Below are 243,986 nucleotides of genomic sequence, written 5' to 3' on the forward strand. Positions count from 1 at the left end.
CTTGAAAGTGTAACATTATACCACTCTCGTGGTAAAATATGATATTGAATTGTAAATTCGTATTCCTTTAAAGAAAATAGATAATTCACGATTTACAAATTCTATTCTAGTACATTCTGACACTGCAAAGAATGACTGACACCTCGGGTGTCTATCAGTTTATTGAAATTTTTTATGATATTTAATTTATTCTAAGGATTGCTTTTAGTCAGTCGTCACAACCAGTAATTCAGTTATAGATTTAAAGCAGTTATTGAGAACTCATTTTATGTTTCCAATGGGCATGTCACTTGCGTTCATTAATTTGATCTGACAATGTTTTCTATAAAATTAAATGATCATTAACAGTAACGACATTAACAACTGGCTCAATGCATGAAGTGATTTGACGCGTGCCACGGCTTTATTGTGCCTTGTGACACGTTAAAGATGAAAACTAATTTTAGAAAAGACAAGTTTAGTTCAAATATAGTTAGGACTAACCATCTGAGGGTCGCCAATTGAAAACAACATTCATCAATGATAAATACTTTTCTTCACATTCAAGACAGTTTTCGCTCAAATAAAATTTTTGAAACACCTAACAATTCTTGTTCCTAAAATATTGGCTTAAACACCCGAGTTAAGTATATTTGATAAATATTTGTAAATAAAATGGACGCTTCGCTAGAGTTCATAGTGTTTCACACAAATGTTAACAATTAAACTTTTAAACTTTAAATTATTATATAACACTTTTAAACCAATTTGATATATAATTTTGGAAACCTGTTAAATAAATCTTAAAATTAATATAAAAGAGTACGTATAACAATATTTGTATTTATGAACTTGAATATGTTATGAAAGGTTAAGATTTCTCTTAAGAAGGATTATAGATTGTGTAAAATTAGTACTCCTCCTGTATAATACAAATATATACTAAAGTATCGATATTTTGAAGTTGCGGCAGCTGTTGTTGGTGAAGTTAAAATGACCTTAAAGTTTGTCAGAAATTCAAATATTTCACACTTGTCGTCATGTTTATATAAGACTCTTAATATGGTAGAATTGTTGTATAAGTTTAATATGACGTAAATATCGACAGTTACAAAAGACCTTGTTTTGACGACAAGAGTTCACAGTTAAATAGCTCGTTTTGTTAATTTTGTAGGGGTATGGACAAAATGGGTAAGTTTGGAAAATTTCCCATATTATTTTTATGGCGATTTTCCAGTTTTTCGCCAAAAGTTGTGATTAATTTTATGCAAATGAATACCATCCTTAGCAACTTTATGGTTTTTAAAATAAACTATTGGAAGGATCTCCTTGAAATTTTAACCACATATTAAGGGCCTCGAATTTAGTTCAGTGGAAAAATTTCAAAACAATGAACTTCATACGAAAAAAGTTACATCCAATCAAAAAACCTTCCTTATACATTTAAGCCGTCATCAGGCCTTATCTAAGGGAGCTAACGCTCCATTAGAAATATGCGCGATTTAACAAGTTTAAGCTAGTATTTTGTAATTCTTTAAGTTTTCGTTTATTAAAATGTACCAATAATGTGAATTATTTGTATGGACCAGTGTTTGCTGCCAGCTCAATGTCATAGCAAAGCAATTGATCTAACGATATCTGCACCATCCTAAATATATATTAAATAAACTCATCCGCCTGAAAATGAATCTCTCATTCAAGCTACCGTCCCCGCATTCCCTATTCTCCCCCGCGCGCCAACCCAACAAACCGGTCTATAAAGAAAATATTTCGAATTTACGCTTTCCAATAAATCGGCTGTCAATCAAATTAACCCTAAACTTGACTTTAGGTGTAAGGTAATATATTTCTGGAATAACGTTGATCATTTTTACAAACTCCGAAAGCGCACCTTTTGCTTGGCATCTTAAATACCCAAAATAATCCTTTAAATTACTTATATTAAAAACGAACATAGATGCCGAAAAAGCGGAGAGGAAAAACCTAACCGTAGCTAGACCTATATTCATAAAAATTCAACAGAGCAGACGACATAATAAAGGTCACATGATCTATGCTTTGAAAAGTTTCGGGACTCTCCCGCTAGGGGCAACGATACGCGCTGAAGTTTAAAGATATGGGTTTTAGCAGAAGGAAATAAGAGAGAAGGGAGACATTAGAGCCTGCTTTGGTAACGAGAGTCCGACCAACCTCAAGAAAACCTCGAAAACTTTGCGCAAGTACACAGCTTTTAACCAATTTACTGCAAAAATAGTTCTTTAAGTTCTCCGCGGTATCAGGCGGCCTATTTGTCTGCTAGATTTTCATTCTCCAAAGGCTTAGGGCTGTCGATGTTTCGTTCTTGTATAATTATAACCTCAAGTATGTATTTTATTGAAACTAATTTTTATTTTTTAATATTAATTCAGAATAATTAGTTTCCATCTATTTATTACCTTCAAATTATCTGATTTTGGTATGTTCTCAATTCCCGTGTATCTAAATTAATTGCACAGCTTGATTTTGTTTATCAACATGAAATTCGGCCATTTTTATCTCCTTCAATGTAAAGTTGTAAACAAAACTACTTTTTATTCGTCAACCGAGACGTCACCTTTTTATGTGACGTCACAGCTACGACAGAAGTTAGATAGCCAATCAGTGAAGGGTAGTTGATTTGAGGTTGGTAAGACTGTTGTTACGAGTGTAAAGCATTATGGAGATACAAAGTGTGTCCCTTCTCTCTTATTCCCTTCTGGTTTTAGCTTATCATTCTAGTCCATCTGTGTTTAATGGTCTTAGGTGAAATCCTTATTGTCGACGGGCGACAGAAATTTTAAAGGGAGTAGGACAGCTTCCATTTAAATTAAGGCAATCCCGTAATTCTCTCTCACTTTAAATATATCGAGCAAACGTAAAAAACAATTCAACATGCCCAACCTAACTAGTACAGTTAAATGCAATGCTTAAACTTTCTAATATAATTCCATTCCTTTTAAAATACACGAACGAAAAATATCTCCTCGCCACAATCCTCTCCCTTCAATGACGAACGAAATATTTTACACTGCCAATGGCGGTACACTGGCACGCCGACGACGACAACAACAACGGGTCAAACCAGAAGTATATAATACTTCTCTTCGAGAGAAGTGTACCACAAAGCGGGGTGAGTGTAACGTCACTCTTCCCAACATTGGAACACTTAGAGCAAGGTTACTAAACCGAATCACACACGCGATAAATAGTTCCCTCATCATTACTCTATTAGCGTTTAAATATTTGGCAAGGCGCGCTTGTGCATTTTGTCCCACGTCAAGACGAGGTTTGTGGGATGATTGCTGGGGATTTAGTGCCAAACAACTATAGAATTCACCTTACGGTGCGATGTCCATTTGTAGTTTGATGAGCGGGACAGCAAACTAAAAGGGGGAGCCTGGGAAGAATGACGTTACATAACTAAAGCATTAAGAGGATACAGAGTGTCATCCTTCCTCTATTATCCCCTTCTGGTCAAACTAATAGATACATCGTAGATGTACATAATACAATGTGGATAAAAAAGGACTATTTGATGAAATTGAAGCTTTCATCATTACGCCCCGCGAGGCTGATCAATATAGCAAAACGATCGCAAGCACAGCATTGTTCATCCTAAGTAAAGTTTTGGTTAATTATTGCATATATTGGAAAAAAACGTTGATAACACCATATCAACGCAAACAAAATAACCTTAATGCAGAGTTAGTTCAATTTAATATAATTAATCTAGAAGTAATTAAATGGGTGGCACTCCGGAATTCGCAGGTGGAAATATTCATTTTCCGTTGCGCGAGAGATAGCGTGCAATGAAAAGATACACGAAAAATTTATAGCCAGAAAATTGCATGGTTAGCCTAAATAAAGAACGGAAGAAAAAAGGAACGCTATAGGAACATTGTCAATAGTGTTGGTCGCCATTGAGTTTTCTAAACGCGACACAAAATAAATAATTGATTTATAATACGACACAATGCGTTTAAGACGTGGGTTAATTTAGGCGTTTAAGCCACGTGGTTGAAGAAAATCTCAGTAATGGCAATGGTTACTGAAACGGACATCAGCATAAAATACAAGTAGAAAGGAGCGATGACGCTTCTGAGGTCTAAGTCGGCCGAGCTTTTCAACGGTCTCTTCCACGTGATGTATTCAATGGGGTGATGGAAAACAAAATCCAGATAGTTGTAAACTTGCGTTTCGAACATTGGCCCCACTCTGCAATAAAACATTTGTCAACTCCGTTCACTCTCTGATAAAGATCATACTGACATAATTTGGCCGTACTCATGTATTCGCGGACTGCTTCTTATCCAAGATGTATTGTAAATGACGTTTAAGTAGTCGAAGCCAAATTCTTGTTGAGAAAAGTAAAGTCCTTCCGCGAAAAACTCTTTAGTCTCAGAATCAGCGGTCAAGACCTCTCCCAAGAGCCAAGTGAGGTGGATGTCTGTTATGATCAGAGCTCTTTCCCCAGAAATTATCGGCAGATATCCATCCAACATAAGAAAATCCATTAAACTTTTGAAAATAGTCTCCTGATCGAGTGCGTCGAGCCATTCCTGAAGAGCTGAATCCTTGGCAGCCTAGATGGGAAGCGCTCATATAAGCAGTTCTCGAATGAGCGGATCCATAATAGTGGTCCTCATAACCGAGGTTCCCCAAATAGCGGTTTTTCGAAAAAGCAGTTTACTCATTACGGCAGTTCCCTAAACAGCGGTTCTCGTTAATGCGGCGTACCGTTACAGCAGTTCCCAAAAGAGCAATTTAACAGATATGTGAAAAACGATTGTCGTTTATGATGATGTAGGTTTGGATGGTCTAAATTTGTTGAAGTTAGGTTATGTTATGTTATTTTAACCCCAGTAGTTTTAGGGTTAGTTTAGGTATTATTATTCCAACCATAATAGTATTAGTTCAAGCTAGCGTATGATGACCTTGTTTTACTTATTAGATTAAGCAAAAGGTAGGGTTACGAATTGTTTAAAGCTCAAGCTAAAAACTGCTATTCTCAAAACAGCAGTTTTTATGGAATTGCGGTTGCTGTTTCGAGGCGTACACCCGCGTAGATACGCACCGAAGACATCAGATGAATCGAGAAATTATTGCGAAAAAGGTTATTTACCAAAACTTGAAGATATTCGAAAGTTCCGCTGCGTTCGATCATTACAGGTGGAATTCCCGATTTGATCAAGTCCGAGAGGGTGTCGATGCAATTGTAACTTTCCGTCGTGAACTCGGTACACAAGAAACAACCCAAGAAAAACAGGATGAAAGTCACTCCGATAAGCCACGACAAAGTTAACAGACGAGAAGTAATGTGGGGCAAAATGCTGGAAACCGCTATGTAGTTTTTCGAAATGCAAAAACCTGTCTTAGAGCACACCAGTCCCGTCTCTCAAGAAAGATCCTCCAAGGAGGATGTATAAGAGGGGACACTCGGAGTCAGACAAAATGCACAAAGTAGTCCCCTGTTACTAAAACGGTATTGTGCCGGTCCCCAGTTACCATGGCTACCGCTACCCTCTCGCGGCAAAAGAGAGCGTGCGATCTCGTGCCTGCGTAGCCTCCTTGCTCTAACCTCATGAGTTTGATTATAGTTTTGAATATCTCTCGTTTCCAAAAACTACCACGTGACGCGCACCGTTACCAACGGCTTGCGCGTCGGAGTTGCTCTCCATTGCATGCGGTATCTTCCAGGGTTTTTCAGCTCCCCTTTCCAGAACGAGTTTACCACCTATACATCCTCCTTGGATCCTCTTATAAAGCAGGCTCGCGCGATGATCAATATTCATTTCAGTTTTTCGCCCCATACCCAATGCAAAGTAGCGAATATTAGAAACAATTTTCTTACGTTCAGCACACAGGAGTGACGCGTTTTCCCAGACGTATTGCAGGGCCTCTCGGGCCACTTTTTCGACAAACTTCCTGTTGGACAACGATTTGTATTTGTTCATTACTATCGAATGAACGACGAGCAAAAACGACAGAAGGATGACGGTTAATGCCGTTAAAATCGCCACCTATAATGAAACCAAGAACCAATCCACCATTGAAACTGTAACTGAGCAAAAATTACCTTAGTGTCCACATTTAGGAAGGATGACGAAGTTATCAAGACTCTCTTCGGGGCGGCGGATACGATAATCATCTTCGAACTTCCAAAGGGCAAAGACGGACTGAAATATTCCTGTCGGCCATCAAAAAATGACAACGGCATGGGAAACATTACACAGTGAACATTCTAAACCCCGGAAAAATTGATGTAGAAATTATTTGTACTTCGCTACTGCCAAATTAGCAGAAACGTTACTTACGTTAGCCAATTCAGGTTCTGAATAAATTCTAATAAGCTCATAAAAATCAAATTTATTGCCTTCGAATATTGCCCTAGAAGTAATTCATAAAATAAAGTTTCAAAATGGTGCAAAAGTGGTCATAAGTTAGTCATTCGCATCTGATACATAATTAATCAGAAAGGGTGACAAACACATTTGACCAGTGAGCACGTATGAGAAGGATACTCGGAGGTACCAAATTCTCCGTCAGCCCCTCTTTCAAACCGCACATGCGCAATCGCCGCAACAGAGAGGGAAACAAACCAGATAAGTTTGTATTCTTAAGCTAGGTTCCCACTTGACCGAAAATGACGACCGAAAACCTGAGCGCTGCGGCAAAAAATTGAGTTTTATACGCAGCCCTACGACGGCAACATTTTAGTTCGGTTCACACATACGGCCGAATTCCGTCAGAAAAGGGCGGTCGACCGGTAGTCGCGTGGCACGAGCTGGAATTGGGACTCGGAGCCAGAAGTTAAGCCTTGTCATTTGATTTTCCCTTGATGGCATCTTAATTAGAGAGCTTACTTCTACCAAATTAAGGTCAGAGATTCAAGTCAAAGGTTTATTACATACAAACACGGCAATAGCGACTCGCGATCAAATCCGATTAGAGAATTCAGACTCATAAGTTCATAACATGCAAATGTGGCAATGGCGACTGGCGAGTTAAAAAAAAACCTCAAAGCGGCGATAAAAAACTCCCCTATTATGACGAATTTTGATTAGTTATGAAAATAATTTTACGTCGTCCTCTGCGTCCAAAAAAGAACACCAAAGCTGTTTCGGTCGCGTCCTGCAGAAGATTTTTTTGCCGCAGAGGTACTTACGCAGTGTTTCTGTCGGGTTTTCGGTCAAGTGGGAACTAAGCTTTAACGGAACATGTGACGTCTGGCTCCTCGGCTGTGCGCCGAGGTAGGTGTGCGTTAGAGAGATATCCGGATGTGCCGTTATAGTTACCTTCCCCTTTTCATCTTTGACTCTCCTTATTCGTGCTCACTCATTTGACCGAGCCAATGAGGATTACATTCGTCTGCAAACGAATTTTCCAAACACTAATTTCTTTCATTTAATAATTTATATGGAGTGTTGGTACGCCTCAGCTTACTAATATCATTCTTGTGCATTTGCGCAAAACTAGTGCATTAAGACAGTTCATTCTCTGTTGGCCTACAATTTAACCTAATTTCAAGTTCAACGAAGATTACTTTATGTTGAAGGATCTTTTTAAATAATCCGCTGTGCTTTCGTACCGCGACACTTGATTCGCCAACTCCCAGGTTTCCTGGCAACAAATTAAAGTATATTACAGTCTTGATTTAATAAATCAATTTGTGCTGCCTCCAAATAGGCCTATTGGTAAACTCACCGTAATTGTCGTATAATTTATAGGAGTCTCGTTGGCATACCTATAATAATTGAGGCATTGTTCAAATAAAAAAAAGTGCATAGATATAAAAACAACAAGTTGGAAAAACCAAAATATTACCTCTCCGAGTCAAGAGGTCTACTACTACAAACTTATTTACCTAGATATTGAATTATTTGAAGTAAAAATTTACGAATTATTGAAGCAGTATTCCAAGCATAGCTAATATACAGTAAAGCAGACGACGTTTCACATCCAATAAGGATAAATGTTGGACACATGGAAGTCAGTTAATGGCAAAAAGAACAGGAAATGAAGTGTGTAAATTTTGGAGAGATATAACCTTTATGTGTTTGTAAATGCCCAATTGTCTACGCTTCAGCTGTTTACCTTATACAGGGTGTTTTTGAAAGGTCCATCACAAATTAAGGAGCGTGTTTATTGGACCAAAGTGAGTGGGTCTACAACATTTAGTTTCGGAGATACGGCCCCCCAAACATTTGCCCCGAAAACGAGAAAATATCCCAAAATGTGGAGTAAGGGTTATGCCATTACCCAACTTGTTTCGAAGTCATAGACAATTTCAATAGCCTTGAATTTGAGAAACACTACTGTAACTTTAGATAGCTGAAGGGTATAAATGGGTAGAAGTACGCGTACGGCGGTAATGTAAAGCTAATACCAAGTGTCATAGTGTTTTAAGATTTCTCAGCACCCAGTAAAATGGTTGCGATTGAAGGTTGAGTTTGTTCATTACGTTAGTGTTTGATGTGTCGTATAACAAAGAATGTCTTTACAAATGCCGAATATGCGGATATGCACCTAATGTATGGACTAGCCGAGGGGATTGCTGCGGCAGCTGTACGTTTTTATCAGGAAAGATTTCCGCAAAGACGCTTACCAAACCGACTGACGTTCGAGGCTGTGGACAGACGTTTACGACAAGACGGACGAATCGAACCGGCTGGACCTCAACCTAGAGGGCAAGAAGTCCCAGAGACCGTAGAAGACGAAGTCCTTACTATTTTCGAGAACGAACCAGAAGCAAGTACCCGCCAGGTGGGTAAGCGATTAGGCGTTGGTCACGTGCTCGTGTGGAAAATCCTCAAAAGTCACCAGTTTCATCCTTACCATTTTCAAAAAGTTCAAGGTTTGAATTCCTCGGACTACCCACGACGCACGGCGTTTTGCCAGTGGTATCTGCCTCAGATAAACGCCATTGATTTCCCGCGTAGTCTGTTAGTCACAGACGAAGCTAACTTTTCGCGAGATGGTATTATTAACCTGCATAATAAGCATCAATGGTCCCAGAGAAATCCTCACGCAACGTTCGTTAAATCTCACCAAGTACAATTTAGTTTAAACGTGTGGTGCGGTATTGTCAGAAGTTTATGACTTCTTATCCTGGGAAGTATTGGACTCTAACCATATCCGGAACCATCTCTGTTAGCCAATTTCTCAGTAGGTCCGATCACCACGCCACCTACGGCGCTTCTCTCATTTCTTGCTGGCAGGCTGATTTGCGCGCCAGCAGCGGGCAAGTAACGAAACTTTAAGGTGTGTCCTGTGGTTTGAGGTAACGAATCAGAAACGGTGACAAGAACTGCTCTTTTAATAGAGTCTGCTAGAAATTCCGTTCAAACTAGTGTGGGGTCCTAGTCCCACGGATTGTAATGGATTTTCAGAGTTCTAGACAGACGGGTTTTCAACGATTGGCGCTGAAGAAGTTTTGAACACGCCCGACAGTTTGAGAGCCACAGCCTCTCGGCGTGGGATTTTTTTCAGTAGACTAGATAGTTTTCCTAGTGGGGAGGAAACTTTCGACCCTCTTTTACGATTGACATAGGCAATTTTGACTAGCAGAGATGGATACTATATAAAGCCTTAGTGTCCAATACTTCCCAGGATAAGAAGTCATTAACTTCTGGTATTGTAGGTGACAATTTAATTGGACCTTATTTTCTAGAGCCCACGTTAAACGGTGAGGCGTACCTACAATTCTTACAAGACGTTTTACCGGAATTACTTGACGACGTTCTCTTAGGTTTGTTGCGCAGAATGTGGTTGAGGTGGACCCGTGGAATGGCCTGCTTGATCACCCGACCTTAACCCGTGCGATTTCTTCCTTTGGGGCCACTTGAAGGACATAGTTTATCAGAGTGAAGTACCTGATGTGGACGAGCTTCGTCGACGAATCGTTAATGCCTGTCAAACTATTCGCGATACTCCAGTCATTTTGCAACGTGTTAGGGAATCGTTTGTAAGGCGTGTTCAAGTTTGCCTTAACGCGGGTGGTGAACACTTTGAACAATTCTTGTAGCAGTTGTTTGTTTCCCGATTAAGAACTAATAAAAACTACATTTACATTGGGATCGTATCATGGCGTTTTCTCTGTGACACAACAAACACTAACGTAATGAACAAACTCAACCTTCAATCGCAACCATTTTACAGCGTGCTGAGAAATCTTAAAACACTATGACACTTGGTATTAGCTTTACATTACCGCCGTACGCGTACTTCTACCCATTTATACCCTTCTGCTATCTAAAGTTACAGTAGTGTTTCTCAACTTCAAGGCTATTGAAATTGTCTATGAATTCGAAACAAGTTGGGTAATGGCAATAACCCTTACTCCACATTTTGGGATATTTTCTCGTTTTCGGGGCAAATGTTTGGGGGGGCCATATCTCCGAAACTAAATGTTGTTGACCCCATGTTCTTTGATACGTTTCACTCAGTTTGGTCCAATAAACACGCTCCTTAATTTGTGATGGACCTTTCAAAAACACCCTGTATACTCATAGCTACATTCACAACTGATTTGCAGTGTAAACACTATCGTCTCGTCATACCTCAACAATATTTTTAGTTTACCAAACATGAGTGTTAACACAAGAAGGAAGACACAAGTAGCGAGATTTTATGCGTCTACTCTTACGCCGGTGTTAGTGGACAAGTAAGCCCCACCCCTTTCATTGGTATTAGTAAGGCAATGGAGTAATAGCCATTATAAGTGGAATACAATTTTCCAAATTTCCGGTTCGGAAATTGAGAACACATTTGCTCCGATTTTCCAACTGCGAACGCGGTCCCCAGTGGTGTAACAACAGACAGACACGTAGAAATTAGAACCTCTCCGTGACATACGTCACTCGAAGAGGTAAAAAGTACACTTCATTAACAATTCTCTGCCATGTAAACTGAGAAGCAAACTACACTCCGCTGAACCGCCTGCAGGAACTAACCAACAAGGGAAGAGCTTCTTGACGACATAGGTTTAGAAAAAACTGAAAATTTTTAACGCTTTATCTATGGGACGCTAACCCTAGAAAGGATATTTTTTCGTTTAACATTAGAAACGGGTATCAAGTCATATCTACAAGGGCGTACAGGCCCTGTAGAATGAAAAGTTTATAAACGTTAATTTTTGGTACTACGGCTAGCATCCGCTACTTTATGAGCCTATGCGCGGCTTATTCCCTGTGCCACGGTCGGTTAGGTAAGCATACTCAGCGGGGGTCGACACTATTCTGGCATTAAGGAGGACTTCTCATATTACACCGCACGAGCAAGTCTCAACTTTTTATTTTAAGTCTATATGCTTTTGAAATAAATAATAACATTTAAGGTTAGTTGAGGGTTTGATTTTTTTTTCATTTTTATTCGAAAGAGCGTTGAGTTAGTATTTCAAATCGGAAATTATGCATAAATTACAATATTGAAGAATATAAAAACAATTAGTTTTTATTAAGGGAGCAAGCTCTTTGGGTTTCTTTGTGAAGAAGACGACAAAGGGCTATGAATTTCAATGGAACGTGACGGATTCATCCAGTAGGACTTAAAACCCATTTCTCAAATAGGCCTAACGCGTTGGGTACTATTAGAAATCGTAATTGGTCGTATCTTCTTTATTAGTAAAGGAAAAGTTCAGATAACATAACATAATACCATAAAGAACGGTCTTTTTCTAAATATAAAAGGAAAATATAAAAAAATATTAATTAATGACCTCTTATTACAAAATAATGAGCATTTAACTAGTCTCATAAACAACTACTACTGCGCCGCCATTGATTGAGTGGCGTCTTCTTTTAGCCTGAACCATGACCTTACCCTTGCCTCTCTCAGACTGTGAGAATTTAACCAATCCCTTTAGGGGTAAGTGGTTCGATTTAGGAGAAGCCACTAAACCTATGGCGGATGGCGCGGTAGCCCTCGTTTTTAAGACTAATTAAATGCTCATTATTTTGTAACAAAATATCATTTTTATACATGTATGTACATATTTGTACTTTTATATTTAGAATAGGCCGTTCTTTTAGGGTATAATGTTATGTTAGCAGACCTTTTCCTCTAATCAAGATTGATACCTGGTTCCAATTTGAAACATTCTTTCTTTTTAATGAAAATAGTAACCTCTCTCCGACATTTCATTAAAAAAATATATTTTTACCTGTATTTTAAAAATCTTTCGTTGCCAAGAAATTCAAACTCGTTTCCTTCCATTCTTTAATTTTCAGCTGACCACTCACTGATAATTAATACAATTAAAAATTCCATTATCTTCTGTCAAAAAAATGAGCTATAGATAGAAATTCCATATCGTTCGTTGCCATTTTGGGCCCTTGAAAATCCCACCATTTAGAATCTGACTCGTTCAAAGCCTTAAATAGTTGGTTTTAGAATTATGGAATATTGTATCGAAACGAGAATAGTTAAGGCCCGTTTTCAATCAACCTTTTCCAAGCTTTTCGCTGTGGCTTTTTGGGGAACTTTTGACGGGCTTTCGAAGATAAAAAATCTTCAAAAAAATTAAAACGGAAAAGCTGAAACTCGTATCGTTTTCAAACAAGCTTCAAATGAATAAAAAATTACAAGTGGGCGTGTTTTCATGTGTGTAGACGTAATTTTATTTTCAAAAAAAGTCCTAAACCCTTAGCAAAACTGAACGCGCCAAAACTGTTTGAGCGGCAAAAGCTTAAAGAAAATGAGAAGCAAATATCAAACTCATTTAGATATCTGCTTCTCGAAGGTTTAAAGCCTGAAAAGACGAAAATCTGAATTTGAAGCTTGTTTAAAAACACCAAGATTTTTTGCTTCGGCTTTCCGCTGCTACTTTTGAAGCAAAAGCTTAATTTTTGTTTAAAAAAATCTTGATTGAAAACGCGCCTTTACATGGCGTAGCTGCTTGAAATTTACTCTTTGCATCCCAACATACATTATGTCATGGTTTTTCTTGATTTTAAATTGACTTTCCGATGTTGTATTAAATGAGCTGGTTTAAATTAGCGTTTAGAATGAAATTTTAAGTCACTGTGATACGTCGAAACTTAAGTTAAAGGATTTATTCTTCGTGTATTTCAAATTTATAAAAAGAAACAAAAATCGCAACCGTTTGGTAATGCACTATCGCGTTAACTGCACGGATTGGACTGCTGATGTTGAATATTTGGAGGAATTCAAGCTTTTATCATTACCTTTCACAGTTTGCGTAACGCCCGAGAGTCTGATCAATATCACAAAACTAGCATGCCGCACATTGATTTTACGTAGCAATGTTTTGGTTAATCAACTTTATAACTGCGTATATTGGAAAGAAAAGTCGCCCAACGTGAAAAGGATAGGGGCAGGAATGAATGGAGGGGAGTTGGAATGGCTAAGGTCAAATAATAATAGGCGTGAAATGATATTGGAAGCATTTGGCGTGGCTTATTTTATGTCATAGGCTGACGAAATACGATTACTTCCCGCGTAAATATTATCATTGGCTGCCAAAAATGTGAAAATTCTTCCGCTAACTCCACCCTCTATCCGCTCGGTCCCTAGTTTGAAACGACAAGACATTTACCGCCTTCAGGAGATTGCTAAGCCGACGATGGGGGAGGAGCTACACTTTTCAAAAAAAAGTAAATAAGGTCTCTCCTTATGTTTCCACCATCAAGGGAACACCGGGAGCCCCTTTAGCCATTCCAACCCCCCTCCATACATTCCTGATAGGGGTTAAAACTCGAATCGACCTGTTTTCCACGAAACTTTGTATCCCTTAAAAGCGTTTTCATTTACGTAGGCCCATATAACACCATAACCAAGAACGAATTCAGGATACCATAAGAAGGTTGAAACAAGGCAATGCTGGGGCCATGAAGTCATACTTTTCATAATATGAGGGAGGGGCTTATATTTTTGGGAATATGGCGAATGGACTCTCCTAGGTCCAGGAGTGTTGGTGTCCGTGTCAAGAACAAAACTGTTAAAATAGTTAATGATGAACTGATATATTTAAAAAGAATGGACCATAATGAAGTTATAAATAATCTAGATTTTTCTATTAGAGAGCCACATATATCTGGGGCAAAGTCAGTACAACGGATTTGTCAAACTTTGGCTGAATGTGATACTAGCCACTTTAATAGATTTATAACCCACCGATGGCGCTAAAAACGGATTTTAAAGCGTTACCTAGAACGAAGGCGGTAACAGTTTTCGAAAGAAGTATGACTTCACGGTACCAGGGGACAATGTTACCATTCCACGTTCTTATATGGTATCCTGAATTCGTTCTAGCCATAACACATATCTACGAAACAAAATAAGTTTAACGCAGAGTTGGATCAATTTAATGTAATTAATCTAGAAGTAGTGGCGTGGATTTCGCAGTTGAAAATTTTTATTGTCCGATGCACGAGAGATAGCGTGCAATGAAAATATATAGCCAGAAAATTTACGGTTAGCCTAAATAAAGAACGGTAGATAACGGGGCCGCTATAATAACATTGCTAATAATGTTGGCGGCCACTGAGTTTTCTAAACGCGACACAAAATAAGTGATTGATTTATAATACTACACAATATTTTTAAGAACGTGGATTAATTTCGGCGATTATGCCACTTGGTTGAAGAAAATATAATGGCAATGGTATTTTGGGAGAGTAGAAAGCGTAAAAGATAAATTAAAAAAATGGAAAGACTGAAGTACAGATATTGAAATTGCTCACTTAAGAGACATGATTATAAAACACCAAAAATTGACTTTCAGTTTCTTACTCAATTATTAATTTGTCATAATTAAAACAGCACAATCGTAATTCGTAAACGGTGGCACCTAGGAAAAAATCAGTCATAGAAATATAGAATATTTTCAACTCAAAATTGATGTCCCATAGAAACATTAAGGATGATGTGGAGGATGAGTAATTTGAGGGAAATCGTCACGCTATCTGGTGGACGCTAGAAATTATTAAGGTATGTTCCGAAAAATGGCGGGCGGTCTACCATCATCTTCTGTGTATACCACATAGACGCCAATCTGCTTCGGCTCCATTTTCATCGTTAGGGTTAAGATGTGCGCTGTGATCGGCTAGGGTTACGAGAAAGGTTTAGTCTCCCAATGGCAAGGCTTCCACCAGAGTTTCACACAATTGCGCTTTTTCTTATCATTTCCTGTGAATCAAATCAATCGCCTAATGCTCGGTTTTCACTGGGCGTTTTACTTGCGTTTTTCGCAAAATTTCCCGTAAATGTAAAAATTTATTTAGCGAAATACGCGTTTTGCCGTCGAAGGCTCCATTTCTATTTTTGGGTTTTCTTCCTTTGCGTTTTTTACGCACTAACCAACCAATCATAGGCTTTTTTGGTTTGACGTCATTGAACACATGGGTAGAGATTTTGATTTGTGTCGCCATTTTATGCTCTACACTCGATAAGTGTACGTGGTAAGCCTTGATTGTGAATTAGTAACTATTCAAATTAGAGCCAAGTGGCTTTGTGATATTTAAATGTCGAAAATCAATAAGAAATTACTAATAGGAAAAATTGGGAAGTATCCTTATCTTTGGGATAAAAGACAACAGAATGACTTCAATCGCCGGCATTTACTCATACTTTGCGGGTTTATTTTCTCGTTTTTCATCCAGTGAAAACTGTGACGCGAAAACAACAAGTTGGGAAAACCAAAATATTACCTCTCCGAGTCAAGAGGTCTACTACTACAAACTTATTTACCTAGATATGGAATTATTTCTCTTTTTTGAAGTAAAATTTATGAAATATTGAGGCAGTATTCCAAGCATAGCGAATATACAGCAAAGCAGACGACATTTTACATCCAATAAGAATAAATCTCGGGCACATGGAAATCAGTCAATGGGGAAAAGAACAGGAAATGAAGTCTACGCTTCAGCTGTTTACCGTTTATTCTGATAGCTACATTCACAACCGGTTTGCAGTGTAAACACTATCGTCTCGTCTCACCTCAACAATATTCTTAGTTTGCCAACATGAATGTCAATGTTAAATAACACCAAAGCTAAATTGTAGCTAGACGCACTAATAGTCAATGCGCACCATAAAGAGAATAAAAAGTCTGTAGCTATTACCCGTTTATCATTAGCCCTTTTACTATTCTAATTGCCACCATGATCTTTTCTTCTATTATAAAATCTCAACCTGATTATTTAAGAGTGTACTTAACTTTCGGTTCACTCTGAACCGTTAATGTCTCTCCATTATAGACACGAAAATCAAAGCCCAAAGTTTACTTCACCTCAGGCCTCAATTATTTACTCTTTGTTTCACTAAGCCTATTGCGGACAATACTTGATATACCCGCTGGAGTCTAGGTTTTAGTTTTCTTCATGAAATCACTAAATCAAGGATTATTCTATATACAGATGTAGTAAAGCTTAAGTAATATATAAACAGCCATTTCAAATAACAATATTAAAAAAAATCTTTGGAATATCAAAATGAAACAGAGCTTTAAAGCTACAAAAGTACTAAACGCATCATAATTACGAAAAATACTTCCACATATTCACTTTATATTATGGAAAAAGGGAATATTAAGGTTCTGTATGATTTCTTAACACATCAACACAAGGCTAACTGCTAACGCGACGCACTAGTGTAACAATGGACGGACACACACAGACAAAAACATAAACTTCTACTTTACTCTTTCCGTATTAATTCTGAGTTGAGAAACAGGATTATCTCGAATACTAAGACAAGGAAGGATTATAAAATATGAAACATGGAGTGGAAGCTGTATCCTTATTACTCAGTTTTTTATTAACTAACGTTATCATTACTTGTCCGATATTAGCTTTGCAAAAGAGTTTCCGTGGTTTGTAATACAATGGAGTAACGTCTTTTTTACTCGCTCTATATTGACTATGAAATGTGTATGGTGTTTCGACTTCATACGCAATCTTCATTACTCGTCCTATATAAAATTTGACTAGAAATTTTTGATTGATAGAGGTTTTTCTTAAACAATTTCTTAAATTTATTTGATATTAATTATTATCTTCGTCAGATATTTGCTTTAGTTATACTTACATCGTTTTAAGAAACTTTATTCGTAATATCGTTTGAACTTAAACTATTATTTTGGTTTCCCCGCTAGCGTACTGCCTTTGCCAAAGTTTTGGAAATCTAGGGTATATATAGCAATCGTCTCCCAGTAAATAATAAGAAAGTACGCAATTGCGAAAACCTTCGGTGGTGATTCCACCTTAGGGAGGCTAGACGTTTCTCGTAACCCTAGCTGATCGCCGCGTGTATCTTAACCCCAACGATGATGATGGAGATAAATAATAAGAAAATGCGCATTTGCGAAAACCTTTGGTGGTGATCCCACCTTAGGGAGGCTAGACGTTTCTCGTAACCCTAGCTGATCGCCGCGTAAATCTTAACCATAACAGCGATAATAGAGTAGAAGCTAGTGTTGCAGATTGGTGTCTATGTGGTATTGATGAAAGACCAGTTGATGGTGATGTTAGAAGCCAATGTTGCAGATTGGTGTCTATGTGGTATAGACGGAAGACTAGTGCATGGTGGTGTTAGAGGCCATCAAGTAGGGACAGTTTTCCGAATTTCTGTGAACTGCGAACGCAGTCCGGAAACTAACAATACGTTTGCTCCGATTTCCCAACTGCGAACGCGGTGACAGACACACACACACACCCACACACACACACACACACAGACACACACGTTGAGTGTAATACCTCTCCGTGACATACGTCACTCGGAGAGGTAAAAACCACTGCCACGTTATTTTAGATATTTTTGCGCAACGAAAAACGCTCAGTGAAAACCCAGTGTTATATACCCTAAATTTACAAACAATGGGAAAACGGTGCACGCTTGAATTCAAACGTCAACAGTAGCTATGTTTAAAATCATATTAAGAATGAAGCTTAGTTCGCACTTGACCAAAAACACGACGGAAACACTGCGTAAGTACCTCTGCGGTAACAGAACGTGACCGAAACAGCTTTCGGTCGGACAGAATTGGTGTTCTATTTTTGACGCAGAGGCCGACGTAAAATTATTTTTATAACCAATCAGAATTCGTTTCGGGATGAAGCTTCTGCTGACCTCATAATAGGAGAGTTTTTTATCGCCGCTTTGAGGTTTTTTTTTTCAACTCGCCAGTCGCCTTTGCCACATTTGCATGCTTTGAACTTTTGTGTCTGAATTTTCTAATCGGATTTGATCGCGAGTCGCTATTGCCGTGTTTGTATGTAATAAACCATTGATTTGAATCTCTCTGACCTTCATTTGGTCCAACTCGTGCCACGTGACTACCGGTCGACCGCCCTTTTTGGTCTGAATTCTGTAGTATGTGTTAACCGAACTAAAATCTTGCCGTCGAAGGCCTGCGAAAAACTCATTTTTCTGACGCAGCGCTAAAGTTTTCGGTCGTCATTTTCGGTCAAGTGGAAACCTAGCTTAACGTTTCTCAAAACGACTTAAATAGAATTAAGGTAAAATACTGACAACTAAAATAATTAATATCAGTTATATTTATTTAATTATTTAAGATAAACTTTTTTTACCTCTCCGTGTGACGTAGTCCAGGAGAGGTTCTGTAACGGCCGTGTCTGTGTGTGTGTCTGTGTGTATGTGTGTGTGTCTGTGTGTCTGTCCGTTGTTACACCCACGTGACCGCGTTCGCAGTTTGCGTATCGGAGCAAACGTGTTCCCAATTTCCGGACCGCATTGACAGGTCACAGAAATTTAGAAAATTGTATTTCTCTCCGTTGGCTACTCTATATTTGAGTTCTCACACCACCATGTTTGGTCTTCGTCCATCCCACATGGACACCAGTCTGTACATATTGGCTTCTAATCACCACCATCTTCTGGTCTTCGTCCATTCCACTTGGACACCAGTCTGTACATACTGGCTTCTAATCACCACCATCTTCTGGTCTTTGTCCATCCCAGATAGACACCAATCTGTATCATTAGCTTCCAACACCACCATCCACTGGTCTTCCGTCTATTCCACATAGACACCAATCTGTATCATTGGCTTCTACTCCATTATCATCGTTTGGTTTTAGGATATACGCCGCGATCTGCTAGGGTTACGAGAAACGTCTAGCCTCCCTAAGGTGGGATCGCCACCAAAGGTTTTCGCAATTGCGCTTTTTCCTTAATATTATAATGGAAACGAATCGTATATATATACCCCAAAATTTGAAGAAAGTGGGCAAGAGGGGTACCCTTCACTTTAAACGTCAATATTAGCAAAGTTGAGATGATAATAGGTATAACTTTATTTTAAACGATTGAACTATTATTAAGGTTAATTATTGAAGATTAAAATAATTAAAAATAATTATATTTATTTAAATATTAAAGATAAACCTCTCGTGCAAAGAGAGAGATTATCATCGCCTCCTATATCTGCCAAGGCCCGTGCATGCGATATATTTCATTCATTGCCTCCTATCTATCAAGGCCCGTGCATTGCGATATATTTTTCAAAACAACAACCAAAATGGGAAGCTCCTCTCAGAAACATAATAATTTCTTTTCTCTGTATATGAAATGAAAATATGGATAATATTGCGCTCCTTCTTTAATGGTATCAATCCTTGCCTGTCTATTAATATTTTACGTAGTAGTAATACGTTTTAAGCGAAGTCTAGAGAGGATAAACATAAGCGAGATTGTTTCGGAAAAAAATACTGCTTCCACTAATGGGTTTACACTCCTTGTTACTCTTGTTGTCTGTGTGTGTCCGTCCATTGTTACACTAGTGCGTCGCGTTAGCAGTTAGCCTTGTGTTGATGTGTTAAGAAATCATACAGAACCTTAATATTCCCTTTTTCCATAATATAAAGTGAATATGTGGAAGTATTTTTCGTAATCATAATGCATTTAGTACTTTTGTAGCTTTAAAGCTCTGTTTCATTTTGATATTCCAAAGATTTTTTTTAATATTGTTATTTGAAATGGCTGTTTATATATTGCTTAAGCTATACTACATCTGTATATAGAATAATCCTTGGTTTTGTGATTTCATGAAGAAAACTAAGACCTAGACTCCGGCGCGTATAACAAGCATTATCCGCAATAGGCTTAGTGAAACAAAGAGTAAATAATTGAGGCCTGAGGTGAAGTAAACTCTTGGCTCTGATTTTCGTGTCTGAAATGAACAAACATCAACGGTTCAGAGTGAGCCGAAAGTTAAATACACTCTTAAATAATAATTATAAGGTTAGTAAAAGGGCTAATGGTAAATGGGTAGTAACTACAGACTTATTATTCTCTTTATGGTGCGCATTGACTATTAGTGCGTCTAGCTACAATTTAGCTTTGGTGTTATTTAACGTTAACATTCATGTTGGCAAACTAAGAATATTGTTGAGATGAGACGAGACGATAGTGTTTACACTGCAAACCAGTTGTGAATGTAGCTTTCAGAATATAGGGTAAACAGCTGAAGCGTAGACTTCATTTCCTGTTCTTTTCCCCATTGACTGATTTCCATGTGTCCAAGATTTATCCTTATTGGATGTAAAATGTCGTCTGCTTTACTGTACATTCGCTATGTTTGGAATACTGCTTCAATATTTCGTAAATTTTTACTTCAAAAAAGTGAAATAATTCCATATCTAGGTAAATACGTTTGTAGTAGTAGACCTCTTGACACGGAGAGGTAATATTTTGGTTTTCCCCACTTGTTTTTGTATTGTGGAGGTTTCTATGTAAGTAGGGCACATACGTCCGCGACAAGGATGCGATTAGTCAGGGTTCAGTATGTGTGTAAAAAGGGAAGGAAATGAGGTGTACTTGAGAGGTGACGGAAGGGGTGTGGGGGTCAAGTCACCTCCGGCGGACACGGGGTAGTCGGCACCTATAGGGTAGGATCGCCGGCATGTGTCATATTCCCTCAAACTTTGCCGCCCAGAAGCTTTGCTTACAGGAGTGCGCCGCCACACTCCCGGCCCAAGATAAACTTCTTTCTTCGGGACGACAAAAGTGAAAGTTTATATAGAACGAGTAATGAAGATTGCATCTGAATTGAAACAATATACGCATATCAAAGTTGATATGAAGCGAGTACGATGGAAAGACCTCTTACAAAACCAAGAAAATTTGTTTTTGTCGAATATTAAATGAAAACATTTTTAATATATCTCGGCATTACGATTCTGTTAGTAGTTTTGTAGCTATAAAGCTCTGTCTCATCTCAATATTCCAGGAACATCTTTTGATATTAATTTTTAAAATTTGGTGTTTACTTTTTAATTTAACTTTACTACATTTATATAGAGTGTAAACGTAAAATTAAACTTTCCTAGATAAAATGGATGTTAATAGTTAATATGTAAGTAAGTGTTGTTCGGATTCGATCCGTGATTTGAGACACCTTAGGGCTAAACCAAAATTGTCCTTGATTCGTGCCCTCTTTGAGGAGGTCTTAACGGTTCAGGGTGAGTCGAAAGTTAAATACACATTTAAATTATATATATTAGGTCCTTAAATGGAATTGTTAAGGATATACAGTAAAGGATTAGTCGTTTTAACCCACACAAATGCACTAGGCAATACCTCCCCAAATTTGTGGCTTTCATTTCCGGTTTTCTCATTGACTGAATGACCTATGTTTAAGAAGTTGTATTTCAAATTGTGAGATTTGAGTTGAAAATTTTCTATGACATTTTGCCCTAAGGGACACGAGTTTACAAGTTGTAATTGTAGTGTTTCAGGGGTGAACCCTTTATTAAAGGCATACAGACACAAAAAAATCGAAGGTGGTTTGTAAAGAAATGCCTTGGGGATCTATAAAATCGATACAATAGTATTTTTTAATAAACTGATCCGATAATTAAGCAAATTCTGAAGTTAAAACTGAACATTCAACGGCTGCGGATTTTGAATTTTGTGTGAAGGCGTGATTTAAACCTGACGTAGTCAGACATAGCAATACAGCTTATTATTATTGGCCCTTACTCTGGCGTTTACTTATTGGCTGTTTTTCATCACGTGGTATATGTTATGCTGGACGAAACGCTAACTAGTAGTTCACAAGTTTCTATCCGTTTTATCTTTTTATGAAAATATTAAATTATTATGGGAACGTCAGACTCCTCGGAGGATATTTTTAATTCGCATTTATCTAGCGATAGTCATCGCGAAGCGTCTCGCGAGTCGAGCTTTTATGAGTCTGAAAACTCGGGAGATAGCGACGGTAATAATGTAAGCCTTGGCGCGTCAGAGAGTGTGGTTCATGGGGTATAGAGTGCTGTCAGTTGTGACGTCAGATCCAAGGTTAAACGTCACGAGTCTGCCTTTAGCAATGGGCGGCCATGACAGTTACCGTTTTTTCTTTATGGGAAAACAGCATGGGTGACGTCACACCAGCGCTTCTGACAGCACTCTATTACCGTATGAATTTGAACCATTTTTTTTGCTCCAGTTTAGTTGTCGAGCTAGGGCTTAATGAGTTAGCCCTACAGCTCCAAATTTTTTGGGAAAGCTAGAGGTTGAGGTTCTTTTTGAGTGCCAATTTAAATTGCACCAGAGATGTGAGGGAGACCACTTCAGGGGGTAGGGAGTTCCAAATGGGGATAGTTCTTCTAAGGAAGGAGTGTTTCAGGGGGTCTTTACGAGAAGGCGGAAGGAAAAGTTGGCGTGGGTGTCCACGGGTGTTGTGAGTGATGAGGGTAGGTAAAATATTTTTGCCCGGGAGTTTTAAGGACCCGGATGAGACTTACAAGGTCTATGTACGTCCGCCTAGTTGACAGGGGAGACCAACCAAGCGCTGTTTGTCTAGATTGACGAGGTAAGTGACAAAGGGATTTGGAAAGTTTGGACGCACGATCGAGTAAATTAATATCTGGCTACCAAATTCAAGTAGGGGTCGCACATAGCAATTGAATAAGCGCGTAAGAAGTTGGTGGGGTAGTCTGGGAAAGTTAGCTTTAATGGTCGCGAGAAGGCCTTTAGCACGGCTGCAGGTTCGCTTTATATGAGAATGTGGTTTGATGTTGTATGTCACCTGAATCCCTAGATCGCGACATTCATGGACTCTATTGATATTAGTGCCACCAAGGTAATAAGGAGAGGGTAAATCGATACCTGGTTTGGTATGGTGGATAGTGAGTAACAATGACTTCTGACTATTTAAAAAAGAGGCCATTCCGCGAGGTCCAAGTTTCAAGCTTGCTAAGGTCAGATTGAAGACTACGAATATCGTCGTATGTTTTAATTACTCGAAAGATTTTAAGGTCATCCGCGAAAAGGCACAACTGTGAAAATAATTGAGATGGTAGATCATTAATGTACAAAAAGAACAATATGGGTCCTAGAACGCTACCTTGGGGGACGCCACTAGCTACTGGGAGGGAATTGCTAAGAGAGTCACCAACGCGCACAGATTGGATTCGATCTAGTAAGTACGAGTTAATCCACCTGTATATATTATTGTTAAGACCAAAAGCTCTGAGCTTGGCCAACAACCGTTGATGGGGAACCGAATCGAACGCTTTTGCGATATCGAGATATATAACATCGACTTGATGACCCTCATCATAGGCCAATATCCAGGTGGAAAAAGCCGTAAGCAGGTTTGACTCCACAGATCGATTATTGAGGAAGCCATGTTGGTACTCGCTTAGGTAGGGTGTGACAAACTGAAGGAGAGGTAAACGAATGCACTTTTCGAGGACTCTGCAGACTGTTGAGGTTAAACTAATGGGCCTATAGTTGTGGGCGTCACTTTTGCTACCCTTGCCTTTGTAAATGGGGGTTACGTGCGCAACGCGCCATCGGATGGTAGAGTGTCTTCAGTAAGGTATGTTGTAAAAAGGGTTAAAAGAGGGATAGCTAGCGAGGATGAGCAATGGTTCAGAATACGGTTTGGTATCCCATCGGGACAAGAGGCACTTTTTTTGTCAAGGTTACGGAGGATGAGTTTTAGATCGGCTATAATGTAGGGAGAAAATCAGGCATTTGGTCTGGAAGGCTATAAGGTAAGTCAGTTAGGTCCGGAGGGTTCGAGTTAAAGTTTTTAGAGAGGGTTTCATTGAGGCAGTTTGCCATTTCTTCATCAGAGTCTGTGGGTGTACCGTTGTTCAACCGGATATTGAGGCTCGAAGGCAGGCAACGTAATTGATGACGGATGAAGCGGTAGAAAGCCCGTGGGTTTGTCTTGATTGTTGACAATTTGCGCGCTTGGATCCTGGAAACAGCCTTACGGAGAAGAGATTTGACTAGACCCACTTGGGATTTATACAATGGTTGAAGGCGGGCATGGGTGAGGCTGTCTTTAGAAGAGATAGCTCGACGGAGTTTCTTCCACAGACGTTCTTTTTTCCGTATGGCGCGTTTAGTAGAAAGCGGTATCCAAGGTCGGGAAGTGCGAGAGGCCAGGTGATCGTAGAGTGGTACCGCTTCTGAGATGCACGTGAAGAGCGTAGTTTTGAAGAAAGTCCTCGCCTGTTCAATCGGAAGCCGAGATAAGGGAGACCAGTCGGAGGTGGAGAGTAGGGTGCTGAGTTTGACGTAGTCACCTATTGTTTACCAACTAATGATTACACGGCGCATATTGTTATGTGATCACTAACACCAACTGGGGCTAGTGCGGTGATGGTGGGATTGACTTTGGCTTTTGTCAGGACTAGATCGAGTGTGTTATGGGATAAAGTGTTGCACTGGCTGAATCTTGTCGGAAACGTGACGTGTTGGGTCAATGCTGCTGAGTGTAGAAGATTGAGGAATTCATTGTGGAGAGGGGACGGACCCGGGTTTGGCGTTGCGGTATGCCAACATCGGATGAAGATGAAAATGGCGACTCAGGAGAACCCCCCCACCCAAAATCCAAGATTAGGGAACACTGATTGGTAGCCTTTATATCCTATGATTTAGTCGTTTTTAATTAGTACTGAATTAGTTAAACATTTATGCATATAAAGGTGTACTACCTGTGGATTTTGCACTGTAATGGGCACCGCTGAAGAAAGCGTTTGTTGCCCAGAGCAAGAAGCGTTAAAGGATTTTTTAATTAACGGACCATGTGTAGCCCAGCAAGAGGAGTTTCACGAAACTTGTTTAAGGCGTAACCAACTCATATTAGCGTATCTTGAGTTTGTTAACCCTAACGGCGGTAATAGATATTTAGACCCTCCCCAAGGCTTCATACACAAGTACGATTAAGACGAAGTTGTCTTTTGTATCAAAATGTTTCTTACAATTTTTAGGAATTTTATTTTTTTTGTGTTAATGGTTTGATCCCAGTTTAGGGTTGCCACGAAATTTTCAGACTCAAATTCCCTGACTCCGTGATTTTGGGGTTTCTTCAAACATAACCTCGCTAAAACGCACACCCAGCTGTATAGTTGAATCAAATTACCTGACTTCGTTAAAATTCTTAAATTTCCTTGACTTTTCCCTGACCTTTTCGATCCATTTTGAAATTCTTTGACTTTCCCAGGTTTTCCCTGACCCGTGGCAACCCTGCAGTTCCGAAAAATTCCGATCCTAAAAGCGAGGGTCCGGAAATTATTCGGGAATTGTTTTTAATAGCAATTAAGAAGGTAGTTAGTGAATTTGGTGCCGGTGTTTTGGATTTGGAGTACATCTGTAAGGGTGAAAAGTGTTCGCTATTCTTTCTTAAGCCAATCATGTCTACTATCCTCATGATTTTGTAAACGAATTTGATGAAGTTAACCAAGGCTTAGTGAATGGCCAGGAGTTTTGTGAGCTTAGTGTTTGGTTAAAACCTGTTCGTGCTGTAATATCTATGAAGACTTTTACTCAATACTCACTTTTAATTTTCTTGGGTCTTCCCCGTTTTTAGCCATATCGTAGTATACGATAGGCTCTTAGTTTGACCCGAGCCGTCGTAGTAGTAGTAGTAGTGGCCGGGGTTGTCGCTTCGTTAACGTCAGATTTTAGCTTAAAAGGAACTTTATATTACCACAACCCACCCATAGGGGTTACTTGGCTCGGTTAGAGATTTAATTTTAATTAAAATTTTTTCAGGTCAGACCCGGGAATCGAACCCGGGTCACCGGCGTAGTAGACAAACATTCTACCACTCAATCATAGAGACTTGATAGAAACCCCGAGTTTTTTATCATTTATTTTTATCTCTAAAATGTCGGGGTGAAGTGGGGTGGGGTACCTCTTAATCTGTGGGTTCGGATACTTTTGAATTTTTATCTGTGGGGTCGGATACTTATGAATTTGTATGCTTGGGGTTATTATATTCATTTTCTTTTTATGTATGTGCTAATTAAATTGATAACGATTTTCCCCGACTGTTTAGAGTAGGGAATCGAGGGGCTATTCACTCTGATTTTATGCACGGTAAATCATTTAAGCATTGAAAAAGATAGCGCTATTCACTCATTAGGGTAAGGTATAGAGGGGTTATCCACTCATTGGGGTAGGGTATAGAGGGGCTATTCACTCGTACGATATGGCTACTATTACGAGCCCTTGGGCCGTCTTGTTTTTTTCAGTTGCAAGCCCTATGTCTTGTGTAACTTCCAATTTTAAACTATGTTCTTTCAAAAATTACAATCCGAGCCCATTCCAACTTGGCAGACGAAGGGGCAGACGACGTTTATTTGACCCGGATATACATACAACGCCATAATGAAAATAAGACCCGCCTCTTTTTTCATATCCCTCCGTCATGGGTAAAGGGGGTAGTGGACTTGGACGCGCACCCGAATAACCCTGTTACCCATTCCGTCTTAAAAAAAATAAATCCATCACTGGTCTCACAGAATATTCACCAGCTTTATACTTAGGGAAGAAAATGTTCCATCTCCGTTGCCCATTTTTTGTGATGGCTTGTAGTTTTTGCGTATTTTCGTTATAGTGCAGAGCTGCCAAATATAGACGAGCTTCCATTCCGTGAAAAGAGTAGTGAGTATGCTTTGGAGCAAACTGCACAATAACCGCGTGAAAGCTTCAACAGAAGAAGTCTGGCACACCCAAGCTAGCTGTCCAATGTCTTTGACGAAACTGTCAACAATTTGCTTTAGGTTGGCGTAGGCAATGTCGCTAATTTTGAACCATTTTCTTGGTCTATCTTTGGCCTTTCCAAGGGGACCATGGGCGCATTTTGGAAATGGCTCTCCATGACCCGAGTGTTTGTTTGTTGTGAGCCGTAATATGAACATCCATTTAGCCTGCATTACCTTCCCGTCACCATCACTAGAACTAGCGATCCAGTACAAGTGGTTTCGTATGCTTTTACTCCATTTCAGGAGGAGCTTCATGCTCTTTTTGTTTCCACAGGCTTTAGAAATTTTTGACTTCACAGCTGAAATCCTTTTTTTATTTACATATACACCATATATTATTGATCAACCAAAAAAAACTTTTACCAGATGCCAGACATCAAAAAGATGGATAATTTTTGGGTAGTTTTTCCTTAAGAAACATCGGATTTGCTTGTGCCTGTCTGTTACTAAGTAACCAATTTTCAATCCTTGGTCGCAGAGAAACTGAAGCCCTTTTTTGCGGCAGGAAGAAGAACGTTACTTGAAGTAGAACAAGATGAATGACTTTTAATTTGGCTTTCCAAAAAGCAGTAGCTCCCGTATTTTGCGCAGTAACCAGGACTGTCGCACCTTCCATCACCTCTTAATTCTAGGTTTTTTCCACGCAGAGAGTCTAACAGAGTTTTATGTTCATTCAGCCACACCTGTGAATATATGCATTAGTAATCGCGAAGTGGATATACTTTGAGCGGACCAATTCTTAAACTACACTCTTAATTGCGTGAAAGAGATACGCTTTTTGTAATCTGTAGAATGTTTTCAAATTAAACATGGTGATACCAGCAAATTCAAACATTCTAAGTGCTTTTGCTGGATTGTGGCCGGAAAATAATATTGCAGCTGCTGTTATGACATTGCCAGCTGGCAACCGCCCTATTAGGGGCATGGATACGCCACGAGTGTCGGTGATTTCTTTCGCAATGAGTCTCAATAGTGATCATAGATCCTCTGATTATTGACTTCGCAGTACATTTTGATAAACACTGGCAGCACACTAAAAACAACTGAAGAAGAGCCGTTTCAAACACAATAAACTTTCGCTCTGGAGCTGGATCTATTCCACCTAAAACCCAAGCCCTAGCAGGGAAAAAATATTTAGCTGGTTAGTTCATAGATCTTTCTAACTTATTAAAATTACTCTTCCACATCTTCTTCTGCTATGGATGAGGGCTGGAAACTAGAATCTAAAGGATCAAAATTCGCTCCCGCATCCATTTCCTCCTCATTGAAAACGTTAGTCTGCGTAGATTTGTCACTCATATTTGCGGGTCTCAAATATACCTGACATCCTATGAACAGAAAACATTTAAATTTATTCATTTATTTTAAATTTTACTTAAAAATCTACTTTTGTCACTTTGAGATTTTACAGTTTGTGTCCCGAAGGTTTTTGCAAAAGGGGAAACTGTTAACTGAGTCCCTTTACTTTTTGATTTTGTAAAAGTAACAGACTGAGGTCCAGCTGATGAGGAATCCTAAAATTTTGTTTTACTTATTTATTCTTGAGATTAATTGTCCAGTATATTTCTCACCAAGGATCTAGACTTTTTTCTTGGTGGTAATTCAGCCTCCAAGTTATCAGTTTCCAGATTATCATGTTCAAGAACATCTTCAGTTGTAACTGTAGTGTCTAATGAACTTAATGAAGCCGACGTTGATGGAAAAATATCAAGTCAAGCGAACTAGTACCCGCTTTTACTAACTTAGTAGCGATAAGCGTAGGGATCGCATTTTGAGTTAAACGTTTTGAACCATATTGAAGACTAGGGTCAACCAGGATTCCAGGTTTGTGTTCGTAAGAATCACTGGTAAAATGTTCTGAACATACTCGACCATTCGTCTTAATAGTACTTTCACTGATTCCAATGCTTTTAAACCAAAGTCTACGGCGTTCTTCATTATTTGGAAAATTATGGAATAATAATCCGGGATACTTTGACTTATAATTGTTTCCACAATTAGGAACAACACACTTATATACTTTAGTCATGTTGTTTTCAAACTTAGCTTAGTTGAAATTAAATAATTCAAAAGAAGCTCACGGAAGTGACGGAACCCTAAGCCTAGGCTTTTACGTCTGTGACTAGTCAAATAAATTTTCGGAATTGTAGATGGCGCCTGCTAGTGCGCTAGTTTTGATGACGTACTCAAGGTATGCCGGATATTTTTATAGAGGGAAATTCGAAAAGGGGTGGAGCCAAAAGCGAGTTAATCGTAGTTTCTAAACAATTATTTTAAGGTTAATACATCTTTTTATGTAAAAAAAACCAAACTATTACCTCTCAAAGTCAAGAGGAGGACTACTAATACAAACTTATTAACCTAAATATAGAATTATTTCTCTTTTTTTTAAAGTAAAAATTTACGAATTATTAAAGCAGTATTCCAAGCATAGCGAATATACAGCAAAGCAGACGAAATTTTACATCCAATAAAGCTATGGCTTGGACACATGGAAAATAGTCAATGGGAAAAAAACATGAAATGAAGTGCATAACTTTGGGAGAGATATAACCTTCATCTGTTTGAAAAGGCCCAATTGTCTACGCCTCAACAGTTAACCCTATATTCTCATAAATACGTTCACAACTGGTTTGCAGTATAAACACTATTGTCTCGTTTCACCTCAACGATATTCATAGTTTGAAAACGTGAGTGCTACCGTTAAATATCACCAAAGCTGACTTGTGGTTAGACCTAAGACTATTAACAGCCCCAGGGACTCGCAACGCAATAAGATCCTTGTATTGAAATTTCCGCCTCTAGGAGTTACTGCTGTTTTCGCGACAAGGGTGCCACCAAGCGGCAACGGATAGAAACTTATAGGGTGTACAGAACTTCCGGTTCCGGATATCGCTTAAGTTCTTCTAAATTCGGAGACCAAAGCCGCACCGGTTTAATGTACAATTATGATAAAATAGCAAAATAATATATCGCTAAATTGCAATGCTAAATATTGCCATACTTAGATTAAATAAAGTCTTTTAAATTAAAACACTGAAATAGTTTAAACAGATAATCTTTTAAATTAAAACACTTAAACAATTTAAACAGTTAATCTTTTAAATTAAAACACTTAAATAATTTAAACAGTTAATCTTTTAAATTAAAACACTTAAATAATTTAAACAGTTAATCTTTTAAATTAAAACACTTAAATAATTTAAACATTAAAATAAAATAAACAAACGTCATAATTAAAATAAAATAAACAAACGTCATAATTAAATTTAAATAACAAACATAAGAACAAAACCTAAACAGTTAAAATAAATAGATAATTCTATATCATAAAAGGATATTCCAATATTCCATTTTAACCTTGAGGAATGTCGGATGCTGGCGTTCGACACGATTCAAGGTTAAATGGACCTCCCAAAAACTAATAAATAGGGGTGAGCCCCAGAAAGAGAGTGTGGTAGAAAAACTGTCGAAGGACGAAGAAGGACGCTTCGGACTCTTATCCGATGGGTTTCGCGTTCCGTAAAATGTCGTCGGACAGAAGCGCAAATTTAGAAACGTAGAAAATATCAAAGTCGTATCAAATAAAATTAAAAGAAATTAAAATAATATTAAAAGTAAAAATCAAGATGGTGCGTGTATGCGCGAAGGAAAATATGGTGCGCGAAACTGCGACGAAAGAAGAAGAAACCCCTCTCGAACATAAGTACTAACCACATTTCACCATTTCAATATTTCAATATTATTTTTGTATTTTCAATTTAATTTTGTTTCAGTAAATTCTCGAGAGAATTAAATAAATGTTTTTGTTTTAAATGCAGAATTGCTAATTAAAAATCCTAATACCTAAAAAATACCAATAATAATTCCCCTAGACATAAAACCTTAAATACAATAGAGAACCAAGGGATCGAACCCAAAGAATATTCTTTTTGCATGGGAAGTAATATATAAAACCAGGGATAGATTTATTTTTTAAGACGGAATGGACAACGTTTGGCCTTTACTTCTGTCCGACTCATAGCCGAGTATGGAGCCCTTCCTTCAACACGTAACCAAAAAGTTAAATTATCTTATTGGCTCACTAAAACTACGTATTGGTGACGTTGATGACAAGGAGGGCCAAAAATACTTAATTCCTGTTTACCTCTGTCGCTATGACTACGACCTCTCTTGCGTTGTACATACAGATAAGCATCTTCACAGGGGTTCAAAATGGAGCCGTCTAAAAGCGAGGGTCCGGAAATTATTCGGAATTTTTTGTAATAGCAATTAAGAAGGTTGTTAGTGAATTTGGTGCCGGTGTTTTGGATTTCGAGTACATCTGTAAGGGTGAAAAGTGTTCGCTAATTCTTTCTAAAGCCAATCATGTCTACTATCCTCATGATTTTGTAAGCGAATTTGATGAAGTTAACCAAGGCTTAGTGAATGGCCAGGAGTTTTGTGAGCTTAGTGTTTGGTTAAAACAGTTGACGGGAATTGTCAAATTTGTTGTGGTTTTACGAAAACGGAAAAAGGATCTATAGCGCCTTCCAAGTTTGGAACATACCTTAAAAGTACATATGAAGTACATTTCTGCTAAATGTGCGGGAATTTTCAAAAATTACAATCAGAGCCCATTCCAACTTCGCAGACGAAGGGGCAGACGACGTTTATTTGACCCGGATATACATACAACGCCATAATGAAAATAAGACCCGCCTTTTCGTTCATACCCCTCCGTCAAGGGTAATATGGGGGTCGTGGACTTCGACGCGCACCCGAATAAACCTGTTACCCATTCCGTCTTAAAAAATAAATCTATCCCTGTTAAAACCAAATATAAAATATAACATACCGATTTCATTGCAAAAGTGGGGGTCCGTCCGGGATTTCTTTAGCGCCCTGTTTGTTTAAAAATAATTTTGACGTATAATTAAACTGTGAATTAGCAACTTCAAGAAGTTTTGTTTTACTAAAAAAACCACAATGTATTGTTGTTAACACAATCTTACCAAAAGATTCAATAAAAATAAATAGCCCCTAAAACAATTACGTTAATTTAAATATTTCCTCTATGAAACTGGATATTTCCCCACATAAAAATCGACACGCACGGGGCTCCGTAGCAACCTATCGATTTTCTCAGACTTTGTTGATAGAAGGTTAATGATCTACATTAATGAAGGTATCATAATCCCGCGAGATCCCCACAATTGGATTATAATTTAAGATTAATAGACGTCTTTCTAGGTTCTCATTTCACTGAGATTTTACGGTAGGGGTGAGATGTTGAGCAAAACAGTTTTCTTGATGTAAGCCAATCTAGCGTAAGCCGAAGTCTAAGAGACGTTACTAGGGTTATAAACCGTCATCTAGTACCGAGACACATAACATTTCTTATAACGGAGGTAGAAAAATAAGCCATCAAAATGAGGTTCCAGGAAGAGTACAATTTCCCCGGAACTATCGGAGTAATAGATTGCACCCACGTTACAATCGTGCCACCTCTGAACAATGATCCCGACTTTCCGGAGAGCACTTACGTAAACCGGAAGTTCTATCATTCCTTAAATGTTCAACTAGTCAGTGACTATGATTTGAACATTATTGCGGCTAATGCCAAGTTCGCGGGGTCAATGCACGACTCATTTATTTACCGAAGTACAAATGTTTCAAGACATTTGGAACGATCATACTTAAATGGGTCATTAAATTGTTCTTGGGAATTATTAAATTATATTGCTTATCTCTAATAAGACTTTAATGTCCTGACCCTTCACAAAATTACAAGTAATAAAAGGGAGCTAGTATGTGCCAACCAATATCTTCATTTCAAGCGGATTTTATTGACAAAGTTATTTAAACCTGTTTAAACCAATTGAATTTTATATGGAGAAGTGTGACTGTTTTTATTCCTATTTTGAGTTGGGTTAGTTTAAAGCCACTAAGCCCGAATTTTAATAATGGTTTTTTTAATTTATTTATTTTCCTTTTTTATTTTTGTAGGAGATAGTGGCTATCCATTAACTCCATGGTTATTGGTCCCCATAATAGGGCCTGAAAAGGATACCCCAGAATTCCGGTTTATGTCAGCTTTTTTAAGGCTAGATGTTACCATTAAAAGGTGTAAAGGATGTCTAAATCAACGCTTTCGGTGTTTGCTAAAGGCTAGGGCTCTCCATTACAATCCGGAATCGTTATGGCATGTGTTGTTTTACATAACATGTGTATGGCGAATGGCCTTGGGGAAGACATTGACCTAGAAGACGACGATACCCCATATGTTCCGTCTCGTAACGGGAACTGGAACCCGGAAGGGCAATGGCTAAGAGACAGAGTGGTTCGTAGTTTTTGTTGATGTACCCTCTAAAAAACAGTCCTTTTAAAGGCTACTCGTCAATAAAATACTATCAAAATAATTTTTTTTAATAAAATTGAGTCGTCACGCATGATGAATTTACTGTCGGATCCCTTGTGTCTAAAAAAATTTAACTCTTTATTTTGGCGCTATATTGTTGGCTAGTCACACTTGGAAGTTCCGATTTAATCTCATCATGAGTTAATAATATGTTAGCTCCCTATAAGTTACTCAGGCAATTCATTTTTATACTCCAGCGTTTTCTCCCGCGCCGCCGGCTTCCCAATTATATGCGACGCTCTGCGGCCGCCACGTGAACGAAAATCTTATTTACTCTTCTTTCCGGTTTTTCCCCGGAAGCGCGTGTAGTGGGAGCTAGCCAATGATATCGGAGCTATTTAAGCAGCCAAATATTTCGCTCAGTAGCCTCGGTTAAGAAAATAGTTAAGAGATCAGTGGATTGGATTTAGCTCAGTTGTATAATTTTCTGGTTTCAAGTAACAATTACAACTCTTATCTTTAGCATTCTTTATCGATATTGGCAAATTGCATTGAGTTCCTGCATTTTTTGGTCTCAGTACTGACACAAACGCCATGATTTAATGTTAAATTGTTAAAACAAACATTCACGACTAAAAAACTCCCTTGGTGAAAAAGCAGCCGACGACTCGAGCCATACGGGCGGGATTTTTTTTCGACAAGAGAGAGAGCAACATTCGGATTTTTTCCCGCGCGGGCGAAATGAGAAGAAATCGCTGGATACATTACGCCTATGGAGCCTGGGTATCTTATAGGGAGCTAACATATTATTAACTCATGATCTCATATATATAGGCTAATGTCGTGAACATGTGCGGAGTATATTGCCTTCTCGTGGCAAGTGTCGTAAACTTGCTTTGCAAGGCCGAAATATACACGTTTTTTTTAAATATTCCTTTAAAAAATGCTTACAATTTTAGTTAATTTAAAAATTATTGATTTCTACGTTTCAATTCTCGGGCGTTAAGATTTTTTTTGTTTCAAGGTTTTCAAATTTCTCAAATTAAGACTGAAAGGTTTAAATTTAAATAATTAAATCAATAATTACTGTTTTTAAATTTAAAACAAGTTGGGAAAACCAAAATATTACCTCTCCGAGTCAAGACGACTACTTACAAACTTATTTACCCAGATATGGAAATGTTTCTTAAGTTAAAATCTATGAAATATTAAAGCAGTATACAAAGCACAGCAAATATACTGTAAATCAGACGACATTTTACATCCAATAATGATATACTTGTACACATTAAAATCATCCGATGGGGGAAAAACGGGAAATGAAGAGATAAAACTTTGGAGGGATATTACCTTTACTTGTTTGTAAAGGCCCAATTTTCTACTCCTCAACTGTATGCCCTCTATGTTCACAGCCATATTCACAACAGGGTTGCATTGTAAACACTATCCTTTCGTTTCATCTCAACGATTTTCGTAGTTTGTCAACATGACTGTTAACGTTAAATAACACCAAAGCTTATTTGTGGCTACACACACTGAAAGCAAATGCGTACCATAAAAAGCATGAAAACACGAAGCTATTATCCGATTACGATCAGACCTTTCACTGGTCTGGGCTGCGTTCAGCAGAGCTCACCAAAAAAGACAGCGGATTTTGGAAATGTTTACCGGTGAGGTCTGTCGTCATAGCTTTTCTCCGGTCATCGGCGTTTTATAAATGACGCTAGCGCAATAAAGCGTGCAAGGTACCAAGGCTTAACAAAAATTGTATGATAACATATTTATAGAGATAGATAACAACTTTTATAATTAAAATTAGAAACTAACATATCTTTTAAAATTCTCGCGTGATCAACTGGTTTCACGCCAATTAAATAGCTATAGTCCCATAGTGCTATTTGTATTAATTCCTCCATGGTTTTTTCGCCAAGCTGAGAACTATGCGTTTTACGTCACGTTATCCAAAGAGCCGACTATTTTCTTTGAAGACCGCGCTAGCTCAGCGCTTAGCACCGTGACGTCAAAATTCAAAAACAAAATCCCGTTATGTAGGACACTGCTAACAGCACTGGGCTCTGCTGAACGCGGCCCAGATTTCCACCATGATTATATAATCTAAGCCTAATTATTTAAAAGTGTATTTAACTTTCGGCTCACTCTGAACCGTTAATGTCTCTGCATTACAGAAACGAAAACCAAACCCAAGCGTTTACTATTTGGTTCACTAGGCCTATTGACAAATAAAATTTCATTTGACCAACATAGTAGCGTTGTGCTTGTATTCACTTTAGAAAGGATTATGCTATAAACACATGTAGTATAGCTTAAGTATTATATAAACATCCATTTTAAATAATAATATTAAAAAAAATCTTTGGAATATCAAAATGAAATAGAGCTCTAAAGCTACAAAAGTACTAAATACATCATAATTACGAAAAATATTTCCACATATTCACTTTATATTAAGGATAAAGGGAATATTATGGTTCTGTAGGATTCATTTACACATCAAAACAAAACGAACTTCTAACGCAGCGCACTACTGTAACAACGGACGGACACACACAGACAACAAGTTGGGAAAGCCAAAATATTACCTCTCCGAGTGGAGATGACTATCACTACCCCTTAAACAACCTAAATATATGCATCTATCGCTTTTTTTTTAATTCTTTGCAAGTGCAGGAATTCAATTTTAAAATAGTCAATTGTTCAAGCCTTTTCAATATCTCTCACTTGCTGTGGAAACTCTACCACCCCCCCTTATATTATAAAACTTATCGACTTCATACATGTATATTATCATCATTACTTGTCTTAAATTACCTTCGACGGCCGAACGAGGTTCATCTTACATAATATAGGGACGATGTCATATATTTTAACGTTCACTTTATTTACTTTTCATTTAATTCAAGACCATAACATTCTGAAAGTACATTAGGCTAAGAAGACAGTATTTATAATATTACATTAGTCTCAGAAGACAGTATTTATAACACTTCAACAATACTTCAATATATACAAAGAAATAAATAACATAATACATTAAACTGTACAGTAAAAGTTAAATATAACCTAATTAAAACCATAAAACCCACAATACATATGGGAACAAAAGGTTCTTGAAAAACCATTAACAGAACAGTATTTATAATACTTCAACGTTTCTATCTATATACAACATTGAATAGTTATTTAACATTATATATTGGAACCTTCAGTATAATTTAACATTAAGAAAATTCGAACCATAAAAACCCACAGCGCATATGGGAAAAAAGGTTCTGGGAAAACCCATTTGGGAAAAAACCATAATCACAGTTGAATTATTAATATTAAAACACTTATTTTTAAATTATTGATTTTCCACTCTGACGTCTGAGCTATCCACGAATAAATTGATTAATAGCATTAACAAACGATGCAATGGATGTCAAATATTCATGTCATAATACAAGCTAATTCGAACCATAAAAACCCACAGCGCATGTGGGAAAAAAGGCTCTGGGAAAACCCATTTGGGAAAAAACCAAATCACAATTGAATTATTAATATTGAAACACTTATTTTTAAATTATTGATTTTCCACTCTGACGTCTGAGCTATCCACGAATAAATTGATTAATAGCATTAACAAACTATGCAATGGATGTCAAATATTCATGTCATAATACAAGCTAATTCGAACCATAAAAACCCACAGCGCATATGGGAAAAAAGGTTCTGGGAAAACCCATTTGGGAAAAAACCAAAATCACAATTGAATTATTAATATTGAAACACTTATTTTTAAATTATTGATTTTCCACTCTGACGTCTGAGCTATCCACGAATAAATTGATTAATAGCTTTAACAAACGATGCAATGGATGTCAAATATTCATGTCATAATACAAGCTAATTTGAGCCATAAAAACCCACAGCGCATGTGGGAAAAAAGGCTCTGGGAAAACCCATTTGGGAAAAAACCATAATCACAGTTGAATTATTAATATTAAAACACTTATTTTTATATTGTGAGTTGATTTTTCACTCTGACGTCTAAGCTATCCACGAATAAATTTATTAATAGCATTATCGAACGATGCAATGGATGTCAAATATTCATGTCATAATACAAGCTAATTCGAGCCATAAAAACCCACAGCGCATGTGGGAAAAAAGGCTCTGGGAAAACCCATTTGGTAAAAAACCACAATCAAATTAGGACTATTAATATTAAAAACTTCTTCAGACTGTTTAAGGATGAATGTTTGGTGGATAGCGTCCGAAAGAAAGCAATAACCTAGTAGATGAGGCGTAGTTCATAAAGTTTCGTTTTTTCGAAACTATTACATAAGTGTATTGGCGCTGTACGTTTCTGATAACAAAGACCAAGACGACTCCAGTTCCACAAAATAGGAAAACTCTGCCTCTTGGCGTTAAGTTTTTCTCCTTTCTGTATTTCCACTGCTAGACCGCTATGCAGCCCGCCCTTGTATTGCTCTACTTGCTGCTCCCATAACATTGAACGTGCTAGAACTATAGTTCTAGTCGATAAATTGCGGCGCAGTCCAACTTCCGCTTTGAGCGTTGGCCAGCTTTTGAGGACGCTGCAGTGTTACCAACGGCAGATAACGCCGCCAGGAACATTTTCAAAATCACCTCGGCCGCGTTTTGCCGAAAAAAGGGGATTTTCGACTTGGACTGTTGAATTGTCGCCGATTATTCAGTCATTTCCGCTTCGCCATACCTAAAACATTTTTAAAGTACGCTATACAAAATTGCTCCATTCTTCACGAAACCTATGAAACTTGGTGCAACACTTACACTTTGTTCAGTGGTTCGCCTTTACATGAACCCACAGTTGCCGCTCCAGATCTCAGTCATCTGACGCAACCATTTTAACGTTTTCAGAGTTGTATTTCACCTTTATTAAGCCTAAGGATAAGCCTTGAGATATATTTGCCGACGTATTTTCTGAAGAACCACAATAAATCACCTCAACGATTATCCCCATTAACTAATTATCACTATTACATACCTTGTTTACAATTTCGTTGACCTTGTCCTCCATGGTTACCCATGAACTAAACCAATGCTGTAGGGCATTCATGAACTACGCATATCCTCTAGGGTATTCATTAACTACACAAATCCTCTAGGCTACTCATGAACTACGCCAATCCTCCAGGTTACTCATAAAATATACCATATTCTTAAATGGATTAATACCAAACTTATATGACCGTCAATTACAATAATGATACTTACCATTTTTTTTTCAAATCTTGAAGTCAGATGTGGGTTCTTTAGTCAAGGATCCCAAGCCTTGTGTGGGTCTCTTAGTCAAGGATCCCAAGCCTTAAGTGGGTCTCTTAGTACAGGATCCCAAGCCTTATTTTAGGTTTCTTAGTACAGGATCCCAAGCCTAATTTTAGGTTTCTTAGTACAGGATCCCAAGCCTAATTTTAGGTTTCTTAGTACAGGATCCCAAGCCATATGTGGGTTTCTTAGCCAAGGATCCCAAGCCTATTTCTCGTAGTTTAGACCCTTAAAGCAACATGCGGCTCCATTGGCGCCCCTACCATGATGCCTAACCTTGTATATACATAATAATTTTACCTTGCCGTAGGTAGGTAACAATGAGACTTAATGCATTAGGGAGGATCTGAAAATTATCCTAACAAGCTAAATCCAATGTACAATAGAAAGGTCGTCAATAAGGGGCGCACTGGAGCTCCACCTTGCTTTAAATAAATTTTTCCATTTCAAACTATGTTCTTTTAAAAATGCAAATACCCTTGTGGTAAGAATAATAAGACTCTCTATAACATGCATCGTATCGGTCTCGAAAAAGTTGGTTACCAAATGCCAAATCTAATTGACAATGATAGTCAGTCGAATACTTTTGTTCTAGACCCGGCAAAAGAGATATTCCATGTGAATCAAAGAACATTCTCAGTGCCGTTTGGCTCTTTAAAAAGTTAATATTGAAATCTCCAACCACAACTGTTGGAATAGACGAATCATATTTCATGTCAAACAAAGGGTTAAAGTCCTCAAACACAGTTCTCAAACTTCCTAAGGGAGATTTGTACAACAACACCACAGATATAAGTTCTCCTTCTATGTAAACATCTAACCAGCAACGTTCCACGTGAGAATTTCTAACAGGAATGTCGCTTCGTAAAACTCTAGTATCTATCTCTTTAACTTCGTTTTCAGGCGTGTCTCTTAAATATATGGACGAACCAAAAGCAACTCTGCGTGCCGTACTTGGCAAGTAAATACCACCTACTTCCTTAAAAGATGGAACTCTAAAATCGTCCGTCTCTTTTTTCCACGTTTCAACAAAACATAACATTTGACTTTTCATAATTACATTGTCTGCTAAAACATCTTCTAAATGAGCATTTAAAGACTGCACGTTATGTACATAAATGTAAAGGGGATCATGCAAGAAAGGTAGTTCGATGCTTTTTGTGTCTCGCAACCTCTTAAGTTCCAATTCTACTAGGTTGTTTTTGGGTGAATTAGGAACTTTAAATTTTCCATCAATATATAAACCGGAAGCGGTTTTCGCTCTACTACAAGCCACATATAAATGCGCTCTTTCAATTTTTTTTGTAGCCTTACAATGAACCACTACCGAGGAGTAAGTATCACCCTGACTTTTATGTATCGTAATGGCCTCAGAAACAACCAAAGGCAATTGTTTCCTAGAAACTGAGGCATTATTTTGTCTCCATTTTCTATTAAACGACTTGATGACCTTTTCAACAGGCGTCCACGAAGCGTTAATATCACTATTCAAATATAAACCATGACATTTTTGCCTCAACATTTTCCCAACTTTGGGATCGTCAAACTCCATCCATACCCTGAACGGGATTTTATCCCCGACCCTATTTGTGCCGTACTCTATCTTTCTTAACCAACCTGTCGCGCCATTAGTTAGTCCGTCAGAGGTGTCAACATTGTTGGTCATCATATATCTCGCGCCACACGCAAGAGTCAATTGTTTGGGCAGACCATACGTATCAGACGTTGCTAACTTTTCAACTTGGGAAAGTATGTTATTTTTAACTTCACTACTAAGATCACCATTGACAACATCTACTGAAACCGAAACAGCCTTTTCCGTATTCATGTTTAAAAGCTTATTTTGATTGAATTGGTTTACTTCCGCGTTAGTGGCGAAAAGATGTATCGCTTCTTTTGGGGGTACACGCTGAGGCGTTACCTCCAGACTACTAAAGAAATCAATATCATTTTGAGTCATACTTCCCACAGCCATTCTATTTAAAGCTTCAGCAAATATTTTATCATCCCTCTGTCTCATAATTTCCTCAAGTTCGGCAAATTCAAATTGCTCCCATATTGGGTTACCAATTAACGACGCGTAAGGATTATCTTTCTCACTTTGACCTTGAAATGCGAAATAATCGCAAACTGGTCTCAATTGGTTAAAGTCTCCAACTAGAACGACAGACACACCACCAAAATAATCAGGACAACCCATAATCTCTTGTAACCTAGCGTTTACCCGATTAAACACTTTCGCTCCAACCATTGAAATTTCGTCAATTATTACTAGTTTTACTTGACCATAGAGTAACCTGCATTTATGAAGTGTTTTACTTTCCAATCTCGATATATTTCCACCAAATTGGCTAACGGGTAAACTAAAAGTACTGTGCAAAGTTGCCCCACCTATGTTAAACGCAGCCTTGCCAGTAGGTGCGCAACGGATTACTTTCGCTTCCGATGGATTACTCCCAGGTTGTTTGTTGTAAAACCTTGACACAGATTCAAATATAGCACTAATCAAAAGACTTTTCCCCACACCAGCGCCCCCTGTAACAAAGAGGCGCAACGGAGTTTCTTTGCTTTTTACATGATACAAAACATGGTAATATATCTCTCTTTGTTTTGAATTCAATTTTCTAAGAAGGGCGTTGTACTCAGAGTCATTAATTAAGGTAATTGACGGAGCAACAGTATTTTCGGCATTGCCATCAATAATTTCTCTATTAATATTTCCTACAGGTTCTTGAACCGTATTAATTAAAAAATCGGAATCATCCATAGCTAAAGATTTATCAACTTCATTTCTATGTTCTAATTCAGGCTGGATATTAGTAACATCCACTTGAATTTCTCCATTTTCAAAATCTGCTACAGCCTGTTCCACGGCTGCTTCGTCAATTTCACTGTGAAATTCTTTCCTAAGTTCATTAATAGTTTCGCGACAAAGCTCATATTCTGATTTCATATCCTTTGTCAAAATATCATTACTTTCATCGCGCCAAGGCTTAAATAACATTAATTGTTCACGATAAAAGTTATCGGGATCTTTTTCTAAATTGAATCTTCTGTACCTAATAATTTTAGCACGGCCACGTTTCCTAATAAACCCTGATTCATCTTTAAGTTTCAGCCATTTACCACAAGCTTCAACTTCATTGCTCTCTCCCTCATCAACATGATCGTGGGCGGCTTTAGTCACTCTACGGGCTTTGGAATATTCGTACCAGGCACCAAATTGAGCTAACGTTATTGCCTCTAGTTCCTCTGGCCTTTGAACATAATGTTCTAGCATCCCAGAGGCAAAAACGTCATTACTGTCTGCTGGTAGTTCTTCAAGTTCAGATTGACTCTTAAGAATGTGTACACGATTTTCAGGGGCATTGGTGTTTATAAAAACACAGGCGCGACTGCACCTGGACACAGGAATTTGTAAACCACAGTAAGCCGCTTCCTGAGCGCTTACCTCGTGGGCATTCAAGAACTGATTAGCAATTAGTTTCAACTTCTGTTTTACTGTACATTTATCATTTTTTGCCTGTTTAGAAGCTTCGCGCAGAAGCAAAGACATCCCTCTTTGAGACTTTCCTATATATGATACAATATACATAACCAGTGCGTAAGCATCAAGAACGAATTGAATGTCCATATTCGCCTGCCAAAGACGCAAAGCGCACGGATTGTAAGGATTAACTCTAGTATCTTTGGGGTGTCTTTTCAACAAAACTGTTTTCCTTTTGAGGTCATAAGTAACGGCAGAAATATACTCGTCTTCAGTTATACGCAACTTAGCTAGCAACTCCTCAAAACTATCTACCCAAAACTCTTTTTCTTTCGATTGCAACATCTCATACAATTTCTTTGACCTTTCCTTACATCTGAGTTCTTCCTGTACGCTACCAGGCTCTCTTAAACCAGGGTCGTAAATTATGGTTCTGGGCATAGGTGGAAACGGGATTCCAAAACGACAAACGGAATTATTATCGACCTTCTTTCTACAAGTCGTTGTGTGTTTGTGAATTTGTAATCGTGTTAACAAATCTAAATGTTCGTCATTGTGCTCAGCAGCACAAGAAATAACATTATCAATAAATTCCTCTACTTCCTTAACATTTGAGAGATCAGATTTAAGTTTTGGAGCATCTTTTATCCAAATCAAACCATGTTGGTGGGGCGAACCTCTTTGCTGTATTTCTACTCTAAAATAATAGTCTTCTATAACGCCAAGAGGACCTAATTTCTGTAGAGCCTTAAGCAAAGCCCGAAAACGGTGGTCAAAATATCTAGCGCAAGTAACAGGATCATCCTGAATCAGTTTTGCCCTTTCAGAAAAACTTAAATTGCTAATATCATCGTTAGGTAAACTCTCCTGCCCAGAGGTTAGTCTCAAAATATTCAGTAGCTCAGGCCATTTACTTTCGGCAGCCGAAAACGTTATGAAAAAGGTAGCCGTACCAAGCTGTCTAATCATACCCATCAATTCCTTTTGTCTGTGTTGCCAATAAGAAGGCGAGCTCTGTAGTCTTTCTAAAACCCAAAAACCATCATCCTGCTTAATTAAAGCATCAAGAGAACCTGCAGAAGCTAAAAGTCCAGCAGTATAATTCGACCCATCTGTTCTTTTAGTTTTCCTCATGCAAACCTGTATAGATTGACTAACTTTCAAGGTTTCTAATTTGACAAAAGAGTAAAACAATTTCGAAGGATTTTTAGCACAGCGCCTATCAATATTACGAAGCTCCCATTTAAAAATATCACCAAAACTTCCCTTAACCTTAAGGTTCATTTTTTGACCTACGTAAATGCTCGGGAATGACAATTCTTCGGCATCCTCGTCAAAGAGTAAAGACATTGGGGTTTGACCTTCACCGGGAGCAAACTTAACATGCATGGTATTATTTGGCAAAAAATTACTTAAAGAAACTAATAATGTATCTTGATTCCCAACTGTTAACGAACTACTTTCGTTAGGTTCATTCCACATATCATCGCTATCATTCTCTGCGTTTATTGGCGCTACTGGATTATCTCCTGAAACATCAACTTGATTTACCTGACGGTCATTTTCGTCAACAATAAATTCAAGTTCTTCAGGAATGGGGTCTAATATGTCATTCTTAACGGTAATTCCATGTTTAACATACAAAGGCGTTTTTACCAGAACGTTAAGGGCCTCTAAAATGACTTTGGGTCTCACAGTTTCGTACAAATAGGGTGTGTTATACCAGAAGTAAATGAACCGAAGTTACCGGAGAGGGCAAAATTTGTATAATGCGTTTTCCATAACGTGGGGGTAGTAAAAATCAAGGTAGCTGTACCTCTACCTGAATCGTCTCGAAATTTAACGCTGGCACCAAAGACCATAGTTACAGCTTAGTTACAAATCCGCGCAATATCGTTAGTATGAATAAATAGTCGTTGTTTTGAGAAATAGGCGTCTGCTTCTATCTTAGGAGCCTAGGCCCTAGGCTTACGTTCGATAATGGATGCAAACATTAGGGATGATCTTTTGAAATGGGCCGGGAGTGTGGCGCACTCCTGTAAGCCAAGCGTCTGGGCGGCAAAGTTTGAGGGAATACGACCCATGTCGGCGATCCTACCCTATAGGTGCCGACTGCCCCGTGTCCGCCGGAGGTGACTTGACCCCCACACCCCGTCCGTCACCTCCCAAGTAAACCTCATTTCCTTCCCCTGCTTACACACATACTGAACCCTGAATAATCGCATCCTTGCCGCGGACGTAAGAGCCCACTTCGCATTGAAACCTCAAAAAAAAAAAAAAAAAAATCTTTTGAAATACCTTTCAAATATTAATCGACCATTTGTGACTTCAAGTCGGGAAAGATTTATTGAAATTCTAAAGTCAGACATTGGACAAAAGTATGTTAAAAGTCTTCTTATCCTACTCGAAAAGTTTTTCAAAGAGTGTGAACCTCTCCCCAAAAGAATCTTCCGAGGGAAAAACTCGCCATTTTTAAAAACTTTAACTAATTCCCGGAAAATCCGGTTACTCGAACATTGGCCGCTTGGTGGCGTTTTCAAAATTGTTGTGACTCGAAAGAGTAGAGGAGCGAGACTATCGTCGGGGTTGAAATATGGGGGTTTGTGAGGAACTTGTGCTTAATGAATAAACAATAGGACTCCGGTAACTTCGGTTCATTTACTTCTGGTTATACTGCATTCTTCTCATAAACTCAATTTGAATAGTATCCGTGTCTCGAGGTAACCTGGGTAAAACCGAGGCGGTGGACTCTACATTTATAGGGACGTTAACCACATTTCCTTTAATACCACGTTGTTGGTCACACCCTAACCTTCGTATTTGCATGAATGGTATTCGTGGTGATATCATTCTTTCTTCTAAATTACTTATGTTACTTAATTGCGCAGGTATTTCAGGAAACACAAATCCATTTTCCCTTGAAAATTTTGGAATTTGCTTTCTCTTAACGCTTTTATTACAAGTACTACACAAAAATATTTCATCATTCAACTCTCTTTGTTCAATACCAGGGACTGACAAAAAATCTATGGACTTTACAATGGTGCCAGATGACTTAAAAAAAAGATTTGAACATCCTTCACACGGCCACGTTGGGCCGTCTTTAATGCTATCAAAATAGGTCTGCTCTATAACCGAGGGGTTTGCTCGCCTATCTGCGGCTGAAGATCTATTTCTAGAACGTTCAGACGTTCTAAAACCTATATCTTCACGCCTGGCAGCCTTAGCCGTCTGGTTTCTATCACGTTCAGTGTCTCTATACTCGGGATCTTGGCGTTTAGCCGCCTTAGCCATCTGGTTTCTATCACGTTCAGTGTCTCTATACTCGGGATCTTGGCGTTTAGCCGCCTTAGCCGTCTGGTTTCTATCACGTTCAGTGTCTCTATACTCGGGATCTTGGCGTTTAGCCGCCTTAGCCGTCTGGTTTCTATCACGTTCAGTGTCTCTATACTCGGGATCTTGGCGTCTAGCCGCCTTAGCCGTCTGGTTTCTATCACGTTCAGTGTCTCTATACTCGGGATCTTGGCGTCTAGCCGCCATACCTGCTTGGTTTCTATCACGTTCAGTGTCTCTATACTCGGGATCTTGGCGTTTAGCCGCCTTAGCCGCCTGATTTCTATCACGTTCAGTGTTTCTATACTCGGGATCTTGGCGTCTAGCCGCCATACCTGCTTGGTTTCTATCACGTTCAGTGTCTCTATACTCGGGATCTTGGCGTTTAGCCGCCTTAGCCGCCTGATTTCTATCACGTTCAGTGTCTCTATACTCGGGATCTTGGCGTCTAGCCGCCATACCTGCTTGGTTTCTATCACGTTCAGTGTCTCTATACTCGGGATCTTGGCGTTTAGCCGCCTTAGCCGCCTGATTTCTATCACGTTCAGTGTCTCTATACTCGGGATCTTGGCGTTTAGCCGCCTTAGCCGCTTGGTCTCTATCACGTTCTTTATCTCTAAATTCGGGATCTTGGCGTTTAGCCGCCTTAGCCGCTTGTTTCTATCACGTTCACTTTCCCTATACTTTGGATCTTGGCGTTCAGTAGCCTTACTTAACTGATTTCTTACACGTTCGCTTGATCTATACCATTCATCAGCCCTTTTTACTTTCTTGGTAAATATTCCACCCTGATTTTCAATTTCACAATTTGACTCATTCTCTCGCTTTTTCCCCTTACCTAGCGACTCCCTCTTACTGCATTCTTCATTTTGTCTCAAGATTCTTAATCTTTCTAACGGATAGACATTACCATGGGACGTACAAGGTACTTGTTCATCGCTTTCGATGATTTCACTAATATTAGCATTAACATTTTGTACATTATTGGGTTCCTTCAGAAGTAAATGAACCGAAGTTACCGGAGAGGGCAAAATTTGTATAATGCGTTTTCCATAACGTGGGGGTAGTAAAAATCAAGGTAGCTGTACCTCTACCTGAATCGTCTCGAAATTTAACGCTGGCACCAAAGACCATAGTTACAGCTTAGTTACAAATCCGCGCAATATCGTTAGTATGAATAAATAGTCGTTGTTTTGAGAAATAGGCGTCTGCTTCTATCTTAGGAGCCTAGGCCCTAGGCTTACGTTCGATAATGGATGCAAACATTAGGGATGATCTTTTGAAATGGGCCGGGAGTGTGGCGCACTCCTGTAAGCCAAGCGTCTGGGCGGCAAAGTTTGAGGGAATACGACCCATGTCGGCGATCCTACCCTATAGGTGCCGACTGCCCCGTGTCCGCCGGAGGTGACTTGACCCCCACACCCCGTCCGTCACCTCCCAAGTAAACCTCATTTCCTTCCCCTGCTTACACACATACTGAACCCTGAATAATCGCATCCTTGCCGCGGACGTAAGAGCCCACTTCGCATTGAAACCTCAAAAAAAAAAAAAAAAAAATCTTTTGAAATACCTTTCAAATATTAATCGACCATTTGTGACTTCAAGTCGGGAAAGATTTATTGAAATTCTAAAGTCAGACATTGGACAAAAGTATGTTAAAAGTCTTCTTATCCTACTCGAAAAGTTTTTCAAAGAGTGTGAACCTCTCCCCAAAAGAATCTTCCGAGGGAAAAACTCGCCATTTTTAAAAACTTTAACTAATTCCCGGAAAATCCGGTTACTCGAACATTGGCCGCTTGGTGGCGTTTTCAAAATTGTTGTGACTCGAAAGAGTAGAGGAGCGAGACTATCGTCGGGGTTGAAATATGGGGGTTTGTGAGGAACTTGTGCTTAATGAATAAACAATAGGACTCCGGTAACTTCGGTTCATTTACTTCTGGTTCCTTATTAATAGATATGCCTACGCCTACAGTACTTTCAATAGAACATTTATTTAATGCATTATCTTTCGTACGATCATGGCCAACTGGCCTCGTGGTGGGACCAACATTTTGTGTGCTAGAACCTGCTCCCGAAAGAGACTTTTTTTCCGCGGCTAAAACTCTTCTCCTTTCATTTTCGCGTTTCCTAAATTCGGGATCTGACCTTTTTGCCCTCATTCTTTCCCTTGCCTTTCGTTTTCTGATTTCCTCTTTACTTACATTATTATCTTCCTCCATTTTATTATTCAGTTAAATACTCACAAAAATCCGCAAAAGCAATCCCCTTGCAAGACTCTGTAATTATTCGGTTAACAAGTTGGGAAAACCAAAATATTACCTCTCCGAGTCAAGACGACTACTTACAAACTTATATACCCAGATATGGAAATGTTTCTTAAGTTAAAATTTATGAAATATTAAAGCAGTATACAAAGCATAGCAAATTTACTGTAAATCAGACGACATTTTACATCCAATATACTTGTACACATTAAAATCATCCGATGGGGGAAAAACGGGTCATCGGCGTTTTATAAATGACGCTAGCGCAATAAAGCGTGCAAGGTACCAAGGCTTAACAAAAATTGTAGGATAACATATTTATAGAGATAGATAACAACTTTTATAATTAAAATTAGAAACTAACATATCTCTTAAAATTCTCGCGTGATCAACTGGTTTCACGCCAATTAAATAGCTATAGTCCCATAGAGCTATTTGTATTAATTCCTCCATGGTTTTTTCGCCAAGCTGAGAACTACGCGTTTTACGTCACGTTATCAAAAAAGCAGACTATTTTCTTTGAAGACCGCGCTAGCTCAGCGCTAAGCACCGTGACGTCAAAATTCAAAAACAAAATCCCTGGGCCGCGTTCAGCAACGCGAGGCTCTGCTGAACGCGACCCAGATTTCCACCATGATTATAAATCTAAGCCTAATTATTAAAAGTGTATTTAACTTTCGGCTCACTCTGAACCGTTAATGTCTCTGCATACAGAAACGAAAACCAAACCCAAACTTTTATTACTTTTTGGTTCACTAGGCCTATTGACAAATAAGAGTTCATTTGACCAATATAGCAGCGTTGTGCTTGTATTCACTATGATTTTAGAAAGGATTATGCTATAAACAGATGTAGTATAGCTTAAGTAATATATAAACATCCATTTTAAATAATAATATTAAAAAAAATCTTTGGAATATCAAAATGAAATAGAGCTTTAAAGCTACAAAAGTACTAAATGCATCATAATTACGAAAAATATTTCCACATATTCAGTTTATATTAAGGATAAAGGGAATATTATGGTTGTGTTGGATTTCTTTACACATCAAAACAAAACGAACTTCTAACGCAGCGCACTACTGTAACAACGGACGGACACATACAGACAAAAACATAGACTGCTTTTAACTCTTTCCGTATTAATTTTGAATTGAGAAACAAGATTATCTTAAATATTAAAATAAATATAATTAATATTTAATATTTTCTTCGTTAGTTATTCGCCTTATTGAACGTTACATCGTTTTAAAAAAGAACAATTAAACATTCTTGAGAGACTTGACTAATATTGGCGTTTGAAATGAAGCATACGCCGGTTGCTTCGCCTTACTAAAATAGGTAGTATATAAGGGTTTCGAATCGCAGCCATGGATAAGAACAGCGCAATTGCGTGAACCTTTGGTGGAAGCCCCACCTTAGGGAGGCCGGACGTTTCTCGTAACCCTGGCCGATCGCCGCGTATGTCTTAATCTTAACGATGATGATGGAGTAGAAGCCAGGTGTGCAGACTGGTGTCCATGTGGGATGGACAAAAACAATGACCAGAAGATGGTGGTGTGTAGAAACCAGTGTGTACAGACTGGTGTCCATGTGGGATGGACAAAAACAAAGACCAGAAGATGGTGGTGTTAGAAGCCAGGTGTACAGACTGGTGTCCATGTGGGATGGACAAAGAGCAGAAGACGGTGGTGATTAGAAGCCAGTGTGGACAGACTGGTGTCCATGTGGGATGGACAAAGACCACAAGAGGGTGGGGATTGGAAGCCAGTGTGTACAGACTGGGGTCCATGTGGGATGGACAAAGAGCAGCAGATGATTGTGATTAGAAGCCAGTGTGTACAGACTGGTGTCCATGTGGGATGGACAAAGACCAGAGGCTGGTGATGTTAGACAGGCAATGGAGTAATAGCCTGTAAGTGTAATACAATTTTCGAAATTTCCGGAAATTGAGAACACGTTTGCTCCGATTTGCAAACTGCGAACGCGGTCACGTGGGTGTAACAACAGACAGACACACACACACACACACCCACACACACACACACACACACACACACACACACACAGACACGTCGAAATTAGAACCTCTCCGTGACATACGTCACTCGGAGAGGTAAAAACTCACAAAGCTCCGCAAAAGCAATCCCCTTGCAAGACTCTGTAACGTTTGAAATATTATTTTCCGAAGAAAGTTATTACAGAAGATTGAATTTTGAACTACTACCTTCGAAATTCAAATAAAGAATGATAAAAGTGCGTAAAAAAGGTCTTTCACAAATAGGGAGCGTATAAACTAAACAGCATTTGTTTATATTTAAAAAATATTCTAAGATTGTCAAATACTTTTTACCTCTCCGAGTGACGTATGTCACGGAGAGGTTCTAATTTCGACGTGTGTGTGTGTCTGTCTGTGTGTTTGTCTGTTGTTACACCCACGTGACCGCGTTCGCAGTTTCCAAATTGGAGCAAACGTGTTCGCCATTTCCGAACTGCTTTCACAGTCACGGAAATGGCTCCTTTACTTGAGTTCTCACACCACCATCTTCTCGTCTTTGTCCATCCCACACGGACACCAGTCTGTACTTACTGGCTTCTAATCACCACCATCTTTTGGTCTTCGTCCATCCCACATGGACACCAGTCTGTATTCATTGGCTTCTAATCACCACCATCTTCGGGTCTTCGTCCATTCCACTTGGACACCAGTCTGTACATACTGGCTTCTAATCTCCACTATCTTTTGGTCTTCGTCCATCCCACATGGACACCAGTCTGTACATACTGGCTTCTAATCACCACCATCTTCTGGTCTTCGTCCATCCCACTTGGACACCAGTCTGTACATACTGGCTTCTAAACACCACCATCTACTGGTCTTCCGTCTATTCCACATAGACACCAATCTGTCTTATTGGCTTCTAACTCCATAGTCATCGTTTGGTTTAAGACATTCGCGGCGATCAGCTAGGGTTACGAGAAACGTCTAGCCTCCCTAGGGTGGGTTGTCCACCAAAGGTTTTCGCAATTGCGGTTGTTCTTGCTTTTAGCTGTAGTTCGACACCCTTATATACTACCTATTTGAGTAAGGTAATGCAACCGGCGTATGCTTCATTTCAAACGCCAAAATTAGTCAAGTCTCTCAAGAATGTCTAATTGTTCTTTATCAACGCGATGTAACGCTCTATAAGGCGAACAACTAACGAAGAAAATATTTAATATTAATTATATTTATTTTAATATTTAAGATAATCTAGTTTCTCAACTCAAAATTAAAACGGAAAGAGTTAAAAAGCAGCCTATGTTTTAGTCTGTGTGTGTCCGTCCGTTAGTGCACCGCGTTAGCAGTTCGCTTTGTTTTGTGGAAAGAAATCCTACAAAACCTTAATATTTGGTTTTCTCATAATATATTATTAATATATGGAAATATTTTTCGTAATTTCGATGCCTTTAGTGGTTTTGTAGCTATAAAGCTCTGTTTCATTCTGATATCCCAAGAATATTTTTTATTATTATTATTTGAAATCGATGTTTATATATTACTTAAGCTATACTACATCTGTTTATAGCATAATTCTTTCTAAAGTGATTTCAAGAAGAACGCAACTATATTGGGCAAATGAACTTTTATTTGTCATTAGGCCTAGTGAACCAAAAAGTAAACGCTTGGGTTTGGTTTTCGTTTCTGTAATGCAGAGACATTAACGGTTCAGAGTGAGCCGAAAGTTAAATACACTTTTAAATAATTAGGCTTAGACTTTATAATCATGGTGGAAATCTGGGCCGCGTTCAGCAGAGCTCAGCGCTGTCAGGCGCTGTTAGCAGTGTCATCCAGAACGGGATTTTGTTATTGAATTTTGACGTCACGGTGCTCAGTGAGCCAGCGCGGTCTTCAAGGAAAATAGTCGGGTTTTTGGATAACGTGACGTAAAACGCGTAGTTCTCAGCTTGGCGAAAAAGCATGGAGGAATTAATACAAATAGCTCTTGCTGATTCTGATGGGACTATAGCTATTTAATTGGCGTGAAACAAGTTGATCACGCGAGAGCGGCGAGAAGTTTAAGAGACATGTTAGTTTCTATGTTTAATTATAAAAGTTGTTCTTATCTATCTCCATAAATATGTTATCATACAATTTTTGTTAAGCCTTTGTACCTTGCACGCTTTATTGCGCTAGCTTCATTTTTAAAAGACCGATGACCGGAGAAAAGCTATGACGACAGATCTCACCAGAAAACGTTTTCCAAAATCCGCTGTCTTTTTTGGTGAGCTCTGCTGAACGCAGCCCAGATCAGTGAAAGGTCTGATCGTAATCGGATTATAGCTTCGTGTGTTCATGCTTTTTATGGTGCGCATTTACCTTCAGTGTGTGTAGCCACAAATTAGCTTTGGTGTTATGTAACTTTAATCTTCATGTTGACAAACTAAGAAAATTGTTGAGGTGAAAGGAGAGGATAGTGTTTACATGGCAACCCTGTTGTGAATATGGCTTTGAACATAGAGGGTATACAGTTGAGGAGTAGCAAATTGGGCCTTTACAAATACGTAAAGGTAATATCCCTCCAAAGTTTTATCTCTTCATTTCCCGTTTTTCCCCCATCGGATGATTTTAATGTGTACAAGTATATCCTTATTGGATGTAAAATGTCGTCTGATTTACAGTATATTTGCTATGCTTTGTATACTGCTTTAATATTTCATAAATTTTAACTTCAGTATTTGTTCATAAAAAAAAGAAACATTTCCATAACTGGGTAAATAAGTTTGTAGGTAGTCCTTCTCTTGACTCGGAGAGGTAATATTTTGGTTTTCCCAACTTGTTCGCCGTTGAATTTGTTTAACACCAGCTTGTAAAAAAGGTCTCTTTCAAACTAGGGAATGATAAAAGTGCGTAAAAAAGGTCTTTCACAAATCGAGGGCGTATAAACTAAACAGCATTTGTTTATATTTAAAAAATATTCTTAGATTGTCAAATAATTTTTTCGCCGTTTAATTTTTTTAACACCAGCTTGTAAAAAAGGTCTCTTTCAAACTAGGGGTGGGGGGGGGGCGTATGAAAAAACAGTTAAACATTATTCATAGAATAATTTCCATATATGGGGGTAGGAAAACGGTAACAGTTGACAAAGACTAATTGTATTTACCTTAAGTGGACAAGCAACGTTTCACTATTTTGTGGTTTTGAAAATGCATAGCTTGGCAACACTGTCACTTGTCCCGCGAATCGGCGTATGGGTTTTCCATCTTGAAGGAGAGAGGAATGGAGTGGAAACCCCCATACCTATAGCGTTGCCTATGTACCCCCACCTACGGCACCGTAGTCCTCCCAGCATTCTCAGCGGTTAGGTAGGGTCGTACTGGACAAAATTGTAAAGGGCGCTCCCTCTATCTATTGCCGAAAATATTATCCATATTTTCATTTTAATAGAGCTATTTCAGTGGGAGAAAAATTTCGTCTGCTACGAAAATTGGGCCTGTCTTTGAGTGTAGGGCGGACATTTTGTGAGGGTTTTCTCTATGGGCAAATAGCATTGGTGACGTAGCCATTACCCCCATACCTATAGCGTTGCCTGTGTACCCCCACCTACGGCACCGTAGTCCTCCCAGCATCCTCAGCGGTTAGGTAGGGTCGTACTGGACAAAATTGTAAAGGGCGCTCCCTCTATCTATTGCCGAAAATATTATCCGTATTTTCATTTTAATAGAGCTATTTCAGTGGGGGGGGGGGGAATTTCGTCTGCTACGAAAATTGGGCCTGCCTTTGAGTGTAGGGCGGACATTTTGTGAGGGTTTTCTCTATGGGCAAATAGCATTGGTGACGTAGCCATTACCCCCTCTGAAATAGCTCTATACAGAGAAAAAGAAATTATTATGGTTTTGAGAGGAGCTTCTCATTTTGGTTGTTGTTTAAAATATAACGCAATGCACGGGCCTAGATACATATAGCAGGCAATGAATAAAATATATCGCAATGCACGGGCCTTGATAGATAGAGGAGGCAATGTAGGAAACATAACGCAATGCACGGGCCTCGATAGATATAGGAGGCAATGATTTAACGACTTCGGTACTTGGGTTTATCTTTAATATTTAAATAAATATAATTATTTTTAATTATTTTAATCGCCAGTAAATAACTTTAAAAATAGTTAAATCGTTTAAAATAAAGTTGTTCATAATATCTTTCGAAACTTTGCTAATATTAACGTTTAAAGTGAAGGGTACCCTTCTTGCCCGCTTTCTTCAAATTTTGGGGTATATATACGTTTCGATTCCATTATAATAATAGATAAAAACGCATTCGCGTGAACCTTTGGTGGAAGCCCTGCCATTGGGAGGCTAGACGTTTCTCGTAACCCTAGCTGATCGCCGCGTATATCTTAAAACCAAATAATAGATAAAAACGCATTCGCGTGAACCGATGGTGGAAGCCCTGCCATTGGGAGGCTAGACGTTTCTCGTAACCCTAGCCGCTCGCCGCGTATATCTTGAAACCAAACGATGACGGTGGAAAAGAAGCCAGAATGTACTGACCGGCGTCCATGTGGAATGGACAAAAGACCTGAAGATGGTGGTGCATAGAAGCTGGTGTCAATGTGGAATTGACGAAAAACAGAAGATGGTGGTGCATAGAAGCTGGTGTCAATGTGGAATTGACGAAGAACAGAAGATGGTAGTGTATAGAAGCTGGTGTCAATGTGGAATTGACGAAGAACAGAAGATGGTGGTGCATAGAAGCTGGAGTCAAAGTGAAATTGACGAAGAACAGAAGTTGGTGGTGCTTGGAAGCAAGCACGTACAGACTAGTGTCCATGTGGGATGGACAAAGACTAGCAGATTGTGGTCCTTAGAAGCCAGTTAGTAAAGACTGGTGTTGGTAGATGAATGACAAAATTTCCGTGAACCGGAAATCGGGTATTTGTTTGCTCCGATTTGTAAACTGCGAACGCGGTCACGTGGGGTCTGACAGACAGACAGACACACAGACAGAAAGACAGGCAGACAGACACGGCCGGTGTAATACCTCTCCGTGACATACGTCACTCGGAGAGGTAAAAACATAGACTGCTTTTTAACTCTTTCCGTATTAATTTTGAATTGAGAAACAAGATTATCTTAAATATTAAAATAAATATAATTAATATTTAATATTTTCTTCGTTAGTTATTCGCCTTATTGAACGTTACATCGTTTTAAAAAAGAGCAATTAAACATTCTTGAGAGACTTGACTAATATTGGCGTTTGAAATGAAGCATACGCCGGTTGCTTCGCCTTAATCAAATAGGTAGTATATAATGGTGTCGAACTACAGTTAAAAGCAAGAACAACCGCAATTGCGAAAACCTATCGTGGACAACCCACCCTAGGGAGGCTAGACGTTTCTCGTAACCCTAGCTGATCGCCGCGAATGTCTTAAACCCAACGATGACGATGGAGTAGAAGCCAGGTGTGCAGACTGGTGTCCATGAGTGATGGACAAAAACAAAGACCAGAAGATGGTGGTGTAAAAGCCAGGTGTGCAGACTGGTGTCCATGTGGGATGGACAAAAACAAAGACCAGAAGATGGTGGTGTAGAAGCCAGGTGTGCAGACTGGTGTCCATGTGGGATGGACAATGACCTGAACATGGTGGTGTTAGAAGCCAGTAAGTACAGACTGGTGTCCATGTGGGATGGACAAAAACAAAGACCAGAAGATGGTGGTGGTTAGAAGCCAGTATGTACAGACTGGTGTCCATGTGGGATGGACGAAGGCCTTAAGATGGTGGTGATTAGAAGCCAGTAAGTACAGACTGGTGTCCGTGTGGGATGGACAAAGACCAGAAGATGGTGGTGTGAGAACTCAAGTAGAGTAGCCATTTCCGTGACTGTGAAAGCAGTTCGGAAATGGCGAACACGTTTGCTACGATTTGGAAACTGCGAACGCGGTCACGTGGGTGTAACAACAGACACACACACAGACACACAGACAGACACACAGACAGACACACAGACACACACGATCGTTACAGAACCTCTCCGTGACATACGTCACTCGGAGAGGTAAAAAGGTTTTGTAAAAATATATTTTTTTACTATTTACGTGTATTAAAGAGTTTACTTTAATGGAAGTAATAATATAATAAGATGGATAGTCACAAAGCTTTCGGCCCTTCTCATTTAATTCTATAAATTTAGGTCAAAGTGTTAACCTTAAGATTAAATCCTTTAAGTATCGCGGTTCGGTTAACTAACTTAAAAGAGTGATTTAAAATTTTATTGGATACGCAAATTTAAACCAGTTCCTTAATAAATATTGAATGCAGTTTACCAATTAGAACATCGGAAAGTGAATTTAGAGTCAAGCAAAACAATGACATTATCACCTTAATATACGAGTGCGGGGACCATCTCAACTAGAATCCAAGAAACTTCATCGGACAGGATCATTTTACTCATACTTAAGCCCTATAAATAAGGTGGTCTGGTGCAGAAAAAATTGCAATTAATTTTTTTAATACGAAGAACTCTTTGCTTCAAGTTTATATGTAGTTTTATTCAAATCTAGTTAATGTTAAATATACTGAAATATACTTTCAATCCAAATATAACTACATACGCAAGAATAATTCAAGTTTAAATTTTGAAAAACATTACATAACATATATTTAGGATTGTGCAGATTCTACTTGTGTTTCGTAATATAAAAGGTTTTTGTTTATGAATATGGCAACGATGTACTAATAATGAGTATTATTTGTACGGACAATGGTTTGATACCAGCACCATGTTATATCAAAGGAGTTTATTTAATATACATTTAGGATGAGACTTAAAGAATTATAAAACACTAGTTTATAGTAAGTTAAATTGCGCATTGTATTGTGACCCGCTACTCTGAAAAGCATCAATCGAACTGTTTAGACTGTGTTAAAAGTCTGTACAAATCTCGTAGACATCTGGCGGTTTTGTATCGTGCATTAAATGAAAAGTAACCGGCTACGGGATGAGTTTTAATCTGATCAATAGCAGAGAAAATGATCTACTAATTTCAAAGTCATTCGTAGGTGGTTGCTTTGGTCGCAGTCTTTCAACGTTGCAACAGATGATCATTAGTTTCGAGTTCTATTTTAACTTTAATGTAAGCGCTAATCAAATTCCTAGAGTTTTGTGATAATGGCATAGTTTCATATCGATTTCAGAAGTTAAATTGCGCAAATGTATTGTGAACCTCTACTGCACGGTGGCGTATTAATTTGCACAGCATCAATGGCACTGTGTTAAAACTCTGCACAAATCTCATAGTCATTTTTCGGTAGTTGCATGAGTCACCTTGTTTGAATTTTGAAAGTATGATGTGCACGCGTCGAAATCCAACGTTGGTTCCGTTTTAATTTGAATAGCTTCAAAAGTTTCGTTTGAGCTTTGTAAATATGACCTTCTCGCGTCATCATTCGATTTGGGTTCTGTTTTGACTTTAATGTAAGCATTAATCAAAGCGCTAGAGTTTTTTAAAGCTTTCATTGTCTCATCACCATTCCCGATCTGTGCATAAACTGCGTCGTAGTTCGACGGTGGTTCCGTTTTAATTTCAATAGCATCAATAGTTTCGTTGGAACATTGCAAATATGACGTTATCGCGTCGTCATTCGATTCGGGTTCCTTTTTTAATCTAATGAAGGCACTAATCAAATCACAGGAGTGTTGTGGAAATTGCGTTTCATCTTTAATGAACAACTGCGCACAATCTGCATCGTAATCCGAAGGTGGTTTCGGTTTAATTTGAAAAGCAATAATCGCATCATTTGAACTATGTAAGAATGGTGACATCGCATCATCACTCGATGCTGGAACTTTTTCCGATACGTTTTCATAACCTATTCCACATTCATATTCACCAGAGCTTTGTAGAAATGCTATACTAGTCTCGTTCTTCACCGTTGTTTCCTGTGTAATGGTAACAGAGCCAATTCCGCCACTTCCTTCGTGAATATCAGGGGCAATAGAATTATCTCGATGTTCATCATGACTTAAGTTAACAACATTTTCAACACTCTCCGTGATTAAGGCACCACAAGCAGAATCATGATTTGGAAATGCAGTCGTAGGAGACTTTTCAATGGGATTTCTCTGGCATACCAAACAGTATATACCATGATTAGATTTGAACGATCCACATTTTAAGCATTGTCTCGAAGATGTTTTTATCGGGTTTTTACTAGCGCACTTTTCCCATTTCTTCTTCTTGCTAGTGGAAATTAACGGCGTGACATCTTTACACTTGCCATCTTTCCGAGGGCAACCTCTCCGAACGATCCCTTGGCATTCGCTAGCTTTTGGTCTGGCTTCCTTGCTAGGACAACCTTTTGTCCTGACCTCTTTGCATTCACTAGCTTTTGGTAATACTTCTTTGCGAGGGCGAACTCTCGGTCTGACCTCTTTCAATTTGCTAGCTTTTGATATGGTCTCTTTGCGAATTCCAGTCTTCAGTGGAAGCCCTTTGCATTCGTTTGGTTTTGAAACTGTTTCTTTGTTGATGTCATTATCAAATTGGGCATTTCTTATCACGAAAGGGTCAGGCGTAGATTGTTTAGAAGCTTGTTTTATTGCTGTGTCCTCTTTCACAGTGGTCTGTTGAGGAGAAACATTTTCCGATGTAATACCGAGATCAGATGAGACACTTTGTAAAACAAGTCCGAGAGTATCGACCTCAGTAAAACGTTGACGTTTAAAATTGGACACCTCCCATCGTTGAGCTATTTCTTGCTCGCAACAATAACACGGAGCTCTTCTCTTGATTTCTCGTGTTAATCGGGAAGGCCGCGTATCTGACAAACATTTTTCAGTGATAGCTTTTGGACGACCTTTCGGCCTGACCCCTTCGCATTCGCTCGCTTTTCTTATTATTTCTTTGCGAGGGCGACCGCGACCTTTTGGCTGGCCGTCTTTGCGAGGGCGACCGCGACCTTTTGGCTGGCCGTCTTTGCGAGGGCGACCGCGACCTCTCGGCCCGCCCTCATTGTCTTCTTTATCTTTTGGTTCTGTTTCATCTTGATTGTAATTTTTCTGGGGAATATCTACGCATTCGCTTGCCTTTGGTATGGATATTTTGCTAGTGTAATGTTCCTTTTTTTTGATATTGCTATTTTCAAGTTCAACATTTCCGATCACGAAAGGTGCTGGTGTAGTCTGTTTGGCTGGTTGTATTATTGATGTGTCCTCTTCCGCAGAGTTCTGTTTAATAGTTACATTTTCCCTTGTATTACAAAGATGAGTTGAGACCCTTTCTATTACAATTCTGAGAGTACGGGCCACAGTGTTCTGTTTAGGAGCTACATTTTCCGATGTAATACCGATATCAGTTGAGACACTTTGTGTTACAAGTCCGAGAGTATCAGTCTCAGTAAAACGTTGACGTTTTAAATTGGACAACTCAAATGGTTGAGCAATTTCATGTTCACAACGACGCGGAGTTCTTCTCTTCATTTCTCGTGTTAATCGGGAAGGTCGCGTATCTGGCAAACATTTTTCGGTGTTAGAATTAGTTAATGTGCCTTTGCGAGGGCGACCCCTGCGGTTGACCCCTTTGCATTTGGTAGCTTGTGGTTGTGGTATTGTTTCTTTGAGAGAGAAATCTCTCGGCTTGCCGTCTTTGCGAGGGCGACCCCGACGACTCGGCTTTCTTTCTTTCCGAGGGCGACCGCGACCTCTCGGCTTAATTTGTGGTATTGTTTCCTCCTCCATGCCACTTTTCTGGGGAACACCTTCGCATTCGCTTGCTTTTGGTATGGATACTTCGCTAGTGTCATTTTCCATTGCGAAAAGTGCGGGAGAATCCTGTTTAGAAGTCGCATTTTCCGTTGTAACACAGAGATCAGATGAGATCCTTTTTAAAATAATTCTGAGAGTATCGCCGCCAGTGAAATGTTTCCCTACTAATGGCATTTCGCTCGTGTGCTTTTCGTGCACAGTTTTTTCTTCCGACGTTTTTAAATGAAACAATAGATGAAGAAAACGTTTATAAGACCTGGTCGTTTCAATTTCCACGCCACCCTTCCTCTAGCGTTTTCAACTTCGGGCTCTTGGGGTTCACTTCGAGCACTAATAAATGAAAAGAAAAATATTTTAATTAATTCCTCAAGATAAAGGATTAAATTTTCTATTTCAAAAGGTGATATCTACGATTCCACTCGAGCTTTTATCTTCGTGCTCTAATTACAAGAAAATTGAAGAAATCCTATATATTCCTGCCATAACTACTATAAAATGCACGCGTTATGCATCCAAATTGAGATTGGGCGTTAAACGTTAATTTTTGAAACATAGCAAATTCACGTAAGTTTTCTTAATGATTTTGGTGTTCGTTTATTAGTCTCAATCTCTACTTTTGAAGAGATATCAGAATATTGTAGCAAGTAATTCATTACGATGATTGCCAAAAGTAAATACTGTAATAATCAAATAACTTTGAATCCGCATTATCTCTCTCTTAAATAGACAAACAACGAGGACCAATCAAAACTAGCTATGACAGGAAAGAAGTGAAGACATTCCGCGTACGGTGTCATGACTACAGTGGAGATTCTACCCTCTAACCTAAGCGTGCATTTATTTGTCACGCATTTCTATATATAAAATGGTAAATAAAGCATTTACTGACTTGTAGACCAAAAACCGCAGCGATTTCAATATTCACGCATCTCGTGTTGATAATATGCTTTTAGTGACTGGCTTAGAAAGATTTCTAACAATATATTCCCAAGATATCCGAAAACAAAATTGGAATATCTGAACACGTGGTAAATTCATCTTTCTTCAACTTGGGTTTCAATAAAAGAGCTTCGCAATCGTTAATCGCAATGAGCTAGAAAACTCTTCAACAATTATGTCCCAATAATTTTTCCAATTTCCCCATTTTTACCAAGTGAAAGACGCTATAGATTAGCAAACATCACAAAAATGTACTACTAGAGTAGTAAAACCTAAAATTTTAACTACAGGGAAAATTACATATTATTTCATGTTACCAAAACAAACACTGTAAATTTTACGAAACTAGTGATATCAAGAACGGATTTAAACTAATAGGGTCACAGCATGGAATCTCGCGGTTGAGAAGAATCGTCTGCTAAAATTTATGTCACGTGTCTATTAGCATACAACACGCCCTGGTAACAGGCGATAGTTAAAGTACAAAAATTCCATAGGGCCGCTTTAGGGCGGTTCTTCTTTTGCATCATCACAGCCGACTCGATCACGCTTTTGGCTGCACGCGCTATAGGAGCCCGTCCAATCGGCCTCAAAACGCGTTTCACACATTTTAAGCCAAAAATAGGAGTCAGCTTTTAACATGGACGTCTATGGGAGGAACACCATTTTTTGGTCCTAATTTTATTAGTATTGGCTCAAATCTCTTGAAATTTTAACGAGATGTGTAAAATAAGGCTGGTTATCTTGGTGCAAAGTATGAAAAGTTTTTTTTGTAGGTTTCTTTTTTGTAAAAAAATTGAAACGAAAGTTAGCCGTAATTAAAAGTCTAGTCATCAAACAGTTTAAATGTGTTTTCTTCGGTTTCACTGGTTCGAATCTCTTGAACTTTAATGAGAGGCATGTTGAAGAGTTTTAAAGTATCGTGCAAAGTTTCAAAGTTATAAACGAATAGTTCTTTTCCTAAAAATTCCCTAAGTTTCTAACGCTATTCTTTTTAAAACTTTGAAAATTTGCACGATAATGTAAAACCCTTCAATATGCCTCTCACTAAAATTTCATGATATTCGAACTAGTGAAACCGAAGTAATCACTTGTTTATTAGGGAATTTCGTTTGATATGAGGTTTATACATTCGAGTGTCGTTAAGGATTAGACTTAAGTCAAATTTTTAACATTTGGTTAATATTTATCGTCATTCTGAAGATCTTTTATTACTGCTAATACCGTGACAATGTCCGCTGAAAAAATTTATCCGGATCATCTACATTCACAGTTCTTTACACAAGATGTTCCGCATGTACTGGTAATGAGTGTTAAAAATTCATCTGATGCAGGAGGGAGTGGTGATATGATCCGTGATCGCGAGCCCATTCCCATTGTTCGGTGATTAAATCATTTCTTAGCCATTGTTGGACTTGAAGATACACTCGAAAAGAATGTAGGTTTGCGGCGTCGGTTAAAGGAGAAAATTCAGCAAGATCAAACGAGGACTTGACAGTAAGTGTGGCAACGGTTCTATTATATTTGAAATATCTACATAGTTAAGAGTAACGTGTGAATAAACATCCTTAAAAGCGGCTAGAAATCTCTCTCCGATAGCAGCTATGGCTTTCTTAGATGCAATATGGTAATTAAAAACGCTCACTTTTTTCTAATATGTTGATTATCTTTCAATAGTTTAAACCCCCTCTTATCATAACCACACCTATTTACAGCATGTAAATGAAAGAAATGTTCTCTGAATCTTATTTCTCAAATGTCTCGATTTGCGATTGGTGTCGCTTTGGTTTCAGGTTTAACAATGAAGCCGTTCCAATTCGGATGTGATAGTTCTTGCAAAAGCACCAAGATATTCCGTGACTACAATGGCTAGGAAACAATTTAAACCCCGAAGAATGGGAAAGGGTTCGCGATCACCAATGTCGAAGACCCATTCACACCACTCTCTCCTGCACCAGACCAACTTTTAATACTCATAACCAGTAACTGCGGAACCTCTTGTGTAAAGAACTATGATTTCAAACCATCCGAATTTGGTTGCTCAGCAATGAGTGGACATTGTCGCTGTACTAGCTGCAATAATTGTAAAAATATCTTCAGGCTGACGATGATTATGAATAAAATGTTAGAGATTTGTATTAAATCTAATCTTTAACAACAAAAGAATGTACAAACCCCATATTAAATTATATTCCCTAACCACCAGAGAATTACTGCTTTGAATAACTTTTCTATCTTTCAGAATGTAGGGTAATCATTTTCGTGTAGGCATTTTAAAGCTGGCATCGATAGTTAAAACATGACAATAGCTATTTTTTATTGTTTATTATGTTCATGAAAATCATCTACTCAATGTAGAAATTTCGAAAAGATTTACATATTTGGAACTTTCCGCAGTCATTTTCCAAGATGGCGCCCAGCTATCAGTAGCACGTCTTCAATATTTTAGTGTGATGTTCAGACGGTCTTAAACAATATATTTACCATTTTTTTAAGAATACGCAGTATTTAAATGACATTACCGGCAGCCATTTTCCAACATGGCGGTCAAAATATCCGATGAATGGCTTCAATATTTTACTTTGAGGTTCACACAGCTCTCATAATAATATCTGTCAATTTTCATAATTTTCCAACATATACACGGCGGCCATTTTCCAATATGGCGACCCAACTGTCAAACACAGAGCTGTAAGATTTTATTATGATGGCATGTGGTTCCATTCATTATGTGCACCAATTTTTATAATATTTAAGAAGAGCGTGCAATACATTGTAGCTGGAATTCCCGGCGGTCATTTTCCAAGATGGCGGCGAAAGCTCGCGTTCTACAGCAGGGGACTTTTAGTATATTTTTGTTTGGTCAAAAACAACCCATATACCAATTTTCACCTTTATGTTCAAATGTTCTAGGTCAAACCCTAAAAGTCCTGGGCTAAAGCAATTTAATTATGGCTAATTTTCGTTTTAATTTTTTTACAAAGAAACTATAAAAGAGAAACTTTTGAGACTTTGCACAAAACTAGCAAAACTTATTTTGCATATCTCATTAAAATTTCAATAGGTTTGAAGCAGTATTTTCAAAATTAGTACCAATAAACTGTGTTCCTCCCATAGACGGCCAAGTTAAAAGTTGGCTCCTTTGATTTTTCGAGCGAAAAAGCCGAAAATTCCTGATATGCGCTTAAACGTAGGAAAAAGATTGTTCGAAGGGGCTTCTATAGCAGACCTAGAAATAGCACACGTCCACTGGTCCAAAACCAGTTTATTAATTGCTTGGACTAGTTTTTTAATTCAAAAAGTGGGGGTTACTGGTCCCCGGGACCAGTTTATTAATTGCAAATCTATAGGAGAACAAAGGCTGGGACCACTCCGGAGACCAGTTTATTATTTAGGACACTAGGGGGGTCACTGGTCCCAAGGACTAGTTTAAAAATTATCCTTATTTCTAAGTCTGTTCTATAGCGTGTGCAGCGGCTCGAGCCAAAGCGTGATAGAGTGGACTGTGGCATCATTGCTTACTGCTTAGGTCTTAGGCCTTGGCGTTTCACGCCAATATTATAGTAACTCAAGGTATTGTTAATGTTTTTCATCAATTATAAATACATTTACTTTAAAGTGCTTAAGGAACTCTTTCGGACTTCAATCTTGCGGATATTTCACATCCTATTTCCTTGTCACCTTTATTATCATTAAAACGTTTATTTCTCTCTCTGAACAGCTTAATTTTTTATACCTATAATTGCTGCAGATTGACATAGATGGCGCGGGATATCGCAGGGGAAAGTTTCAGTAGCGTAACATAGCGAGAAACAATCGTTGAGATTTTCACGTGTTGGTAGGTTTACACGAAAATTAACTCTTTAGTTTTTACTGGTTTTTCGGTTTGATATTTATTCTCTAGATTTATTTTGAAACGGATGAGCTGCAGGTTGCAGCAGATGATAATGGTAAGCCCTTTTTCTTTTTTAATTTAGAAATACAACCAAAAAATCCCTATTTTGATATAAGCCTTGCCCGTACTAGCAATATGTATTAGGTCCTAACTGAGCTAGGCAAATTGCTGATACGTTTTTTTTAATTTTAGTTCCTGTTTCTCTCTCTCTCTCTTGTTAAAATTATGGATTACATTGGATCAAGGAAGAACTGTTTATCACAAGGGGAACAAAAATTAAAACAAAACCATATTGTCAAATGCAATGTTATTGGAAAATCAAAAGCGTACAATACTGGTAACTGCATTCAAGCGTTGGTTCTTCAAACCTCTGTACTTGCTGATGAACCTCACAAGGTTAATCTGGATATTAGTGATTATCATGAGCTTGATATTAGCTGTTCATACCCAGCGGGAAATGGAGGCTAAACTTGACTTTAGCTCGCGCATTCAAAACACAGTTTTTTCAATAAATATCATTTATTCTAGGTTAGGATAATTAGTTAAAATTAAGGTGCGGAAATTAATTAAAATGTATATTTTCCATGTTTTTCTATATTTTACCTTTCATATTAAAGGTTACGTTTGGTTAGGTTAGGTTTGGTTTGGTTAGGTTAGGTTTGGTTTGGTTAGGTTAGGTTAGGTTAGGTTAGGTTTGGTTTGGTTAGGTTAGGTTAGGTTAGGTTAGGTTTGGTTGGGTTAGGTTAGGTTAGGTTTGGTTGGGTTAGGTTAGGTTAGGTTTGGATAGGTTAGGTCTGGTTAGGTTAAGTTATATTTTTAGATATTTTATGGTATTTGGTGGCTTTGAAGAAGGAACTGGTCGGGTTTTATGGTCGTGAAAATATTTATTAAAATAGTTTACGTGACTTAAATGTAGTTAATTATCATATAATGCAGTTATGCTGCATCGCAACACCTAAGTATCAAATTGTTCATTTTGATGAGTCTAAACAAAAGCTAATTTTAGAATCGCTCTTAGCTAGTACAAGTTATGACACGGCTCTTCAAAAGCATATTCAACCCAGCCAAAACCTTTTACGGATCAAGAAGAGACAGCGAGACTAGAGTCATGAAGGAAAGATTTTAACAGAATGTTCCATTTTTGTTAAAAATGTTTCTTCTCGCAAAAAGTCAACAATGACCCAGTTTTTCAATAGCCTAATGGATCGAGTAAATTTTTTTCATTTAAATTTACGCGATAAATTAACCGTATTAAACGATGGCGAGAAATCATTTTATGATAATGAAGTTTGTTTATCAATTGAGATTTGAGAAAGCTGTCGCCTTTGCCATAAAGACGGAGAGTTAAAATGATCCTTTGTGGAAAAAGGAAGGGAAAAAGCGTTTCACTGGCAGTATTTGTTATGAATATTACATTTCTTTTCCTAAAGACCCATCAGAAAAAACTCTGGAGTCAAAATTCAGCGGCAATAAAACAAGTAGTATGGCATCGTAAATGAGAAACATGCTATTGATGCTTTTGAAAAGAAACTTAATGTAAAATTTCAGAGAATTGGATTCGTTTTTAACCCATCCTATCCTTTAATTGGATGTTCCCCTGATGGAATTATTCCTGGTGATTTAATAGAGGTGAAATATCCAGTTATTGGTGAAAAGGAGAATTAGAAGCTGTCATAAAGGAAACTTCATACATCGTGAAGGGAAAAGGAATATTAACGCTAAAGCCGAAGTGCAAATACTATGGCCAAGTGCAACTCAATTAAGCTCTGTTAGAATTTGTTAATTGCTATTTTATCATTTATTCGAAGGTATAAAATGATTGTTGTATTATTAATGTTCCCCGCGATCAAAAATTTATTGATATTCTTTTAACCCGCCTTCAAATTACATATTTTAAGTATTTCATTCCATTATACCTAAAATGGAGGAAGAAACTGTGATATTACCTACTGTGAATAATTTCGGGTTCCTAAAATGAAATGGTATATTTTAAAATGAAAGGAAAAACATTTTATAATTTTTTTAATTACGTTGTTGTGATATTATCTGAAGTTCAGTACAAAATAAACGTCTGGTCATATCAACTGGTCAAAAATTCCAATTAATAATTATTTACAACTTATTTTTCAATTCAAAAATGCAAATTAATAATTATTTACAACTTATTTTTCAATTCAAAAATGCAAATTAATAATTATTTACAACTTATTTTTCAATTCAAAAATGCAAATTAATAATTATTTACAACTTATTTTTCAATTCAAAAATGCAAATTAATAATTATTTACAACTTATTTTTCAATTCTAAAATGCAAATTAATAATTATTTACAACTTATTTTTCAATTCAAAAATGCAAATTAATAATTATATACACCTTATTTTTCAATTCAAAAATGCAAATCTATATCTATATAAATCAAAGTCCTGACTGACTGACAGACTGACTGATAATCAACACCCAGCCCAAACCGCTTGCCCTAGAAGGCTGAAAATTTGCAGGAACGTTACTCATAAGTAGTAGGCGGCGCGTACTAAGAAAGATTTTTCCAATCCGCCGCCATCTTAAAAAATGGCGCCCAGAAATGTAAAAAATATTCTCTATGCAATAAAATACACGCGTTTCAACCGATTTCACAAATATTTAGTACACTGGTTTCCTTTAACCTTAAGACGGGCTGAATGGTCTTTCGGGTTCGATTTGTCGCCATCTTTTAAAATGGCGCCCAGAAATGTAAGAAAATATTCTCTATGCAATAAAGTCCGCGCGTTTCAACCGATTTCACAAATATTTAATACAATGGTTTCCTTTAACCTATAGACGGGCTGAATGGTCTTTCCGGTTCGATCATTTGTTGCCATCTTTTCAAATGGTGGCCTAAAATTTAAAAACTCTTTATGTAATAATGTCCGAGTGAAAAGAAATAAAATATATCCCGACGGGCTGACGGACTGTGCCGAGTGTCTTCGCTCCTAGGGTGCTACAAATTATTAGTCATCAGTAAAATCTACACATTCTTTATATCATTTTAGATGGAAGTTCTTATTACACGCGAGCGACGCCGCGGGTAACGGCTAGTTAATAATTATATACACCTTATTTTTCAATTCAAAAAAGCAAGTTAATAATTATTTACACCTTATTTTTCAATTCAAAAATGCAAATTAATAATTATTTACACCTTATTTTTAAATTCAAAAAAGCAAATTAATAATTATTTACACCTTATTTTTCAATTCAAAAATGCAAATTAATAATTATTTACACCTTATTTTTCAATTCAAAAATGCAAATTAATAATTATTTACACCTTATTTTTAAATTCAAAAAAGCAAATTAATAATTATTTACACCTTATTTTTCAATTCAAAAATGCAAATTAATAATTATTTACACCTTATTTTTCAATTCAAAAATGCAAATTAATAATTATTTACACCTTATTTTTCAATTCAAAAATGCAAATTAATAATTATTTACACCTTATTTTTCAATTCAAAAATGCAAATTAATAATTATTTACACCTTATTTTTCAATTCAAAAATGCAAATTAATAATTATTTACACCTTATTTTTCAATTCAAAAATGCAAATTAATAATTATTTACAACTTATTTTTCAATTCAAAAATGCAAATTAATAATTATTTACACCTTATTTTTCAATTCAAAAATGCAAATTGATAATTATTTACACCTTATTTTTCAATTCAAAAATGCAAATTAATAGTTATTTACACCTTATTTTTCAATTCAAAAATGCAAATTGATAATTATTTACACCTTATTTTTCAATTCAAAAATGCAAATTAATAGTTATTTACACCTTATTTTTCAATTCAAAAATGCAAATTAATAATTATTTACAACTTATTTTTAATCCAAAAATGGTAATTAATAATTAAGTCTAAAATTCCAACTAATTATTTACAATTTATTTTTTAAGTTGTAACCGATTTTCTGTAAAAGCTAGGTTACAGGTTGAAACAATGAGCTCAAGACCAATAATTAAGTTTGAACTCTTTATTCAGGTTCATTGGGGTTAGTACTTGTTACATAAAGAATAATGAAATAAATAATTGATTGTGTCTATTTACAATGAATTGATAGGATGGGAAGTGAGAGCGCCAGACTAGGGGTGTTCCTTTCGGAGGCAGCTAATAAAAGCAATACTAGGGTTGAAGTAGAGCCAATTGTGTTCCGTCTTAGGCCTACTGAAGTGATGGGACGAACTGAGAACGTTAACGCGTTGAAACTAGTCATAACGGACTTAATCACTGGATTGCCTCGTACAAGGTCAATCTACCCTACAACTACACAGATATTAGCTTAGAAGGTGAATGCGGGGCCTACGGGCCTACCGCACTAGCTTACTAACTCTCAGCTAACACCAACAACCAGTGGCGTCGCTAGGCCATTTTAGGGGGGGCTATAGCCCACCCAAATTCCAAACTTAGCCCCCCCCCCAAATAATCCGTAAACCCTACCCAAAAATTGCTGTTAGCAACCTAAAATTCTGTAGCAATATATAAAAATTTTTCAATTTGAAACAGTAAAATTTTGAAGAAAAAAACAGATGGAGACAAGTAAAATGTTTCATGTTCTTTCGAAGGGAGTCCCAATAGTGTGGACTAAAAGCTAACCAAAACTAAAAATAAACCTAAGACGAGTGAAAATCCTTCATAATCGGTTCCGTAGTCCTTATCAATAAAAGGTTGTACATCTTTAAAATACGAAAAATTTCATGTTGACACAAATTTACGGATAGTTTTAAAGGTCTACACATTTTCCAAAGAACCCATTATGCAATTTTTAGCCACATCGTAGTATACGATAGGCTCTTAGTTTGACCCGAGCCATAGTAGTACTGGCCGGGGTTTTCGCTTTCGTTATCGTCAGATTTTAGCTTAAATGGAACCAATAGTTCAATTAAAAAAATTTTCACACCGCACCCGGGAATTGAATCCGACTGGCTGGTGCAGCAGTAAGATACGCTACCATTGTGGGGTCGGACACTTCTGATTTTTTTTTAGGGTCTTTGAATTTTTTTCTTTTTATTTATGTGCAAATTAAATAGATAACGATGTGGCTACTATTACTATTGGGCCATCTTGTTTATATTAAGTTCTATAATAACTTTCAAATAGTTTGCCCAGATTTAGCCCCCCCCCCCCAAATTTCAAACCCTAGCGACGCTACTGCCAACAACTGTCCGTGATAACTGCCACTTATCAAGACACCATGATGACTAAATGAAACAGACTGCAGCAAGATGAGATTGTACACTTGACTTTACTACACAGCTGACCCGACTTTATATAGCGCCCCCTAGCAATAGGCCTGGCTCAATATAGGGGGCGCTCACCAAAGGTGCAATATGAGTCGCCACCTACCCTACTCATGTTCAACTAATCTATTATGAGGTTAAAAATAGGCTTAGGAGAGAGCATCGGGAGCCGGATGTAAACTTAGCTATGCGTGTTTACGAAGGCTCAGTAGCGTATCCGCTACATTCCCCCACACGTTAAAAAAGGGACACTCCTAGGCTGGCATCTTACAAACTAATGAATGACATAATCAGTAAAGGCAGTCGCGCCGCCAGCAGTAGGCACGGGTAGGCACGTGCCTACGTTGGAAAATTTTGGCCTACTTGGAGGGCCTCCAAATTTTTAAAAACGTGCCTATAGAGGCCTTCAAATAAAATTTTATTTCTTACTTTCACAGTTTATATTTCTATCTGTAAAAATCTAACACAACATAACACACCTGTTTGACATATTCGCTACACTATGCTTTTGTAACGTACAAGAGAGCATTTTCAAAACCCGTTTTCTTTATATTCTAAAGAACAAGATCCCCCGCTAAAGTGTTGACCTTTGAACTCCAGGTCACACCTCTCTTGCATTGAAAATAGAAAGGACACGAGTCGGAAATTCCCCTCCCTACCTAAAAACGATAGGCGGCATGCGTCGCGGAGAGGAATACAATTTTCCAACGCTAAACTAGTATCAAGAACACCCAAGATTATCCGAGAGTAACTTTTTTTGGGTGTACCTTGTATGAGCAGTTCCCTGTAGAGCAGTTCTCGAAATACCAACCGCAATTCCAAAAAACAGCGGCGTTGTCCAAAACTGCTGTTTTAAAAATAGCGGTGGTTGTGTTGAGTTTCGAGCATTTCTTAACAATAAAGTTATATTGGTTGGTTTCAAAAACTACCTTTTTCTGCGATAATTTAATCAGTAATGTGACCTACTAACCGATCGTGTTTTTGAATTTTTTTGAAGTACACTAAAATATTGTACTATTCTTCAGGCTGTATCAGTTTACATTTCTCATACCAGGATAGAAAAATAATTCGAGAAAGCTTATTTTATTTCGAAAGTAGATAATTGTAAACAGTAAACAGTAATTTTTTGGAAAATGCATATTATTATTAGGGAAGTAAGTCAATGAAGATAAACAACAATACTTTGGAAAAGGCGTAACATTGTTACATTATTTCCAAAATATTACTAACCTAAGTCTAACCAAACGAAACAAAACGTAAAAACCCAACCTGATTTAATACTGTTTAGTTGAAATAATCAACTTTAACCTAACCAAATTATCCATATCTAAACTAGTTCTATTTGAGTTCATTTAACCCAGCTGGGCCAGCCAAGCTTACACCATAATAAATAACTATCGTTTTTCGCATATCTCTTTTACTGCTCTTTAAAGAACTGCTGTAACGGTACGCTGCGTTTAAGAGAACCGCTGTTGTTGTAACGGATAAACTGCCATTTCGGGAAACCGCTATTTATTGAACTGCTGTTATGAGGACCACTATTATGAAATCCACTCATACGGGAATCGCTCATGTGAGAGCTTCCAGTTACGAGTATTTATTGCCAATGAAAGATGGCTTTCGGGATCTTGTGAAATGTTATATTGTTGTTTTGTGTATTCCTGCAGCCAATACAGTTTAAGAAAGAAGTTTCAGTTCCCTGAATAGAATTGGAACACGATTACGTACTACAATGGGGGAGGAAAGGTTATCAGACCTGGCCATACTTTTAATTAACCGAGATCAATCTAACTAAATAAGAGACTATCCTATCTTAGTGGTCCATGAATTCGGAAAAGCTTCGAAAAGAATTTCATTCTTTGACTAAATTTATAAGAAGGGTCGCTGGGACACGGTTGCCAAAAACTCCGTACTCTTAATAATCTCACAAAAAAAGGAAATACTGAAATCTAATCCTTAAATCTGGAGATATTCGTCAAAATCCTGAAACATATTCCAAAATTATGCATGATAAATTTTCAAAACAAAAGGAAGGGGGCCTCTAGATCATGCTGTGCCTACGCGAGAAATAATCCTGGCGGCGCTACTGAGTAAAGGTGGGTTGAACCACTTGACTTGGCACCTCAGCGTTCCACTCCAGACTAAATGAACTGGATTCTTGTTCCGGATGGTAGTAGTATCAGTGATCCAGTTTTTGCTGACTCAACTTTTTCATTTCATTTCTTCAGCCAATCAAAATGAATGACAGAAAAAGCAAAATTTCGCGGGTTATTTCGTAAGTTCCAAGGTAGGTGGTGCTTAAAAAGTTCCATTTGGCGGTAAAAGTTTAGTCGTGTGAAAAGGAAGTATTTACTTCACTTTTCCCTTCAAAGATTGGGCAAGTTGATACAACTTTTTGACCCATCAAGCTGAGGCAAGAAGTTGGATCGTCTGAAAGAGCCTTTAGTTCTAGTCCTCGCTCATTGCAAAGATTTTCTATTGCAAAACCTTTATCCGCCTTAATCCCATCAATGTAACTTAGACATTTATCTAATAGTTTACTAACCTCAGTAACTTGTTGTTCAGAACATTTACCGCAGTATGCGTTGCTTACGTATGTAACGACACCAGACGGTGCGATGACCACTAATATCTTCGTTGTGTTTCTACTTTTGTAGTGAGAATAGGTTTTAATTTTGCATTTAAGGCATGCCGGTTTTTTACCTCTCCGAGTGACGATGACGTCACGGAGAGGTATTACACTGGACGTGTCTGTCTGTCTGTCGGTCACACCCCACGTGACCGCGTTCGCAGTTTACAAATCGGAGCAAACAAATACCCGATTCCCGGAACGCGTTCGCGGTTCACGGAAATTTGGCCATTCATCTGCCAACACCAGTCTTTACTAACCGGCTTCTAAGGACCACAATCTGCTAGTCTTTTTCCACCCCACATGGACACTAGCCTGTACTTGCTGCCTCGTAAGCACCATCATCTTCTGTTCTTCGTCAATCCCACATTGACACCAGCTTCTATGCACCACCATCTTCTGTTCTTCGTCAATCCCACATTGACAACAGCTTCTATGCACCACCATCTTCTGTTCTTCGTCAATCCCACATTGACACCAGCTTCTATGCACCTCCATCTTCTGTTCTTCGTCAATCCCACATTGACACCAGCTTCTATGCACCACCATCTTCAGGTCGTTGTCCATTCCGGCTTCTTCTCCATCGTTATCGTTTGGTTTTAAAATATACGCGGCGATCGGCTAGGGTTACGAGAAACGTCTAGCCTCCCAATGGCAGGGCTTCCACCATCGGTTCACGCGAATGCGTTTTTATCTATTATTGTAATGGAAGCGAATCGTATATATACCCCAAAATTTGGAGAAAGCGGGCAAGAGGGGTACCCTTCACGTTAAACGTCAATATTAGCAAAGTTTCGAAAGATAATAGGAACAACTTTATTTAAAACGATTTAACTATTTTTAAAGTTATTTACTGGCGATTAAAATAATTAATATTATTTATATTTAATTAATTATTTAAGATAAACTTATTTCTATGTAATGACACAAGTGAGAGTTTATGTAGAACGAGTAATGAAGATTCCATACGAATCGAAACACTACACGCATATCACAGTTAATATAAAGCGAGTAGGATGATAAGATCTCTTACAAAACGATAACATTTCCTTTTTGCAGAATATTAAATGGAAATATTTTAAATATTTTTCGGCATTACGATTCTTTTAGTAGTTGTGTAGCTATAAAGGTCTGTTTTATCTCAATATTTCAAGAACATCTTTTGATATTAACATTTCAAATTTGGTGTTTACTTTTTAATTCGGCTTTACTACATTTATATATAGTGTAAACGCATTTTTATATTCGTTAGATAATATGGATGTCAATTCTTCATCTATCCACAAGTGTTGAAACGATTGGGTCTGTGAAATAAGATACCCTAGGTTTAAACTAGAAATGACCTTGTTTCGCCTCCTCTATAGGAGGTGTTAACGGTGAGCCGAAAGTTAAATTCACCCTTCAGTGATAAATTTTAGGTCCTCATTAGAATTATTGAGGATACAAAGGAAATTGTTAAACGCTTAAGACTTTGCTAAAGACCTTGGCAATATTTCGCCAATTTGAACTATGTATTTCCGGTTTTTCTCATTGGCTGGTGGACCTGTGTTTAGAAAGTAAATTCGTCTCGGCTCGGAGAGGTTCATTTTGGTTTCCCAACTTGTCTACTACTACCTCTGTACAGTCCAATACCGCTCTAGTATTTCGAAAGTCTTCGAATCATTTTGACATTCCTTGCATTATTTCATCCTTTGAAAGCTATTTCACGGCACATTCAAGAACAGAAAGTGTGTAAGAGTTAGTTTGAAATGATTCGAGGCTTGCGCTCTACTAATTCCAGCGCCGTCACCAGCCAAAATTTTTAGATTTTGGTACGGAAGGGCCAAAGAAAATGGACTTTATTTGGATGCGCCGCTAGAGCAAATTTTTAAGTGTATAAAGATTTTTGAAAAATGGAGCTTTTAGACCATTTTCTATAAAAATTGAGAATTAGGTGGTAAATTACCACGGTAATTACCATTTTCGTAATTTACCCGAGAAAATCGCAAATTAGAGCTACCCAGATAAATTACCATGGTAATTTACCGATTTAAAACCCTAGTTTTTCTATTAAATTACTGTGAAAGTGTGACTACAGAGTACCGAGGGGGAAACCACTTGTGAAATCAGGTGTACAAAATTTTTGAAATCACAATTGAAGTCCATAAATTGTTTTTGAAGTCTCTATAAATCGCAAAGTTTAGTTGAAATCTCGGAAATCTTAGGAAGTCCCTAGAGAATCCCTTGAAGTCATGCGAAGTCCTTGGAAATCGCTTGAAGTCAGTCGAAGTCTCTCGGAAGTCTCTTGAAGTCATACGAAATCCCTTTGAAATCTCTTGAAGTCTCTCTGAAGTCAAGAGAAGTCATACGAAGTCCCTTTGAAATCTCTTGAAGTCTCTTGGAAATCTCTTGAAGTCTCTCGGAAATCTCTTGAAGTCTCTCGGAAATCTCTTGAAGTCTCTCGGAAATCTCTTGAAGTCTCTCGGAAATCTCTTGAAGTCTCTCGGAAATCTCTTGAAGTCTCTCGGAAATCTCTTGAAGTCTCTCGGAAATCTCTTGAAGTCTCTCGGAAATCTCTTGAAGTCTCTCGGAAATCTCTTGAAGTCTCTCGGAAATCTCTTGAAGTCTCTCGGAAATCTCTTGAAGTCTCTCGGAAATCTCTTGAAGTCTCTCGGAAATCTCTTGAAGTCTCTCAGAAGTCATACGAAGTCCATTGGAAATCTCTTGAAGTCAAATGAAGTGGTAGAAAAATCCCTTGAAGTCTATTGAAATTCCGTCTTTCATAAGTGGAAATTTCCTTTTCTTCAAATTTTATCTTCAATAGTCTTGATCAGGGCCGGAAATAAGCACAGGACACTGGAATTTTAAAATGTGCCATAGTTTTGTTAAAAACTAAGGGGGTCACTGGAAAGTTTGACCAATAAAATTTTGGAAGTTTTGATAGCTTGACTATGGAGATGTGATACTATTTCTGCACACTACAGTGGACAATGTCCTATAAATTTTCCAGTCAATTTTCGGCCGTTTTCGGAGGTGCAATGCTACCAGACTCTTGTGCCAGACACTCTTCCCCAGAAATTTTTCGTTTTTGGACTTATTGTCGGCTGCTAATCATTCCGTTTTCAAGGAATATTCGTAAAAACGATATATTTTTGTTTGTGGCGAAGTTTAATTGGCTTAATTTAAACTACTATTTAACTAAATTGGGAACCTTCTAAATACAGCATACAAGCAGCCAATTTAAAAATTGTGTCTTCTAGTTCTCTGAACTATGAATTCGAGTATGAATCAGACGATAATCAGTTTCAAAAACCTGAGGGGTCGGACGTTTTGGAAAAAGTGTACGGGATTTCGAAATCCAATTTGATTTCTTCGGATTTCGTATGATTTCGTCGGATTTTGTTTGATTTCAAAATTCGATAAAATCCAACGGATTTTGCAATTTTTCCCGTGATTTCCTCGGATTTTTTCCATGATTTCGGCAGATTTTGGGATATTTCAATTGATTTCGTTGGATTTTGTGATTTCTTTTGAGTTTGGATTTCGTGAATTTTGTAATGGATTTCGCGATTTCGTTACTGATTTTGTGATTTCTTTGTTGATTTTGTGGTATCTTTACTGATTTTGTAATTTCTCTACTGATTTTGTGATTTCTCTACTGATTTTGTGATTTCTTTACTGTTTTGTTATTTCTTTATTGATTTCGGATTTTTTATGAGATTTTTTAAGTTGGATTTCGCGGGTAGCGTACGGGATTTCATGAATGACCGACCCCTTGCAAAAACTACTGCCCAAGCGCTCACTGGCGTGATTGAGTTAGCTATGCCACGACAAAAACTTCTTTCCGTAAATAGCGGCCGATCACGTGATCATATTTTCCCGCGTGAAACGTCGCAGAATTCTTGAGACATAAGCGACGATCAAATGGATCAGTATACTATCCGGGCTTGTATCTGCGCCATATAATCAAGAAGGAATTTACTATAAGAAGGCCTAAAAAGGCGTCCGGTGCGCGCGTGATAGTCGACAATCCCCCCTCATGGGTGGGGGGAGGCTGGAAAAGAAGGCGGGACTTAATATTTTATCTTACTCTATGTTTCCACCATCTATCTCTTTTACCTTCTCGTTAAGCCTTGGTTTGGTTTTTGGAACTCACGAAATCATAAGTATAGTACACTTGATTCGATTTAGAAACAATTATAGAACGAACGATTTTCACGTAGAGACAAGTATTCAAAATCCATTAAGTTAGGTTCAAAACCTTTAACTAACTTGTTAATGGCAATTAAAAACCATTCCCTAACCGTTTCAGCACCGCTGGCAGCCTCCATTTTCTGCTTACTTTGCTAGACGTTTTCTTTCTCTATTCGGAATACGTCAATCGCGTCTGTATGACCTATTCCCGCGGGATCCAATAGGAAAGCGCAGAGCAATGAGGGACATGAAAGGGGTGGGGCTTACTTGTCCACTAACACTGGCGTAAGAGTAGAAGCGTAAAATCTAGTGACTTAGGCATTCTTATAGTAAATTAATTCTTGATATAATTCTGCATAGATAATTGCTTTCGGTTGCTCTGCACCTTAGTACTTAATAGCGAAGTACATAGATATTTTTTAATTATTACAATTTAATGAAGTCTTGAGAAAAAAATAGAAATCGGCTTTAGTCTATAAATTCTATTGAAGTCACTTGAAGTCTTTAAATTATGTTGAAGTCACTAGAAGTCTTTAAATTATGTTGAAGTCACTAGAAGTCTTTACAAATTCTATTGAAGTCACTTGAAGTCTATAAAATGTAATGAAGTCACTTGAAGTCTCTAAATTATATTGAAGTCACTTGAAGTCTTCATAAATTGTATTGAAGTCACTTGAAGTCTTTATAAATTATATTGAAGTCCCTTGAAGTCTTTATAAATTTTATTGAAGTCATCTGAAATCAAATACAGTTAGTGAAGTCTTTGAAGTCGAATGAAGTCTTTGATAGTTCAATTGAAGTCATTTGAAATCTGAAATCAGGTGTACAAAATTTTCTTAGTGGTTTCCCCCTCGCAGAGTACATATTACTTGGTGAATTTCCGTGATTTCATTACAAATATAGTTACCATCATTTGTGCTGCAAATCGAGCTTCGGGCTGTGCGACCCTTGATTTTTTGGGTTCGAGCCAAGCTTCGAGCCTTGCTTTTTTTGGTTATCGAGGCCGAGCCTCGAGTTTCTTATCGAGCTTCGAGCCTTAAGCTTCATGTTGAAAATCTGGTTTCGAGCTTTTATCGAACCTTGAATTTCTATGGCAAGCTTTAACGACTTTCGATTTTAACTCTATAATTTGCAGTGCTATTCCTTAAAAATTTCAATACCATCCTTAGTAATGAAAAATACTTATTAATTCGTAAATATAACAGACAGACTTTCATTTGCTATAATTACACTTGAGTCCTACTACCACTTATCGAAAGTACTTCCGAGCACTGACAATTGCATTAAAAAAAACCAAGCGTATTCTTCTATACCCAAAAGTAAAGAAAGAGCAACGGACACTTTTGAGTCGGGGAAACGAACAGTCAGAGAAACGGTACCCACCCAGAATGATTTTTTTCTTTACCCAAAAGTGGTATTAAAACTTAAACCAACTTTAAAAACCTATAAAATGTGGGCTTAGAAAAAGGATACAAATCTTCGCAGTGAAAAAAAAAAGATTAATTCACTATTTCGCGCAAAGAAGCTTTTCAACATGCAGCAGATTGTGTTACCCTTACAAAAATCTTAAGAATGTACTTGGGAATTGGATGGAGGTTTTGGGGATAAACAGCTTGGGAAAAGTAATCTTAAGAAGTCTTTAGAAAATCATTTGTAGGTTTTGGGAAAATATTTCTATACATTTCTAATATATTGGTTGGCTTAACGTTTTATGGGGCTATTTTAATAGTACTATGCCAAGCGCCGTTATAGGCCGACACTATATCTCGCAGGTGGTAGATATACCTTCTAGTGTGGAGATGAGTAAACAGTTCAAACATACGAAACCTTTTTATTACGTTGTGAAACTCGCTCCAGCCTTCGGGGATTTCTTTAAGCGGGGAAATGTAGTCGTATACTAACTGCGATATATCAGAATTTTTTATCTCTCGACCATTTACGAAAACTCTCCATTCTTTCGACCACCTTAGCGTTTCGCCTAACGATTGTAACTGAGAAAAACTTTCTTCGTCAATCAATTTATCTGTAGGATGCGGCGTGATTTCTCAAGAAACGTTATTGTACCTTTGGATTAGCTGTGATACATAATCTATTTGGAGCGATCGTCCAACGAAGCGTTGTTTAAAACCATTTGCATCTCCCTATTCAATTCTTGCATAACATCTGTCTTTCGAATGTCAACGGTTTGAATATCTGGTTGAGACATCTTCCGTTGATCCAACGGTACCAACGTCATTTTATGCACTGTAAAAAACAATGGGTTACTTCTATTCCATTAATGGATATATCACTTTTGTCAGAAAACCAAACCCTATCCGGTTTGGTTTTGAACCCTTATGGTCATATGTAATGGATCGGTACAGCACCAATATCATTCCCATCATGGATGTTATTTAAACCATTATGGGCATATGTAATGGATCGGTACAGCACCAATATCATTCTCATTATGGATGTTATTTAAACCATCATTATTCCCATCATGGATGTTATTTAAACCATCATTATTCCAACCATGGATGTTTCTTAACCCGTTATTATTCCCACCATGGATGTTATTTAACCCGTTATTATTCCCATCATGGGTGTTCTTTTAACCGTTATTATGCCTATCATGGATGATATTTTAACCGTTATAATTCCCATCATGGATGTTTTTTATACCGTTATTATTCTTATAATCGATGATATTTTAACCATTATTATTCCCACCATGGATGTTATTTAACCCGTTATTATTCCCATCATGGATGTTTTTTAAACCGTTATTATTCCCATAATCGATGATATTTTAACCGTTATTATTCCCACCATGGATGATATTTATACCCTTTATGATGAAAGCTACATTGACTTCTCGATTGCCGTGTAAACACCATCCTCTCGTTTCACCCCAACTATATTCATAGTAGCTAGAAACCGATTACGACCGGACCTTTCAGTAATCTGATGGCCACCATAATGCTTTATTTTAGTTTAAAATCTAAACCCGATTATTTAAATGTATATTTGACTTTCGGCTCACTCTGAACCGTTAATGTCTCTTCATTACAGAGACGAATAACAAAACCCATATTTAAATTCACCTCGGGCCTCAATTGTCTACTCTTTGATTCTCTAGGCCTATTATGGATAATGGTTGAGTTCTCCGACGAAGTATAAGCCTTCGCGTTCTTTTTGTATTACCTAAAGCAAGGATTATTCTATATACAGATGTAGTATAGCTTAAGTAATATATAAACAGCCATTTCAAATAATAATATTTAAGAATATCCTTGGAATCTCAAAATGAAACAGAGCCTTAAAACTACCTAACTACTAAAAGAATCGAAATTACGAAAATATTTCCATTAAATCACTTTATATTACGAAAAAAGGAAATATTAAAGTTTTGTAAGATTTCTTTACACAAGCGAACTGCAAACGCAGAGCATTAGTATAGCAACGGACAGACACACACAGACAAACACATACACTGCTGTTTAACTCTTTCTGTATTAATTTTGAGTTGATAAACCAGATTATCTTAAATTCTAAAATAAATATAATTAATATTATATATTTTCTTCGTTAATTATTCACCCTGTTGAGCGTTACATCGTTTTAAAAAAAATAATTAGACATTCTTGAGAGACTTGACTAATATTGACGTTTGAAATGAAGGATACGCCTGCTGTTTCGCTCTACTCAAATCAGTAGTATAGAAATGATGCAAATCTCAGATATTGATAAGGGCAGCGCAACTGCGTGAACTTTTGGTGGAAGCCCCACCATTGGGAGGCTAGACGTTTCTCGTAACCCAAGCTGATCACTGCGTCTGTCTTAACCTTAACGATGATGATAGAGATAGAAGCCAGTAAGCACAGACTGGTGTCCATGTGATAAGGACAAAAGACCGGATGATGGCCGTGTATTGAAGCCAGTAAGTACAGACTGGTCTCCATGTGAGATGGACAAAAACAAGAAGTTGGTAGTGTTAGACAGTGTAAGAGGAATACAATTTTAGAAATTTCCGGGAACTGTATATGCGGTTCGGAAATTGAGCACACCTTTTCTCCGATTTGCAAACTGAGAACGCGGTCCCCTGGGGTGTAGCAACAGACACACACGTCGAAATTAGGACTCTCCGTGACATAATTCACTCGGATATTTAATAAAAAATAAATTGTTTCATTAAAAGTTGGGAAACCAAAATAAACGTCTCCGAGTTGAGACGAGGGCGTACTCTTTCAAACAAAAATTTACTTTCTAAACACAGGTCCAATAGTCAATGAGAAAAACCGGACATACATAGTTCGCATTTGGCGAGTTATTCCAAGGGCATTTGTAAAGGTTGAAGCGTATAATCATTTTCTATGTATCCTCAATTCTAATGCGAAGCTAATATCTATCACTTAAATGTGGATTTAACTTTCGGCTCACTCTGAACCGTAAAGACCTCCTTAAAGAGGGCACGAAACAAGGTCAATTTTCGTTTTTATCTAAGATATATTATTTCATAGAACCGATCGTTTCAACACTGGTAAAATGAAGTATTAATATACATATCATCTATTGAAGTTACAATTTATGTTTACACTATATATAAATGTAGTAAAGCTGAATTAAAAATTAAACACCAAATTTGAAATGTTAATATCAAAAGATGTTCTTAAATATTGACATGAAACAGAGTTTTATACCTACACAACTACTAAAAGAATCGTAATGCCGAAAAATATTTAAAATATTTCTTTTCAATATTCTGCAAAAAGAAAATGTTACCGTTTTGTAACAGACCTTTTCATCCTACTCGCTTTATTCTACAGGGCCGGTAGGCCCTTGTAGATATTAGACTTGATACCGTTTTGTAACGTTAAAGTAATATTCACCCGCTTTTGCTAATTTCCTATGGAGATTAACATGGGTTTTTCGTGATTTTTCCCCACCGATAACTTAACAACTACAGCGAAGATACTTTTCGGAATTATCATAAATTAACAATTAAGTATTCAGGGTGTGCTATCGGCCAGCTTGATCAAAACAATTAAGTCTAAGTATGTTAATTTTACTTAATTACACAAGTACGGCTTTGACCATCGTGATTGGACATAATAATTAGCTAGATCTCTTGGAAAACTCAGTGTCACTACGTATCTGTAGTGTGGTGGTTATCACGTCCGCTTCACACGCGGAAGGTCCCAGGTTCGAGCCCTGGTAGATACATGTATTGACCATCGTGATTGGACATAAGAATTAGCTAGGTCTCTTGGAAAACTCAGTGCTACCACGTATCTATGGTGCAGTGGTTATCACGTCCGCTTCACGCGCGGAAGGTCCCAGGTTCAAGCCCTGGTAGATACATGTTTTGACCATCGTGATTGGGCAAAAGAATTAGCTAGATCTCTTGGAAAACTCATTATTACCACGTATCTATAGTGTAGTGGTTATCACGTCCGCTTCACACGTGGAAAGTCCCAGGTTCGAGCCCAGGTAGATACATGTTTTAACCATCTTGATTGGACATAATAATTAGTTAGATCTCTTGGAAAACTTAGACTTACCACGTGTCTGTGGTGTAGTGGTTATAATATATATTTAACAATTATTTCACTTCACTTGGTTTAATAAGGTGACATAGGTAGCGTACTTTTTCCCTACATTTAAAACCATTAAACTAAGTAATATTAGAAGTTCAATAGATTGTCTAAAAAAGATGTTAAAAGCCACTGTAAATGGTGCATAAATGCATAATATTTCCTTAATACTTGCAAATAATATTAGTAAATGGCGTGAATTGATCATAGAAATGGGGTTAAAGTACACCCTAAATGATGTCTTTTATGGCACTGGAAAAAACAGCATATATGGTGTTTGAATGCACCATTATATTTTAGAGTGCAAATGTATGACGGTAAAGCAAACATAATTATTCAAAATTTAATTACATTAAGACTGAAGTGACAGATATTATATAAAAACGTCTTGGTTTGGACCAAGGCCGAAAAAACAAACGATATGTGTGAGGTTTATCAATTGACTGAAGTTCAGATATTGAAATTTTTTTCTAGTTCTTTTTATCCACTCAATCCTTAATCAATATTTAATTCAATCAACTGATTTTACTGTTAATCGATCTAGTCCCTCTAAATTAATTGAAAAAATTACATATCTACGCTTTTTCAAGAACAATTAATTTCATGATAAAATGTTTTCGAAAAGTAATTGTTCTTGAAAAAGCGTAGATATGTAATTTTTTCAATTAATTTAGAGGGACTAGATCGATTAACTGTAAAATCAGTTGATTGAATTAAATATTGATTAAGGATTGAGTGGATAAAAAGAACTAGAAAAAAATTTCAATATCTGAACTTCAGTCAATTGATAAACCTCACACATATCGTTTGTTTTTTCGGCCTTGGTCCAAACCAAGACGTTTTTATATAATATTAACATGATATTAACTTTGGTATGCGTGTAGTGTTTCGATTCAGATGCAATCTTCATTACTCGTTCTATATAAACTCTCTCTTGTGTCATTCCAAAGAAAGAGGTTTATCTTAAATAATTAAATAAATGTAACTGATATTAAATATTTTAATCGACAGTAATTTATGTTAATTTTAGTTAAGTCGGTTTATGAATCTTAATTCCTAAAATAATTTTAAACACAGATATCTTTAACGTTATACTTCTAGAGAACACCTATATCAGAACTTTTGTAAGTTTAGGGTATATAAAGCGATTGATTCACACTATGAGATAAGAAAATGCGCAATTGCGTGAACCTTTGGTGGAAGCCCTGCCATTGGGTGGCTAGACGTTTATCTTAACCCTAGCCCCTCGCCGCGTACATTTTAAGCCTAACGACGATGGTCTCATCGGGAAATATTTTTGTTCTAACCCTATAATTTTCGAGACAGTTTTGTTTAAAGTCTAGTAGCAAATACGAACGGGGCTGTTCAGTAAAAATTTAGAGTTACGAGGGTACATTTGTTGAGCTAGATAATTTATTTGCAATTTGTCTCTAACCTGTATGAACAGTATCAGATAATGGGTGTTTAAATTTATATCCCTAGCGTCGCTGGATTTATGATAAAGAAATTGAGTTAAATATAACACGCCCAAATTACGATGGTGACTAAACTTGGCAAAAATTGAACCTATCAAACCTGATTTGTTCTGACCCATTAAATCGTTTATTACTATTACTAGAAGGCAATTTCGAGAACCGTCAAAATCGTTCATATCCGGCAAACCTTCCTTAAAGAATAAAGACTGCCAGTCCTTTCAACCTATCGTAAAATGGCTAATATTCCGAATTATAGAATATGATTTCATCGATATTGGGTTCAAACATTTCCCGATGTTTTTTAAAGAAACGTTTTCCCGTTACCACTATCAATAAATAAATAAATAAATTTTTAATTACTATCAATAAATAAATAAATAAATTTTTAATTACTATCAATAAATAAATAAATAAATTTTTAATTACTATCAATAAATAAATAAATAAATACATTTTTAATTACTATCAATAAATAAATAAATACATTTTTAATCAATTAATTACTATCAATAAATAAATAAATACATTTTTAATCAATTAATTACTATCAATAAATAAATAAATACATTTTTAATCAATTAATTACTATCAATAAATAAATAAATAAATTAATTTAGACGTTGGTAGCCATAGGGGATTGTTTCGAAATTGTCTAGTATACGTATTTTGTCGATCGTAGGTCTATAAATTTTGTGAGTGTCTATAGAGACAAGCGTGTGATTTGGAAGGTGAGTAATGTGCCTAGTAAATTGACTAGTTTCTTGTTAGAGACATTAGGGCGAAACCCATTGACCTTGGTCGTATTAAACCTCTTCCCAGAGTCAGGGTCGGTTACCAAATAGCTGTAGTTTTTGCAACCGCCACTGGGCTCAATCAATCAATGTAGGCGTTCTTTCCGTAACCTTCCAACTCGTTGGTAATTTCTCCCAGAAAGTTACCAGTTTCTATTAGAGGCACCCCTTGTGGGGAAATGTAGATTCGGGAACCTGTATCGCAATAGACGCATTTATCCCCCACCATTTCTAGATATTCTAGTAAGCAAAGTCTAGACACAGGCGTTGTATAGCAAGCTATAGAGACATTGCTATGCTTCAAAACATTGTTGTTTTGAAAACAACGTCGGCCTCTGCCGTAGGAACCCATTTGACTAGTAGCGTATCTTGATTAATGGTCAAAACGCTTTCTACTTCAACGTCTGGATCACTTAAGAGTTCGTAAAGTCTGCGAGTTTCTTTGATAATCTCCGTTTTGGTTGGTTTGCCTCTTTCCCCGAATTTACCCCAAAGACTATTTAGGGCGAGTTTTGCTACGCAACCCTTCGTTTCTTTTAATCTTGGCTGGGTTTAATTACACACCCTCCTTAATTTTAAAGTTTTAAATATAATTTCCACGATCTTCGGGGGTAACGCAATTGGAGGGATAACCGCTAGCCGTCTGCTTATGAAGAAGGAACGAATCAACGTACTATTACGGCAGCCCGAAGTTCATCAATCAGCCAAGTGCCGACTAGTTTTCGCTCTTCGTCAGAATGAAGGCAGTCTCCTTGGAAACGTTTCAAGGCGCACTCCCGGCAAAGAGTGAAAACAAGTTTATTATTTAGTCTTGTGGGCAATACAGGTTGGAATAGGCTTTTAGGAGGAAGGACTTCGCATTTGAGGAAACCGTCAAATGCGAAAACGTCGGGAATGTTATTCAGTAAAATTTCCGGGTGTCCGACTGGCAACATAATGCATTTTTTTACTCTCGGAAACTTTATGGTATATTCTATGTACCGACGTCCTTCCACCAAAAAAGGCTTCACGAGGATTTAAGGGCTCGCGTACTTTTTCTTTAATATTTTCTCCTTCCAGAAAAGCGCCAATAGCCGGATTATCGGCTACATCTTTCGCCCATTCGCATTCCCACTTTGTTATTACTTTAAAGCCTTCTTGACTCGCTCCATTTTTAAAGTTTTGACGTACAAGGTGTTCAAGGTTTGACCAGGATCGCCTTGTAAAGATTCGTTGTGGTTGACTTTGTAGCATTTGGGACAACCATGGAAATAACAGCCGTTAAACTCTAAAACACCTTTTTCATACAGCCCGTCCACTTTCATTTTCAAAACTTTGGCCTCCGTGCCATTAAAAGCTGACTGTATGTTTACACCGTTCTCGTGAGCATACCAGGATAACCATTCTATAGCCACCAATGGATATCATTCGTCCTTTAGAGATTATGAGGGATATAGAATCTTTATCCATAAAATGTCTCCAATATACCCAGCTACTCAAACCGGCTATAAGGCGACTTGAAAAGGCTCTACCTGGGAAATATCCAAGAAAATTATTCTAAAAGCTAAATAATCTATCCTATGAAAAACATTAACATCTACAAAAATGGGCCAAGCCTCGCTTCGTGCCCTCTCCGCCGTAAAACGTTCTGAGATCCCATGTAGGGCCAAGTCTGCCTTTTGTTCTCATTCAATCGCCAATTGAGCAATTATGTTATAAATTAAGTCCTTTTCCTAATTAATAACCAATATTCTTTGACTCTATCATTGTTATACATCTTTGTTCGTATCAAAAATATCGTGACTTGGCAATCGCAGATAAGTAATATTAAATGGAAGTCGAGGGGATATTCACTAAATCGTTGCCGATTTTAAAATAATCTAAATCGTTTATGGTCGAGGGGATATGTACAAGTTTATAAGATGAGTCATGCACAACCCTGTGTACAAATTATATGGTGAGTTATGCATAATAATAATAATAATAATAATAATAATAATAATAATAGGCTTTTATTTGGAACAATCATTAAGAAATCTCTTATTTACAATGATGTCCAGGTAGTCATGAATTACATATTTACAATTAAATTAAGTTAAAATAGGATTAAAATTCTACTAGAGAAGTTAATGTTGATGGAGAAGATTGTTGGTTATATGATGTTCTATTGCTTTCTTAAAATCATTTATTAACCCTATTTACAAGTTTATAAGGCGAGTTATGCATAACCTTATGTACACCTGCGCTTGCCAAGTCACGATATTTTTGATACGAACAAAGATGTATAATAATGATAGAGTCAAAGAATATTGGTTATTAATTAGGAAAACGACTTAATTTATAACATAATTGTTCAATTGGCGATTGAATGAGAACAAAAGGCAGACTTGGCTCTACATGAGATCCCAGAACGTTTTACGGCGGAGAGGGCACGAAGCGAGGCTTGGCCCATTTTTGTACATTTTAATGTTTTTCATAGGATCTCACTTCTTTTTATAGACCCTCTCGTTTTACTTCGGTAGTTATATTAAAACAAGACCCTCTCGTGGTACTTCGTTTGCCAATATAATCGCTAACGTTTGTCCATATTTACGCTGAATTACCCCTTTCGACCCGCAGAGAATATGCAATAAAGATTGTACGCGATATCCTAATAAAAGAATGTAGCATCAGTTACGACACATTTCTTTTAAACTATTACTCCTATTAGCTTTAATATATATTTAACTTTCGGTTAACTTTGGACCATTACGTCCTTTCATCAAGAACACACACTATTTCTGTTGAAAAGACTGCAGCGCCATCTAGTTTTAAAATAAAGAACTAAAGAACAATTTTATAAAAATTTCGGGATGTTTTAATTTTTCTGTGCTTTATAAAATAAATGAAAACTAAATCCTGAATTTTAAGTCTCTATCTCCTCTAGAAGTACCTTAGAATTTTGATGATCGGTGAGTGAGTGAGTGACAAAATAAGGTAAATTTCACCTGCGATATTTCGAAAAGTATATAGGGTAGAAACTTGAAATTTTAAAACTATAGCTACGATTGACAGTCCTCACGGCAAGCAAAATTTCAGACTTTTACTTGTACCCATAACGAAGTTACAGTGGGCTTAAAAGTGCCACGAGTTGCTTCGAGAAAAGGGTGTCAGTGCTCGACTTGGCTGGGAGCACTGCCGTGCTCCCAGAATTTTATATCACTACTCCTTGACACAATAGAACTTTTCCTCCAGAAAATTAAAGCCTTTTTTCTCCTCAATTTGCTTATCGTTCCACGCCATAAACTCTTTGAGACTTTTATAGGTTAAATTTTGGGACTCGTAGGCCTCTGGAGGAGGTATTTGGTTTTCTAAGATATTATTTGTTTCTAATTGGTTATTAAGATCGAATACGTGATCATTGACCAGTGCACGTTAAATAAAAAATGGGGAAAATACCCCTTTGAACCATCTTGTAAACCAAAAGTGTCGGCGAATTTAGAGAGTGGTACGGGGATGAAATTAAAAGCGTCAAGGAAATTTAAATTAGAGACAATTAAATTCATAATTTTAGTGCCATTAATTATAAAGTTAGGTTTAAATTCTTCACCCAGAACCATAATCTCGCGTAATAGAAACTGATTATCGTATCCCGAAAATTCGAGACTGTACACTGAGCAATAGGTTTCACCGCAAGTGTGGGGTTGATTTTTGCGTTTAAATAAATTTATTTGCGTGAAACAATGCTTGCAGTGAAATGGCTGCTCGCAAATACTTTTTCCGTCTACGCTATTTTGTTTATGGTAAATCATTCTTCTCCTTTCAAAACCTTGAGACATTTATCGCACGCCCGGTCGGGCCCTGTACAAGTTTGATCTCGTAAACAATTGTAACAATAAAGGTTACAACTATGATCTCGCTTGTTTCTAAATCCTACCAGACAATTTTCACAATAATGGTCCATGCCAAATAGGGTTCTTAAAGACGTGACGATGTTGTAATGTCTGTTTTGGTTTATTAATACCAAACGAGGTCTATCGTCATCAGGGTTGATTTCCCCACAATCAACTCTGGCATATTATTTTTAAAAATATATATTAATATACTATATTGTGCTAATTTGGCTTTGAATTTTTGCACAGATTCTACTTTGCCGCAATCATCAGGATTCACTTTGGCTTTACGGAAAAGCTCTAAAGCGGCATCGCATTGTGAAGCCGTATCGCCTCGTACCGCTCGCGTGTAAGAAATCGACTTAAATTTGTTTTTAAGCATTATATTAGTCGGACGTTTCTTATGCTGTTCGTGAGCTATGGCTACGACTAGAGCGCGAACGAGACATAAATTGTCATTGTTCACGATCCGGATAATTCCACGGGAATCACAAGAAAAAAATGTCAAAGGATCGAACCACTTTTGGACTTCCATAGGAATCCTTACCACGTGAAATTTTAACACTATAGGACCTTCAAAAAATCTCTCAAATTCATCGTCGTATAAAACCGACTCGATTTCATCCTAGACAGATTGAGAGTCTCAGCTCTGCGAAATGAGAGTGATATCTCGCCTCTGTTTCCATTTGCTTCGAGTGTCGTAAACAACAGCTTTGTAAAGGGGATGGGGGATTAAATTCTTTTGAACGTCTGGAATTTAGCTAGGAGGGTTGGTAGCGCGTTTTAGTTTTAACGTTGGGGTCCATTTGCTACGAGTGTCGTGAACAACAACTTTTGAACATCTGGGATTTAGCGAGGAAGAAAAACATGTCTGGGCGCTTATTATTTTAAAAGTTGGGGGGGGGGGTCCATTTGCTTCGAGTACCATACATAACAACAACTTTTGAATATTGGAAAGAGCATAAGGGTTTTGTATTGGGATAAATTGAATAGAAAGAGCGTCTGGGCCTAAACGATCCCCCAGATTCTCCATAGGTACTATAAATACGGAAATTTTCCCCATACAAAAATCACTCTCAGCCTAAACCCTGACTAAGTGTTAACTCTACCGATCACTCTAAACCCTGACAATACTAAACTTTCGCCATATGTGTATACTGTTTTTTTCTGAAATCAACAACTTTTGAATATTGGAAAGAGCATAAGGGTTTTGTATTGGGATAAATTGAATAGAAAGAGCGTCTGGGCCTAAACGATCCCCCAGATTCTCCATAGGTACTATAAATACGGAAATTTTCCCCATACAAAAATCACTCTCAGCCTAAACCCTGACTAAGTCTTAACTCTACCGATCACTCTAAACCCTGACAATACTAAACTTTCGCCATGTGTGTATACTGGTTTTTTCTGAAATCATAGACTAACTTTTTGCTATTTAGGACACCCAATCCCTTAATTTTTGGCGACGAAGTTTTCGAGTATTTGAACCCGCCCACACCCGACGAACCTCTAGAAGATTAGCCCTTTCCCGGAGATGAATGGGAGGAGGAGGAACCCTTCGAAGATCTGACACCGTTAGACTGCAACCCCTATCTGTAAGTATTCCATGTTTTTTCTCCTAATTTTAATAACAAAATTTCGCCCGAAATTTTTAAGAGGATCCTCGCCGAGATCCGTAAGGACGCCGAGGTGTTTCGTATCGATATAAACAATGATGCTAATGTAGTGCGATCCCCATTGAATTTGGTCATAGTTGGAAGCTTGGTGGCTGATTTTTCTGACGAGTTTGATACCGAAGTAGTCGATCCCGCGCTGGATGCTTGGACGACCGGTCTCGGTGCTAGTTTAGCAAGGATTCGGTTGACCTTGGATTTTGTTCCAATGCTTCTATCTCGGTTGTCCATGGCTCTGGTGACATATTTTTCTCTTTCATCGGTGTTGGTGGTGAGGTTCTCCACCCGTTGATCTATCTCGTTCTTGGTAATTTCTTTGGTTTGAGAATCGCTAAATAATCATCAGGATTATCTGTGCTTATGGTTATAGCTTTCAGTAGTGCGTCAATGAGGTTACAAGTTCTTGTTACCGATGTTCTTATTGCCTTTTTCAACGCTTTTAGGGCCATAAGTTCTAGGTTGTTGGCGGCGGCTAACGCCTTCGCGGCCGCTGTAGCAGCTTGCTCGCCCACGGTCATTTTTAAGCACGCTTTGATAAAGTTTTTCCTTAATTTAATTTTTTTTTTCACGCAAGTAGTTGCTAATTCTTCTTTTCTAATTCTAATTTAATTTTTTTTCACGCGCAAGTAGTTGCTAATTCTTCTTTTCTAATTCTAATTTAATTTTTCGATTAAATATATTTCAATCACATCTAATTTCTTGTGATCCCGGGTTTCGGCACCATTATGTGGGAGATTTTTACGTTTTTTAGTTCGGTTTATGTTTTCCGTTAATACTTTAAGTGATAAAAGGGACTATAAAAGAATTGTCGCGAGTTGAAGTATTCAGTTACCAGGTTTAAGTTTTCCGTTTATATTTTTTCCGTATCAAAGTGAGACAAAATCTCGTGCAACTTGCAAGAATTTTAATTTTCAACTGAATATACAATAGGCAGTTTTCTTTTTATACACCTTACTAGAGTAAACCTTGTTTTGAGTCGCCAAGGTGATTTCTCTTTTTAAGCTTTTTGCCCATAGCAAAAGCTTTATACGGAGACCCCTGGAAGCAGGCTGGCTGGTTGGCTGGCAGGACGGCTGGCTAGCTGGCAGGACGGCTGGCTGTTTCGCGTTCGCGTACATTTTCGTAAATTTAAATTACGCGGCAGGGCTCGCCGGAATTTGAATCTCCACCGCACTAGCGACATCTATACTAAATTCGATCATATTTTCGACGAGAAAATGCTTACTCTCGGCGGTAGCGGGATTCGAACTGACGTTGGCGGTGTGGGATGCGGATACTTTACGTTTGCGCCACTACGGATTGTTGTTAAGCTATCGATATTTTTCCCATACTTTTCCCCGCCTTTGCTTATTGGTAGCGGGAATCGTTGACGTTACCGGTGTGAATATCCCTAATTTCGGGTTTTGTTAAAGACAATATCACACTGCAAAAAGCGTTAATATGCCTTGTGGCATATCTTGTTTTGGGACATAGGAGAGTTTTGAAGGTAATCCCCATCCTTCTAATACCTTTTCCATGCGACTCTAGTTTTCATTTTTAAGCTCGTAATTCCATCCATTTCTATACATTTTTACTTTTCCCCTAAGTCAATGGTATTTTTTGGAGGATGGAAACATTCAAACTAAGGGTGTTTTTGAAGTGCTCTAAAATGAAAATTTATAGCATGGGTTTTTACATTTTTACAGAGAAATAATTCCAGTAACTTTTACACTTTTGATATTAAAATATTTAACAACCTGAATATTTGTCAAGGCAGTAACAATTAAAACTATGTTCGCCAAGGTGTTGAACATCGACACAAAATTCATTCAAAATTATTAATTCAATGATAAAATGTTTTAGTAAAATGAAATTGTTCTTGAACAAGTTGTTAAAACCAAAATATTTCCTCTCCAGTCAAGAGGATTACTTAGAACCTTATTTACCTAGATATGGAATTATTTCTTTTTTTGAAATGAAAATTTACGAATTATTAAAGCAGTATTCCAAGCATAGAGAATATACAGGGTGTTTCTGGAAAGTCTGGCACAAATTAACAGGCATGTTCGTTGGTCAAAAGGAGTCCGAAAGGTCCTATGACGTTTTGGGGTAAAGCGCTTCGTTGCGACGTTATGGGCTCTCAAAAGTAGGCCGAAAAACAAGGAGATTTTGCAGAATTATAGCACTAGTATTGTGGTTTTGACCCAATTGTTTTCGATTATTGGGCATAAGGCAATGATCGAAATAAGTTCAAACCTAGTGGAAGACCGTGAACGTGTTAAACGGCCAAAAGCGTTAATCCCTTGGTGTTTATTAATGATTGTAATTAAAGGTAAGGAAAGTAGCTCAGATATCGGTTACTTGTTTGTTCAGATAAACTGGTAACTGACCAGTCTTTATTCTTTTTTTCAATTAGACACATTACTTTTACAATAATTCGAATGAACCCCTTAAATTTTACAATAATTCGAATGAACCCCTTAAATTTTACAATAATTCGAATGAACTCCTTAAATTTTACAATAAATCGAATCGATTCCATTAATTTTACAATAATTTGAATCGAACCCATTACATTTACAATAATTCGAATTGAACCCCACTACTTTTACAATGATTCGAATCGAACCCCATTACTTTTACACTAATTCGAATGAAACCCAATTACATTGTTCTACAAAAATTGTTCAAAATGGGCACCATCAACGTTTAAGAAAACTTGCGCGCGTCGTTTGGAAGATTCCCGAACATGTTCGAAGATTCCTGGCGTGTTACGGATGCTATCACATCCATCAATTATCCTTTGTCGTAAGTCTTCGACATCGCGAAATTCACTTCGGTATACCAAGTCCTTGAGATGGCCCCAAAGAAACAAATCGCATAGGTTGAGATCGGGAGATCTTGCTGGCCACTCAACAGTTCCGCCTCGACCTATTCACCTCCGTTAAAAACCAATTATGCTGTGTTGGTCTAAACATTAGGGTAGTTTTCAACGTCAGAAGTTGTAGGTTTTTTACAGACGGCTTAAATGTGTCTACCTTAACGTGCTTCATGGCGTACGTGCACATTTGGAAGCTGATCTGGAACTAATCATGGTCTACTTCACGAATGCAAAGTACTTAGATATCCATCTTATGTATGGACTGGCTCGGGGAAATGCGGTGGAAGCTCGGCGCTTGTACCAGGAGCACTTTCCTCAACGACAAGTTCCCAATCGACAAACATTTACGGCAGTCGACAGACGCTTGAGAGAAACCGGGAAACTTCAACCGTCGGGACCTGAACCTCGTGCGGCGATTGTTCCCGAGGATGTAGAGGACACCGTTTTGACAATTTTCGAAGATGACCAACAACCAGTACCAGGAACGTCGGGCGGCAATTGTGCGTTAACCATGTAATCGTCTGGAAAATCCTTCGAGGACATCAGTTCCACCCATACCATTTGCAAAAGGTACAAGCTTTAAACGAAGCTGATTATCCGAGACGGGTCGATTTCTGCCAGTGGTTTGTGGCACGGGTAAATGAGTTAGACTTTCCGCGTACTTTGCTAGTTTCCAACGAGGCCAATTTCTCGCGTGACGGGATACTTAATTTGCATAACTATCACGAGTGGAAGCAACAAAACCCGCACGCGACCTCTGTCATAAAACATCAAGTTCAGTTTAGTTTGAACGTCTGGTGCGGAATTGTAGGAGATGTTAATTGGGCCTAACTTTTGCAACCGAGGCTAAATGGGGAGGCGTACTTGACCTTTCTGCGTGACAATTTACCGGAGCTTGTAGAAGACGTACCGTTACACTGCGACAAATAATGTGGTTCATGCAAGATGGCGCATCGCCTCATTTTAGTCTTCAAGTTAGAGCATTTCTTGATGTCGCGTTTCCCCGGAGGTGGATAGGTCGAGGCGGAACTGTTGCGTGGCCAGCAAGATCTCCCGAAATCAACCCATGCCATTTTTTTCTTTGGGGCCATCTCAAGGACTTGGTATACCGAAGTGAAGTTCGCGATGTCGAAGACTTACGACAAAGGATAATTGATGGATGTGATAGCATCCGTAACACGCCAGGAATCTTCGAACGTGTTCGTGAATCTTTCAAACGACGCGCGCAAGTTTGCTTAAACGTTGATGATGCCCATTTTGAACAATTTTTGTAGAACAATGTAATTGGGTTCGATTCGAATTATTGTAAAAGTAATGGGGTTCGATTCGAAATATTGTAAATGTAATGGGTTCGATTCAAATTATTGTAAAATTTAAGGGGTTCATTCGAATTATTGTAAAAGTAATGTGTCTAATTGAAAAAAAGAATAAAAGACTGGTCAGTTACCAGTACATCTGAACAATCAAGTAACCGATATCTGAGCTACTTTCCCTACCTTTAATTACAATCATTAATAAAAACAAAGGGATTAATGCTTTTGGCCGTTTAACACGTTCACAGTCTTCCAATAGGTTTGAACTTATTTCGATCATTGCCTTATGCTCAATAATCGAAAACAATTGGGTCAAAACCACAATACTAGTGCTATAATTCTGCAAAATCTCCTTGTTTTTCGGCCTACTTTTGAGAGCCCATAACGACTCCTTTTGACCCAAGGAACATGCCTGTTAATTTGTGCCAGACTTTCCAGAAACACCCTGTATAGTAAAGCAGACGACATTTTACATCCAACTGCCTTGGACACATGAACTCAGTCAATGGGGAAAAAACAGGAAATGAATTGTATAAATTTTGGAGAGATATAACCTTTATGTGTTTGTAAAGGTCCAATTGTCTACGCTTCAACTGTTTACCCTGTATTCTCAAAGCTACATTCACAACTGGTTTGCAGTGTAAACGCTATCGAATCGTTTCACCTCAACGATATTCTTAGTTAAATAACACCAAAGCTGATTTGTGGTTAGACGCACTAAAAGTCAGTGCACACCGTAAAAAGAATGAAAACACCTTAGCTTCAACCCGATTACGATTAGCCCTTTAACTGATTTAATTGACACCATGATCTTTTATTTTTATTATAAAATTTAAACCTGATTATTTAAACGTGTATTTAACTTTCGGCTCACGATGAACCGTTAATTTGTCTTCATTACAGACATGAAAATCAAAACCCATAGTTTACTTTACCTCGGGCCTCAATTAGTTACTCTTCGGTTCTTTAGGCCTATTACGTATAATGCAGCGTACTTGCGTTACATAACCCATATGCCGATTTTTGAGTGAAGACTTTTTGACTAAAATACTAATTACAAAAATAGCCAATGCCCAAATCCAAAATGGTAAATACCGCCAAGAGCACAAGTGTCAAGAGCACTTTTCCTATGGTCCTAAACCAGTTTATTTATAGATTGGACTAGTTTTTAAATTCAAGAAGTGGGGGTTACTGGTCCTCGGGACCACTTTATTAATTGTAAATCTATTTCCGACACTTGGGGGGTCAATGGTCCCAAGGATTAGTTTAAAAACTACCCTTATTTCCCAGACTGCTGTAAACCTGGTTCAGAAATAGGGCCGGAAATAAGAAAAAAAATTAAGGACATGTGTCCAGTAACCCCCCTTTGACTGGAAAAAAATAGGACATTGTCCACTGGAGTGCGCAAAAAATTGTGTCGCGTCTTCATAGTCAAGCTTGGTATCAAAACTTTCGAAAGATTTATTGGTCCAGTGACGCCCTTGGTTTTTAAAACAATTATGGGACATTTTAAAATTTTATTGGACAATTTTCAGTGTCCTGTGCTTATTTCCGGCCCTGTTCAGAAATTGGAGTAGGAACTTGGAAGTATGTTTTTTGGCCATATCCTCTGCATTGAACTTGCTAACTTCTTAAACTGACTTCGTATAGCGAAAACGTTTTTGTCATAATTTACAAATTAATTAAAATAACGTACTTGAACTTAATTGTTATTGATGAAACTTGGAAAAGGGACACCTTGAATAGTTACTTGTTAATTTAAGAATATTCCGAACCTTCACTTTGATGTAGTTTCTTAGTTATTTGACATGATGGACCACAAAATTTTCATAGGCACTATTCAGTGACCAGGCAGAACACATGGCGATGTAAAAGAGAATTAATTAATTAATTTTTTTTCTTCATAATATAAATTGAATATATTGAAATATACTAGGTATTTGTAAATAGTTCAACTTTATTTACGCAATAAAATTATAAAAACTCGGAAAAATTTTATTGCGTAAATAAAGTTGAATTATTTATAAATACCTAGTATTTTATACGCAAGTAGTCCGGTAATTAATTTTTATAAATTATAATATTGAAATATGTTTTGTTATTTCGATGCTTTTAGTAGTTTTGTAGCTATAAAGCTCCGTTTCATTTTGATATTCCAAGAAATGTGTTTTATATTATTATTTCAAATGGTTGTTTATATATCACCAGAAGGGGATAACAGAAGAAGGATGACACCCTGTATCCTCTTAATACTTAAGATATGTAACGTCATTCTTCCCAGGTTCACCCTTTTTGTTCGCTTTCCCGCTCATCAAACTTCAAATGGCCATCGCACCGTGCTAGGGTGAATTCTATAATTGTTTGGCAATAAATTAGAAATCAAACCACAAACCTGGTCTTGGGGTGGGACAAAAACCCGCGAACGCGTATTGCCAAATAGTAAAGCGCTAATAGAGACATGATGAGGGAACTATTTATCGCTTATGCGATTCGGTTTTGTAACATTGCTCCAAATGTTCCGATGTTGGGAAGAATGACGTTACACTTACACCGCTTTGTGGTACACTTCTCTCGAAGAGAAGTATTATATACTTCTGATATACTTAAGCTATACTAGATCAGTCAGGATAAGTATATAGCATAAACATTTCGTTAGAGATTGCAAGAAGAACGCCAACGCTTAGATTCTGCCGTTCAAATTAAGTTTTTTCTGTTAATATGCCTAGTGAAACAAAAGTGAATATTTAAGGGCCGAGTTGAAATAAAATGTTTTTTGCTCTTCGTGTCTGTAATGAAGAGACATTAACGGTTCAGAGTGAGCCGAAAGTTAAATCAAAGAGGAGAGAGAGGGAGATAGATACGCGCTTTATAAAATCCGCCGAAAAATGGGAAAATAGGGGGGTAGTAAAATCAATTTTTGGTACGTTTAGTTTTAGGACGCACATCCTTTGCGCATGGGGGGATTGACCTCCTCGCCTTATCTCTGTCATCCCCTACGTCAACTGTGCGCGAGAAAGCAGCGCTCAGGCGCCGCGGTGTACCGTAGATTTACCCCCGTTTTCACCACGCATGGATCACAGCTGCCTATACTGATTCTCTCTCCCTCTTTCTCTCCTCTTTGGTTAAATTTACATGTAAAAAATCGGGTTTAGAATTTAAACAAGATGGCCCAAGGGCCTTAATAGTACCACATCGTTATCTATTTAATTAGCACATAAATAAAAAGAAAATAAATATAAAAACCCCAAACATACAAATTCAGAAGTATCCGACCCCACAGATAAAAAATTCAAAAGTATCCGACCCCACAGATTAAGAGGTATCCCACCCCACATCACCCCGACATTTTAGAGATAAAACTAAGCGTTTTTTTATAAAGTCTCTATGTCTCTATGGCTCAGTGGTCGAAACCCGGCTGAGACCAAGAAAATTTTTAATTAATATAAAACCTCTAACCAAGCTCAGTTACCCATATGGGTGGGTTGAGGTACTATCGAATTCCTTTTAAACTAAAATCTAACGATAACGAAAGCGACAACCCCGGTCACTGCTACTACAGCTACTACGGCTCGGGTCAAACTAAGAGCCTATCGTATACTACAATGTGGCTAAAAGAAGAAAGCATCATGGGTGAGAGGCCATAATCGGGTTATTGCAAGGTTATTGCTACTAACACTAGAAGATAATCAACATCAATATCCTATACCCGGCTTTTAGCCATAGCCTCTAGTCCTGAAAGCTGTGACGATGAACTCTTTTACATTCCCAGCCGAGGTCGTGTGAATTCATCTTTTCACCGATTATAGTTTAATAATTAATTTCTTCGCTTATAAAACCAATCCGAACCGATATAGCACGAATGAATCGTCTAAATATAAGCATAATTTTCCTTTGCATTTAGCCAAGTGAAACAGAGCCCAAAAGCTACCCAAATTTTAAAAGAATCGCAACGCCGAAACATATTTGCCATGTTTTCATTTAATATTTTGCAAAAAGAAAATATTGTGGTTTTGTAAGAATTCTTTTCATGTCAGAGAAATTATCAATGGCGAGAAAGTGCCAGTGAAGTCTATTTTAGATTACATGAAAGCAAAAAAATGTAAGCGAAAACAAACTGTTATCTCATCTCGCGAAAACCTGATACTCCACCACATTCCATTTAGCAGACGCCAATGGCGGGTTGCGCAGTAGTCCTCGTTTTTTAAGACAATTTAAATTCTAATCATTTTGTAACAAAAGATCATCTATTTTTTTAATATTTTTCCATTTCTATTTAACATAGGCCGTTCTTTTAAGGTATGATTATACTTTTCCTTTAATAGGAAATATTGGATGAAAAATATGGCCCAATTTTGCTTTTCGTTATATCAATGAACTCAAATAACGGATAGTGTAGTGTTGTGCTCCATATACGAGAGTAGAAAGCCCTAGCTAGCACGATTATTTTAACCAATATTATGTGGAACGCAATTTATTTAAAAGCATAGCCCCATTTTGATGAAAAGTGCCTTGGAATATTCGTTATCGAACACAGCGGGTCGGTGCCGTAAAGGGCCGCTCAATTTACATTTTATCTTGTATTACTATTATTATTTCGAAAGAGTAGAGTTTAATTGAGCTCCTGTTCTTCTGTTTGGGTTCTCCATGCGATGGTTTACTTTCCCCTATCTATGTTAGAGAGATGTGAAAATAGGCCAACACGTGATCCCTGTTTTTCATGGCTGTCGAAGCTTAATATATTTAAACTTTAAAAAGAGCATAAAACCGTCCACCAGCCTTTAGAACACATCACTTCAATTCAAGTGCTAACTAACGAACGTCACTCTATCCTTTTAATACGTTATATTTTATAGTTAATATAGTCGTTTAGTAGTAGAAAAAAATTCCAAAATGTTTTCCAATAACGTGTTTGCTGTATTCACTATCGCCGTTCTCGTGCTAGCGCAGTTGGTGGATTCACGTTCTGTTTGTAAGAAAGCACTGAAATAACCTTTGTTTGAAAATGTTACTCACATCTGTACAGTAAATTTTCCAGTAAATTGATGGAAATCTTGTTTGAAAAATGTAAACCACTTCAAACAAGATTAAGAAAACGGTCACAATTCGACTTAGAATTTTACTTGCCCAAATAATTCATACTATACAATAAGAAAGATTATTGTTATGTTACCAACTAAATATAAGCGGGATTAATTATAATTGGAGACCAATATGGCTGTAGAAAACGTTAATTTATTTATCTTTTATACGCACCTTTTCATTCACAATGATAAGCTGAGGGTAAATTAAATTCAACTTTTATTAAGTGCATAAAAACACGGTGAAAACTTTAATTTTCATTATCTTTCACACGCAACTGTTAATTGACAATGATAAGCTGATCGTAAGTAAAATTTATCTTTTTCATTACATGCATAAAAACGCAGATAAATCTTTTATTTTTATAATCTTTCACACGGACGTTTCAATTGACAATGATAAGTTCCATGTGAGTGAAATTCACCTTTTTCATTAAGAGTGTAAAAAAGCGGAGACACTTTAATTATAATTATCTTTTGCACGCACCTATTAATTCACAATGATAAGCTAGGTGTAAGTGAAATTCATCGTGTTCATTATGTGCATAAAAACCGAGGGGGAAACCACTTGTGAAATCAGGTGTACAAAATTTTTGAAATCACAATTGAAGTCCATAAATTGTTTTTGAAGTCTCTATAAATCGCAAAGTTTAGTTGAAATCTCGGAAATCTTAGGAAGTCCCTAGAGAATCCCTTGAAGTCATGCGAAGTCCTTGGAAATCGCTTGAAGTCAGTCGAAGTCTCTCGGAAGTCTCTTGAAGTCATACGAAATCCCTTTGAAATCTCTTGAAGTCTCTCTGAAGTCAAGAGAAGTCATACGAAGTCCCTTTGAAATCTCTTGAAGTCTCTTGGAAATCTCTTGAAGTCTCTCGGAAATCTCTTGAAGTCTCTCGGAAATCTCTTGAAGTCTCTCGGAAATCTCTTGAAGTCTCTCGGAAATCTCTTGAAGTCTCTCGGAAATCTCTTGAAGTCTCTCGGAAATCTCTTGAAGTCTCTCGGAAATCTCTTGAAGTCTCTCGGAAATCTCTTGAAGTCTCTCGGAAATCTCTTGAAGTCTCTCGGAAATCTCTTGAAGTCTCTCGGAAATCTCTTGAAGTCTCTCGGAAATCTCTTGAAGTCTCTCGGAAATCTCTTGAAGTCTCTCAGAAGTCATACGAAGTCCATTGGAAATCTCTTGAAGTCAAATGAAGTGGTAGAAAAATCCCTTGAAGTCTATTGAAATTCCGTCTTTCATAAGTGGAAATTTCCTTTTCTTCAAATTTTATCTTCAATAGTCTTGATCAGGGCCGGAAATAAGCACAGGACACTGGAATTTTAAAATGTGCCATAGTTTTGTTAAAAACTAAGGGGGTCACTGGAAAGTTTGACCAATAAAATTTTGGAAGTTTTGATAGCTTGACTATGGAGATGTGATACTATTTCTGCACACTACAGTGGACAATGTCCTATAAATTTTCCAGTCAATTTTCGGCCGTTTTCGGAGGTGCAATGCTACCAGACTCTTGTGCCAGACACTCTTCCCCAGAAATTTTTCGTTTTTGGACTTATTGTCGGCTGCTAATCATTCCGTTTTCAAGGAATATTCGTAAAAACGATATATTTTTGTTTGTGGCGAAGTTTAATTGGCTTAATTTAAACTACTATTTAACTAAATTGGGAACCTTCTAAATACAGCATACAAGCAGCCAATTTAAAAATTGTGTCTTCTAGTTCTCTGAACTATGAATTCGAGTATGAATCAGACGATAATCAGTTTCAAAAACCTGAGGGGTCGGACGTTTTGGAAAAAGTGTACGGGATTTCGAAATCCAATTTGATTTCTTCGGATTTCGTATGATTTCGTCGGATTTTGTTTGATTTCAAAATTCGATAAAATCCAACGGATTTTGCAATTTTTCCCGTGATTTCCTCGGATTTTTTCCATGATTTCGGCAGATTTTGGGATATTTCAATTGATTTCGTTGGATTTTGTGATTTCTTTTGAGTTTGGATTTCGTGAATTTTGTAATGGATTTCGCGATTTCGTTACTGATTTTGTGATTTCTTTGTTGATTTTGTGGTATCTTTACTGATTTTGTAATTTCTCTACTGATTTTGTGATTTCTCTACTGATTTTGTGATTTCTTTACTGTTTTGTTATTTCTTTATTGATTTCGGATTTTTTATGAGATTTTTTAAGTTGGATTTCGCGGGTAGCGTACGGGATTTCATGAATGACCGACCCCTTGCAAAAACTACTGCCCAAGCGCTCACTGGCGTGATTGAGTTAGCTATGCCACGACAAAAACTTCTTTCCGTAAATAGCGGCCGATCACGTGATCATATTTTCCCGCGTGAAACGTCGCAGAATTCTTGAGACATAAGCGACGATCAAATGGATCAGTATACTATCCGGGCTTGTATCTGCGCCATATAATCAAGAAGGAATTTACTATAAGAAGGCCTAAAAAGGCGTCCGGTGCGCGCGTGATAGTCGACAATCCCCCCTCATGGGTGGGGGGAGGCTGGAAAAGAAGGCGGGACTTAATATTTTATCTTACTCTATGTTTCCACCATCTATCTCTTTTACCTTCTCGTTAAGCCTTGGTTTGGTTTTTGGAACTCACGAAATCATAAGTATAGTACACTTGATTCGATTTAGAAACAATTATAGAACGAACGATTTTCACGTAGAGACAAGTATTCAAAATCCATTAAGTTAGGTTCAAAACCTTTAACTAACTTGTTAATGGCAATTAAAAACCATTCCCTAACCGTTTCAGCACCGCTGGCAGCCTCCATTTTCTGCTTACTTTGCTAGACGTTTTCTTTCTCTATTCGGAATACGTCAATCGCGTCTGTATGACCTATTCCCGCGGGATCCAATAGGAAAGCGCAGAGCAATGAGGGACATGAAAGGGGTGGGGCTTACTTGTCCACTAACACTGGCGTAAGAGTAGAAGCGTAAAATCTAGTGACTTAGGCATTCTTATAGTAAATTAATTCTTGATATAATTCTGCATAGATAATTGCTTTCGGTTGCTCTGCACCTTAGTACTTAATAGCGAAGTACATAGATATTTTTTAATTATTACAATTTAATGAAGTCTTGAGAAAAAAATAGAAATCGGCTTTAGTCTATAAATTCTATTGAAGTCACTTGAAGTCTTTAAATTATGTTGAAGTCACTAGAAGTCTTTAAATTATGTTGAAGTCACTAGAAGTCTTTACAAATTCTATTGAAGTCACTTGAAGTCTATAAAATGTAATGAAGTCACTTGAAGTCTCTAAATTATATTGAAGTCACTTGAAGTCTTCATAAATTGTATTGAAGTCACTTGAAGTCTTTATAAATTATATTGAAGTCCCTTGAAGTCTTTATAAATTTTATTGAAGTCATCTGAAATCAAATACAGTTAGTGAAGTCTTTGAAGTCGAATGAAGTCTTTGATAGTTCAATTGAAGTCATTTGAAATCTGAAATCAGGTGTACAAAATTTTCTTAGTGGTTTCCCCCTCGATAAAAACGCGGAGAAAAACTTTTATTTTAATAATCTTTTACACCTACCTTTTATCTCACAATGACAAGTTGCGTGTAAGTGAAATTCATTTTTTCATTTAGTGTGTAAAAACGCGGAGAAATCTAAAAAATGTATTATCTTTCACACGCAACTTTTAATCCACAATGATAAGTTGTGGGTAAGTGAAATTTATCTCTTTCGTTAAGTGCATAAAAACGTGTAGAAAACTTCGATTTTAAATATCTTTCACACGCAACTTTTAATTCACAATGATAAGCTGGTGAGTGAAATTCATCTGTGTATTAAGTGCCCAAAAAACGCGGAGAAAACTTTAATTTTAATTATCTTTCACATCCACCTTTTAATTCACTATGATAAGCTGTGAGTAAGTGAAATTCATCTTTCATAATTAAATAAAAACTCTTGGAAAACTTTAATTTTATTTATTTTTACACCCACCTTTTAATTCACAATTATAAGCTGCTTGTAAGTGAAATTCATTAAGTGCATAAAAACGCGGTGAGAATTTTAATTTTAATTATCTTTTACATGCACCTTTTAATTCATAATGAAAAGTTCTGAGTAAGTGAAATTGATCATTTTCATTAAGTGCACAAAAACGCGGAGAAAACTTTAATTTTAACTCTCAATGATAAGATGATTTAGGTAAGTGAAACTCATCTTTATCCTAAAATATATGAAACTCGGAAAAAATTTTAATTTTAATTATTTTTGCACCCACCTTTTAATTCACAATGATAAGCGAGGGGTATGTGAAATTCATCCTTTAATTAAGTGCATAAAAAAGCGAAGGAAACTTTAATTTTAATTATCTTTCACGCGCATCTTTCAATTCACAATGATAAGAAGCGGGTAAGTGAAATTCATCTTATTCCTTGAGTACATATAAAGGCGGAAAAAAACGACATAATAACAAATCAGCGTCGCGGTCGTGGTTGAGTTCTTCGAAATTGTAATTCTCTCATGACGGATTCCAAGTTGTATCTAGATTGAGGTTGTTGGTACTAGAGTAGCATCTGCTATATTTTATGAGTCTATTCACGGCATGTTCCCTGTGCCACGGTCGGGAAGTTAATCATACGCAGAGGGGGTCGACACTATTCTGGGATAAAGGAGGCTGGGCTTCTCATATTACACGGCGCGACCAACGAAGTGTACTTTTTGTTTTTATACCTACATACTTTTGGCCGAGGATGCCCATTTCCGCACAATTTTCGAGAATCATAGCCCAATTCTGCACACTTTTTATGGCCCACACAGTTTTTACATTGAAATTTTAGTTCACCATTTCTTACCATAACTCATTTCCGCAGTTTGCAAATAAAACATTTTTATTTTCTTCTTGATTAGGTTAGGTTAGGTTAGGCTAGGCTAGGTTAGGTTATTCTACAATAGAGGCCTGGTACAATAGAGGCATGCTATTAAACTTGTGATTTGGCCATCACTATCGATATAGAAAAGTGTAGACTTTGATAGACTTGAGCATTAAACCAAGTGTTTTTGTCAAAAAATAGAAGTAAAAGGAGCGTTTTTAATTCCGTTTGTAAAATCTGCATTAAAAATAAATCTATCGTTAAATAGCATCGAAAATTTTATAAACATAAAACCTCACATTTTTGCTATTTTCGGTCCAATAGGCCAGCAGCATAAGTTTAAAGTTTTTAAAATGTCATCAACAAGAAAATTAAAATGTTTTTTTTTATTTTTATTTACAAACTGTGCGGAAATGAGTTATGAAAAATTTTGCGGAAACGGGCTATAGGTTTTAAGGTGTGAAAAATAAAACTGTGCGGAAACGGGCGACCACCTTTTTGGCCCACTCAATGAAACACGAAGCAACGTTTTTGGTCAAAATTTTCGTCGAGGCGACCCTGAGTGAGGCATAATATAATATTAATAATAAACCTTAACAACGCAATCGTTACTAGATCTAATTTTTACAACCCGTCCAGATAGAATCCTATACCAAGAAGTTATACAAACCGGTGCATCTGATCATGACCTAATTATGTGTATAAGGAAGAAAAAAGCTCCGCGTAAAGAAAAAGAGATTAGTTTTATACGGGACTACAGAAACTTTGATAGTGACGAGTTTGTAAAGGACTTAATCAGTAACCTCGATCATTTAGGATTAGAAAACATAGATGATGGTGTCTCTTCTTTACAAAATACTATAAAAAGCACACTTGACAAGTATGCCCCACTACTATCAAAACGCAAATTTATAAATAGCCCACCTTGGCTTTCCAATGAGATAAAACATGTTATGCACCTTAGGGATATGGCCAAAAAGAAATCTTTTAAACAACCATTATTTATTGATAAATATAAAAAATTACGTAATTTGACGAGTAACTTGGTTCAAAAAAGTAAAAAAGATTATTTTCATAAAAAATTAAAGGGTGGGGCTAACTTATGGAAATTGGTAAAGCCCTTCATGAAAGCCAAATCTAAATCTATTGTCATGATACGTAATAATGGAATAGAATATACAACTCAATTTGAGATAGCAAATAACCTAAACAGGCATTTCACGAAAAATCCATGTATAATTAATCCACAGTTAACAATCGAATTGAATGATGTATGTAATTTAAAATTAGTAGAAGTATCAGAAAGCATGATTTTTACTTATTTAAAGAATTTAAAGTCTTCGAAAGCAACAGGGTCAGACGGATTGTCGAGTGACCTGATAAGGGGTCTAGCTATAGTAATTACGCCATTCTTAACTAAGCTAATTAACTTATCCATAAACAGTCACACCTTTCCAAATCAATGGAAAGATGCCAAAGTAGTCCCTTTATATAAAAAAGGTGACCCAACGGAACCTAATAACTATAGGGGCGTTTCAGTCCTGCCAATTCTTTCAAAGATCCTTGAAAAGATCGTATACGACCAATTGCTGGCACATGTTATCGATAATAATTTATTATATGAAATGCAGGCTGGCTTCGTACCAGGTCACTCGACGACCACGTGTGTCATGAACCTTTTTGAGACTATAATACAAAGTATAGAAAAAGAGTGGTATGTTGGAATTGTCTTTGTTGACTTGTCTAAGGCCTTTGATTGCGTAAACCATGAAATATTGCTTAATGAACTTAGATCATGCGGGGCAGATACGGGCACCCTTAAATGGTTCACGTCTTATCTTAGTCAAAGAACACAATCCGTAATAATTGGTAATACAAAATCTCAATCAATGACTGTATCTACAGGTGTTCCTCAAGGTAGTATCTTGGGGCCACTATTATTTAACATATATACGAGACATAATCATAAATGCTTAAAATTTTCAAAGTCTTTTGAATACGCGGATGACGATGCCCTTCTCTCTGTATCAGATGACGCTTCTAAATTGATCACTGAATTAGAATCGGACGTAATAACTCTAAAGAAAATGTTAGCCTCACGAGGCCTTATTTTTAATGAATCTAAAACTGTTTTTATGATTATTGAACCTAAAAAATTAAGAGGTACAACGCAAGACATAAACAAACTTGGGTCCCTAGATATATCACGGGTAAAATCATATAAATATATCGGAACCATCATAGATGAGAAGTTAGATTTTATTGATCACATTGAATATGTACTAAATAAGGTAAATAAGAGACTCTGGCTCGTCCATCCACTTTATAAATGTTTGAACATTCAAAGTAAAATTACGCTACATAAATCTATGATCCAACCCATCTTTAATTACGGTAATTTATTTTACAATATTGGCCCCAAAAAATACTTACATAGACTTCAAACTATACATAATAAATGTGCCAAATTAATATTACTCCGAAATAAGAGATCATCTGCCACAGAGGCTCTTAAAAACCTAAATTGGATGACCCTATCTCAAGAATATGAATATCAGCTATTAGTACTAATGTATAAAATCTATAATAATCAAATGCCAAAGTATATCCTTGATATGTTTCATTTAGTCGATCATAACTATAATACCCGCATAAATCTTAAAACCTTTGTTCTGCCATCAAAATTAACGACAACCAACTTGAAAAGTTTAAAAAACAGGGGAATCCAATCTTGGAATAACTTACCATGTGATATAAAAAATATAGCTAACATTAATGAGTTTAAGAGAGATGTAAAACAGCATATTTTTAATTTTTAATGTTTAACAATTAATTTAACTAACGGACCCCTTTGTAAACCAGTTTCGACTGAACAGGGATATCCAATAAAGCTTTAATTATTATTATTATTATTATAATAATTACGCGTTCTCGGTAAAATAATGTTACCTATAATAATTACGTATATAATTTTAAACCTATAAGGTCACGCAGTAAATAGTCTCGTTGCGGCCTGCTGTGGTGTGGATTTTTTACATTTAAAAATCAAATTCCACACTCAGGGGCTAGGCTAGTTTAAAGCTGGGTCCACGAGCCCCTAGAAATTAGTGTAATTTAGGCCGTAACATTTTACCAGCATGAATAACCTCTTATTAAAGGAAAAGGTCAGGTAACATAACGTTATACCTTACTAAAAGAACGGCCTTTTTCTAAATATAAAAGGAGAAAGATAAGAAAATATCTCTTATTACAAAATTATCAGCATTTAATTAGTCTTAAAAACAATCAAGGACTGCTGTACCGCCATGGGTTTAGCGGAGTCTGCTAAGTCGAACCTCTTACGCACGTGATCGAGTGTGCTATGCGCTACCTTACCATTACCTCTCTCAGCCCATGAGAATTTAACCAATCCCTTTAGGGGTAAGAGGTTAGATTTAGCAGATGCCACTAAACTCATGGCGGCGAAGTAGTCCTCGTTGTTAAGACTAATTAAATGGGTATTATTCTTCTTTTTTAATTTTTTTCTTTTTATATTTAGAAAAAGGTCGTCCTTTTTTATAATAAGTAATGTTGTGTTAGTATAACTTTTCCTTTAAAAACGTTCAAGCAAAAAAGACGGGCGTTTCCAGGGGGGGTCGCTAAGTCAGTTAAAACATTGTCGATGACTCTGTATCAGAGTTCAAATTTTTGGGGACCAGAATCAAGTGCCCCATGAGAGTCCCTTTAAATTGGCCCTGCTAGGAAGACTAGTGATGTAGAAATGGTCAGAAACTGCGTTTAACTATACAAAAAATATATAATAACCAATAAAGTATATATTTTATTTTTACTTTTTGATGTTTCTTGATGCCAGTTGAAGGTGAATTAAACGATATTAATTTTAAAATGATGTATATAATCATTAGCGTTGATGTTTGCTATTGGTGCAATTTGAAGATAAATTAGGGTTCCATATACATTTGCAAGTCACGTTTACAATGATCAAGAGTGCCTCTGAATCGAAGTGTACATTCATAATAGAATTTAATCCTAGATATGTATAGGGCATATAGCAAACTGAACGCTTTGTCCAGAACAAGACGTTACATGATTTTCTAACATCCATTAATTTAACTACAGCTGATCAAAGAGCCCGTGGATAAACTGATGAGTTACGCTAATTGGAAACTGGAATCTTCAAAGACACTAAGGCACATGGGATTAATATTCAAGGGACACGTAGCACATCTTTAATATTATGAAGAATCCTTTTGTAAAATTATGGTTATAAAAATCTAAATAAAAATTTATATATTCAGCATTATATGCAAATTTGTCAATCATATTTTCACCGATTATAGTACATTAATTAATTTCTTCACTTATAAAACCAATCTGAACCGATATAACACCAATAGATTACCTGAAAGCAAAAAATATATTCTTAAATTATTATCTCAAAGTGAGAAAACTTAAACTATTATCTCATCTCGCTAAAACTTAAAATATTATCACATCTTGTTAAAATCTTGAAAATCGGTCTGATATCGGGGCTTGAAAGAGTGCCTCTAGCCATAGCGGCAAACAGTGGCCTTCTAGAAGTTAGTGAAATTTTCTTATGATATACATGGTTAAATTATGGATAAAGAATGCGCGTGCGGAAATTTGTTTTCACGCTATAGGATCGGCAACTCCCTATCTAGAGCGACAGCTTATTCTGTATATACTCTGTTACAAGATCGGTTGTCAGCATTCGCAAACCTAGGTCTCTATGTAACGTAGCTTTGTACGTGCTGTCAAGAGACAAAAAACTTCAGGATCTTCAGGATTTAAAATATAAGGCGAGTCCAGGCCTTAGTTTCAAATACGTGTAGTAGGCTGTAGGCAATTTCACACGTATTCGAAACTAAGGCCTAGAGGTCCGTGCACTCGAGCTAAAAAACTCGCGGATATTTTAAATCCTGAAGATCCTGAAGTTTTTTGTCTCTTGACAGCACGTACAAAGCTACGTTACATAGAGACCTAGGTTTGCGAATGCTGACAACCGATCTTGTAACAGAGTATATACAGAATAAGCTGTCGCTCGAGAAAGGGAGTTGCCTATCCTGTAGAGTGAAAACAAATTTCCTCACGCGCATTCTTTATCCATGGTTAAATCTTGTACTAAAGAGCTTTTTCTAAGGACTGTCTTGTGCCGTAAGCGAAGTTTCTATTATTAGTCCAAGGTAGGTCGTAAGTGCAACTTCTAATTTTTCGATAAAATTCGAATCTATTTTAATTTTTAAAATCATTCAGAGTCAATTTATGAATGTTTCACTATTTCATTGTTCTTAAAGTTAGAAAACAGATTCGATGAAAAACCAGTATATTTTTCTTCGTAAACCATCCTCTAAAGAGTAGTGGTCGATTGATTGCATTGCATCAAATGAAAATTTCTTTTCAAGTCTGAAGTTGGCCATAGCAATATGTTTCGTTCGGAGTTTAGAGGAATAATTTCTAAGGAGTATAATCGAAGCAGACGCATAAGCGGACGACGGTTTCAAGAAGAAAAATGACGCCTTGGAAAAATTCGTCTGTATGTCAAGAGGGGACGTGGATGGAGCTTCTAAACAATGGTATATATATTGATGTTTTTAATTTAAAGTTGATTATCATAAATGTGAATAAAGCTAGTATGGCTTGGACACCCAAAATGCGTCATTATCCGCAAGAGAAGGTTTACTGAACCATTTATGTTAAGGCAGTGATGCCATGGTAACGCCAAGAGAGAAATTATAACGCTAAACTGATGACGGAGAAAATGCTACATTTTAATTCAGTGGGGATTGAAACAGCAGAACTTAAAGGGGCTGTCCGACGCCTCTCCTTTTTTTTACCCACCCGCTATGCTAAGCTCTCTGTGGTTGCCTGCGTATTTTCTTTCAAAATAAATATTATTATTAAGAGATTGTAGAGAAAAGCTTGCAATTCAATTTGCATCAGTATCTACCCACAGAGCAGTGTGGGAAATAAGGATTTTTTTAAAACTGGACATTGAGCCAGCGATCCCCCTGGCCTAGCTGGAATAAATAAACTGGTCCATGACCAGGGCGCGTAGTCTGGTAAACTAAAGAAGTGGATAATTAAAATGAGTGTCACTATTCTCACCCCCCGGGTAGAAATAGGCGGAAGCCTATTCCTACCCTAGGTGAAAATAGCGTAGAGGCTATATCCACCCTACCACGTGACTAAGAATTGAGGTAAGGACTGCGGTAGGGTGAAAATAGCTTGGCTGCTATTTCCACCGCCCGGTGAAGTCTACCCCGGGTGACCATAGCGTCGAGGCTATATCCACCCTACCGCGTGACTAAGAATTTAAGTAAGGACCTCGGTAGGGTGAAAATAGCTTGGGCGCTATTTTCACCGTCCAGTGAAGGGAAAAGTCTACCCCGGGTGAACATAGCGTAGATTATATTTCCACCCTACCACGTGACTAAGAAGGGAGGTAAGGGCCGCGGGAGGGTGAAAATAGCTTGGGCGCTATTTTCACCGTCCGGTGAAGGGAAAAGTCTACCCCGGGTGAACATAGCGTAGATTTTATTTCCACCCTACCACGTGACTAAGAATTGAGGTAAGGGCCGAGGGAGGGTGAAAATAGCTTGGGCGCTATTTTCACCGTCCGGTGAAGGGAAAAGTCTACCCCGGGTGAACATAGCGTAGATTTTATTTCCACCCTACCACGTGACTAAGAATGGAGGTAAGGGCCGCGGGAGGGTGAAAATAGCTTGGGCGCTATTTTCACCGCCCGGTTAAGTCTACCCCGGGTGAACATAGCTTCCAGGCTATTTCCACCCTACCATGTGACTAACCCTTGTTTTACGTATTTTCCAAAAGTTCGCCATACATTTAAAGATTACGCACTGTATGGAAATTTATACGAGAAATTTTAAAAACATGTAAATAACGCTAGAAAACCAAAAACAACTTATACCATAAGCTATTTTTGGACACTATAGGTTAACTTTAAACCACGTTAGGATTATTTTGGACACTAATGTAATTTCGGTAAAAACTTGCTTTTATAATTAAACCATAGAAACTGTTCATGTTGGGAGAACTTTTGAATACATAAAAAGATCCTTAAATATGACTATAACATACTCAAAGGACATCCCCGTATCTCTAATATAACCAGAGTTATGAGCCTCCAAAGTTTAGTGTAATGTTAATTCTAAGGAGGGGATGTTTATGAACATTTTGTTAAATTAGTAAAAGGAATGACTAAAATATTCTCGGCCGCATGGCGTCACGCGGGAGTGCGGTCACGTGGTAGGGTAGGAATAGTAGTCAGACTATTTTCACCCGGGGGGGGGGTGAGAATAGCGCGTAGGCTATTTCCACCCGGGGGGGTGAGAATAGACACTCTCAATTAAAATAGTTGAGATAATGTCTGGACTCTGGTTACCCTTGAATTTTCTTAGTGCTCTCGTGGACCACTGACCACTTTCCGATTTAATTTTTAAACTGGACCAGGCAATTTTTAAACCGGTCATTTGCCCTGTGCCAGCGCCTTATTTCCCACGCTTCCACAGAGGGCCTGACAACACTTGCCCTGAAGTTTAAGCTGAGAGAAGGGAGAGGAATTCTTATAGACCCTTTAGAGAAAATTATCTATGGCTGATTGTACACTGGGAGAGATTAGAAACTTTAGTTTTAGCGTTGTTCTCACAATTTAGCCCCTCTCCACTTATACTTTCTACACGCACCCAAATTATTTTGATAATGAAATTTCCACGGCACCACTTATTTCTGTTTGGAGCTATAATAGCTCATTTTATTCAGTACTTGTTGTAACTAAGACCATTAAACACAGATGGACTGGAAACATTATATGCCAAAAACACCGTTCTTCTAAAGGCATCGCCTGTCGTCGCCCCTAGCGGTAGAGTCCCGAAACTTAATTCGACTCATAAGCCTTATGTTATGGCTATGGTTTGAGTCGAAAAAGTTGTCAATATTGGTCGAGGCGTGGCGCTAGAGAGGCGCTGCCCGAGGGTGGTAGACGCTCTGGATCTCTGTGTACACCTGAGTTCAAAAGAGTTCAGCTTTGACAGTGTATTGAGTTCAAAGCCTTCGGAACCCAGAGTTCAGCTTTGACAGTACATTGAGTTCAAAGCCTTCGGAACCCAGAGTTCAGCTTTGACAGTACATTGAGTTCAAAGCCTTAGGAACCCAGAGTTCAGCTTTGACAGTACATTGAGTTCAAAGCCTTCGGAACCCAGACTTCAGCTTTGACAGTACATTGAGTTCAAGACATATTGTACACCTGAGTTCTCAAGTGTCTACCCCCTCGGCGCTGCCCTTAAAGAACCACGCGCCATATCTCCATTCCAATCCATCTGTGTTTAATAGTCTTAGATGGTAATAAGCCCTTATTAAATTAGTATTATAGCTCAGAAAAGTATATGTTTTGACGATGTGTTTTTAATTTTAGAATGAAAATTGTTTTGTACTACAACATGCTTAAAAACCAAATTAAGATGTCACCATAATTTCCGAAGTTATTCCTTTGAAGATTTAATAAAAGTATCCCAGCAAAAATGACGAGCTATGAAAGCAGTTAACTCCAAAACTTTTCAATGCACTGATAACGTAGTTGACATTGTGTGACACAACAATGAGACAAAGGCTAACAGATTTTGAAGACATTCAATCTCGCAAGAACACTTCTGAAATTTAGACTTCTAAGTTTCAGTTGCACTCAGCGCAGTCATATTAAGAAGTGCATGGTGTAACCCATTATGAAATCTAGTGGCATTTCTCCAATTGTTTGCGATAATGGACAGCAGATAATTACGAAAGGTTTAGTTCCCGCTGAAAAGAATGATATTCCAATTTTTAAAGACAAATGTTTATATAATAGCCTTGAAAGTGATGTTTCTTGTCGGCAACTCTCAATTCAAACGACCAACGGTTCACATTTAATCCTGACCAAAATGTCAAACTCAAATCCCGCGCCAGAAGGCAATGTTGCTATTGCTGAAGATGATAAGGAAAGCAATATTAGTCAAATTCAGCATCGAAATGTATTTTTCGTAGACGAGGAAGGCAATTTAATTGCGCAGGTTCATGAAGACGCTCTGGCTGATTATATCACTGAAGAGCAGCAACAATGCAATTTCGTTGCTGGCGAGGAGGAAAGCAATTTTATTGCTGTAGAGGATGAAAAATATTTTATTCCTGAAACGAAAGAGTGTAATTTGATGGCTGAAGATAAGAAAGTCCATTTCATTCAAGATAAGCATGGAAATATTTTCGCTGTTGACCAAGAGAGTTTTGTAATTCAAGATCAGGAAGGTAACTCCATCGACAATGTAAACGAAGATTATGTTGCCACAGGAGATCAGGAAGATACTTTTGCCCCTGGAGATCAGGAAGATACTTTTGCCCCTGGAGATCAGGAAGATAATTTTGCCACTGGAGATCAGGAAGATAATTTTGCCACTGGAGATCAGGAAGATAATTTTGCCACTGGAGATCAGGAAGATAATTTTGCCACTGGAGATCAGGAAGATAATTTTGCCACTGGAGATCAGAAAAGCGATTTTATTGCTGATAGTAGTAACAACCTCCGTGAAGATCAGGATTGCAAATTTATTGCTCAAGGTTCTGAAGGCTGTTTAATCCGTCATCTTCAGCAAGACGGTTCAATAGACGAGGGTCAGTACGGCAACGTGGAAGTCCATTTTGTCACTGAAAGTCAAGAATGCAAATTTATTCCTGAAAGTCATGAAGACAAATTTATTCCTGAAAGTCATGAAGACAAATTTATTCCTGAAAGTCATGAAGACAAATTTTCTAGTGAAAGTCATGAAGACAATTTAAATGTAGATCAGAAAGGGGGTTTTGTAATTCAAGACCAGGAAGGTAACTCCTTCTCGAATGTACAAGGCGATCATGTTGCTGTAGTTCAGGAAGATAATGATGCCACTGAAGATCAGAAAAGTAATTTTATTGCTGATGCTAGTTACAATCTCCGTGAAGATCAGGATTGCAAATTTATTGCTCAAGGTCCTGAAGACTGTTTAATCCGTCATCTTGAGCAAGACAGTTCAATAGACGAGAGTCAGTACAGCAACGTGGAAGTCCATTTTGTCTCTGAAAGTCAAGAATGCAAATTTATTCCTGAAAGTCATGAAGACAATATAAATGTAGATCAGAAAGGGAGTTTTATGATTCGAGATCAGGAAGGTAACTCCTCGAATGTACAAGACGATCATGTTGCTGCAGTTCAGGATGATAATTTTGCCACTGGAGATCAGAAAAGCAATTCTTTTGCTGAAACTCCCGATGCCAATTTTGTTGCTGCAATCCAGGAAGATAATTTTGCCACTGGAGATCAGAAAAGCAATTCTTCTGCTGAAACTCCAGATGCCACTTTTATTGCTGAGACGTCCGATGAAAATTTAGTTGCTGCAGCTCAGGAAGATAATTTTGCCACTGAAGATCAGAAAAGCAATTTTATTGCTGAAACTCCCGATGCTAATTTAGTCGCTGTATATCATGACGATAATTTTGTAAGCAATGGTCAGGAAGACAATTTTAGCATTGAAGAATGTAACGAAGTTGTTTGTAAGGTTGAGGAAGATAGCTTTATTCATGAAGATAATGAATACAATTGTAACACTGAGCCTCAAGAAGGCAATTTAATTGTTGTAGATCAGTCAGGCATTGTTTGTAAGGTTGAGGAAGATAGCTTTATTCATGAAGATAATGAATACAATTGTAACACTGAGCCTCAAGAAGGCAATTTAATTGTTGTAGATCAGTCAGGTATTGTTGAGAAAAGGGATTTTATTGCGGAATCTTCAGAAGACCATGTAGCTGAAATTAAACCAAGTCACTTAGCCACTGACAATCAGGATAGCAATTTAATTGCTGTAGATCAGGCGGGAAATTTTATCAGTCGAGTTCAGGATGGAAATTTATCCGCTAAAGATCAGGATAGCAATTTGATTGCAGAAGCTTTGAGAGAAACTTTTGCCAGTCAAGTTCAGGAGGGCCATATAATTGCTGTAGATCAGGCGGGAAATTTTATCAGTCGAGTTCAGGAAGGAAATTTAACCACTAAAAATCAGGATAGCAATATGATTGCAGGAGCTTCGAGAGAAACTTTTGCCAGTCAAATTCAGGAGGGCCGTTTAATTGCTCTAGATCAGGCCGGAAATTTTATCAGTCGAGTTCAGGATGGAAATTTACTCGCTAAAAATCAGGCTGGTGTAGATCAGACGAGCAATTTTATTTCTCAAGGACAGGAAAGGGAGCATTTTGAAAATCAAGTACAAACAGGCAATTTAATTGCTACACAACAGGCTGTTGCGCGAAATTTACTAGCTGAGATTCAAAGAGACAATGCTAATAAGGGTAAAGTTCAAGAAGATATAGTTAAAACTGTTAATGAAAGTCCGGGTGACTTCTTTATCGCTGAAGTTCATAACAAAATCTCTCCACTGGAACCTAATGTCGGCAATTTAATTGTTGACCCCCCAAATAAAAACATTACTGTTCAAGACATTACAACTGATATTGATTCTACTCCTAAGGTACAGGATGAAAATAACGTGTATTTAGAAACTCCAAATATAATTAGATCGCGTTATCGTAAACGCCCATTTACGTTAATCAAAGCGTCAAAGGTAGCTTGTTTAAATAAAGACGAAAAAGAGGACGAACATCGCGTAGACGCAATAGAAGACTCTTTCTTAAGGAAACAAGCGACATACGCCATGATTAAACGCGCCAAAAGTATTCTAAATATGTCAGCAAAGGCTGAAAAGAAAAAGAAAGTTCCTTGTCCATTGTGCGGCTGGGAATTTACAAACGAAGCCGAAATGTCCAATCACAAATTGCTGAGTCATCATTCAGTAGAAAATAAGTTCACTAAGCTTACTGGTTTAGTCGTGTCAGAATTACCAGTGCCAGGGGATGATGACGTAATTTTCCTTAAAGATAAAGGGAAGCCAATAAAACCCGCGCAACAAGAATCTGTTGGTACGCGCGGAAAAAGAAAAAGCAACAACGAGCAGAAACGTTGCTACAATTTGAGGTACCATGACGATGGAATTTATGAAAATGACAAAGCCAATCATAAAGCATCATCGAGTCATAATCATAAAGCATTTTCACAAAGCGTTCATTCATCGGATGATGACTGCGTCATTTTAGATGATGATAGTGATGATTACACATCAGATGACGAGTTCAATACTTCAGATGACGATGTTGTTATTTTAGAGGATGATACGGACTCTTTATTAGAACAATATGACGCTTCTGATATAGATGAACATGAACATGATGTAATCACCATAGATGATGACGATAACCCTCCGTCAGAAGATAATGTCACCACCCCCTTAACGCAAAACCAAGTTGCCATCCCTTCTCCAAGAGTTACAGAAACTAGCATTTCAAATTCCATTACGGGAACGCGCAATGAGGATCATTTGCAAAGTTTTAAAAAGAAAACGCATAAACGTCGTTATTCTGACTATGATATGAACTACGATGATGGTGACGAGCTTTATGACCCTAGACCGGGTAAAAAATTGCAGACCAAAAAAAATCCTTCCAAAGGTAAAAAACCCACGAGACACGGTGGTAAGCAATCGAGTGTTAAGACTGATGACAATATTGGTGAAAAACCGTGGTACGAAATCATTTACGAAGATGATAGTGACGATGACCAGTAGTTAAAGCTAGTCTCGAACTCTCGGCTGTTCTTAAGTTCAAACAAATGTCGCTAGATGCTCCCATTGTCGAGGGATGGACGTGACCAAAGGCTAGTTTTAGCCAGGGCCGGAAATAAGGAAAAATTTATTATAGGACATGTGTCCAGTGTCGCCTCCTTTGACTGGAAAACTTATAGGACATTGTCCACTGGAGTGTGCAAAAATACTGTCGCATCTTCATAGTCAAACCATCAAAACTACGGAAAAATTATTGGTCAAAATGTCCAGTGACCCCCTTAGTTTTTAGAGAAATTATGGGACATTTTAAAATTTTATTTAACAATGTCCAATATCCTGTGCTTATTTCCGGCCCTGCTGGACTGTCGGCTGTGGTTAAGTTGAAACAAATGCTCCGATAGTCGAGAAATGGAGCAAAGGCTAGTTTTAGCGCCTTCCTCGAGGACTAGTTCTAATTTGGCAAGGATAAATTGGTGGCTAGAAGATTAGCGAGCGTGTTAAGGGCGCCATAGAAGCCGATATTTGCTTTAAAGCGGCTTTCGGTTTTGAACACAAGCCCCAATTCCATGTGTCTGAGAGTATTGACAATTTCCCCCCCAAAAATTAATATGGTGCCTTTTAAAATGTTGCAGTCTTGTATATCTTTGATTGTACCATAAGTTGTATTTATGTTCATAATATAAGTGAAAATTTTAGTACTTTTATGAAATGTTGATTTATATTATGGTTAAGACGCCTTCAGACTCTAGCGAGAAGCAAAATCCAAAAGCTGATTTGTACGTGGATGGATGAAAGGTAATACAAGGATGATGGTGGGATGCGAAATCTGAGAGAAATAGGCGCGCTAACTGTGGAACGACTCAGGTTGGGTGGGACGCCAAAAATTGTGGAAGAATAGTCGAATGCATTGGTCAATAACGAACCAATTACAATTAAGTCCGACGAGTAAGGTGGGGTGGCGTAGCGGTTAGCGCTTTCACCTCGCAGCAAGAGGATCCCGGGTTCGACCCCGGGCTGTGGCACCGGGTGAAAATCTGGGAACAAATCCTTCTGCGTGGAGTTTGCTCCCCGCTTGTTAAAGGAGTTTCCCTCCGCGGTCTAACACGCTTTCTCCTTTCCACCAAAACTTGCAGAGGTTAACGGTAATAGTTAGTATAGGGCGCTGTAGGTTAGCTGTGGCTTAGGGGCTAGCCACCACCCCTCTATGCATTGTAAAGGGACCCTTCTGTAAACAAGCCACAGGCTTAGTGTGGGGATTTCCACACTAAGAAAAAGCTCAGATTATTATTATTATTATTATTCCTCCCCATTTTTGGCGTCCTACCCAACCTGAGCCGTTCCACAATTAGTAGAAACAAGAAGTTATATCTAGTTCATTAGCGAGAAGGTATAAGATGCCTAAGTAATTCGCGCGTCTTAGTCCCAGCCCTCATTTCAAAATACAAGGGGGGACGTAAAAGTAGGCCGGGCTATTTCGCCTCTCCTCAGTCAGAAAATACGTCATTTTCGTCATTGGCGTCACGCTGACGTGAGTTTTCAAGAACCAATGAGATGCTGGTTGTGATTCACTCCGGACCTGCGTTTGGACTGGAGATAAAGCTGGAAATGTGGCGAATTTATACCTTCTCCCTAATAAACTAGATATCACTTCTTGGTAGAAATAAAATATTATATGGATTAAGTTAAAAGCATTAACCCGGCCCAATATCAGTGTGGTGCCTTCCCTTTTTTGTGACATCGCATGATGGACATCTACGATGTGGGTCGTAGTTCGTCATGGGAAGGAATTGGTTGTGGTTGGAATGTGGTAAGGGTAGACGACATTTGAGTTCCTGGTGTTGGGAAAATTTTTAGAGCGCTCACAACGAGGAACCAACGGTAGCTACCATATATTAGGTAAAGGGGGATGTGTAAATCAGAATCGTGATTTCTTTGAACTCATAAAAATTCCCTCCAGGTCCATGAATATACACCAATTCTACCTTGAATACATGTTCATTCCTTCTTTATTTTAAAGGGAGATTAATGAAATGGTTAAGTCATTGGAGTGTGGCGGGTTAACTGAAGAATTGAAGATTGAATTCAGTCACATTGAGGGGCTACTCTCATTCTCACACTGTAGCTCTTCGATGGCTACTCACTATCTGCAATCGTTTTAGCACTGTTAACGGTATCGCATCGAGGGGCTATTCACTCATGGATTAACTAACGCTAGGGATTGTTCGTTCCCCCTAAAAGAGGAAGTGTACATGTTCCAAACGCCCCCTAGCAGCAGCTACTATCCCTAACAGGAAGTTATAAGAAAATTGGACCAAATGTCACGTGTTCTATGACGTCAAAAATTGAAATCCCGCCTAAAATTGGGCGCCGCCATCTTTAAAATCCGCAAAAAAGATTTATTTTGCCTAGAGATGGCGCTGTATCTACATCCGACTTGGTCCAATGAATTGGGGGAATGAAGAGGGGAATAAAGGAATAATTCGGAACATGTAGTTGGTGATAGAAATACATGGGAAACACGCTTAGTGAACAATCCCTAGCGTTAGTTAATCCATGATTCACTCAACCATTTTATTCGGGCTATTAAGGGTTATGGGCAATCATTTTAGCACTGTTATGGTAGCGCATCTAGGGGCTACTCACCATTAAGCTTTATGGACAATCGTTTTAGCACCCAAAGGTATCGCATCGAGCGCTATTAAGGGTTATGGGCAACCATTTTAGCACTGTTAAAGGTAGCGCATCGAGGGGCTACTCACCATTAAGGGTTATGGGCAATTATTTTAGCACTAGGTATCGCATCGAGGGGCTATTCACTCAAACTTTTTGTTCGGGTTATGAAGGTTTATGGGCAATCATTTTAGCACTGTTAAAGGTAGCACATCGAAGGGATATTCATTTATATTTAATGTACGCCTTAACGATGTGACTACTATAAGCCTTTTCGATGTAACTAAGTGGTAAAGACACTTGGGTAATACTTTGCCTTCCATCTCGCTTTTCAGCGCCTGCGCTGTAGACGTTTTGGGTCCGCAAAATGCGCAGAGACGACTATGGATCAACCCCCTTGTATTTTCCTATACTTAGGGTTGTCTACCCCCTTTTTTACGTCGAAGAGTCTTATTATGAGCCCAACCCTTGGGCCATCTTGTTTCACTCGGCACCAGTTCACGCGACTCGCGCTAGCAGCCTGCGTCCGCGAGTCGCGTGATCCAGGAGGCTATGCTCCAGTGGACAAAGTCCTGCCAATTTTCCTGTCGAAAGGGGGGGGGGGGTCAGTGAACACATGTCATCTGAGCGGAAGTAGGGATAAGGGAGTTGAGATGGATTGGAAATGATGATGGGCGACCCGTGGCACCGTATCTCTCCCAATGTACCTCGCGCACGCCCCTACTCTTCGGTAGGCGATTGCTAAGTGCTGCCGCGTAGCGCCATTTTATTTGTATGAGAACTAGCTTCTATTTTTAAGATAGAGGGAGCGCCCTTTACAATTTCGTCCAGTACGACCCTACCTAACCGCTGAGGATGCTGGGAGGACTACGGTGCCGTAGGTGGGGGTACACAGACAACGCTATAGGTATGGGGGTTTCCACTCCATTCATCTCTCCTTCAAGGCGGAAGGAGGTTTAATTATAGGCTTCTGATCAGGGTGAGAAATAAGGAAAATTTTTAAACTGGTCATTTGACCAGTAGAGCCCAAGGGTTTTAATTAAAAAACTGGTCAATGACCACTTAATATTTCTACATACTGTCAGAGCTGCACTGAAATGGCTCTAGGGATGGTTTTATATACTGTTTATTTGTTTTATAAGCATTAATTTCTATAACCCACTTCAGGGAATTATTTTTTTTACTAAAGAAGGGGAATTTAAAAAGTGGTCACGGTGACCACTGGACCCCAGGCATTTAATAAAAAAATGGTCATTTGCCCAGTGCCACCGCCTTATTTCTCACCAGACTTAGAAATAGCACACGTCCACTGGTCCAAAACCAGTTTATTAATTGCTTGGACTAGTTTTTTAATTCAAAAAGTGGGGGTTACTGGTCCTCGGGACCAGTTTATTAATTGAAAATCTATAGGAGAACAAAGGCTGGGACCACTCCGGAGACTAGTTTATTATTTAGGACACTAGGGGGGTCACTGGTCCCTAGGACTAGTTTAAAAATTATCCTTATTTCTAAGTCTGCCCTGGACTCTCAACCCTTTTTTCGTCTGCTCCACGTTCTGTTGTGAAAACATTTTTGTAGACGCGGTCCGAGGAAAGTACCTTGGATGGATCTACTCGGAAGTTGGAAGCGTATAAAAACGTTATCTCAGAGTTTAAAATTAAAAGTAGTTTCGATTTTTTGAATATTAATTTTTAAAACTATATCTCATTCTTGAAGACTTATTGATAGTGTCATATTGGCCATGCCTTTTTGGCTGACTAATTAATTAGACCACTTTTATCGCAGTTCTATGGTAAACTGGTTAGATTACTCTAATTAGAATGTTGGAGGATTTCCATCAGCGTCGATTTGGCAGAATGAGAGGGGGGGGGGTCGAATTTTGGGAACTCGCGACGGAAAAAATAGCTATAACCTGATTTCAGACCTAACTAAGCAATTCTTTTAAAATAGATTTCAAGCTATAATTCACGCTAATTATAATCAAGAAAAGCACGGACAATGATAATTGAGTATATTCAAATAACATAAACTATTAGAAATAAGTAAAAGAGCAATTATTACAAATTAGTTTCACTGCTCTTCCCTAGATGGCGCGTGAGTATGGTGACAAATATATAAACACAAGCCCTTCAAATTTGAATATCTTCAATTGAACCGTGTATGTGTTAATTAAATTTCAATGAGTTATCAAGCCTATTGAATTAAAGTTTAGACTATCGCTTTTATACCAGGAATCGCCTTACAAACTAGGAAAACTGAAAACAAAATTAGGCGAACATTGCTGCACTCTAATTTTAAAACTTAAATATCTTAAAATTGGCGCGCGCGATCTTGATTAAATTTAAGTATGTTGTTATGCGTATAAAACTCTATCAGAAACTGTTTAGCTATACTCAATTATCATTGTCCGTGCTTTTCTTGATTATAATTAGCGTGAATTATAGCTTGAAATCTATTTTAAAAGAATTGCTTAGTTAGGTCTGAAATCAGGTTATAGCTATTTTTTCCGTCGCGAGTTCCCAAAATTCGACACCCCCTCTCATTCTGCCAAATCGACGCTGGTACCCATAAAATCACTTATCTTACCGTTAAAATATTTAAAATGCAACTCTTATGAGATATCCAAAGCATTGTGATTTAAAGTATCACCTGTTAATTCATTAGGGAGAGATGAAGTTTAAGTGTGAACAGTGCGGTTTCCAGACAGGAATGAGCTCAGTCTTCAAGAATCATAAATTAATTCACAGTGACGAGCGTCCATTCAAATGCAATATTTGCGATTACCGTGCCCGAAAACGCAACCATTTAGAGATGCACGTCCTAACTCACAGTGACGAGCGTCCATTCAAATGCAATGTTTGCGATTACCGTACCCGAACACGCGGGAATTTAAAGATACACGTCGTAACTCACAGTGACGAGCGTCCATTCAAATGCAATATTTGCGATCACCGTGCCCGAAAACGCAGCCATTTAGAGATACACGTCCTAACTCACAGTGACGAGCGTCCATTTAAATGCAATGTTTGCGATTACCGTGCTCGAACACGCGGGAATTTAAAGCAGCATGTCGCTACTCACAGTGACGAGCGTCCATTCAAATGCGATATTTGCGATTACCGTGCCCGAACACACGGAAGTTTAAAGTTACACGTCGTAACTCATAGTGACGAGCGTCCATTCAAATGCAATATTTGCGATTACCGTGCCCGAAAACGCAGCCATTTAGAGATACACGTCATAACTCACAGTGACGAGCGTCCATTCAAATGCAATATTTGCGATCACCGTGCCCAAACACGCGATAATTTAAAGAAACACGTCTGGAAGCACACTGATGAGCGTCCATTCAAATGCGATATTTGCGATCACCGTGCCCGAACACACGGGAATTTAAAGATACACGTCTTGACGCACAGTGACGAGCGTCCATTCAAATGCAATGTTTGCGATTACCGTACCCGAACACGCTCGAATTTAAAGAAACACGTCGTGACGCACAGTGACGAACGTCCGTTTAAGTGTACGTTTTGTGATTTCGTAGCCAAATTAAAACATCAACTAAGAAGTCACATTGCTGGACTGCATCCGTTAAAATCTCGAATTGGACGAAAAACTCAAAAAACAGTCTCGTTAGGACGGAAAAACGATAGCGATCAATCAAACAATGTTGCAGACTTCGCGTGTCCATTAAATTTCAAACCAGACGACAAACAGGGACGGATGACAAATATAAACGATGATTCTCTCAATGAAACTGAAAAGTCGAATCATGTCGAAATTCATTCTGAATCAGATCCTGATGAACCTGGAAACGCGAGGAAGTCTGAATGTACTAATTCAAAACATATCGGTTCCAACATCAACCAAGTCATTTCATTAATTACTTCGCCTTCCAATCGCGAATTTAATTCCGTATGTCAGAGTCCAACCACAGCTTCCAAGGAAGTAAAGGAAGAACTAGAACCTTTATCGAGTGATAATGTTAGTTCAGAGTTTCACTTGAATCGTGTCAAATTGGAAAACGAAGCCGCAACGCCTCTCCCAATGAACGAAGTGATTTATTGCCCAGATCCTGACGCTTCGAGTTTAGAATCGAGTGTAAAATGGGAAGAACAAATTAATCACCTGAAGAATGAGTTTGGTTTGGATAACGATGAAAATCAGTTTACCAACAAACATTGTTCTATTATTTTGACAAAATTGGAAGATTCAGGGAATTATGTTGGATGCTATTACATAAGAATGAAAGAACCACCTTACATTTACGAGGCGGTTAAAGTTAATTTGAATAATGTCATTTAGTTTCCTTTTGACTATGTTTTGAATAATGTCATTTGACTGAAGAGTCTATGTATGTTTTCCAATTGATGAATTTCGGTACAAACTTTTTAACTGCCTCGAAATAATTCCGTTTAAGTAAGAATTTTTATGTATATTCTGTTTCTTCTTAACCTCTCTATTTGGAAGCAAACGAACAAAACTTTATAGAATGTTTGCAAGTGAAAGCTGAACGTATGTAAGTAAAATGATTTGAAAATTCGCCTTTTTATTAGAGACTAGCTGTTATTCCCGCGGCGTCGCTCGCGTGTAATAAGAACTTCCATCAAAATGATACAAAGAATGGGTAGATTTTACGTGATGCCTAATATTTTTGTAGCACCCTAGGCTCTCGGCGTTGCCCGTCAGCCCCTAGGGACATTTTTTATTACTTTTCATGTGGACATTATTCCATAAAGAATGGTTTTAAGTTTTTGGCTGCCATTTAAAAAGATGGCAACAAATCGAACCTAAAAGACCATTCAGTCCGTCTATAGGTTATAGGAAACCCGTGTACTAAATATTTTTGAAATCGGTTGAAACGCGCGGACTTTGTTGCATAGAGAAGAGTTTTTACATTTCTGTACGCCATTTTTTAAGATGGCGGCGGATTGGAAAAATCTTTCTTAGTACGCGCCTACTACTCATGAGTAACGTTCCTGCAAATTTTCAGCCTTCTAGGGCTAGCGGTTTGGGCTGGGCGTTGATTATCAGTCAGTCAGTCAGGACTTTGATTTATATAGATATAGATAAAATGTTAAGATTGCGTTTCGAAGGTTTAAAAAAAAAGAGTTTAACATATTCCATAATATATCGGCTCCACGATGTCTTATTGGACTTAAAAGTACTGGATAATAGAAATCTTACTAAATGGTATTAGTGGTACATGGTAAGGCGAAGTCGAGGAGAAAATGGTAGCTTTCATATAACCATCAGTTAAGAATTTTTCAAGTCTAACTTCCCTTATTGTATAATCCGAGTTTTGTTCTTTAACTGAGTACGAGTGTGTATCCCAACGTTACCAATGACGTGGTGCAAGTATAGATTTAAAAGGGAAGGACGAATATGTTAAGTGCTAAAGAATAAAAATGTTCTTCACAAACTTTGAATCATTGCTGCCTCAGTGTATCATTATACCAGAACGACGTGTTCTAGAGTAACAAACATGCCGATAAATTTAGTATTCCATAGCCAATGTTCGTAAAAGTAAAAATTCAAATGCAATACTTGCGATTACCGTACCAAAATTCGCAGTAATTGAAAGATGCACGTCGTGACTCACAGTGACGAATACCCGGGTTTCGATGCTGACATAGTCGGCGTTCTCAAGATTTTTGCTTTATTTCTTCACCGTTTAATCGCGCAATCACACCCCCTGACCCCTTGCCCCCAAAGCGATCATAGCTCGCCTATTCACTAGATGTCTATTTTTAGACTGGCTTGTTGAAAACTAGAGGCTTTCTCGATATTAATATTTTCTTTGGAAACAAACTTAAAGAATTATTCCTTGCAATTTTATCTCTTAGGGGTGAAGGGTTATTTTTCCTTTCAATTTAGACTAATGTCAAACGTCAAATAGCCATTTTCATAATATCACCATAATTAAAGGAAAGGGTTAAGCAACATAACGTTATACCTTAAAGAACGGCCTTTTTTTTTAAACATAAAAGCAGATATATTAACAAATTATCTTTCATTACATAATAATTAGCATTTAATAAGTCTTAAAAACGAGGACTATTGTGCCACCAGCCCACCATTGCTTTAATGGCGTCTGCTAGCCAGAACCTCTTACCCTTACTTCTCTCAGCCTGTGAGAATTCAACCAACCAAGAGGTTTGGTTTAGCAGACGCCACTAATCCAATGGCGGCGCAGTAGTCTCGTTTTCAAGACTAATTAAATGCTAATTATTTTGTAAAAAGAGAGATTTTTTTATATTGTTACTGAAAAACTTTATATCCATTAAAAAACCATCTTTTACCTTGAAGAATATAGTAACCCAAGTCTTTCAACATAAAGTATTAGGCCTACTTGATTAAATATTTTAAACATGTTAGAAATATATTTCTCAACTGCGTAGAAACATTTTTGTTTGCCAGACACCCCAAATTACAATCTAAGAAGGTTAAGTGAGGATAACTTTGAATGTTCATGATAGTTGATAAAACTCTTTAGGCATTTCCCCTGTAGACGAATAAAAAACCACCGATTAAAGGCAAGCGCGCACCTATCGTCATCGGACGGACCGCACGTATCGCACGCATCGGATTTTATTATTATTACCATTGTTTCAAATGAGAACGCGCTCATCTGTCCGTATCGGAGGTCGGCAATGCGGACGAGGATTCCCGATAGGGGCATATAATCCGTATGGTCCGTACGGAGCTAAGACAAAAATCGCTTAACGAATGCTCAAATTATGTGTTGATGAAACATAAAATGGCGCTCTTTTAAGATTAGGAAAACTTTCTAGGTTTACCACATTATTCCAAGTTGAAAGGTGTTTCCGGTTAGTAATTTAACAACTATAGCCACTATGGTAAACCAAGTTTGAAATTTCGCGCATTTTGAAAATTCCCGAGTATTCCGCCGCGCATGCTCAATTTCTCATACGCGTTCGGAATTTCGGAAATCCGAATGCTCCGAATTTAGTATGCGCAGATGAAGAAAATTATCCGATGCGTGCGATCCGTGCGGTCCGTCCGATGACGTTAGGTGTGCGCTAGCCTTTAATCGGTATTTTTCAACCCGACCCTACCCGAAAAGCGTCGAAAAATGCCAGGTCGGGTCTGGTTCGAAAAATTAATTAAAACGAGGTGGATTAAACCGGACTGGATACCAGTGTGCCAACCCTGCTACTAAGAGTGGTATAAAAGGCTAACCAAAAAAAAAAATTATGAGTCCATGATTTTAATAAATCCAATCACTTTAATCAGTAACGAAAGTCAGTAGTCACAAGAACGAATTCAGGATACCATAAGAACGTTGAAACAAGGCAATGCTGGCGCCATGAAGTCATACTTTTCATAATATGAGGGAGGGGCCTATTTTTGGGAATATGGAAAATGGAGTCTCCTAGGTCTAGGAGTGTTGGTGTCGTTGTCAAGAAAAAAATTGTTAAAATCGTTAATGATGAACTGATATATTTAAAAAGAGTGGTTATAAAGAATCTAGATTTTTATTAGAGAGCCTGATTTATCTGGGACAAAGTCAGTACAACCATGGAGCAAGTCAGGAGGGTCGACTCGGCGTATTTCGCGTAACTGCTTGGTAGCACTGCCATGGAGCGTTGCAGAAGCTAGTGCTTCTAGCGGCCTCTAGTTTTCCTACGGAACATAATTAGATGCACGGGGGGCAAGGGACTAGTTTCCCCAATGTTAATATCCCCCCGTTTTTCCGTACGAAAAAAAGGGGGCGCCACGGTCGCGTTTCGAAAATCGGTTACTATACGCGCCGAGGATTGAGAGGTAAAGTAGCAAGCAGCGCCTCTAGCGGATTGAATTGAAAACTCTTGGCGGGAAATTCGTGAATGGTAGATTGGCAATTTAAAGATGGGGAGCGCTACAATTGTAAAATACGTCGGATTTTTAGCATTAGAAGGTTTACAAAATTATTTTAGGGATTCTACTCTTCGAATAGTCTAAAATCAAATAAAAAATTAACATATTTTTAACGTAAAGAGATACTAGTAAACCAAACGAAATACCGTAGTCACTGGAGAGTGTACAAGGGAAACGTCTGTAACCAAGCAAGTTTATGATATTACCATCTATGTAAATGTTTATGTTGCGAGTTAATTAAATTAACTAGCAAGTGCTTCTAGACAGACACATTTTTGAGGTTAACTGTACTATACCTGTACATTTAATTTGGGAATTTGGGTGCTGGGATTAGATAAGATAGTCTAAAAAGTTACTTTTTCTCTTTAAGCGCGTTAATCCATTCATTTATTTTAACGCAATAAATTCTAGAATTTCGAAAACTGTTAAAATTTCACCCTGTCTGGGAAATTTCAGTAATAATTCCTACAACTAACTACACAAGAAGCCTATGGCCTCATTTAAAGACGCGGTCATTTTCCCGCCAATTTGTTCTTCTAAAATCCGCTAGGTGGCGAACGCGGCGCCTCGCTAGGTGGCGAACGCGGCGCCTCGCTCGGCGCGTATAGGCCAAAGCTAGAGTCGGCTATCCTGGTTTCATCCATGGTACAACGGATTTCCCAAACTTCGCCGTGTAACGCCAAGGCTTAAGGCAAGAGAAGCTGTGGCCACTTTAACTGATTTATAACCTACCGATGGCGCTAAAAACGGATTTTAAGGCGTTACCTAGGACGAAGGCGGTGACGGTTTTCCAAAGAAGTATGACTTCACGGTACCAGGGGACAATGTTACCATTCCACGTTCTCATTCGTTCTTGGTAGTCAGTACACACTAAGCGGTCAAGACATGGATAAAGAATGCGCGTGCGGAAATTTGTTTTAACGCTATAGGATCAGCAACTCCCTATCTCGAACGACAGCTTATTTTGTATATACTATGTTACAACATCGGTTTTCAGCACGTGCAAAGCTATTTCTCTATGTAACGTAAGGCTTTTTTAGTAAGGCTTTTGATTCCATTCCTCATTATGTCCTTCTCTCTGCCCTACAGGATGCTGGCGTCACTGGCAAAGCATTAGCTTGGTTGACTAACTATCTCTCAGACCGCAAACAGAGAGTTGTCCTCCACGGTGTCAATACTGATTGGAAATATGTGGAAACGGGAGTCCCCCAGGGTTCTATTTTGGGTCCCCTTCTGTTTAACATTCTTATTAACTCCTTGCCATCAGTAGTGAGGCACTCCTCTGTCATCCTGTTTGCCGATGACGCCAAGCTTTATCGCCGGGTCTGTGGTTCTACTGATCGAGCTGTCCTTCAACTTGATCTTGATGCCATCGTTCAGTGGGGTCACGACCATGGGTTATCTTTTAACATTACTAAGTGTAAGACTCTTCACCTTGGACGCCGTAATCCCATGTTTGATTATTCAATTCATAACACTACTATAACTCCGTCCACTTGTGAGAGGGACTTAGGTGTCCTTATAGATCCCCTTCTCAAATATACAGCCCATTCCAATAAAATTGCCAAACGTATTAGGAGCTTAACGGGTATAATTCGTCGTAATTTAAATTTTAACTCTATACCTCTCATTAAAACTCTGTACAACTCCTTGGTCCTCCCTATAATTGATTACTGTTCGCCAATTTGGTCCCCCCATTTCTTAACTGATCTACAGGCTTTGCAAAAAGCTCAAAACGCATATTCGAAACTCCCACACGAAATTAGTAAGCTTCCGGCTCCCCAACGACTCTCCCTATTAAATATTGATTCTATCTCTCTACGACATAAAATTAATAACCTATGCTTAGTTTTTGACATTATACATAACAACCTTGATTTAGATTTTTCGTTATTTTTCACTCGTCATAATAATGCAAGAACCCGTGGTCACTCACACAAATTAGTCAAACCTAGGGTGCTAACTACATTCCGTCAAACACACTTTGCGTGTTGTGTTATTGATGATTGGAATTCGTTGCCCAATGATGTTGTCACTCTAACTAATAAATCTCATTTTCGTCGTAAATTATTAGACATTTTTCGTGCTAACTTGTGAGCTCTCTACTTCTTCAACCCTCCCCCTAATGATTATATAAAAATTACATTGTCGTGCAGCGAATTCTACTTTTCTAAATTTTCTGACATTGTTTTAATTGTTATCAGTATTATTATTTAATTGTATAATTACTGTTATTATTGTTATACTTATTATTATTATTACTATTTCTTTTTTTTAATATTACGTAATTAACCGTTTTGTTTGTTCTCATATTATTGTGCTCCCGTAGTGTCTTTCAGTAACATGGCCATGTACTCGACTTACGATGTTCACACATACGTCACATTGTTGACTTTGTGAACAATACATTCCAATAAATAAATAAATAAATAAATAAATTGTACGTGCTGTCAAGAGACAAAAAACTTCAGGATCTTCAGGATTTAAAATATCCGCGAGTTTTTTTAGCTCGTGTGCACGGACCTCTAGGCCTTAGTTTCAAATACGTGTAGTAGTTTGTAGGCAATTTCACACGTATCTGAAACTAAGGCCTAGAGGTCCGTGCACTCGAGCTAAAAAACTCGCGGATACTTTAAATCCTGAAGATCCTGAAGTTTTTTGTCTCTTGACAGCACGTACAAAGCTACGTTACATAGAGACCTAGGTTTACGCATGCTGACAACCGATGTTGTAACAGAGTATATACAGAATAAGCTGTCGCCCGAGATAGGGAGTTGCCTATCCTATAGAGTGAAAACAAATTTCCTCACGCGCATTCTTTATCCATGGGTCAAGAGTTCTGACAGTTCATGACTGTATAGTACTACATTAAAGCAAATGTGGATGATTAAAGTATTTGTTTGTTTTTTCATGATCCGTGATCAGGGCCGGAAATAAGCACAGGACACTGGACATTGTCCAATAAAATTTTAAAATGTCCCATAATTTTTTGAAAATTTAAGGGGGTCACTGGACAGTTTGACCAATAAATTTTCCAAAGTTTTGATAGCATGGCTATGGAGAAGGGACACTATTTTTGCACACTCCAATGGACAATGTCCTATAAATTTTCCATTCAAACAGGGGGTCACTGGTAGGGCTGTGCGAATAGTACTTTTTAAGGTATTCGTCGAATACCAAATAGCAATGTTTTTGGGAGCCATCTCTCGGCTCGGAATAGGAAAATGACCAAATAATTTGACCAAATAGTGTGAAGTCCAAAAATTCGACCAAATTTAAATTTCTATAAAACTATTCTACCAAATTTCAAATTTATAAATGATGGGACACTGAAAGGTACTATTTAAAACCTGAAAACTTATTTTTGAACGAACCAATGTTTCATTTTAATCAAAATTAGGTTAGCTGTCAATATATCCCTACTCGCTTTGCGGTGCATGAGCTCTTCCATGATGATACCATACTTTTTTTATAGCCTTATACTGTAGTGATATGTAAGGAATTTCGACAAGTTCATTTACCCATTACCTCTTTAAACCTCTCGTGGATTATTCTTGTCTATGAACTTCTGGGGTACGTTCAGTAACGAAAATCTCAAAGAAATCGCTGTTTTCTTGATGTTTGGTTGATGGGCTCGAGACGTCACAGTGACGTAAATGGTTGTTGAACGGAAAAGTCACATTTTTAAGTTAGCGCTGTTTTCGAAAATGGGGTTGGGGAAACGTCTTACTGGCCCTCAAAACGTTACGAAGCGCAAATGGTTCTTGCCCACTATTAACGAGCTCGCAAATAATGAAATTGTTTAAGAAAATTATGTCCATTTGAATGGTAGAAGTAGTTTTGTAAAGAAAACTAATACAATTACTGTTGGAATAGCATCGTTGGAATTTAATTTTTAAATCCCGCGCCAACAACAGTCAAGCGCTACGTCACGCCATCAAAAAAACCATATCGATTAGATGGTTTTTCTGATGAGCAAGCGCTGAGCATCATGACGTCAAAACCGGAAACGCGAAAAAGCGTACAGTAGTGAAAATCTGGCATCGCTTAGTAAGCGCTGTCATCAAAGAGGGTTACTGAACGGGTGGCTATCATTACTTCCAAAGCCCGTTTCTTCCAAAGCTCGTTGCTTCCAAAGCCCGTTGCTTCCAAATATCGTTGCTTCCAAAGGTCGTTTCTTCCAAAATATAGTAGGAAACATAGGATTTGTAGTAGGAAAATAGTTTAAGCTCCACCCAAATCTCTCTTTACGTGGACAAATCTCTCGGTACGTGGACAAATCTCTCGCTGCGTGGACAAATCTCTCGCTGCGTGGACAAATCTCTCGCTGCGTGGACAAATCTCTCGCTGCGTGGACAAATCTCTCGCTGCGTGGACAAATCTCTCGCTGCGTGGACAAATCTCTCGCTGCGTGGACAAATCTCTCGCTGCGTGGACAAATCTCTCGCTGCGTGGACATCTCTCGCTGCGTGGACAAATCTCTCGCTGCGTGGACAAATCTCTCGCTGCGTGGACAAATCTCTCGTTGCGTGGACATCTCTCGCTGCGTGGACATCTCTCGTTGCGTGGACATCTCTCGCTGCGTGGACAAATCTCTCGCTGCGTGGACATCTCTCGCTGCGTGGACAAATCTCTCGCTGCGTGGACAAATCTCTCGCTGCGTGGACAAATCTCTCGCTGCGTGGACAAATCTCTCGCTGCGTGGACATCTCTCGCTGCGTGGACAAATCTCTCGCTGCGTGGACAAATCTCTCGCTGCGTGGACATCTCTCGCTGCGTGGACATCTCTCGCTGCGTGGACAAATCTCTCGGTACGTGGACAAATCTCTCGCTGCGTGGACATCTCTCGTTGCGTGGACATCTCTCGTTGCGTGGACAAATCTCTCGCTGCGTGGACAAATCTCTCGCTGCGTGGACAAATCTCTCGCTGCGTGGACATCTCTCGCTGCGTGGACAAATCTTTCGCTGCGTGGACAAATCTCTCGCTGCGTGGACAAATCTCTCGCTGCGTGGACAAATCTCTCGCTGCGTGGACAAATCTCTCGCTGCGTGGACAAATCTCTCGCTGCGTGGACAAATCTCTCGGTACGTGGACAAATCTCTCGCTGCGTGGACATCTCTCGTTGCGTGGACATCTCTCGCTGCGTGGACAAATCTCTCGCTGCGTGGACAAATCTCTCGCTGCGTGGACAAATCTCTCGCTGCGTGGACAAATCTCTCGCTGCGTGGACAAATCTCTCGCTGCGTGGACATCTCTCGCTGCGTGGACAAATCTCTCGCTGCGTGGACAAATCTCTCGCTGCGTGGACATCTCTCGCTGCGTGGACATCTCTCGCTGCGTGGACAAATCTCTCGGTACGTGGACAAATCTCTCGCTGCGTGGACATCTCTCGCTGCGTGGACAAATCTCTCGCTGCGTGGACAAATCTCTCGCTGCGTGGACATCTCTCGCTGCGTGGACATCTCTCGCTGCGTGGACAAATCTCTCGGTACGTGGACAAATCTCTCGCTGCGTGGACATCTCTCGTTGCGTGGACATCTCTCGTTGCGTGGACAAATCTCTCGCTGCGTGGACAAATCTCTCGCTGCGTGGACAAATCTCTCGCTGCGTGGACATCTCTCGCTGCGTGGACAAATCTTTCGCTGCGTGGACAAATCTCTCGCTGCGTGGACAAATCTCTCGCTGCGTGGACAAATCTCTCGCTGCGTGGACAAATCTCTCGCTGCGTGGACAAATCTCTCGCTGCGTGGACATCTCTCGGACACATGTCCTTTAAGATTTTTTCTTATTTCCGGCCCTGATTATGACCAAACGGGAAATTGCAGTGCAATCTTTTCTTCATAGAGGCGACAATAGAAATGTAGCATTTAGATTAACGAAATTAAATGTATATATTCGTTCAACACCCTTGTTTGGCATCCAATATTAAATATTTACATTTTCCTTTCGAATCCAATTTATTCCCTTTCGCTGGAAGTTAGGCTTAGCTCGGGATTCATGGGGGTGAGTAACGGCCGCAGGGCAGGAAATAAGAAAAATTTCTTATAGGGCATGTGTCCAGTGACCCCCTGTTTCACTGGGAAATTTATAGGACATTGTCCACTGGAATGTGCAAAAATAGTTTCGCATCTCCATAGTCAAGCTATCTAAACTTGGAAAAATTTAATGGTCAAACTGTCCAGTGACCCCCTTTGTTTCTGGAAAAAATTATGGGACATTTTAAAATTTTATTGGACAATGTCCAGTGTCCTGTGCTTATTACCGGCCCTGGTAATATTTTTGGCTTTTGTAGCAGACGACAGACCAATTTCTTCCCGTCACTCACCCCCACCCCCATGAATCCCGAGCTAAGCCTAACTTCCGGCGAAAGGGAATAAGGTGGATTCTGTCAGTTCTCCTGCTCTTTTTATAAAGTCAGTAGAATATTTCAAATATTCAATATAGAGCTATCTCAGAAGCCTTAGTGTGACGTCACCCATGCTCTTTGTCCATAGAACCTAAGCGGTACCAAACATGGCCGCCAACTGTCAAAGCTATGCCTATGACGTTTTACCTAGGCATTGACGTCACAACTGAGATAGCTCTATAGACACCTCAACACGTACTCCCTTCAAAATAATTAATTTCATTATAAAGGCCGCGTTCAGCAGAGCTCAGCGGACTCAGCGCTGAGTCAGCGCTTTTAGCTGTGTCCTACTGAACGGATTTTGTTTTTGGACTTTGACGTCACGCTGCTCAGCGCTGAGCCAGCGCGGTCAGCCGGTCACCAAAGAAAATAGTCGGTTTTTTGGATCGCGTGACGTAAAACGCGTAGTTCTTAGCTTTGCGAAAAAACATGGAGGAATTATTACAAATAGCTCTTGCAGATTCTGGTGGGACTACCTATTTAATTGCCGTGAAACTAGCTGATCACGCGAGAATTTCAATAGATATGTTAGTCTTTCTAATTTTAATTATTAAGTTGTTCTTACTCTATAAATAGGTTTTCATACAAGCCTTGGTACTTTGAACGCTTTATTGCGCTACCGTCATTTTTAAAACACCGATGACTTAGAAAAAGCGTTCAGCAAGCTATGACGTCATTATGACGACAGAGCTCACCGGTAAAAGTTTCCCAAAATCCGCTGTCTTGCTTGGTGAGCTCTGCTGAACGCAGCCTTTGTTTTCGGAAAATGTACTTGTTCTTGAAAAAGCGTAGATATGTAATTTTTTAAATTAATTTAGAGGAATGGATCGATTAACAGTAAAATCAGTTGATTGAATTTAATATTGATTAAGGATTAAATGGATAAAAATAACAAAAACAATTGCAATATCTGAACTTCAGTCAAATGATAAACCTCACACATAGAGAAATGTTTATTAAAACATAGGTTCACAGGTTTATTTTCAGCGGTATTATGATTCCTTTTAATGGTAGCAGCATGGAGAACACATTTTTTCAAGAAAAAATATACGAAGCTTTGTATTATGGATAAACCATTAAACTACCTCTACTAATCATGAATGATAGTGTTCCAACATCCATTTAAAATTTGAATTTCACCTGAAAATATAGACTAATCTAGGAAAATAATTAGGAATTAATTACCAACCTTCGCGAAACATGAACGAGTGTTTATTTGAATTTCACCTGAAAATATAGACTAATCTAGGAAAATAATTAGGAATTAATTACCAACCTTCGCGATCCATGAACCAGTGTTTCAACGTCCGTTGAAGATTTGAATTTAACCTGTAAATATAGACTAATCTAGGAAAATAATTAGAAATTAATTACCAACCTTCGCGAACCATGAACCAGTGTTTCAACGTCCGTTGAAGATTTGAATTTAACCTGTAAATATAGACTAATCTAGGAAAATAATTAGAAATTAATTACCAACCTTCGCGAACCATGAACGAGTGTTTCAACGTCCGTTGGAGATTTGAATTTAACCTGTAAATATAGACTAATCTAGGAAAATAATTAGGAATTACCAACCTTCGCGAACCATGAAGGAGTGTGTCAACGTCCGTTGAAGATTTGAATTTCCCCTGAAAATATAGACTAATCTAGGAAGATAATTAGAAATTACCAACCTTCGCGAACCATGAACGAGTGTTCCAACGTCCGTTGAAGATTTGAATTTAACCTGTAAATATAGACTAATCTAGGAAAATAATTAGGAATTACCAACCTTCGCGAACCATGAAGGAGTGTGTCAACGTCCGTTGAAGATTTGAATTTCCCCTGAAAATATAGACTAATCTAGGAAAATAATTAGAAATTAATTACCAACCTTCGCGAACCATGAACGAGTGTTTCAACGTCCGTTGGAGATTTGAATTTAACCTGTAAATATAGACTAATCTAGGAAAATAATTAGAAATTAATTACCAACCTTCGCGAACCATGAACGAGTGTTTCAACGTCCGTTGGAGATTTGAATTTCACCTGAAAATATAGACTAATCTAGGAAAATAATTAGAAATTAATTACCAACCTTCGCGAACCATGAACGAGTGTTTCAACGTCCGTTGGAGATTTGAATTTCACCTGAAAATATAGACTAATCTAGGAAAATAATTAGGAATTACCAACCTTCGCGAACCATGAACGAGTGTTCCAACGTCCGTTGAAGATTTGAATTTCCCCTGAAAATATAGACTAATCTAGGAAAATAATTAGGAATTAATTACCAACCTTCGCGATCCATGAACCAGTGTTTCAACGTCCGTTGAAGATTTGAATTTAACCTGTAAATATAGACTAATCTAGGAAAATAATTAGGAATTACCAACCTTCGCGAACCATGAAGGAGTGTGTCAACGTCCGTTGAAGATTTGAATTTCCCCTGAAAATATAGACTAATCTAGGAAAATAATTAGAAATTAATTACCAACCTTCGCGAACCATGAACGAGTGTTTCAACGTCCGTTGGAGATTTGAATTTAACCTGTAAATATAGACTAATCTAGGAAAATAATTAGAAATTAATTACCAACCTTCGCGAACCATGAACGAGTGTTTCAACGTCCGTTGGAGATTTGAATTTCACCTGAAAATATAGACTAATCTAGGAAAATAATTAGGAATTACCAACCTTCGCGAACCATGAACGAGTGTTCCAACGTCCGTTGAAGATTTGAATTTCCCCTGAAAATATAGACTAATCTAGGAAGATAATTAGGAATTAATTACCAACCTTCGCGAACCATGAACGAGTGTTTCAACGTCCGTTGGAGATTTGAATTTCCCCTGAAAATATAGACTAATCTAGGAAAATAATTAGGAATTAATTACCAACCTTCGCGATCCATGAACCAGTGTTTCAACGTCCGTTGAAGATTTGAATTTAACCTGTAAATATAGACTAATCTAGGAAAATAATTAGAAATTAATTACCAACCTTCGCGATCCATGAACGAGTGTTTCAACGTCCGTTGAAGATTTGAATTTCCCCTGAAAATATAGTCTAATCTAGGAAAATAATTAGGAATTACCAACCTTCGCGAACCATGAAGGAGTGTGTCAACGTCCGTTGAAGATTTGAATTTCCCCTGAAAATATAGACTAATCTAGGAAGATAATTAGAAATTACCAACCTTCGCGAACCATGAACGAGTGTTCCAACGTCCGTTGAAGATTTGAATTTAACCTGTAAATATAGACTAATCTAGGAAAATAATTAGGAATTACCAACCTTCGCGAACCATGAAGGAGTGTGTCAACGTCCGTTGAAGATTTGAATTTCCCCTGAAAATATAGACTAATCTAGGAAGATAATTAGAAATTACCAACCTTCGCGAACCATGAACGAGTGTTCCAACGTCCGTTGAAGATTTGAATTTAACCTGTAAATATAGACTAATCTAGGAAAATAATTAGGAATTACCAACCTTCGCGAACCATGAAGGAGTGTGTCAACGTCCGTTGAAGATTTGAATTTCCCCTGAAAATATAGACTAATCTAGGAAAATAATTAGAAATTAATTACCAACCTTCGCGAACCATGAAGGAGTGTGTCAACGTCCGTTGAAGATTTGAATTTAACCTGTAAATATAGACTAATCTAGGAAAATAATTAGGAATTAATTACCAACCTTCGCGATCCATGAACCAGTGTTTCAACGTCCGTTGAAGATTTGAATTTAACCTGTAAATATAGACTAATCTAGGAAAATAATTAGAAATTACCAACCTTCGCGAACCATGAACGAGTGTTCCAACGTCCGTTGGAGATTTGAATTTCACCTGAAAATATAGACTAATCTAGGAAAATAATTAGGAATTACCAACCTTCGCGAACCATGAAGGAGTGTTTCAACGTCCGTTGAAGATTTGAATTTCCCCTGAAAATATAGTCTAATCTAGGAAGATAATTAGAAATTACCAACCTTCGCGAACCATGAACGAGTGTTCCAACGTCCGTTGAAGATTTGAATTTAACCTGTAAATATAGACTAATCTAGGAAAATAATTAGGAATTACCAACCTTCGCGAACCATGAAGGAGTGTGTCAACGTCCGTTGAAGATTTGAATTTCCCCTGAAAATATAGACTAATCTAGGAAAATAATTAGAAATTAATTACCAACCTTCGCGAACCATGGAGTGTTTCAATGTCCGTTGGAGATTTGAATTTCACCTGAAAATATAGACTAATCTAGGAAAATAATTAGGAATTAATTACCAACCTTCGCGAACCATGAAGGAGTGTTTCAATGTCCGTTGGAGATTTGAATTTCACCTGTAAATATAGACTAATCTAGGAAAATAATTAGAAATTAATTACCAACCTTCGCGATCCATGAACGAGTGTTTCAACGTCCGTTGGAGATTTGAATTTCACCTGAAAATATACACTAATCTGGGAAAATAATTAGAAATTAATTACCAACCTTCGCGAATCAAAATTCAAAAATTAGGGTTTCAACGTCCGCTGAAGATTTATCGGACGACCAAGCACAACTGGCAACCATCCGCAGCTTCGGGCTTTGTGACTGAGAATGGAGCATGAATCCCTTACAGCAATCCCTAGGACGCCTCATCCTTTTCCCCATTTCCGGCGTTATTACACATTTATCCTAACAACGAAAAATCTGTAATAATGCCGAAAAATGTGTAATAACGCCGAAAATGGGGGAAATGATGACGCGTCATAGATATTGCTGTATGACTTGTTATTTTCATGCCCCCTCTCACTTAGGCGAATATTTCTTAACTGAATATAATTCAAAACACATTATTAAGCGTTAATAATTATTTTAATTAATTTTAACCTCGGTTTTTCGGGCGAGATATTGTTGATAAGGTTTTAAAATGTAGGATATAGTTATAATTGTGATTTTTAGACCGTTAGAATGGTTTTCACGTTTTATTTAATTAGGCTTATAATAATTAATAGGATATTTATTTTGCAGTAGTTTAAGCTAATGAATCGAATGGCGATATGCAAAATAGTATGAAATTAAGTAGGTGAAAAAAATATCAATGTACGACTTCAAAATAAATTTTTATTTCGACTTCCTAATCCTAAAATTAGTGAGGAAAAATATTTTTTCTTCTTAAATTACTTTTATTACGAGACGTAATTAACGAAAAACGTAAAAATTAAATCCAGGGAATCTTAACCTTGCAAACGTATGAAGTATTTAGGGGTGTAACACTAGTTTGAAAGCTGAAGTCGAAGACCACTTTTACAAAATTTAGTTTTTCGGTTATTTTCGGTTTCTAATTGTAATTAGCTTAATTATTTAAGGAAGTGCATCAACTACGAATGTTTAATTATGCAATTAAACGTCCGAAAAGACAGCTTATAACAGTTAATATTTCGTCTTTCAAACACATTTTTGGCATTAAAATAGCAATAAATTTGAATGAAACTATCCAATTCTGACGTAAAAAACTGTTAGTAATCGAATAAAAGCAATCGCAAGATCCTAATACTAGCGGTTGATTAGTTGTTCCACTGATTACGGTGATCCCTATTTTTAAGTTCAACTGATTTAAATTCTACTTTTGATCGATTCCTGTTACTTTCTGGTGTCCCCATGTTTTTCCTGCCATTTTGAAGAACTTGAAAAGCCCTATTCGTCTGATTCTGGTCCAACTACTGACTCTATCTTAAAGCGGTTAATGGCATTGAATTCGGTGTTAAAAACTATTCAATTTGGCGTCAAGATATTTTCAAAATATTCATATAATTGGCATAATTCGATTTCCAGCTTTCGACGATCGGTGGTCGATAGTTCGAAAACTGCTAGTCCTACGCTCTCGAAAGTGAAATTAATCTGATTTTTCAAACTTGAATTAAACTTTTATTAACGATCTATTAAATTTAATAAAGGGCGAAATTGCAATTGAAAAATCATTAGCAAAAATCAAAACACTGCAAGAAACAAAACTAACAAACAAACAATAGTAAAAATTAATTTTAAATTACACTGGTGACTGAAAACAAAAATCAAAACTGAATAGATTTTATACTTTAAACCACGTATAGTAGGAATGATAGGCTTTACAATTAAAAAGATAGTAAATACTGAATGAAGATTAAAGTCTGATTAAAATAAGTGAGCGTGAAAACCTGTTATAACGGTCTAAAATCACAATTATAACTCCATCCTACACTATAAAACGTAATTAACAATATCCAGCCCAAAAAAAAAACCCTAGGTTAAAATTAATTAAACTAACTTTTAACGCCTAATAATCATAATGTGTTTTGAATTATAGTCAGTTAAGAAAACTTCGCCTTTAGTGAGAAGGGGCATGAAAAAAACCAGTCTTACGGCAATATCTGTAGCGCTTCCTCCTTTCCCCCCATTTTTCGGCGTTATTACAGATTTTTCCTTACCGCGAAAAATGTGTAATAACGCCGAAAAATCTGTAATAACCCCGAAAAATGGGGGAAAGGATGGCGGCTCATAGGGATTGCTGTATGACTGGTTTGCATGGCCCCCTCGCACTATAGGCGAAGATTACTTTTAACTGACTATAATTCAAAACACATTACCTATAAGGCGTTAAAAATTAGTTTAATTAATTTTAACCTAGGTTTTTTGGCGGCATATTGTTAATTATGTTTTAATGTGTAGTATAGAGTTATAATTGTGATTTTTAGACCGTTAGAACGGTTTTTCACTTTTACTTATTTTAATTAGGCTTATATTAATTAATAATTAGTAGGATATTTATTTTGGGGTAGTTTTTGCAACCTTTAATTTTTCCAATTCAAATTTTCAATATTAATTTAATTTACTAAGAAACAGCACAATTTAAAATCAAAAATTTGTAAAAATTTACTTCATATTAGGGATGCACCGATATATTGGCCTATCTTTTTCATATAGGTATCAGCCAATATCGCCATGTAAACCGATATAAGATATAAGGTACTCAATGAATACTAATTGAAACACATCACACAAATATATTCCCACAATTTAACATTTCCCTTTAAAAATGCAAGGTTTTCCACAATCTCAGTTTTATCCTGTTGTTCACGACTATGAGAAAGTAATTTCCCTAGTTTTTCATACCTACCACAAACAATCCTCAACGGCCATAAATGAAGAGGAAGTATATTAAAAAAAATTAAATGTTATGTAAAAGTAAGAGGGTAGTGTTATAGATATCTAAATTGAAATATAAGCAACTTTGGTTTTGTCCTATCAGAGGTCGTTCCGATTCGGACAAAACTCGCAACTATTCTAGGTTCTAATGTACATTGACCTTTTAGAAAATATTTAAATATTATATCCTCAACCGCCATAAATTAATTAAAAAAAATTAAATATTATATAAAAGTAAGAGGGTACTGTTCCTGATATCTATATTGCACGTCACACTATAGAATGGTACAAGAAGCTTTAGCGAAACTATTTAGTAGAGAAACAATATTTTTAAAATTGAAATATAAGCAACTATGGTTTTGTTCTATCAGAGGTGGTTTTTCGCGAACTTCGGAAGTCGTCTTTGGCTTAGTTAATGGTCTGGGCTTGAAAATTGTTGGAACAATACTTTTCTTAAAGCAATTACAATGTTATAAATGCACTAAAATAGTTTATGGTTTTTGTTAAACGAAACTATTTGATACATAATTAATGATTATTGCTGTATTTTTAATGAAAATAGTCATCACTTTAATAATTGCAGTTTTTAATGCTACTATTCATACACCAATTATTGTTGTTAGTAATAATTGAAAACAAGTAAGAACACGAGTTACAGACATTTTAATATACATGTATTTTATGAATACTACATTTCACATTTAGTGCTTTATATTAAACTCCGTACGAATCAAAGCGAAGAGGAAGAGGGGAGGCGGTAAAAAAGTCATTCTTTGAGTAACTTCTATAATTTGTAAATATCACAAAAATAATTGAACTGTTTTTAAATCGTACTTTTTTGAAACGTAATGATTGATAATAACTGTAAAGAAAAATAAAGCAGATCGGATGTTGTTAACATGGAAAATATAACGTTTAAAAACAGTCAGTCTTTGAGTAACTTCTATAATTTGTAAATATCACAAAAATAATTGGTGAACTGTTTTTAAATCGTACCTTTTTGAAACTTAATAAATGATTAGAACTGTAAAAAAACATAAAAAACAAAGAAAATATTACGTTTAAAAAAAACTGTCATTCTTTGAGTAACTTCTATAATTTTGAAATATCCCAAAAATAATTGGAGAATTTCTTTTAAAACCGTACCTTTTTGAAACGTTATAAATGATTATAACTATAAAAACATAAAGCAGATCCGACGTTAAAATTTCATTCTTTGAGTAACTTCTATAATTATGAAATACCACAAAAATAATTCGTGAAAATATATTTTCTTATAAAATCCTTACCTTTTCAAACCCTTCATGGGATTAGGAGATTCAGCTTTTAAGATTTAATTGCTACCTTTGGAATACAGCCCAAAGGTTAACGATTTTTAGGATGAAAATTTAAATTTTTAAAATTATTTTAAGATAAAAAAAGGAATCGGGCTTTTAGAACATTACATCATGCTTTAAACTTGATGGAAATATTTTAATATGGTAAGTAAGCTAAAATTTTGTCATTTCTTTAAGCAAATAGTCATGAAATTAATAATTACAGTTTTTAATGTTACTATTCAAACTACATTTATCGTTATGATAATAATAATAATAATTGCGAACAATCAGGAACATTGATATTAAGAAAGCATTTAATATTTCGCGCTTTATATTAAAATCAGTATAGAGTGCTGTCAGTTGTGACGTCAGATCCAAGGTTAAACGTCACGAGTCTGCCTTTAGCAATGGGCGGCCATGACGGTTACCGTTTTTTCTTTATGGGAAAACAGCATGGGTGACGTCACACCGGCGCTTCTGACAGCACTCTATGAATCTTGGTATGAATAAAGTAAAAGTGGCGCCATCCTCTTAAACCTTCTTCAACAAAAAAGCCTCAAAGTTTTAAAAGTATAGATTTGTCCACGCAGCGAGAGATTTGTCCACGCAGCGAGAGATTTGTCCACGCAGCGAGAGATTTGTCCACGCAGCGAGAGATTTGTCCACGCAGCGAGAGATTTGTCCACGCAGCGAGAGATTTGTCCACGCAGCGAGAGATTTGTCCACGCAGCGAGAGATGTCCACGCAGCGAGAGATTTGTCCACGCAGCGAGAGATTTGTCCACGCAGCGAGAGATTTGTCCACGCAGCGAGAGATTTGTCCACGCAGCGAGAGATTTGTCCACGCAGCGAGAGATTTGTCCACGCAGCGAGAGATGTCCACGCAGCGAGAGATTTGTCCACGCAGCGAGAGATTTGTCCACGCAGCGAGAGATTTGTCCACGCAACGAGAGATGTCCACGCAGCGAGAGATTTGTCCACGCAGCGAGAGATTTGTCCACGCAGCGAGAGATTTGTCCACGCAACGAGAGATGTCCACGCAGCGAGAGATTTGTCCACGCAGCGAGAGATTTGTCCACGCAGCGAGAGATTTGTCCACGCAGCGAGAGATTTGTCCACGCAGCGAGAGATTTGTCCACGCTGCGAGAGATTTGTCCACGCAGCGAGAGATTTGTCCACGCAGCGAGAGATTTGTCCACGCAGCGAGAGATTTGTCCACGCAGCGAGAGATTTGTCCACGCAGTGAGAGGTGTCCACGCAGCGAGAGATTTGTCCACGCAGCGAGAGATTTGTCCACGCAGCGAGAGATTTGTCCACGCAGCGAGAGATTTGTCCACGCAACGAGAGATGTCCACGCAGCGAGAGATTTGTCCACGCAGCGAGAGATTTGTCCACGCAGCGAGAGATTTGTCCACGCAGCGAGAGATTTGTCCACGCAGCGAGAGATGTCCACGTACCGAGAGATTTGTCCACGCAGCGAGAGATTTGGGTGGGGCATTTGTTAGGAGTTTTCCTACTACCATATGTTTTTAACCAATCATATTGTAGGGGGCGTTATTTTGGAAGTAATGATCCAGCCTGCCGGCTCGTTACTTCCAAAGGATTTTCGCTTTGGAAGAAACGGTCTTTGGAAGCAACGGGCCCACACCCAGGGCCGGAAATAAGAAAAATTTCTTATAGGACACGTGTCCAGTGACCCCCTGTTTGACTTGAAAATTTATTGGACATTGTCCACTGGAATGCGCAAAAATAGTGTTGCATCTCCATAGTCTAGCTATCAAAACTTGGGAAAATTTATTGGTCAAACTGTCCAGTGACCCCCTTAGTTTTTGAAAAAATTATGGGACATTTTAAAATTTTATTGGACAATGTCCAGTGTCCTGTGCTTATTTCCGGCCCTGCCCACACCTACTGAACGTACCCCTAGACTGAGTGGCTGATTCCAGCTATAGCCTCATAGATCACGCGACTCGGTGAAAGCAGGCAATATTTAACAATAGCCACGTCGGTATTTTCAGGCTGTGTCTGCCGAGTCGCGTCATCTCTGAGGCCATGATCCAGCGGAAACGCTATCACAGCGCCCTCAAGTTCACAAAATCAACTGAAAAATTCAAAAACTTCTTGCGAATACCAAATAATTTGGTCAATGGGCAGATAAAAACATGCATTTTCTCGTGGTTTTATCCGCTATAGAATAGTCGGTTTTTCGAAGCTCATTATTTGGTATTCTAGAATTTTGAAAACCATTATTCGATTCGTCGGTGCGAATAGTAAACCTCAATTTTGACCAAATTATTTGGTCCGACCAAATAGTAACGAATAGTCTGCACGGCCCTAGTCACTGGACAATTATCCTATAAGAAATGTTTTTTATTTCCAGCCCTGTTTGAGTGTGGACTGTCTTGCAGTCTGGGAAATAGCACACTTCCTCTGGTCCAAAACCAGTTTATTAATTGCTTGGACTAGTTTTTCAATTCAAAAAGTGGGGCTTACTGGTCCTCGGGACCAGTTTATTAATTGAAAATCTATAGGAGAACAAAGCCTGGGACCCGTTTATTAATTGAAAATCTATAAGAGAACAAAGCCTGGGACCAGTTTATTAATTGAAAATCTATAAGAGAACAAAGCCTGGGACCAGTCCGGAGACCATTTTATTATTTAGGACCCTAGGGGGGTCACTGGTCCTAAGGACTAGTTTTAAAAATATCCTTATTTCCCAGACTGATTTGGAAAATGTATATTTCAACAAACTGAACTGAACTAAACTGTAAGTCAGTTTGGCGATCATACTTGTGCGTGTTACGTCTCTTTTTATCTCTTTATCTGAAAAATAAACATTAAAATAAGGAAATATTAAGGAATTTTAACTCATTTTAGAAGTAAATGAACGAGATTTTTATGAAAAGTAAGAGTGCCATGAATTTACAACATTTAAACCTAAATTTAGTTAATAATTTAATCTATATATTTGAAGTTTAGACCTGTAGTTTTAATTAAGCCTTGGCCTAATATATTTCTGGCTAGGTAATAAATATTGCAATTAACGCGAATGTATTGGATTGTGTTGTAATTGTAATAACTGAAGCGACGGCTTCGCGCTGCCTGTAAAATGGCTCTTGTGACATGGAACTGCGAGTTTCTATTTAAGAAATACGCGCTATAGCAGCAAATTGTAACTGAAGCTGGACTGGAGTGAGTAATGGGCTCCCAAACATTTGAGATCCTACGTCAAGGGATATGGGCGTCTTTCACCGGAGGATGGTTCTACGATCCCGAATTGGATCATTTTGGGAACGTTTTCCATCTCTACTTGTGGCTCTTTCTTCTTTGTCTTCCATTCGCACTTTATATGGTAAGTATATAAGAGAGAAGTCAAGTTTAGTATAGGGTACGTTCAGTAACCCTCTTTGATGGCAGCGCTTACTAAGCGATGTCAGATTTTAACTACTGTACGCCTTTTCGCGTTTCCGGTTTTGACGTCATGATGCTCAGCGCTTATCCATCAAAAAAACCATCTAATCGATATGGTTTTTTTGATGGCGTGACGTAGCGCTTGACTGTTGAACACTTGACAGACGAAAAGTTGGCGCGGGATTTAAAAATTTATTTCCAATAATGCTATTCCTACAGTAATTCTATTAGTTTTCTTTACAAAACTACTTCTACCATTCAAATAGACATAATTTTCTTAAACAATTTCATTATTTACGAGCTCGTTAATAATTGAAAAGAGCCATTTGCCTTTGTAACGTTTTGAGGGAAAGTAAGACGTTTCCCCAACTCCATTTTCTAAAACTTCATCAAAATGTCACTTTTCCGTTCAACAACCTTTTACGGCACTGTGACATCTCGAGCCCATCAACCATCATCAAGGAAACAGCGATTTCCTTGAGATTTTCGTTACTGAACGTACCCATAGTACAGGTTAACGGAACTTCTTAGTTTGCCGATAGGGGCTTAATAAAGAACAGTGGTTGATCATATTGTAACCTCCCGAAATAATCAAGGGACCTCCTGGGTTTCTACTCCAGGGGTGTGCGGTTACATAGAGGATTAACACACCGAGTTACCTCTGACCTTTCCCCGTACTATATAAGCATCGTCTGCTTATGACATAAAGTCAGTTCTCCTTTACTACTAAGATGTAGTAGTCGCTCGAGTGAAGGGCTTTGCCCTAGGATTGGACTTCATCATCCATTAATAGTAATTATGTTAAGTTCTTTAATTGTATAATGCAAGTGGCATTTAATTATTATTTAATTAGTTAGTTTAATAAAGTATGATTGAACCTAAGGAAACGTAGTAGTTATTCTTAGTTACAGCCAAAGCTTTTATGGCCACGTGGGGCGAATTTAGTAATCTCGCAAGCGTGGTTACATAAATGGCGAGCTTGCCAGGACCGACGGGTCCTAGGTTATTGTAACTTTGCTTTGGCTATGCTAAGCCTTAGTGTAATCGTAGTTTGTAGTAATTAGTTGTTAGAGTAAAGTTAGGGTAGTAACGTTGCGGTTCCGCACTGCGGATTGGACTAGCCGTGACATGCACTATTGAGTTTGATGGTCGCTCAAAAACCTTCCTTTACAACAATTCACTACGATCACAATGTTCAACTCATACTGAACTTCTTCAGAAGCAAGTTTAATTACTTGGCTTATCTCAACGGGACATTCCCTTAAGAGAAGAAACTACAGTCAGCAGTCAACGCCTACAGAAGACGATCCTGAGTCAAGTTCTTCAACGAACGGTGGAAGCATGCACCACCAATCTGCGGAGACTTCCTCAACAATATCGTCTGATACGGCTGCTTCAGATCTGACTGGACGTATTCTACCATGCGAGGATGAGAAAGCTAGGACGAGCCATCCGATGCTACAGTTCCTGCTTTCATCAAATTTCCTTATAACTTTAAATGATTAACCTAGTATGCTAGTTAACTGGAATCTTTTAACTATCTGTTACATTGTTTAAAGTTAATTACTATTATTCTGTTTTGTTAAAATTAGAAGATTTATGTAATTAAGTTTTCTGCCGATGAAGTCCAACTCTTGTCGTCTGGGGGGATGTAACCTCCCGAAATAATCAAGGGACCTCCTGGGTTTCTACTCCAGGGGTGTGCGGTTACATAGAGGATTAACACACCGAGTTACCTCTGACCTTTCCCCGTACTATATAAGCATCGTCTGCTTATGACATAAAGTCAGTTCTCCTTTACTACTAAGATGTAGTAGTCGCTCGAGTGAAGGGCTTTGCCCTAGGATTGGACTTCATCATCCATTAATAGTAATTATGTTAAGTTCTTTAATTGTATAATGCAAGTGGCATTTAATTATTATTTAATTAGTTAGTTTAATAAAGTATGATTGAACCTAAGGAAACGTAGTAGTTATTCTTAGTTACAGCCAAAGCTTTTATGGCCACGTGGGGCGAATTTAGTAATCTCGCAAGCGTGGTTACAATATGATTTTTTGAATTAAAATTGAATAAGGAAACTGACCCATCCCATTGAACTAAATTTAACACTGAAAACGCGGTAAACCTGGTTAGGAAACGTAGACACTATTTGCGTATAAAAAAGAACGTGTATTTGAACCCCCTAGCTACTCGATCGATTCATGGTAAAAGTCATCATCATAGACATGAAATTTTTTCACTCTAATAGTCAATAGTACTGTAGTAAAATTAGTCGTATGGCTGAAATAAAATTAAATAAATATAAATTAATAATAATTTATATTTAAACGCTGTGGGGTGGCGTAGCGGTTAGCGCTTTCGTCTCGCAGCAAGAGGATCCCGGGTGGGATCCCGGACTGTGGCACCGGGTGAAAATCTGGGAAGAAATCCTTCTGCGTAGAGTTTGCAAGTTCTCTCCTCGCTTGTTAAAAGGAGTTTTCCTCCGCGGTCTAACCCGGTTTCTCCTTTCCATCAAAACTTGCTGAGGTTAACGGTAATAGTTAGTATAGGGCGCTGACGGTTAGCTGTGGCATAGGGGCTAGCCCCCTGCACCCCTCTATGCATTGTAAAGGGACCCACCTGTAAACAAGCCACAGGCTCAGTGTGGAAATCCCTTCATAGACAAAAGCCTAGATTATTATTATTATTATTATTATTATATGGACTTTGCAGTTTCCCCTCCCTCTAAACTTTACTGTCATGCTCGGACGCGGCTAGTGACGCGCCACATGATTGGCTGGTAGAGATAGTCTTATAAACCTTAATTGACTATATCCCTTGTCCCCGCCTATTACCTAGATGGCGCTATCGACGTAACGTTCCGCCGGTCTAGCTCCTTGCTCAATCTAAGAGCATTAAACACAGATGGACTGGAAAAATTATAGGCTAAACCCAATGTTCTTCTAAAGGCATCGCCTCTAGCGGGAGAGACCCGAAACTCTTCGACTCATAGGCCTTATGTTATGGCTATGGTTTGAGTCGAAAAAGTGTCAATAATGGTTGGTACGGGGTCTCAAGAGACTCTGCCCTAAAATAACCACGCGTCGTGTCTCCATTCCATTTCAATCCATCTGTGTTTAATGGTCTTAAGCTCAAGCAAGGAGGATGTTTAAGAAGCCCAGAGGGGAGGTTCAGATCAGACGAATTGCGCGTAGTCCTCCATTCATAAAACGGTACTGTGCTTGTCTCTGGTTACCATGGTTACTGCTACCCCCTCAATGCAAGAGAGCCTACATTCTCGCTCATGCCTTTCAAATCTCCTTGCTCTAGGCTCCCTCCTTTCCAACAACTATCACGCGCCTTTACCACCGTCTTGCGCGTCGAAGTTGCGCGCAAGTGCATGCGATATCTGCCTTGTTTTTTTTACCACGCCCCTTTCCAGAAGCAGTCTCCCCTCTTATACATCCTCCTTGGTTCAAGCATGTAATAGTCAGCTTTACTGTTTGGTAGAAGCTTGTCCTGGGTACCTCAGCCAATCAGGAGTGAGTAACGTATCGAGCTCTCTTGATTTTTAGTGAAGCGTCATAAGCCCCCCCCCCCCAATGCATTTAGTTTTAGCATAAGTTTATAAGATATGTTCTATAAGTCTGTCACTGGTTAGTGAGAGCTTGTCATGAAGTTACGTAGGTCATAGATTCAGGGTAAAGCGACGCCTGGTGAGGCGTTGTCAAAGACTTCATTTAGACTAAAATGGAAGATGGGCAGCAAAACCTCGTGTACAGGGTTCATACAAACCTGGAAAGCAGGGAAAACCTGGAAAAATCAGGGAAATAAAAAGTTGACAAAAACTTCAGGGATATTTTGAATTTTTAGTAAAATTCAGGGAAATCAGGGTCAAACGGGCCGAGTAATTAAGCAAAATGTTCATAAACATACCTCCGTAGGATTAACATTACACTACACTTTGGAGGCTCACAATTCTGGTTATATTGGAGATCGGGGATGTCCTTTGAGTATGTTATAGTCCAATTTGACCCCCATCCAACCATACTAAAAACGTAGGGCTACGACAAACAGGGGCCGAGTAATTAAGCAAAACGTAAACAAACAACCCCCCGCCATAGGAATAGCATTTCAGTAAACTTTGAAGGCTCGTAACTCTGGTTCTACTAGAGATACGGGATGTCATTTTAGCATGTTATAGTCCTATTTGCCCCCCATCCAACCATACTAAAAACGTAGGACTACGACAAACAGGGGCCGAGTAATTAAGCAAAATGTTCGTGAACATACCCTCCATAGGAATAGCATTACACCCAAATTTGGAGGCTCATAACTCTGGCTCTACTAGAGATAAGGGGATGTCCTTCGAGTATGTTATAGTCCAATTTATCCCCCATCCAACCATACTAAAAACGTAGGACTACGACAAACAGTGGCCGAGTAATTAAGCAAAATGTTGATGAACATACCCTCCATAGGATTAACATTACTTGGAGGCTCATAACTCTGGTTCTACTAGAGATAAGGGGATGCCCTTTTAGTATGTTATAGTCCAATTTGCCCCCCATCCAACCATACTAAGATCGTAGGGCTACGACAAACAGGGGCCGAGTAATTAAGAAAAACGTAAACAAACAACCCCCTCCATAGGAATAGCATTACACCCAACTTTGGAGGCTCATAACTCTGGCTCTACTAGAGATACGGGGATGTCCTTTGATTATGTTATAGTCCTATTTATCCCCCATCCAACCATACTAAGAACGTAGGGCTACGACAAACAGGGGCCGAGTAATTAAGCAAAACGTAAACAAACAACCCCCTCCATAGGAATAGCATTACACTAAACTTTGGAGGCTCGTAACTCTGGAAAATTCAGGGAAGTATGTGGGGGAAAACCTGGAAATCTCAGTGAAATTCGTTTTCCAAAAGTTATATGAACCCTGGTGTAGTCAATTCTCGCTTGACTTGAGTATGCGAGTGATATTAGTTCCCCATTAAAATAAGCCCTTCGTATGAAGAATTCGCCTATGCCTATTTTAACAAAGAAAAAAATGTTAGTTATACTTATAAACCCGTTTTTTATATTTCAGTGTTTTTCGGAAGCAATTTTGGCATGGACACTGTATTGTTTGACTGTGGGCGTGGTGTTTGTTACACTGAAAGTGACGAACCTTCGCCTCCACAAGATGTTCGATTCTGGTGAGAAGGTTGAGGAGACTAACAGCATTGACGAATCAGGAAGACTCGAAGAAAGACACCCTGACATCAGCCTCAATCCTAATCAACGCGAGTAAGTAAACCATTTTTTGTAATCAAGGCACAATTCCCTCGGATAAGGCACGTACCTTATTGTTTAACCTTTACCTGGACTAAGGATAGTTTTTAGCTGACCTCACTGCTAGTGAAATTAGTACGAACTGAATTGAACTAACTTCGTCTACAGTATATGTATAAGCCTGACGGAGTTAAGCTAGTAGCAGCCTATCAGGCTGAGGAATACAGCAGTGACCCTGGACAAGTGTCTGTCCACTTTAAATATTAGCTGGGCCAGTTTAAAAATTAAATGCTTTGGGGGTCTGCCAGCACTACAGCAGTGTTGGGTTGCGTGGTCTTTATGGACTTGAAAAAAAGCTTGCTGTTCTGTCCATCCAGACGTGCTCTTGCGCAAATTGCGCAACTACGTTCTTTAGGGCCGGCTACTCACTGTGGCTACGTGACCACCGTCGCGTTTCGGTCAACGTTAATACACATCTCTCCGCCTCACTTTTCTGTTTACTGCCCCAGTCCACCAACTGCTCCTATCCTTGTCCCGCCCAGTTGCCTTGGACGGGCTTCTATCGCTCACGTCAAGCTTGTGGCTTGGCACAGGGCAAATGACCAGTTTAAAAATTGCCTGGACCAGTTTAAAAATTAAATCGTAGGGGGGTGGTCAGTGGTCCACGGGACCACTAAGAAAATAAAAGGGTAACCAGAGTCCAGGAATTATCTCAAATATTTTAATTACCCACTTATTTAGTTTAGCAGACGACGCGCACTGGTCAATGGTCATGGACCAGTTTATTTATTCCAGGCCAGGGGGGGGGGGTCGTTGGCCTAATGTCCAGTTAAAGAAAATCCTTATTTCCCACCCTGGTTTCGAGTATTGGGTAGAGTTCTACCATGGATAAAAGAAGCGCGCGGGGAGATAGGATAGGCAACTCCCTATCTCCGACGACAGCTTATTCTGTATGTACTCTGTTGCAGCTTTGGTTGTCAGCACGCGCAAAGCTACGTCTCTATGTAATGTAGCTTTGACCGTGCTGCCAAGAGACGAAAAACTTCAGGATCTTTAGGATTTAAAATATCCGCGAGTTATTTAGCTCGAGTGCACGGACCTCTAGGCCTTAGTTTCAAATACGTGTAGTAGGCTGTAGACAATTTCATACTATTTGAAACTAAGGCCTAAAGGTCCGTGCACTCTAGGTAAAAAAACTCGCGGATATTTTAAATCCTGAGGATCCTGAAGTTTTTTGTCTCTTGACAGCACGTACAAAGCTACGTTACATAGAGACCTAGCTTTGCGCGTGCTGACAACCGATGCTGTAACAGAGTATATACAGAATAAGCTGTCGTCCGAGATAGGGAGTTGCCTATCCTATAGCTCGAAAACATATTCCCCTTACGCGCGTACTTTATCCATGGTACTACTGTCCCTCATTTTCAGTATCAACACAAAACAATGATCCACTAATCCTACACAACGTAGCGAAGTTTATTCCTTCCAAAATAATTCACTCTATAGATGGTTTTCACACATGGAGGATTCATACCATTTACACCAGGAGTTCGTGATACCTGGAGGACAAAAACCCGTCTGCTTTTGTCCTCCAGGTAGCCCGGCCTCCTGGTGTAAATGGTATGAATCCTCCATGTGTGTAAACTATCTATAGGGAGCTAACAACTGTCTAGGGGGAAGAGATAGTCTGACGTCACGCAGCCCCTCTCTGGTTGGCATTTAGCGCGTAGAATTCTGTTTCCAACCGTTAGGGGGGATGAAACTCCAGTAAGAGATAGAAGGGTGTGACGTTTCAGGGTCAGAACTGTTAGCTCCCTATTAAGCTATAATATTTGTATATATTGTTCAATTTTTGATACCCGAACCGTGATATTTCAGTGATCCGGAACAAATTGAACTGTCAGTGCTGAACACTGGAATGCGGGAGGAAGCGACGCCGCCTGTTCAGTGTAGTTCCAGGAATTCTTTCGCGGAAGGTCCAAGCAGCAAACGAGGTATTCCCCATGTGGATTCCATGGAATTATTAACTAGGTTTATAAATTCGGAACTGAATTCCCAGCAGTGTGGAAGTACCATAGGTAAGAACCGTAATGGCCGCCCCGCCCAACCCCCTTTGGTACGTTCTTAGCTGACGTAAATTATTCTTCTTCCAAATTGGCCTTATTCCTGATCAACGCCACCGAGGCGTAGCGGCGACTTTTGGAACTATAATAATACGGTAGCCAATTAGAGGTGGCCCTGGAGTCGATGGACTCTGATGGAGATCCGTTATTTTCTATGTTTTGATTATTACCGCTTCAACTTCAAAAAACGTGTTTTAACTAATTATAATAATAATAATAATAATAATAATAATAATAATAATAATAATAATAATAATAATCTAAGCTTGGTCTAGGAAGGGATGTCCACACTAAGTCAACTCGCGACTTATTTACAGTTGGGTCCCTTTACAATGCATAGAGGGGTGCAGGGGGCTAGCCCCTATGCCCCCACAGCTAACCTACAGCGCCCTATACTAACTATTACCGTTAACATCAGCAAGTTTTGATGGAAAGGAGAAACCGGGTTAGACCGCGAAGGAAAAACTCCTTTAACAAGCGGGGAGAGAACTTGCAAAGTCTACACAGAAGGATTTGTTCCCAGATTTAATTTCACCCGGTGCCACAGTCCGGGATTCCACCCGGGATCCTCTTGCTGCGTGGCGAAAGCGCTAACCGCTACGCCACCCCACCTAACCTAATAATCTCCAAATAGACCAAAATCGAATGAAAACTTACTCCGAAAGTCTTATTTCATAATATTAGACAGAATAAGAAAGGTAAACCATATCGCTTGTTAAGCCTTGGCTATTCACATGACTCAGAAAGATCAACAAAACATAGAAAAATAACAGATCTCCATCAGAGTGCGTCGACTCCAGCGCCACCTGTAATTGGCTACCGTATTATTATAGTTCCAAAAGTCGCCGCTACGCCTCGGTGGCGCTGATCAGGAATAAGACCAATTCACAGTATTTTTTCTTTTACGTTTCTGAGATGGCTGCAGCTTGAAACTCAAAATGATGGGTTTTTTAGTTATTTATTTATTTATTTATTTATTTATTTATTTATTTTATGTTCTCGTAGACCACCATACCTTCCCATAATGCTTATGGAAAGCTGTTAAGGGAATTTTCAGTTTTATTTTTTTAATCGGAAAGTTCCGGTAACGTAACATTATACCTTAAAAGAACCGCTGCTTTATAATAGGAATAAATATAAAAGGAATTAAATATTAAAATTAAAATAAATTATCTCTTATTACAATATGATAATTAGTACATTTAATTAGTCTTAAAAACATCAAGGACTACTGCGCCAACCGCCATTGGTTTAGTGACGTCTGCTAGCCCCTCTTTCTTACCTCTTACCTCTCTCAACCTGTGAGAATTCAACCAATCCCGTGGGGGTAAGTGGTTTGATTTAGCAGACGCCATCATTGAGTTGAGAAAATTACCACTAGAGTGGCCTTTCATCCGCTAGAATAAAAGACCCAATTAACTATATTACTCGCTTGTAGCGCCATCCCGATGCAACCACGGGAACTAAAAGAAAACGCGGGAAATTTGAATGATTTCAAGAATAAGTGGATTTATACATTTCTTATGCTAGGCCTCGAGATGGGGACACTATCGCGTGATAAACTCGGTAGCTGTCCGTCCGCCCCGATGTTTTTAAGAGTGTCCCACGTACCCCAATAGGCAGGTTAACGCAAAGGCCACTCTATGGAACTTTTCTCAACTCAATGGACGCCACTAAACCAATAGCGGATGGCGCAGTAGTCCTTGATTGTTTTTAAGACTAATTAAATGCTAATTATCTTGAAATTAGCTGTTATTCCCGCGGCGGCGCTCGCATTTAATTTGAACTTCCATCAAAATGATATAAAGATTGGGTAGATTTTACTGATGACTGATATTTTTGTAGCACCCTAGGTGCGAAGGCACTCGGCGTTGCCCGTCAGCCCGTCGGGATGCATTTTTTATTACTTTCCATGCGGACATTATTCCATTGAGAAACGTTTTTAAGTTTTTGGCCGCCATTTAAAAAGAAGGCAACAAATCGAACCCGAAAGACCATTTAGCCCGCCTATAGGTTATAGGAAACCAGTGTACTAAGTATCTGTGAAATCGGTTGAAACGCGCGGACTTTGTTGCATAGAGAAGAGTTTTTACGTTTCTGGGCGCCATTTTTTAAGATGGTGGCGGATTGGAAAAATCTTTCTTAGTACGCGCCTACTACTTATGAGTAACGTTCCTACAAATTTTCAGCCTTTTAGGGCAAGCGGTTTGGGCTGGGCGTTGATTATCAGTCAGTCAGTCAGTCAGTCAATCAGTCAGTCAGGACTTTGATTTATATAGATATAGATTATTTATTATTCTTTAAATATTTGATTCCTTTTAAAGGCCGTTCTTTTAACGATGTATTGTTATGTTAGTTAAACTTTTCCTTTAAATTTTACTCGGCAATCGAGCACTGGTTTAATTTTTATTCTTAATTGCCCCCGACACTGTAAAAAGTATTTTTCCGATGAATCTTAATTGAACCTATTTAAATGAACATTAAAGTATTCTAGTTCAAGTATTTTTTATTTGCATTTTTTTTTTTTTTTTTTGCTTTGTTTCGTTAGACTTGCAGGTCGATGTCCATCATCGAGACAGTTCCGGAAGTTCAGGAACTGATTCAGGTCAAATGAACAGTGAAAATAGTAACCAATCAAAATCTGCCGCTAATGCCAAAAGAGAAAGCCTTTCTTCAAGTTTTGTCATGGAAGTTCTGCAACAAGGTAGAAACCGTTTTATTTGCTAGCCTTGAAATCTTACAGGGTTCATACAAACCTGGGAAACAGGGAAATAAGTAGTTGACAAAAACTTAAGGGAAATTTATAATTTTTAGTGAAATTCAGGGAAATCAGGGAAATTTGCGTCAAACAGGGGCCGAGTAATTAAGCAAAATGTTCGTGAACATTCCCTCCGTAGGTTTAACATTACACCCAACTTTGGAGGCTCATAACTCTGGTTATATTAGAGATACGGGGATCTCCTTTGAGTATGTTATAGTCCTATTTGCCCCCCATCCAACCATACTAAAAACGTAGGGCTATGACAAACACGGGCCGAGTAATTAAGCAAAATGTTCATAAACATCCCCTCTATGGGATTAACATTACACTATACTTTGGAGGCTCATAACTCTGGTTCTACTAGAGATACAGGGATGTCCTTTGAGTATGTTATAGTCCAATTTGACCCCCTTCCAACCATACTAAAAACGTAGGGCTACGACAAACAGGGGCCGAGTAATTAAGCAAAATGTTCGGGAACATCCCCTCCATAGGATTAACATTACACTATACTTTGGAGGCTCATAACTCTGGTTGTACTAGAGATAAGGGGATGTCCTTTGATTATGTTATAGTCCTATTTGCCCCCCCCCTCCTTCATTAACATTTGCTCCATAGTATACTCCATATACGGGAAAAACCTGGAAAATTCAGGGAAGTGTATAGGGAAAAACCTCATATAAATCTCACGGAAATTTGTTTTCCAAAAGTTGTATGAACCCTGATCTTAGTGGGTTGGTATTTTATTGGTCCTTTTTTACCATGTGATAAAAATTCTTGTTTAGTTAATGAACAAAATCGACACAACACTCGTGATAATGGATTGAGGAACGAGGAAGAGAATTTCCGGAGCCAAGCTGTACAGCATCAGCCGAAAGAAGATGGAGATTCTGGTATGTTTTAAGAGGGATTCGAAGGGAGAGGGAAATTGTTAAAGCGTTATCGCGAGGGGTCGGACGTTCGGCATTTTAGTATACGGGATTTTGAGATTTCAAGATTTTGCCCCAGATTTTGAGATTCTGACTTAGATTTTAGAAATCTGGAAATCTTGTCCAAGATTTTAAGATTTCGGGATTTTAAAGGAGATTTTCAGATTTTGAACGCGATTTTCAGATTTCGAAGAAGATTTCGGGATTTTGTTCAGGATTTTCAGATTATGAAGGAGATTTCGGTCTTTGGAACAAGATTTTCAGATTTTGTAGGAGATTTTCAGATTTTGAGGAGATTTTCGGATTTTGAGGAGATTTTCGGATTTTGAGGAGATTTTCGGATTTCGAGGAGATTTTCGGATTTTGAGGAGATTTTCGGATTTCGAGGAGATTTTCGGATTTCGAGGAGATTTTCGGATTTCGAGGAGATTTTCGGATTTCGAGGAGATTTTCGGATTTCGAGGAGATTTTCGGATTTCGAGGAGATTTTCGGATTTCGAGGAGATTTTCGGATTTCGAGGAGATTTTCAGATTTTGATTTTAGGATGAGATTTTGGGATTTTACGTTAAGATTTCGGGATTTCTAGATTTTAATGTGAGATTTCGGGATTTTTGGTGAAGATTTCGGGATTTTCAGATTTTAAGGTAGGGATTTTGGGATTTCTAGATTTTGACGTGAGATTTTAAGATTTTTAGATTTTGACGTGAGATTTCGGGATTTCGAGATTTTCGAGAGAGATTTTAAACAGATTTCAAACGAAGTGTACGGGATTTTGACAAATGTCCGACCCCTCGCGTTATCGGCTCGTCATGCGCAGTAGGGTCTACTACGGATTTGGAAAATGGGGAAGAAGGTCGTGATAAATCAGGGATTTCAGGGATTTCCTTTGGTATATCAAACTATGCTTCGAGCAATGCTAAATATGTGCTAGGTGTAATTGTGAATTGGGCTCTGGTAAACACGTGCTTCAAATGGTCAGGGATATTGGCAAAATTTGGTCAGGGATTTTCAATATAAAAATTTCGTTCGAACCCTGCTACCGGATTTCTAGTTTTTAGTACCATTCAAGGACAGGGATGCGAAATCTGAGAGAAATAGTCTCGATAACTGTGGACCGGTTTAGGTCCGGTGGGACGCAAAAAAATGGGGGAGGAATACTCGGAATACGATTTCAATTTGTCCTTGAAAGGGGAAAAACAAGACGGCGCGCGTTTTAGACTCCCTTTAGCCCTCTGCCACAGATGTGTCGGAATGTACGTCTGAAGGCTGGAGCTGCTCGCCCCTTTTAAAGCAAAGCGCGGGTCACTTGGTCCCCCTACAAGTTTTCTTTCGATACGAACTCCAGTTTAAGTTGGCTAAGTCTAGTGGGCGGGATTTATAAGTCCCGCCCACAAATGCCTCTTGCCTTCGCCAAGTCAAAACTGGAGTCCGTAAATAATTGAACTCGTAGGGGTAGGGAACCACGTGACCCGCGCTTTGCTTTGCTTTAAAACATTTAATATCCCCGGTATCGTTACTTTGAGCTGACAAATAAGGATAGTGGGGTAGCGTAGCGGTTAGCGCTTTCGCCTCGCAGCAAGAGGATCCCGGGTGGGATCCCGGACTGTGGCACCGGGTGAAAATCTGGGAACAAATCCTTCTGCGTAGAGTTTGCAAGTTCTCTCCCCGCTTGTTAAAAGGAGTTTTCCTCCGCGGTCTAACCCTGTTTCTCCTTTCCATCAAAACTTGCAGAGGTTAACGGTAATAGTTAGTATGGGGCGCTGTCGGTTAGCTGTGGCATAGGGGCTAGCCCCCTGCACCCCTCTATGCACTGTAAACAAGCCAAAGGCTTAGTGTGGGAATCCCTTCATAGAAAAAGCTTGGATTATTATAGAAAGAGGGTCGCAGTTGAGGCTACGAAAAGGAATTTCGCTTATTAATTAAGTTTCTATCTTATAGCTTTTAGATCGGCCACAGACCCAGTTACCACCGCTTCGTCACTTTCAACTCTGATTCAACATCCAGCGGTCCCTGCTGGAACCGTTAGCAGCGCATCCGCTTACTTACCCGCCACAAGCGCCCTCAGCTTACCATCCAGTGCCAGTTCCGAGTTGCTGTTGAAAGGAACGGGCTCCGTCGAACTCGGGTTCATGTCTCAAGACCCTAGCGTCCGAGCGGCGGAATTGGCACGCGGCAAGAACAAATCTCAACAAAGAGGAAGTTTAGGTGACAGTATCGGTGGTGACCGGAACGAACAACGCGTGGTTAGAAGAGCGCGAAGTGAACTTGAAACGTGTCCCGAAAAACCCTCTCAATCGGTACCACCTTCGCACCCCGTTAGTCTCGAAATTATAAATAGGAGTAATAGCAGCGGAATCGGACTTACCGGTAGAATAGCCACTCAGACAAGTCATAGGCCTAGTTTTGAAGCGGCTAGACCATCTCTGGCCGAAGCCATTAAACCCATTGTCGAAATAAGCGATGAGCAACAAGGTACCAGTAGCGGAGCTGAAAATGGAACCACGGTGTCTAGTAAACCGTTGTCGTTCAGAGCTCACCATCCTAATAACCAGCAACCCGTACAACCCCCACCGCCGCCATCTTTGATACGTCATAAATCGGTGGACAGTTCGAAACCTACGGTTGAGTCTTCAGGCTCAACGTCTAATAACGCGTCTAAGACGCATGCCCGTACTTGGTCCGCTTATAGTAGACATTCTATCGGGGTTTCGGACGATACTGGGTTTAAAAGAACTTCCTCGGCGTTTCCGGTCTCGGAGGAAAAAGTTCCGAAAGAATTGGATACTAGTAGTAGTAGCAGCGGTAGCAGTAATAGTGGTAGCGCGATTTTACCTCAACCGAGCCGGTTATCGTCGGTCAAATCCGAGGGCCGTAAGAGTTCCCGAACTCCTCCGAGGAAATACCGAGTCATTTCCGTCAATGCTCGGGATCAGAAGCTGTTGGAAAAAGATTTCGATCTCGCTCAAAGTCAAAGTCAAAGTAGCAGTAGTGACATCTCTTCTTTATCTAGCGAAACATTATCGATATCATTACCCGATAGCAATGATAGTTATTTTACTTTAGTCTATAGACCCTCCTCGACTCTGGTTCATTCTGGTGTTGCCGCTGCCGCTGCCACCGGAAGTAGGGCTGATAGAGCTGATAGCGAGAAGAGTATGGCCAGGCTGGCCCTGCCTTACCTTGTCTCGAATCAATCGCAGACCCAACCCAATCATGCTAGCCTACCGCTACAAGTTGACACGACCATAAACGAAGGCGTCGAACCTTGCAGGAAAAATCAAGGACAAATGCCCTCGCCCGCTTTATCCGATGCCGTTGAAAATGGTTTTGAATGGCTTTTTCATGGTTCTACCGGAGGTGGAGGTTTGTTTCTTTGAATTCATTTCTAGCATAGTGACTACAGGGTTGCCACGGGTCAGGGAAAACCTGGGAAAGTTAGGGAATTTAAAAATGGGCCGAAAATGTCAGGGAAAAGTCAGGGATGGGCGGAAAAGGTCAGGGAAAAGTCAGGGAATTTAAAAATGGGCCAAAAAGTCAGGGAATTTAAAAATGGGCCGAAAAGGTCAGGGAAAAGACAGGGAATTTAAAAATGGGTCAAAAAGGTCAGGGAATAGTCAGGGAATTTAAAAATGGGTCAAAAAGGTCAGGGAATAGTCAGGGAATTTAAAAATGGGCCGAAAAGGTCAGGGAAAAGTTAGGGAATTTTAAAAATTTCACCAAAGTCAGGGAATTTGATTTTAGCGGGTAAAATCTCTGGGGATAAGTCTTTATTGAAAGAGTAATGAAAGTTTCTCCCCATCCTCTCTTCTTAACGCAGAGTGAACTCTAGAGCAATCCTTAAAAATGCTGCCTAGAATTGTTTTTATGTGAAGTAAATGCTCTCTAAAGAAGTCTCTTAGACTATTATTTATAGTTAAAATGTTTCTTATTCATTTTGGTGCAACAAATACGTTGGAAAACTTAATGTAGATCAAGTTTATTTAATTATAAGCACTTAAAACGTGCTGTAAACATTTACACTTTCGGCCTAAAAGGTCAGGGAAAATCTCAGAAAAAGGTCAGGGAAAATCTCAGAAAAAGGTCAGGGAAAGTCTCAGAAAAAGGTCGGGGAAAGTCTCAGAAAAAGGTCGGGGAAAGTCTCAGAAAAAGGTCGGGGAAAGTCTCAGAAAAAGGTCGGGGAAAGTCTCAGAAAAAGGTCGGGGAAAGTCTCAGAAAAAGGTCGGGGAAAATCTCGGAAAAATGGTCAGGGATAATCTCAGAAAAATGGTCGGGGAAAGTCTCAGAAAATGGTCGGGGAAAGTCTCAGAAAATGGTCGGGGAAAGTCTCAGAAAATGGTCGGGGAAAATCTCAGAAAATGGTCAGGGGAAAATCTCAGAAAATGGTCAGGGGAAAATCTCGGAAAATGGTCAGGGAAAATCTCGGAAAATGGTCAGGAAAAATCTCAGAAAATGGTCAGGAAAAATCTCAGAAAATGGTCAGGAAAAATCTCAGAAAATGGTCGGGAAAAATCTCAGAAAATGGTCGGGGAAAATCTCAGAAAATGGTCGGGGAAAGTCTCAGAAAATGGTCAGGAAAAATCTCAGAAAATGGTCAGGAAAAATCTCAGAAAATGGTCAGGAAAAATCTCAGAAAATGGTCGGGAAAAATCTCAGAAAATGGTCGGGAAAAATCTCAGAAAATGGTCGGGAAAAATCTCAGAAAATGGTCGGGGAAAATCTCAGAAAATGGTCAGGGAAAATCTCTGAAAAATGATCAGGGAAAATCTCAGAAAATGGTCAGGGAAAATCTCAGAAAATGGTCAGGGAAAATCTCAGAAAATTCCGTGGCAACCCTGTAGTGCCATTTTTAACGAAGGGTTTTAAAATTGAACAGCGAAATTCATTTTCATTTCAGACGCTTCCAACGTAGATCCTAAGGAAAACGAAAAAGATGAGTTTAAGGCGTCTGGTCGGAATTCCTACGGTGCCATCCCAATTCATAAAAGTCCCGAACGGCTATCGGACAGCACTGTTTCTTCTCCCGATGAAACGACTCCCTTAGACGCCACTTCTGGTTTAATTGGTGCTGTTGGAACAAGCAGCGCAGATGCAACCACCAGTTCTCACGGAGCCCGTCCAAAAAACAGGACTGATACTAGAGGTAAGATTTATGCATTGTTCCTGCAGTTTAGGTTCGAGAATTGCCCGAGTCAGGGGTCCAACATTTACACGAAATCCTGTACAATTTCCTTCAAAATCTTTGACAAATGCAATTAAAATCGAGAAATCTCTTTAGGAATTCGTGAAATCTTGACAAAAATCGGGAAATTTTCGATTAAAACTCCTAATAATTCACAAAGTCAGAAAATTACTGACGAGAATTCGCATCAAATGTGTGAGGTCAAAATAATTGGAAATACCTTTGAGACATTTTTTGAAATCGAAAGCCTGACTAATTTATGAAATTCGCGAAATCTTGACTAATCATGAAATCTCTCCACAAATTCGCGAAATTTTGACTAGTCATGAAATCTCTCCATGAATTCGCAAAATCTTGACTAATCATGAAATCTCTACAAATTCGCGAAATTTTGACTAATCATGAAATCTCTTCACGAATTCACGTTTTACTAATCATGAAATCTCTACGATTTCGCGAAATTTTTACTAATCATGAAATCTCTACGAATTCGCGAAATTTTTACTAATCATGAAATCTTCACGAATTCGCGAAATTTTTACTAATCATGAAATCTCTACGAATTCGCGAAATTTTTACTAATCATGAAATCTCTACGAATTCGCGAAATTTTTACTAATCATGAAATCTCTACGAATTCGCGAAATTTTTACTAATCATGAAATCTCTTCACGAATTCGCGAAATTTTTACTAATCATGAAATCTCTTCACGAATTCGCGTTTTACTAATCATGAAATCTCTACGAATTCGCGAAATTTTTACTAATCATGAAATCTCTTCACGAATTCGCGAAATTTTTACTAATCATGAAATCTCTACGAATTCGCGAAATTTTTACTAATCATGAAATCTCTTCACGAATTCGCGAAATTTTTACTAATCATGAAATCTCTTCACGAATTCGCGAAATTTTGACTAATCATGAAATCTCTTCACGAATTCGCGTTTTACTAATCATGAAATCTCTACGAATTCGCGAAATTTTTACTAATCATGAAATCTCTTCACGAATTCGCGAAATTTTTACTAATCATGAAATCTCTACGAATTCGCGAAATTTTTACTAATCATGAAATCTCTTCACGAATTCGCGAAATTTTTACTAATCATGAAATCTCTTCACGAATTCGCGAAATTTTGACTAATCATGAAATCTCTTCACGAATTCGCGTTTTACTAATCATGAAATCTCTACGAATTCGCGAAATTTTTACTAATCATGAAATCTCTACGAATTCGCGAAATTTTTACTAATCATGAAATCTCTTCACGAATTCGCGAAATTTTGACTAATCATGAAATCTCTTCACGAATTCGCGTTTTACTAATCATGAAATCTCTACGAATTCGCGTTTTACTAATCATGAAATCTCTACGAATTCGCGAAATTTTTACTAATCATGAAATCTCTACGAATTCGCGAAATTTTGACTAATCATGAAATCTCTTCACGAATTCGCGTTTTACTAATCATGAAATCTCTACGAATTCGCGAAATTTTTACTAATCATGAAATCTCTTCACGAATTCGCGAAATTTTTACTAATCATGAAATCTCTACGAATTCGCGAAATTTTTACTAATCATGAAATCTCTTCACGAATTCGCGAAATTTTTACTAATCATGAAATCTCTTCACGAATTCGCGAAATTTTGACTAATCATGAAATCTCTTCACGAATTCGCGTTTTACTAATCATGAAATCTCTACGAATTCGCGAAATTTTTACTAATCATGAAATCTCTACGAATTCGCGAAATTTTTACTAATCATGAAATCTCTTCGCGAATTCGCGAAATTTTTACTAATCATGAAATCTCTTCACGAATTCGCGAAATTTTTACTAATCATGAAATCTCTTCACGAATTCGCGAAATTTTTACTAATCATGAAATCTCTACGAATTCGCGAAATTTTTACTAATCATGAAATCTCTACGAATTCGCGAAATTTTTACTAATCATGAAATCTCTACGAATTCGCGAAATTTTTACTAATCATGAAATCTCTACGAATTCGCGAAATTTTTACTAATCATGAAATCTCTTCGCGAATTCGCGAAATTTTTACTAATCATGAAATCTCTACGAATTCGCGAAATTTTTACTAATCATGAAATCTCTTCACGAATTCGCGAAATTTTTACTAATCATGAAATCTCTTCACGAATTCGCGAAATTTTGACTAATCATGAAATCTCTTCACGAATTCGCGTTTTACTAATCATGAAATCTCTACGAATTCGCGAAATTTTTACTAATCATGAAATCTCTACGAATTCGCGAAATTTTTACTAATCATGAAATCTCTTCGCGAATTCGCGAAATTTTTACTAATCATGAAATCTCTTCACGAATTCGCGAAATTTTTACTAATCATGAAATCTCTTCACGAATTCGCGAAATTTTTACTAATCATGAAATCTCTACGAATTCGCGAATTTTTACTAATCATGAAATCTCTACGAATTCGCGAAATTTTTACTAATCATGAAATCTCTACGAATTCGCGAAATTTTTACTAATCATGAAATCTCTACGAATTTGCGAAATCTTGACTAAATCGTGAATTCTCTACGCGATTTCGCGATGTCTTCACTGAATGCTGAAATATTTGCACAAATTCGCGAAATCTTGATTGGATACTGAAATCTTTCCACAAATTTGCGAAAACTTGACTAAATCATTAAATTTCTCCACAAATTTGGGAAACCTTGACTAAATCATGAAATCTCTTCACGAATTCGCAAAACCTTGACAAAATGACGAAATCTCGACGTTTTTGGCAATATCCTCACTAAACCGTGAAATCTCGATTTGGAAAAATCCTCACTAAACCTTGATACCTCGATTTGGGAAAATCCTCACTAAACCTTGATATCTCGATTTGGGAAAATCCTCACTAAACCTTGATATCTCGATTTGGGAAAATCCTCACTAAACCGTGAAATCTCGATTTGGGAAAATCCTCACTAAACCTTGATATCTCGATTTGGAAAAATCCTCACTAAACCTTGATATCTCGATTTGGGAAAATCCTCACTAAACCTTGATATCTCGATTTGGGAAAATCATCACTAAACCTTGATATCTCGATTTGGAAAAATCCTCACTAAACCTTGATATCTCGATTTGGAAAAATCCTCACTAAACCGTGAAATCTCTCCACAAACTCGCGAAATTTTGACAAGATCGTGAAATCTTCTGACGAAATCGCGCTGTCAAATTTCAAAAATCACAAAATCTCTTTCTTTTTCGAAATATTGGATCCCTGACGTTGGAGGCGGTGATTTATAAAATCCAAAAGGGATGTTTACATTTGAATAATAACCGTTCAAAAAATTTAATAACAGTCTGTTTGTTACGCAGCTTAGCTTTTGTAATCAACTCTTGAATTTCTAATAGCGCTCAGCTCTAAAATGAGTCTTACACTTAAATTGTCACGCTTCTAATGTCATAATTGGACACAGTTTCCCGTCGCCATTGTGTGAAAATCGGGTTGTGGGCGGATACTTAAGTTAGCCGACGATGATTGAATCGTACCATAAGTTTATAAGATATGTTCCTTCCATAAGTATGACACTTCCTGTGCTTCGAAATGCTACTGAGAGACTTACAGCTCGAGCTAGTTTGACAGGGTTCATACAAGCCTGGAAAACCTGAAAAATCAGGGAAATAAATGGTTGACAAAAACCTCAGGGAAAACTCAGGGAAATTTAGAATTTTTAGTAAAATTCGGGAATATCAGGGAAATTTGCGTCAAACCGGGGCCGAGTAATTAAGCAAAATGTTCGTGAATATTCCCTCCATAGGATTAACATTACACTATACTTTGGAGGCTCATAACTCTGGTTCTATTAGAGATACGGGGATGTCCTTTGAGTATGATATAGTCATATTTGCCCCCCACCCCTCCTTCGTTAACATTTGCTCCATAGGATACGCCATATATGGGAAAAACCTGGAAAATTCAGGGAAGTATAGGGGGAAAACCTGGAAAATTCAGGGAAGTATATGGGGAAAAACCTGGAAAATTCAGGGAAGTATAGGGGGAAAAACCTGGAAAATTCAGGGAAGTATATGGGGAAAAACCTGGAAAATTCATCGAAGTATATGGGGAAAAACCTGGAAAATTCAGGGAAGTATAGGGGGAAAAACCTGGAAAATTCAGGGAAGTATAGGGGGAAAAACCTGGAAAATTCAGGGAAGTATATGGGGAAAAACCTGGAAAATTCAGGGAAGTATATGGGGAAAAACCTGGAAAATTCAGGGAAGTATAGGGGGAAAAACCTGGAAAATTCAGGGAAGTATAGGGGGAAAAACCTGGAAAATTCAGGGAAGTATAGGGGGAAAAACCTGGAAAATTCAGGGAAGTGTATGGGGAAAAACCTGGAAATCTCAGGGAAATTTGTTTTCCAAAAGTTGTATGAACCCTGTTTGAGAACGACAAGCGAGAATTGAAGTCCTACACTCGGTGGTTAATTTTGCAGTCCATCTAGTCCTATTTAGTCTTCATTACTAAGCCTTTGTCAGCGCCTCACCAGACGTATGTCGTTTTACCTCGAATCTATGACCTACGTCACTCACTTCATGACAAGCTCCAGTTTCTAAGTTACCAGTGACAAAATTATGGATGAACATATCTTATGAACTTACGATCATACTCATGTCATTATACACATCTTGAAGTATCATCGCAGTGCGGCGATAAAAATTCCTTGTGTCGCTTCTAATTATTCCTAATCATTATATAATGATTGTCACTTTGCGCTTGTGGGTCACTTGAGTGTTATTTTTCCGCATCAGGCGTCTGGTTTCGATGTGGACCCGAGCGAACTACTTTAGCGGAAACAGTTCTAAACAAGTGCCTACTTGACTTACTTACAAAGAACAACCCTGTGGAATGTGAACAGGAACTAAAGAAACTCAGACGGGAACTAGACATTAAACGTTAGTATGTTTTTCAAATTGAATGCAATTTGACCCCAACCCCCGCCCCTCCTTTCTCCGAGTCCTATTCCACATGAAGATACAAAACCTTTTCCCATTCTTTAGCAGTTAAAGGTAACGTAACTGATTATACCTTAAAAGAATGGCTGCTTTTTCTAAATATAAAAGGAATTAAATATTAAAATTAAAATAAATCTCTTATTACAAAATAACTAGCATTTAATCCACCTAATTCCCTATCACTGGAAGTTAGACTTACCTCGGGATTCGTGGAGGGGAGTAACGGGAAGAAACTCGTCTGTCGTCTGCTACAAAGGCCAAAAATATGTACTGCAGCAGACGACAGACGACTTTCTTCCCGTATCCGGTTACTCTGCTCCACGAATCCCGAGATAAGCCTAACTTCCGGTGATAGGGAATTAGGTGGATTAGTCTTAAAAACAATCAAGGACTACTGAACTATCCGCCATTAGTTTAGTGGCGTCTGCTAAATCGAACCTCTCTCAGCCTAGGAGAATTCAACCAATCCCATAGGGGTAAGAGGTTCGTTTTAGCAGACGACATTAAACCAATGGCGGATAGTTCAGTAGTCCTTGATTGTTTTTTCGACTAATCCACCTAATTCCCTTTCGCCGGAAGTTAGGCTTATCTCGGGATTCGTGGGGGGGAAACTCGTCTGTCGTCTGCTACAAAGGCCAAAAATATGTACTGCAGCAGACGACAGACGACTTAATTCCCGTATCCTGTTACTCCCCTCCAAGATTCGAATCTCGAGATAAGCCTAACTTCCGGTGATAGGGAATTGGGTGGATTAGTCTTAAAAATAATCAAGGACTACTGCGCCATCCGCCATTGGTTTAATGGCGTCTGCTAAATCGAACCACTTAACCTTTACTTCTCTCAGCCTTCGAGAATTCAACCAATCCCATAGGGGTAAGAAGTTCGTTTTGGCAGACGCCACTAAACCAATGGCGGATGGTGGCGCAGTAGTCCTTGATTATTTTTAAGACTAATTAAATGTACTAATTATCATATTGTAATAAGAGATCATTTATTTTAATTTTAATATTTAATTCCTTTTATAATTTAGAAAAAGCAGCCGTTCTTTTAAGGTATAACGTTATGTTACTCTAAAATGCTTTTTCTGTTAGTTTTCTTATCCAAGCTTCCCAAGCATGTACACCTTTTGCAGTGTTCAAAATCAAATATTTAGCTTATAATCTAATGCATACTGCAGCTTTTATTTAATTTTTTTATATATATAGAAAAGCGAACTTAAAATAAAGACCTTGATTACGTATTTAAAACAGCTGCTTTTAATTTTATTCCCGAAGTTATTGCGCGCGCATGATTGAGGAGCAACAAAGTTGAAATGCTCCCTCGTGTTCTTGTAGAAGTTTAAAGCAAAGTGCGGGTCAAGTGGCCGGATCACCACAAGTTGACTGTCCTCCTGAACTCCGGGTTTAGCTTGGCGAAGAATAGTGGGCGGGATTTATAAATGCCTCCTGCCTTCGTCAAGTCAAAACTGGAGTTCGTAAGGAAAGTCAACTTGTATTGGAACCACGTGACCCGCACTTTGCTTTAAGTCTAAAATTTATAGACGTTTTGTTGGAGACCAGTTAGGGATTTATCAATGGTGAATACTTGTTACTTATTTTTTTAGTACCGGTAAATAAACGTACAAGGCGACTTGCGAAGAGGAGGCGGTATCCCGAACCAGCTCCTGAAACACTATTGTTACTTCCTGGAACAACGACAAGTGACGATGGGTATGTTATGTATCATTACTTAAATCAAGTTCATTAGATATGTTCATCCATAAGTTTGTAACTGGAGCTTGTCATGAAGTGATCGAGTGAAGTAGGTCATAGATTCAGGGTAAAGCGACATACGCCTGGTGAGGTTCTGTCAAAGGCTTAGTAATGCAGACTAAGTAGGACCTAGATGGAACTTGGTCCTGCAAAATTAGCCACACCAAGTGTGGGACTTCAATTCTCGCTTACGTCGTTCTCGAACTAGTTATCTCGAGCTGTAAAGCAAGTAGTCCACTTAGCCTCGCGAAACCGTATCGTTACCGTTTTAAGTTCGTAAATGATCCGAAAGAGGGCGCCCATTACCTAAAGCAAGTAGTCCACTAAGCCTTGTGAAACCGTACCGTTAACGTAACGTCACTTATCCAAATACGTACAGAACGCCATCTGATAGCGTTTCTTAAACGACGCTTTCGGACTTAGGTAATGGGCGCCCTCTTTCGGATGATTTACGAACTTAAAACGGTAACGATACGGATACGCAAGGCTAAGTGGACTACTTGCTTAAGTCCGAAGGCATCGTTTAAGAAACGTTATCAGATGGCGTTCTGTTCCTAGTTGGATACGTGACGTGACGTTAACGATACAAGGCTTAAGCAAGAAGTCCACTTAGCCTTGCGAAAACGTATCGTTACCGGTTTAAGTTCGTAAATCATCCGAAAGAGGGCGCCCATTACCTAAGTCCGAAAGCATCGTTTAAGAAACGTTATCAGATGGCGTTCTGTTCCTAGTTGGATACGTGACGTTACGTTAACGATACAAGGCTTAAGCAAGTAGTCCACTAAGCCTTGTGAAACCGTATCGTTAACGTGACGTCACGTATCCAAATACGAATAGAACGCCATCTGATTACGTTTTTTTAAAGGATGCCTTCGGACTTAGGTAATGGGCGCCCTCTTTCGGATCATTTACGAACTTAAAACGGTAACGATAAGGTTTCGCAAGGCTAAGTGGACTACTTGCTTTAGTGGACTACTCGTTTAAGTCTCTAGCATTACGAACTTATATAGGTAGTGTCATACTTATGGAACATACCTTATAAACTTATGGCTTACCGTAATCCTTCTAAAGAAGTGTTTTATTCACTTAGTGACGGAAGCAGCAGTGCCAGCTACGTTTCACCCAGACGGCATTTGGATTTAGGTCCACCTGCCTATTTATTAGCCAGTATTTTGTCCACACCGGGGACTCATTTGGCCAGCAACCATGATGATACTTCACCCGGGGCTGTTCATTGCTTTCAGGACGAACATGGTCTGGGTTTCTTTTTAATTAAGCAATTTACACCCTTTTATTCTTGATGAAAACTTGAACTGGTTTGATTTGATTTGATTTGGCTTTCAGGGAATTGGTTGACTTACACATTTGACGAAAATAGCTCCGGAATTGCTCAGGGTCTAAGCTCAAATACTTCAAACAGGGTCGAAGGAGGAGAGGGAAAGTGGTAAGTGGATATTCGATGTTTGTGTCAGTAGTTGTGACGTCAGTGCATAGGTAAAACGTCACGGGCTTAGATTTGGTAGTGGGTGGTTCCGTTTTGGTACCTCTTTGGTTCTATGGGCAAATAGCATGGGTGACGTCACTCTAAGGCTTCTGGGATAGCTCAATTGTTGAGAAGGCTTAAAGATGGAGTCGGCGGCCGTCTTTATGAGTGTGACGTCACGTTTTAACCCTGTTTTTAAGGGAAAATGTGTCAAGGCGATCCGTTTTGGTACTTCTTTGGTTCTATGGGCATATGGTATGGGTGACGTCACTCTAAGGCTTCTGGGATAGCTCTATTGTTGAGAAGGCTTAAAGATTGAGTCGGTGGCCGTCTTTATGACTGTGACGTCACGTTTTAACCCTGTTTTTAAGGGAAAATGTCAGGGTTGGCAAAAATCCGGATTTTTCTTGAAAAAGCCAGTGGTATGGTTTTTTGCTGGTTTAAACCGGATTTTATTGGATTTATCTGGCTTTTTTTAAAACTACTCTCTAGTGCTTAATTTTAGCACTTCTTTTTACATTTAGCGCGCTAGTTGTCTTCTGCTAGGCCGTGTAATTGAGAATCATTTTTATTGTACATAAAAGTTGATAAAACTATAGACATTTCCCTTAGAGATGAGTAGGGCCATTGATTTAATCAGGATTTTTCTATCCAACCCGACCCATATCGGGTCGGAAAAGCCTAGGTCGGGTTGGGTGAGAAAATTACTTAAAATGTTTTGCTGGTCGGGTCCGGTAGGTTTATCATTCCGTCTACCCGGGTAGACATTTTTATTATCTTCAATAGGGCAGGGTTGGGCCCGGGTAGGCTTTTTTGTGATCTTCAATAGGGCAGCTAGGGTCGGGCCCGGGTAGGCTTTTTTGTGATCTTCAATAGGGCAGCTAGGGTCGGGCCCGGGTAGGCTTTTTTGTGATCTTCAATAGGGCAGCTAGGGTCGGGCCCGGGTAGGCTTTTTTGTGATCTTCAATAGGGCAGCTAGGGTCGGGCCCGGGTAGGCTTTTTGTGATCTTCAATAGGGCAGCTAGGGTCGGGCCCGGGTAGGCTTTTTGTGATCTTCAATAGGGCAGGGTCTGATAAAGATTTTTCTAAATGCGCGGTCCGACCCAACAATATAGCGTTGCGAAAAATTCAACTCAGTCTCACGAGTTTCTGGTGGGCAGTGGGAGGAGGGTGCGTGAAACTAACCCACAACATATGGGAATCGACCATTTCGATGAAATAAAGAGGTAAAGACATGTGGGTCAAACGTTTCTTTCCATCTCACTTTATGGTGCCTGCGCTGTACTCTTTTATTATATGTTTTGAAAAATCCACTGGATTTTTCATCGTGGATTAAACCGGTTTAATCCAGGTGGATAAAACCGGACTGGATACCAGCGTGCCAACCCTGGAAAATGTGTCAAGGCGATCCGTTGTGGTACCTCTTTGGTTCTATGGGAAAATAGCATGGGTGACGTCACTCTAAGGCTTCTGGGATAGCTCTATTGTTGAGAAGGCTTAAAGATTGAGTCGGTGGCCGTCTTTATGAGTGTGACGTCACGTTTTAACCCTGTTTTTAAGGGAAAATGTGTCAAGGCGATCCGTTGTGGTACCTCTTTGGTTCTATGGGAAAATAGCATGGGTGACGTCACTCTAAGGCTTCTGGGATAGCTCTATTGTTGAGAAGGCTTAAAGATGGAGTCGGTGGCCGTCTTTATGAGTGTGACGTCACGTTTTAACCCTGTTTTTAAGGGAAAATGTGTCAAGGCGATCCGTTTTGGTACCTCTTTGGTTCTATGGGCATACGGTATGGGTGACGTCACTCTAAGGCTTCTGGGATAGCTCTATTGTTGAGAAGGCTTAAAGATGGAGTCGGTGGCCGTCTTTATGAGTGTGACGTCACGTTTTAACCCTGTTTTTAAGGGAAAATGTGTCAAGGCAATCCGTTTTGGTACCTCTTTGGTTCTATGGGCATATAGTACGGGTGACGTCACTCTAAGGCTTCTGGGATAGCTCTATTGTTGAGAAGGCTTAAAGATTGAGTCGGTGGCCGTCTATATGAGTGTGACGTCACGTTTTAACCCTGTTTTTAAGGGAAAATGTGTCAAGGCGATCCGTTTTGGTACCTCTTTGGTTCTATGGGCAAATAGCATGGGTGACGTCACTCTAAGGCTTCTGGGATAGCTCTATTTTTGAGAAGGCTTAAAGATGGAGTCGGTGGCCGTCTTTATGAGTGTGACGTCACGTTTTAACCCTGTTTTTAAGGGAAAATGTGTCAAGGCAATCCGTTTTGGTACCTCTTTGGTTCTATGGGCATATAGTACGGGTGACGTCACTCTAAGGCTTCTGGGATAGCTCTATTGTTGAGAAGGCTTAAAGATTGAGTCGGTGGCCGTCTATATGAGTGTGACGTCACGTTTTAACCCTGTTTTTAAGGGAAAATGTGTCAAGGCGATCCGTTTTGGTACCTCTTTGGTTCTATGGGCAAATAGCATGGGTGACGTCACTCTAAGGCTTCTGGGATAGCTCTATTGTTGAGAAGGCTTAAAGATGGAGTCGGTGGCCGTCTTTATGACTGTGACGTCACATTTTAACCCTGTTTTTATGGGAAAATGTGTCAAGGCGATCCGTTTTGGTACCTCTTTGGTTCTATGGGCATACGGTATGGGTGACGTCACTCTAAGGCTTCTGGGATAGCTCTGTTGTTGAGAAGGCTTAAAGATTGAGTCGGTGGCCGTCTTTATGAGTGTGACGTCACATTTTAACCCTGTTTTTAAGGGAAAATGTGTCAAGGCGATCCGTTTTGGTACCTCTTTGGTTCTATGGGCAAATAGCATGGGTGACGTCACTCTAAGGCTTCTGGGATAGCTCTATTGTTGAGAAGGCTTAAAGATTGAGTCGGCGGCCGTCTATATGTGTGTGACGTCACGTTTTAACCCTGTTTTTAAGGGAAAATGTGTCAAGGCGATCCGTTTTGGTACCTCTTTGGTTCTATGGGCAAATAGTAAGGGTGACGTCACTCTAAGGCTTCTGGGATAGCTCTATTGTTGAGAAGGCTTAAAGATTGAGTCGGTGGCCGTCTTTATGACTGTGACGTCACGTTTTAACCCTGTTTTTAAGGGAAAATGTGTCAAGGCGATCCGTTTTGGTACCTCTTTGGTTCTATGGGCATATGGTATGGGTGACGTCACTCTAAGGCTTCTGGGATAGCTCTATTGTAAGGTGGGGTGGCGTAGCGGCTAGCGCTTTCGCCTCGCAGCAAGAGGATCCCGGGTGGGATCCCGGACTGTGGCACCGGGTGCAAATCCGGGAGCAAATCCTTCTGCGTAGAGTTTGCAAGTTCTCTCCCCGCTTGTTAAAAGGAGTTTTCCTCCGCGGTCTAACCCGGTTTCTCCTTTCCATCAAAACTTGCTGATGTTAACGGTAATAGTTAGTATAGGGCGCTGTAGGTTAGCTGTGGGGGCATAGGGGCTAGCCCCCTGCACCCCTCTATGCAATGTAAAGGGACCCACCTGTAAACAAGCCAAAGGCTTAGTGTGGAAATCCCTTCATAGACAAAGCTTTGATTATTATTATTATTATTGTTGAGAAGGCTTAAAGATTGAGTCGGTGGCCGTCTTTATGAGTGTGACGTCACGTTTTAACCCTGTTTTTAAGGGAAAATGTGTCAAGGCGATCCTCCTCCTCTGGATCTACGGTAAATCTTGACAGTCCAGCCGCTCTACTTCACGTTCCTAAACACGGTTCGGCTAGTCTCCGGCATCACAACCGTCAGCTTCATTTCCCAATGCACCATCATATTCCAACTCCGCATCCTATGGATTTTGGTTCGCCCATTTCCGAGCTGATTCCTCCCGATTTCACCACCACTCAGGGATCGAGAGCTTCGTTAACCAGAGTCTGCTCCTCGGCTTCGGGAGTAGCGGGAGGACTTTCCGAACGAAGTGGGGCTCATGGAAACTCTGTGACGGAAATGGACAATTACGCCAGTCAAATGGCTAGGTGCCATCCTAATTGTTGGGTAAGTACTTTAACGTTCAATGCAGTGAAGGGAATTTTAATGGGTTGAGTCGGAGGAAAGAACCACGTCCACTTTTGCATGTTAATTTAAGGTCAAAGGCCATGATATTCCGGTCTAAAAATTTTAGGTCAAAGGCCATGATATTCCGGTCTAAAAATTTTAGGTCAAAGGCCATGATATTCCGGTCTAAAAATTTTAGGTCAAAGGCCATGATATTCCGGTCTAAAAATTTTAGGTCAAAGGCCATGATATTCCGGTCTAAAAATTTTAGGTCAAAGGCCATGATATTCCTGTCTTAAAATTTTAGGTCAAAGGCCATGATATTCCGGTCTTAAAATTTTAGGTCAAAGGCCATGATATTCCGGTCTAAAAATTTTAGGTCAAAGGCCATGATATTCCGGTCTTAAAATTTTAGGTCAAAGGCCATGATATTCCGGTCTAAAAATTTTAGGTCAAAGGCCATGATATTCCGGTCTAAAAATTTTAGGTCAAAGGCCATGATATTCCGGTCTTAAAATTTTAGGTCAAAGGCCATGATATTCCGGTCTTAAAATTTTAGGTCAAAGGCCATGATATTCCGGTCTAAAAATTTTAGGTCAAAGGCCATGATATTCCGGTCTAAAAATTTTAGGTCAAAGGCCATGATATTCCGGTCTAAAAATTTTAGGTCAAAGGCCATGATATTCCGGTCTAAAAATTTTAGGTCAAAGGCCATGATATTCCGGTCTAAAAATTTTAGGTCAAAGGCCATGATATTCCGGTCTTAAAATTTTAGGTCAAAGGCCATGATATTCCGGTCTTAAAATTTTAGGTCAAAGGCCATGATATTCCGGTCTAAAAATTTTAGGTCAAAGGCCATGATATTCCGGTCTAAAAATTTTAGGTCAAAGGCCATGATATTCCGGTCTTAAAATTTTAGGTCAAAGGCCATGATATTCCGGTCTAAAAATTTTAGGTCAAAGGCCATGATATTCCGGTCTTAAAATTTTAGGTCAAAGGCCATGATATTCCGGTCTTAAAATTTTAGGTCAAAGGCCATGATATTCCGGTCTAAAAATTTTAGGTCAAAGGCCATGATATTCCGGTCTTAAAATTTTAGGTCAAAGGCCATGATATTCCGGTCTTAAAATTTTAGGTCAAAGGCCATGATATTCCGGTCTTAAAATTTTAGGTCAAAGGCCATGATATTCCGGTCTTAAAATTTTAGGTCAAAGGCCATGATATTCCGGTCTTAAAATTTTAGGTCAAAGGCCATGATATTCCGGTCTTAAAATTTTAGGTCAAAGGCCATGATATTCCGGTCTTAAAATTTTAGGTCAAAGGCCATGATATTCCGGTCTTAAAATTTTAGGTCAAAGGCCATGATATTCCGGTCTTAAAATTTTAGGTCAAAGGCCATGATATTCCGGTCTAAAAATTTTAGGTCAAAGGCCATGATATTCCGGTCTTAAAATTTTAGGTCAAAGGCCATGATATTCCGGTCTTAAAATTTTAGGTCAAAGGCCATGATATTCCGGTCTTAAAATTTTAGGTCAAAGGCCATGATATTCCGGTCTTAAAATTTTAGGTCAAAGGCCATGATATTCCGGTCTTAAAATTTTAGGTCAAAGGCCATGATATTCCGGTCTTAAAATTTTAGGTCAAAGGCCATGATATTCCGGTCTTAAAATTTTAGGTCAAAGGCCATGATATTCCGGTCTTAAAATTTTAGGTCAAAGGCCATGATATTCCGGTCTTAAAATTTTAGGTCAAAGGCCATGATATTCCGGTCTTAAAATTTTAGGTCAAAGGCCATGATATTCCGGTCTTAAAATTTTAGGTCAAAGGCCATGATATTCCGGTCTAAAAATTTTAGGTCAAAGGCCATGATATTCCGGTCTTAAAATTTAAGGTCAAAGGCCATGATATTCCGGTCTTAAAATTTTAGGTCAAAGGCCATGATATTGCGGTCTTAAAATTTTAGGTCAAAGGCCATGATATTCCGGTCTAAAAATTTTAGGTCAAAGGCCATGATATTCCGGTCTAAAAATTTTAGGTCAAAGGCCATGATATTCCGGTCTAAAAATTGCTTGAACTTTGTGTGTTAAAATTAATTTTAGTTAATTGTAAATTTAATGCCAAATTAGAAATAGAAAGATATGAGGCGCCATTGCGGTTTCATTAAAAATTGTTGGGTTTTCGGCAATTTGGCAATTTGTTCGTCAAGGTCGTTTTGCGGTCACGTGATGGCTCTATTGATGTATTATTGGTCTTTATCAGGGCTGTGTGGGTCCAGAATTTTTGGGTGTCGGGTAAACTTCGGGTTATAGAAAATTTTACCATCCGCGTGTATCGGGTCCAATTTTTAATTACCCGTCAGGACTTCGGGTCCTGGAAAATCCCCAAAATTAGCTTTCGGGTCCTGGAAAATGCCCAAAATTAGCTTTCGGGTGCTGGAAAATGCCCAAAATTAGCTTTCGGGTCCTGGAAAATCCCCAAAGTTAGCTTTCGGGTCCAATTCGGGTCTTTGTTTTTCCTTGCAGTCCAATTAAAAGCTAGATTTCAAAGCTGACCAATTATCCCATAGTGTAATTCATTAAACAATATTAATTAATAACTTGTTACTAATTAATTAAATTAATTAATTATGAAAGGCAGAAGTATTGAAACATGCGCGGTAACGTCATGAACTGGACCCGTGGGGATTTTGTCAGACACAGCGGGTATTGGCAAAGGCTTAAAATTGGACCCTGGGGATTTTGTCAGACTCGGCGGGTATTGGCAAAGGCTTAAAATTGGACCCTGGGGATTTTGTCAGACTCGGCGGGTATTGGCAAAGGCTTAAAATTGGACCCTGGGGATTTTGTCAGACTCGGCGGGTATTGGCAAAGGCTTAAAATTGGACCCTGGGGATTTTGTCAGACACAGCGGGTATTGGCAAAGGCTTAAAATTGGACCCTGGGGATTTTGTCAGACACGGCGGGTATAGGCAAAGGCTTAAAATTGGACCCGTGGGGATTTTGTCAGACACAGCGGGTATTGGCAAAGGCTTAAAATTGGACCCTGGGGATTTTGTCAGACTCGGCGGGTATTGGCAAAGGCTTAAAATTGGACCCTGGGGATTTTGTCAGACTCGGCGGGTATTGGCAAAGGCTTAAAATTGGACCCTGGGGATTTTGTCAGACACGGCGGGTATAGGCAATGGCTTAAAATTGGACCCTGGGGATTTTGTCAGACACGACGGGTATAGGCAAAGGCTTAAAATTGGACCCTGGGGATTTTGTCAGACACGACGGGTATAGGCAAAGGCTTAAAATTGGACCCTGGGGATTTTGTCAGACACGGCGGGTATAGGCAAAGGCTTAAAATTGGACCCTGGGGATTTTGTCAGACTCGGCGGGTATTGGCAAAGGCTTAAAATTGGACCCTGGGGATTTTGTCAGACACGGCGGGTATAGGCAAAGGCTTAAAATTGGACCCTGGGGATTTTGTCAGACACGGCGGGTATAGGCAAAGGCTTAAAATTGGACCCTGGGGATTTTGTCAGACTCGGCGGGTATTGGCAAAGGCTTAAAATTGGACCCTGGGGATTTTGTCAGACTCGGCGGGTATAGGCAAAGGCTTAAAATTGGACCCGTGGGGATTTTGTCAGACACAGCGGGTATTGGCAAAGGCTTAAAATTGGACCCTGGGGATTTTGTCAGACACGGCGGGTATAGGCAAAGGCTTAAAATTGGACCCGTGGGGATTTTGTCAGACACAGCGGGTATTGGCAAAGGCTTAAAATTGGACCCTGGGGATTTTGTCAGACTCGGCGGGTATTGGCAAAGGCTTAAAATTGGACCCTGGGGATTTTGTCAGACACGGCGGGTATTGGCAAAGGCTTAAAATTGGACCCTGGGGATTTTGTCAGACTCGGCGGGTATTGGCAAAGGCTTAAAATTGGACCCTGGGGATTTTGTCAGACTCGGCGGGTATTGGCAAAGGCTTAAAATTGGACCCTGGGGATTTTGTCAGACTCGGCGGGTATTGGCAAAGGCTTAAAATTGGACCCTGGGGATTTTGTCAGACTCGGCGGGTATTGGCAAAGGCTTAAAATTGGGACTCGGGTACCCGTTCGGGTCCTAAAAAATAATGTTTCGGGTTGCGGGTCGGTACCGCACACCCCTGGTTTTATAGAAAGGCAAACAATACACGCCCCATAGTGTAAGATTCGAGATGATTTTTGAAGCAGTTTTATCCTCATGGGTCTGTGATTTTAAGAACAACCAAAGAGACAAGCCAAAAAGCTAAATAGGAGAGTGCAGGGATATGTATTTGAACCAGAGTAACCGTTAGAGACCCTTAAAAACCAAGGCTTACCCGCGCTATATCTGTTACAATTATCTTATTCCTAATTAGGTTTATGTTTTATAATAATTGCAGAGTTTAATGCCTAGAGCGGGTGCGGCTACCTCAGCTTTAGATGGTGAAGCTGGCCAAAGTACGGGTGCTGATTCTAATCTTTCTCAAGCCGGAAGTTCTCAAGGCGGGACTGAAACGGACCTCGTGTCAAACTGCCGAATGCATTTTTCTGGTTTGGGAAGTTCCCATCAAAAGAAACCTCGAGAATATTACAAGTTCTGGCTCTTACCCTCGTTGTACATAAAAGTTGGCTTCAAAAGACTGGCTCTTCTAGCCTTACTCGACAGGTAAGATTACATTTCCATCGTTTAGGCGAGAGGCGTGCCGTTTCAATCGAATACCGAACCGAATAATTCGATCTGGTATTCGATAAGCCCATACGAATACAAATACTGAACTGACAATTTGGTTAAATTTCGACTGCTATAAATTTTGGCAGAGTAGAGACCCACCTTATTTAAAAGAATATGAACCCAATTCGCGAACACTAGGCCGGAACTATTCGCGAACGCCCGGGGCCGGAATTATTCGCGAACGCCCGGGGGCCGGAACTATTCGCGAAACCCGGGGGCCGGAACTATTCGCGAAACCCGGGGGCCGGAACTATTCGCGAAACCCGGGGGCCGGAACTATTCGCGAAACCCGGGGGCCGGAACTATTCGCGAAACCCGGGGGCTCGAACTATACGCGAAACCCGGGGGCCGGAACTATACGCGAAACCCGGGGGCCGGAACTATTCGCGAAACCCGGGGGCCGGAACTATTCGCGAACGCCCGGGGCCGGAATTATTCGCGAACGCCCGGGGCCGGAATTATTCGCGAACGCCCGGGGCCGGAATTATTCGCGAACGCCCGGGGCCGGAATTATTCGCGAACGCCCGGGGCCGGAATTATTCGCGAACCCCCGGGGCCGGAATTATTCGCGAACGCCCGGGGCCGGAATTATTCGCGAACCCCCGGGGCCGGAATTATTCGCGAACCCCCGGGGCCGGAACTATTCGCGAAACCCGGGGGCCGGAACTATTCGCGAAACCCGGGGGCCGGAACTATTCGCGAAACCCGGGGGCCGGAACTATTCGCGAAACCCGGGGGCCGGAACTATTCGCGAAACCCGGGGGCCGGAACTATTCGCGAACGCCCGGGGCCGGAATTATTCGCGAACGCCCGGGGCCGGAACTATTCGCGAAACCCGGGGGCCGGACTATTCGCGAAGACCGGGGTCGGAGCTATTCGCGAAGACCGGGGTCCGAGCTATTCGCGAACGCCGGGGTCGGAGCTATTCGCGAACGCCGGGGTCGGAGCTATTCGCGAACGCCGGGGTCGGAATTACTCGCGAACGCCGGGGTCGGAATTACTCGCGAACGCCCGGGGCCGGAATTATTCGCGAACGCCGGGGTCGGAATTATTCGCGAACGCCCGGGGCCGGAATTATTCGCGAACGCCCGGGGCCGGAATTATTCGCGAACGCCGGGGTCGGAATTGTTCGCGAACGCCGGGGTCGGAATTGTTCGCGAACGCCGGGGTCGGAATTATTCGTGAAAACCGGGGTCGGAATTATTCGCGAAAACCGGGGTCGGAACTATTCGCGAACGCCCGGGGCCGGAATTATTCGCGAACGCCCGGGGCCGGAATTATTCGCGAACGCCCGGGGCCCCGAATTATTCGCGAACGCCCGGGCCCCAAATTATTCGCGAACGCCCGGGCCCCAAATTATTCGCGAACCGCGAAGACTGGAGCCCCGAACTATTCGCGAACACTGGAGCCCCGAACTATTCGCGAACACTGGAGCTCCGAACCATTCGCGAACTCTGGAGCTCCGAACCATTCGCGAACACTGGAGCCCGGAATTTTTCGCGAACTCTGGAGCTTTGAACCATTCGCGAACACTGGAGCCCGGAATTATTCGCGAACGCCCGGGGCCCGGAATTATTCGCGAACGCCCGGGGCCCGGAATTATTCGCGAACGCCCGGGGCCCCGAATTATTCGCGAACGCCCGGGGCCCCGAATTATTCGCGAACGCCCGGGGCCCCGAATTATTCGCGAACGCCCGGGGCCCCGAATTATTCGCGAACGCCCGGGGCCCCGAATTATTCGCGAACGCCCGGGGCCCCGAATTATTCGCGAACGCCCGGGGCCCCGAATTATTCGCGAACGCCCGGGGCCCCGAATTATTCGCGAACGTCCGGGGCCCCGAATTATTCGCGAACCGCGAACACTGGAGCCCCGAACTATTCGCGAACACCGGAGCCCCGAACTGTTCGCGAACGCCCGGGGCCGGAATTATTCGCGAACGCCCGGGGCCGGAACTATTCGCGAAACCCGGGGGCCGGACTATTCGCGAAGACCGGGGTCGGAGCTATTCGCGAAGACCGGGGTCCGAGCTATTCGCGAACGCCGGGGTCGGAGCTATTCGCGAACGCCGGGGTCGGAGCTATTCGCGAACGCCGGGGTCGGAATTACTCGCGAACGCCGGGGTCGGAATTACTCGCGAACGCCCGGGGCCGGAATTATTCGCGAACGCCGGGGTCGGAATTATTCGCGAACGCCCGGGGCCGGAATTATTCGCGAACGCCCGGGGCCGGAATTATTCGCGAACGCCGGGGTCGGAATTGTTCGCGAACGCCGGGGTCGGAATTATTCGTGAAAACCGGGGTCGGAATTATTCGCGAAAACCGGGGTCGGAACTATTCGCGAACGCCCGGGGCCGGAATTATTCGCGAACGCCCGGGGCCGGAATTATTCGCGAACGCCCGGGGCCCCGAATTATTCGCGAACGCCCGGGCCCCAAATTATTCGCGAACGCCCGGGCCCCAAATTATTCGCGAACCGCGAAGACTGGAGCCCCGAACTATTCGCGAACACTGGAGCCCCGAACTATTCGCGAACACTGGAGCTCCGAACCATTCGCGAACTCTGGAGCTCCGAACCATTCGCGAACACTGGAGCCCGGAATTATTCGCGAACTCTGGAGCTTTGAACCATTCGCGAACACTGGAGCCCGGAATTATTCGCGAACGCCCGGGGCCCGGAATTATTCGCGAACGCCCGGGGCCCGGAATTATTCGCGAACGCCCGGGGCCCCGAATTATTCGCGAACGCCCGGGGCCCCGAATTATTCGCGAACGCCCGGGGCCCCGAATTATTCGCGAACGCCCGGGGCCCCGAATTATTCGCGAACGCCCGGGGCCCCGAATTATTCGCGAACGTCCGGGGCCCCGAATTATTCGCGAACCGCGAACACTGGAGCCCCGAACTATTCGCGAACACCGGAGCCCCGAACTGTTCGCGAACGCCGGGGCCGGAACTATTCGCGAACACCGGGTAGTAAATTACCAAGGCCTAACTCTTCGGTATTCGATTTGGAATAAACTATTTGATAAGGAAAATATTTGGTGTTCGGTAACTGGTTCGATACCCAAAAAGTGGCATAGGCTTTTAATAAGTTTTGTTTCTCGTTCCAGAAACATTAGCATAGCCGAGAATGGTCTGTCCATCCTATTAGCAGTGCTGGTTGCTGCCTTGGGTGCCCTTGTTCTTTTTTTCAATTTTTTCCAAGATATTTGGAGTTTCGTTTTCTGTTTTGTGATAGCGAGCTGTCAGTACACTCTTATGAAGGTAAGCCCGCGTTTCTTCATTAATTCTAATGTAGGTTTCAATAATAAGGGTTGCCGTTAATTGTTTTTCCTAATTAAGTGTTTGGTAATAATTATCAAATCAGATCCACGCCACCCTGAAATAAATTGAAAAGTGGCGTCTGCTAGCTCGAACCTCTTACTGTTATTAATTAGGCCTGATATTACCTATTAACCTCGTCTATGAACAATCTGATTGGCTTAAAGCAAAGCGCGAGTCATGTAGTTCCCCTACAAGTTGAACTGCAGTTTTTGCTTGAGGAAGGCACTTTAAGCCCCGCCCACAAATACCTCCTGCCTTCGCCAAGCCAAAACTGGTGTTCGATAACCTCGTCTATGAACAATCTGATTGGCTTAAAGCAAAGCGCGGGTCAAAGTTGAATTTCCTTACGAACTCCAGTTTTGGCTTGAGGAAGGCACTTTAAGCCCCGTCCACAAATACCTCCTGCCTTCGCCAAGCCAAAACTGGTGTTCGATAACCTCGTCTATGAACAATCTGATTGGCTTAAAGCAAAGCGCGGGTCAAAGTTGAATTTCCTTACGAACTCCAGTTTTGGCTTGAGGACGGCACTTATAAGTCCCGCCCACAAATACCTCCTGCCTTCGCCAAGCCAAAACTGGTGTTCGATAACCTCGTCTATGAACAATCTGATTGGCTTAAAGCAAAGCGCGGATCATGTAGTTAGTTCCCCTACAAGTTGAATTTCCTTACGATCTCCAGTCTTGGCTTGAGGAAGGCCCTTATAAGTCCCGCCCACAAATGCCTTCGCTAAGCCAAAACTAGTGTTCAAAAGGAAAGTCAACGTGACCTGCGCTTTGCTTTAAATGATTTCAAATCGATTAATTCTCCAACATGCATAACAGGCGCTTTTTTTGCCTGTTGGACACTTTTTATTTCCCCATGTACTTTTGATCTATTTATACATAAAGTTTGTTTTTATTTTCCCAGAGTGTACAACCAGATGCAGCATCTCCCACTCATGTAAGTTTTCTTAATCGTGTCTCTTTTCAATCTGTAATTGTTTACAGGTTGTCAAGCAACCAACCCAATTAGCCTTATTCCTGATCAGCGCCACCTACCCATAGCGGCGACTTTGAGAACTACCGTAATCGGCAAGCCAATCAGATGTCGCTAAAAATCTGGTGACGTCACTGACGGGCACTCTCGGCCCGGGGTCTTACCAAAAATGACGTCATCAGATTTAGCGACATCTGAATAAATTGGCTTGACGATTACAGTAGTTCTTGTCAAGCAACCAACCCAATTAGCCTTATTCCTGATCAGCGCCACCTACCCATAGCGGCGACTTTGAGAACTACTGTAATCGGCAAGCCAATCAGATGTCGTTAAAATCTGGTGACGTCACTGACGGGCACTCTCGGCCCGGGGTCTTACCAAAAATGACGTCATCAGATTTTAGCGACATCTGGAGTGGTTGGCTTGACGATTACAGTAGTTCTCAAAGTCGCCGCTATGGGTAGGTGGCGCTGATTAGGAATAAGGCTAATTATGATATGATTTTGTTAATACGATTGTGTCGTTGTTGATTTCAGGGTTACAACCGAATTGTTTTGTATAGTCGGCCAGTGTACTTCTGTATTTGCTGCATTCTGCTAGTGATATTACAATCAGCATTAACAGTTTGTACCTATTTCCCGTCTGTCACCTTCTACGGGATTGTCTTTAGCAGTTACCATATCCTACAAAGATCTAGAGAAATTGTCACTGGTAAGTTGATCATGACCTTTCCCATTCACCAATTCATGGCGCAATATGTCCTGAGTGAGACAATTGAAATTGTCTGCCAGAGATTATGTCCCATCTCTATTGGTCAAAATTATTCGCCAGTCTCGAACAGTTCGGGACTGACTCTGCAAACTATTCAACGCCCAGCCCAAACCGCTTGCCCTAGAAGGCTGAAAATTGGCAGGAACGTTACTCATAAGTAGTAGGCGCGTACTATGAAAGATTTCCTCCCAATCCGCCGCCATCTTAATAAATGGCGCCCAGAAATGTAAAAAATCTTCTCTATGCAACAAAGTCCGCGCGTTTCAAACGATTTCACAAATATTTACTACACTGGTTTCCTTTGACCTATAGATGGGCTGAATGGTCTTTTGGGTTCGATTTGTTGCCATCTTTTTAAATGGCGGCCAGAAACGTAAAAACCCTTCTTTATGGAATAATGTCCGCGTGAAAAGTAGTAAAAAATGCATCCCGACGGGCTGACGGGCAACGCCGAGTGCCTTCGCTCCTAGGGTGCTACAAAAATATTAGTCATCAGTAGAATTACCCATTCTTTATATCATTTTGATGGAAGTTCTTACTATGCACGCGAGCGACGCCGCCTTGGTGATGGGTTTTATTAAGTGGGGTTTTTTATCGTTGATAAAACCCGCGGGGTTTTTGGGGGGCTGAGTTTTTTAATTCGAACCCTGGCAGCTCATGTTCCGTATCAGGAACTGTTTAGCAACTCTGAATTTTCTCTCGATTTGTCGTCTGCTAAGACCGAGGTTAATCATTCTGTAAGCACTGGCTAGTTTAGTTTTACAGGTTCATACAAACCTGGAAAAATCAGGGAAATAAATAGTTGACCAAAACCTCAGGGAAATTTAGAATTTTTAGTAAAATTCAGGGAAATCAGGGAAATTTGCGTCAAAGCGTAGCCGAGTGATTAAGCAAAATGTTCGTGAATATTCCCTCCATGGGATTAACATTACACTATACTTTGGAGGCTCATAACTCTTGTTCAGTTAGAGATACGGGGATGCCCTTTGAGTATGTTATAGTCCAATTTGTCCCCCATCCAACCATACTAAAGAATTAGGACTACGACAAACAGGGGCCGAGTAATTAAGCAAAACGTAAACAAACAATCCCCTCCATAGGATTAACATTACACCCAACTTTGGAGGCTCATAACTGTGGTTATATTAGAGATACGGGGATGCCCTTTGAGTATGTTATAGTCCAATTTCTCCCCCATCCAACCATACTAAATAATTAGGACTACGACAAACAGGGGCCGAGTAATTAAGCAAAACGTAAACAAACAATCCCCTCCATAGGATTAACATTACACTAAACTTTGGAGGCTCATAACTGTGGTTATATTAGAGATACGGAGATGTCCTTTGAGTATGTTATAGTCCAATTTGACCCCCACCCCCTCCTTCGTTAACATTTGCTCCATATGCGGGAAAAATCGGGAAAATTCAGGGAAGTATATGGGGAAAACCTCATGGAAATCTCAGGGAAATTTGTCTTCCAAAAGTTGTATGAACCCTGTTTTAAAACAATCCCAAACCCTTTGGGACTTTCGCGAATAAAATTCATCATATATTGCGTTATCTAAAATTATCAGTCTATGCTAATTTTTCTTTTGAACGCGAAAATGATCTATTGATTAAATTAATTGGCACCTTTATATCTTAAAAAAAAATTTTTTTTAGTGTTCCTGTTATGCTTCCCGTTTATATTCAGCTTTGGTCTTCTACCACAAATCAACACGTTCCTCATATATGTTCTTGAACAAATTGATATGCTCATTTTTGGTGGTACTGGTGAGTAATTGAGTTACTAATTAGTTGAATGGGAATGTAGGTTTAGCCTCTGGTAGCGGACTTGGCGGTCACTGCGATTAAATTACATTTTAATATTATATTTTATATAAAGAAAAAGTTCAGGTAGCGTAACATTATACCTTAAAGGGACTGTAAAGAAGGCATCGGCGGGTGGGTGAAAATTATTTGAAATACGTCAGAGGCACGTGACCGAGGAGAGGCGTGGGTGGTTCAAAGAAGCTCAGTTCGTTTTATTTCGAAAACTACCACTTCATGATTGGAATTGGCGCTGCAATCTCGCGAAAAACAAGGACTAGATGTTAACTAGTTCCACTCCATGAGGAGTCTTTGTATCTTGGTATCACGTGATGTCTGTGACGTATTTCAAAAAAGTTACAGTCCCTTTAAAAGAACGGCCTTTTCTAAATATGAAAGGAATTAAATATTAAAAATAAATAATGATCTCTTATTACAAAATGATAATTAGTACGTTTAATTAGTCTTAAAGGGATGTACAATCCGTTATGTATGGGCGTGTCTATAAGACTCAAGAACTATATTTTTAGTAGTAGTGTTACTATTTCCTGGAGTAGTGATTAGGCTGTCATCTGCTTGAACGTCTGTTTCTACGGTAGATGCCCATTCCCAATGCACGGATAATGCTACGAACTTCACGCATGCTCAGTAGAGCTATATTTGATTGAAGATAAGTTTGATATAGGCCCCGCCCATACATAACTGATTGTACATCCCTTTAAAAATAATCAAGAACTACTTCGCCACCATCCGCCATTGGTTTAGTGGCGTCTGCTAAGTCGAACCTCTTAGTTTTACGGAATTGGTTGAATTGTCAGAGGGTTAGGACTTAGGAGGTTCATTTAGCAGACGACACTAAACTAATGGCGGGTGGCGTCTGCTAAATTGAACCTCTTACTGTAACAGTATTGGTTGAATCGTTAGAGGAGTAGGAGGTTCGATTTAGCAGACGCCACTAAACTAATGGCGGGTGGCGTCTGCTAAATTGAACCACTTACTGTTACGGAATTGGTTGAATTTTCAGAGGGTTAGGACTTAAAGGGTTCGATTTAGCAGACGCCACTAAACTAATGGCGGGTGGCGCAGTAGTCATTGATTATTTTTAAGACTAATTAAATGCTAATTATTTTGTAAGGAATTAATTATATTAAGGAACAGACTGTTCCGTTAAGCTGACCTGAACTTTTCCTTTAAAATAATATTTTGAACATCGCAAAGTATGCCAGGATGGGTTTTTAATCAATGTCTCTCTTTATTCTTCGTAATCGAGTAATGGCACTACATGTTAATTTCTCATAGACTATAATGTACCCAAAGGCAGGGAGGTGCCATTACTCTATACCAATTAATTCTTAATGTTCTTAATTTACATTTTAGCAAAAACTGGTTTGATCTCCGCTGTTTACTGCCTAATCCGAAGCTGCATAGCATTTGCCATATTGTATGGCTTTGCTTACGGAGCTGCCAAAGTATGTTTGTTTTTTTCTTTTTGGTTTTCAGCAACGTGTTTGTAAAAATCTAATTAACGCAGGAAAATCATCACCAGACCAAACACATCATGTTTTCAATATACTGCGGGTTATTAGTATCACTATGCTATCATCTTAGCAGGAGTGGCAGTGATCCTACTATAACGTGGTTAGTGATTCCATTTGGTTTTCATGTTTCCGTTACAAATATGTGTTAAATAAAGCGTAAGTTTGTCACTGGTTACTGAGAGCTTGTCATGAAGTGACGTAGATGAAACGTCATAGATAGCGACGCCTGGTGAGGCGCTGTCAAAGGCTTAGTATAGACTGCAAAAACAGTGTAGTCAATTCTCGCTTGTCGTTTTCAAACTAGCTCTCAGTAAAGCATGGTTTTCACTTGGCGTAAATCATGACTTTTCGCCCGACGTCAAGCGACAACCGAAAAAAAATACGCTGGACAGAAATTACGTTGAGTGTGCGATAATAGCTTTCTATTTTTTCGGCCGCGTTCAACGTTAACGCTCTGCGCGAGCCAATCAGCAATAAGCTTGAGTATAGTGACGTCATTTTCGGCCACGCGTGTTCGAAAGAGGACGTCCTTGTTTTTATTTATTTAGGCCCTAATCGAGTCAGTTGCTAGTACAAATCCCTGACAATGCCGAAGTTCAGTGCTGAAAGGAACCATCCATATCTTTACGATATCGGACGCAAAGATTACAAAGACCAAAAAAGAAAGACAATAGATGGTCCGCAATTGGTGCAATGTTCAGTTTAGCTGTTAAGCCTTGGTTCCATTATTTGCGAAATTTACGCTAAGTGAAATCTCTATAGATGGTTTTCACACATGGAGGATTCATACCATTTACACCAGGAGATCGAGCTACCTGGAGGACAAAAAGTGAACGGATTTCTGTCCTCCAGATAGCCCAACCTCCTGGTGTATATGGTATGAATCCTCCATGTGTGAAAACAATCTATAACGATGGGCGACAACGTAAAAAACAAATCTCACGTTTTATGTCCAGCTGCAAAGTAGTTCTTTCGGTCAAGTGAAAACCATGCTTAAGTCTCTAGCATTACGAAGTCTAGGAAGTGTCATGCTTATGGAACATATCTTATAAACTTATGGTTAAATGTTGTATTTAAATTATCTTTTTTACTTTGCTCTAGGACGTTACTGAAAAGGCATTTGTGGTCGGAGGATTCAGGGGAGAAAAGTAAAGAAGGCAGAAGTGAACTGATAGATCCGTTGCCTGACAAACTACAAAATATAGTTGTTAGTTGAAAACGTTATTGAAAATATATCCATAAGCCTATTAACTATTGGTCAAAAATGTATTTGTTATAAGCAAACATCCTTTGAGTAGCTTGGCGTCTTGGGTCTCTATAATTTCTTGACTAGGGGTGTCTCCTGTTGGCTGATTTGGTGGGAACAGGAACCTTTAATGATGACTGGGAATCCTACCTCTATTTCTACCCATTATTGGAGTTGATTTAGGGAGAAGATCACTGTAGACCCTGAATTTATTCTGTTCCGGTTTTGGATGATAAAACTTTAGGCAAAAATGTCCCTGCAGGAAGGGGTCAGATGTTTGTCAGAATCCCGTATAGTTTGTTAGAAATCTCGCTCTGAAATCTAGAATCCGCGAAATCTCTCCTCAAAGTCTAAAATCCCAAAATGGCTTCTCTAAATCTAAAATTCCCGAAATCTCAACCTAAAATATCATAAATTCAAAATCTCAAAATCCCCATTGCGTAATACAAAATCATGAAATAACCTTTTAATCTTGGAAGTGTAATACTAAATCTGGAAATCTCCCTCTAAATAACCCAAACTCATTGAAAAAATCTCAAAATCTCTCTTAAAATCGCAGTCTTCTTGAAAACCTTAGTCTTCTTGAAAATCTTAAAATCTTATAAAAAATATCTAAATCTCGGCCAAGATATCAAGATTTTTAAAATCTCATAGTCTGGCGTGAAAACCTCTAAATCCTGTTGAAATCTTGAAAACTCTTAAATCCTGTTGAAATCCTGAAAACTCTAAATCCTGTTGAAATCCTGAAAACTCTAAATCCTGTTGAAATCCTGAAAACTCTAAATCCTGTTGAAATCCTGAAAACTCTAAATCCTGTTGAAATCTTGAAAACTCTAAATCCTGTTGAAATCCTGAAAACTCTAAATCCTGTTGAAATCTTAAACTCTAAATCCTGTTGAAATCTTGAAAACTCTAAATCCTGTTGAAATCTTGAAAATTCTAAATCCTGTTGAAATCTTGAAAACTCTAAATCCTGTTGAAATCCTGAAAACTCTAAATCCTGTTGAAATCCTGAAAACTCTAAATCCTGTTGAAATCTTGAAAACTCTAAATCCTGTTGAAATCCTGAAAACTCTAAATCCTGTTGAAATCTTAAACTCTAAATCCTGTTGAAATCTTGAAAACTCTAAATCCTGTTGAAATCTTGAAAATTCTAAATCCTGTTGAAATCTTGAAAACTCTAAATCCTGTTGAAATCCTGAAAACTCTAAATCCTGTTGAAATCCTGAAAACTCATCCTGTTGAAATCTTGAAAACTCTAAATCCTGTTGAAATCCTGAAAACTCTAAATCCTGTTGAAATCCTGAAAACTCTAAATCCTGTTGAAATCCTGAAAACTCTAAATCCTGTTGAAATCTTGAAAACTCTAAATCCTGTTGAAATCCTGAAAATTCTAAATCCTGTTGAAATCTTGAAAACTCTAAATCCTGTTGAAATCTTGAAAACTCTAAATCCTGTTGAAATCTTGAAAACTCTAAATCCTGTTGAAATCCTGAAAACTCTAAATCCTGTTGAAATCCTGAAAACTCTAAATCCTGTTGAAATCTTAAACTCTAAATCCTGTTGAAATCTTGAAAACTCTAAATCCTGTTCACAAAAATAGTGCTGAACCATTTCTTACACATTATAGTCAAAATTATGATATTATAGTCAAAATTATGATATTATAGTCAAAATTATGATATTATAGTCAAAATTATGATAGTCAAAATTATGATATTATAGTCAAAATTATGATATAACATTATCTAAGCTCCCACTAATATACAGTCTTTTTTCTGATATCCTTTGTAGGAAGCTAGGCTGAAGTCAGATTTCATCTTTTGCGTGCTGATAGCTGTCTTGGCGTTTGCTATTCAAGTCAGCACTGTATTTATAGCCCTACAGGTAATTTCCGTTTGACCACTGATCACGACACGCTATAATTTGTACTAATTAACATTTCAATCGTGTTCGATTGATTAGCCGTACCTTGAATATGTAATTCACTTGAGCGCCATCTGTTGGGGAATTTTGCTTCACTATGTCCTGCCACATATGAGGAAACAACTTCCCTGGCTTTGTTGCGCTCATCCCATTCTGAAAGCCAATGAATATAACGAGTATGAGGTTCACGGTGAGTCACCAACTAACTCTTAAATCAAATGCGTTTGATCATAAGAAAATAATATATAGCTCCCTATAAGTATGAAAATCTCCGTTTAATCCATGATTGAAAACAGCATTTTCTTCCATTGAAATTTGTAAAAACGTTTCTAATGCCACCTATTAAGAGTTTTTGGCGTTAAAAAGATGAAATATTTGTTTAGTAAATTTTCAAATTTTATATCGTAATTAAATAGTTAAAGGTGTAGAAGTTATTATTATGATAATTATAACTGATTTAAGTACATGTCAAAATTATCATAATAAATTAATAGATGGCGCGAGATTTTGACGAACGAGGTTAGCGCCTACACTGGTACGAGGTAAGGAATATCTTGTGTCTCTACTAGCGCGGCGATATTTCCCTGGCCCATCGTGCCTTTCGCGGACATCTTAGGTGGCGGCGATGGTTTCGCCCCCCCCCCTTTTACTCGTAGTACCGAAACTTCTCCCACTGGGCGTAAAAGCGTAAGCGCGCCAAATTTGGGAGCAAATGCTTAGTATGAAAATGTACTACGTTTCATACTTATAGGGAGCTATATATTATTTTCTTATGGTTTGATATACAAGTTAAACGAACCCCCTTCCGCTTAAAGGTCCAGCCCAACTTATGTGGTTTGAGAAGATTCAAGCTTGGTTGTGGTTTGTCGAGAAGAACATCGTATACCCATTGGTTATTCTTAGTGCCTTAGCAACTGACTCTCCAAAACTCATAAATAATTTTGGAGTTTTGTGAGTATGCCATTTTGTGTATCTACTTAACGAGAGTAAATGATCTCTGTCAGGGTTCATACAAACCTGGAAAAATCAGGGAAATAAATAGTTGACAAAAACCTCAGGGAACATTCAGGGAAATTACGAATTTCTAGTAAAATCCAGGGAAATCAGGGAAATTTGCGTCAAACAGGGGCCGAGTAAATAAGCAAAATGTTCGGGAACATTCCCTCCATAGGATTAACATTACGCTATACTTTGGAGGCTCATAACTCTGGTTCAGTTAGAGATACGGGGATGCCCTTTGAGTATGTTATAGTTCAAATTGTCCCCCATCCAACCATACTAAAAGCTTAGGGCTACGACAAACAGGGGCCGAGTAATTAAGCAAAACGTAAACAAACAACCCCCTCCATAGGAATAGCGTTACACTAAACTTTGGAGGCTCAGAACTCTGGAAAATTCAGGTTAGTATATGGGTAAAAACCTGGAAATCTCAGGGAAATTTGTTTTCCAAAAGTTGTATGAACCCTGGTAACATACCCGATTTAGTTAAAAATTAGCGCGGGTCACGTGGTTCCCCTACAAGGTGACTTTCTTCCCGAACTCCAGTTTAGTGGGCAGGATTTCTAACTGCACTTATAAATCACGCCCACAAATGCCTTCTCCAAGCCAAAACTAGTGTTCGTAAGGAAAGTCAACTTATAGGGGCACCACGTTACCTGCCCTTAGCTTTTACAGTAATAATGAGAGGCCTAAAGGATGTGACTTGAAATAGCTCCTCCCCTTTCCGCCAAAATGGCGACTAGTTTTAAGGAGGGGAAGGCAAGTAAGGGAGTGCGCCTGATTGGCTATGGCTAAGTGCTACCTGATGTTTAGTAAGGGGGGATTTTCACCACTTCTCTTAGTCCCTATTGAAAAATTTGGAAGATCAACATATATATGCCATCATAAGTTCATAAGAAATGTTCATCCATAAGTTTGTCACTGGTTACTGAGACTAGAGCTTGTCGTGAAGTGACGTAGGTCATAGATTCAAAGGCTTAGTAATGAAGTTGTCGTGAAGTGACGTAGGTCATAGATTCAAAGGCTTAGTAATGAAGTTGTCGTGAAGTGACGTAGGTCATAGATTCAAAGGCTTAGTAATGAAGTTGTCGTGAAGTGACGTAGGTCATAGATTCAAAGGCTTAGTAATGAAGTTGTCGTGAAGTGACGTAGGTCATAGATTCAAAGGCTTAGTAATGAAGATCAAATAGGAAGATGGACTGGAAAACTAACCTATTGTGGTGAATTCTCGCTTGACGTTCTCGAACTAGTTATCTCGAGCTGTAAGTCTCTAGCATTACGAAGTATAGGTAGTGACGTCATACTTAAGGAACATATCTTATGAAATCATTATGGCCTGTTCTGACTGAAATCGGGTAACTATGAAATCATAGAGACGACAGGCAGAAAACGTGTAGTAGCCCCAGTGGGAAAGTACTAATGGGTTAATTCTGTTTTATTTAATTTTTTTTAGCGGAGGATCATTGGTGATAGTGCTATGCAGTATGAAGTGCCTGCGTAGTGCCTTTAATAATTCTTCTCACCATTTCCTCATTCTGGTATTCTCACTACTCTTCTTCAAATTCGACTATAAGGGTCCCAAAGAACCCTTTCTCGTCAACTTCTTCGTAACATCTATAATCTTTAGTAAAGTAAGTTTACTTTAGTCAATTTATAGGTTTTTGTTTAATTTTTTCCATTTTTAATTATGATCATTTTAAATATAAACTAGGCCTACCCATTCTTTTAAAGTTTTCATAGAAATACCATGGATAAAGAATGCGCGTGAGGGAATTAGTTTTCACTCTACAGGATAGGCAACTCCCTATCTCCGACGACAGCTTATTCTGTATATACTCTGTGACAACATCAGTTGTCAGCACGCGTAAAGCTAGGTCTTTATGCAACCTAGCTTTGTGCCTACTGACAAGAGACAAAAAACTTCAGGATTTTCAGGACTTAAATATCCGCGAGTTTTATAGCTCGAGTGCATGCACGGACCTCTAGGCCTTAGTTTCAAATACGTGTAGTGGGCTGTGGGCAATGCAATTTCACACGTATTTGAAACTAAGGAATAAAGGTCCGTGCATGCACTCGAGCTAAAAAACTCGGGGATATTTTAAATCCTGAGGATCCTGAAGTGTTTTGTCCCTTGACAGCACGTACAAAGCTAGGTTCCATCGAGACCTAGCTTTGCGCGTGCTGACAACCGAAGCTGGAACAGAGTATATACAGAATAAGCTGTCATCCGAGATAGGGAGTTGCCTATCCTGTAGAGTGAAAACAAATTTCCTGACGCACATTCTTTATCCATGTAAATACCCTATCTTTAAAGGAAGTCAGGTAACATAACATTATACCTTAAAAAATACGGCCTTTTTAAAATATAAAAGGAAACACATTAAAATGAAAACAAATGATGTCTTATTACAAAATGGCGATTAATTAGTCTTAAAAACGAGAACTATTGCGCCATCCGCCATTGGTTTAGTAGCGTCTGCTAAATCGAATCTCTTACCCTAGGGATTGGTTGAATTCTCACAGGCTAAGAGGGGTAAGGTAGATTCGGTTTAGTAGCGTCTGCTAAATCGAACCTTTTACCCTAGGGATTGGTTGGGTTCTCACAGGCTAAGAGGAGTAGGGTAGATTCGGTTTAGTAGCGTCTGCTAAATCGAACCTTTTACCCTAGGGATTGGTTGGGTTCTCACAGGCTAAGAGGAGTAAGGTAGATTCGATTTAGCAGACGCCACAAGATCAATGGCGGATGACGCAGTAGTCCTTGATTGTTTTAAAGACTAATTAAATGCTAATTATTTTGCAATAAGAGATAATTTATTTTCCCTTCTAGGCTATATTTAGAAAAAGGCCGTTCTTTTAAGGTATAATGTTATGTTACCTGAACTTTTCCTTTTGTCATTAGAAGTCTCGTTATACAAAGTTAAATTGTGGGTTAGGCCAAAATATGCTCCAACGCTCTTAAGAGCATTAATCCGTTTTAGCGAGTACTTATTTATTATTTTCTCATTATTATTATTATGGGTGATTATTAAAATGATATAATTTTAAATTTTCAGTGCTATGAATTCCTCTTAAAAGTTCGATTTGTTATAACATACATCGCACCATGGCAAATAACATGGGGATCTGCTTTTCACGCATTTGCCCAACCCTTCAGTGTGCCACGTAACGTCCTTTTGCAAACTTTTATTTATTCTTTATCGAAAATTATTCAGTTTTTAATTAATTATTCATCTTAACCCGCAATTGTGGCATGCAGATTCTGCCATGCTCTTTGTTCAAACCATTATTTCTTCCGTCCTTTCAACACCTCTGAGCCCATTTTTGGGTAGCGCTGTTTTTATGACATCCTACGTCAGACCTGTCAAGTTCTGGGAGAAAGATTACAAGTAAGTAGAGACTAAAGCCCCGTTTACACAAGACGAGACACTAATCCTTTTTCAAAAAATAATAATTGCATTTTCTCATGTAAGATTTCCATTCTTAAAGCAAAGCGCGGGTCACGTGGTTCCCATACAAGTTGGCTCTCCATACTTGTAGGGGAACCATGTGACCTGCGATTTGCTCCACCTTAAAGGAAACGCGTGTCATTATTAGTCTCATTACTCATATAATCTTTCTCATCCCAGCACAAAACGTGTTGATCACACAAACACCAGGCTAGCGTCACAGTTAGAGCAAAATCCAGGTAAATGTTCATCCTAAGACCATTAAACACAGATGGACTGTCTGTTTTGATAAGGTTAAACTCCCTGTTCTTCTAATGGCATCGCCTGTCAGCAACGCCCCCTAGCGGGAGAGTCCCGAAACTTAATTCGACTCATAAGCCTTGGTTTGAGTGGAAAAGTCTCAATATTGGTCGCGGCGTGGCGCTAGAGGGGCGCTGCCCTAAAAGCACCACCCCTCTTATCTCCATTCCAGTTCATCTGTGTTTAATGGTCTTGTTGATTTTGAGCTACGTAGTTCATTGTGTAAATTCTCTTTTAAGGATCCGACGACAATAACCTTAATTCAATATTCTACGAGCACTTATCTCGCTCTCTTCAACATTCCCTTTATGGCGATTTGGTTTTGGGTCGCTGGGGTGATGTCTCGCAAGGTGACTGCTTTGTCTTGGCATCTGACAATTTGAACTGCCTAGTTCATTTGATTGAACTTGGTAATGGATTAGTCACGTTTCAAGTTAGAGGACTCGAATTCAGAGGTAAGTGTGATAATCTTCTGTCAAGATTTAATCAATGCCACAGTTCATAAGATATGTTCTCCATAAGTTTGTCACTGGTTACTGAGACTAGAGCTTGTCGTGAAGTGAGTGACGTAGGTCATAGATTCAGGGTAAAGCGACGCCTGGTGTGGCGCTGTCAAAGGCTTAGTATATACAAAATAGGACTAGATGGACTACAAAATTAACCGAGTGTAGTTCTGCAATTCTCGCTTGTCGTTCTCAAGAAGTGACTGACGTAGGTGAAACTTCGTAGATTCAGGGTAAAGCGACGCCTGGTGAGGCGCTATCAAAGGCTTAGTACAGACTAAATAGGACTAGATGGACTACAAAATTAACCGAGTGTAGTTTTGCAATTCTCGCTTGTCGGTCTCATGAAGTGACTGACGTAGGTCAAACTTCATAGATTCAGGGTAAAGCGTCGCCTGGTGAGGTGCTATCAAAGGCTTAGTACAGATTAAATAGGACTAGATGGACTGCAAAATTAACCGAGTGTAGGTCTGCACTTCTCGCTTGTCGTTCTCATGAAGTGACTGACGTAGGTGAAACTTCGTAGATTCAGGGTAAAGCGACGCCTGGTGAATGGGGCGCTGACAAAGGCTTAGTACAGACTAATTAGGAAGATGGGAGTGTAGTCAATTCTCTCTTGTCGGTCTCGAACTAGCTCGAGCTGTAAGTCTCTGCGTAGCATTACGAAGTATAGGTAGTGTCATTCTTATGGAATATATCACTTATAAACTTATGGTTAGACGTAAAGTGTAAGTGTAAGTGGTATGATTATTGAACGATTTTATATTTTAGACAAGTACAAAAGTTTGAGATTACCGAGTTATATTTATTTATTCATTTTGGTATTTCTTTCAGGGACTTATTGCCAACAACGAGAAGTAGAAGCCATAAGTGAGGGTGTGGAAGAAGATGAAGGTACGTCATCAGTTACTCAGCGAGAACTGTCTAATAATTTTTATAAATTAAGGAAAATTCACTTTTGGGGTTTTATTTAAGGTTGTTGCTGTTGCGAACCCGGTCATTTACCTCATTTACTCTCCGTAAATGCCGCGTTTAATCAAAGATGGCTGGCGTGGGAAGTTACGGCCATAAAGTATATTCTCGAAGGTTACAGTATCAGCGAGAACAGCGCCCTTTCCATGCTGCAAGTGTATGATCTAAGGAAGGCTCTAGTTACTTACTATATAAAAGTAAGTTCAACTAATGTTTCTCACTTATTAAATTTAAAAAGAAAGTGACTTAAGAGTAACACTCCAAGTTTAAAAATTAAATTTAATTAAAATTAAAAACACGTACGCATTCTCATTGGCTAATAGGTTATCTACCCATGACGTAGGGCTACAATTCCCCCCTTTGCCATTAGCCCGCCCTAGATGGCGCCCCGTTTAAGGGTCAAACGGTAGTCAAGTTTTCGGGGGAGTGATATATCCATACGTAGTCGTATTTAATCCAAGCTTCCTTCTCACTTGTTTAATCTGCACTAAGCCTTTGACAACGCCAAACAAAGGTTTCTTTTTAACAGAATCTGTGTCCTAAGTCACTTCATGACAAGCTCTTAGTAACCAGTGACAAACTTATGGAACATATCTTATAAGACATATTTTCATTCGATTATTTCAAGAATTACAAATCTTCTTGAAAAAGGTCATAGGGGTGTGGCTAAAAGGCATTGGCGGGTGGGCGTGTTAAAGTTATTTGAAAAGCGTCATGAAAGAAGCTTAGATCGTTTAATTTCAAAAACTACCACTTCATGGAATTGACGTGCTATCTCGCGAAAACAATTAAGGGCTAGGTGTCCAGTGGATTCTTTGTATATTGGCGTCATGTGGTGCCTGTGACGTATTTCAAGTAATTTTTACCCACCCGCCGTAATCAATAGAGAGTTTTCAGATGGGATAGTAGTGCGTCACACCCTCCCAAGTCTTACCGCTTTTTTGGTAGCCATATTGGGACAGGTGGTCTCAGCTTCATTCCCACCAATATGGCAGCGTAAATTATGTCACGAGACTCAGCTCCTCCTCCAACTGAAAGCTCTCTATACTCTTTTACACGACTTAAGGCCCTTTCAGACGATCCAACTTTTTGACTCATCTTGATGGGTCAACTTAAGTTGAATGAAGTAGTTGGATAGTGTGATTAGACGCTGGATGAGTTGGCTAGGAAAAATTGGATCAGTGATCCAATTTTTGCTGACTCAACTTTTTAAGTTAATTACTTCAGCTTATCAAAATGAATTACAAAAAAAACGTTTTTCGCGGGTTATTTCGTAAGTGCCAAGGTAGGTGGAGCTTAAAAACTTCCATTTGGCGGTAAAAGATTAGTCGTGTGAATATAGAAAGGATTTACTTCACTTTTCCCTTGAAAAGTTGGGCAAGTTGATACAACTTTTTGACCCATCGAGCTGAGTCAAAAAGTTGCATCGTCTGAAAGAGCCTTAAAATCTCGAGATTTAAATCCTGAACATGAGCGCCATCTTTCGTCTGTTGGCAGCACGTGCAAAGCTACATTACATAGAGACCTAGCTTTACGCGTGCTGACAACCGATATTGTAACAGAGTATATACAGAATAAGCTGTCGTTCGAGATACGGAGTTGCCTATCTTATAGCGTGAAAACAAATTTCCTCACGCACATCTTTTATCCATTGACATAACATTTTTTGTTCATGTCTCGTTTCAGAGCTTAGTGTTTTACACAATAACATCAGAGCGACTCGAAGAGTGGATGAATTCTGAGGCTATTCAGGAAGCTTTAAAGGGAACTAATGAGAAGACGTTTGTTGATCTCGACCCAATTTTCAATATGAATATTGACGAAGATTTTGATTTTTGCGCCTCGGGCGTCACTCGTAATAGTTTCTGTAATACTTACCTCGAATGGATTCAGTATTGCGCCGCTCAGAAGGAAAAGGTACGTCACTTTGCCGCCAAATCTTTCTTAAAATATTGATTATTATCGATTATTATCGAAGGAATGATTTAACGATTCGTTCTAGCCATTGAAGAGTGAGAGAGATTCTCCTTTGGTGTCTATGTGTTTTGCCTTAAGCCTCCTAGCAAGAAGAGCTTTAGGGACTGCGTCTCACAACACTTTTGCCAGGTTTGATATGTTTCAACGTTTTAATGTGTGTGACTTAAAATTGTAGTATTCTACTTTAGGGCGTGCGCGTATTTTATATATTATTAGGCAATAGTTTGAATAAACTTAACCACGCCTTATTGTTTATTAGTCAGTGGGTATGAGCCCCTATTCACTTTTTAGCCATTAGTTCCCGTGCACTCTTTGTTATTAGGGAATAAGCTCATGCACACTCTTCGTTATTTGGCAATGGGCTCGTGCACATTCTTCGTTATTTGGCAATGGGCTCGTGCACACTCTTCGTTATTAGCCAATGGGCTCGTGCACACTCTTCGTTATTTGCCAATGGGCTCGTGCACACTCTTCGTTATTTGCCAATGGGCTCGTGCACACTCTTCGTTATTTGCCAATGGGCTCGTGCACACTCTTCGTTATTTGCCAATGGGCTCGTGCACACTCTTCGTTATTTGGCAATGTGCTCGTGCATCCAGCACAAGTTTACACCATAATCTTTTAGGGGAGAGTGTGATGGAGTAGAATGTTGCTGGGCCATGCGCAGTAATGAACGTCTCCCAGAATATTTCGCGCACTCGCCGCACTCTCTTCTCCTAGGCGTAATATACCTAAGTTGTGTCCAGCATCTGAAATGCTTACGAGCATGCACACCTTCATTATGTCTGTTTAGTAAAATTCGCCTCGCTGTATTTAATTTTAATTTTAATAATTTGAAATAGTCCATAAACTCGCTCCAGTTATCTCAAACTTATGAAGTAGGCCTAATTTTGATCTTACTTATTTCAATTAGTGTGGATTTTCTCCTTGGTGGTTTGCACGCGTTATTCAAAGGAGACATCCGCATTACGTCACCAAGAGATGAGTGGGTTTTTCAAGACATGGATCTCCTGAAAAAAGTTGTTGTTCCTAGCGTTCGAATGGCCCTGAAACTTCACCAGGTACGTCTTTGTTTTGGCGTTTGTGTCCAAAAACTTCCTCCAAGTGGCGAATGTTAATTTTGAAGTTGCGTTTAGGATCATTTTACAAGTCCTGATGAGTATGAAGATCCCGCTTCGTTGTACGAAGCCATTACCAAATACGGAAGTTCCATGGTTATCTCGCACGAAGCTGATCCGGCGTGGCGCAACGCTGTCTTATCTAATGTGCCTTCACTTTTAGCTCTACGCCATGTCATCGAAGATGGTGCTGACGAGTACAAAATAATCATGTTGAACAAAAGGTTCCTCAGCTTTCGGGTTATCAAGGTAAGACATTACGGGGCTGATTGTTCCGTATCGACCACCTCTTTTATTACAAAATAATTAACATTTAAGCAAGTTGACTTTTCTTACGAACTCCAGTTTTGGCTTGGCGAAGCTTGAGGCATTTGTGGGCGGGATTTATACGTCCATGTATAAATCCCGCCCACTAGCCTTTGCCAAGCCAAACCTGGAGCTCAGGAGGAAAGTCCTCTTGTAGGGGATCCACAGGAGCCGCGCTATGCTTTAATTAGTCTTAAACATGACGCGGACAGGGCCCCCAGATGTCCTATAATAGAGCTATTTCAATTTGGGGGGAAAGGAGAGCTTTTGAGGCGGGGTTTCGCCAGTCCCCGCCTAGGCGCCATGTTGTGCGGGAAATTTAGCATAGAGTTCTTCAGCGGCCTGCACGGAGGGAGGGTGAAAACCGGCTCCGTTTATTGGCAGGCCCTACTGTGACGTTTCCCCCCCCCCCTTCAACTGATATAGCTCTATTCCTATAAAATCCTATAATTTTGACTAAAATCGCCAAAAATCCTATAATTTTGAAATTGTGGGCGAATTTTAAGCAACCCTTCGGTTAAACCAGGGCTCGGGTCGAAAAAAATATCACACATTGAGTATGGTTTCCCTAGTATTGTAGCTTAACTTGTTAAAAATAGCTCGGTATATCCCCGTATCTCTTGTTGAACCAGAGTTACGAGCCTCCAAAGTATAGTGTAATGCTATTCCTATGGATGGGGTACGTTTTTGAACATTTTGCTTAATTACTCGGCCCCTGTTTGTCGTAGTCCTACGTTTTTAGTATGGTTGGATGGGGGGCAAATTGGACTATAACATACTCAAAGGGCATCCCCGTATCTCTAGTAGAAACAGAGTTATGAGCCTCCGAAGTTGGGTGTAATGCTATTCCTATGGAGGGTATGTTTTCGAACATTTTTCTTAATTTCTTGGCCCCTGTTTGTCGTAGTCCAACGTTTTTAGTATGGTTGGATGGGGGCAAATAGGACTATAACATAATCAAAGGGCATCCCCGTATCAGCTGGGGTCCTGCGAGGTCTACCGCGCCATCCGCCATTGCTTTAGTGGCGTCTGCTAAATCGAACCTTTTCGCGTTATTTCAGGTTAATAAAGAGTGTGTTCGAGGCTTATGGGCTGGCCAACAACAAGAACTAGTTTATCTTCGAAACCGTAATCCCGAACGTGGAAGTATTCAAAATGCCAAACAGGCACTTAGGAATATAATCAACTCATCGTGCGATCAACCAATTGGCTATCCCATCTACGTTTCACCACTAACTACGTCCTACGCGGAAACGAGCAAAGACCTTTGTAGAATAATAGGTGGCCCTATTAGTTTCGCTACCTTCAAAACAGCCATTATTAACAGTTGGAACAGGTCAGTTAGAACTGTCTTTAAATTATTGTATTTTCCATTAGGGTGATCCGAGCCGCTCCGAGACGGAGACACGCGTCTTAAATCGTTTTCCATTAAGGTCACCCGAGGTCGCTACCTATTCTCTTGTCACGTTATTGCTCTAGCTCAGAGGACCTGGTCTAGGTGCTCGCATTGAAAGAGAAAAATTTTTTCAGAGCTGGTTTGTGACGTTATCAGGCGCTCCATTTTGGTCGCTCCGTCTCTAGAGTTGGGATCAATCCGGGAGCAAACCGGGAGGGAGCGAATGGGTCAATGTAAGACGCGCCTCCGTCTCGGAGCAGCTCGTTTTTTCCAATGAAAAACGATTTTTTTTTTTTTTTTTGGAGTTCTCCGGGAGCGCTCGGATCATCTCTAAGAAAAACGCTATTAAATCGTTTTCCATTAAGGTCACCCGAGATCGTTCCGTATTCTCTTGACACGTTATTGCTCTAGCTCAGAGGACCTGGTCTAGGTGCTGCCAATGAAAGACGAAAGGTTTTTCAGAGCGATTTTGTGACGTCATCAGGCGCTTGATTTTGATCTCTCGTGATCCGAGCGATCCGAAACAAATTATTCTTTCAATGGGAAAAAAACGAGCTGCTCCGAGACGGAGGCGCGTCTTCCATTGGCGAAGTCGTTACCTCGCGGTTTGCTCCTGGATTGATCCCAATCGCTCCGTCTCGCGTCAGAGTGACAGAAATAGAGCGCCTGATGACGTCACAAAACTGCTGTGGAAAAACTTTTGTCTTTCATTGGGAGCAGCTGGATCCAGTAATCCGAGCTAGAAAATACGGAGCGCTCTCGGGCGACCCCTATGGAGAAACGCTATAAAAGACGCAAGATCTTACTCATATTGGTATTTTACTATTGTTTGTTATTAACTCAATTGTAGATTGAGGCGACGTTGCGGAGAAGGATGTTCAAGTGGTGGTACCGCTGGTCAAGAGGAAAGTGCCGATCATGATGGGGTTTGCGTTCCAATGGAAAACTTAGGAGGTGGTCATAGAGGTATGTCTTGTTTCATTTTTAAAATTGTTGTAAGAATCATTACGCAAATCGAATTATTCGATTCAAACGGTTAACAGTTCACCTCTACAGGGTTCATACAAACCTGGAAAAATGCGGGAAATAAATAGTTGACAAAAACCTCAGGGAAATTTCGAATTTTTAGTAAAATTCAGGGAAATTTAGAATTTTTAGTAAAATTCAGGGAAATTTAGAATTTTTTAGTAAAATTCAGGGAAATTTAGAATTTTTTTAGTAAAATTCAGGGAAATTTAGAATTTTTAGAAAAATTCAGGGAAATTTAGAATTTTTAGAAAAATTCAGGGAAATTTAGAATTTTTAGAAAAATTCAGGGAAATTTAGAATTTTTTAGTAAAATTCAGGGAAATTTAGAATTTTTAGTAAAATTCAGGGAAATTTAGAATTTTTAGTAAAATTCAGGGAAATTTAGAATTTTTTAGTAAAATTCAGGGAAATTTAGAATTTTTTTTAGTAAAATTCAGGGAAATTTAGAATTTTTAGTAAAATTCAGGGAAATTTAGAATTTTTTAGTAAAATTCAGGGAAATTTAGAATTTTTTAGTAAAATTCAGGGAAATTTAGAATTTTTAGAAAAATTCAGGGAAATTTAGAATTTTTAGAAAAATTCAGGGAAATTTAGAATTTTTTAGTAAAATTCAGGGAAATTTAGAATTTTTAGTAAAATTCAGGGAAATTTAGAATTTTTATCAAAATTCAGGGAAATTTAGAATTTTTATCAAAATTCAGGGAAATTTAGAATTTTTATCAAAATTCAGGGAAATTTAGAATTTTTATTAAAATTCAGGGAAATTTAGAATTTTTATCAAAATTCAGGGAAATTTAGAATTTTTATCAAAATTCAGGGAAATTTAGAATTTTTATTAAAATTCAGGGAAATTTATAATTTTTATTAAAATTCAGGGAAATTTAGAATTTTTAGTAAAATTCAGGGAAATTTAGAATTTTTAGTAAAATTCAGGGAAATTTAGAATTTTTATCAAAATTCAGGGAAATTTAGAATTTTTAGTAAAATTCAGGGAAATTTAGAATTTTTATTAAAATTCAGGGAAATTTAGAATTTTTATTAAAATTCAGGGAAATTTAGAATTTTTATTAAAATTCAGGGAAATTTAGAATTTTTTGTAAAATTCAGGGAAATTTAGAATTTTTAGAAACAATCACGGAAATTTTGAATTTTTAGTAAAATTCAGGGAAATTTTGAATTTTTAGTAAAATTCAGGGAAATTTTGAATTTTTAGTAAAATTCAGGGAAATTTTGAATTTTTAGTAAAATTCAGGGAAATTTGGAATTTTTAGTAAAATTCAGGGAAATTTGGAATTTTTAGTAAAATTCAGGGAAATTTGGAATTTTTAGTAAAATTCAGGGAAATTTGGAATTTTTAGTAAAATTCAGGGAAATTTGGAATTTTTAGTAAAATTCAGGGAAATTTGGAATTTTTAGTAAAATTCAGGGAAATTTGGAATTTTTAGTAAAATTCAGGGAAATTTGGGAAATTTAGAATTTTTAGAAAAATTCAGGGAAATTTAGAATTTTTAGTAAAATTCAGGGAAATTTAGAATTTTTATTAAAATTCAGGGAAATTTAGAATTTTTAGAAAAATTCAGGGAAATTTAGAATTTTTAGAAAAATTCAGGGAAATTTAGAATTTTTAGAAAAATTCAGGGAAATTTAGAATTTTTTAGTAAAATTCAGGGAAATTTAGAATTTTTAGTAAAATTCAGGGAAATTTAGAATTTTTAGTAAAATTCAGGGAAATTTAGAATTTTTTAGTAAAATTCAGGGAAATTTAGAATTTTTTTTAGTAAAATTCAGGGAAATTTAGAATTTTTAGTAAAATTCAGGGAAATTTAGAATTTTTTAGTAAAATTCAGGGAAATTTAGAATTTTTAGAAAAATTCAGGGAAATTTAGAATTTTTAGAAAAATTCAGGGAAATTTAGAATTTTTTAGTAAAATTCAGGGAAATTTAGAATTTTTAGTAAAATTCAGGGAAATTTAGAATTTTTATCAAAATTCAGGGAAATTTAGAATTTTTATCAAAATTCAGGGAAATTTAGAATTTTTATCAAAATTCAGGGAAATTTAGAATTTTTATTAAAATTCAGGGAAATTTAGAATTTTTATCAAAATTCAGGGAAATTTAGAATTTTTATCAAAATTCAGGGAAATTTAGAATTTTTATTAAAATTCAGGGAAATTTATAATTTTTATTAAAATTCAGGGAAATTTAGAATTTTTAGTAAAATTCAGGGAAATTTAGAATTTTTATCAAAATTCAGGGAAATTTAGAATTTTTATCAAAATTCAGGGAAATTTAGAATTTTTAGTAAAATTCAGGGAAATTTAGAATTTTTATTAAAATTCAGGGAAATTTAGAATTTTTATTAAAATTCAGGGAAATTTAGAATTTTTATTAAAATTCAGGGAAATTTAGAATTTTTTGTAAAATTCAGGGAAATTTAGAATTTTTAGAAACAATCACGGAAATTTTGAATTTTTAGTAAAATTCAGGGAAATTTTGAATTTTTAGTAAAATTCAGGGAAATTTTGAATTTTTAGTAAAATTCAGGGAAATTTGGAATTTTTAGTAAAATTCAGGGAAATTTGGAATTTTTAGTAAAATTCAGGGAAATTTGGAATTTTTAGTAAAATTCAGGGAAATTTGGAATTTTTAGTAAAATTCAGGGAAATTTGGAATTTTTAGTAAAATTCAGGGAAATTTGGAATTTTTAGTAAAATTCAGGGAAATTTGGGAAATTTAGAATTTTTAGAAAAATTCAGGGAAATTTAGAATTTTTAGTAAAATTCAGGGAAATTTAGAATTTTTATTAAAATTCAGGGAAATTTAGAATTTTTAGTAAAATTCAGGGAAATTTAGAATTTTTTGTAAAATTCAGGGAAATTTAGAATTTTTAGAAACAATCACGGAAATTTGGAATTTTTAGTAAAATTCAGGAAAATTTGGAATTTTTAGTAAAATTCAGGGAAATTTGGAATTTTTAGTAAAATTCAGGGAAATTTGGAATTTTTAGTAAAATTCAGGGAAATTTGGAATTTTTAGTAAAATTCAGGGAAATTTGGAATTTTTAGTAAAATTCAGGGAAATTTGGAATTTTTAGTAAAATTCAGGGAAATTTGGAATTTTTAGTAAAATTCAGGGAAATTTGGAATTTTTAGTAAAATTCAGGGAAATTTGGAATTTTTAGTAAAATTCAGGGAAATTTGGAATTTTTAGTAAAATTCAGGGAAATTTGGAATTTTTAGTAAAATTCAGGGAAATTTGGAATTTTTAGTAAAATTCAGGGAAATTTGGAATTTTTAGTAAAATTCAGGGAAATTTGGAATTTTTAGTAAAATTCAGGGAAATTTGGAATTTTTAGTAAAATTCAGGGAAATTTAGGAAATTTGGAATTTTTAGTAAAATTTAGGGAAATTAGGGAAATTTAGAATTTTTAGAAAAATTTAGGGAAATCAGGGAAATTTAGAATTTTTAGTAAAATTTAGGGAAATCAGGGAAATTTAGAATTTTTAGTAAAATTTAGGGAAATCAGGGAACTTTGTGTCAAACAGGGGCCGAGTAATTAAGCAAAATGTTCGTGAACATTCCCTCCATAGGATTAACATTACACTATACTTGGAGGCTCGTAACTTTGGTTATATTAGAGATATGGGGATGTCCTTTGAGTATGTTGTAGTCCAATTTGCCCCCCCCCTCCTTCGTTAACATTTGCTCCATAGGAGACTCCATATATGGGAAAAATCTGGAAAATTCAGGGAAGTATATGGGGAAAAACCTCATGGAAATTTGTTTTCCAAAAGTTGTACGAACCCTACCTCTAGTTATATATCTAACAATGATACTCCTGAAGAGTTGGTAAAATTTACGCATACACTGCCGTTCTTGGCTCTTTCAGGAAGTCAGTCTGCTGATGGTGGAAGTAGCAGCGACACGGCTGCGGGGCGATGCAACAGTTCCGGTGGAGGTGGAGGTGGTGGTGGACGCGTAAGCGCCGCTAGTAGTATCGGTCGCGGTAGCACCGTAAGTAGCTTAGGAAGAAACAGTGTCAGTTTTACGAGGACTAGTTCCGGGAACGTGGCTATTATGGCAAATTCCAATTTACTCCCCATTTTGCCTCCACCCATGATTCCATCTTCCAAAGGGACGACTGGTACCGCTAACGCCGCCGCCGCAGCCACTCTAGTCAATTTAAACGTTTTACGAACATTTCCCAGCGAAGTCATTTCGCTAACGCTTATGTCCAGTGGGTCCAGCGGGGTCAGTGCCAGTGCCAGTGCCGCCGCCAATAACAATAATAACGATTCGGTTAATAGCGACGGTAACGGAGTATCGGCTAACGTTACTAACGCCACCTTGGTGTCTGATAACTCGGAAACATCGAATTGCGACGCGTCTGACGTCAAGGGAGTTCCTGTTTAAGTGTATTAATTCATTTCAATTAAGATAAAATAAGGTTTAATTGCCTTTTTTATTTTATTATTTACAAATATATAATTTAATTGTTTATTACGAACAAGGAACGATTTACGTAGAATTTAAAATTGATTTAAAATTGGGTGAACGATGAAACGTGGACCGTGTTTAAGCTAGAGAGGACATTGTATTTAATAGCGGGCGTACGTGCGGCGCTTGTGGAATATTCATACGTGAAATTAAGCTGATAATTTTAACTTATAAATAAATTTAAAAGGATCAAAATTATTATATAATAAATCTCAATCGCAGCTTCCAAGCTTACTTACACTGTATTGTAATTAATTAATATATTTGAAAGACAAAGCCAGTTACAGAAGCTTTGAAAAATTTGAGAAGAGAAACTATGAAGTCTTACAATAATTTTTCGTTTTTTTTTTATTTTATTTTTATTTTTTCATTTTTTTAAATTTTTTTTTTATTTTTTTTTTTTAATTTTTTTCTTTTTTTTTAAAAAAAATTTTTTTTTAATTTTTTTTTTTTAATTTTTTTTTTATTTTTTTTTTTTAATTTTTTTTTTTTTAATTTTTTTTTTAAATTTTTTTTTTTTAATTTTTCTTTATTTTTTTTTTAATTTATTTTATTATTTTTTTTTTTTTTTAAGTATATCAAGTAGCATTTGAAAGGTTTTAGTTTTGCGTAAGTGCACTTTTTAAGATGCAGAAAGCCGAAGCGTATCAATGCATTATCATAAAAGAAAGTAGCATTTTAACAAGTAAGGTTGCGCATTAGTATAGTTGAATATGTGGTAAAGATTATGGCACCATATTGCGATGGAAACTGACTAAATTATAATTTAAAGGCCCGGGAAAGTAAGTAACACTTTGTTTTTGTGATTTTAAAAAAAAATTGTTAACACGTTCAAAAATCAATTCTTATAAGGAAAACCGCGTGTAATTAGGTGCAGTATAGTTATTTTTTAATGATTAAACGAAATTGCAATTTTAGAAGTTCAGTTTTCTAGGGTTAAACGTCAAGGTCGGCAGTTTCCGAGAGTCAGAATTGACTAAAAAATGTTCAGTGAAAATTTCAATGCCTTGCGCTATAAACCCACACTTTTTTTGACAGTAAATTAAAATAAACGAAACTGAATCGACGAAATACATAAATCAGCAAAACTCAATCCAATCTTTAATAATGTACACCGGTTTACGATAGATTTTATCGCGCTAGGTTTTAGGCGCTACTATCCTTTACAGGTACGCTTGTTTTTAAGTAGTCACACGCCAAATTTGTATTGCCTTGATAGAACGTAAGTAATAACAAAGAACTTACCATCAAAAACATTTTTTTTTTAATGAATGGCAGTTTTAAAACTCAATAAACCCTTTAAAGAAGCGAAACGTTAAAAAATGCGTACAGCGCTAAATGGAAAACCGCTCAATTATCAGGAGAAAACGTGACAGATTCGGAAGTTAAGTTAAAATCCATGGGCAAGCTGATGATTCAACTGAAAAAAAAAGAAATGTATCAAAAGTTCATATTCATAATAACGAAAAGTATATTTCATTGAAGCTTCCTCTCGCCATGTAATATGAGAAACTCCCCATTACCTCTCAGAATAGTGTCGACCCCCCTCTGCACCTCAAGCAACTTACCACAGGGAACAATCCGTGAACAGGCTCATAAAGTAGTACCAAGAATCGCCAACCATACAGTACTATTTTCTATTAACCTTTGACCTCAAAAAAGCTCTCCTCTGATTGGTTGGTTCGTGTAGAGGTTGAGAGAAGGGTCCTTCTGCACCTTAAGCACCTTACCACAGGGAACAAGCCGTGAATAGGCTCATAAAGTAGTAGTAGTACCAAGAATTGACGTTTGCATCGCCAACCATAGAGTACTATTTTCTATTAACCTTTGACCTCAAAATAGCTCTCCTCTGTTTGGTTGGTTCCTGTAGAGGTTGAGAGAAGGGTCTTTCTGCACCTTAAGCACCTTACCACAGGGAACAAGCCGTAAATAGGCTCATAAAGTAGTACAATGAATTGACGTTTGCATCGCCATCATAGAGTACTATTTTCTATAGACCTTTGACCTCAAAAAAGCTCTCCTCTGATTGGTTGGTTCCTGTAGAGGTTGAGAGAAGGGCCTTTCTGCACCTTAAGCACCTTATACAGGGAACAAGCCATGAATAGGCTCATAAAGTAGTAGTAGTACCAAGAATTGACGTTTGCATCGCCAACCATAGAGTAACCCTTGACCTCAAAAAAGCTCTCCTCTGTTTGGTTGGTTCGTGTAGAGGTTGAGAGAAGGGTCTTTCTGCACCTTAAGCACCATACCACAGGGAACAAGCCGTGAATATGCTCATAAAGTAGTAGTAGTACCAAGAATTGACGTTTACATCGCCAACCATAGAGTACTATTTTCTATTAACCTTTGACCTCGAAAAAGCTCTCCTCTGATTGGTTGGTTCGTGTAGAGGTTGAGAGAAGGGTCTTTCTGCACCTCAAGCACCTTACCACAGGCTCATAAAGTAGTAGTAGTACCAAGAAATGACGTATGCATCGCCAACCATAGAGTACTATTTTCCGTAAACCTTTGACCTCTAAAAAGCTCTCCTCTGATTGGTTGTTTCGTGTAGAGGTTGAGATAAGGGTCTTTTGGTTCTCATTTTACATGGTGACGTCTACAGCCAAACGCTGAAAACTGTAAACGGAAGTATACTTTTTGTATATATTTCTATAAGCTTTTGGTTATATTAAATTTAAGAAAACCTTGTTTTAAACTTGCTCCGTGTCTACATAGATGTAATGTAATATACAAACAATTGTTTCTTCAAAGAGTTTCGCGTCTTAATTGCTAGACTCGCACTACTGGCTTAATTTTCTAATTGCGAAAAAAAATATAGTGCCACTTTGAAAATAATTAAGGTTCTTAATTTAAAATGAGTGAAAAAGATTCAAATTTCTTGTGCCTTGATTATAAAATGTTATAAGTATAAAATATACTTTAATTAAAATTTTTTATAATAATTTTGTAAACTATATAGATAGTTTTAGAGAATGTGAGAGAGATATCTTATGTAGCGTATGTGAAATTTCACCAGTTAATCATTTTCCACTGTGGTTTGAAAGTCTACTTCTTTTTAAGAGGTGCGCGAATTACTATTAATTAACTATTACTCAACGGGCTAATTGACTTTGAGCTAGCTAGTCACTTATTTTAGAAGATTGTATTTAATTATTGGAAAGGAATCCTTTTGTTTTATTTAACCCTTTAAAGCTATTAGGCCTAGACGTGTTCGGGATGTTTTGAAATTTTGAGAAAAATCGGCGAAAATTTCTCATATTTCTGTATAAAGAAAATGAAAGGTTCGGGTAACATAACATTATGCCTTAAAAGAACGGGCTTTTTCTAAATATAAAAGGAATTAAATATTAAATGATCTCTTATTACAATTTGTTAATTAGCATTTAATTAGTCTTAAAAACAATAAAGGACTACTGCGTCATCCGCCATTGGTTTAGTGGCGTCTGCTAAATCGAACCAACTACCCCTTCTCACGGGCTGAGAGAGGTACGGCCATTCTTTTAAGGTATAATGTTATGTTAGCTACGCTTTTCCTTTAAAATACTAGCATATTATTGTTAAGTAAAGGTCAAAATCAACAATGAAAAGTCACTAATAAGAAGGGATACTAGTTCATGCAATGGCTATCTCCACAAGTGATGTTGTCATTACGTGTTGCGATTGAGTCTGGTCAAGGAAAGGACTGAGCTAGAATTTTTTAAATTAATAAGATATGTTCCATAAGTTTGTCATTCACTGGTTACTGAGAGCTTTTCATAGGTGTCGTAAGGCGACGTGTGGGGAGGCGCTGCCAAAGGCTTAGTACAGACTAAATAGGAAGACGGACTGCTAATCCGAGTGTAGTCAATTCTTGCTTGTCGTTCTCGAACTAGCTCGAGCTGTCTCTAGCATTACGAAGTATAGTAAAGGCTCTTTCAGACGATCCAACTTTTTGACTCAGCTCGATGGGTCAAAAAGTTGTATCAACTTACCCAACTTTTGAAGGGAAAAGTGAAATAAATCCTTCCTATTCACGCGACTAAACTTTTACCGCCAAATGGAACTTTTTAAGCGCCACCTACCTTGGCACTTACGAAATAACCCGCGAAAAAGGCTTTTTTTGTAATTCATTTTGATTGGCTGGAGAAATGAAATTAAAAAATTGAGTTAGCAAAAATTGGATCACTGATCCAATTTTTCCTAGCCAACTTTTTTGGTGACTCAACTCATCCAGCTTCTATTCACACGATCCAACTAGTTGATTCAACTCGAGTTGACCCATCAAGCTGAGTCAAAAAGTTGGATCGTCTGAAAGAGCCTTAAGTGTCATCCTTATGGAACATATCTTATAAACTTATGGTATTATAAAGAGCGTATAAAATGATTGGAACCATCATGACCATGTATTCCGCATATACGATGATGATACGAGCAATTAAGTATTTTTTAATAAAGGCCGTGCAGACGACGATTTAGATCTACTATGGCCAATTATAGTTCCCACAGAAAAATCCCCCATGAATCATGATTTAATAGCCATGACACGTAGAGACCGAATTATGTCAATAGACCAATCTTTTGGGATAAAGGAATGAGGAACACATTATGTTTCTTTTTAATGGCTATAGATGGTGCTATTAGTGTCTCCAACTCGGTTCCAAACCTGCTTCAGTGAACAAAATGAACCATTGATGTGGAATAAATCTCTATTGTTTAAAATAGCCCCATCTATCGCCAATTAGCGGAAACGTGATGATTACCCCATTCCTTTTCCCAAAAATTAGGACTTACGTCATTTTTGGTCTATTGACTTAACTCAGTCTATAGATATCCTCCTAACTCCTATGGACCTGTAAGAAAACTTTATTGCTTGTATAACTGATTCAATATTATAGATAAAGACATTGATATAATTTGAAATATTCAGTATTTTCAGGGATAGATTTAATTTTAGAAGTAGGAATAGAGAACGGTTAGTATTTATTTCAGTCCGACTCAATAGACCACCCGGTATAGAGCGTACTCTCCCTCCAACTAGTAACGAACAGTTTAAATTATCTTATTGGTTGACTCACTTAAACTCCGTTTTGATGACGTTGCTGACGGGGACTGCGAAAAATACGTAATTCCTTTTTATCTCTATCGCTATGACCCGCCTCTTCTTTCATACCCCCCCCCGTCCCGTGGAAGGGGGTCCCGGACATTACTCTGTTCTCCATTCCTACTTCTAAAATTAAATCTATCCCTGGTATTTTATACGCTTTTTCGAATAAAAATGTAAAAATTCTAGTCTGGTCCTTTCCTTTAGTGGATTATCGCGATGTAGCGATATACTACGCGTATAGCCTCAATTAATTTCCAACTGATTATGAAAATTGTAATGGTCAGAATAATTCAATCCGAAACTGTACTATAATAAACAAAATACTGGTAAATCCGGAAAGTTGAGGGTTTATAGTTATCGATGTTTTTTTTTTTTTTGTTTTTAATTTTGGTTCAACGAAAAAAAAAAAGAAAAACATGATACAAAGTACATATTGTTCCTAATTTATGTTGGATTTTAGGTATAAATTAATTTTTCAAGTATTTATCCGTTGTTTTTAGACAATTACCTACTTTTAATTTCCAATTAGGCCTAGGCGTTTTTTCGTTTTTTTGTTTAGGATCTGTAGATTTTGATCGAGCGTTAATGCGAAAAGCTGTAATATATATATAAATTGGTTGACTGGAATATAACGGAGAATATCTATTGTTTACCAAATGTACGCTGTGTATAATAAAGATTTTTTACCATGATCGGAAATTAAACATTTGTTTAGTAAATAACTTTATTAATTTGTTAAAGGTTTATTTCATTGATTTCACGGAGTTAAACAAACTACGGACTAGCAACGAGTGAACACTTCATGGGTAACCAAGAACGAATTCAGGATACCATAAGAACGTTGAAACAAGGCAATGCTGGCGCCATGAAGTCGTACTTTTCATAATATAATATATATTTTTGGGAATTTTTAGCGCCCTCTAGAGTCTAGATTATCATCCGCTTATTTCGCGTTTCCGTTTCCAAGTTCCGACGGTGACGGAAAATGTACAACTGATTTCTCAAACTTTGGCGTACAACGCCAAGGCTTAAGGGCAGAGACGCTAGCCACTTTAATTGATTTATAACTCACCTAGAACGAAGGTGGTAACGTTTTTCGAAAGAAGTATGACTTCACGGTACCAGGGGACAATGTTACCGTTCCACGTTCTTATGGTATCCTGAATTCGTTCTTGGGGTAACTAAGATTTGCTAAGGTTGAAGCAAATGTCGGCTCCTGTGGTACCCCTAACATGATGGCTAATCTTCTACACATAAATTATATCATGTCTAAGGCAGGAACCAATCAGAATTCGTCTATAAGGGCGGGCTAAAACTAGCCTTTTCTAATTAAGCTTAGCGTGACAGTCAACTCCACCCCTCGACTATATGGGAGCATCTAGTGGCATTTTTTAAACTAAACCACAGCCGACATTTGCTTTAACCATAGCCAACTGGATTAGCGCTCGCGGACGCTGCGCTGCTCGCGTCGTGATCGAGTGGGCTAAGCTTTAGCTAAAGAAAACTTATGGTCTCTCCAGAAATAAACTATATCCTTGTATGCTTGGGGTCTACTGGTCCTTTTGCCACTTAATTTAAAACTTTCCAACGTTTTCACCATTGTAAGTGGACAATATTCAGTTTTTTAATTAAAAGTGCTGAGAGAGGGCATAGCCAACTCGATCACGCGCGTAAGAGGTTCGATTTAGCAGACGCCACTAAGCCTTGTTCTAAAGAGTAATTAAAGGCTAATTATTTTAAGGTTATGTTAACTGACTTTTCCTTTAATTAACGTAAGAGTGAAAGAAATGAAAAACACTGAATGAACTGAAACTTTATTTACTTGAAAAGGATGTTATTCTCTCCGTGTTAAAACAAAATTATTTTAAAGAGGTATTTTTTTTAACTTTCACATAGATATATATATTATACGCGTCAACTATAGAAAGTCTAAAAATAATAATTAGTCAAGTATACATTTTACCAAGGGATCTAATATATAGAAAATAAGTAATACTAATTCACGATCGTAAATTTAATCATTATATTATTGGTTAGTTAAAAATGTCTTCCTTTTTGGAATGTCAAATGCTGTAAGTTACGTACACGTACAGCAAATGGTCTTTTAACACTCGCGCTACATTCATGTACTGTACTTGTTTTAATATACATTATGTTTCAGAATTTGACCTTTGGTTCTTGTATCAGGTAAGAATTTTAGTAATAACGGATTACGTAACGTTGCCGGTGTGTAAAGATTTAAAGCGACTGCAAAGAAAGCATCGGCGGGTGGGTTAAATTTTTTTTGAAATACGTCACAAGCACCACGTGACGCTTAGTTACAAAGACTTCAAATGGAGTAGAACTGGACACCTAGTCATTGGTTTTCGCGAGATTGCAGCGCCAATTCCCTTTTAAGTGGTAGTTTTCGAAATAAAACCAACTAAGCTTCTTTTAACCACGCCTTTTCTCGGTCACGTGCCTGTGACGTATTTCAAATAATTTTTACCCACCCGCCGATGCCTTCTTTACAGACCCTTTAATCTGATTAATTTAATCATAAGTTTATAAGACATGTTCCTTCCATAAGTATAACACTCGGTTAATTTTGCAGAACTTCCGTCTTCCTATTTAGTCCGCGTTACTAAGCCTTTGACAGCGCCTCACCCTTTTTCTATGAACTACTTCACTTCATGACAAGCTCCAGTTTGTAACCAGTGACAAACTTATGGATGAACATATCTTATGAACTTATGATGGGGCGTAGTGCTAATTGTAACGTTTAATTAATAATATAAGGCGCTAATTAACAATCTCGTATCTGACATTCTTATACACTTTGTTTAAATTAGAATCACTATTAGGCCTAGGTTTTGTTAATCTAGCTTTTACATTTTTAAGTAAATTGTAAATAAATGGAACGAGTTTAAGGATTTCTATTTTAGGAACATTCTACACAAGGAAAAATATATTTTACGTACAATAAATATGATTGTTTCTTGCTGGCGTTCTAGTTTCAACTAAGAATGATTTAAAAACATAGAGCTACTGGTGATGATTCGGGTAATGATAAGACACGTCACACACCGAACTCAAAACTCACTGAATCATGATAAAACTAATCAATTTAGACCCAACCAACAAATCGTTTGAATTTTTATAATGGCTCAGATTTCGTTCTCGGGTTTTGAGGCGAGAAAGGGATAACCTGATTGGCTTAATTTGATTTTGTCATGCGCAGAACCCGTTTTACCCCAAGAGTCAGACTCTAAACCAATCAGAAAAAATAAGAGAGATTTATTTTCGTCGTTCAACGACAGATGGCACTACAGTCAACTTCGTTAGTCACGTGATCCTATCCCTTAGGTGGAGACTAGACCAATTAGGCCAACTTGTTTATTTGTTGGTTGGGTCTATTGTTTGATCCTCGGACCTTTATTCCAATAAAGATGGTACCATAAGCGTATCATACCACCAGGTGTTATGATATGGCTTATGCATGATTTTACCATGAATCTATATAACTATGAATATACAGCTCTATCATATGCCTCTTCTATCATGTCGATTTGGTTTGGGTGTTACCCTCCTAGCTTTGACGCGTTTTATGTAGCTCTAATAGCCAATCACAAGAGAAGAGGAAGTTACGTTTCGAATTTACACCCCCCCCCCCCGGACTCACCCTTCCTTCTCCCGCTCCTAACAGTAGCAGGCACGTGACTCATGGATTAACTAACGCTAGGGATTGTTCGTTCCAACTAAAAGATGAAATATGCTTGTTCCAAACGCCCCCTAGCAGCAGGTACTATCCCTAACAGGAAGTCATTAGAAAATTGGACCAAATATCACGTGTCCTATGACGTCAAAATTTAAAGACCAGCCTGTCGTCTGCTTTGAAACATATTTTTAAAATGAAAAGCTGAAGCAACAGTGGGAGTTATAAATCATTACTTTTGTTGTCATGAAATATAAATATAAGTCTTTCAAGATATTCATTTGTTTAGTTGTTTACCAAAATATGTTCTCGAACCATACATATGAATTACTCGGTATTTCTCGTCCAATAACTACAACATTAAGTTATGGAGAAAGTTCCTCCGGTAAGTAGTGTTGGTAAAGTAGCAACAATTTAAATTAAATGCACGTTTCATTCATGTTTCATTGATTGTCATTACAGCAGACGAGGACTTAGAAGCAGTATCACGGGATTTTGAGGTTAAGGAAATTTCTAATGAACCAACACCTCCATTAACAAACATAGTTAATGCCGTACCAAATACGAAGAAAAGGAGATGCACACCCAAACCAAAGGGCCGTGCCCAAATTGTCGAGCGTAAGCAATACTATAAACTTATTACCAGTTTCATTATATCATAACCTGCATTACTAGAAAACGAGTATGATTTAATGTTTGAAAAAACATGGCAAAAGAGCTTAACTGCAGTAAATAACGAGTTTGAAACATACGCTGATGAGGAGAATCCTGTCAATGAAATGTTGAAAGATTTTATTTGTTCAATGCAAGTAAATGGAGATTTGTACTCGGCATTGAAGAAATTACTGGCCACGTTATTTACCAACACCAAAGAAGAGTTTGTGCATACTACATTCAAAGACGCACTAAAGCTGGATTTTCATACTTTAATAAGTAACATTCGTACTACTTACAAAAGTACAATACCAGACCTTGAAATGCTGAAAGGATTGCATGTATTGTTGCAGCATTTGTACTCTATTGGAAAGTGTTACGAAAGTAGTTCACCTAAAAATGATTCATATCCTCCACTAAAAGAAGAGAAAGACAATCTATATTATGTTATTGGATACATTATAAATAAGCTTCTCAATCACAAGAGTTCCAGCGAAGCAAAGAAGGTGGGAAATATTTTAATAGAAAATGATTTTGAAAAGGTTCCAATTAAGTTTCGCAAATGGGTTGAAAGGCAGGACCGTGGAGCCCTCAAATATGCAACAGCAGAAGCCATAGAAGTCTTCGAAAATATCCAGCGTCACGTTGGTAGCGTCTACAATGAAATTTACCAAACGGACAAGGCTAGAAAGGCTACAGAACTGATTCAAAACGATAAAGCCATAACCGACAAATGGGCCAGTATAGCTATACAAGCTGGTGTTTCCGAAGACTTTATAAACAGTGTTAAATGCATGTTTATTCGAAAATACATTAATACAATTGGGAAGGGGCATACTAACAAATTAAGGAACTACAAAAAAGAAGAGACCAGGAAAAAACAACTTCAAACTAAATTCAAAACCAAAGAAAAAAACAAGCTTAAAATTATTGAAGAGGTGAAGAAGCAGTTGAGTTACAAGCACAAAATAGTATTGTAGTATTCGTATGATCTCAATAATTATAGTGCGATCACGTTATTATTTAATTGAACATATATTACAAAATTCTCGGAGACTGATTTGGAATGAATTTTATGCCATGGATTAACTAACGCTTAACAGTTAACCCAAGTTTATGCGTCCAATTTTGAATTAAATCAATAATGGTACTATGACACGATATGATAAACATCGTCATTTCAGTTGAATATTACTTTATTTCCTCATTAATGACAATGCTGTGATATGATGTGGTACAAATTGTAATTTCGTTTAAATGTTCCTTTTATTTGTCAATGACGGTGCTGTGATATGATTGGCACAAATTTTAATTTCGGTGAAATGTTCCTTTTTATTTGGCAATGACGATACAATGGTAAAATTGTAATAAACTGTGATATGATTGGTATAAATTGTAATTTCGGTTAAATGTTCCTTTAATTTGTCAATGACGATACTATGACAAAATTGTAATAAACTGTAGTATTAAACTGTGTTGCCACCACCATCTTCATGAGGCTTCTGGCTTAAATTTGATTCAAGAATGTTTAACAGAAAAGCGTGCTTATCATCATCCACTGTCTCCCCTCGCTTCTTGATATGTCTTTCAAGTTTAATCTTCTGACGTTTAATTTTAGCCTTTAAATTTAATGCACTGTTCGTTTTCTCTCTCAGCTGACTAATAAGTTCATCTTTTGACAAATTGCGGTAAGGAGTTAATGTTTTTTGGTTATTATTTTTCGATCTTTTTGCCGTAATTCTAAAACTGTCTCGTTGCTTTATACAATAGAAACATCGTCTAGTTTTTTGTTTTAATAGAGCTAGGCAGCACCTTTGACTGTGAATGGCACCCAAGTAGTCTTCAAATCCCAAGGGTTGCATGCGGGTTTTGAAAATTTGTTTGTACTTTTCTTCGCCGTTTCCAATACATATTCTTAACTCTGACATAAGGGCAATGGTTTTCTGTAGTTCTTCTTGTGTTTGAATGCTTTCAGGCAATATTGCTAAAATTGAGGCATCACTCACTGCATGATTATTTATCTTGTAAGAAGCTTGTAACTTTTCATTAATAGTAACACCTATTACAGTTAAGCCAGTACCTTCATGGATTTTTCTAACAGTAAAGTTATTCTCAAGCAATGTCTGTGACCAACCTAATAGTATAGGAAATTGATGAACCATTTTCCGCAAGTTCGGAGGATCATTATCTTCATATTTAGAGTCCACTGGTGCTTCGTTTGCAGAGTTCACTAGTGCATCATTTGCAGAGTTCACTAGTGCATCGTTTGCAGAGTTCACTGGTGCTTCGTTTGTACAGTTCACTGGTGCTACGTTTGTAGAGTTCACTGGTGCTACGTTTGTAGAGTTCACTGGTGCTACGTTTGTAGAGTTCACCGGTGCTACGTTTGTAGAGTTCACTGGTGCTACGTTTGTAGAGTTCACTGGTGCTACGTTTGTAGAGTTCACTGGTGCTACGTTTGTAGAGTTCACTGGTGCATCATTTGTAGAATCCATTTGCATTTCCTGATATAATAAGTAAAATTTTAATCACCACATCAGAACCATAAGAGTTAATTGCAACTCAAGAACACTAACTGCGGAGTCTTCACAGATTAATATTGAACTTTTGGGTTTCAATATAGATAACAACCCCTGGAAGAGTTAAAAAACTTAGATTAATTGTGGTTATCCTAATAATTAAGTTACCATATTTATGAGTATATTACTTTGACTTCATGAATGGGATCAGGAAACAGTTCTGTCGGCCCTTTTCCACCGACAAAATGCTTGGAGCATAAGTATGTGTCCCCACTAACCCGTTCGATTGGGTAGTCTTCCCTTGCAAGCCAATCGATCCACTTCTTACATTTGTCATATTGTCTCTTTGGTTTTGGGAAGTTCACGAAAAATACACCCTTCATGTGTGGTTTATGATTATACTGGGAATTGCTAACACAACCGTTATAAACACACCGTTTCTTCCTCATTTTACAAATAATATATCTATAAGGATATTAAATGCATAATTAGAAAGATTTACACTCTCAAATTAATTAATATCGTTATTAACACCAAACACTTACCAATCCACAATTGTCGAATATATTCAAACTTCAGAACAGGTTCGTAATTGCAGAAATAACATAATTAGTACTGCACAACCTATGAATACTTATGAGGTTTTTAATATTTACTCACCAATTAACGATTTCTCCTCTCTTATTAAGCATTAATTAAGTTTTTAATCACAAAATGTCTCACAATACAAATCCCGCCTCAATTGGGCGCCGCCATCTTTAAAATCCGCGAAACTATTTATTTTGCCTAGAGATGGCGCAATATCTACATCCGGTTTGGTCCAATAAATTGGGGGAATGAAGGGGGGAATCAATGACTACTTCGGAACATGTAGTTGGCGATGGAAATACATGGGAAACGCGGTTAGTGGACTATCCCTAGCGTTAGTTAATCCATGCGTGACTGCTGTTTCCTTTCGCTAAGCCCCGCCCAAACCTTATCGAGAGGTTAGACAGCGTAACGCAGCTGTATATTCATAGTTATATAGATTCATGATTTTACCCATCTCGGATCTCATAAAAGTCAATCAGCTTTAAAGCAAAGCGCGGGTCACGTGGTTCCAATACTAGTTGACTTTCTTTACGAACTCCACTTCTGGCTTGGCGAAGGTTAGTGGGTAAACTGACCGAGTTTCCCCACTCTCTCGACTGTGGTGCCTTAATCCGAGGTTGGATTCTCTCCCTTAGGGTGAATGGTAGAAAAGAGGATGATATCGTTTGCCAATTGAAAGCAAACCCAAATGAATGGCTACATTGCATACAAATTCTTAGGAATTACTTCTAGCCTACAATTAACGAGCGGAGCCATTGGGAGTTTGCGGGCCCCCATCAAGACAGCCTTACAGGTGACCTGGGGCCCCGGGTAAACTGACCGAATTGCCCCCCTCTCTCTCTCTCTCTCTCTCTCTCTCTCGACTGCCCTGCCTGTGGTGCCTTAATCCGAGGTTGGATTCTGACCCTTAGGGTGAATGGTACATAGAAACAACGATGATATTGTTTGTCAATTGAAAGCCAACCCAACAGAATGCCTGCATTGCATACAAGTTCTTAGGAATGACTTCTAACCTACAATTAACGAACAGAGCCATTGGGAGTTTGCGGGCCCCTATCAAGACAGCCCTACAGGTGACCCAGGCCCCGGGAAAACTGACCGAATTGCCCCCCCCCCAACCCTTTCAAGACGGCCCTGCCTGTGGTGCTCAGCTGAATCCAAAACTGGAGTTCGTAAGGAAATTCAACTTGTAGGGTAGGGGAATCACGTGACCCGCCCTTTGCTTTTACCCCTTAAAAGTGTGGTAGGGCCAAACTACAGTGGGTTGGTTCTAAGCGATAGTTCAGTGGAAAATGTTCTATGACCCTGACAGAGAAAATGGGTCAATCAATGAAAACTAAAACTACGGTTCAAAACAGTGTGTGACGTACGTGCTTCTAAATTATTGTTTTTTGCTCTATTTTTTTGTAAAATAATATTTTAAGTTAAAAACAAAAAGGAAGAGAGTATTAACAAGGCATCAATTTTGATATAGTTAATATAATGGCTATATTAATATTAATAGCAAAATATGATATTCATATATATATATTTTGATAACACTCCAATTGAGAACTACCCTTCTTAAACACAATAAAACTTGACTAGGATTTTCCCCTGATTTAAATCAGGCTCGTTAAATTAATTAAAATACTCGGGATTTTAATTATTAAACACTATGTACCTCTAATAATATTTAAGTGACGTCACGCGCCATGCGCACAAACACAATTAATTGATTGATTTTTTTCTTCGATAATGTTCCTAAATTTTTGGAAGATTCTTTTTTTTTTTTTATTTTTTTTGGAGTTCAAAAGTAATAATTAAACCAATGAGATTAATAGAATACTTTAGCAGGCGACTTAAGAGGTTCTTTTCATTGTAAGGTGCAGTGACGTATTTTACGTCATAAGTGGTAGGATTGCTTTTATAAGCGGTAAACGTAGCACCAAAACAATCTCTTTCTTAGATGAAATAAAATCCAGTTTTTAAATAATAATATTTATGGAAAACTGAATTAGACTTAAAAGCGCCATCTGTGGGGTAACTTACGCGCAAAACCTATGGATCAGGTATTATACACTCTGTCCCCGAGTTTCAATTGATCAGTTTGATCTCCATTTCATTGGACTTATTCGTTTTTACAGGCCTGAATAGATATTTTTCCAATTTATTGTAAAATATGTGATATTTTTCAGGGTTCGAATTAAAAAACCCACGGGTTTTATTGGGTTTTTCCCACCGTAAAAAACCCATGACTAAGATCTTCAATTTTAATGAATTTGAATGCTAGAATTTTATACATATTTATTTTATATTTATTGCTTCAAATTCAAAAGTATTTAATATTTTTTAAGAAACATTTAGACTTTTTTTTTACTAAGCAGTGACTTTAAATGTCAATTTCTACAATGCAAAAATCCCCAAAGGGTTTTTTAAATAATAAAACCCGGTGGACTCGGGGTTTTTTTTTTTATTGTTTTTTCAATAAAACCCGGTAGGCTCGGTTGTTTTTTTTTTTTTTTTAATAAAACCCGGTGGTCTCGGGTTTTTTTTTTAATAAAACCCGGTGGTCTCGGTTTTTTTTTATTTTTTCAATAAAACCCGGTAGGCGCGGATTTTTTTTAATAAAACCCGGTAGGCTCGGGTTTTTTTTTAATAAAACCCGGTAGGCTCGGGGTTTTTTTTTAATAAAATCCGGTGGTCTCGGTTTTTTTTATTTTTTCAATAAAACCCGGTAGGCTCGGGGTTTTTTTTAATAAAGGCCGGTGGGCTCGGGTGTTTTTTCTAATAAAACCAGGTGGTCTCGGGTGTTTTTTTTTTTAATAAAACCCGGTGGTCTCGGTTTTTTTTATTTTTGTAATAAAACCCGGTGGGCTCGTTTTTTTTTCATTAATAAAACCCGGTAGGCTCGAGATTTTTTATTAATAAAATCCGGTGGGCTGGGGTTTTTCTGTTCTTTTTTTTTTTTTTTTTTAATAAAACCCGGTGGGCTCGGGGTTTCTTTTTTTTTTGGTTTATTCAATAAAACCCCGTACGCTCGGGTTTTTCTTTAACAAAACCCGGTAGGCTCGGAGTTTTTTTAATAAAACCCGGTAGGCCCGAGATTTTTTTTAAATAAAACCCGGTGGTCTCGGGTTATTTTTCGGTTTTTTCCAATAAAACCCGGTGGGCTCTGGTTTTTTTTTTCTCAATAAAACCCGGTTTTTTTCGAACCCTGTCTATTAGTAATTAACACTGACAGCGTTTAGCAAAAGATAATTATTTAAAAACCACTTATATTAATTATTCATTCTAGTATTTGAGAATCTACTACACATTTTTCAGTGCAATATCAAAAATTCTGTACTTAAAAAGGTAAATACTGCGAATACATTCTATAAATTAATTAGAAACTGGTCCTATAGTTGTACACCTACCTATAAATAACTGTGTATAAAAGAAATTGAGCAAGTAATTATAGTGGAATGTGAAAAAAAGGGTTTACGTAATAAGTTATTCTTGTAACTAGATCAACGCTGTTGCAACGAAACCGAATATATTTTGTAGTCATGTAAGCTTGGTTTTTAAAAGATAAATTAAACGCTTAATATTCAGTTCAGTACTACTTAAAGCGAATACTGGCTTCTGCGATGCTACTCAATTTTGCCTTGTCAAAGGCGGGAACCAATCAGAACCTCTAAATGAGCAGGATTCATACAAACCAGGAAAACCTCGAATAATCAGGGAAATAAATAATTGTCAAAAACCTCAGGGAAAATTCATTGAAATTATCGAATTTTTAGTAAAATTCAGGGAAATCAGGGAAATTTGAGTCAAACAGGGGCCGAGTAATTAAGGAAAATGTTCATAAACATACCCTCCATAGGATTAACATTACACTATACTTTGGAGGCTTATAACTCTGGTTCTACTAGAGATAAAGGGATGTCCTTTGAGTATGTTATAGTCCAATTCGCCCCCATCCAACCATACTAAAAACGTAGGACTACGACAAACAGGGGCCGAGTAATTAAGAAAAATGTTCATAAACATACCCTCCATAGGATTAACATTACACTATACTTGGAGGCTCATAACTCTGGTTCTACTAGAGATACGGGGATGCCCTTCGAGTATGTTATAGTCCTATTTGCCCCCCCCCTCCTTCGTTAACATTAGTTCCATAGGATACTCCATATAGGGGAAAAACCTGGAAATCTCAGGGAAATTTGTTTTCCAAAAGTTGTATGAACCCTGAATGAGGGCGGAGCTAGCTAAAACTATCCACAGCCGAGATTTGCTTTAAATTGACGGTAAAGTTAATTTCGTGACACGCTAGCTCAATTATTGACTACACATTTTCATCTTATATTCATTTCGTAATGCTTTACGTCCATTGTAAGTACTTTAAATTGAAAATATCAATTTAGGCCTGTTTCAAAGTCATATACATTCATTCGTAAGAATAATTTACCAGAAATTTGAATCAATATTTTACGTTTCTCAAATACAAGGACCCAATAAAAAACTAATTACAAAATGGCGAACAACAGAAATGGACCATATCTATCACGGACTGCATTGCGATGCTATAGGGATCATTTGATTCAACCACCATTTTTGATCAAGATTTTATAATTATTATTATATTATAGTAGATATATATATCGTATACTAGTTAAAATAATATAAAATACATCATCTATAGGTACACTAATGGAATCTAACAATCATGGAGGTTTTCATATTTTGCAGCGGTAATCAAATACGCTGCGTTATAAAAATTTCTGAATTTTCCATAGTGAATTGTTAATTTCGCTTGTTTTATATTTTTGTATTAATTATACTCAGATTTGGACATTCTTCAAGATATTTTTAATAGCTGTATTATATAATACGCCTAATATAAATTTTTATAGATCGGCTTAATTAGCTGGATGGTGGAACCCAATGAGATAGATAGAGTTACAACTCAAATCGGCTTACCGCGATACACATTGTTTTTATCAAGCACGTTTATCAAAACATGACAGCGCCACCTGTGAGCCTCTAGCGGAACTAATTACAACTTTTACTCGCTTATTTGCAATCAGAAACATCGTTATGATTTTTATTTCATCCATTTATTAGATTAAAAAGGACTAGTGTTTTTATTATTTAAATCGCGTATTTCATTTAACACGTTTAAAAAACTATCTTGACAGCTTGTTACACAGATTATACCAGCAGACGGTAATAAAAAAGTTCTTCGAGTGATTAATAGGTGGCGCCACCCGTATTTGATAAAGATTCTTGCTCGACAGAAAGTGTATCGCAAAACATCGATCTCGAGATCCCACATTGTGACTCTAGGTTTAATACATATATTCTAACTCATTGGTGGATCGAACCACGGATATTTTTGCAATTTTATTGAAATTCCCTGACTGTTGATATTCTTAAAATTCCCTGACCATTTTGGCCTATTTTGAAATTTTCAGGTTTTAACAGAAAAAAATGTCTACTGGGTGTAGAAGGGACAAGAAAACGGAAGAGACCTTGTACGGCTTTCATTTCACGAAATGGCATAATGCAGCTAGTAAAAATTCAATTGACAGTTTTAAAATGGTACTTTTAACTTCCTTTTTAAAGTGGTAGCCTACGCAAGTCGCTTATTTCCAGGGGTAAATGGTTTTACCCCTTATTGCCACAGCGCTGACGGATTTTTCAAGAACTAACACGATTATTGTCCAATGGGGAGGATTGGGCAGTAAGCGATTTGTGGTGCCACTTTATTTACGATGTACCACCAGTATTTCCCTGAAAACTATTAGTAGAAAAACCTTAATCTGAACTGGAGATTCAATATTGTATGTATAAATTAGGTACATAGTGTTTCTTTTATCTGTTTCGCAGGATTTGATTTAGGGCCCATACGCTTGCTTATTTCATCGGCATTGTCTTACATACAGTATCATGTCTTTTTCAGGATCAACATCTGAGGGTAATGCAGATTCTCGTCGTAAATGTCCGAGCTTTCGTCTAGTAACTACGGTCGCATTCCAAAAAGAATCGCATTAGATAAACGTAAGTTAATTGATAAAGAATGCGCGTGAGGAAATTTGTTTTCACGCTATAGGATAAGGAACTCCCTATCTCGGATGACAGCTTATTCTGAATATACTCTGTAACAACATCGGTTGTCAGCACGCGCAAAGCTAGGTCTCTATGTAACTTATCTTTGTGCGTGCTGTCAAGAGACCAAAAACTTCAGGATCTTCGGGATATAAACTATCCGTGAGTTTTTTTAGCTCGAGTGCATGCACGGACCTCTAGGCCTTAGTTTCAAATACGTGTAGTAGGCTGTAGGCAATGCAATTTCACACGTATTTGAAACTAAGGCCTAAAGGTCCGTGCATGCACTCGAGCTAAAAAACTCGAGGATGTTTTAAATCCTAAAGTATCTCGTCTCTTGACAGCACGTACAAAGCTACGTTACATAGAGACCTAGCTTTGCACGTGCTTCAACCGATTTTGTCACAGAGTATATACAGAATAAGCTGTCGTCGGAGATAGGGAGTTGCCTATCCTGTAGAGTGAAAACAAATTTTCTCACGCGCATTCTTTATCCATGGTAAGTTCATAAGATATGTTCTCCATAAGTTTGTCACTGGTCACTGCGAGCTTGTCATGAAGTGAATGAGGTAGGTCATAGACTTTTGTCAAAGACTTAGTACAGACTTAGGAACTGAATGTAGTCAATTTTCGCTTGTCGTTCTCGAACTAGCTCGAGCTGTAAGCCTCTAGCATTACGAAGTATTGGTAGTGACGTCATACTTATGGATGAACATATCTTATACATCTTATGGGTAAAGACTAACTGAAGGAAGAGCTTAGTTCTAACCTGCTTATGTAGGTCCCAAACGTGAGTATCGTATACTAATAATCGTTCGAATTGAAATCTTTCTTGCGCTAAATCAACAAATTGTTGAAAGGTTTTGCCTCTGCTGGGAGCTAGAATGATTGCCAGGCCCTATTGGAAATGTAATTAAGCAGATAACGCGCGTTAATTTTCTGTTAACTTTCAGGGATAGATGCAATTTTAGAAGTAGGAGTGGAGAACAGAATAATGTGGGTGCGTGTCAAAGTCCCGGACTCCCTTCCCCGGGGCAGGGACGGGGGGTATGAAAGAAGAGGCGGGTCATAGCGACCATGGGACCATGGACAAAGCAATACTGAAGGACGGATGGCAGAGGGAGAAAGTTGAAAAATACTTGTTAATTCGCCTTCTAGCGGCAGATATTAGCAAACCGGATAGTGGGGGGCATATGGGGGAATCAACGTTCTAAAGAGGGAAGCAGCTAACGTCTTACTTTGTCTAGATGGCGCTCGCTTTTTCCGGCATTTGACTCAGTGTTTTTTATAACCCCCCCTCCTGCATTTTGGGGCTGAAAACGGGGAAGTAAACTTAACATTGCTTGTTTAGTCGCTTAGTATGGGGCTCTATGGGCTGCCATCGGTCCTTGCTTAGTCCATGTAGCGACAGAGGTAAAATGGATCGACTACGTATTTTTGGCCGTCCACGTCAGCAACGTCGTCAAAACGTAGTTTAAGTGAGCCAATAAGATAGTTTAAACTTTTCGTTATGCGTTGGAGGGAGGGGCTATGAGTCGGACTGAAGTAAAGACTAAGCGTTCCCTATTCCTGCTTCTAAAATTACATGAATCCCTGGTTAAAGCAAATGTTGACTCGTATGGCGCTCCTAATATGCTGGCTAATCTTCTGTGCACTAATTTTACCTTGCCAAAGGCAAGAACCAATCAGATTTAGTAAACGAAGTGTGGAAATAAAAGTAGACTTTGCTAAGCTTATAGTGGGCCAGTCAACTCCACCCCTCGACTATGGGAGCATCCAGTGGCATTTATTTAAACTAAACTTCTGCCGAGACTCGCTTTAAAGCAAATGGCGGCTCCTAGGCTATGGCACCCCTACACACAAATTTTACCTTGCCAAAGGCAGGAGCCAATCAGAACTCGTCCATTAGAGCGGAACAGTGTTGTTCCTTTGATTTTTGGGATAGTAAAACGTACTAGGCCTACCCCAATAGGAGGCTTTTTGAAAACGTACTTTTCCCCCCTTGGGGGTTTTAAAATTTCCTTCCCCCTCAACGAAAGGCTTTTGGCGCCATCTAGCGGCGTAATTGTCGTCCCATAGACGCTAATGTTAAAAAATGGAATTTGAAAATGTACTTTCAAACATCAAATCGTACTTTTCGTACTGAAAACTTTAATATGTACTAAAAACTAAAAAATTACAATTGTATTACTCAGAACCACACTGGAGCGGAACTAAAACTAGCCTTTACTAAGCTTAGAGGGCCAGTCAACTCCACCCCTCGATTATAGGGGCATCTAGTGGCATTTATTTAAACTAAACTTCAACCGAGACTCGCTTTAAAGGGATATACAAGTGTTTTCCTTTATAATCATATTTTATTATTTTAATATATACAGGGGGATACTCACGCTTCCTTTAAGAATTTTCCAAATCGTATTTGCTAATGGAAATCTACCTTCATCAAAATACAAACTGCAAAAGAAACATTTACATATCAACATTATGAATAAATATTAGAAGGGATTGGGCGGACTAAGTTTTGAGTAACGCCAGACACAACACAACTAGTTTGGTGTGATGTCATGGATAAAGAATGCGCGTGATAAAAAAAAATTCACGCTATAAGATGGGCTGCTCGAACTATAGCTTTTGAGCCAAAAATCTCTCGGATATTATAAATCCTGAAAAACCTTATTTTCATCGTCTCTTGTCAGCACGCACAAAGCTACGTTGGAGAGAGAACTAGCTTTGCGCGTGTTGACAACAGAGTATACACGGAATAAGCTATCATCGGACATATGGAGTTGCCTATCCTATAGCGTGAAAACAAATTTAAATTTCGTCACGCGCATTCTTTATCGATGGTGATGTCTTCTTGGACAAATGACGCCTTGGCAAGTCAGTAACAGCTTGGATGAAGAATAGTTGCACTTGGATATATCACTCGTAGTATAACGTGTGCTTCTGGCCGCGGTCGCGGATGCGCATTAGAGGGGTTCGAAATTTGGTAACGCGACAAGCTGTTTTTACCGGAAATGATTATTTTTTGGTTTCCGTTTGTTACGTCTTCTGCTCTTATTTCGTTTGAATTTGAAAAATAAACGGCGGTTAGGGTTAAGATCGTTTTCAGTGGCTTTTGTTTATGCGGTGATTTATGATTATGGAAGTTTTAAAGATGAACTATTATTCTTCTAATTATTATAGTAGGTGACTTTATACTTTAAATATAATTACCTTCTATAATAAAAGAAACCAGTAAAGTTGATGTTTAAATAGCCCTAGGCCTTGGCTAAACTAAACACGTGTTTCTTGTTTGTTACGGGAGTTTCAAAATTTTCACACTACGCGGCGCGAAGGTCGCGTAAGCCATTTGTGGTCCAAAAATTTGTCGACTGATATATCCAAGTGTAACTATTTTTCATCCAAGGTAACAGTGGGAAAGCGAAAAATTTGTTACACTAATGCCGTTTTCCATTGCCATTTTCTATGGAGTAATTTTCTTGGCTTGAGAACGAAAGTACCTTTAAAATGGCGTTAAATGCACCTATGTCTAATTTAATATTGCTCCATGGTGGCAGATTGCTAGCAGCCAATGGAAAACGGTATTAAAGCAAAGCGCGGGTCACGTGGTTCCCTACAAGTTGACTTTCCTTACGAACTCCAGTTTTGGCTTGGCAGAGGCAGGAAGCATTTGTGGGCCGCATTTATAAATCCCGCCCACTATACTTCGCCAAGCCAAATCAGGGGTTCGTAAGGAAAGTCAACTTGTAGGGGAACCACGTGACCCCCGCCCTTTGCTTTAAGTTCACGTGCTCATGCGCGACTCGAGAGAGATATAATGCCTAGTTCCACTACACATCCTGTTAGTCGTGGTGTCAAATTCTACTATTTTTTCAGATTATTTTTAGGACAGGGATCATGGTCATGGACTCACGGCATGTGGTATATGTATGCTTTAATGTAATTAATTCTGGAGCAGTTATGATGACTTACCAATCTGCACAGAGTATTATATCAAATCTAGATCTCAGGTCACTCATGTCTTCGTCAACATCCCATCGAAGAAGTCTGCAAAAATAAGGCATATTGTCATTTCCTATTATTTCAAAATGGGATCGTGATTCAGATAACACTCGAAACTATATTTTTAAATTACCAATGGCGAACTATCGAGCTTAGTCAGGGACGGAAATACGTAAAACATTTTCACAGCTCTTCCTATACTCGTCATGTTAAAAAATAAGCCCCTTTTTATTACAACCACAGCGCCATCTAGCAGACGGGAGATTCCCAACTACACCATCAATGCTATTTTAAGCTTTGCAAAGCATTGAAATAGCCTATTATAACAGTGTCGGTTCCAATGGCGCCCCTAACACGCTAGCTAATCTTCTAATCACCAATTTTACCCTGTCAAAGGCAGGAACCAATCAGAACTCGACACGAGGGTGGGGTTAAAACTAGTCTTTGCTTAACTTAAGGCTCTTTCAGACGATCCAACTTCTTGACTCAGCTCGATGGGTCAAAAAGTTGTATCAACTTGCCCAACTTTTGAAGGGAAAAGTGAAATAAATCCTTCCTTTTCACACGACTAAACTTTTACCGCCAAATGGAACTTTTTAAGCGCCACCTACCTACCTTGGCACTTAGAAAATAACCCGCGAAAAAGGCTTTTTTTGTAATTCATTTTGATTGGCTGGAGAAATGAACTTGAAAAGTTGAGTCAGCAATTTTTCCTAGCCAACTTTTTAGTGACCCAACTCATCCAGCTTCTATTCACACGATCCAACTAGTTGATTCAACTCGAGTTGACCAATCAAGCTGAGTCAAAAAGTTGGATCGTCTGAAAGAACCTTAAGTGTGACAGTCAACTCCAACCCTCGACTATGGGAGCTTCTAGTGGTGTTGGTTTAAACTAAACCACCGACAAATAAAATTGCTTTAAAGGAAAAGTTCAGGCAACATAACATTATACCTTAATTTAAAAGAACGGTCTTTTCTAAAAATAAATGGAAAAATATTAAGAATAAATAAATGATCTCATAATACAAAATAATTAGCTTTTAATTAGTCTGAAAAACGAGTTCCACTGCACCACCCGCCATTGGTTTAGTGGCGTCTGCTAAATCAACCTCTTACCCCTACCGGATAGGTTGAATTTTCACAGACTGAGAGAGTTAAGGTAGGGGTAAGAGGTTCGATTTAGCAGACGCCACTAAACCAATGGCGTCCTCGTTTTTAAGACTAATTAAACGCTTATTATGATTTTCTAATAAGAGATAATTTATTTACTTTTTTTTAATATTTAATTCCTTTTATATTTAGAAAAAGGCCGTTTTTTTTAGGGTACCACTAGTATAATTTAGGGGCAACATTGTAATTTAGCCTTCTGGAGCGGGGGAGCTTCCACTCCTCCCCTATACTCTCTTTCGTTCAACGTTCTTCTTACATAAATCCGTTTTTGTTGATATTTATTTATCACGGGCTTTGTGCCTATTTCCGTCCCCCATCATACCTTCCATTAATTGTGTTAAAGAACCACTCCTTAAGTTAAACTTAAGTTATTAATACCTGGTTTTAACATCAGTCGTCCCAAACCAGGATGTATTGTGTTCTATGGCTAGCTGTACATTCTGAACACATTTTATATTGCCATCTGTTAAGAAAATTTCTTTGGCGTCAGCCGCTGCCGCAACCTGTGGGAAAAAGGTAGCGTACCACCTCCATTTTTAGGTCTTCGTAACGAAATTAACAGTCATACTCCATAAAGTATAAGACCACAAGAATTTTACGACAAATAATACTACTTTACATCAATTTGAGGAGAAAAGAGTAATATGGCTGGCTGGACAATATAAAACTTGATCACCAAAGTTTTTGATCAAATTTGACCAATTTTGGATCCAAATTTGATCTATTGGTTTTGTAATGCACAATTTGTTTCATGAAAATTGCACTTCGAGCCTTAAATGACCAAAAGTGTATAGAGATAAAAAGAAAAAGTGCACTTCATTAACAATCCCCTGCCATGGCTGTAGACGACATGTAAACTGAAATAAGCAAACTACCCTCCTCTCAACCGCCTACAGGAACTAACCAATCAGGGAAGAGCTGCTTGACGTCATAGGTTTATAGAAAGTAGTACATTATGCTAGCGATACAAACGTTAATTTTTGGTACTAGAGCTAGCATCTGCCACTTTAAGAGCCTATAGAGCTATATCAGAAGCCTTAGTGTGAAATTTGTCCATACAACCAAAGCGGTACCAAACATGGCCGCCCACAGCTAAAGCTAAGCCCGTGACGTTTTACCTAGGCAGTGACGTCACAAGTGAGATAGCTTTATTCACGGCTAGTTCCCTGCGCGACGGTCAGGAAGGTAATCTAATCATACTCAGAGGGGGTTTGACACTATTCTGTGGTAAAGGAGTTAGGGCTACTCACATTACGTGGTGCGAGGAACTTTCAATGAAGTGTACTTTTTGGTTTTATATCTATATACTTTTGGAAATAGCACATTTTTGACTCAAAATCGTCCAACGAAATGCGCGTGGAAAAGTTATAACGACGATTTTAGGTGCAATTACTGTTAATTTTGATAATACTATAATAATCAATCTAATTTGATAAACTAATGCTCGTTTCACCGGAAACTATACGTCGTCTGCTAAAATTCTTATAGAAATTAATTAACAAATTTTCACGATAATTAATTACAATTAATGTTAGTTAATTAAAGCTTCACTAATAAATCAGAAGACAAAAGGTTAGGTAGTTGAGAAAATTAAGTAGTTACGTTAAAACATGCGAGAAATACACAACAATACTTCGAGAGTGCACAAAGATACACTAATTCACAATCAAGATTATATAAAACGTATATATACGTGCTTAGGGTAAATATAATTATACAAGAAATTAAATACGTAACACAACCAAGAGAAGAGATGGAGGTAAATACAGTTAGAGGTTGATGTGAAGGGGCTTACCGCCAAACCACTGAGGCAAGTCATTCCCCCGCCTAACTCGCAAACGCTTTTGCCCCTGTTCAACGTTAAGAAATATTACGTCACTTTTAAAAATTCATTAATAAGCGCAAATGATGCCTAAATACTTTCAGAGCATGATTTGATAAATTTAACGAGCAATGTACGTATGCCAACCAAAGTTTGTAATTTATGTTCCGTTAATTTTACTCCTTTCCAATTAAACTAAAGATTATTCACTTCTTGTCCGTCCCAGACCGGACTTATGAGAAAAGTACGGCAAAAAGAGAAAGCCAGCCACTTATCCGAGATCTTTGGACTTAACAACTAACCGAGTTTTTTCCAACCAGGAATCGTTTGGCAGTTGTGAGTCTTAAACTTACTATAATAGTCTGGGAGTCTTAGCAATGAATAGCCAATAATATTTTAGGACCGGTCAACTCCACCCCTTGACTGTGGTGACATCTAGTGGCCCGTATTTAAACTAGACCCCAGCCGAGACTTGCTTTAAAGGAAGTCTCGGTGTCGGCTGTGGTTTAGTTTGAACGTAAGTTCAAAAGATATGTTCATCCATAAGTTTGTCACTGGGTACTGAGCATTTGTCATGAAGTGCGGAGTGAGGTCATAGACTCGAGGTAAAGAGACGCCTGGTCAGGCGCTGCCAAAGGCTTAGTAGTGCAGACTAAATAGGAAGATGCAAGTCCTGCAAAATTAACCACCGAGTGTAGGACTTCAATTCTGTCGTTCTCGAACTAGATCGAGCTGTTAAGTCCCTAGCATTACGAAGTATAGATAGTGTCATACTTATGGAACATATCTTATAAACTTATGCATTAATCAAATGCCACTAGATGTTCCCATAATCGAGGGGTGGAGTTGACTAACTCGCTAAGCTTAGCAAAGGCTAGTTTTAGCTCCGCCCTCATGGACGGGTTCTGATTGGCTCCTGCCTTTAGCAAGGCAATTTTTGTGTGGAAGCTAATTAGCCAGCATGTTATGGGCTCCACAGAAGCCGACATTTGCTTTAAAGCAAGTCTAAACTGTGGTTTAATTTAAACAAATGCCACTAGATGCTCCCACAGTCGGGGGGCGGAGTTAACTGGCCCACTAAGCCTAGCCCTCATGGATGAGTTCTGATTGGCTTATGCCTTTGGCAAGGTAAAATTTGTGTGTAGAAGATAAGTCAGAATGTTAGGGGCTCCACAGAAGCCAACATTTGCTTTAAAGCAAGTCTAAACTGTGGTTTAGTTTAAACAAACGCCACTAGATGCTCCCACAGTCGATGGGCGGAGTTAATGGATGAGCTCTGATTGGCTAATGCCTTTGGCAAGGTAAAATTTGTGTACGGGCGCCACAGAAGCCGAGATTTACTCTAACTGTAGTCAGTATAACGGAACATAAAATAAAACTTAACTGAAATTATCTTAAAATTTAGAATATAGGTCCTTTTTAAAAAATGTAAGAACTAATTAAAAGATCAAATTCTCACGTAACTTAATTATTTTAAAAAGGGAAAAAGGCAATAGCGGCAATCGCGTAATGGGTTTAGAAAGCGAAAGCTCACCAAAACATTTCTTTATTTTTCAGGCAGTAGTAACCCAATACCTCTTCCGAAGGCCAAATACCTGAAGAAAAGCGTGAGAAAACCCAAACCACCAAAATGGCGCCAGTTAGATAATTCCAATTTAGATTAAGGGAACTAGGGATTCGAATTAAGATACTCGGGTAGGGATTGCTAGGGATTCGGCAAAGCTAAAATGGTTAGAAAAGCGGAAACAAGGCCTCGCGTACGTACAAATATTTCCAGTGTTGTCAAAACCTTTTAGATCCTCTATCGTTATTCTATTTGATAAAAATCTGAAACGAAATAAACAATCAAACATTATACTCTCATGCGCGTGATCGAGTGGGCTATGAATAGACCCAAGGCTCAGATCTCGAGCTCGGGTTTTGAGACGAGAAAGGGATAACCTGATTGGCTTAATTGATTTTGCCATGCGCAGAACCCGTTTTACCCCCGAGAGTCAGACTCTAAACCAATCAGAAAAATTAAGAGATTTATTGTCGTCGCTCAACGATAGATGGTACTACAGTCAACTTCATTAGTCACGTGATCCTATCCCTTAGATGGAGACTAGACCAATTAGGCCAACTTGTTTATTTCTTGGTTGAGTCTATTAATTGTCCAATTGGCCTTATTCCTATTCAGCGCCACTGGCGGAGGGTCTGGAAACTACTCCCATAGAGGCTGGGTTACTTACGAAGGTTCGCAAAATCACCGTCAGATGGCGCCGCGCTCAAGCCTCCTGGTGCTGATTCTGCGAACCTTCGTAAGAGTTACCTTGTCTCTATGAGAGTAGTTTACAGACCCTCCGCCAGTGGCGCTGAATATTTTTCTGCCATATATTTCCTAAAGTTTTCCAGGTTTTTTTCGCCACATATTTCCTTACGTTTTCCAGGTTTTTTTTCCCACATATTTCCTTACGTTTTCCAGGTTTTTTTCCGACACATTTCCCTACGTTTTCCAGGTTTTTTTTCCCACATATTTCCTTACGTTTTCCAGGTTTTTTTCCCCACATATTTCCTTACGTTTTCCAGGTTTTTTTTTCGCCACATATTTCCTTACGTTTTCCAGGTTTTTTTTCGCCACATATTTCCTTACGTTTTCCAGTTTTTTTCCCCACATATTTCCTTACGTTTTCCAGGTTTTTTTTCGCCACATATTTCCTTACGTTTTCCAGGTTTTTCCCCTTATATTTCCTTACGTTTTCCAGGTTTTTTTTCCCACATATTTCCTTACGTTTTCCAGGTTTTTCCCCACATATTTCCTTACGTTTTCCAGGTTTTTTCCCCTTATATTTCCTTAAGTTTTCCAGGTTTTTTCCCCATATATTTCCTTAAGTTTTCCAGGTTTTTTCCCCATATATTTCCTTAAGTTTTCAAGGTTTTTTCACCCTTATATTTCCTTAAGCTTTCAAGGGTTTTTTCACCCTTATATTTCCTTAAGTTTTCCAGGTTTTTTCCCCATATATTTCCTTAAGTTTTCAAGGTTTTTTCACCCTTATATTTCCTTAAGCTTTCAAGGGTTTTTTCACCCTTATATTTCCTTAAGTTTTCCAGGTTTTTTCCCCATATATTTCCTTAAGTTTTCAAGGTTTTTTTCACCCTTTTATTTCCTTAAGTTTTCAAGGTTTTTTCCCCACATATTTCCTTAAGGTTTCCAGGTTTTTTCCCCATATATTTCCTTAAGTTTTCAAGGTTTTTTTCACCCTTATATTTCCTTAAGTTTTCAAGGTTTTTTTCACCCTTATATTTCCTTAAGTTTTCAAGGTTTTTTCCCCATATATTTTCTTAAGTTTTCAAGGTTTTTTTCACCCTTATATTTCCTTAGGTTTTCAAGGTTTTTCCCAATATATTTCCTTGACTTTACCCAGGGTATTTCCCAATATATTTCTTTGAGTTTACCCAGGGTATTTCCCAATATGTTTCCTTGAGTTTTCCCAGGGTATTTCCCAATATGTTTCCTTGAGTTTTCCCAGGTTTTTCCCCATATATGGAGTTACGAATAATAAAAACGGGAATGGTTTTTATATAGTTGAAGAAACCCCTTCAAATCAAACTTAATCAAAGCCCACAAATTTCCTGTTTTCACTTAAATTTTATTGAGTTTTCCCTGATTTTTTTGTCAACTATTTAGTTGTTTCTACGAACCCTGTTTCTAGATCCGCTTACCTGAGCCATAGTCGAAAATTGGGATATTCGGTGTAAAAACACTCGAACCAACTTCCTTTATTTTCATCTAGATCTATGCTGTGCAAGGCAATCATCCTGAGTAGGCCAAATGTTGAGAACGAGCGCAGTGAGCCGGGTGTTGCTTCCAGATGATGTAGACGGCTTTTTTTAAGAGCCTGAAATAATGTTCAACAAAATGTTAAAATATAGGGCCTAGTAACACCGCACTAAAAGGAGTATTCCCAATCAGTACATTGTGCACTGTAACCTTGACACCTTACCTAACTATACACTAGAAAACCATGGAATATAGCAACAGTTGGACGGGAACAAGTTCGCGATATATCAACACTCAGAATTAACACTCCATTTAGCACGCGATATAAGCCCTTTAGCTTGAACTATAGCACCTGGAATTTAATGTTTTTCTGCTTACAATATAGCACCTGGAATTTACTGTTTTTCCGCTTGCAATATAGCTCCTGGAATTTATTGTTTTCCGCTTGCAATATAGGACCTGTAATTTACTGTTTTTCGCTTGCACTATAGCACCTGAAATTTGTTTTCCACTTTCGCTATAAGCAGTTGCAATTTGTTTTCCGCTTTCGCTAAAGCATTTGCAATTTGTTTTCCGCTTTCGCTAAAGCATTTGCAATTTGTTTTCCGCTCTCGCTAAAGCATTTGCAATTTGTTTTCCGCTTTCGCTAAAGCATTTGCAATTTGTTTTCCGCTCTCGCTAAAGCATTTGCAATTTGTTTTCCGCTCTCGCTAAAGCATTTGCAATTTGTTTTCCGCTTTCGCTAGAGCACCTGGAATTTGTTGTTTTTAGTTTGCACTACAGCACCTGCAATTTGTTTTCCGCTGTCGCTAGAGCACCTGGAATTTGTTGTTTTTAGTTTGCACTACAGCACCTGCTATTTGTTTTCCGCTTTCGCTAAAGCACCTGAAATTTGTTGTTTTCAGTTTGCACTATAGCACCTGCAAATTGTTTTCCGCCTTTGCTAAAGCACTTGTAATTTGTTTTCCGCTTTCGCTAAAGCACCTCCAATTTGTTGTATGCAGTTTGCACTATAGCACCTGCAATTTGTTGTTGGCTTGCATTATAGCACCTGCAATTTGTTTTTCGCTTGCACTTTAGCATCTAATATTTCCTGTCTTTGGTTTGCATTATAGCACCCGCAATTTGTTTTTGGCTTGCATTAGAGCACCTGCAATTTGTTTTTTCGCTTGCACTTTAGCACCTAATATTTCCTGTCTTTGGTTTGCATTATAGCACCTGCAATTTGTTTTTGGCTTGCATTAGAGCACCTGCAATTTGTTTTTCGCTTGCACTTTAGCACCTAATATTTCCTGTTTTTGGCTTGCACTATACCACCTAATATTTCCTGCTTTTGGCTTGCACTATAGCACCTGATATTTGTTTTTCGCTTGCACTTTAGCACCTTATATTTCCCGTTTTTTGGCTTGCATTATAGCACCTACAATTTGTTTTTCGCTTAACCTTTAGCACCTAAAATTTCCAGTTTTTGGCTTGCGTTATAGCACCTGCAATTTGTTGTTCGCTTGCACTATATCAATTTGTTTTTCTTTTACACTATAGCACCTAAAATTTGCTGTTTTTCTTGCACTATAGCACCTGAACTATACACTGTTTTTTTAGGATTCCCCTCTACAGTACCATGAATTTACACTTTTTAGAACGCACCTCTACAGTACCATGAATTTACACTTTTTAGAACGCACATCTACAGTACCATGAATTTACACTTTTTAGATTTATCATACACTAGCACACCCAAAATTTTGAGTCACATTGCCACTCTAAAATTTACACTGGAAAATGCACCGGCACTTTAACAACAGTGTAAAACGCACTTGCACACTAAATTTACACTCAATTTAACATAGCATGTACTATCAAAAGAGTATTATAGGAGTTGCTAAAAAAGCATCCAGGATTAATTATTTCGCACTATAGTACCATGAATTTGCACTTTAAAATATACTGCACATTCGAACACGCACTAAAACGCACACTCCAAAATTGGCACTAACCCTGGATTGACACTAAAACATGCACCACACTACACTTACGTTACCCCAAAAACATGCTCTGACTAGCATACTACTTTGGTACTCGCGCTAGACTATTGCACACTTCAGTATGCGCTTGAAACCTAGCTACTGCACTTAAATTATGTTTATTAAAATGAATGCCATTAGCAGCTTTCCAAATTTTTCTTCTTTCATTCAATCCCTGGGAAAAATTTGAATGGTAGCCTCGGCGGCGGTGTCCCTAGATCGTACCTTGGCCAGGATCTTCCAGCGTTGTTTGGCGACTGATATTCCATGCCAGTTGACCAAACTTTCTCTGGAATGACTACATGATGGAACTGACATTTTTCAATTCCGAGATTGAACATTTCCCATCACTTTCCAAAATGCAAATGCTGCTGCTGTATTTATGGAAGCGACTAAGGGATCTTCGTCATGTTTTTGGAAACCGCTATCCTGACGCACGCACAACACAGCCTCTCTACGCCATTTTCCTCAGACCGAGATATGTAAATGTCTTCCCTCCCTCACCCCTTTTTGTACAGGGACATACAACCCTCCTCCGTACGAGGGGCCGGTCATTTCATAAAATGCTGTACTACCAACAAAATCCGCTGAACTATCCATCAACGATGTTTTTAGAAATTGGGTTTAGAAATTGGGAATAGAGTGCTGTCAGCAGGCGCCGGTGTGACGTCACCCATGCTGTTTTCCCATAAAGAAAAAACGGTAACTGTCATGGCCGCCCATTGCTAAGGCAGACTCGTGACGTTTAACCTTGGATCTGACGTCACAACTGACAGCACTCTATAGTAGAGAAGTTAAGGCGGAATTCATAAACGTCATACGCAACGCAATTTAGTACAGGCGAAGGCAGGGCGTCGTGCGAAAACAATGCCATACATCCTGCCTTTTGCGCACGACGCCCTGCCTTCGCCTGTACTAAATTGCGTTGCGTCCGACGTTTATGAATTCCACCTTTTATCTTCTCTACTTTAAGTGTTTGATGCTCATTAAAAAATAATTTTAATCTTGGATAATGGCGCTCAGATAAGTTACGGAATTCCTTTCGAGATAACGTGGACTATGAGATAACTCAGCAAAATTTTTACTATACTATCTACTACTTTGTTTACACAGTTTAAGTGCACTAATTGAGTCGTTTAACTATGGAATGTTTATAAAGCGCAATGTCTATCGGGTTAAGTTAGTTATCGCTTTTGAATTTAAATATTTTATAAATTTTATCATTTGCTAGGTATGGCCACATATTCTGCCCGCATTTTAGTAACTGCCACCTACCAAATTGTGCTTTATCAAGAATTGTTTGATGTTGTTTACTTTTACGTCTAAGCACTTATACTTATTTTTTAAATATCAGAAACACCCTAATCTGTCGGAGATCATTTAGTATAAAATTTTTAGAACAAAATCCCATAAAAGTATCCGGAAATATTCCAAAATAAAATAAAAAAATCTAAACATCCAAATTTTTTTAACCCCAATAACTTTTTACTAATATATAAAAAAACATAAATCATGGGACTTAGCAAAAAAACTGCATGTTTTATTTCTGAATGGCCGATCCCTTGATTTCAGAAATTACTGCTTTACGAAGCGCTAGATAGCGCCACATCAGTGGCATGAGCCCGGACAACTCGTTGTGCAGCCAATGAGATAGAATAGCCTATATGTATTATACCTAGAGTTACAATTCAAATCGGCTTACCGTGAAACACATTTTTATCAAGCACGTTTATCAAAACATGACAGCGCCATCTGTGAGCCTCTAGCGGAACTAATTACAACTTTTTGCAATCAGAAACATCGTTATGATTTTTTATATCATCTATTTATTAGATTAAAAAGGACTAGAGTTTTATTATTTAACTAGCGTATTTTATTTAACACGTTTAAAAAAGTATCTTGACAGCTTGTTACACAGATTATAGCAGCAGACGGTAATAAAAAAGTTCTTCGAGTGATTAATAGGTGGCACCACCCGTATTTGATAAAGATTCTTGCTCGACAAAAAGTGTATCGCGAAACGTCGATATGGAGATCTCACGTTGAGACTCTAGGTTTAATACATATATTCTATCTCATTGTGTGCAGCTTTGTGGTTGTGGGTGTTCTTTTATGCGAACGATTCGCTCGCATTGCATACGTTATGGTTATATTTAGAGAAATAATTAATACTAGTCGCAGTTCAGGTATCTCAAAGGTGGGAAAACATATAGAATGGATTAGACATTGACTACAAAAATTTTATTTCAACTATAGGCCTACAAATGTTTATTCTCTGCTCTTTTAAAGGGGCTAACCGGACCTCTCCCGAGGCAGAAGAAGCCAGGCGTTTGCTCTTTTCGCAGAAATTACCTTAGCCTCAATACTATAGGCATCATAACATCAGTCAAAATGTGCTATCATAGGTCATAAGATATGTTCACCATAAGTTTGTCACTGGTTACTGAGGGGCTTGTCATGAAGTGACGTATTCGAAACGTCATAGATTCAGGGTAAAGCGACGCCTGGTGAGGCGCTGTCAAAGGCTTAGTAATGCAGACTAAATAGGAAGATGGACTTCAAATCCGAGTGACATAGTCAATCTTCGCTTCCGTCGTTCTCGAACTAGCTCGAGCTGTAAGTCTCTAGCATTACGAAGTAGAGTTAATGTCATACTTATGGAGCATATCTTATAAACTTTTGGATGGTGCTATAGAATGGTTGAATCTTTCTTTAGAGAGAAAGAAGCCTGCAGAATACAAAAAGTAGACTGATTTAGTAAAATTAACCGAGAATTATTTGAGTATTATGGGTGTTTCTATCACAGGTACAAATTGGCCATATTTCCAGCTTTATCTCCAGTCCAAACGTAGGTCCGGAGTTAATCCCCGCCTCTAAATTACAACCAGCATCTCATTGGTTCTTGAAAACTAACGTCAGTGCGACGCGAATGACGACTTATTTTCCGACTGAGGAGAGGCGAAATAGCCGGCCTTCCTTGTATTTTGAAAGGGGGACTGGGACTATGACGCGCGAATACTTAGGCATCTTATATCTTCTCCCTAATAAACTAGATATAAGTTCTTGGTAGAAGCATCGTGTTAACCAAGTTAGAATCCCTCAATTATGAAGTAAATGTCGAAAGAGAGTGGCAAGAAGAAAAAACAAAGAAACCCGAAATAAACGAGTTTTTAAAACATAATGACACTAGTCCCCCCTGAAACATTCATAGAGCGTGCCACGGGAATTTTGTTAACAAGAAGGCATGGCGTTACGCGATTGGACGGAGGTGCTTTTTTCAAATTATCCATTAAAATAATTTGAATTTTAAAATCACTCGGATCTATTTCCTGGATGTTTCACTATGCATGTTCTAACTTTTGCCTGAGGTTCTAGCAATAAATATGCTTAATTGAATAAAATTTCAAAGAACTTATAAAACAATAAAACGGCTATTTTAATGTTCATTTTTTTGTGAAATTCCGATACAAATTATTACTCGCCGATTTACAATCAAAATGTCCGTAGTGCACGTGCTTGCGCCCGAAGATATAGGCCCACCGATGTATAGAAAAAAAATTCCCTACAAAATTCCAAAACCATTATAATGAAAAATGTCCTCTACTAGTATATCAGAAAAACCCAAAAAATACCATCAACCGTTATAATAATAAAAGAAATATCAAAAATAGTAATACATTTTTCATAGCTATCAAAAATAGTTCGCACAATGCTAATTGGTCTTATAATTAGTAGAAGAATCTATAAAATCGCTCGATTTGCCTTTTCACCTACGATTTAACTTATTTCATTTATTGTTCTGTTACTTCGTTTGACCAGTAGTGCAAAGCTAGGTCTGGTTACATAACATCACCTAGTAAAAACTATTTATAGGGAGGCTTTTCGTTTGACCAGGGATAGATTTAATTTTAGAACTAGGAATGGAGAACAGAGTAATGTGGACGCGCGTCAAATTCCCGGACCCCCTTCCAAGAGGCGGGTCATAGCGACAGAGGTAAAAAGAACTTACGTATTTTTCGTCGTCCCCGTCAACAACGTCATCAAAACGTAGTTTATGTGAGCCAAGATGATAATTTAAAATTTTCGTTACTTGTTGGAGGGAGGGGCTCTATACTGGGCTGTGAGTCGGACTGAACTAACCGTTCTCCATTCCTACTTCTAAAATTAAATCTATCCCTGACTTTATCTATAATAGGGATAGTATTGGAGTTTGGAGTATCATATTCCAATGATTTCGTTCGTCAACTATAGGCCTATACATTTCCTACAAAAAATTGTTTAAAGGTTTGTCGTCTTTCTGTCTGCTAACGTTAAGAAGTTGCTATCAGGCCCAATAACGATAAAATTAGGCTCTAAATAAAATGGGAAATTATACATAATAAAGCTATCTCAGTTGTGACGTCACCGGCTTAGTTTTGGTAGTGGGCGGACATGTTTGGTACCGTTTTCCCTCTATGGGCAAATAGCTTGGGTGACGTCACACTAAGGCTTCTGAGATGCTTCTATACATGAGAAATTTTTCCAAGTCTTTAAAAACCTGTACTGGTTTTACTCAGAGAGGAGAGGTTTTGAAATTTACCGGTAAATTACCATTGTAAATTACGGTATGACAAATTGGTAATTTACCAAACACCGGCGTAAATTACCGGTAGGTAATGAAGGGAGTAGAGAATAGTGAATAGCTGTACGCCTCCAGTAGGGGCATGACACTGAAGTAAGAGATAGAAGGGTACGAGTTCTCACGTTACTCTAAAGCTGAAACGATAAGAGTTCAATTCGGCCAATGCTAAATAACTACGTACCATTCGTATTCCGTAGGAAATTTTAAGAATCTGGAGTTGTAATATTAATTCTCAGTTGTCAGGTATTGTTAAATCTTTAGGGATGGTAACAAAGCGTTCAGTCCGTTATTCGAGGCGCCCCACGGCCCACCCCAACAAACATTCCACCCGACCACCTTCCTCCCGTTCCGCTACTCACCTCCCCCTTGCACCCACCCCTCGGTACCTTCCCTTGAACCTCAGACAAGAGAAGGGGTTCACGGTTTCTTTCCTCCAAATATAGCAAGCGGCGCTACCATCCCACCTACTGACACTATAGTCTACCTTTTCTTTCGTCCCTAGGCTACAATTTTCACAGTATTGACGGATCTCCCTCTAAAGCCCCCCTCTTCCACCTCCCTAACTTTGCTCCGCGTACCCGCACGAGCTCTTTTCCAATTTAAAGAGACAATGAAACACACATTACATTGAACTCTAGAACAGACTGACTCGTAGTATCTGTTCTTTGTAGATGTTAATTACGTATGCGCATGCAGATAAATAGAAGATAAGACGTTAATATTACAAAATGAAATAGGTATCTTCAGGGATAGATTTAATTTTAGAAGTAGGAATGGAGAACGGTTAGTATTTACTTTAGTCCGACTCATAGCCCAGTATAGAGCCCCTCCCTCCAACACGCAACGAAAAGTTTAAATTATTTTATTGACTCACTTACACTATACGTTTTGATGGCGTTGCTGACGGGGACGGCGTAAAATACGTAATTCCTTTTTACCTCCCTCGCTATGACCCGCCTCTTCTTTCATACCCCTCCATCCAGTGGAAGGGGGGTCCGGGACTTAGACGCGCGCCTACATTACTCTGTTCTCCATTCCTACTTCTGAAATTAAATCTATCCCTGGTATCTTAGAGGTGCATCGCTATTTTTATTTGTGGTATGAAAAACATTTTTTTAATAGGAACTATTGTTTTCTAGAGTATCTATAGACCGAGTAGGGTCAATACGCCAAAAATGACGTCAAAGTCCTATTTTTTGTGGGAGGGGA

At 38.5% G+C, this 243,986-nt stretch overlaps 11 protein-coding genes, 3 long non-coding RNA genes and 3 other non-coding genes across 38 annotated transcripts; 8 read left to right on the plus strand and 9 right to left on the minus strand.

Moving 5' to 3' along the window:
* Nucleotides 1-3,778: 3,778 nt before the first annotated feature.
* LOC149588790 (uncharacterized) lies at nt 3,779-5,593 on the minus strand. Its single transcript, XM_089862329.1, has 3 exons — nt 5,120-5,593; nt 4,267-4,580; nt 3,779-4,212 (listed from the first exon to the last, which is right to left on the minus strand). Exons 1-3 carry the CDS (start codon nt 5,159-5,161, stop codon nt 4,002-4,004), a joined length of 567 nt encoding a protein of 188 aa, XP_089718455.1. The 5' UTR covers nt 5,162-5,593; the 3' UTR covers nt 3,779-4,001.
* A 510-nt stretch (nt 5,594-6,103) lies between these two features.
* Nucleotides 6,104-7,767, minus strand: LOC149588791 (uncharacterized). The gene is made up of 3 exons (XR_016379794.1): nt 7,541-7,767; nt 6,312-6,384; nt 6,104-6,238 (listed from the first exon to the last, which is right to left on the minus strand). It is a non-coding gene; the product is annotated as an uncharacterized LOC149588791 (long non-coding RNA).
* Nucleotides 7,768-23,126: 15,359 nt separating this feature from the next.
* LOC149588792 (uncharacterized) lies at nt 23,127-28,692 on the minus strand. Of its 3 annotated transcripts, XM_089862037.1 has the most exons (9): nt 28,559-28,686; nt 28,375-28,501; nt 28,165-28,315; nt 27,807-28,103; nt 27,351-27,670; nt 25,405-27,286; nt 25,200-25,338; nt 24,933-25,105; nt 23,127-24,865 (listed from the first exon to the last, which is right to left on the minus strand). In XM_089862037.1, exons 3-4 carry the CDS (start codon nt 28,284-28,286, stop codon nt 27,824-27,826), a joined length of 402 nt encoding a protein of 133 aa, XP_089718163.1. In that variant the 5' UTR covers nt 28,287-28,315; nt 28,375-28,501; nt 28,559-28,686; the 3' UTR covers nt 23,127-24,865; nt 24,933-25,105; nt 25,200-25,338; nt 25,405-27,286; nt 27,351-27,670; nt 27,807-27,823. The 3 variants fall into 3 exon arrangements, with proteins under 3 accessions (XP_089718163.1, XP_089718162.1, XP_089718161.1); XM_089862036.1 differs by having other exon boundaries at nt 27,351-28,103; nt 28,397-28,501; nt 28,559-28,692; XM_089862035.1 differs by having other exon boundaries at nt 27,351-28,103.
* Nucleotides 28,693-36,205: 7,513 nt separating this feature from the next.
* LOC149588793 (uncharacterized) lies at nt 36,206-40,945 on the minus strand. 3 transcript variants are annotated; one of them, XM_089862354.1, is made up of 4 exons: nt 38,587-40,945; nt 38,357-38,510; nt 38,143-38,292; nt 36,206-38,065 (listed from the first exon to the last, which is right to left on the minus strand). In XM_089862354.1, the coding sequence occupies exon 1, from the start codon at nt 40,886-40,888 to the stop codon at nt 39,089-39,091; it is 1,800 nt and encodes a 599-aa protein (XP_089718480.1). In that variant the 5' UTR covers nt 40,889-40,945; the 3' UTR covers nt 36,206-38,065; nt 38,143-38,292; nt 38,357-38,510; nt 38,587-39,088. The 3 variants fall into 3 exon arrangements, with proteins under 3 accessions (XP_089718480.1, XP_089718481.1, XP_089718479.1); XM_089862355.1 differs by having other exon boundaries at nt 38,143-38,253; nt 38,357-38,530; XM_089862353.1 differs by having other exon boundaries at nt 38,357-38,530.
* Nucleotides 40,946-56,279: 15,334 nt separating this feature from the next.
* Nucleotides 56,280-64,156, minus strand: LOC149588794 (uncharacterized). Of its 3 annotated transcripts, XM_089862338.1 has the most exons (4): nt 63,934-64,156; nt 60,623-60,826; nt 60,362-60,565; nt 56,280-59,802 (listed from the first exon to the last, which is right to left on the minus strand). In XM_089862338.1, the coding sequence occupies exon 4, from the start codon at nt 59,644-59,646 to the stop codon at nt 57,007-57,009; it is 2,640 nt and encodes an 879-aa protein (XP_089718464.1). In that variant the 5' UTR covers nt 59,647-59,802; nt 60,362-60,565; nt 60,623-60,826; nt 63,934-64,156; the 3' UTR covers nt 56,280-57,006. The 3 variants fall into 3 exon arrangements, with proteins under 3 accessions (XP_089718464.1, XP_089718465.1, XP_089718466.1); XM_089862339.1 differs by having other exon boundaries at nt 60,362-60,826; XM_089862340.1 differs by lacking the exons at nt 60,362-60,565; nt 60,623-60,826 and having other exon boundaries at nt 64,024-64,155.
* LOC149588795 (uncharacterized) lies at nt 63,869-66,401 on the plus strand. Of its 8 annotated transcripts, none has more exons than XR_016379901.1 (5): nt 63,869-63,984; nt 64,163-64,361; nt 64,499-64,702; nt 65,325-66,114; nt 66,205-66,401. XR_016379901.1 is itself a non-coding variant. In XM_089862342.1 (5 exons), exons 3-5 carry the CDS (start codon nt 64,332-64,334, stop codon nt 65,430-65,432), a joined length of 342 nt encoding a protein of 113 aa, XP_089718468.1. In that variant the 5' UTR covers nt 63,869-63,984; nt 64,163-64,249; nt 64,316-64,331; the 3' UTR covers nt 65,433-66,401. The 8 variants fall into 8 exon arrangements, 2 of the variants coding, with proteins under 2 accessions (XP_089718468.1, XP_089718467.1); XR_016379899.1 differs by having other exon boundaries at nt 65,325-65,797; nt 65,855-66,401; XR_016379897.1 differs by having other exon boundaries at nt 65,325-65,787; nt 65,855-66,401.
* A 9,219-nt stretch (nt 66,402-75,620) lies between these two features.
* Nucleotides 75,621-77,244, minus strand: LOC149588796 (uncharacterized). Its single transcript, XR_016379807.1, has 2 exons — nt 76,321-77,244; nt 75,621-76,255 (listed from the first exon to the last, which is right to left on the minus strand). It is a non-coding gene; the product is annotated as an uncharacterized LOC149588796 (long non-coding RNA).
* Nucleotides 77,245-81,527: 4,283 nt separating this feature from the next.
* Nucleotides 81,528-81,600, plus strand: TRNAV-CAC (transfer RNA valine (anticodon CAC)). The gene has a single exon. It is a non-coding gene; the product is annotated as a tRNA-Val (tRNA).
* A 65-nt stretch (nt 81,601-81,665) lies between these two features.
* TRNAV-CAC (transfer RNA valine (anticodon CAC)) lies at nt 81,666-81,738 on the plus strand. The gene has a single exon. It is a non-coding gene; the product is annotated as a tRNA-Val (tRNA).
* Nucleotides 81,739-81,803: 65 nt separating this feature from the next.
* TRNAV-CAC (transfer RNA valine (anticodon CAC)) lies at nt 81,804-81,876 on the plus strand. The gene has a single exon. It is a non-coding gene; the product is annotated as a tRNA-Val (tRNA).
* A 19,005-nt stretch (nt 81,877-100,881) lies between these two features.
* Nucleotides 100,882-102,511, minus strand: LOC149588800 (uncharacterized). Its single transcript, XR_016379808.1, has 2 exons — nt 101,582-102,511; nt 100,882-101,516 (listed from the first exon to the last, which is right to left on the minus strand). It is a non-coding gene; the product is annotated as an uncharacterized LOC149588800 (long non-coding RNA).
* A 6,389-nt stretch (nt 102,512-108,900) lies between these two features.
* Nucleotides 108,901-117,261, plus strand: LOC149588801 (uncharacterized). Of its 2 annotated transcripts, XM_089862332.1 has the most exons (4): nt 108,901-109,049; nt 109,161-109,439; nt 112,298-112,665; nt 112,727-117,261. In XM_089862332.1, the coding sequence occupies exon 4, from the start codon at nt 112,800-112,802 to the stop codon at nt 116,553-116,555; it is 3,756 nt and encodes a 1,251-aa protein (XP_089718458.1). In that variant the 5' UTR covers nt 108,901-109,049; nt 109,161-109,439; nt 112,298-112,665; nt 112,727-112,799; the 3' UTR covers nt 116,556-117,261. The 2 variants fall into 2 exon arrangements, with proteins under 2 accessions (XP_089718458.1, XP_089718457.1); XM_089862331.1 differs by having other exon boundaries at nt 112,298-117,261.
* Nucleotides 117,262-120,832: 3,571 nt separating this feature from the next.
* LOC149588802 (uncharacterized) lies at nt 120,833-125,090 on the plus strand. The gene is made up of 2 exons (XM_089862164.1): nt 120,833-120,885; nt 121,887-125,090. The coding sequence occupies exon 2, from the start codon at nt 121,893-121,895 to the stop codon at nt 123,525-123,527; it is 1,635 nt and encodes a 544-aa protein (XP_089718290.1). The 5' UTR covers nt 120,833-120,885; nt 121,887-121,892; the 3' UTR covers nt 123,528-125,090.
* A 19,654-nt stretch (nt 125,091-144,744) lies between these two features.
* LOC149588803 (pecanex-like protein 1) lies at nt 144,745-206,993 on the plus strand. Of its 5 annotated transcripts, none has more exons than XM_089862043.1 (38): nt 144,746-145,333; nt 150,468-150,667; nt 152,531-152,730; nt 155,324-155,479; nt 156,322-156,429; nt 158,405-159,451; nt 159,530-159,829; nt 161,361-161,606; nt 166,454-166,597; nt 168,261-168,366; nt 169,499-169,662; nt 169,753-169,852; nt 173,528-173,891; nt 178,296-178,561; nt 181,736-181,889; nt 182,856-182,888; nt 183,461-183,635; nt 185,360-185,470; nt 186,884-186,975; nt 187,038-187,144; nt 188,146-188,251; nt 190,085-190,177; nt 190,256-190,406; nt 191,032-191,167; nt 192,669-192,846; nt 194,269-194,377; nt 194,472-194,601; nt 194,842-194,900; nt 195,201-195,416; nt 196,299-196,358; nt 196,440-196,633; nt 198,123-198,353; nt 198,439-198,542; nt 199,327-199,474; nt 199,550-199,780; nt 200,899-201,173; nt 202,084-202,199; nt 206,152-206,993. In XM_089862043.1, the coding sequence occupies exons 1-38, from the start codon at nt 145,181-145,183 to the stop codon at nt 206,673-206,675; spliced, it is 7,287 nt and encodes a 2,428-aa protein (XP_089718169.1). In that variant the 5' UTR covers nt 144,746-145,180; the 3' UTR covers nt 206,676-206,993. The 5 variants fall into 5 exon arrangements, with proteins under 5 accessions (XP_089718171.1, XP_089718169.1, XP_089718170.1 ...); XM_089862044.1 differs by having other exon boundaries at nt 158,405-159,445; XM_089862042.1 differs by having other exon boundaries at nt 144,748-144,886; nt 145,006-145,333; nt 158,405-159,829.
* An 8,553-nt stretch (nt 206,994-215,546) lies between these two features.
* Nucleotides 215,547-217,678, plus strand: LOC149588804 (uncharacterized). 4 transcript variants are annotated; one of them, XM_089862182.1, is made up of 4 exons: nt 215,547-215,751; nt 215,826-215,921; nt 215,999-216,154; nt 216,212-217,678. In XM_089862182.1, exons 2-4 carry the CDS (start codon nt 215,840-215,842, stop codon nt 217,168-217,170), a joined length of 1,197 nt encoding a protein of 398 aa, XP_089718308.1. In that variant the 5' UTR covers nt 215,547-215,751; nt 215,826-215,839; the 3' UTR covers nt 217,171-217,678. The 4 variants fall into 4 exon arrangements, with proteins under 4 accessions (XP_089718308.1, XP_089718309.1, XP_089718306.1 ...); XM_089862183.1 differs by having other exon boundaries at nt 216,002-216,154; XM_089862180.1 differs by having other exon boundaries at nt 215,547-215,921.
* Nucleotides 217,657-219,644, minus strand: LOC149588805 (uncharacterized). The gene is made up of 6 exons (XM_089862108.1): nt 219,370-219,644; nt 219,255-219,282; nt 218,898-219,174; nt 218,767-218,823; nt 218,271-218,694; nt 217,657-218,195 (listed from the first exon to the last, which is right to left on the minus strand). The coding sequence occupies exons 3-6, from the start codon at nt 219,156-219,158 to the stop codon at nt 217,657-217,659; spliced, it is 1,281 nt and encodes a 426-aa protein (XP_089718234.1). The 5' UTR covers nt 219,159-219,174; nt 219,255-219,282; nt 219,370-219,644.
* A 2,281-nt stretch (nt 219,645-221,925) lies between these two features.
* LOC149588806 (calmodulin-lysine N-methyltransferase-like) lies at nt 221,926-238,646 on the minus strand. Its single transcript, XM_089862184.1, has 10 exons — nt 238,382-238,646; nt 236,075-236,250; nt 234,138-234,199; nt 233,907-233,967; nt 232,346-232,400; nt 230,929-231,053; nt 229,351-229,425; nt 227,766-227,829; nt 226,145-226,273; nt 221,926-225,289 (listed from the first exon to the last, which is right to left on the minus strand). The coding sequence occupies exons 1-10, from the start codon at nt 238,472-238,474 to the stop codon at nt 225,215-225,217; spliced, it is 915 nt and encodes a 304-aa protein (XP_089718310.1). The 5' UTR covers nt 238,475-238,646; the 3' UTR covers nt 221,926-225,214.
* Nucleotides 238,647-243,986: the final 5,340 nt, after the last annotated feature.

The sequence above is a fragment of the Phalangium opilio genome, unplaced genomic scaffold (assembly GCF_054372755.1).
Source record: "Phalangium opilio isolate 3A_F unplaced genomic scaffold, DU_Popi_V2 ptg000537l_1, whole genome shotgun sequence".
Lineage (NCBI taxonomy): Eukaryota > Metazoa > Arthropoda > Arachnida > Opiliones > Phalangiidae > Phalangium > Phalangium opilio.

Coding starts and splice junctions, on each gene's coding strand:
- LOC149588794 (XM_089862338.1), bottom strand. CDS start 59,646: ATGCCATTAGTAGGGAAACATTTCACTGGCGGCGATACTCTCAGAATT.
- LOC149588802 (XM_089862164.1), top strand. CDS start 121,893: ATGAAGTTTAAGTGTGAACAGTGCGGTTTCCAGACAGGAATGAGCTCA.
- LOC149588803 (XM_089862041.1), top strand. CDS start 145,181: ATGGGCTCCCAAACATTTGAGATCCTACGTCAAGGGATATGGGCGTCT. Junction 156,430..158,404: donor GAAAGAAGATGGAGATTCTG/GTATGTTTTAAG, acceptor TCTATCTTATAG/CTTTTAGATCGGCCACAGAC. Junction 166,598..168,260: donor ACGGGAACTAGACATTAAAC/GTTAGTATGTTT, acceptor TTATTTTTTTAG/TACCGGTAAATAAACGTACA.
- LOC149588804 (XM_089862180.1), top strand. CDS start 215,783: ATGAAATATAAATATAAGTCTTTCAAGATATTCATTTGTTTAGTTGTT. Junction 215,922..215,998: donor TTATGGAGAAAGTTCCTCCG/GTAAGTAGTGTT, acceptor TTGTCATTACAG/CAGACGAGGACTTAGAAGCA. Junction 216,155..216,211: donor CCGTGCCCAAATTGTCGAGC/GTAAGCAATACT, acceptor CTGCATTACTAG/AAAACGAGTATGATTTAATG.
- LOC149588790 (XM_089862329.1), bottom strand. CDS start 5,161: ATGATCGAACGCAGCGGAACTTTCGAATATCTTCAAGTTTTG. Junction 4,581..5,119: donor TCGAATATCTTCAAGTTTTG/GTAAATAACCTT, acceptor CTTCCCATCTAG/GCTGCCAAGGATTCAGCTCT. Junction 4,213..4,266: donor CATGAGTACGGCCAAATTAT/GTCAGTATGATC, acceptor GTTTTATTGCAG/AGTGGGGCCAATGTTCGAAA.
- LOC149588805 (XM_089862108.1), bottom strand. CDS start 219,158: ATGAGGAAGAAACGGTGTGTTTATAACGGTTGTGTTAGCAATTCCCAG. Junction 218,695..218,766: donor TAATCTGTGAAGACTCCGCA/GTTAGTGTTCTT, acceptor TTATTATATCAG/GAAATGCAAATGGATTCTAC. Junction 218,196..218,270: donor TGTTAGAAAAATCCATGAAG/GTACTGGCTTAA, acceptor ATAATCATGCAG/TGAGTGATGCCTCAATTTTA.
- LOC149588795 (XM_089862341.1), top strand. CDS start 64,332: ATGAGCTGCAGGTTGCAGCAGATGATAATG. Junction 64,362..64,498: donor GGTTGCAGCAGATGATAATG/GTAAGCCCTTTT, acceptor TTTTAATTTTAG/TTCCTGTTTCTCTCTCTCTC. Junction 64,703..65,324: donor TTGCTGATGAACCTCACAAG/GTTAATCTGGAT, acceptor AATCGCTCTTAG/CTAGTACAAGTTATGACACG.
- LOC149588801 (XM_089862331.1), top strand. CDS start 112,605: ATGAAATCTAGTGGCATTTCTCCAATTGTTTGCGATAATGGACAGCAG.
- LOC149588806 (XM_089862184.1), bottom strand. CDS start 238,474: ATGTCAGTTCCATCATGTAGTCATTCCAGAGAAAGTTTGGTCAACTGG. Junction 236,251..238,381: donor GCTGGAAGATCCTGGCCAAG/GTACGATCTAGG, acceptor ACATTATTTCAG/GCTCTTAAAAAAAGCCGTCT. Junction 232,401..233,906: donor AAAAATAAAGAAATGTTTTG/GTGAGCTTTCGC, acceptor AACGTTGAACAG/GGGCAAAAGCGTTTGCGAGT.
- LOC149588793 (XM_089862354.1), bottom strand. CDS start 40,888: ATGGTTGGAGCGAAAGTGTTTAATCGGGTAAACGCTAGGTTACAAGAG.
- LOC149588792 (XM_089862036.1), bottom strand. CDS start 28,286: ATGAGTGACAAATCTACGCAGACTAACGTTTTCAATGAGGAGGAAATG. Junction 28,104..28,164: donor GCAGAAGAAGATGTGGAAGA/GTAATTTTAATA, acceptor TTTCCCTGCTAG/GGCTTGGGTTTTAGGTGGAA.